Genomic DNA, 288358 nt, shown 5'->3' with positions numbered 1-288358 from the left:
ATGCATCTCAATGTTTATGATGTCATATCTCCTGAACAACGTCTCGTAAGCTGCTATATTTTTCTACTTGCATTCAGCGGCATATGTAAATAGATTTAATAGCAACGAAGTAATAAATTTAAACGTCTTGCATGAAGCGGCAGTCTTTCATGCATTCAGTGTTTATGACAACATTTCTCCTGAACTAAGTGTCGTAAAATGATAATATTTTCCTGGTACATTCAGTGGTATACATGAGTAGTGGCTGAAAAATGTTTCACGAATACATGTAGTAGTAAAGGTGTAACAAATTAAAACGTCATGCTTCATGTGGCTGTTTTACTGCATAAATGGGGAAAATGTAAGCGATAAACTTTTTTCCTTTCATTGTTTTTTGTGGACGTCGCTAGTGAGAAAAAGTTTCTCAAAGATTTGAAATTATGTGGAAAGGTTGTTGCAAATCACTAAATGCTCTAATTCTCAAATACTGGACGATTAAGTATGAGTACTCTTGCGTCGGGCCTACACTACTTCTTCACCCCCATCCGGAGCCATTTAATAGGTAGGTAGTTCTGACAGCCATAGAGATTCTTCCTAGACAGTAAATGAAGTGTGTACCAAGTGTGGTTGAAATCGGTCCAGTGGCTTAGGAGGAGATGTGTAACATACATACGTATCTACGTTCATCCATTTTTATAATTTGTATCGATTCCATCACAAAATAAACGTATCCTAGGACCAACAGAAAAACGAGAAAAAGTGAGACAGCGAGAAGCTTCAGCACAAGAAAAACTGGTTAGCCGAAAAAATCCCTAGTTCTATGCTTGTGTCCAAAGTGATTTCTGATAGCTGCATGTCTGGAGTGCCATCTGTGAAATTCGGTCAGCAGAGTTCTAGTTTTATTTCTCTATTCAGCTGGAATTAATCGCGAAGTTCATTTCGATAGACATGCAGCCTTAGGACTCATCAGTTTTTATTAATTTCTGTATTACGCAATATTAGCACCGAAAAACAACGCAGAGATCATAGGGTTTACTAATACAGCCGAATGACAGTTTTAAAACTTATATAAACGCTAGATAAACAAATAGAGGATGTGCTAATTACTATCTGTTGTGAAGAAGCTACGACCGATGCTGTTTCACACAGCAATAGCCCGAATTCCAAATATGTCTGAAGGCGAACTATACGTTCATTTACTCGTTTAAAGTCTTCATAAGGAAGACAACTTTTCAAAATGTGAAATGACACTAAAATTCTACTAGTCTGATATATATTATATGAATAAGTTTCTGTTACTCGGCTGGCCAACAAAACTGCAACAACAGGAATGATAGTAAATGATGAAACTTTATTTACTATGCTTGTACGGTAGAACAGTAGCAATACACAATTAAATTTGTAGCGAATTGGCGCTGCATACAGGGAGCGAAATATAGTACAAAGAGCTACTCCTCTGGCACCAAAAATGGCTCTAAAATGATAGGGCATCAGGTCGAACTAATATTAATTATTTTTCAAAACATCATTCGGGAAATCAGTGATCACAGTAGAATATTCCATTCGGCTTTCTGGAGCTGGCTAATCACTCAGTCACACACACACGCACACACACACACACACACACACACACACACACACACACACACACACACACACACACACAGAAACAGACATGAAGAGAACAGAAATCATCAGACTTTGATCTTCAGCATATACTTCGTTAGGTTGACAATACGTACGTAAACAAAACAAATAGGAAGAAACATAAAGGGAACACACAGAAGTTGGACTTTAAATCACATTTTTTGGTAAAACTCTGCAGCTTGTGACAGGAGAACAACAGCGCTCCATAGCAATTAGCGCAAAGAACAAGAAAATTGTTAACAAAAAAGTCCGTAACGTGAAAATGTGCGTATGTTAAAGTGCGACCGCCAGCATGTGGCCAGATGACAGGAAACGCAGATCTCAGCCAAAAATTCGAATAACAATAAGAAACAACACATTACATGAAAAATAAGAAGTGGGCTGTTTTATAATCTATAAATATCGCATTTCAAAACGAAACTGGTTTTTTTGTTGTATCAAAACAAAACCGTATCTAGTTCCCATTTAACATGCCTTTTACTGTAAGTGAAACGCTTCTGGAACAAACAGAATACAGTACAGCAAGAAAAAGAGTTTGTTATTTACAGAACGAAATAATTAGTACTTGTAAATACTTAGCAATTACATCTTATGACATCCCAGCAAATTAGTTTCGGTTTAAGCTCTGTAGATCTATATAGAGTATTGTAAATGTTAATGTGTTCCATGTAGGTGTACATCTCATTTCACACGCTATTAAATGTCCTTTAAAAAAGTACCTCGATCCACTGTAAAAAATTGTAGTTACTTCCGTATCTTGACAGATAAAAAGGTTTAGCGTATTTATCAGGCAACAAAATCCGTGGCTCTTTATGAGCTATCATTTGCATAAAAAAAAAAAACACATTTCAACATCTTGAACCGCTTACGAAATTTGAGGCTTATACAACCACATGATTTACTACGACCTGAGCGTTGTACACTACTGGCCATTAAAATTGCTACATCAAGAAGAAATGCAGATGATAAACGGGTATTCATTGGACAAATATATTATACTACAACTGACATGTGATTACATTTTCACGCAATTTGGGTGCATAGATTCTGAGAAATCAGTACCCAGAACAACCACCTCTGGCCTTAATAACGGCCTTGATACGCCTGGGCATTCAATGAAACAGAGCTTGGATGGCGTGTACAGTTACAGCTGCCCATGCAGCTTCAACACGATACCACAGTTCATCAAGAGTATTGTGACGAGCCAGTTGCTCGGCCACCATTGACCAGACGTTTTCTATTGGTGAGAGATCTGGAGCACGTTGTAGGTGTCACCACATGTGCCAATCTTATGTGAATGCTCTGAAACGCTTATCATTTGCATATCACAGCATCTTCTTCCTGTCGGCTAAATTTCGCGCCTGTAGCGCGTCATGTTCGTGGTGTAGCAATTTTAATGGCCAGTAGTGTAGTTGGTCACATTGCGCGCGGTCCGTGCGCTGCCTGTCAACAGACATGTCATTCAATGTCTCGAGAACGGTGATAGCTATCGTTCTGCTATCAGCTTTAAAAACAGTTTCTATATCTCAACTAAATTTTATGCACAATAATGTATTACCTAGAATGAAGCCTATGCAATGCGATTTTACCACTGCTCAGTCTATAAAATTTCGTATAGTGATTTACGTAAAAGAGGTACAGCAAGTAAGCATGAGGAATAAAGAAAAAAAATCAGTCCTTTATCGAGCGGAGATATCGGACTGCAAAATGCGAAAGAATCAATTTTTTTTTCAAGAAATAGTTTTCTTGGAATCAGATGGGAAGTACCGCATAGCTCAGGGCCGGCCAGAAATTCCGCACACGTGCGGTGCTCCTGCACATGTGCAACTTCCGGGTCACAGCGTGCACGCCGCAGCCGTCAGCGTTCATGTAGTGCATGTTTCTACGCACAGATGTCGCTTTATCCACTTGCTGGGATACTCTGTACCGGCGCATTCTAGTGCTCTTTCCACAGCTTGCAAGCCAACCATGGGAAGGTATTTCGCGTATTAAGCATTTAAAATACTGTCACAGTCTACTTATTGGGACGTCTACTTTTATGTTAACAGTTTAACCCAGTAAGACAAGTAATACAGTTAACAACCGTGGGTTTTTATTAAGACAGCCTGACTGACGGCACGTAAATACGAGTAATGTTTTTGATTTAGTATTTAAGAAAGAGAGCACTTAGCGACTTCCAACGAACCTTATTGTTGATTTCAAATAACATTAAACTAATGCAAGGTTTCCTATAACTAATTCTCGCTGCCCTCAGTTACACCCACATAATTTCTGTCTCACTGACCTCTGAACAGAATGATAACCGCAGATCTCTCGATGGTCACCTGTTATTTCAAAACTATTATTGCTACATCTTTCATCAGCTCCGTCTGAAATCTGCATAATAACCGAAAATTAGATAAATGTTACGTTTTATCGACTTCAGCTGAGCGTAGCCCTTCACACATTAAAAAAAAAACCCTAAATGTAAGTATACATTGGAACGATCGGTTTAATGACCAACTTTCCTTATATTAATGTAACATGGAGCAGAATGAGGCAATAATGCACAGTCAGTAAACAATTTTTAATTATGAAAGGAATAAATCGAAACACGTTTATCACTGGTCATGAGAAATGATAATCGAGTTGATGTCTCACATCCATTTTCTTAAGGACATTTAATTTTGCTTGCCGTTCTCCTCTCTTGAGTGCACTACACTCGTCTTTTTGATATGTATTGTAGTGTCTTTCAATTGAAAACTTACGCTGGCCGCTTATTATTCGGCGGCATAGCAAACACTGTGAGGTTTCACCAACGGCTACAAAAAAGAATTGCAGTTCCCAGTTATTTTTAAACGACTGGGAACATAGATCTCCCGTCCTTTGCTTTTTCACAGTACCTGCCATTTCTCAGTACTTCTCTGTTAAGGTTACGGTTTCCAGGGGTAAACGAGACTTGGTATGTTGCGCTCTTGCTTGTACCACATAAACAGGGAAGTGGAGCCGCCGCCGTTCTTTTAGGACACATGTCTAATAACAGATGTCGCTGTCGCACACGTGCGCACATGTGCAGCACGTCTGCACACTGTGCAGCGTTTGGCCGGCCCTGGCATAGCTGCTGCCGCATCTGCGCCAGCGCGTCGGCACAAATTCGCAGAGCCTGGCGTTCCGCACCTGACGTCACACTCAGCACGTTCTGCGATTGGCGGCGCGGACAAGCAAGCACTGCACGCGGCACTTGTCACGGTTCGGCATGAGCAAAGCGTGACTCTGAGCCGGCTATGTTGCATCGCTGAGGACATCTCCATGGCAACCACGGTGCCGCCGCGGCATTTTACCGCGTGACGCTCCTATTGGAAACTGGGCCTTAAGCCGTCGGTACACGGACCCTGCTTTTGAACGTCAACGTTGACTGCGCAGAGTTCAATGTGCTGCCGAACACTCGGAAACGATGCAAGTTACACATACGGTTCGTGGGTTCCAACGTGGTATATGCACGCGATCGCAACACGCTCCAGCGGCAGTTGTCGGCTGTATATGGCTCGTAAATCACTCTGTTAACGAAATAGACGGGCATACAATGCCTATAATACCTCTACTAAAACGTATATTTAGTCCCTTTTCCATGTGCTAGTCAGCCTGTTCTGTCTGTAGTATTCTTGAATAAAAACTTCAATATCTGTGGACATGTAATAAAGCAAAAAGGAAAGTATGATATCCACGCAATAAGGACATCGGCTTATAGAACTTCCATTTCTAACAGTGCGATTTAACTTCACGATAGTTCTCCACATGAGTGAAATATTATTTTATCATTCTTACTTTTTAGTAAAACAATATGGTCTCTCTTATTTGATCTGCGTTCTTCAGTGGCAGAATATTTACAACGTATGAAATACAAAACTTAAAAGAAGAAAGGGAAAAATATCTTAATGCAAGTAGTGCAAATTGTCCTTTAGATTAAACCAATCTAGCCGGCCAGAGTGGCCGAGTGGTTCTAGGCGCTACAGTCTAGAACCGCGCGAACGCTATGGTCACAGGTTCGAATCCTGCCTCGGGCATAGATGTGTGTGATGTCCTTAGGTAGTTAAGTTTAAGTAGTTCTAAGTTCTAGGGGACTGATGGCCTCAGAAGTTAAGTCCCATAGTGTTCAGAGCCATTTTGAACAAAACCAATCGAACAAATTCACTCCTTAAAAACAGCGGAATTATATCTACATAACATCGAATGTTATAGTATCTACTTATATTTTACTAATAAGAAATTATCAGGACCGCCTAACACCACGAAAGTTAGTAAAAAAAATATTTGAATGCAGTGGGACACTTTTCCAAATCTGTGACACTACACAGTGCGCCAAACCGGCCTCGATTGTTTCGTGATTATACCTAACATGTTACAGCTCCTGAAAGCTTTACTCGTAGCAGTGTTACTAACCAGAATTTAATCTTGACGAATTGTACCAAGAACAATGCGTTTTTGATGTGTCCTCAATTTGTCGTTGCCTTCAAATGGCATACTCTCATAACACGTGAGTTACAATAATTCCTTAACAACGAATATGATGTTTCTGTCATTTTATTACAAGTAATCATACAAATAACGACGGGTTTTTGAGACATGCTCAATATCCTGTTGCTCAGAAATGTCATATATATATGGGCTTCCACTGAAATCCAAAATGGCTCCTCGCGACTCTGTACTGAAGGGAGATATGCATGTGGCGTAGGTGGCCTTCAGCCATCTCACTGGTCAACGTTCAAACGCATGTTCAGAATGTCTGACATACTAGATACTGCTCTGCACGACTACTCAGTGTGTTATTCCACGCTATGACGTCAGAAACACGGCACGCTCAACGCTCCACGTTCGGAAGCACGGTCCGTGTGCCTACGGAGCTTTCCGCGCTTCGTATTCATCAGAACATGATATGACATCTTTTTTACGTTCCGGTCATTTGCATCCCTTCTAAATTTGTTTATCGCGTGATGCGACATCACTCATAGAAAAGCGTGAAATCCTAGAAAACGAATGAAAATTTTAATATCAAATGTACTCGAGCACTATGTCGTAACTCCAAGTATTGGTCATTGCCATATTTTATATTACTTTCATTCAGCCGCTTTTGTCTAAGATCTGAAGTTCTTTTTATTCAAATCTATCACTTCCTGATATTATTTCACGGTTTCTTTCTATTCAGAACTACAGCAGATGACGTAACTAGCGTTACGAAATCGGTCGTGCTTTTGAAGTAGAGTAGCCATACAACTGCAGCGGTGTTGTTATTCAACACTTGTTGCTAGATGTTTCTCCTCCTTGCACGAGGCATAACTCAATCTTCTCGCAATCTAACAACGATTAAACGTCTGTTCTGAGTGAGGTTCAAATGGCTCTGAGCACTATGGGACTTAACTGCTGTGCTCATCAGTCCCCTAGAACTTAGAACTACTGAAAGGTGGCTACACTGAGCCACTGCGCCAGAGAATGCGCCAAAGAGTATTATTAAGCCGCCTCCACAGTGCTTGGAGAGAGCTCGTAGTAGTGAGTGCTTGTTAAGAGCTCGTAGAAGACAGTGCCTGTTTAGAACTCGTAGAAGTCAGTGCTTGTTGAGAGCTCGTAGAAGTCAGTGCGTGCTTAGAGCTCGTAGTAGTCAGTGCCTGTTAAGAACTCGTGGCAGTCAGTGCTTGTTGAGAGCTCGTAGAAGTCAGTGCGTGGGCAGAGCTCGTAGAAGACAGTTCGTGTTGAGATGTGCTAGTGGGCAAGGCTTGTCGAGATGTTGTAGTAAGGAGTGTTTGTTCCATGTTTTATCCAGTTATTTGATGTGAGAGATAGCAGATGTTATTGTAATGATCAGAGTGCATTTCGTCAATATATATGAAGGTAAAAACCACAATGTTCTTTTATTATTTGTGTGTCTGAAATAATGCGTCATTACAGGTTCAGTCAACAAAGCATCTGGCTTGTGTTCTTGTATTAGAGTGAATTCTGGTTTTCTTGCGTAATTATAATTTTTCTAATTTTCTTTTATCACGTCAGTATAATTGGTATTTAAATTTCTTGTCTTGTTGGAGAAGACCCATGCCAGATGTGTACGTTGAGTCACACTCCCACACACAGAACAGTTACATTTGTGCTTTGGTTTTGTAGGTTTTATAGTTGCTGGGGACTTAATTAATTAACTGTGTTTATGAAAATTTTCATTTCATTCTTTGTTGTTGTTCTAAGCAGTCAGATAGCGTAATAATACTGGTCAGGGCCAACCGATTACGAGACTTACGTAATCGGACAGACAGCTACCAAAAAATATTTTCAAACTATTTAATTAAGCCCCCATGCACGTGGCGACCCTGCCAGGATCGTCCCTTGGATTCTTCTGATTGTGAAAATAGTAGACGGTAGTATTGTTGTAGTAATTTGTAGTTTAGTAATTGTAGTCTATTTTGCATGTGTAGATTTGGTAATTGGCATTCTTCTAATGGTATTTTTCAAAATTTAATTTTTATTGCCTTGTATACGCGTTTGACAATTTTGTGCAATTATTTCAATTGTTCGTTAATCGTGTTTGAGGGAAACATCTCGTGTGAATAGTATTGTTGGAGATAAGGAGTCATTGTGTGTGATTTTCGAACAGTGAAGAATTTTTTTTATGTTTTGCAAATGATTACGCGATCAATGAAAAAGGCAAAAATGATGAATAGTGAGAATGACGAAATTGTTGACATGGCGAACTCGCCAACAGAGGAAAACAGTATGGTGGATAATGAGGTGGAAAACAATGTAATAAGTCGGGAAAATAGTCCGGAACCATTTCAAAATTTTTCGCAATCAGATAATTCACAGAATCCGAGATTAACGATAGAAGATTCTGGAATAGTATCGAACACAGATAGCTTTACAGCTATGACGAAGGAAAATGGTTTTGCGGGAAATGTTAGGGGCGAAAAGAATTTAGAACAAGTTGATATGGAGCAGTTAATGAGTGCAATATTAAATTTACGATCTGAATTAAAAACACAGATGGGAACAATGGAAACACGGATGGGAACAATGGAAACACGGTTTGGATCTGAATTAAAAACACAGATGGGAGCAATGGAAACACGGATGGGAACAATGGAAACTCGGTTAGGATCTGAAGTTAAAACAGAGATGAGAACTTTGGAAACATGGATAGATTCACGAATAGGGACATGTTTCAAAAATATGAAAGATGAATTAAAGAAAGAAATCAGAGAAGAAGTACAACCAATTTTGAATGCTCACAATAATAGATTAATTGTAGTAGAAATCAGACAAAGGGAACAGGATAGAGAACAGGAAGAAAGAGATCGCGTGATAGTACAGAAATTTTCAGAGTTAAATTTACAACGTGCAAAAGATAAGGAAGAAATATTTGAGAGAATCGAAGAATCCATACCAAATGACAGATTAAATAATCTAACACAACAATATGAACAGTTAACTACCAAATGTGTCAATACTGAAACCCGAGTCGCGACACTTACGGAAGACATAAATAAACAGAAAGAACGAATAGGTCATTTATCGGAAAGAGTTGAGGAGATTTCAGACAAATTAACAAATCTTAGTTTACATGGGGACAGAGATTCGGATGATACAGCCCCATTACCATTTGCAGAAACCGAAGAGTATCAGAACATAAATAAGGATGTTGAGAATCAGGGAAAATTTAATGAACGCGTGAAAAAGGAATTTGAGGCTTTAAAAAAGCACGTCAAACAAATAGAAGGCGAAATTGTAGGAAAAGACAGTAGAAGAAACTTAGATTCACAGATAGCAGAGGGGTATGAAGAATTAGATTCACAGATAGCAGAGGGGTATGAAGAAAGTAATTTATTTCATTTACGGGATGCAACAAGAGAGCGCCAGGCGCGCGAACTTTACAATAATCGACATTCGGACTGGGACAGACGCGGTAGGTCTTTGTCGCCACGAGGCGAAAGTTTTGACTATAAACACTTTTTGACTGTTCGGAAATTTAAGATCTTCCGTAATTCTAAGAATGACATACATCCATGTGCATGGTTAGATCAATTTACGTACGCACTTCCGCCAAATTTGCCACTAAGTCACAAACTAGAAATTATGTGCGGCTATTAAAGTCCTCAGGGGATTCACTACTCTAAGTGAATATGTGCCGTAGCGAGCATAGGGCCCCGAGCTGTAGTGGTGCTATTTCCCTTTTAGTTTTCTGTACCGCTGCCTACTCTTTTACTATTCTTTGGATCTGTCAAACCAACTCTTCGACTATCAATCTATCTAGTGAGTAAGTAAACAATAACCGGATTTGACTATTTACCTAAATGAGATTTCGAAAATTACTGTTTGAACCTATTAAAGTCCTCAGGGGATTCACTACACTAAGTGAATATGTGCCGTAGCGAGCATAGGGCCCCGAGCTGTAGTGGTGCTATTTTTCTTTTAGTTTTCTGTACCGCTGCCTACTCTTTTACTATTCTTTGCATCTGTCAAACCAACTCTTCGACTATCAATCTATCTAGAGAGTAAGTAAACAATAACCGGATTTGACTAATTTACCTAAATGTAATTTCGGAAATTACCATGTGGACTTACTGTATCTTCATCAGCATTCATTCGTAGCTTAAACGAAATTTTACCTGTTTATATTCGTGACAAATTTATTTCATATGTTGACGACATTATTATTGCTAAACGTTCTTGTAGTGAGCGTAACAAAATTTTGGATTCATTATCACGTACTTTTGCACGAGTTGGCATTACAGAGAACTTGAAAAAATCTGAATTTGGTCGTTCTCAGGTGAAATTTTTCGGTCACATTATTTCTACAGAAGGTATTCTTCCTGATCAAGAGAAACTAGATGCTACTCAGTTCGCAATGACATTCTTTTTAAACGAAAATCGGTCGACAATTCCGTTTGGTTAGTTTGTATTCCTGATGAATGGGTGAATAAATTGATTTGGTATACGCATTTCAGTTATGCACACTTTGGTCCCTGAAAATGCTTTCACAAATTACGGGAAAATTGCTACTTCAGTAATATGGAAAAACGTATTCGATCTGTTCTTGCCAAATGCAAATTATGTCAAAAGGCTAAGCCGCCAACAGTTTCTCACAGAGCACCGTTGTTTCCTATCATTCCAGCGAAATTAAAGGAGATGGCTGCAGTCGATTTGTTCGGTCCAGTGGTTCGTTCTACTAATGGTTTTGCGTACATTTTCGTAGCAGTGGAGTTGACGTCAAAATATGTGTGTTTTACACCTTTACGCAAAGCAACAGCTCGTTCAGTATCTAACGCTTTCATCAAACATTTTCTTAAAGAAGTTGGTCATGTTGATAAGGTTATATCAGATAATGGATCACAGTTTCGTTCTAAAATTTGGCTTCGTACTCTACAGCGTCGTAAATTAAACCAATTTTCATTTCACTTTTTCACCCTCAATCTAACGCTTCAGAGAGATGGATGAAGGAAATCAATAAATTGTGTCGTCTTTATTGTCATCAGAATCACAGAACTTGGGATCAGTATCTTCATATTTTTCAAAACATTCTGAATGAACTCTCTAATGATTCAACTTCTTTACCGCCTATACTGGTATTAAAAAATAAAACACCGACAAATCGCATATCTGAAATCGTTCCTTTTCCGCCTTCACGGAAACTGCGGCATTCTGAAGTTGTCAACCTGGCTCTACGAAATATTGCATCTGCGGCTGCTAGAAGAGAGAAATCAGCTAAGCGTCCTGGTCGTTCAAAATTCTTGTCAGTTGGTCAGAAGGTGTTAATTAAGTCTCATCGTTTGTCTCACAAAGGAAAAGGCTTGTGTCGCAAATTTTTTTCTGCTTTATAACGGTCTATATAGAATTCGTAAAATTATTCATGATAACACTGTCGAAGTAGAAACTCTTAAATCACGACGCTCTAAGGGAATACATCACATATCTAACGTAAAAATTTTTGTGGAATAACGTACTTCAGAGAAACTAACAGCCACATGTAAACATGCGGAGAGTACAAGGATACCGCACCGTGTTTTGGCGGCGGCACATACTCAAAGCAACAGTCAAGTCTGCGCGCCGCACAAGGCAGTCGTTGACCGCGAACAATTGCTTCCTACGTCACGCGCCTACAGCTGATCGAGCGCTCAGTGCGAATGCACTGACAGCCGTAAACAAATACACAGTTTAATTTCTCCGACTAAATTCAGTATAAAGCTAGAGTGAGTTGATGAATTATGTTATTAACGTTCAGTATTTTTCAGGATACGGTTCTATAAAATATTTAAGAACTTCAGGTAAATTCTGTGTGTCTCCGACGTTAAGAGGACTTGCTATCGAGAAATTTTCAGAAAGAATGTAATTTCCAAGAAGAAACTAATAAACTAAAAAGGTAACTATTAATTGAGTTTATTTTTCAGGTAACATATTTCCACTTAGGTACGTACTTTAGACGTAATTTGCTGCTCGCGATTACGTGATTCATACTTTGTGCTAATTTCATGTTCTATGAATTTACTTGTGAAGCGACGTGATTGCGTACGTTAACTGATTTTGACAATGATTATTAATGAACTGAGTTGTAACTTGTATGTATTATGCATCGCTTGGCTGCACTGCTTTTTCACTGATGTCATTTTTTTTAATTATGTGCCTGCTGTGCTTATTTATTTAAATTATAGTTGTAACCTGATTTATTGTGCTGATATGTGTAGGTATGTAAGTTATACTTCGTGATTTATCTGCTTGCGCCTCCATGTTTACTTGTTAAGATGACATATGAACATTTATTTGCTTATGCTGATATGATGCTAATGGCCTGTTTGCTGCTATGCGTATGTATTGCATATTTATACATTTCTGTTTGTTGTCATAGCTACTCTTTAATTTGGTGTATAGAAATGCTGATATACTGTGTATGAACATAGAGTTTAGGTCACACTATTGTATTAATTATAGATTGTTCGCTTGGCAGAGCCTCGTTGTAAGAATTGTGCTGCATACACTTGTTGACATTCTGTTCTCTACTGGTATATTTACTCGCTATTGCTTGTTTTGCTTACGCTCAGTGCCTTACATTTTTAAGATAAGAAAATGAACTGCTATAATTCGACGAACAACATTAGTACAAGAAACTTCATAGAAGTCACATGAGCTGGAGGTTTTATGGAAGCTGTATAAATTTATGCTAATAGGAAGGAAGCTAACGACATGACATACCAACACTAGGTTTAGACCATTGACAGTCATTACACTGATGGACTACTTCTACTGAAATGATGTCACTTGTTGGTGTCTGCACCTGCTCGCAACATTGCTGGGTGCAACTGATGAACTGCTTCTACTGAAATGATGTCACTTGTTGGTGTCTGCACCTGCTCAACACTGCAGGGTGCAACTGATGAACTGTTTCTACTGAAATGAAGTCACTTGTTGCTGTCTGCACCTACTCAACATTACTGGGTGCACAGATGAAGCTACTTCTTTGGAAATGATGTCACTTGTCGGTGTCTGCACCTGCTCAACATTGCTGGGTGCAACTGATGGACTACTTCTACTGAAATGATGTCACTTGTTGGTGTCTGCACCTGCTCGCAACATTGCTGGGTGCAACTGATGAACTGCTTCTACTGAAATGATGTCACTTGTTGGTGTCTGCACCTGCTCAACACTGCAGGGTGCAACTGATGAACTGTTTCTACTGAAATGAAGTCACTTGTTGCTGTCTGCACCTACTCAACATTACTGGGTGCACAGATGAAGCTACTTCTTTGGAAATGATGTCACTTGTCGGTGTCTGCACCTGCTCAACATTGCTGGGTGCAACTGATGGACTACTTCTACTGAAATGATGTCACTTGTTGGTGTCTGCACCTGCTCGCAACATTGCTGGGTGCAACTGATGGACTGCTTCTACTGAAATGATGTCACTTGTTGCTGTCTGCACCTGCTCAACATTGCTGGGTGCAACTGATGGACTGTTTCTACTGAAATGATGTCACTTGTTGGTGTCTGCACCTGCTCAACATTGCTGGGTGCAACTGATGGACTGTTTCTACTGAAATGATGTCACTTGTCGGTGTCTGCACCTACTCAACATTGCTGGGTGCAACTGATGGACTGCTCCTACTGAAATGATGTCACTTGTTGGTGTCTGCACCTACTCAACATTACTGGGTGCCACAGATGGAACTGCTTCTACTGAAATAATGTCACTTGTTGCTGTCTGCACCTACTCAGCATTGCTGGGTGCCACTAATGGAACTGCTTCTACTGAAATGAAGTCACTTGTTGGTGTCTGCACCTGCTCAACATTACTGGGTGCACAGATGAAGCTACTTCTATGGAAATGAAGTCACTAGTTGCTGTCTGCACCTACTCAATATTGCTGGGTGCCACTGTTAGAACTGTTTCTACTGAAATGATGTCACTTGCCGGTGTCTGCACCTACTCAACATTGCTGGGTGCCACTGATGGATTGCTTCTACTGAACTAAAGTGACTTGTTGCTGGGTGTACCTGCTAAACTTTACTGGGTGCCACTGATGGACTGCTTCTACTGAAAAGATGTCACCTGTTGGTGTCTTTTTTTTTTTTTTTGTATAAACTGATCATTCAAAGCATTTTATGTGAACATTTGTATAAACTGATTTTTTGTGTATTGTGCAAACTATTATGTAAAGCCACATGTATGAAAAGAATTTGTATTGCCTACTGTATTTCATATATTAGGTTACTGAAAGGTCAGTGCAAAGCCAAAATTTTAACTAATTATGTGTTATTTAGGTATTAATATTATCTTTTATTTTTGTCTGTATTTTTTTCTGGACGAATTTGGTGGTATTTTCACCACCAATGCTGGCAAAAATACCATCAAATTCTGGCCTGTGGAGGAGGGCATATGAAAGGTGGCTACACTGAGCCACTGCGCCAGAGATTGCGCCAAAGAGTATTATTAAGCCGCCTCCACAGTGCTTGGAGAGAGCTCGTAGTAGTGAGTGCTTGTTAAGAGCTCGTAGAAGACAGTGCCTGTTTAGAACTCGTAGAAATCAGTGCTTGTTGAGAGCTCGTAGAAGTCAGTGCGTGCTTAGAGCTCGTAGTAGTCAGTGCCTGTTAAGAACTCGTGGCAGTCAGTGCTTGTTGAGAGCTCGTAGAAGTCAGTGCGTGGGCAGAGCTCGTAGAAGACAGTTCGTGTTGAGATGTGCTAGTGGGCAAGGCTTGTCGAGATGTTGTAGTAAGGAGTGTTTGTTCCATGTTTTATCCAGTTATTTGATGTGAGAGATAGCAGATGTTATTGTAATGATCAGAGTGCATTTCGTCAATATATATGAAGGTAAAAACCACAATGTTCTTTTATTATTTGTGTGTCTGAAATAATGCGTCATTACAGGTTCAGTCAACAAAGCATCTGGCTTGTGTTCTTGTATTAGAGTGAATTCTGGTTTTCTTGCGTAATTATAATTTTTCTAATTTTCTTTTATCACGTCAGTATAATTGGTATTTAAATTTCTTGTCTTGTTGGAGAAGAACCGTGCCAGATGTGTACGTTGAGTCACACTCCCACACACAGAACAGTTACATTTGTGCTTTGGTTTTGTAGGTTTTATAGTTGCTGGGGACTTAATTAATTAACTGTGTTTATGAAAATTTTCATTTCATTCTTTGTTGTTGTTCTAAGCAGTCAGATAGCGTAATAATACTGGTCAGGGCCAACCGATTACGAGACTTACGTAATCGGACAGACAGCTACCAAAAAATATTTTCAAACTATTTAATTAAGCCCCCATGCACTACTTAGACCTAACTGACCTAAAGACATCACACACATCCATGCCCGAGGCAGGATTCGAACCTGCGACCGCAGCGGTCGCGCGGTTCCAGGCTGTAGCGCCTAGAACCGCTCGGTCACTCCGGTCGGCTCTGAGTGAGGCAGTAGCTCGTAATGTAGATGAGTCACACCTTCCTACTCTTGTGCTGAATTGCGAATCGTTTGCATGCCAGTTTGACTTTGTTATACACATTCGTCATGGTGTTCCAGTTTTGATCGACAGCAGCGTGTTTGTCAGGAGTTCAAGACAGCGAGAGATACTTGCATCCGCGCGGTTCGCCCCCCCCCCCTCCACCCTCCCCGTCGGAGGTTCGAGTCCTCCCGCGGGCATGGGTGTGTGTGCTGTCCTTAGCGTACGTTAGTTTAAGTTAGGTTAAGTAGTGTTTAAGCCTATGGACCGATGAGCTCAGCAGTTTGGTCCAAAAGGAACCAAGCGAAAGAGAAAAGAATGATACTTCCCAATGCGAAATAGTTCCAGGAGATTGTTTTGTTTTGATTACTGTTTACGGCAGAATCAATTGCGGAAACAACCATCTACAAGTTAAATGCACCAAAATAAATGAAGAAACAGGAGCCGGCCGAAGTGGATAGTTCCGCTTGGGACGCGACAGCGATCGGACGTGTCGGTACTTCCGCGTAGTCGTAGCGCCGCAAGCCGTGTTTATAGAAATTCTTGGATTGTGACCTGTGATATTCTCAGTGCTTCTTCACTACCGTCGTACACAAGCTTCTTAATTTACTCACAGCGGTCCCGACCGCTCATATAGTGCAGTTATGGCTCCCAGTGTACCACGTAAGAATACCCTGTGTTTTGCATTTGAGAAATCTTCCAGGAATGTGCAACTGAGTTCTCTAGAAATCCATGACTGGATAGTAGGTATTATTGGCATCACATCCGATCAGGTCCACACAGCATATTATGACATGGCAGAATACTGTTTCTTTGTGAAGTTTTTAGACCAGATACAACTGGAGAAAATTTTGGTGAATACTGGTGGGAAAGCAGAGTTCCGACATCGTGATCAGTCGGTGAGTACAGTTTCAATAACTAACGCTGACATTGAGTATAAACAAGTGCGAGTGTTCAATTTGCCACCTGAGGTTCAGAATTGTTTTCTTAGAGATGTCCTCGCCAAATACGGTGACATCCGACAGATTAGAAACGAAAAATGGTCGAGCCGTCACAAACTCCAATGTTACAGTGGGGTTCGCTCAGTTGACATGGCAGTTAAAGTCAATATCCCATCCTATATAATGGTTTGTGGTTATAAGGCTCATGTCATTTACGAGGGGCAAGTAGGCACTTGTTTTATCTGTAACACGAATGGCCATTTACGAGAGGATTGCCCACGGCGAGTTGTCGTACTTCGAAACAATCTGCAACAACGACAGAGATTAACATTGGCTGATGTCCTAACTCAAAATCAGACGCCTTCTGTGACTGACTCCCAACCGAGTGCATCTGTGTCAGAGGACAACGATCTCGGTAACAGCACCTTCCCACCCTTGCCTCGAAAACCCGTGGCAAGTCACCCCTTAGCCACCGGTGTTGCATTATCTGTCGGTAACAAAAGACGACGTACTATAAGTGACGGTAGTGGTTCTGGCGAACAAGTAGTAAAAACTCAAACCGATGACGCGGTGCCACGGGCCTCCACACAGGACACGCATGTGTCGGATGGCTCAGTTACGACCCGCCAAATCCCCATTCAACCGCCCGACGCAGGAACTGCCAATACGAGTGCAGCCGAGTGTTTACAGCAATCCGTTCCGATGCCGCTTGCCGACTCGCCGCAGGTGGCCAACAAGAGGCGGCAGTCAGTCAACTGCAACTCGTAAACACGGCGGATGAAGCACGCGGTGTAGAGCATAACACAAACAGCCGCCACCTCGACACTGCTTCCAAACAACACGAGGACCCGGACAGCTGTATACAAACAGCCAGTGCGGCTCCAAACAAACACAGTGAGCCTACTGAAGCCGCGCCTTCGGACTTGCCGTCACCCGTTCCGAAGCAAGGACTTTCACATACTGCTTACAGCCTTGACTCGCCGACTCCGCCGTCTTCAATGACACTTCGGATGCCTTTGCGACGGCAAAATAAAGTTAAATCAAAGGACTCCGTGACTGGAAGTAACTCAAAAGGTAAAGTCAGCGCAAAAACTGGTACAAAACCTGCGGATGTAGGTTCGAAGTCCGACGGTGAACTGGACTGGGCTTCCTACGCTTCCTATCACCCACAAGTCTCGGACGATCATGAGTCAAGCTTATAAGTTTTTGTCCCTGAACATTAATTGAGTTAGAACAGATTTAAAATTAGCAATGCTACGGCAGTTTATCTATGAGTCCGAAGCTGATATAGTTCTGTTACGGGAAGTGTCTATCTTAAGTTTTCATGTATCAGGATTTGCAACAATCGTAAACACCGTGGCGGACGGGGGTACAGGTACGGCCATTCTATCACGAGACGGAATCCCAGTGAGCAATATCGAAATGTTGGACTCCGGTAGAGGCATAGCTTGCCAAATTTTTGACGTCACCCTCGTAAATATCTATGCTCCATCTGGAACGACCTTAAAATGAGAAAGAGCTAACTTCTTTAAACAAGACATCATATACTTGCTACGCCGCAACCCAACCCAGTTGATAATTAGTGGTGATTTCAACTGTGTGATCCACAGGAAAGACCAATCGCCAAATTTTAATTACTGTAGGGAACTACATGATCTGGTGCGTCACCTGCAGCTGAAGGATGCGTGGGAACTAAAATTTCTTACCCTGGTAAAGTACACGTACCTGACCGCCACCGCTTGTAGTCGTCTAGACCGTTTGTACATCTCTGAGAACATTTGCCAACATGTTCTGGACGCCGATGTCATTCCGGCTAGCTTTTCCGACCACTGCGCTCTCTGTGTCACGATAAATCTGGCCAAACAGCATACTAAATGGCATAGGATTCCGTGGAGCCTAAATGTTTCTATTCTCGCCGATGCCTTGCTACCAGATGTCATCTCCACGACATGGGCGGATTGTCTCAAGCAATGCTGCAGATATTCGAGCAAGATAGCCTGGTGGAATGCTGTGGTCAAACGGAAAATGCGATTATCTTTAAGAAACTACAGTTGGCAACGGGCGCAAGATGTCAAACGCACGATTGATTTTTAGCAAACAGTTCTGCGAGAGTTGTATGCGACTACGACACCAACCAACACACAGCTGACGACCATCAAACAAATAAAGGCAAAGCTTATGGGCATAAAGCGAACGCAGCTTGAAGGACTGAAGACCAGATCTAAAGCAAAATCGCTTCAAGAGGACGAACTTGCATCGCTGTATCACCTCATAAAACATCGTGCCCATCGCAAGCGAGCTTTTATCGGGGAGCTGGACACAGATGATGGACTCCGTTTGACCCGACAGAGTGAGATTCTTACTGCAGTTTACCGGTACTTCACGGATCTGTACTCGCAATGCGATACATATGGTGATGACGGCGGCGATATCGTGAGTGCTCTGCCCACCGTAGTCACGCCTGCGGACAACTCGGCGGTCGTACACGATTTTGCTCCAGACGAAGTCCTTGAACTGATTTCTGGCTCGCCATCAAATAAATCCCCTGGCCCTGATGGTTTGCCACGGGAATTTTATGTGCGCTTCTGGCCCATAATCGGACACGCATTTACAGATGTTCTCAATTAAGTGATGCGAGGGAGTGACGTGCCGGCCGAAATGAAGGAAGGCCGAATTGTATTGATACCAAAAAGCAAACACCGAAAAACCTTAGATAACTTCCGACCTATTACTTTACTCAATTTTGATTACAAAACCTTCGCCAGAGCACTCAACAGCAGATTGTCTCCGTTAATGAAGCAAGTGATTCACAACCATCAATCATGCATCCCTGGTCGCACTATTATGACGCCCCTTTCGGAATATAGATGTAATAGCCATAGCGTCAGTCACTAACGTGAATCTCGCAATGCTGTTTATCGACTTTTGCAAGGCCTTTGATCGCGTCCGCCACGAGTACCTCCTACAGCTACTGCAGCGTTGTGGTTTTGAGCAACGGGTTATAAATGTCGTGCAACATTTCGTCACGGGCATCACAACCAGAATCAGCGTAAATGGACAGCTTACTCAACCCATCGAGGTCCAAAGAGGAGTGCCGTAGGGGAGCCCTCTCTCCATGATGTTATTTGTTTTATCGCTCGAGCCACTCTTACGCTCTATTCATGACAAACTTGCAGGCCTTTCGATCGCCGGGACGTCCTTCGTGGTTCGTGCTTACGCCGACGACGTCGGAGTGTTATTGCGCAACGACAGAGACGTATCAACCCTCAAGACCGCGGTAGACGAGTACTGTCGTACTTCCGGTGCTAAAATCAACGCCGGTAAATGCACCTTCGTCAACGTTCGAGGATTCAACGCAGTTATTATACCTTGGGCGAAGCGTGTCGAAACCCACACCGCTCTGGGGATGATTATCGACAAATGCCCGCTAAAAATGAATGCAAAAAATTGGAAGCAGATCACCAATAAAATGCAAGGTGCCATCTATGAAAACAATTGGCGGTCCGTTAACATTCTCCAACGCATCCGACTCCTCAGCAGTTATATATTCAGTAAAGCGTACTATATGGCCCAACTATTTCCAGTCCCCAAGATGCAGGCCAAACACGTGATGAAACTCTAATAGATTTATCTGGCAAGGGCATCTGTTCAAAGTGAAATACACCACGCTGACGTCTTCCAGACAGGCCGGCGGACTAAACATGCCTGACATTAACCGAAAGTGTACTGCGTTATATATTAAATGAATCACCCATTTGTTGGACAAGGATCCTCTCAGCGTAACCAGTTGGCTCTTCCGAACCTTACAACCCACCGATACGCATCCACCCATTGATGTAGGTAAAATACATTACAAACTACGACATGTCAAGCAGTTTTTTCTTGAAGTAAGCTATATTGATGGACATTATTTCACGCAGGATTTACCGACGACGCACCTGTTATTAAGAAGATGGACATCTCCAATAGTCCGGAATCCCATTGAACTTAAATACCCGAGTGTTAATTGGAAAGCAGTTTGGGACAACATAAGTTTAACCGTCCACACTGCTGAAGTGGCGTCCACATGGTATAAAGTGGTAAACGATGTTATACCCACTAATGAAAGGTTGCATAGAATCGGTTTAAGTGACAGTGATAAATGCGTCCGCTGTGGTCTGGTCGACACCTTACGCCATCACTTCACTTGTGGCGGCCATCTCATTAACTGGAAACGGGTGCAGCAGAGGCTGGGCCTGATTACCCGCAGCAGCCCAGCCAGCCACTGCACCGACATCCTGCTCTGGCCGGACGCGAAACATTTTCCCGCTACCAAGAACAACACCGTGATGTGGATGTTAGGACAGTTTGTGACATATATCATCATCCACAATAGTGAAGATAATCTCATTAGTTTCGAGGCTTACATGAGAACGGCACGGTGGAAGATGAAACGTTACCCAAATTTCAGAAAGATGTTCGCTAACATGTTGGACATAATTTTTGAAAAACAAGGCGTAGGGTAATTCTCGATGCCGGTAAGGACACAAATCACATGCAAGACTACGTAGCGAACAAAATACACAACGAATAAGGGGTTATACCAGTTCCTAGGACTACTCCCGACTTCTCAATGGTGTTATTAACTTCATTATGACGTTTTCATAATTTATGTTCCTGTGCATCTCTTGTTATCCGTTTGTGTGCTCCAAATGACTTTGAGTTTGGACGGTTATGAATCAAATGACAGACCTGTCATTCCAGTTAAGACAATCAGTTATATATATATGTTTATGTTTCGGATCTATGTCTCTGTCCGGACTGAAGAGGCTATTGTCAGGTTACTATTTATGTTCTATTTTGTAAATGTGTTATTCAGTCTATTGTAGGATACAATTCGTGTTGAATCAGTTCCAGCACTTCAATAATTTGTTTTTGTGCTTATGTACATATATGGTTGTTTTAATAAAGGAAAAAAAGGTTAAAAAAAGTGGCCGTGCGGTTAAAGGCGCTGCAGTCTGGAACCGCAAGACCGCTACGGTCGCAGGTTCGAATCCTGCCTCGGGCATGGATCTTTGTGATGTCCTTAGGTTAGTTAGGTTTAACTAGTTCTAAGTTCTAGGGGACTAATGACCTCAGCAGTTGAGTCCCATAGTGCTCAGAGCCATTTGAACCATTTTTTGAAGAAACAGGAAACGAATTCTGTAGTGCTGATAGTAGTATTAGTAGTTGGGTAACTGGTTAAGGGTTTTATTGTAATTTTGCAGTAGTAGAACTAGTTGTAGTATTTTAAAAATTATCAGAAATAAATAGTTAATACATAATTTATTACCGTCCAAGGAAATGTGATTTGCATGGCGTATTTAAGCTTTTCAGATAATGGGTTGTAATTATGATGAATAATAAATAAACACCGCCCGAACAGGCATTGAAGGCCCAACGGTACTGACCGGCCGCCATGTCATCCTCAACCTTAGGCAGCACCGTATGTGGATGCGGAGTGGCATGTGGTCAGCACACCGCTCTACCGGCCGTTGTAAGTTTCAGTGACCAAAGCTGCCACTTCCCAGTCAAGCAGCTCCTCAATTGACCTCACTAGGGCTGAGTGCGCCCCGCTTCGCAACAGCTCTCGGTAGACTCGACGGTGACCCATCCAAGTGCTAGCCAAGCCCGACAGCGCCTAACTTCGGTGATCTGACGGAAACCGGTGTTACCACTGTGCCAAGGCTGTTGCCTAATTATAAAGAATAAATGAAGAAGGTAAATATCTGTTTACGTGTGTATTTCATTTGTTTTTTATTGATCGAATTTTATTCCTCATGTAGAAACCTCATTTTTTGGACTTTTTTACACAATTTCAGTTGCGTCGTTTCATCTTGGTGCATGAACAGTCGTTTACAGCGAGAATCCGATTACTCTGGCTCACGTATTGTCTCAGGCGTGTGCAGTAGGCCGATCTGTACGAAGGCAGCACTCTTCCCGCAAATACCTCAGACTTTCCCTTTAGGACATTCGAATGTGACAACAAGTATGGAATCCTCAGGGACTTTCAATTCGATTCTTTGGAGAAATCCGTTATGGAGATGGGATTGCAACGACATGTGAATATGCCTTTAATATAGTGTAAGGAGAGTGTATTTTACAGATTATTTAGAGAGTTTCGAGACTGTATAAAAAATGAGATTCGCAAAAAAAGAGAGGCACCAAGGCAAGGCAATGTGGTGTCACCGCCAGACACCACACTTGCTAGGTCGTAGCCATTGACTTAGCTGAAGGCTATTCTAACTATCTGCTCTGCAAATGAGCGAGGCTTCGTCAGTGTGCATCGCTAGCTACGTCGTCCGTACAACTGGGGCGAGTGCTAGTCCGTCTCTCGAGACCTGCCGTATGGTGGCGCTCGGTCTGCGATCACTAACAGTGGCGACACGCGGGTCCGACATGTACTAATGGACCGCGGCCGATTTAAAGCTACCACCTAGCAAGTGTGGTGTCTGGCGGTGACACCACAGATAGTTTATCGCTGCAGGTTCCTAATTTACTATCCTATTCTAATTGACTAAATCTACTTCCTATTCTATGTCATAATCAGTGCGTTGTCTCTATCCGGTATCACCCCAGTCCTCCTGGTCCTGGCCGTGGCGGATTCCAACTGTAAAGTCGACCTATCCACGAACAGGCGGTATGGGATCGGGACAGTGGTCGCAATCGGTGATTTCTATTTAACTATGCATGAAGGTCTCTCAAAAAGGTTTTTAATACTTTTTGTGATACCTCGTTTGCTAGCGTGTTCAGTCTCTGAAAGGTTTCCTCTTGTCTTAAAAGGTCATAGGTATTTGTATTTGGTAGTTGTCGTCTCAATGTCATAAGAAGGGATCGGTTGGTAGGACATGTTTTGAGGCATCAAGGGATCACAAATTTAGCATTGGAGGGCAGCGTGGAGGGTAAAAATCGTAGAGGGAGACCAAGAGATGAATACACTAAGCAGATTCAGAAGGATGTAGGTTGCAGTAGGTACTGGGAGATGAAGAAGCTTGCACAGGATAGAGTAGCATGGAGAGCTGCATCAAACCAGTCTCAGGACTGAAGACAACAACAACAACAACAACATCTCAATGTCCCGGCTACATCATCGAAAAGGGGGCACTCGTAAACCACATGGTCAGGAGTACCCTCCGGTGCGCCACAGTCGCACGCAGGCGTCGCCCTTTTCCCAAACCGACTTAGATAAGTCGGATATGGGCCATGACCGGTGAGAAACTGGAACAATCCCCGAGTTGGCTCGAAATACTTCATTTTTAATCTTTCCTTGACATCTGGTAGGAACTGAAAGGTTCTTCTACCAGTTTCGTTCGACTCCCATATCTCCTGCCATAGATCTACCCCCCTTTCCCTTATCTCCCCTTTTCCCCTGACTGGTGCCCCCATAATTTCCTCTACCTTGGTGATAATATCCTTTTTGGCCCAGTACCATGCAGCCTGTTCCCTAATCTTTGTATCTAAGGGACAGAGCCCCATTATGGTTAGCAGGGCTCCTCCTGGAGATGTTCTATAAGCTCCCACGGACCTTAATATCATGTTCCTTTGTACTCTCCTCACCGTCATGGCGGGCACCACCCTAGTGAGCCTGTGAGCCCAGACTCCCGAGCCGTAACCCACTATTGACGTCAATATACTGTTGTGATATAGCTTGATTAAATGAGGCGGGAGGCGGAATCTCTTGTGTCCTATGGAAATCAGGTTATTTAATAATTGTAGAGCTTTCTGGGTTACGGTTTCTATGTGTTTTGCAAAGTTCCACCTTTCATCGACGATGATTCCAAAGTAGCGCGTTTCTCGTCTTCGAAGAACGGGCGTACCGTCAATTCTCACAGTCGGGTTTCTCATTAACTGTCCTTTAAATAATAGGTAAGTCGACTTGGTTGGTGAGGTAGTCATTTTGGTGTTACGGCACCATAGTTGTAGTTTATTTAGTGCTCTTTCTATTTTTGGTTCTATGTCCTCGCGACTTCGGCCGCCGACCAGCAGGAGGAGGTCGTCAGCGTAGGCTATCACCTCTAGCACCTCTTCGCTCTGTTGCAGGCTATCCAGAAGAGGCTCCATGTGGATGTCCCAAAAAAGGGGACCCAACACGGAGCCCTGGGGGCAACCCTTGGTGATAATTTTCCGGACTTTCCCGCTAGGGGATGATAGCCATACCTCCCGATCTTCACAATAGATCCTCAATCACCCATATAGCAGCCCTGGACACTCCTTCTCCCGAAGGCAGGAGAAGAGCGAAGGCCACCACAGGTTGTCGAAGGCGCCACTGATATCCACCATGATGCCAACAACATACTTACACGAGGCTGAGCCGCAGACCTCGGCCGCCAGGGCAATTGCATCAGATGCCGATTGCCCCGGCCTAAAACCGAATTGCCTGCCGCTCATCCCTTGCAGCATGCGGTGAGCAGTCAGTCTGTCCGCTAATAACTTTTCAAGGAGTTTGCCAAAACCGTCCAGCAGGCAGATGGGCCTGTAGGATTTCGCTTCAGCAGGGTCCTTCTTGGTGCCTTTCTGAATAATTACCACATTAGCGGTTTTCCATATTTTTGGAAATTTGCCTTGTCTGACGCATGCGTTGTAGAGATGTGTAAGTGGCGCAACTAGCTGTGGGGCTAAGAACTGCACCACCTCCACCACAATGCCTTCTGGCCCGGGGGCTTTTCCTTTCTTTAAGAACTTGATAAGAGCAACAACTTCCTTTTCAGAGAAGGGGAGGACCGCTTCGTCATTTACATACCTATGAAGGTCTTCATTTCGTAATTGACGCTGCTCTTCGGTGTCGTTATTCCTTAGAACTACTTAAACCTAACTAACCTAAGGACATCACACACATCCATGCCCGAGGCAGGATTCGAACTTGCGACCGTAGCGGTCGCGCGGTTCCATACTGTAGCGCCTAGAACCGCTCGGTCACTCCGGGCGGCTGATAACGCGAGTTTCATTCTCGATGCACACACTTTTATAAGAGAGTTTCGTAAATGGCGCTCTTCTTTTGATTAGTCACCCAATAAAGTAACCTGGCACGTATTAGTGACGTCTGTATAAATGTTGTAAAATATTCCAGTAATTGTACGCTATTTTACAGGCCTCCTCTAACCCTGATTTCTGTTACAGTCCTAGAGTTGACTTCTATCCTCGTCGACTTTTTCGTGTCCTACAGCACTTTAAATTGCGCTGCTTGAAGTTCTGCGCCAACTATCAGTATTTCAGTGTAGGTAGAATTTACGTATAATTAATATTCGCACTTTTACAACTATCCATTCGCCAAGGCTTTGAGTTTGTCTTTGCCGAGTGGAGGGAATGTGACCCATACAAAGGTATATATCTAGAGCCTGCATACAAGGAATTTAATCCCCCGTCTTCGGCTGTAGAGGATGGAGATCTTACTAATTGCAGTGGTGACGCAGGAGTATCAGACAAAAGTCGAGATTACAAGCTATTGTCATCAGTAGCTACCGAAAGATGACGTGTACACTGTCTGTAGATGGCAACGTACTGAATGTCCGTGTGTGTCTGTTTTGTATACCGCCTGGAAGGCGGCGTGTGGATCTGCTCCTCCAAACTGAAGGGTAGGCCGAATGAAGAAAGCGAGTAGGAGCAAGAGGGGACAAGCACTTCGGTACTGCGATTAAAATATTAGGTGTTTACTATAGGCAAAAACAAGTTAATTAATGGTTACATAACTTTGCGTACATCCCGTCGTGAGTAGTACAAGGTCTCAATAGCAAGTGAACACACACTGTAGTTTAAGCGATGTTCCAGGCCGTGTGCTCTCGATGAAATGGGCAGAATCTGGAGCGGAGCTTGTAGAGCTCTCCCGCTCCGGCTAGAGTGCGCTGTCGTCGGTGTCTGTCGTAGTGCCAACCTAGAAGAGTGCACCTACGTTGTGACATCGTAGCTATCGATACCACAGTCTGAATCTGAAATACAACATCAGGGTTTCATTTCGCTGATACCTATTTTGGTCCGTTTCAACATGTACGCAGACATTAACATTTGTGCCACGAACAGACTTAACCTATGACCAAGATATCTCTCATCTGCTCGGAGGTAGGTAGAACGGGACGTGGTTCCAAATTCACACAGTGCCTGCTCATACATTACACACGACACACGATCGTAGAGCCGGAAACAAGAATTCGTGCTTATTTCTCATGACAGCCTATGCGTATTCCGTATCTGGAATATTAAAACAATACTTGCAAAGTCGCAGCCTACGCACTGTCACTTGCCCGAGGAAAACTTGCAAGAGATAAGAGGCACGAATTTTCTACGCCTGTGCTGCAAGTAGTTTTCTGAAGTGCAGATTAGTGATTCTTGTGATGGTTCATATCACCAGTGTAATTTACCACTTTTCCTCTATCCGTCTTTGTACAAGCTTCCTGATACCCTCATAAAAGAAGGTTCTCGGTTGAGCTGCGAGCCAGGAATGCATCGCTTCTTTCACTGTTTCGTCCGAGGCAAATCGACGGCCCCTTAATGCCTGTTTGAGAGGACCAAACAAGTGATAGTGAGAATGGGCAAGATCGGGACTATATGGAGGGTGACCCAGTACTTCAAATTTGAGTTTCTGGAGCGTTTCAGCAGTGTGGGCAGCAGAATGCGGACGGGAATTGTCGTGCAACTACACGACACCATTTGACAGCAATCCTCGGCGTTTGCTTTTAATTACAGGCTTTAGCCTGGCAGTAAACATCTCACTGTAACATACACTGTTTATTTTTGTGCTCCTTTCCCCATAATGTCACAGTACTGGACCTTGTGCGTCCAAAAAGACCGTAAGCATCAGTTTTCCTGCGGACGGCTGGGTCTTGAACTTTTTCTTGCACGATGAATTTGGATGTTTCCCTTCCATACTGTGCCGTTTACTCTCCGGCTCGTAATGATGGATCCATGTTTCGTCAACAGTAATGATCCTGTCTAAGAAGTTGTCCCCTTCGTTACCTTCGTGATCCAAATGTTTTTTGTAGGTGTCCAAGCGCGTTTGTTTATGCAGCTGTGTGAGTTGTTTTGAGACACATCTTGCACAAACTTTATGAAACCCAATTCTGTTGTGGATGACTTCGTAGGCAGAACCGTGACTAATTTGCAGACGAACGGCCACTTCGTCAACTGTTAATCATCTGTCTAAGAAAATCATTTCACCTCAACGCTCAATGGTTTATTCATTTACAGCGGTAGACGGTCGTCCGGCTCCTTCATCGTGTGTAGCACTTGTGCGACCATTTCGGAATTTTTGAATCCATTCGTAGACACTCTGTAGTGGCAAAAAACTGTCCCCGTACTGTACCGAAAGTATTCGATGAATTTCGGCACCTGATATGCCTTCCGACCACAAAAAACGGATCACTGAACGTTGCTCTTCTTTGGTGCAAACAGACAACGGGTCAGCCACGATTAACAGCACGGCAGCGATAACGAAACTAACCTAGCAGCTTGAAAATTGCAAAGATATAACAACAAATAAACAAAGCATGTGCCATCAACGTAAAACGACAGTACTACCAAAATAAACAAAAATATAACTAAATGGCGGATAATAATTGACTTATCCTCGTGTATATACCTGGGTTTTTCTCAAAGCTGCCTGTTAGTGATCTCCACCTCAACAACCCATTTTTATACGGCTTTCAATGTATTTATCCGTGGAAGCTGTGAATGTTATTACCGATCCGAGGACCTGAATCAATCGGTTGGTATTGTAGTAGTAGTAGTGGTAGTAGTAGTAGCTTTATTCATCCGTAGATTTCTTTTTACAAGGATATAGAACATGTCAAACTATTTACAAATTTAGATAAATTTAAAATAAGCTAATTCATATACACAAATATTTAAAGACTTCTAGTTAGAGACAATCATTAGGTTTACTCCTGGTATACAATACTTTTTTTTATAAATAACTTATTAAATTATGTAATGCCACATGGGTCACTCATATCCCACTATCAGTCACTGCACACATTATACATACATTGTTTCACAACACTTCACTCACTCCAGATGTAGTTGTGATTTACAGCTTGTGATTTATACGTACTTCGTTTTGGTCCTATTTACTCTAGGTCCTCTTCGTTCTAGGGCCGTGAACCAAGCATTAAAGTCGTCTTGGATTTCTAGTAGATTCTGCTATTAGGACCATGTCGTCAGCATATAATAGTGTTCATATAGTTAGTTTCTGCAGATGTTCTGTGACACAGTTCGTCTCCAGACTGAATAGGAGTAGACTCAATGCATATCCTTGGCGGATCACAATTTTACCTCTAATTGCTAACTGGCATGATATGGTAGCTTGATAACCTGCAAACGTAACGTTGCAAATAAATTGATTTGTAATACATTCTGTATTCAAATCTAGAAGTTTTAGTTTAGTTTTCCATATTCTAATGGCACTATAAATTTGCAAACTAAAAAGAGTGAAAGGGCAGCAACAGCTATGAGATATTCTTAACAGCTCCGCAAACAACTTTTGTTACCCAATACGCGAAGTTTAAAGCCGGGTAGCAGCTGTGTAACGCACTGGCCTTGAATGTAGCAACCGAAAGAGAACTAAAGACGATGTTGTAACGCCTTCGTACTGGAAGTCTCGGCGTAGAGAGACAACCATGACAGGTAGCTCAGCGTGTTCAGTTGAAGGGGGTGTCATCTAATCTCCGCCCGGACCTAATCACGAGAACAATGCCGAACAAAATGAAATACGAAGTGGTCAACGCGACTGACTGCCATGTAGGGTGTCTGAGTTTGATTCCCGGCCGGGTCGGAGATTTTCTCTGCTCGGGGACTCGGTGTTGTGTTGTCCTCATTATATCGAGACCCAAGGCGCCTAATGTGATGTCAACTGAAAAGACTTGCAACTCGGCGGCCGAATGTGGGGACTACCGGCCACCAATGCCGTAGATCATTCGATTTCATTGCATTTGTTGCACCTTCTTTTTGCCAGTAAAACGTAATGTTTGGTTCACCCTCCGGAAAACACTTTCTATGTGATGGTTACAATTTAAGTTTCTCGTAATTGTAATGACTAGTATTTAGTTGGATCGACAGCCTTTAAATTTATGTTATTTATTGTGCGACCGAAATTAACTAAATTTTCTAGTACTCGTGTAGAGTAAGTCACACTTTTTATAGTTTCGGATCAATTTCCACTTTGATCACCATGCGAATACCTTATCTAAATGATGTTTGTAATATGTTTTGATCTTCCGATTACTTTGATTACTTCACTAGAAGGTAACTGACATTATCATCTGCAATCAATTACTCCTAAATCGTATATGTAGATTAAGAACAGCAGAGGGTCTGTAACACTTCCTTCAGGAATTGGTGGTGGTGGTTGTTGGTATGTTTAAGGGGGACTAAACAGCGAAGGTCATCAGTCCCCCACAGGAATTGGTTCAAATGGCTGTGAGCACTATGGGACTTAACATCTGAGGTCATCAGTCCCCTTGACGTAGAACTACTTGAACCTAACTAACCGAAGGACATCACACATATCCATGCCCGAAGCAGGGTTCGAACCTGCGACCGTAGCAGTCGCGCGGTTCCAGACTGAAGCACCTACAGCCGCTCGGCCACACCGGCCGGCCTGTCAGGAACTGTAGACATCATTTTGGTTTTACGAGATCGCTCCCCGTCAGTTATTACTTTCTCTGATCACAAAAATGTATTTCTAGGGGACTATACTAGATACATCTATGCGATATGTTGCAAATGGTAGTGTTATTCATGAAACTTTTTATGACTACACTTCAACATGTCTTTGCGACATTTTACGAATGGCAGGTAACTTCATGAAGCTTTGTGGATAAACTTCTACATGTATTCTGATAGCGTCTGACAACCCGCATCTCGTGGTCGTGCGGTAGCGTTCTCGCTTCCCACGCCCGGGTTCCCGGGTTCGATTCCCGGCGGGGTCAGGGATTTTCTCTGCCTCCTGATGGCTGGGTGTTGTGTGACGTCCTTAGGTTAGTTAGGTTTAAGTAGTTCTAAGTTCTAGGGGACTGATGACCATAGATGTTAAGTCCCATAGTGCTCAGAGCCATTTGAACCATTTTTTAGCGTCTGAAATGTTTTCTCTCTCTCTCTCTCTCTCTTGTTGTAGGTAGCGTAATTTAGGAGTCCTTTTGTCACAAAGTCGTCTGTGCCGGGGAAAGCATAATGTATTTTGCTGTTTCATGAAACAAGCTTGCCTAAGACAGCGCAGCGACACTTTCGAAATGCCTGCGGTCGAGGTCCGCCACATGTGAAGACCGTTTAACGATGGTATGGAAAGGTTAAAGAGACTGTCAGTGCTGATGACAAAGCAGGGAACGGTAGACCTGGAGTTAGTGACGACAGCGTGCGCTGACCATTCCAGCGCAGTTCGCGGAAATCGACGCGTTGATTTCCCAGAGAAACTGGCATACCTCAGAGCAGTGTAGTGAAAACTTTACACAAACGACTGCATTTCCATGACACAAAGTGTAACCCCTTAAGCATTTTAGCCAGATGATAGGTCCAGATGTGCTAAGTTTGGTAAGAATAACCTGGAACGAATCGATGCAGACAATGACTACCTTAACTAAGACTGTTTTTCTGATGTAACGTCTTTTCACATCTCCAGGAAAGTAAATGCACTATCGTTTGTGGAAGTTGGAACACCAAGAAGGAAACGCATGAATTCAATTAATTTAATACCACAGGTTAGGGACATAACAAGTTACAAATGATTACCGTTTCAAATCTGTACATGTCCTTTGAGGCCGGCCGGTGTGACCGAGCGATTCTAGGCGCTTCAGTCTGGAGCCGCGCGACCGCTACTGTCGCTGGTTCGAATCCTGCCTCGGGCATGGATGTGTGTGATGTCCTTAGGTTAGTTGGGTTTAAGTAGTTCTAAGTTCTCGGGGACTGATGACCTCAGATGTTAAGTCCCATAGTTCTCAGAGCCATTTGAACCGTTTGTCCTTTGAGCCCTACTATTCAGTATGTCGTGTGGCCACCATGTGCTGAAATTTGAGCTGCTATACGCAGTGGCATTGAATCAATAAGGTTCAGAATACGTTCCTGAGGGATTTCCCTCCACGCAGTTTGTATCCGAGCCCACAAATCCGTGACACCAGTTACTGGAGGACCGTGACGCACGAGGTGCCGATCAACCATTTCCCAGACAAGTTCGATGGGCGACATGTCTTGCGAACGTGTAAGCCAGGGAAGCAATGGTACCCGTCACTCTTCGAAGAAGGCCTGTACATTCTTCGCAATATATGGCCGAGCATTGTCCTGTTGAAATGTGGCCATTGGAGATGCCTGAAGCAAGGGGAGTACCTCAGGCTCCACAACCTCCATTGAGACGAGATCGGTTGTTGTAACCAATGGCGCCCCAAACCATCACACCTGATGTTTGTCCGCTACGCCATCCCATGATGCAGCTCTCCAGGTTGCGCTCACCACGGTACCGCCGGACACGTTTGTTCCATCACTGTAGGACACAATGAAGCGGGACTCGTCTGAAAAGATAACATGTTGTCACTCAGCACTCCAGTGACGGCGTTCACGTGCCCACTGCAGTCGAAAGAGCTTGTAGTTTCTGGAGAATGGAAGTCGACGTATTGGCATGCGTACAACCAGTCCAACCTGCAGCAGACGGCGACGAACTGTCGATGCAGACAAGTTCACACCTGTTGCAGTGCTCCAGCGAAGAGCTGTAATGAGAGGGAGAATCAGAAACACCTGCTGGAACGTACGATGTTGATGCAGGATGGCGCTCCACCCCATATTGCTAGACGCGTGAAAGATCTCTTGCGCGAGTCGTTTGGTGATGATCGTGCACTCAGCCGCCACTTTCGTCATGCTTGGCCTCCCAGGTCCCCAGACCTCAGTCCGTTCGATTATTGGCTTTGGGGTTACCTGAAGTTGCAAGTGTATCGTGATCGACCGACATCTCTAGGGATGCTGAAAGACAACATCCGACGCCAATGCCTCACCGTAACTCCGGACATGCTTTACAGTGCTGTTCGCAAGATTATTCCTCGACTACAGCTATTGTTGAGCAATGGTGGACATATTGAGTATATCCTGTAAAAACATCATCTTTGCTTTGTCTTACTTTGTTATGCTAATTATTGCTATTCTGATCAGATGAAGCACCATTTGTCGGACATTTTTGAACTCTTGTATTTTTTTAGTTCTAATAAAAACCCATTTCATTCCAAGCATGTGTGTCAATTTGTACCTCTCTATCTACATTATTCCGTGATTTATTCAGTTTTCAGATTTATACTGACTTTTTGATCACCCGGTAGTTCTAAGTTCTAGGGGACTGGTGACCCCAGATGTTAAGTCCCATAGTGCTCAGAGCCATTTCAACCATTTGACTACACAAGGAGCAACACCGACCCTGTCTGACCGACACGAGAGGACTCTGCTCAGCCTTCGTGTACCCCATCTCGCTGCAAAACGTATCTCGTATTGCTTGGACACCCGTCGCCACTTCCACCAAGTGTGGCGCTATTCGAGTAATTCCTTCCCGGTGTTGCACTTTTCACAAACGGCAAGGTCGGAGAATGCACGTATCGTAGTACAGCAGATAAGGGACAATCCGAAAGTGAATGTGTGGTGTGGCGTAATGCACAACACAATTATTGGACCTTCCTTTTTTCACTGAGCCTATCATCGCGGCAACAGTTTACTTGGACATTTAATGTTGGTATTTCAACACAATTGTTGGAACTTCCTTTTTTCACTGAGCCTATCATCGCGGCAATAGTTTACTTGGACATTTAATGTTGGTATTTAATGTTTCACCTCAGCTGCCATGAGCAATTTTTCAACAAGGTCACACTGATGGTTATTTGTACGTCAGTTCTTGGTTGAAACCTTTCCGGTGAGATGGATCGTTAGAAACAGTCCAGCGTGGATGACGACCACGTTCACCAGACGTAATCCGCGTTGTTATTTTCGTGGGGCCACTTTCAGGATAGAGTGTTCAGTTCACCGGCTTCTGACGTGCACGAACACGAGATGCTGTAGAACAGCGACGGAAGAGATGTTGCCAAAGACGTGGAGAAAAACTGAATATCGTCACATGTTGTACGGGCAACAAACGGAGCACATGTGTAAGAGTGTTCATAAGAAAATTTGCCACGTACGCTGTAAGTAGGCTTTTTAGGTTTTTATGTTCGTAACGCCATGTAGCGCTCTATGTGAAAATCACTGACTGTGCTGTATGCAGTCTGCGGCTGGTTTGCGTTGTTGGAATATTTGCTATTGCAGTGTTGGGCAGTTGTATGTGAACAGCGCGTAGCGTTGCGCAGTTGGAGGTGAGCCGCCAGCAGTGGTGGATGTGGGGAGAGAGATGGCGGAGTTTTGAGAGCGGATGATCTGGACGTGTGTCCATCAGAGACAGTAAATTTGTAAGACTAGATGTCATGAACTGATATATATAACTTTTGAACCATATTAAGGTAAATACATTGTTTGTTATCTATCAAAATCTTTCATTTGTTAACTATGCCTATCAGTAGTTAGTGCCTTCAGTAGTTAGAATCTTTTATTTAGCTTTCAGTAGTGGCGCTCGCTGTATTGCAGTAATTCGAGTAACGAAGATTTTTGTGAGGTAAGTGATTGATGAAAGGTATAGGTTTTTGTTAGTCAGGGCCATTCTTTTGTAGGGATTTTTGAAAGTCAAATAGCGTTGCCCTAAAAATATTGTGTGTCAGTTTAGTGTTGATCAGAATAAGTAAAGAGAGTAATGTCTGAGTACGTTCAGTTTTGCTCGGCTGTTTGAAAATTAAATAATGTAAGAGGTTTATCAGCACAGTCATTCACAAAGTCTTCTAAGGAGACGTTCCAAAGCTACCGTTGCAGCAAACCACATCGCTGTATGTAGCGTAATACGATACAGATGATTTTTTTGTAACCAGGGAAAGATTCTATGACTAGCCTGTATGAAATTAACATGAGATCCCCTGTCGATAACACTCATTACTTCGTGTGAATGAAAAACCAGTTGTGTTTCACAAGAGCCACGCTTTTTAAATCCATACTGGTTATGTGTCAATAGATCGTTTTCGTCGAGATATTTCGTAACACTGCTACACGTTATTAGCTCCAAGATATGTTTCCACAGATTCCCGCGGTCCACGTGTAAGCAACCCGTTGCGTTGGACACCGGCCGCACGCCGGGCTTTATTGTCGGCTAATTACGGGTAACCCGCGGCAACTGTGTGCTGTCGGCAGCAGCTACGCACAGCAAACAGCAGGCTGTGTGCCAATGTACTCCGCCTAACCGCCCGTTCCAATACCCCATACAGTTCCCTGTCGTTCAGGTCACTGCATTATGCTTCCACAATTACCTGTCCATCATCCTGGCCGGCCAACGGCAAGCAGCACATTTTAGTTTGGTTATTATGAGATTTAGCGTATGCGGACACCGATATAACTTATAGGTAACTGTTCTGCGCACATTGCTATTACTGAAAAACAAAACGCAAGTTTATTTCTTAAAAATTACATCACGCAAATGGCTTCCATCGTTGACGATCCATTGCCGAGGACGTTCTCTGAAATTTCTAAAGAATTCCTAAGGAAATGCAATACGAAAACGAAGGAAGTAGGTTACAGTACGCTTGTTCGCCCACTGCTTGAATACTGCTCACCAGTGTGGGATCTGTACCAGATGGGGTTGATGGAGGAGATAGAGAAGATCCAACGGAGAGCAGCGCGCTTCGTTACAGGATCATTTAGTAACCGCGAAAGCGTTACGGAGATGATAGATAAACTCCAGTGGAAGACTCTGCAGGAGAGACGCTCAGTAGCTCGGTACGGGCTTTGGTTGAAGTTTCGAGAACATACCTTCACCGAGGAGTCAAGCAGTATATTGCTCCCTCCTACGTATATCTCGCGAAGAGACCATAAGGATAAAATCAGAGAGATTAGAGTCCACACAGAGGCATACCGACAATCCTTTCCACGAACAATGCGAGACTGGAATAGAAGGGAGAACCAATAGAGGTACTCAAGGTACCCTCCGCCACACACCATCAGGTGGCTTGCGGAGTATGGATGTAGATGTAGATGTAGATGAATTCTTTGAAGAGTGGCTTCATATCTCTTCCCGAATTGCTGCTTTCAGCTCAACGGTATGGTAGAGAACTAAACCACGTCCGAACAGACTCTGAAGGCGCAACGGTATCGACCGGCCGCCGTGTCATCCTCAGCCCACAAGCGTCACTGGATGCGGATATCGAGGAGCGTGTGGTCAGCACACTGCTTTCCTGGCCGTATATCAATTAACGAGACCGGAGCCGCTACTGCTCAGTCAAGTACATCTTCAGTTTGCCTCACAAGGGCTGAGTGCATCTCGCTTGCCAACAGCGGTCGGCAGACCGGATGGTCACCCATCCTAGTGCTAGCACAGCCCGATAGTGCTTAACTTCGGTGATCTGACGGGAACCGCTGTTACAGTACTGTAGAGCCGCCGTGAAAAAAATTTGTTCTTGAGTTGATGCCACAGAAAAATATATGAGGAACTGAAAGTTCAGGTGATCGCGCCTGTCATTGGAGATCGTCAAATCGTGAGCGTAATCGATGTGGAAAGTGGCGCCTCAATTTAGTCGTTGATTTGCATGGAGTATGGGCTGTGGCCCGTCTTGCTGAAAGCAAATCGCGTTTAGACTGGAATGCTGCTGCACCTGTGAAGTGAGAAAAAAGTATGTTAATCGTGAACGCATGCTCACTAGCTGGAAGTTATTGTCTTCAAAAAAGTGTGGTGCAACGATTACAATGGACCGTCCAGTAGCACACCAGACGACGATATTTGGAGTGGCATTTTCATGTGTCCAAGTTGTGGTGTCACCGCCAGACACCACACTTGCTAGGTGGTAGCCTTTAAATCGGCCGCGGTCCGTTAGTATACGTCGGACCCGCGTGTCGCCACTACCAGTGATTGCAGACCGAGCGCCGCCACACGGCAGGTCTAAAGACACTTCCTAGCACTCGCCCCAGTTGTACAGCCGACTTTGCTAGCGATGGTTCACTGACAAATTACGTTCTCATTTGCCGAGACGATAGTTAGCATAGCCTTCAGCTAAGCCATTTGCTATGACCTAGCAAGGCGCCATTATCATTTGCTATTTATCTTGTGATGCATGTACCGTCAGGCCGATGTTCACCAAGTATGGATTAAAGTTAAGTATTCCAGAAGCTACGTACTTTTTTTGCTAGACTCAACTCCTTTAACTGTTCCAGACCTCACGCCAGCCTGCGTGAGCTTAAACGCGTGCCTTTCGGCTATCTCATAGTGGCTTGGCTGTCTTGCCAAGTCACAACACAAGCAATATCGGAAGTTTTGCTTATTGACAAACCAGTTCAGATGAAATTGTGCCTCTTCAAACAACATTTGTCGGAAATACGACTCGCTGGTAAAAAAAATGGTTCAAATGGCTCTGAGCACTATGGGACTTAACATCTCAGGTCATATGTCCCCTAGAACTTAGAACTACTTAAAACTAACCTAAGGACATCACACACATCCATGCTCGAGGCAGGAATCGAACCTGGGACCGTAGCGGTCGCGCGGTTCCAGACTGAAGCGCCTAGAACCGCTCGGCCACCAACGGCCGGCCTTCCTGGTCAATTCTGTCCAATACTGCTGTGCATAAATTGCGCCTATGCACTTTATCTCCCGTTTGCAATTGTAGAGCTACTTGCGGGTTGTAAGGATAAAACTTAAAATCCTGTTTCACAATCATCTTCAAAGACGTGCGAGGGATTTGTAGTGTTCTGGAATGGCGACGGACTATCACAATGGGCTTCGTTACAGGGCTGCAGGAGCTCGACGGATGTTTTCCTGCGTTCGAACTGGCATTGCATGTCCGTTACGCTTGACTTGGTTACAGACCCGTCTGATATCTGGATATAGTCCTCTGTCCAGAACGCCGAAACTGCTATGTTTTCCATGGCGGATTGCGGCTTGGACAGCCGCAGCGCTGAGCTCCTCACTGTCTTAGTACGCAACTGCACTGCCCAATGTTTCATAATAAGGTGAACAGTACACTATGTTGGTCGGATTAGATGCGGTGAATGGCGCGAGCACATCTACTCTTAGCTCGATGGTCCACTGAAAAAGGACTATTTCCCAGGGTCCACTGTGAAAAGGCTATTATGCAAAAGAGTACTAAAAACAGTCACTGCGGAACACAAAGTGGCACAGTGAAATCTGGTGTGGGGGTTCATAAGAAGTTAGTGGCGATTGTTGCTTCAGAGAGAGTTACTGTGACATTTCCGATCAGTTGTGTGTTATGTTAACAGATTTCTTGTGTCTCCATTTCAGATTACCCATCGCTTCCTTCATGACGCAGAGCACTAAAAGCAGTCATTGCGGAACACAAAGCGCCACAGTGAAATCTGGTGTGGGGGTTCATAAGAAGTTAGTGGCGATTGTTGCTTCAGAGAGAGTTACTGAGACATTTCTCATCAGTTTTGTGCTATGTTAACAGATTTCTTGGGTCCTCATTTCAGATGCTCCATCGCTTCCTTCTTGACGTTGCTTGTAACACTATCATAGCATACAGGGGAGTGAATTTATTTATTTATTTCATTAACAGTAGAGAGTAACCCACTGCCTTGAAATGTAAGGTGGGTCAGATGCTTCTGAATCTAATAGCAAAGACTTCTCATTATTACAGTCTTATTGGTATAGAGTTGTTAATGCTTTTTTCAAATAATATAAAGAACATAATATATAAAGATTTCTCTGAGGATACAGCGAATTGAATGCTTAACAATTTTTAAAATGGCTCCACATAATTTGTTGCTACCTAGTTGATGAGAATATAATTTATTCAATGCAAATGTCAAAGAAAAATAAAAAAAACGAAAATTTAACACAATGAACGTGGTTAAGAATAATTTGTAGTATATAGAGGGAAGTGATATGCTGTATTTGGATGAGTAATACAGTCTAAGTAGCATGTTAGTTAGTAATGGCCTATTTCTATTTCAGATGGGAAGATCTCGGTACAACCTCGAGTTATTGTCATCTGAAATGGTTTGCGCTAGTGTACGTTTACACAGATTGTACAGATTAAATGCTGATTGAGCAATTCATACATGGAATACAGGAATTTTAGCTTCACATGAGAAATACACTTATGTTTGTAACTTGTTAGTTGAAATACAATATAGTTCATTGCTACTTGAATGCAATATTCCTTAAATAACTTAATTCATTTCTGATATATGAAATTCATTGATTATAGCTATCAATAGAGTAGAGAATACACTTCTGTCTGCACACAATAAGACGAGCAATACATGACTGTTTGTGTGCAGTATACTTTAACCACTATGCAGTATGCATAAAAGTTCTTCGAGCCTTCTCCTCCCAAGCGACATTACCTTATTACTACAGTCTTAGTATGTGGTGCAGGTGTTTATTTGTTTTATGACTGTTGAGTTGTTTGTGACTGTGTTGTGGAATGAATGTTCGAAATATCTTCTGCCATAATACGCTCCTGGAAATGGAAAAAAGAACACATTGACACCGGTGTGTCAGACCCACCATACTTGCTCCGGACACTGCGAGAGGGCTGTACAAGCAATGATCACACGCACGGCACAGCGGACACACCAGGAACCGCGGTGTTGGCCGTCGAATGGCGCTAGCTGCGCAGCATTTGTGCACCGCCGCCGTCAGTGTCAGCCAGTTTGCCGTGGCATACGGAGCTCCATCGCAGTCTTTAACACTGGTAGCATGCCGCGACAGCGTGGACGTGAACCGTATGTGCAGTTGACGGACTTTGAGCGAGGGCGTATAGTGGGCATGCGGGAGGCCGGGTGGACGTACCGCCGAATTGCTCAACACGTATGGGCGTGAGGTCTCCACAGTACATCTATGTTGTCGCCAGTGGTCGGCGGAAGGTGCACGTGCCCGTCGACCTGGGACCGGACCGCAGCGACGCACGGATGCACGCCAAGACCGTAGGATCCTACGCAGTGCCGTAGGGGACCGCACCGCCACTTCCCAGCAAATTAGGGACACTGTTGCTCCTGGGGTATCGGCGAGGACCATTCGCAACCGCCTCCATGAAGCTGGGCTACGGTCCTGCACACCGTTAGGCCGTCTTCCGCTCACGCCCCAACATCGTGCAGCCCGCCTCCAGTGGTGTCGCGACAGGCGTGAATGGAGGGACGAATGGAGACGTGTCGTCTTCAGCGATGAGAGTCGCTTCTGTCTTGGTGCCAATGATGGTCGTATGCGTGTTTGGCGCCGTGCAGGTGAGCGCCACAATCAGGACTGCATACGACCGAGGCACACAGGGCCAACACCCGGCATCATGGTGTGGGGAGCGATCTCCTACACTGGCCGTACACCACTGGTGATCGTCGAGGGGACACTGAATAGTGCACGGTACATCCAAACCGTCATCGAACCCATCGTTCTACCATTCCTAGACCGGCAAGGGAACTTGCTGTTCCAACAGGACAATGCACGTCCGCATGTATCCCGTGCCACCCAACGTGCTCTAGAAGGTGTAGGTCAACTACCCTGGCCAGCAAGATCTCCGGATCTGTCCCCCATTGAGCATGTTTGGGACTGGATGAAGCGTCGTCTCACGCGGTCTGCACGTCCAGCACGAACGCTGGTCCATCAGAGGCGCCAGGTGGAAATGGCATGGCAAGCCGTTCCACAGGACTACATCCAGCATCTCTACGATCGTCTCCATGGGAGAATAGCAGCCTGCATTGCTGCGAAAGGTGGATATACACTGTACTAGTGCTGACATTGTGCATGCTCTGTTGCCTGTGTCTATGTGCCTGTGGTTCTGTCAGTGTGATCATGTGATGTATCTGACCCCAGGAATGTGTCAATAAAGTTTCCCCTTCCTGGGACAATGAATTCACGGTGTTCTTATTTCTATTTCCAGGAGTGTATGTGCACGGGGACGCACAGTGATGCTACATGTTATTTACTTCTGAAAGTCCAGTACGTCGGCCCCCCTCTCCCCCATTTCTCTTAGCTCAACCCTAGTCAACATGCTCACTTTGCGTCTCGTAGCCGCTGTCGCGCTTGGTTTCTACTTCGTCGGTCGCGAGCTCTAACGCTTGTCAAATAAACAGTGCGTAATAATGCAGCAAGTGGGTAGATTTAAATGCTAAGCATGATGAAATTCGCAAAATGTTAGGATGACAACTGATTTTGTTTTATTTGTCCAATTTCAAATATAGTAAATCGATTTCTTGAGCCAGTGTATCGTTAGAATTCGTAACAAGATTCCAGATAATTAATAACAGTATTCGAGCATCGCAAAAGTCACAAAATGCTTCACACAGCCTCAGAATCCACATGAGATCGCACAGATACGTTTTCCGAGCCAACTTTAACAATTAATTCCGTCTTCAAGCGGCGTTACGCTTCGCACACTACCTCGCGTGATGCTACCACGAAAACCGATCGTAGACTGCCTTGGATTAACACAACATCGCGTCAGTGCGTCATCCGAGGTAATTTTTCAAAAAACTGTACCCTCTTTGCATGAAATGAGATTTTAAACACGGATTCACGCATTACCTACTCGGAAATCGATCGTAGATTAGTAGTGAACTATCTTAGTTTGGTGCAAGCCTTCCCAGAGCGAAGTGGTTGGTCCATCCTTTCCATCGGTAAGCACTGGCAGTAACCAAATTTGTAATTACAATTTCCCGATGTGATACTGAGATTGTTATTAGGAAGTTCTCACTGAGAGTAACATCATTAGCACGTTTGGAGTTGTACAATAATATTTAAACATAAATATAGGTAATAACAGATTCTCTACTTGGCGCCCAGCGTTGTAGGTGAATCCCCACTGCCTCTATATGCTCCAGTAAGATACGGATTTTGATCTTCCGGCCGTTCTCATCCTGTGTGACCATCTGGCGCGTCGTTCGATGAGTCTGCCTTGTGATAATACCAGCTTACTAGCCTCCTGTACTGTGAATTAAAACACACAAACAAAAATGTGATAAATGTGACCAGGAATGTGGCATAAAAGCCACATGCTGCATGCGCTGTTGTCCAGCACTTCGTCCGCGATTTGAAATCCCCCCCCCCCCTCCCCGTCTTTTCTTTTAAATTTTTTTACACGTATGGTTCTATCGGACGAATTTTAGGAGCTGTGATGAACGACAACAGCGTCACGTGCGTATGCAAGTCCATAACCATTAAGATTTATTCCTCAAATTCGTCCTATAGAACCATGCGTGTAAAATAAATTTAAAAGAAAAGGGGCTTCACGTGGGTGACGACAACCCTTCCCCCTTCCCCACCCCACCCCCACCCACACCCACAAAAACCACCACCAGTACACATTTCACAGCGATTATACACTACAGGCCATTAAAGTTGCTACACCAAGAAGAAATACAGATGATAAATGGGTATTCATTGGACAAATATGTTATACTAGAACTGACATTTGATTACATTTTCACGCAATTTCGGTGCATAGATCCTGAGAAATCAGTACCCAGAACAACCACCTCTGGCCGTAATGACGGCCTTGATACGCCTGGGCATTCAGTCAAACAGAGCATGGATAGCATGTACAGGTACATGCAGCTTCAACACGATACCACAGTTCCTCAAGAGTAGTGACTGGCGTATTGTGACGAGCCAGTTGCTCGGCCACCATTGACCAGACGTTTTCAATTGGTGAGAGATCTGGAGACTGTGTTGGCCAGGGCACCAAATCGAACGTTTTCTGTATCCAGAAAGGCCCGTACAGGACCTGCAACATGCGGTCGTGCATTATCCTGCTGAAATGTAGGTTTCGCAGGGATCGAATGAATAGTAGAGCCACGGGTCGTAATTCATCTGAAATGTAACTTCCACTATTCAAAGTGCCGTCAATGTGAACAGGAGGTGTCCGGGCCGTGTAACCAATGGCACCCAATACCATCACGCCGGGTGATACGCCAATATGGCGATGACGAATATACGCTTCCAATGTGCGTTCACCGCGATGTCGCCAAACACGGATGTGACCATCATGATGCTGTAAACAGAACCTGGATTCATTCGAAAAAATGACGTTTTGCCATTCGTGCACCCAGGTTCGTCGTTGAGTACAGACTCCTGTCTGTGATTCAGCGTCAAGGGTAACCCCAGCCATGGTCTCCGAGCTGATAGTCCATGCTGCTGCAAACGTCGTCGAACTGTTCGTGCAGATGGTTGTTGTCTTGCAAACGTCCCCATCTGTTGACACAGGGATCGAGACGTGGCTGCACGATCCGTTACAGCCATGCGGATAAGATGCCTGTCATATCGACTGCTAGTTATACGAGGCCGTTGGGTTCCAGCACGGCGTTCCGTATTACACTCCTGAACCCACCGATTCCATATTCTGCTAACAGTCTTTGGATCTCGACAAACGCGAGCAGCAATGTCTCTATACGATAAACAGCAATCGCGATAGGCTAAAATCCGACCTTTATCAAAGTCGGAAACGTGATTTCTCCTCCTTACACGAGACATCACAACAACGTTTCACCAGGGAACGCCAGTCAACTGATGTTTGTGTATTAGAAATCGGTTGGAAACTTTTCTCATGTCAGCACGTTGTAGGTGTCACCACCGGCGCCAATCTTGTGTGAATACTCTGAAAAGCTAATCATTTGCATATCACAGCATCTTCTTCCTATCGGTTAAATTTCGCGTTTGTAGCACGTCATCGGCGTGGTGTAGTAATTTTAATGGCCAATAGTGTATTATATTCCCAAATTCCACAACTAACTGCAGAGAGTAAAGCAGAATGGAAACCAAGAGTCTCGGAAATGATGAGGTATCGAATCAATTACGAACCACGTTTACCACTGGATACTTTTGGCTGGTCTTTCGGGGGCCGTCGCAGAGGAGCTAAACGGCCTGACCGTTAACATTGTATTGACATAAAGGGGCAGCACACTCCCAGACTGACCGTACACTATCTACTAAAAGGTGTCTGGACACCTTTAAGTGGACATTAATACGAGGTACGACCACGCATCGCATTTATGGCGGCTGTAACTCCTTCGGTGAGTTGTCTGAAGGTGGTAGTGATGTTTCACGCTGGGGTCTCGAGCGAAGTTGACGCTCTAACTCAAAGACATGGAATGTTACTGTCCACAAATCGCTGCGCCTCACACATGTTGCTCTGTGACACGTTCCACTGTCATGCTTGCACTAACAATCATTGTCTGCGAACTGCTCTTCTGCTGTACCCAAGTACACAGTTCTATAGGATCTTTCCGCATTTACAGATGTCTTAAGCGGAATAAAGCGACCACACCCTAATGGCGAATATCCCCGTACTATAACATCGCCTCCTCCGTACTCCCAGTCACCTGTTTCCACTCATACACTGTCCGGTGGCGTTACTCTTTACAAAACGTCAAGCGTCGTTTAGCATTGACTCTTATCTTCAGATATGTGTGGCTTATAAGCAGTGCTGTTTTTCTGGGGGAACGCTAGGGGATGCGTAACCTTAAATTTTTTGTCGACAAAGTAATTTTTTTTACGATATCATATTGCGCTCTCTGAATGTGTGAAAGTTTTGAACTCGTCAAATCGGCCTGAGAATCCTGAAATAACATATGGCGAAACGAATATCAAAACTTTATGTTATCGTTTTGCTCTTCCAGAGAGAAAAATATGTAGAGGATTTCGGGAGTATTTGATGGAGAAGAAAATTCCAGCATCCCTACTTCCTCTTCAGAATGCACTGAAATGCGTTCCTATATCAACGAGTAAATGTGAACATGGGTTTTCCCAAATGAATCTGATTGTCTCGCCAAGAAGAGCTTCATTTCATCTTCCCACAGTTAGCAATCTGATGATCATTTAGTTGGTAGGTCCTCCACTAATGTTGTTCCAGCCCATGAACTATGTACGCTCTTGGTTCATGAAAGGCAGACATCTTGCTACTGATAGCAAGAGTAAAGTAAGAAGGCGTGAAGACTACAGCAGCCATGAACTGAAATCAGTTTGGAAACTGTTGTAGTGCTATTAATGTAAGTTACACTGTAGTTTTACAGTTAAATAAATTTTCAGCTGTATTAAAAATTGGGTCAGTTGAAGCACGGGATACCACCCATCATCTATGCCATTTCGGGAGCCAAACAAGGTTATAAAAGATTTTTATAATGTAGTTTCTATTGTTGTTGATGATAGGCGTGGATGAATTTTGTTGCATTGTGTCTTTTAGTGGTGTTTCATAGGTTAAAATATGTCTTCGGTGCCGGCCGTAGTGGCCGTGCGGTTCTGGGCGCTACAGTCTGGAGCCGAGTGACCGCTACGCTCGCAGGTTCGAATCCTGCCTCGAGCATGGATGTGTGTGATGTCCTTAGGTTAGTTAGGTTTAATTAGTTCTAAGTTCTAGGCGACTGATGATCTACGAAGTTAAGTCGCATAGAGCTCAGAGCCATTTTTTATGTCTTCGGTAATATTTCCTTGTATTGTTTAGTATGTCGAAGGGTTGATGGGACTAATCTGTTTCATTTGAGGTGTATTATACGTCAATTGAACTGTACGATACCATTTTCTTTTATTTTTCAGAGCTTGATGGGAACCGCATGCTTCACTCGAGCTGATGTAAGCTGAAGTGTTCGATACCACATTCTCTTGTATGTTTGGGTGTTTCTTGGTATCGCCTGCTTCATTTGAGCTGCAAAATCAACTTAAGAGTCCGATACCACTTTTTTCTAGTTCGACTTGTTGATGGCGTCATGGCTAAAAGCAGACGGTTTGTATCGCATGCTTCAGTTATAAGTAATTTTCGCTGCATTATATCCAATGTCGGAGTATCCTCAAACTTTTTTTTAGAAAAAAAGCACTGCTTATAAGAGCTGCTCGTACCCCATTCTTTTCAGCTCCCTAAGTACGGTTATTGTGCTATCTGGTCTGCTAGTACCGCTTTGGTACTCACGAGCGACATCTTCCACTGATTTTATGCGGTTTTTTTTTTTTTTTTTTTTTTTTTTTTTTTTTTTTTTTTTTTTTACGACCACCTTCCGCAAAGCTGCACGGTCCTTTCCGTCAGTACGAGAGGGGATAAGAAAAAAACGGTAAATTCGTCATAACGTCTTTATTTCTTAATATTTTTACACCAAATTTTGCCACCTTGAAAGTATTCTCCATTGTCCACAACGCACTTCTTCAAAAGATCCTTTCATTGTTCAAAACAGCTTTTATATTCACTTATCTGGATGTTCTTTATGTTTTTCAGCTGATACTGTTTCACCTCCTCCACAGTGGCAGTACGATTTCCTTTCATGTCCCTTTTGAGTCTGGGGAACAAAAATAAATCACAGGAGGCTCGATCCGGTGAGTAGGGGAAGGCGGGTGGACAGTCGGTGTCATGTCGTTTTTGGTCAAAAACTGGTTTACGGAGAGGCTGGTGAGACCTGGCACGTTGTGATGATGGAAGAACCAGTCGCCTGTGCGCCAAATATCTGCCCTTTTCTTCCGAATACTCTCCCTCAGTCTTTTCAAAACCTCCAGTTAGAACTCCTGGTTGAGGATTTGACACGGGGGAACGATCTCCGTGTGCAGAACACTTCTGCAATTGAAGAAACGAATGAGCAGTGTCTTGGTGTTTGACTTCACTTGGCGAGATTTTTTAGGACGAGGAGAGCCACTTTTCTTCCACAGGCTTGCTAGCTGCTTTATTTCAGGGTCGTACCCATAGCACCACGATTCATCACCAGTAATCAGCTTGGAATAAAAGTTCATGGTTCTTTTTGAGCTGATTTTGAAGCTCAAAACATGCCTGAATTCGACGCTCCCTTTGATCGTCTGTGAGAAGGCGAGGGACCAATTTGGCTCCAACCTTTATCATGCGCAAATCGTCGGATAAAATCCTCTGAACTGAACTCCATGATATTCCAGACGTCTCACAAAGTTGATCAATGTTTCAGCCACGGTCTCCTCGAACGAGGGTATTGATTTTGTCGACGTTTTCGTCACTTCTTCACATTGAGGGGCGTCCTGAACGGTAGGGTCTTCAATTGACATTTCTCCATTTGTAAAAAGTGAAAACCACTCGTGACTATGGCATCCTCATAAGTAGTCTTAAGCGTTACAATAATTTCCGCGGCCGATTTCCCCAACAGGAAACAAAATTTCACAGCTGCGCGTTGCTCTCGACGATCTGGCATCACGTTTTCGCCGAAATGGGAAAGGTTGTTTTACTAAAAAAATTCTCACGGGCGAACCAATGAACTTACAGCTACACAACTTCGCACACTGACTCAGATGGCTTGACCGTAACACCTGGTCGAACAATGGGTTCCCCCACTCTCTCACCCCTCCGCAGCCCGATTCCCTTTACTTTTGGGTTCCCCTTCGTACATGACATCTGCCTAGTCTTGCTCCTTCACGATTCCACTTCAGTCACATCATCAACAATCAACTTGGGCAGCTTTAAAAGATTTGAAATGTTCGTCATGGACTTCTTACTCAAGTGATGTCCAGTGACAAGCATGCGGGAGAAGTCATTGACCTCTCCTGACAGATCTATTCTGCTGTTACTGTTTCACCATTGTTCTGGTGGGTTCGCGTTCTTTTGACATCTGATGCTCAGGCCGGCCGCGGTGGTCTCGCGGTTCTAGGCGCTCAGTCCGAAACAGCGCGATTGCTACGGTCGCAGGTCCGAATCCTGCCTCGGGCATGGATGTGTGTGGTGTCCTTAGGTTAGTTAGGTTTAAGTAGTTCTAAGTTCTAGGGGACTGATGACCACAGATGTTAAGTCCCATAGTGCTCAGAGCCATTTGAACCATCTGATGCTCAGTTCCCCATTACATAGAGGTGTCCGGATACTTTTGGTCATTGCCCCTTACACTTCTCGCCGCATCGCTCTTCCTGTTTGTCGTAGTTCCAATATACACTGAAGTGCCAAAGAAACTGGTACAGGCACGCACATTCAGGTACAGACATAGGTAAACAGGCAGAAGACGGTACTGCGGTCGGCAACGCCTATATAAGACAACAAGTGCCTGGTCCAGTTGTTAGGTCTCTTACCGCTGCTACAATGGCAGGTTATGAAGATTTAAGTGAGTTTGAACGTGGTGTTACAGTCGGCGCACGAGCCGTGGGACACAGAATCTCCGAGGTAGCGATGGAGATTTTCCCGTGCGGCCATTTCAGGAGTGCAGTGTGAATATCAGGAATCCGGTAAAACATCAAATCTCCGACATCGCTGCGGCTGGAAAAAGATCCTGCAAGAATCTGACCAACCACGATTGAAGAGATTCGTTCAAAGTGACAGAAATACTGCCCTTCCGCATATTCCTGCAAATTACGTTAGGCCATCGACAAGTGTCAGTATGCGAATCATTCAATGACACATCATCGATATGGGTTTTCGGTGCCGAACGCCCACTCGTGTATCCTTGATGACTGCACGACTCAAAGGTTTAAACCTCGCCTGGCCCGTCAACACCGACACTGGACTATTCGTGACTGGAAACGTGTTGCACAGTCGGACTTATATCGCTTCAAAGAGCGGATGGACGTGTAGGGGTGTGGAGACAACCTCATGAATCCATAGACCCTGCATGTCAGCAGGGGACTGTTAAACCTGGTGGATGCTCTGTAATGGTGTGGGGCGTGTGCAGTTCGAGTGATTACGGGATCCCTGATACGTCTAGATGGGACTCTGATAGGTGACACGTACGTAAGCATCCTATCAGATACACGTGCATCCATTCATGTCCATTGTGCATTCCGACGGACTTGGGCAAGACAATGCGACACCCCACACGTCCAGAATTGCTACAGAGTGTCTCCAGCAACACTCTTCTGGGTTTGAACACTTCCGCTGGCCGCCAAACTTCCCACAAGTGAACTTTATTAACCATATCTGGGATGCCTTGCAACGTGCTATTCAGAAGAGACCTCGACCCCCTTGCACTCTTACGGATTTATAGACAGCCCTGCAGGATTCATGGTGTCAGTTACCTCCAGCACTACTTCAGACATTAGTCGTGTGCATGTCATGTCGTGTTGCGGCACTCCTGTGTCCTCGCGGGGGCCCTACACGATATTAAGCAGGTGTACCAGTTTCTTTCGCTCTCAAGTGTAGCTGTACCTTAAGCCCTCTTTATTTCGTAAGAAATGCTCAGTCCAGTGTCTTATCCTTCTCTTTATTACGTTCAGTAACTGTTTCCGCCCTAACACTCTGCTCAGTACATCGTTTTCCAGCTTATCCATTCAGCCTCCTTCCACCTCGACCACATCTCAAAAGCCCCCACCCATCCTCTATCTCTTATCCTCATTGTTCAAGATTCAGAACAATACAGGAGGACACTCCACAGAGAAAGCTTCATCAGCCGATTATATTGATCAGAACAATCTGTTCGACGGTGATCACTTTGGCATTCAGAAAGGTAACGGCAAACAGAGGCAATTCTGTTGTTACGATTGACAATAGAAGCAAGATTTAGAAAAAATCAAGACACGTTAATATGATTTGTCGACCTAGATAAAGCATTCAACAATGTAAAATGGTGCAAGATGTTGGAAATTCTGAGGAAAAAAGGAGTATCTTATAGGGTAAGACGGATAGCACACTATATGTGCGTGAAACAAGATGGAGCAGTAAGAATCTAAGATCAAGAACGAAGTGCTCGGATTAACAATGATGTAAGAGAGCGATGTAGTGTTTCGTCCCTACAGTTCAATATACACACTGAAAAAGCGATGCCGAAAATAACTGAAGATTCAAGAGTGGTTGAAATTCAGGATGATAGGATCTCAATGATAACATTCGCTGATGACATAGCTGTCTTCAGTGAAAGCGAGGAAGAGTTATAGGATGTGTTGAATGGTACGAACATTTAATGGTTACAGAATACTGACTGAAAGTAAATCTAAGGAAGACGAATGTAATGACGAGAAGCAGAAATGACACTGCTAAAAGTTTAAAATCATAATTGGTGACTAAGAAGTAGATTAAGACATAGGAAGTACATAGGACTTTTTGGTAAGGAGCACGCAGTAACTTATGAGTGAGTAGTGGACAGATACAGAAGTAACTTCGAGTGTGCCCTACGGAAGTGTGCTGCGATCTTAGCTGTTCAAGTTGTGTGTTAATGACCTAGGACAGAATAGTAATGGCAATCTCAGACTTTTTGAAGACGATGCAGTTACGTATAATGAAGTATCGTCTAAAAGAAGTTGTGCACATATTCAGTCTGATAACATTTGAAAATTTTACAAAGATTGGTTACTTGCTTTAAACTTTCATAAATGTAGATGCAGATGACGGAGCAAGCAAAGAAAACATAAAAAGCAAACTTTAAAATGTGAGGAGGGCATTCCTTGCGAAAAGAAGTCTACTAGTAGCAAATGTCGGCCTTAATCTGAGGAGGACATTATTAAAAATGTCCGCTTGAAGCACAGCATTGTGTGGTAGAGAACCATGAACTATTGGAAAATGGGAAAAGAATGAAATGGGGCGCTGCAGAAACAAGTTGAAAATTAGGCAGACCGCAAACATAAGGAATGAAGAGGTTCCCCGCAGAATCTGCAGAGGCATTAGCTCTTGGAGAACCCTGGAGATATAAAAAGCCAGGATGATATGACATGTGTAGAGACACCAGTGAATAATTTTCGCAGTACTAGAGGGAGCTGTAGAGGGTAAAACTGTACGGGAAGACAGAGATTGGAATATATCCAACAAATAATTGAGGGCGTAGGGTGAAGGTGCTCATCTGAGATGAAAAGGCTGGCACGAGAAAGGAATGCGAAGCAGGCCACATCGAACCAGTCAGAACACTGATAGCTTTATAGAAGGAGTGTAGTGTCCCTTTTGCGATGTTTAAGAATAATGCACGTGAAGTGTGCATAAAAATATTGAATAAGACCAAACAGACCAGACTGAAAGTCGGTTGTGAAAAAAAAAATTATTTACAAAAAATATAACATCGATACTACGGTAGGAAAAGACAATAACGATGATAAACAATATCACAGTAAAGAATACGATGAAATAAAACATTTATATCTTTGTATAACTATAGAAGATGGAAAAAATAAGCTATTACTCGCTCTTCTGCTGTTTCTGATTCTCATGTTACTATTGTTAGATAGATATTCTGTGTAGCGTTGAACGCTAGCAGATGTTCCTTTTTGTTCTTTCGACCAGACGATACAAAAGGTGTGTATCAGGTTATTGATGGAAATATATGTGTAAAAATTAGTTCATTGTATTATTTCAAGAACATTCCAGCCACTAATCACAATGTTTTAATTGAAAAGAGACAATAATTAGTATTTTTCAGCCATCAAGAAGACGAAAACAGTGATTGCTGACTGGCAACAATTGGCCGCCATTAAGCGGCGGATTTAATATTAACTTTTCTTACAGCTTTCCACAAGAGCAGACGTGGTAAAATAATCTTAAAACATTATTTAATTTAAATCTGAATAGTTCCATGAGTTAATGTTGCGAGAGTTCAAATACTTTCAGAGACCATTTGTCGTAGATATGTGAACTTTGGCCTTGACCCTGTTTACATGAAAACTAGTTATGATAATCTTGTAGGGAGCCTGGTGCTCATTTAAATTGAAAACCAACATTTATTTTGGTCTCCTGTAAGATACTCTGCTTCCAACGGTCTCACCTACGTAAATAAAATAATTAATGCTAACCTCTTATCTTATGTAGAATCAAAAAGCATAAAACAAACATAGAATATTAAAAGAGAACCGTTAGAGGTGTTGTTTGACATGGTTGGTAAAGGTAATTGGCTGTGGTTTTATACAAGTGATTTTATACAAGGAACCATTCCGATATTCGCCTGAAGTAATTTAGGGCAACCATGGAAAACCCAAATGAAGGTGGGTGGATGGATAGTAGAGCCTCCATTCTGCCGTATATGAAAACAGCCTCGTAACAAGAGAGCATTCTGGTTCGTTTTATCTGTAGTGTAATCCCGGCACTCAACAGCATTAGCGCCCAACAACAAGTTAACAGACACTTTTCCCTCCTATCGATGTCAATGCATTTGCATTCAGTGTTGAAGAAAATTTAGACTTTCGGAATCATAAGCAATTGATACGTTTTTCAACAGGGAACAAAAGAAGAAAAAATCACTCAGTGAATGGTAATCTCCCTGGAGTTAGAACGGAAGTGTTATGTTGAAAATAGCACATAGGCTGTGGCTAGGATTTCCTATATTACTTACTTTCTTTTAGAATCTTTAGTCCAACAAGGTAGGTTCTTTGTGAAGTTTAGGAAGTGGGTGAGAGATATTGGCAAAGTTAAAGCTGTTGATGTTTTCTGAGAGTCACTAAGACCGTTGAAAAGAAAGACATAGATCTGTTTCGACACGCTGTCCAGCATCTGTCACGAAGTTCCACTCTTTATTTTTTAATCTCATCTTAAATAATGTAGAAAATCTCTCCGTTCACATTCTGTTGAACAGGATTACCATGTACCGTGCCTCAGCTGCCTCTCCGCAACTGCGAGCTCTAAACGTTGCCACGTCCCCAACGCGGAACTCGTATGTGGCGTAGAGAGGGGGAGTTGCTTGCTGAGGACAATAAATTCCAGGTGATGGCAAATTCCTCGCAGCCAAGAGGGGGGGCAGCTGACAGCAGCAGGGTGGACAAAGAGCTGTGCGTGCCCCGGGCGAGCTGATATTTTCTGAGGCACATGGGGAACAAGGGAACGTGGTTACGTTTACACCGCCGGAAATGAAAAGTGTTGCACCTTGTATTACCAGTCCAATATTCGTCAAACTTTGTGAAGACGCTCATTACATAATGGATATTAAATCATGAAGCTTTCGTTCTATTCGGAACCGATGTCCATCATCATCATTATTAAGCGGATCTCCCACGGAACGAATATACTCTCATTTTTGCTGTGGTGTTGGAGCACAAAGACTTAAACTGTTATCTTGGGGAATCGTCCTCGATGGTGAGTGTTCATCGGAGGTGAGGGTATCATCTGGAGTGCCCCAGGGGAGTTTGGTAGGTCCGCTGTTGTTTTCTATCTACATAAATGATCTTTTGCACAAGGTGGATAGCAATGTGTGGCTGTTTGCTGATGACGCTGTGGTGTACGGGAAGGTGTCGTCGTTGAGTGACTGTAGGAGGACACAAGATGACTTGGACAGGATTTGTGATTGGTGTAAAGAATGGCAGCTAACTCTAAATATAGATAAATGTAAGTTAATGCAGATGAATAGGAAAAAGAATCCCGTAATGTTTGAATACACCACTAGTAGTGTAGCGCTTGACACAGTCACGTCGATCAAATATTTGGGCGTAACATCGCAGAGCGATATGAAGTGGGACAAGCATGTAATGGCAGTTGTGGGGAAGGCGGATAGTCGTCTTCGGTTCATTGGTAGAAGTTTGGAAAGATGTGGTTCATCTGTAAAGGAGACCGCTTATAAAACACTAATACGACCTATTCTTGACAACTGCTCGAGCGTTTGGGATCCCTGTCAGGTCGGATTGAGGGAGGACATAGAAGCAATTCAGAGGCGGGCTGCTAGATTTGTTACTGGTAGGTTTGATCATCACGCGAGTGTTACGGAAATGCTTCAGGAAATCGAGTGGGAGTCTCTAGAGGAAATTTAGAGAACCAGAATTTGAGGCTGACTGCAGTACAATTTTACTGCCGCCAACTTACATTTCGCGGAAAGACCACAAAGATAAGATAAGAGAGATTAGAGCTCGTACAGAGGCGTATAGGCAGTCATTTTTCCCTCGTTCTCTTTGGGAGTGGAACAGGGAGAGAAGATGCTAGTTGTGGTACGAGGTACTCTCCACCACGCACCGTATGGTGGACTGCGGAGTATGTATGTAGATGTAGATGTATTTGTCACGTCTGAAGCACATGCTGTGTCAGTTCATGAAGATTGCTGCCGAAAGACTGGTATGAAATTATATGTCATCCCATCGCATCCCTGACACCAGCTACGGTTGACAAATCAGGGGATTGCGCAAGCTAGTCAACGATACCTACAGTCTTCAAGGCACTTGAGTTGTCAGCTGCGAAGTATGGTCTTGCATTATCCTGCTGAAATATGCCATTCCGTATCCTGGTCATGAAGAGTATGACAGGTAGGTCACATTCTAATGAGATCTCAGACTTCTTTCAACGATTACCAGATCAGTCCAGTTATCACATCCAATAGCTACTCATGCCAGGATTTCAAGTACTGGAGCGGTATAATTGTCGGGAATCACTCCTTCCTATGATCTGACACCAGACTGTCTACGGACTCGGTGGACAGACAGAAGGAGAACTCTTCGCTGAACACCATAGAATACCGCTCAAAGCCCCAGTTGACTCTGGTTCCACAGCAAGTACAGGGTGACAATTATTGAAGTGTATGAAAAAAAAAAGTAAGTTAGTTACAAACTACGGCGTGCATACCCTTTATTCAACATGTAAACGCTACTACAGATATTCGGATTTAGGTTGTGACATCATCATTGGCGGCGATGACGTGCAGACGAATAGTGAAATTTCGCACGATCCGCTAAAGTGTCGGAACATCGATGCTGTCGAAGACCTCCTGGATGGCTGTTTTAAGCTCAGCTGTGGTTCTGGGGTTATTTCTGTATACCTTGTCGTTAATATAGCCCTACGAAAAGGAGTCGCTAGTGTTCAGATCCGGAGAATATGGCGGCCAATTGAGACCCGTCAGTGGCCTCTGGGTGCCCCAGAGGCAGAATGCGGTCCTCGAAGTGCTCCTCCTGGACATCAGACACTCTCCTGCTTCGATGGGGACCAGCACGTCTTGCATGGACCACATCATGTCGAAATCAGGGTCGCTTTGGACAATGGGGTTGCAATCATCTTCAAAAACCTTTACGTACGGTTGGGTGGTCACCATGCCACAAAGGAATATCGCATGGATTACTCCGTGACTGGACAGAGCACACGACACAGTCACCCATTGAGGGTGAAGAGAGTTCTGGACAGTGAAATGCGGATTCTAGTTCCCCAAATGCACCGGTTTTGCTCATTGACGAACCCATCCAAATGAAAGTGGGCTAAACCAAACCATGGGCATATTAATTCCCATCATGCCCTCCGGCCAACAGTGCAGTTTGAGTGTCCTAACGCAAACTGTTCAGAAGTTACGAAGATTTTATTTCATATTGTTCGATAACTGTCACCCTGAAAGTCTCTGTTGCCTGCGGTATTGTCTCATCGGTAATCGACGTATGGCAACTCGAGATGTCAACGCAGCTTCCAGTAACATGTTCCCGACGGTTCCTGATGACACATTACCTGCTACCTCTGTCCGAATTTCAGTTGCTGTTACCGTCTGTTCGTCAGGGCCAATCGAATAATCCAACACTTCTCATGGCGCTTACCTTCTTGAAGGGTACGCCCCTATTACTTTTGCCACAGTGTTGTAGATCTCGTCACCATTCGCTGTACAATCTTTGCACTACAGCCAGCTGTCTGTCTGATCTGTCTGTATGGTGCTCCCATGTCCCTCACTGCAATGATCCGATGTTGCTCAGAGCCCGAAAGATGGCGACTAACGGCACGTGCAAGCCGTCTCGGCAAGCTGTGTTTCGCTCACCACCTGCATAATTCGAGTACTATTACCCACACCCGCCACCCGCTCACACCATTACTCATCTGTAGCACTGGCTCTTTACTGTACTGAAAATACTGAAAATAATTCCTCATAAAGATGAAATTTTAAACATCATACCCCGCAAGCATGAACATACTGGAGTATTAGTTTGGCAGGATTCGCCTAAGGTTTTTCAAGGTTTACGTCATTGTAGGAAGAAACAAAATTTGGAAAAACCATAAAATTAAAAAAATTCAACGTTAATCACTTGTCACGTAAAGCCAATTATAAGTTCTGTGAAAATTCTTTTACAATGGTTTTCAAAATTCAGGACGATAACGACAGTATAACGCACGTTTACTAGTGAGTACTAGGGAGTACCACAGGGAAGCGTGATAGGACCTTTATTGTTTACAATATACATAAATGACTTAGTTGACAACATCGGTAGCTCCGTGAGGCTATTTGCAGATGACACGGTTGTCTACAAGAAAGTAGCAACATCAGAAGACTCGTACGTACTCCAGGAGGACCTGCAGAGGATTAATGCATAGTGCGACAGCTGGCAGCTTTCCCTAAACGTAGATAAATGTAATATAATGCGCATACATAGGGGCAGAAATCCATTCCAGTACGATTATGCCATAGGTGGTAAATCATTGGAAGCGGTAACGACCGTAAAATACTTAGGAGTTACTATCCGGAGCGATCTGAAGTGGAATGATCACATAAAACAAATAGTGGGAAAAGCAGGCGCCAGGTTGAGATTCATAGGAAGAATTCTAAGAAAATGTGACTCATCGACGAAAGAAGTAGCTTACAAAACGCTTGTTCGTCCGATTCTTGAGTATTGCTCATCAGTATGGGACCCTTACCAGGTTGGATTAATAGAAGAGATAGACATGATCCAGCGAAAAGCAGCGCGATTCGTCATGGGGACATTTAGTCAGCGCGAGAGCGTTACGGAGATGCTGAACAAGCTCCAGTGGCAGACACTTCAAGAAAGGCGTTACGCAATACGGAGAGGTTTATTATCGAAATTACGAGAGAGCACATTCCGGGAAGAGATGGGCAACATATTACTACCGCCCACATATATCTCGCGTAATGATCACAACGAAAAGATCCGAGAAATTAGAGCAAATACGGAGACTTACAAGCAGTCGTTCTTCCCACGCACAATTCGTGAATGTAACAGGGAAGGGGGGATCAGATAGTGGTACAATAAGTACCCTCCGCCACACACCGTAAGGTGGCTCGCGGAGTATAGATGTAGATGTAGATAATTCGAGTACTATTACCCACACCCGCCACCCGCTCACACCATTACTCATCTGTAGCACTGGCTCTTTACTGTACTGAAAATACTGAAAATAATTCCTCATAAAGATGAAATTTTAAACATCACACCCCGCAAGCATGAACATACTGGAGTATTAGTTTGGCAGGATTCGCCTAAGGTTTTTCAAGGTTTACGTCATTGTAGGAAGAAACAAAATTTGGAAAACCCATAAAATTAAAAAAATTCAACGTTAATCACTTGTCACGTAAAGCCAATTATAAGTTCTGTGAAAATTCTTCTACAATGGTTTTCAAAATTCAGGACGATAACGACAGTATAACGCACGTTTACTAGTGAGGACAGCGTGCTATCTTCCTGAAATGGAAGTGGACGATATCCATCCCAGAACTGTACAGAAACGCACAGGCACCTCGCGTGGTGCGAAGTAAGTTCCACACCGCATGGTCCATGTTTTGTCGTTTACATATTTTCATTCTTTGGTAATCCAAAAGCACTGTCAAACAGTGACCCATATCCAGAAAAATGTGCACCGTCTCAGAACTGGCTCCGGTCAAAACAACGCCAATTGTCATGAACTATTTAATCACCTTGTTTCAGGCATTTTAATCCACTTCTGTGATATTTGACGAAGTACATTATGTGTCTCTACTGCTCGATACATTCAATAGTATTCAACCATTAAAATTTCTGCAGTCTTGTCCCTGATGTGCGTGTCTGTAACAGACGTCATGTGTCAAGTGTGGCGTCGATATGATGCCAGCCGGCCGGTGTGGCCGTGCGGTTCTAGGCGCTTCAGTCTGGACCGCGTGACCGCTACGGTCGAAGGTTCGAATCCTGCCTCGGGCATGGATGTGTGTGATGTCCTTAGGTTAGTTAGGTTTAAGTAGTTCTAAGTTCTAGGGGACTGATGACCACAGATGTTAAGTCCCATAGTGCTCAGAGCCATTTGAATATGATGCCAGATATTCCTAATTTCTTAACGGAAGTCATTTTAGTTCGTAATTGTTCATTTGTTTTGATACAAACACATTATTTCGTTATCTAGGCTCAGGTGACTGTTAACATAGGGGGGTTATGTAGGGATTTTACTAAAGAGGATCAGGTAGTGGTTGTGGGTGGGGCTGGTAATAGTATTGATAGGGATGGGGAGTATGACATAGATGGTGACCTGGAAAAGATAGCCACTCAGACTGGCAACACGAATGTGCATTTCGTGGAACTGTTTCAGCGTCACGATCGGCCTCATCTTAATACAGCCGTCAGGCGTAATAACATGAGACTTGGGGGTGCGCTGATGACAGAAGGCATGAGTCACATTTCAGTGGTGTCGGTGGAGTCTATCAGTAGGACGGGTTTCACTAGACATGGCCTGCACCTCAACAGGTATGGGAAGGGGAGGTTGGCAAAACTTATAGGTGACAGCATAGGTGGGGGTGGTGGGATCACTCATGGGAAAATTCCGGTAGTTGTGGGTGTTAGAGCTGTACCTTTTTTAGATTGAAGTCAGCTGATAGGTATTCCTGCCTAAGGGAAGTCTCTCTAACAAAGAAACCACTTTCTACAAAGCTTGGGTATCCGATTAATGAGGGGATTAGTATATTCCATCAAAATATACAAGGTATTAGAGATAAAGTTAGTGAACTGCTTATAGATGTTGACTCTGAAATTATTGGTATATCTGAACACTTCTTAAATAAGGAGATAATTCAGAGGCTTCCTTTACCAGGATACAGGTTGGCTGGCAGCTTTTCTAGGAGCTCTTTGCGGTGTGGGGGAGTAGCCATGTATGTGAAAAACGGTATCCCATTTGAGTCAATTGATGTTTCAAAGTACTGCACTGAAAAGGTGTTTGAATGTTGTGCAGGTGTGGTTAAATTTAGTGGAGCTAAACTTCTTACTGTTGTTATTTATAGATCCCCAGACTCCGATTTCACAACATTTTTGCTAAAGCTAGAGGAGGTTCTTGGTTCACTTTATAGGAAATACAAAAAGTTAGTTATATGTGGTGACTTCAATATTAATTGTATAAGTGATTGTGCAAGGAAAAGGATGCTGGTAGACCTCATTAACTCATATAATCTTATGCAAACCGTATTCTTTCCAACGAGAGTGCAAGGGAACAGTAGAACAACCATAGACAATATTTTTGTTCATTCGTCATTATTAGAAGGGCATTCTGTTAGCAAAAAGGTGAATGGCCTCTCAGATCATGATGCACAAATTTTAAGTCTAAAAGATTTTTGTGCTGCAACACATGTTAAATATAGTTACCAACTTTTTAGGAAAGCTGATCCAGTTGTTGTACAGACTTTTGTAAACCTTATCAAGGAACAAGAGTGACAAGATGTTTATAGTGCTGATACAGTAGACGATAAATATAACGCTTTCCTCAAGACTTTTCTCGTGCTCTTTGAAAGTTGCTTTCCGTTAGAACGTTCAAAACAGGGTACTAGCACAAACAGGCAGCCTGGGTGGCTGACTAAAGGGATAAGAATATCTTGTAGAACAAAGTGGCAATTATATCAAAACGTTAGAAACAGTCAAAATCTAAATGCAGCAGCCCATTACAAACAGTATTGTAAGGTGCTTAAAATAGTTATTAGGAAGGCAAAAAGTATGTGGTATGCAGATAGAATAGCTAAGTCTCAGGATAAAATTAAAACCATATGGTCAGTCGTAAAGGAAGTGGCTGGTCTGCAGAGACAGGTCGAGAATATAGAATCAGTGCGTAGTGGGGATGTCCGTGTTACTGATAAGTCGCATATATGTACAGTACTTAATAATCACTTTCTGAATATAGCAGGTGAACTAAATAGGAACCTAGTCCCAACAGGGAATCATATAGCGCTCTTAGAAAAAAGTGTTCCGAGACTGTTACCTGAAATGCTCCTCCATGATACTGACAAGAGGGAGATTGAGTTAATAATTAAATCACTAAAGACCAAGAACTCTCATGGATATGACGGGGTATCTAGCAGAATACTGAAGTATTGTTCCACGAATGATAGCTCAGTACTTAGCCATATCTGTAACTTTTCCTTTAGGAGTGGTCGGTTTCCTGACCGATTAAAGTACTCGGTAGTGAAGCCACTTTATAAAAAGGGAGACAGGGATAATGTTGACAATTATAGACCTATTTCTATGCCATCGGTGTTTGCTAAAGTTATCGAGAGGGTTGTATATACAAGGTTACTCCAGCATTTAAATTCACATAATTTGCTGTCAAATGTACAGTTTGGTTTTAGAAATGGCTTAACAACTGAAAATGCTATAGTCTCTTTTCTCTGTGAGGTTTTGGACGGATTAAATAAAAGGTTGCGAATGTTAGGTGTTTTCTTTGATTTAACGAATGCTTTTGACTGTGTTGACCACAAAATATTACTGCAGAAGTTGGAACATTATGGAGTAAGGGGAGTAGCTTACAATTGGTTCGCCTCCTACTTTAAGAACAGAAAGCAGAAGGTAATCCTCCGCAATATTGAGAGTGGTAATGATGTTCAGTCCCAATGGGGCACTGTTAAATGGGGCGTTCCCCAAGGGTCGGTGCTGGGGCCACTGCTGTTTCTTATTTATGTAAATGATATGCCTTCTAGTATTACAGGTGATTCAAAAATATTTCTGTTTGCTGATGACACCACCTTGGTAGTGAAGGATCTTGTGTGTAATATTGAAACATTATCAAATAATGTAGTTCATGATATAATTTCGTGGCTTGTGGAAAATAATTTGATGCTAAATCACAGTAAGACTCAGTGTTTACAGTTTCTAACCCACAATTCAACAAGAACTGAGATTTTAATCAGACAGAATGGGCATGTTATAAGCGAGACGGAACAGTTCAAGTTCCTAGGCGTACGGATAGATAGTAAGCTGTTGTGGAAAGCCCATGTTCAGGATCTTGTTCAGAAACTAAATGGCGCTTTATTTACCATTAGAACAGTATCTGAAATAAGTGACATTTCAACACGAAAAGTAGTATACTTCGCATATTTTCATACGCTTATGTCATATGGTATTATTTTTTGGGGTAATTCTTCTGAATCAAAAAGGGTATTTTTGGCTCAAAAACGGGCTGTTCGAGCTATGTATGGTGTAAGTTCGAAAACCTCTTGTCGACCCCTATTCAATAGTCTGGGAATTTTGACATTGCCCTCACAGTATGTATTTTCTTTAATGTCGTTTGTTGTTAGCAATATTAGCTTATTCCCAAGAGTTAGCAGCTTTCACTCAGTTAATACTAGGTAGAAATCAAATCTGCAAGTGGAATGCACTTCCTTGACTCTTGTGCAGAAAGGAGTGCAGTATTCTGCTGCATCCATTTTCAATAAGCTACCACAAGAACTCAAAAATCTTAGCAGTAGCCCAAACACTTTTAAGTCTAAACTGAAGAGTTTCCTCATGGCTCACTCCTTCTATTCTGTCGAGGAGCTCCTGGAAGAGCTAAAAAATTAAGCAAATTCCAGTGTTACATTCTTGATTTTCTTTATTTAAACTAACGACTTGTCGCCTGAATATGTTTCTTATATTTCATTTTATCTGTTTCTACAATCGTGTTATAATTTCTTGTATTGACTCGTTCCATGACCATGGAGACTTCTCCTAAATGTGGTCCCACGGAACAATAAATAAATAAATAAATAAATAAATAAAAGTAATGCTCCTGGGGCATTATCTAGCTACATAACAAAAAAGATTATTACACTGGTGCGCAAAAGAAACTAGTATAGGCATGCAAGTACAGAGGTATCTAAACAAGCAGAATACGGCGCTGCGGTCGACAACGCCTATATAAAACAACAAGCTCAAATGGTTCAAAAATGGTTCAAATGGCTCTGAGCACTATGAGACTTACCTTCTGAGGTCATCAGTCCCCTAGAACTTAGAACTACGTAAACCTAACTAACCTAAGAACGTCATACACATCCATGCCCGAGGCAGGATTCGAACCTGCGACCGTAGCGGTCGCGCGGTTCGAGACTGTAGTGTCTAGAACCGCTCGGCCACCCCGGCCGGCTCAGATGGTTCAAATGGCTATAAGCACTATGAGACTTAACATCTGAGGTCATCAGTCCCCTAAGAACTACTTAAACCTAACCAACCTAGCCGGCCACGGCGGCCGAGTGGTTCTAGGCGCTTCAGTCTGGAACCGCGCGACTGCTACGGTCGCAGGTTCGAATCATGCCTCGGGCATGGATGTGTGTGATGTCCTTAGGTTAGTTAGGTTCAAATGGCTCTGAGCACTATGGGACTTACCTTCTGAGGTCATCAGTCCCCTAGAACTACGTAAACCTAACTAACCTAAGGACATCACACACATCTATGCCCGAGGAAGGGTTCGAGCCTGCGACCGTAGCAGCAGCGCGGTTCCGGACTGAAGCGCTTAGAACCGCTCGGCCACAGCGACCGGCGACACAGCAAGCGTCTGGCGCAGTTGTTAGCTCTGTTGCTGCTGCTACAATGGACGGTTATCAAGATTTAAGTCGGTTTGAATGTGGTGTTATAGTCAGCGGACGAGCGATGGGACACAGCATCTCCTAGTAATCCGGTAAAACATCAAATCTCCGACATCACTGCGGTCGGAAAAGGATCCTGCAAGATCGTGATCAAAGTGACAGAAAAGCAACCCCTCCACAAATTGCTGCAGATTTGAATGCTGGGCCATCAACAATTGTGAGCGTGCGAACCATTGAACGAAACATAGTCGATACGGGCTTTCGGAGCCGAAGGCCCACTCGTGTACCCTTGATGATTGCACGAGACAAAGCTTTATGCCTCACCAGGGCCCGTCAGTACTGACATTGGATAGTTCATGACTGGAAACATGTTGCCTGCTCGGGCGAGTCTCGTTTCAAATTGTATCGAGCGGATGGACGTGTACGGGTATGGAGACAACCACATGAATCCATGGACCCTTCGTGTCAGCAGGAGACGGTTCAAACTGGTGGAGGCTCTGTATTGGTGTGGGACACGGCTAGTACGACTCTGACAGGTGGGACGTAGACACCACACACGTCCAGAATTTCTACAAAGTGGCTCCAGGAGTACTCTTCTGACTTTAAACACTTTCGATGGCCACCAGACTCCCCAGACATGAGCATTATTGAGCATATCTGGGATGCCTTGCAACGTGCTGTTCAGAAGATATCCCCACCACCCCTTACTCTTATGGATTTATGAACAGCCCCACAGGAATCATGGTGTCAATCCCCTCCCGCACTACTTCAGACATCAGTCGTTTCGCGGCACTTCTGCGAGCTCACGGGAGCCCTACACGATATTAAGCAATTGTATCAGTTTCTTTGACTCTTCAGGATATGTTTTCTTTCTTTTTTACCTTTTTTGGGGGGGTTATCAGATTTCTGGCTCGTTTGATGCGACCTGACGCAAATTCGTTTCTTGTAGCAACCTCTAGAGTAGGACTTGCACGTCACATCCTCAACTATTTCTTGGGTATATTCCAATCTCTGTCTTCTTCTACAGTTTTACACTCTACAGCGCTGTCTAACACCATAGAAGTTGTTTCCTGATCTATGAACACAGGTTCTGGTTATGCAGTCCCTTCTTCTTGTAAGTGTTCTGTATATTGTTCTCTTGGCCCATTTTTTCTTGAATATCCTCATTTACTATCAGTCTACCTAATTTTTCATATCCTTCTTTATTACTTCATCCCAAACGCTCCGATTCTCTTCTTTTCGGGGTTTTCTCATGTCAATGAGTCTTTATCGTACAATGCTGCGCGATAACGAACATTCTCAGAAATTTATTTCTCGAATTATGGGGCAGAAAGCTTCGTTTGGAATTGGAACTCATTACTGCTATTGTAACAACCATGTTACCAACTGTTGCAGAAAAAGCAGAATATCTGGTGCGTTGCGTACTCGTATTTTATTTAATCTTTGCAGTGTTTGATAACAGTAGACTTCTTTTGGTCAGAAATTCGTACCCACTACGCTATATTTTTTTTCGAGTTGCCCTGTTTCTCATAAAATCAAAATGGTCCTCTCGTAATATACTTCCATGTATCACTTCAATTCTTCATAAAGCGCTCTTTTGCATATACGAGGGTCACTCCAAAAGAAATGCACACTATTTTTGTAAAAATACAGTTTTCATTCTGCATTTATGAAAGTTTTACAGTGTGTAGATACAGCCTTCCCGCTTGTTTTCAAACTTAGTTCAACCTGTTCCCGTGAGTGGCGTCGTCACAGCATGTCTTCAAGGTGGATGCTACACTTGACGTTCGCCAGAAGCAACGTGCTGTCATAGAATTCCTGTGCTGTGAAAACGAGACAGTGGGAAACATCCACAAGAGGTTGAAAAAGGTGTATGGAGATGCTGCTGTCGATCGCAGTACAGTTAGTTGGTGGGCAAGCAGGTTACGTGATGAAAGCGGGCACGGCAATATTGAGGATTGTACTCGCAGCGGCAGGCCTCGTACTGCACAGACTCTAGACAATGTGCAGAGAGTTAACGAATTGGTGACTGCTGACAGACGCATCACAGTGAACAAATTGTCACGCTACGTTGGGAAAGGGGAAGGAAGTGTTTGCAGAATACTGAAAGTGTTGGCGTTAAAAAAAGTTTGTGCCAGGTGGTTCCCCAGGATGTTGACAGTGGCTCATAAAGAAACAAGAAAAACGGTATGCAGCGTACTTTTGGAGTAGTACGAGAATGGTGGAGATGAACTTCTTGGAAGAATTGTGACAGGTGATGAAACATGGCTCCATGATTTTTTCACCAGAGACGAAGAGGCAATCAATGGAGTAGCATCATGCAAATTCAACCAAGAAAAAAAATTTAAAACCACACCTTCTGCTGGAAAAGTTATGGCTACGGTGTTTTTCGATTCCGAAGGACTCTTGCTTGTGGACATCATGCCGAGTGGAACCACCATAGATTCTGACGCATATGTGGCGACACTGAAGAAACTTGAAGATCGACTGAGTCATGTTCGAACACATCGGCAAAAGCAGGATGTTTTGCTGTTGCACGACAATGCACGGCCACATGTCAGTCAAAAAACCATGGAAGCGATCACAAAACTCGGATGGACGATACTGTCCTGACCTGGCTCCATGTGACTGTCATCTCTTTGGGAAACTGAAAGACTCTCTTCGTGGAACAAGGTTTGAAGATGATGACTCCCTTGTGCACGCTGCCAAGCAGTGGCTCCAACAGGTTGGTCCAGAATTTTACTGTGCGGGTATCCAGGCGCTGGTTCCAAGATGGCGTAAAGCAGTTGAGAGCAATGGAAATTATGTGGAGAAATGAAAATATTGTTCCTAAAGGATGTATCTACATACTGTATAACTTTCAAACATGCAGAATAAAAGATGGATTTAAAAAGAAATAGTGTGCATTTCTTTTGGAGTGACCCTCGTATCTGACGCGTTCGGTATTAGAGCGATTGCACGTTAATTTTCAAATTTATCTCCTCTCGGTTTCTTCGATCATAGTGTATCAGACAATTACAGCCAACCGGACTGTTTGCATATTAAATGACAATATGATTGCCAGTTTTGCATTGTTATTTATAAAATTGCGAATTTGTGAGCAATCAGTGTTTAGTTGATAAAAAGAGTTATTTGGCAATATCAAAGACTATTTGAGTACCGTTCCCTAGATGCGTGAAACATGAAGGAAGTAGTCTGGTCAAACAACCAAGAACCAAGTACTGCCGCGTGCATCGCCATTTCATTCTCCTGTACCGGCTGTGTTTATACACAGAGTCAACACTGTAGCGTTGGTCGGCAGCAATTAACGATCCACGTTGCAAACGCCTGCTGGTAAGAGATAACCTGTTGAATAAATGGTACTCAGCGTGTATTATCATGTTTGCGCTTTAGCGCGCTACTTGTGTTATCTTATAATGTTCGCTTACCAAAAATCAGCAAAGTTTTTGGTCGCATTTTGCCCACGTAGTTTTGAAAGAGCTTATGACTCCACGTTATGCTTTCTATTACTGGAAATTCAGCCCATTTTATGGACTTCTAAGAACTACCCATCTCCCCACAAATAGAGATTCAATGTTTGTCGTCTTCGTGCGAGGTCGTGAGTTCAACTCGATTACCTCCCTTCCAGTTATGTTTCGTAAGTTTGGAAAAAAGATTTTTATCTAAGATACTGTGGGTTTTATCTAATACTTCATTTCTGGATGTTGTATAATTAGGATGTCTCAATCAAACAAGCAGCATCCGGAAGTTAGCAGTCTATCGGGTCCCTACTGAGTACGAAAAGTTCAAAAAGAATATATTTTGTGATATCCCTACCGTGCGCTGTCTCGTAACCACGACAGATACTTCTTACTGTATCGCCACTATAGGTCACAACTTCGACTTGACGACGACTGGACTTTCGCGTCGGTGACTACGTCGTAATCCTAAAAGTACCAGACTTCCGTTTTCAGTAAATATTTCATTTGGCTGTATGTCGTTAATTTGTAGTATATCTGCGGGTTCGCCTCGTTTGAGGAAGAATATGATGAAAGAGAAAGATTCTTTTCTATGATCACACTCACAAACTGTTGTAAAATTGAGTTACTGGTTCTTTTCGTTCCAGGACAACCAACTATGCTGTTCAGATAGACACTCTATGACATTGGTGTATCTGTCGTTGTCTTCTGTGCTAGTAATTACACTTGAAAATGACATGTTTCAGCATTAGTATTCAGTAGGACTGAATGTAAGATATTGGCAGCGTACTTTTAAAAACATGCAGTTTTCAGCTCGTTTCTATCCTTGAAATACCCATAATTCTTTCGCAAATTAACTCCGTTGAAATATTATGATACAAAAGATATTCTTTTGATTCCATCACTTCTCAAAACAAAATTACTTCTTCATATACTTCCTACAACATAAGTAAAATTCCATGCTAAGTACAGGTGAAATTATCTTCCTCTTTGGTAAATAAGTTAGTAAGTATCGTGAAATCAATATTTGTCATTATTTATTAAAATAGTTTAACTCGGGTTGATTCTCGTCAACGACGTGCATAGATTAGTCACATAATAAAATGTCTTAAATCCGCACCACAAAAGTGAACCTCGTTCGAGAGTAGGTACGAGGAGATTGACTACGTTTTTAAATAAATGCATGATTCATTATTCATTTAATTATTTCGTGACAAGACCATGATCCCCGCAGAAGATGTGGTACAGCTTGCGGCTTCTTCTTCCTGTGGACGGCTGCCGATCAGTTGGGTAGTGTATCTGCCAACTCGGTAAACTCGCCATGCGCGGGTATAGCCGTCAGTGCTCACCAGAATTCCGCGTCGTAAATGAGACATATATAAACAAACAAAACACTTCGCAGTTTACATTAAACTAAGATATCTTTATAATGAATCGTTAAATTAACTATATGCCGTAACATAAATTGAGTAGGCGGCAAAGTTGTCTGTGATACTGCTTTAAATTAACTGCCACTACAAGTCGCATATAATTAATACAGTCAGCATGAAGGTGTAAACGAATTGAACATGACGTAGTCCACTAGCAACCTTCAAAACTTAAGCTTTAAGAATGTTCTGCTTAAAGGAAAAAACATTAAAGTGAACCAATAAACTATTGGGTAACAGGGTTATAACAATGAGTGTTCGCAAACATTTTGCCAAGAAAGGAAAAGATTCCTAAACTTCAAGTTTTGATGTAACTGAATCGGTAAAACGGAAAATTTGTCGCGTCGCAAGGACTAAATTTGATAACAAGTACACAAATCCTATCGTGCGTCAAATCATTGATATCTATTTATTATTTTTAAGAGGTATTACCTTGACACTTAAACAATAAACAACTTCAGTAGCGTATACAAAGCACATCTTTTTATGTTATTAACTTGAATATGTATATCACTTTCTTGATTCAACGATCTGAGATTACATCCTAATGTCGTTAAACCCACGATATTCAACGAGTTATAAAGTAAAGCCCGAAAACATTCATATAAAATATTTATCCATATTCCTATAACGTTAAGTTGAAACTGAACATTAAAAATCCGAAATATAAAAGAAGTTAGAACTGTTGGGAAAAAAATTGAATAACAACAGAAATAACCAATACTTGATATTCATTAACGAGTAGAGACAGGGAATAAACTTCAAAAAAGACTTATCCAAGTTTAATACTGTGTACAACACTTTGTTTGCTTACAGACTTTCACATTTGTTGACGTTACTGGAACTGTTGCGCTGTTTTTATGCATCCTTTTTTTTTCCTTCCAAGAGACTAGGGGACAGTTGCAGCTCAATATGAGCGTTACGAAAAAACATTTAGTGCACTGTTTCTGTACTATTCTGTAAAGGATCGCGCGTATTTTAACTTCAGAACAGTGTCAAAACCGTTGCACCGAGTTATCAGTATAATTTCCCATGAACAGCTTGGAAAAAAAAGAAGAAAAAAGTAGCTAGTGACTGCTAAAGTCACAGCACTTCACCCTCATCAGCGTTGTTAGTAGAGTCGCAGGTGTTCACTGTTTAGAGTCTAAGACCCTACCGACAACTCTACAGTCAACAGAAAAGTCGGCCCACTAGGTGCCGTGGGGGTAAATAGTAACAGGAACGGTAATCTTGAAAGTATTGTTCAGGGTGCTTATGCATATGGCGGATCTCGTAACATTGATGTTTCTTGACTAGTTGGTAGTAGTCAGTCGTCGTTAATATTTTTGATTCCAAGGCTTGGTAATTGCTAATTTTCTTTGCGAGAAGACGCAACAACTTACTGTCGTTAAAATTCGTCGTAAAACAGTGTTTGTAGTGGAACTGAATATCTCGTAGTATCTTTACCTTTTTAACTTTGATGGATTAATCAATGAATAAAGACGATAATCTTTAAGCAAGTCCTGTCATAATTAATTTTACACTCTCACAGGCAGTTAAATTCACTGCAAAGTCAATGTTCATTAATGATCCTAAGCCTATGTTAACTTTTGTTCGATTTGATGAAAAAATGACGATCGCTGTGCTCCGTTGAGTACTGTGTTGTTGTTGTGGTCTTCAGTCCTGAGACTGGTTTGATGCAGCTCTCCATGCTACTCTATCCTGTGCAAGCTTCTTCATCTCCCAGTACCTACTGCAACCTGCATCCTTCTGAATCTGCTTAGTGTATTCTTGAGTACTGTAGTGATCGAAAATAATTAGAGTTCTCACAGTTTAAGCTATGAATTAATTTCTGTCCACTCAAACGCCCTACCTCACTTCCCTGAATTCACTTAAGAAAATTATTACCTCTTTGTAATAAAATAACTTTTCCCTCTCACAAAGATAATTACTTTCAGATAATGTGGAAAGTACTTCTGAAATTAAAGTTCTGAATACTTTTGCACTACATATTTTGACAACAAGCGTTCACGCGAACTAACCCAATACAGAAAACGTGAGACAAGATGAGCTGATACAAAATGATAAAAAAAAGCGAGACGCTATTGTCTCGCCTGTTTGTAGACTTATGCAAAACAAAAGTTGACGTAACTATAACTTCCTATGCCTAGAAGTTCGTAGTACACTATTTATTATTTTGGAATGGCTATTGTTAAGTAATTTACAATTATACAAAAATATGAACGACATTGTTTAATGTCATGGCTTAAGGCCGGATAAAGTGGCTTCAAGCTCTGTATCTGATTGCTACACCCCACCAGAACATGGGTCAGGTTCGCAGTGCCATTGACTAGTGTGCCACAACGATCAAATTAAATAACATCTCTTGGGGAAGATGGCGGAACCATTCAGCTGGGGTCCTTGCTAGGCTCAATGGGTTGGTTGTCTACAGTCGCGTCCTCATGAGTCTGCAAGCGCCTTGGAGTGTTAAAACGTAGAGGGTTAATGCTCCACAAATCACAGTCTCTCATACAACTGCACATAGAAAATGCTGGCACATCGATCAGAATATTTAATGAGCGTCTGCCTAGATCACACGTATCTCTTTCCCCTCAGCGGTTATGTGTTGCAACCGCCAGCTAAAAGTTAAACCTGTATTTGTTTATTTAATTAGCTGCCGGTTGGGGGAACAAGCACAGAATGAGGAGCAAAAATATATGATAAATACACCGCTCGCCATTAAAATTGCTACACCAAGAAGAAATGCAGATGATAAACGGGTATTCGTTGGACAAATATATTGTACTAGAACTGACATGTGATTACATTTTCACGCAATTTGGGTGCATAGATCCGGAGAAATCAGTACCCAGAACAACCACCTCTGGCCGTAATAACGGCCTTGATACGCCTGGGCATTGAGACAGACAGAGCTTGGATGGCGTGTATAGGTACAGCTGCCCATGCAGCTTCAACACGATAACACAGTTAATCAAGAGTAGTGACTGGAGTATTGTGACGAGCCAGTTGCTCGACCACCTTTGACCAGACGTTTTAAATTGGTGAGAGATCTGGAGAATTTGCTGGCCAGGGCAGCAGTCGAACATTTTCAGTATCCAGAAAGGCCCGTGCAGGACCTGCAACATGCGGTCGTGCATTATCCTGCTGCAATGTAGGGTTTCGCAGGGATCGAATGAAGGGTAGAACCACGGATCGTAACACATCTGAAATGTAACGTCCACTGTTCAAAGTGCCGTCAATGCCAACAAGAGGTGACCGAGACGTGTAACCAATGGCAGCCTATACCATCACTTCGGGTGATACGCCAATATCGCGATGACGAATACACGCTTCCAATGTGCGTTCATCGCGATGTCGCCAAACACGGATGCGACCATCATGATGCTGTAAACAGAACCTGGATTCATCCGAAAAAATGACGTTTTGCCACTCGTGCACCCAGGTTCGTCATTGAGTACACCATCGCAGGCGCTCCTGTCTGTGATGCAGCGTCAAGGGTAGCCGCAGCCACGGTCTCCGAGCTGATAGTCCATGCTGGTGCAAACGTCGTCGAACTGTTCATGCAGATGGTTGTTGTCTTGCAAACGTCCCCATCTGTTGTCGCAGGGATCGAGACGTGGCTACACGATCCGTTACAGCCATGCGGATAAGATGCCTGTCATCTGGAATGCCAGTGATACGAGGCCGTTAGGATCCAGCACGGCGTTCCGTATTACCGTCCTGAACCCACCGATTCCATATTCTGCTGTCATTGGATCTCGACCAACGCGAGCAGCATTGTCGCTATATGATAAACCGCAATCGTGATAGGCTACAATCCGACCTTTATCAAAGTCGGAAACGTGATGGTACGCATTTCTCCTCCTTACACGAGGCATCACAACAACGTTTTACCAGGCAACGCCGGTCAACTGCTGTTTGTGTATGAGAAATCGGTTGGAAACTTTCTTCATGTCAGCACGTTGTAGGTGTCGACACCGCCGCCAACCTTGTGTGAATGCTCTGAAAAGCTAATCATTTACATATCGCAGCATCTTCTTCCTGTCGGTTAAATCTCGCGTCTGTAGCACGTCATCTTCGTGGTTCAGCAATTTTAATGGCCAGTAGTGTATCTACGCCTGTATTCTTACGACATATTCTCCATGTCGTTCGGACATGCAGGCATGTCCAACGGACATTGCAGAGAACATCGTAAGAACACAGTCGCTGCACTGTAACATTTCATGCCAAGACCGCTTTCTCCCTGTCTGGGTATCACAGCAGTTGTGCTCGTACAAGATTTAGTCACACGCCGGGATACGGAAGTTCGGGTCGGTACTGGAGGCCTTCTCGGATGGTTTAAACGGTTAAGGAGACCGTTCAAATACAGCGGGAAATCCTGATTCGAGTCCCGGTCCGACACATATTTTCATTGTCACTAACACTTTGTTCAGCTGGATCATATTCGCAGTTGTGAATACATTTCTTATACACTTGCACTATTCAAACAACGGTTTAGTCACATAATAGACGTAAATCGTAATTGGTACCTCAGCCATAGTAATCAACTTGCAGTACGTTGGAATCCATTGTCCTGGTGTTCAGGAAGAGGGAAGGAAGCTCAGTGTTTAAAACCCCATGGACAACGAGGTCATTAGAGACGGAACACAAGCTTGGATTAAGGAAAGACAGGGAGGGAAATCGTTCTCGCCGTTTCACTGGAATCATCTTGGCCTTTGTGTTAATATATTTAGGGAAACCTCGGAAGAGCTAAATCAAGATGATCGGACTCAGATTTGAATCACCGTCGCCCTGAACGCAAGTTCAGTGCCCTACCTTGTTGGTGTAGTATTCAGTCACACTGTTCGTTTGCTATCATCTTAATAAGTTAAAAATCACTGTTCAGCTAATTAGTGCTGCTTTTTACGTATAAGTGACTTTTCATGTAAGTGACTCCACTTTTTACTAACGACGTACGTGTAATTGTTCCGCGACTCAGTTGGCTGCTGATCACGCGACCCGATATACGAACGAAAGTATCTCCACTCGTCCATTTTAATTACATACCGTTTATAAAACTTTCACTACTACAGCGTCCACTGAATTATGATAAAATCCGTATTTGTTGATGCTGATTTCGTAACCGTTGTGGCGTGGCTGATTGTTACCACAATGAAACGACACTCGAATGCGGGAAGTACACGTTCCACAATAGCATACACATACTTTTACTGATGAACACTCATATAGAACATAAACTTCTATGTTGAAGATTTCCACAGTTTTTGACAATGCAACATTTGACGTTTTTGTAGACGACGTTGAGCAACGCTCATGATGACCGCAACAAAAGCTCACGCTCGGCTCACTAAGAATAAAACTCTGCGCTCTAGAGAGAAGTGTGCTATCTTCTTCGCCTCGAGTACTGATGCGAATAAGCTATATCTAGTAGCAGCAAAGACAATAATTAATGTGTCGTAAGTAATGAGATAACAACTGTGTCTTTTATCTTTGCCGATTTCATGTATTTTCGACGCTCGTCTATTTTTTTCCTCTCGGCACCGCACAGCGTATTTATGTAATGTCTCTTTCCTGTTTTAGCAGTGGTAGGGTGTAGATATTAGACTGTGATTGTCCTTGATTATACGTGTTAAATAATCCTTTCATTACATTACATTGTAAAATCGGCCATGGTTAGCAGCTTCAATACCAAGAACCGACGGAAGATTCTGTTAAAAGATTGATATATTCATTAAGGGTGAGTAGATGTTTCGATTGAGAAATGAGAAGGTAACGCTTAAGTGTTTTGTATTGTTTATGTTCCATGTTCCTACAGCTAAGAAAAGGCCACCATCTGAACTTGCATTGGTGGTATGAGACTCATGCCGATTCTGGGCACACAGCAAAAATAATCGATCATGTAGAAGTATCTATAAATTGTAGTAAGTGAAAAGTTAAGATACCTGTTAGGCAAATACCGATTCTGAAGCGGACAGCGATACTACAGTACACTTACAAGCCGCATTACTCTATTTCGTTACTATACTTCATCAAATCTTGCAAATGTCGGTGTTTAATTAAATTAATCGTGTTGTTAGGTAACTGACCGTGTTAATAAAACCAAGTTGGCATAATACTAAGTCGGATTTTGTCCGGAGCAATGATGAACGCAAGAGTAGCCCTCCCTGAGCGCACATAGGCGGGCAATCGGCACGCCATCACTAGATTAGTTCGTTCTTCTGTTCACCTGGTGGAAGCGATACCTAGAGGATTTCTGTTCATACTTGTGCAGTAGTAGGTTGCCGTCAGCTGGTGCTGCAGTTGTGAGGTGAATAGGGAACTACATTGCCGACCATGAAACTTGGAACACCATGACGATCGCATGCGATAAATGACAATTTGGCACAAAATGGACTGCGTGTCTGAATATGCAAATTGTGGTATCATAGATCGGTACCACCCTCACCATTGACAACGGAAACGCTCGTTTCTAACAGAGACCGAAAGGGGTCACGCGGGGACATGGCGGATCCAATGATGCGCGCCCACTGAGCCACACCTTCAACGACTCCGACTATGAGTGCCCTCTGCTGCCACACTACAGGATGGCCGGCGGCGGCTACACGGCCCAAGCTTAGGTGCAGTCTTTGACAGTCTTCAGTCTTAGTCAGCCTTCGACAGTTCACTCGTGCATTAGTAGTGGGCACTTCAGAATGCACGATGCTCTTTAGTTTGCTTCTTGTAATAGCCGGGCTTAGTTGCTGTTTGTTCTTTTGTAAAATTTCTTCGCACCGCTTGGAGAAAGATATACGTTAGGTAACATACTGTTTACTGTATCTATGTATTCCGTAATCAATTCTGCTCCTTTTCAGCTTCCCTACGGCGACAGCTGCTGCCCCACTCTGTTGCCCCACATGACTATTGAATATTAAATGAATAAAAATATAAAAAAGTAGAGTATGTGAAGAGATGGCTGAAACATTTGTAGACGCTATTCCAGATATTCCAACTGAGGACCAATGTGTAATACAAACTAAGAGGTAAAATATGATATGAAGTGTCAGAAAAGAATTCAAAGAGATGGAGGCTTCTGAAAGAAACGGAGAAGTCAATATGAATTTTATTTGCCTTTATTGTACATTTGTAAAATGATTAGTTTCGATTCTCCAAGGAATCATTTTCAGATCATTAAAATTAAGTTACAGTGAGTAAGCCGTCACATATAGTACAAGCACGTAAACTTGAGCGTGTCAACTCTTATGTAACAACTAGTGAGGCTGTGAATGCTTTACTATTGCTGAATATGTACGGGAACTGGATATTCGTCAAAATCTGGGATAACCCTGGGAACTGTGCTAGGATGCAAATTTTGGCTGATCGTTGCGGCTTCACTCACTTTAAAGGTATGAGACTCAAAATTATAAAGTATCATATAGAATATGAATCAAAAAGACAGCTTCGTTTTAGTTTTTTGTTTCTATTGGTTTTAAGGCTTTCTAATTTTTTCATACACAATACAACTGCAAAACTTCAAAATAAATTGGTCAACGATTCTCCTTTACAAATTGTGTATATACATTCATATATTATCTACATTAAAAATATATTTAGCATGTCTGTTCTAATGTATCTACTAATGAATCATGTAAAAATTTCAAGTAAACCACTCAAGAAGCTTTGGAAATTTTAGGAAATAATATTTCTTCTTTATATACGGTGACTCAGGAGGGATTTTGAATCTTCACGAACGACCATTGGAAGCAAAACAGTCAAATAAACATGGGTTCTAAAGTGCTTACCTTAAGAGGTATGAGAACTTTATCTTCGATATTATTAAACAAATCTCTTCTACTGCACGCTCTTTGCTTTCCGTATTTTGGAAGATGATGATATGAACGAAAATAAGGAAGAAATGTCTAGTAAAGATGAGCTCTAAAGAAATATTTAAAGAGCTTTGAGCATTTGTTCAATTTCGCTACTGTGAAACACATCTCTTCTACTGAACAAGTGCTCATAGCTCTTAAAGTATACATTTCAGAGTGCATGTTTACTAGGCAATTTTTACTTGTTATGGTTCATACTACCACCTCCCAAAATATGGAAAGCAAATAGCTTGCAGTAGAAGAGATTTGTTTCGCAGTATCTAAGACGAAGAAGGGCTTCATAACTCTTATGGTAAACACTTTAGACTCTTTCGATTCTAATGATCGTTCCTGTCATACTGCTGACTACTGACCATTCCTCCTGGGACACCCTGTATAGATATAGATAAAAAGTTGTTTGTAATATGCTCGTTATTGTACTGCGCGTTACTGGTTTATGTCCACTATTTTAGTAGTGAGCTTGTGAGCGTGTGGGTGCTATTCTGTCATTCTGCGCAACGGATTAATCTGAGATGTACCCTTTACCCTGTGGCTCCTGCAAGATGCAATTTCCACCCCCCACACTACTACAGAAGTCAGACAGACGCTCCTAACGTTCTAACGAGAAATGCCTGAAAACTTTCAGCAATAAATATCTTCTGGAGTCATCCGCTTTAAGGAAATCACACAAAAATTCACAAAATTTCTTACGTAACTAGTGGGATACTTGGGTACTGGAGTAGTGCTAGTTAGTGTAAGAAAAACATGAAACTAACGAAAATCATTATTTATTTTGCAAAAATTCTGAGAAATCACAATGGCACTTTTAATTATGAACTGAACAAGTTATTTCCGGGTTCTTTTCGGAATATGAAGTTACCTCTCAAGGATAGGATTCGCTAATGAAATTTCTGTACAAAGTTTAAGATTGTTATTGACTTGGCAGAATGGCTGAGAGCAGCGCCTACTCAACTTGAATAATTATCCGTTAGAATGTTGCTAGGTACGGTCGAGGCTGTCACGTGTGAAATGCAGTGAAGTGTACTGTTGTGGAGGAAATATGGGGCTTACAAGAGCTGTAGCACACAATACCGTAAGCTGTGATGACTGCTGTCTGCGCCGCTCGCTGCTGACAAATAAGATAACCTCTTCTAATCTGGATTGACCTTCGCTAATCAAACTTTCCCTACGCCTTGATGAAGTCGAGGACTCCTATTCGCCCCTAATCTAACTATTGGCGTGGTACACCGGTCAGATAACCAGTCCACCGTGAAGCCACTCAAAAATTCGCTCGCAGGTGCTTAACAATAACTCTGTCCGGTCACACCGCACAATAAGTGTGGCAGCCAACACAGTCAACAATGCTTAATCGCAAGGACTCAATATAGAGTCACAGTCCGATTCGCTCTCGACAGAGGTGCTCTCCCAGTGAAATACTGAGGAGACACTTGTTCCTCGCTGAGTACACGTACGAGCGCACACGCTCTCGTTGCGTGTTCTCGCTCCAAGAGCGACAACGGAACAGCCCCTCTCCATGCCAGACATGAAGGGGTATATCTTTCGGTCTCTTCCATTACTCCTTCAGCTCAAGGCGTCAGGAATATCGTCTGCCAATCAGCATTGCTCTCCTAAAACGCGAGAATGACGTTTCGTATAAGGCGACCTGTGGTGTCACCGCCAGACACCACACTTGCTAGGTGGTAGCCTTTAAATCGGCCGCGGTCCGGTAGTATACGTCGGACCCGCGTGTCGCCACTGTCATTGATTGCAGACCGAGCGCCACCACACGGCAGGTCTAGAGAGACGTCCTAGCACTCGCCCCAGTTGTACAGCAGACTTTGCTAGCGATGCTACACTGACACATGCGCTCTCATTTGCCGAGACGATAGTTAGCTTAGCCTTCAGCTACGTCATTTGCTACGGCCTAGCAAGGCGCCATTACCAGTTTATATTGAGATTGTAATAATGTCTAAACAAGAGCGATGTTCTCCAATTGTGGATTAAAGTTAAGTATTCCAAGAACTACGTTCTTTTCTTTATAGGATAATTACTTTACCTTGTTCCAGACCTCACGCCAATCTGCGTGAGCTTAAAAGCGTGCATTTCGGCCTCCTCTAGCAACACGGTGTTGGCTCTTCTGCCAACACTTCACGACCAATCCGGAAATCTGTAGCATCGGCGTTAGGCGTTTGCTGTCTCCCTGTGAAAACATCTGAAACTGTGTGCTATGTTTTGTAAAGAATGCGTAGGCTGGGCGTTCCCACGCAATGTAGCGGAATTTGCTTTTAAGCCGAACACGGGGTCGTTCTCCTCTTTCACTTGGGCAAACGCTGTTCGCTGCACGGGCAGTCGCCGTCCGACGTAGGTAGGCTGAATCGTCCTGTGAAGGGACCGGCCTCTCGGCGTGCGGTCCGCCTCTCCCGAACTAAAAGCTCTTGTGACCGTCGCGTCTCGAATTTGCGTGTGTACGCCAGCCTCGAGTATCTCAACCCTGGTGTGCACTTGTTATTTGCGTATCGTTTACATGAATTCATACAACATTGACTTTATCTTATCGAGTTTGGGTTCGAATGAAGCGTCTTTATGTGCGGAATATGATTGTGAGGGCGGAATATGCAAGCAATGAAGGTCAGGAGACCACGACGTCTTACAAGCTTCAAAATCCGAAAACGTGCTGCAATAGAGAAATGCAGATAAACACCGCACAATAGAAAGAGATTTCGGTGAAACAAAGTCGCATATGTTGAAATGAGTCACTTGTGGCCTCTGACCTGCCTAGCATACATGAGCAATCCTGGCTCCGCGGATAAACCACGAACATGTGCCGATTTGTCCCATGAATGATGGGACCTGTCCTTTGGGCAGAGCTGAGATTGTTCCAGCGTAACCACAAGCGCTGGAACGAAGACGACTAACGCAAGACCAGAGAAGGCGGTGAGGAAACGGCGGCCAATGGTGCGTTGAATTGGACCGCGCTGCGCCAGGAGCGCCTCCTACAAGAAGTGAATATAAGTGCCGATCCTGCCAGCCGCGGCCGCTCAGATCTCCTCAGTGTACTGACATCATTGGAACGTATTTGCGGAGCGTGCTGCAAGAACAATTGGTTTCGATCCTTATCAGTTACATGTCTGGACTTTGAGTATAGCGATGACTATTACTGTTTGCATGTTACTCGCAAAGTTAAGTATTGCCAAATATGTTTTATACGAAACGTAGAAATAAAACGACTAATGTTATTTGTTTAAATTGTTGTATAGCATTCCGAGAACACAGCATCCTTTAGGCGCGATATAAGCAACGAGTGGGCAAGATCCCATAGAAAAATTAAATGTATGTGAATCCCTAAGAGACCAAACTGCTGAGGTCACGTGGTCATCGTTGTCCTCTTCATATACAAGATGGTCTCCACACCCATCGAGAGCGTTATTTATGCCGCACTTCATGAAAGATTTTACAATAACGTCTTCTCTCACTCTAGACCACGACTGTTTTACCCACGGGCACAGTTGTTTGAATGTAGGTCGTTTTAAAGCTCAATTCGGCGTGAATTCATGTTGGGTTTCATCCATCATCCATTTGTTCCTTTCCTCTCTCATACACACTTTAAATGGTTTATTTATCGAGACATCAGAAGGTTGCAATTGTGTAGTTAGTCCTCCCGGAATAACAGCAAGTTCTGCTTTTCCCTGTCTCAACTTCTCTTTCACTGAATTTTTCAAATGGCTACTAAACTGATCCAGCACAAGAAGAGAATTCTTCTTCAATAACTCATCTTTCCTTCTCTCCTTAACTCTGTTAACCCGTGATGTCGTACCACCGTCCATCCCATCCTTGTCATGTACGTGGCGGTATTTCGGAAGGTTTTGGCATTGTTTTGCACTTGAAAATGGTCACTGGATTAAGTTTAATAGCATCAGCACAACGTGAAAGGACAAGTGTGTAGCCCATTTTCTCATGTCCACTTATTTTTGTAGTTAGTTTTAGCACCTTTCGTGGCAACAGTTCTGTTACTCGGCACGTCAAATGTCAGAGGAGTTTCGTCCATATTTGGCTTATTACCACACTGGCTTTCTTTCGATGTTGGGTGACAAAGCGATGGGAAAATAATATTTACTTTTTATACTCTTGTGGCATTTTCTGAGATATTTTGGTTTTGGTTCGCGTGCTAAGTCCAAGGCGCTTTATAAACGTGTAGCAACAACCTACTCCACCCTCAAAGTCTGTTAAGTTCCACTGTGGTGCTAGCTTAAGAGCGTGTACTTGAATCAGTTTTGTATTAATTCGAGTGCCATTTTGACGGTGTCCTTGATTCCATTTAAATACGTCATCTCCTAGTATCGACCATTTCGCATTCGGCCCTCTATTTGTACATTTAGTTTTCCTCATTTTTTTCATATCTTCTTTACTGATCGTGAATGGTTTTTTTCTGTTGGTGGAGGCCCGAAATGCCGCTCAGCTGGTCCGTTTCCATTTTCTTCTCCATAAGCTGTTACTCTCAGTTTATAGCCCGCATTATATGAACACCTTTCATTTTTTTTCCATTATGAAACTAGCTGTTGAATCCTGCCTTGATGTTAATACGTGGGGTCTAGGAAGCCTGCCTTCTCGGCTCGTTAGACAACATTCAAACAAATCGTATTAATGAGTTTTATTACGAAATTAACAATGGTTTAACTTTGACAATAACACAGAAGTGTCGCAAGCAAATGGCGAGGTGCAAATAAGAAATGTTTTCTCTATATACAATTCCTAATACAAGTGAAGTAATACGGTTGACTCTTCTATTCAGGTCGCTAGTCGTGAAGCTTCTGTAGAAAAATGGCTCTGAGCACTATGGGACTTAACTTCTGAGGTCATCAGTCCCCTGGAACTTAGAACTACTTAAACCTAACTAACCTAAGGACATTACACACGTCCATGCCTGAGGCAGGATTTGAACCTGCGAACGTAGCGGTCGCGCGGTTCCAGACTGTAGAGCCTAGAACCGCTCGGCCACCCCGGCCGGCCTTCTGTAGAACTAGCCGCGACCAGTCTGGCGTGGCGCTTATGTCCTCCTCGCATAGAAGCCGGTGTTGTCGCGTTGTCGTCCTGGAGAGGGGTCGATCAGCGTGCAACTGTCTGACGTCTTCTTCACAACCCTCTCTGCTCTCTCGTTCCGGACTGGCATGCTAGCGCTTGACTATACGCCGAAACGCTAGCTACTAACAAAAGTATTACACTGTTATCGAGAACACAAATCACTTTCAATTCAAGTTCACTAGCACCACAGACTGAGTAGACTGCAATGACGCATCATAGGCTACACAGTGTTCTGGTTTTGTGACGGCAGGCCGGGAAGGAGACAGTGTTGACAAGCTCGTGAATCTTCGCAGCTCATGTTCGTCGCATCGGTGCTAGTTGAATCCAATGTTGCCAGACAGAGACAGGTTTCCCGCGGCATCAAATACCGGGTGATCAAAAAGTCAGTATAAATTTGAAAACTGAATAAACCACAGAATAACGTAGATAGGTAAAAATTGACGCACATGCTTGGAATTACATGGGGTTTTATTAGAACAAAAAAGAAGCAAAGTTCACAAAATGTCCGACAGATGGCGCTGGACTGCAAAACGTCAGTGACTGCGCATGACAATCGTGTATAAAAGGAGCAAAAATGAGAGAGAGAATCAGATGCGCCAGCAGTCCCAGCATGTTGACGTTATCTGAAAAGGCGCTTTTAGTGAAGCTGTATTATCAGAATGGGGAATGTGCCAGTTCAGCGTTACGATCTTATCTCCATAGGAAGGGGATTCGAACGGGTACAGGTCCGTTGACAAATGCAGCTGTATCGAGAATGATTTCGAAGTTCGAAGCCACGGATTGTTCAGACGATAGACTCCGTAGTGGCCGACCGAGCACAAGGCGTAATGCTGCTGAGACAGACCAGGAAGAAATGGAGACTGTAGCGGGTTCGTCTATGCACGGGTAAGTCAGCGCTCGTGCAGTCGCACGTCCCACCGGCATTCCATACACTACTGTTTGGTTGGCACTTAGGCGTACCCTCCGATGCTATCCGTACAAAATCCATCGGCATCATGAACTGTTACGTGGCGATTTAGTGAAGCGGAGGGCATTTGCGGTGTGGGCGTTTCAAAAGATGGCGGAAGATGACGATTGGTTGAGTAACGTGTTGTGGACCGACGAAGCTCATTTCACGCTCCGAGAGTCTGTCAACGCCCGCAACTGCAGAATTTGGGCTACCAAAAATCCTAGAACTGTCGTGGAAACTCCATTGCATGACGGGAAAGTCACGGAATGGGTTGGATTTACCACATCTACCGGTATCGGGCCTTTTTTCTTCGAGGAAATGCGTGATTCTGGTTTTGTAACTGCTACCGTGACGGGTGAGAGGTACGCCAATTGTTACAGAATCGCGTCATCCCCAGCCTGGCTGATAAACACCTGCTGGAACGTAAGATGTTTATGCAGGATGGTGCTACACCCCATATTACTAGACGCGTGAAAGATCTCTTCCGCCCGTCGTTTGATGATGATCGTGTACTCAGCCGCCACTTTCGTCATGCTTCGCCTCCCAGGTCCCCACACCTCAGTCCGTGCGATTATTGGCTTTGGGGTTTCTGACGTCGCAAGAGTATCATGATCGACCGACATCTCTAGGGATGCTGAAAGACAACACCCGACGCCAATGCCTCACCATAACTCCAGACATGCTTTACAGTGCTGTTCACAACGTTATTCCTTGACTACAGCTATGGTTGAGGAATGATGGTCGACATATTGAGCATTTCCTTTAAAGAACATCATCTTTGCTTTGTCATACTTTGTTATGCCAATTATTGCTATTCTGATCAGATGAAGCGCCATCTGTCGGACATTTTTCGAACTTTTGTATTTTTCTGGTTCTAGTAAAACCGCGTGTCATTCCAAGCATGAGTGTCAATTTGTACCTCTCTACCTACATTATTCCGTGATTTATTCAGTTTTCAAATTTATACTGAGTTTTTGATCACCCGGTATATGGCCATTTTTAAGAATAACGGGAATTTTAACTCAAATTTTTATATTAATTTCGAGTATAAGACGCTCCTGAATTTTGGACGCAAAAAAGTTCGTCTTATGGTGCGTAAACCACGGTAGAACCGACGAGCGAGGCTCGCACGTTAGTGCGAAATGACGTGCTTGAGGTGGGTGTGTGGGGTCCGTCGCAGATATACACGCTACGGCGCGCGGTCCTGGCTCGTAGCAGAAATCCGCTCGTGTGTGGTCAGCTATTGTTCGCTGTGCCGTGGAGGACCGAGCAGCCACGACAAGAACGTTCAGTCAATAAGTGGGCTTTTTAGCAGGAAGACGAGTATACACACGGGGAGTGCGGCGTCGTTCGGAGCAGCACGGCTACCTTTGCTGCGGCTTCCTTTGACAGAGCAGCAGGCAGAGGCGTGCTGGCAGCCGTGCATCTGGTGGCAACTCCACACACAGGAGTGACAATAGCTTGTCGTCTTTCCAGATGAGACTCAGTTCTGCGCACAGAAGTAATGGAAGCTCCAGAAAGAACGAGCGTTGCCATATCGCATTCGCCATCACTATGCGGCTGCTACAGTCGCATGATGATACGGGGCACACGGTATGAATGTTGCTGGTTACCGTAGCCACTGATTTCCCTAGCAGGAGTTACATTTCTGACGTGTTAAGCTCGGCAGCTTTGCGTACCTTCGAGGTGTATGTGACGTTCAACAGGTCAATCGAAGATGCTCGCTATCCGTGCTGTCCCGACCTACCTTGACACAGAGGATCTTTGACGGTTGCCCTGCCCGACACATTCTCCAGCTTCTCCCATTGGAAATACCTGGTCATGAGATCCCGAGAGGCTGGGAATGACGTACCCGTGTCTGTTGCCCAATTTCAGTTTGATTAAGGCACAAAGGAAATACAGATCTTTGCCGCGAGTAGGCATTGATTGAAATGAACGGGGAAAGTTGAAAATCTGTGCTGGGCTGGGCCACTGATATCTTTAGTGCGAGCGCACGCCAGACATGAACTCTTACGGGAATCATCGAAAATGCCATAAGTAATGAGGATAATGGCAAGGGGTACTACATTAGTAGTCTGGTCTGACGGAAAGTGTGCTAGGGTAGTCTGTGCACTTGCGATGACCACTGTGTCTGGATGACTCAATGGTCGGAGCAGCTGACTAGTAAGCAGGAGACCCAGGTTCGAACTCCAGTTCCGGCACACATTTTCAACTTTCCCCATTCGATTCAATCAATGCCCACTCACAGCCAAAGTCTGTAATTCCTTTGTGCCTTAACTCATAATAATGTCTGCTGGAACAAAAATTGTGTGTCCTTGAAAGCCTTCTACTTACGTTTCAAATCTTGACTTTCATAATAAAATGGGAAGGTATTGTTAATCAGAACTCAGGGAGAAGTTGTGATCTAAATGACAATAGATTTATTCATCCTTAAGAAGACAACAAAAATGAGTAAAGAAACGTAACACAAACATTTTTATTTGACAAATGCTTTCACTAACATGAGGTCTATGGTGGACAAAGAGATCAGCTGCGGATCGACACACGACACTAACCGGAACACTAATTGCTTTATCTGACTTCATACAAGTGAATCCGTGTTATGGCACAAAAACTACACCACCATCAAGCATCTATACTCTGACATTTCAAAAAGGAAAATATGGTTCGAAAGAACAGGGTGCTGAGAAACTTATATTGGAGCCCTATGCCGTAGCAGCGAATACTTTATCCTCCTGCTGGTCGGGGCGTCACACCATGATGTGTATGGCGACCGAAGTCATGGACAGCCGCAATCTGTTATTAACAGCGTGCGCCCAAAAAGTGCAAGTACGTGATCTCGCATTCGTTTAATTCAGAATGAAGGTACTTTCCTATAATCCTCTGAAACCGTGGTGGATTCCAGGGTGCAGGTGGACTCATTTGATGGTCTGCCAAACCGATTTGACTCTGTGCCACAACTATGCGTGACGGAATATGTCAAATGTTTAGTGAGACAAATAAGTACACCCACGCATCACTTGTTGTGTGCGTGATGCTAGAAGCAGTACCTCTGACCGTTCAAAAGGTGACTGGCACAGGCTCTAAGTGGCACACTAGCAAAGGACACAAATCTCACCGTTTAGGTAGAGACATGCAGTTCTTTACTAGTGGAGCGCCAGTACAAGAGTGATCTCTTTCTGTCTGCTTTCCTGCTCAACTCGGTAGCAGAAGCCTATTTACATCTTAGACTTCCCCCACTTTAGCACAAGCCAATCACCAATTGGAGCACTGCATTTGAAGCTCGGAGAGCCCCTTGCTCTGTATACACCGATCCGACCAATTAGAGACTTTCAAGTTAATTAGGAAGAAAGGAAAAAAGATTCAGCTTCACGGCCTCTTTCCCGCATGTTTATGCCGTGTCTTTTGCTGACAACATGACCAGTATGGAACCACAGCCCTCCATAAACAGCTTGTCATCTCCCCTGTTGCGTCCATTTCAAAGCTTCCAAAGAACAGCCATAAACTCGCTAAAAGCCTCGTGCTTTCACAAATATGTTTTGTAACAGAGTCTGGACGTCTGGGCGCCCACGGAAATTCGCAGAATGCTCAGAGTTGTTTTGTCGGCTTCCTGCCTAACAAGGACCCATCCTCTGCTTTATTGCTGGTCTACAATTCGCTGGCCATTGCAGCGGCGACTTCTCAGCGCTAGTCAATCTACCTGGACATGGCAGCCTCCCGACTGACGCCAACCATAGTGCCTGCACAATGGACTGCGGAACTCGACCGTCCGGAAATGTTTCCACCCAGGTTCCAAAGAAAAAACGTGCTTCCCTCGGCTCACCGTCGCCGTGCGCTTTTGCTGCTGTCGTTTCAATTCCTTTGAATCCTATTCCTTTGAACGCAGGTAAAGCTAACTGTTATTCCTTCCCTAGATCACACAAGCAAGAGCATTAACTACTGCCCACCATTTCATCATAATGTATGTAGCCAAAATTGCAATGAAGATCATATTCCCTAAGAACATGAAGTGCCATAACACTGAATGAGAAGTGAGAGTGCCCTGCAATCTCTCACAACCTCCCCATTCCTATCAAATTTATTTATGGCGAGTGTCACACTTTAAAAGGTTAGTGTTGAAAGGGTACAGTACCGCCCGACATTGAAAATAGGTACAACATTCTTCGTTATTCTTGTCAGAACAATATATTTTTTCTAATAATAGCTCAATTTCAATTAATACAGCAATGCCGGATACCAGTGTGGGAAAGGATGACAATTTATTTATTTAATTGATCACATGTGCACTCCCACAAAATAAATCCCTACATCCAGTTTGGTGAGATCTGTGAAATGAATGAACGTATGGTCGTCTGCTAACCACAGATAGTGAATGTGAATATATGATCATCTTTGAGACGACCCTTTGGTCACCTTTGGTAGAACCAAAGAGATAAAATTTACCGGAGCTTTGAGCGCATGAAATGTGGTTGACCAATATGGTAGCAAGGTGCTCCCCCACTTCGGCAGAGGTGCGAGAGAACCTGAAGAACGGCCATGTTTCAGCACTCTGTCGCTGGATCTAGTGTTGGTAAGACCTGTCTTAGGCGTGCTCCGTCAGGACAAAAGAGTGTAGACATGGTATGCATGTGAAATACTTAAGAGTAGTTTAGAATAATAATTTCTCTATTTCAGGAACTTTTGTGGGAAGAATTAAATGTCAGGCAGGTAATATTAATGGGGTCGTAGTAATCTTCGGAAGTGACCAACGGTCACAATGAAACCACCTGTAGCAATAAGTTGAAATACTTCCGAGTGCTTAAGTTAAGCTGAATTACTAGCGTGTGTACTATAAGTTGGAAATATTTAAGAAATGGCGTGTGCAGGACTTGAAATTAGAGACGAGTACTTCCACGTGGTGAGTACTGTGTGAGTCTCAATCTGTGTATGAGACAAAGGATAAAGAGAAGTACTCGTCCATGGTATCAGTTGAGGACTCGCGTGTGTGATGAATATGTTCTTAATATTACTTTGCGTGTTATGTTTCCGTGTGACGCTTGATTCAAACTATAATACTCTGAGAGAGAAGCAAGGTGAGTCAGCCGTCTATCCACCAACGTCACTTGGCTTGCATTGCACAGGAAGACGTGCATATATCGTCCAGAGTTCGTAGTAGGAAAGAAAAGTTACGAAGTGGGGCAGTGTCGTGTGAAACTGGGATGAATACTAATTGAAGTGGGAAAGCTGAAAGTGATGTGATTATAATGCTGTGACTATTCCTTATGTTGTATTCCATGTTGCAGTGTGGTGTATGTCGTGTAATTTAAGTATGTGTGGTTTGCATGGGAGAGTAGCAAGGTAGTTTCAGAGGTAGCGGGTTATGCATGTTCCTTTTGTACCGCTCGGTCTGGAGGAAAGTTTCGTGATGATGGTTGTGAGAGTCGAAGTGTGAGATATAGCAAAAGATCCACCATCCTATCCAGAAAGTGCACTGTAGCGTTAAAGAATTACGAGACCATAAGATAGAGAATCACCAATGTAAAGCCATGCCCTCCGGGCGGAATTTCTCATGTGTTATTGTTGTAGGTTATAGAATTTGTATGTTTAGGTTATAGAATTTATCGGAATAAATAAGATAGTGAAAAGAAAAAGATTGGTGACCTTTTCCTTCGAATTGTATGTTGCCATGATATCCAGAATTTATAATGTGTGCGCCATTCATATTCAGTGCGATGGCCACGTGTTGATCAAAGCCGATAAATAAAAAAGAAAATGTGGTATTATCAGTGCGTAGTGAACAGTCAGAGTTGTGTAAATTACTAATACTCAGATGTGCGTTTCTGTTGCGTAATATTCATACAGAAGAATAATTTGTAACTTAATTGCGAGTACTAGAGTTCATGTTACTCGATAAATAAAAATGAATCCACTCCCTTGGCAGACCACTCATCTTGCAGGCCTGACTGCTTGATGCCACAGTATGAGCAAGGCATGTGGGTGCCTCTCAGTGTGACATGGAACAGAATAAATTGTGACACTTTAGTTGGGTCATTATCAAAGAAATAAACGTGAAAGGCAAAGGTCCCTAGTTCGAGTCTCGGTCTGGCACACAGTTTTAATCTGCCAGGAAGATTCATATCGTGCACACTCCACTGCAGTGTGAAAATCTCATTCTGGAAACGTGAATCAGTCTTTGTACACCATAAATCCCAGCACAGTGTTATACCCTGCCTTTACCACATTCAACCAGGGGTCACCCATGCCCTTTCTGCTGCATGCCCACAAAATTAAATGAGAAATAAAATGTGATGGGCATACCATCAGGTCATACTATTGAAGACCAAGATTTAAATGACAATTAATAAATGGTTACAGGGTCATGGAGACATTTATCTACTCATTCATCCTGAAATTGGGGCCACAGAAGATTATTCCCTAATCTGAATATATTGTTGTCTTGAGGATTCTCTGCCCCATGGAGAAAATTACTACCCCTGATCAATTATACACATGGCTGTATTCATTCCTCGACAGAACATTGATTACAAGTGCTCTCACATTCACCCAAAAATAAACTACTACTGTGTTAAATTTTGCAAGTAATCTGTGCATGTTATTTTTCGAAATTGTGTAAGTCTGTCAAAAATGATTAAAATGGCTCTGAGCACTATGGGACTTAACTTCTAAGGTCATCAGTCCCCTAGAACTTAGAACTACTTAAACCTAACTAACCTAAGGACATCACACACATCCATGCTCCAGGCAGGATTCGAACCTGCGACCGTAGCGGTCTCGCGGCTCCAGACTGTAGCGCCTAGAACCGCTCGGCCGGCTGTAAGTCTGCGCGACCGCTACGGTCGCAGGTTCGAATCCTGCCTCGGGCATGGATGTGTGTGATGTCCTTAGGTTGGTTAGGTTTAAGTAGTTCTAAGTTCCACGGGACTGATGACCTCCATGTTAAGTCCCATAGTGCTCAGAGCCGGCTGTAAGTCTGTCTCTTAAATGCAAAGATATAAGTGTCAACACAACAGAACAACATATGATTGTCATAAAACAAGTGAATCTTTACACTAAAAGAAAAAATAATACACGAGTCCTTTAAGAAAAAATAAAACTTGATAATAAAACATAGAGAATACATGTAATCTTGTAAAATGAAAGCAGCAAGGCACATATAAAACAAACGTAAAAGAAACATACATAAAGCAACAATGAAAACAATGCTTCCTACAGCTCCCTTCTCAAAGGTCTTTAGGGAGTCCAATTCTTTAAATTTAGGATTGTCACACAAACACGGTGCACTACACATGTCTTGTAACAGGTTCGATGTGGCAGCTATGTGGGATGTGTTTGCCAAGGTGGATTACCCCCTTTTCTTGGCATGTACAGTACAGGTAGCACCCTCAGTGTGGTAGGATCTTGTCTGTGGCAGCAATCAGTGGCGTCTCGGTTACTGACCGTCTTGGATGGTGTGGTGGTCGGTAATGTATAGCTGCAGTTGAAGACATTCATGGGAAGACCTGCGCAGCATATGGGCACAAGTCTGAGGTGAATCACCACGTGCTGTCGCCGACGACTGTGTCTCCAAACTAGAGATGGGCAAACTCGTTCATCCTTGGGAACTAGTTCACTGCTGATCGTTCTTTTTTGGGAACCGTTCATCTTCACTCGTTCACCCTTCATTTGCTTGGTATATGATTCTTATGAAAAACTGAAAACTAGTAGTGTAGGTGACTGAAGGATGGAGGGCACCAAGAGGGGGCACTTGCCTCCCCCCAGGAGTATAGAGTTTTTATTCATTACAGAATTCTTACACACTTTTAGAAGTAATTTCTGTGATTTTGCAGAACCTGTCGTCTAGCCAACGGTAGCCTTGTGTGGCTGATCGCAGGGAAATAATATAGGGTGGTGCATGGGAAACTGGCCCTGACTACAGACTGCTCGCCAATTACGGACGATGTGTTGCCCGTTACGAGCAGATACAACAAACAGACCAACATGTAATAATTAAGCAGTGAAGAAATATCAAGCTAATGCAAGCAACAATTGCGAAACAATCGATGACGATGTGTAGAGAGCTGGAGAAGATAACACGAAAATCTCATGTGACGCGCATGGGCTATAGCTCATGTAGTCTTGTAAACCTGTTGGTGGATGTTTCCCAACATAATAGACCACGAGTGTCTTGTATAAAATTCTTAGTTTCGACTTCCAGTAAGTACATTGCTATTCTACGTTGTAAACAATAATCGTTTACATCCTATATATACTTCACGTTGTCTCTGAGCTCGTAGGCGAAGTAGAGACTTTACGGAAGCATAAAATAAAATGTGGTTTTCTCATACTTGCGTCACACGCTTAGTAAAAATTAGGTTTTTATGTTGCATTATTAACGTTAATGCAGCAATAATAATAATAATAATTAAGTTCGCAGTAATAAAGTTTTTGGTTTGAAATCTCCTTCTGAACAAATGTTTTTGAGATTAAAAGTCAATATGATTTCATGGCAATCTATGTCTTTTCAAATGGAGAGGCACCGCTTTTCCTACTGAGCCAAAATGACCCACAAGCCACTATTGTTTTTTTCAAAGAAACCACACTAGCAGGTAATGCAAATTGGAAACAACCAAACTTAAAAATAATTAGAGCCGTCCTAAATGCAATGTTTTGTATATGAAAGATACACGAAAATCGTTTTATCGTTTTATATGAATTTTGTTACACTAAAAATTAAGCAAATTATTGAAAGTTAGCTGCTAAATCAAGTCGATGAAACCAAAAAATATATGAATAACAAAAAAACTTGCCTTGTTATGTCTTCCGCTGTTCATCGATATAATGAAGTGTGCTGATATGCCCTTTTGTTACCTGAAAAGACGTACTTATTACATACAACGTAATTTTTATGTAATTTACGTAACTATAAAATACTTTTTGATTACCGCTCGTGGACGCTGAATAGCCAGAACCAAGTGCAAGAACAGTTTGGAACACACGTAAAATAGGCGAGAGCAGTGAACGAAACGAACAACTGGATACTGAACTAACAAGGAGCAGTCGGCAGTGAAACTGAGACAGGTGGTCATGCGAAGAACGACGAGTGCGGCCGAGGGAGACCGAGACTGAGACGAGCACGCGACCGAGGCTGGAACGAGAACTGCCGGAAGTGACCGCCGCGACTGAAGAGAACTAGTGAACTAGAACCGATCGTTCCTCGTTCCCGGGAACTAATAAGTAGGCCGCCGTGACCGAAGTGAACTATGAATCGATTGTTCCTTGGAATTCGTTCCTAGGTCTTTTCGTTCATCTTGGTGAACCATTCCTTTGCACCCGTTCGTTCGCGAACTACCCATCTCTACTCCTGACTCGTAATACCTCCAGTCAGCGGTCCACAAGTGCGCGCTGCTGGCTTCGGACTCCCATTCATCGGTAGGTCCGTCGAGACGTTGTAGTGGCAGCGGCAGCTAAAGTGTCAGCCGCACCACCTCCCTGTTGACAGTTGGAGGTGCGAAGGGGCTTGCCCTCTCCTGGCCCCCATTCACGCAGGTGATGACGTCATGTCGATCAGCTGCCCTGTGGTCACTAAATCAGCCACCGCCTGCTGCGTCATCCCCTGCTCACAGGGCTGCCGTACGGCCTTGACCATCTTGGCTGAGTGGCGGCCTGTCTGCCAAGCTGCTACAGCTGCTCCTGTGCCTGCAGCCTCTCCAAACGCCTGATACGTCGCCATTAACTCAGCTGCTCATAGCCTGCACATTCCTTACGAGGAAATCAGTGCCCTGTTTTCCCTTTTTTCAGATTTAATTACAGCGTAAATACAGTGAATGATTACTCAAAGATTAAAAATTATAATGGTTTATAGCTCTTGCAAAAATCATAATCTTGTTCTATTACATAAATAATTTGCTATGTTTACGTCAATAATTTTTAAATGATTCATTTTCTGTGTCTAAACCTTAATAATCGTAAGTAATGGTGAGGCGCTTGTAATGGTACTTGAATTACGTAACCATTACGGCAGCTCACATGAGCCTCTCGATACCAGCAATACTCAACTGTGTTTCTGTAAAGTAGTTAACATATTTCTGAGACAACATTCAGATTTGATTTCATTAATGTAGAGGTACTTTGATACATCGATATGTTTATATTGCAATGTGTGTATTCTTTCTTTTGTCACTATGATCATTGACGTACTTGTAACTCTAATTTTTGGGCGCGTAAGCAATTAATAGTTAGTTAGTTAGAGAGTCGGACCTTGAGAAAGTCAAGTCTTGGACGTCATGTTGGAAAGACGCATGTTGTAGTCAGCTTATAAAATGTGAACTTTAACAGTGAGGAAGATGTTTTCGAGTATGTTTTGTATTGTGAAGTGATGTTTTGTGTTTTACGTGATATTGGAACAAAAACAATAAAAAGGAAATGTAACTGAAATTCGGAGTGCTGATTAATTTTTACATCACCATTGTGCTATCTTTCAAAGGTTTAATCTTCAAGAATGGTTTGTGAAACACATCTACAAAACTTTTGAATATAGCAGAATAAAACCTAGGCCTCTTTACATCCGAGCTTGGAATCACCACCACCTAGATTTTTGACGATTGAGCCATGATTTTACGAGACCAGCGTGGGAAACACGAAAAGATGATTGCCTAATTTATTCATTATTACATGAAATGACTTTATTAACTGTGCTCTAATGACACCTGCCACATAATAACTTTGTTGTTGCCCGAAAATGCGGTATTTAGCAGCGTGAGCAGCACCACAATCATTATTAAATTTTGACCTTTGTTGTGGTAGGGTTGTTAGACGCTGTACTGTATGGTAGTGTAGTGTTAATTTCCCACACCCTTTTATGTGCTCAAAATACTAAACCGGCTTAGACTACACATACGCTTCAGTCGTTCTCATTCCATCTAAGTCTACAACTTATTCGTGCAGCCCAACTACTACAAAAGACATGCAAACTACTATACTCCCATTTTGTTGTCATTAAGGTGGCACTAACGCTGGTGTAAGGCGTGATTCTTGATGGGTACCGACGTCACCAATCTGCTCGCTGTTCTAAGTGAGATAAAAAAAAACGCGAAATTCTATTTTTGCTGAAATTGACACAAAATTTTCTCAGGTTGGTGTACAAATTTTTCCACTCCAGCTCCTGAAACAAACATAAAAACACAAGTTATGGTCGACATTTGACCGCAAAGCTACATCTCTTCCGTTCTTCTCTTTCTCACAAATTGATGGTGTTCCTCACTCACTCTGCAAAACATACCAAAGTGACTCGCAGATTCCGTGCTCACGCCACATAGTACAAACTATCGCCCAAGATCAACCACTCAGGCTCTAGCGACCTACTCGCGAAAGCCCACGCGAATATTATTGCACAATAGTGCGGAAAACCACATGCGAAATCCACAAGCGAATAAGCACGGTGAACGACAACCGCATTAAACGCGATAGCTCATCTGTGTAACCATATTCGAATAAAATAGCAGGAGTAAATAATCAGCTGTAAAATTAGAAACCTATCTAATTTTATATAGTCTACGGAGTTCTCATCTACACGTCACAATTCCTTGCTGGAAATTTATTTAAAATCCCACATTTTCCTTTGCCTTTCTTTTCATAAAATAAAAAAATTTCAAAAAATGAAAATACTTTTAAATATTTTGAGCATTATTTCGTTTTATTTGCAGTGTAATACTAAAAACTGAAAATAAATAAAATAAAAACGTTCCCGCATTTGTATTATCGGCACGACCCGCGGATTGCTGTTTGGTCTCTCTCTACTGCGCCTGTGCCTGCCTAGAAACTACACTAACGTAAATGGCTCAAATTGCTCATCCCACCAGCGCCGAAAATGCTGCCTTTAGAGTTCCATGTCTCAACCGGTAAAAACGGAATCCTTGTAGGATCACTTTGTTGTCTGTCGTTCTGTCTGTCTGTCCGACCGTTGAAAAACCTTTTTCTCAGGAACGGGTAGACGCATCAAGTGAAATTTACGTCAAATATTAAGGCCTACAATCCCTTGGCGGTGTAAAAAGTTGAAGCTTCTAAGTCAACTCAGTCAAAAGATACCGCCATGATACTTGCGAACTCACTCATCAAAAGCTTTAGGATACTTCCCGTTGGCCCACACCCATGAAATTCGCAAGAAAGAAGATTTTATGGTGTAACCAAAGGAAAAAATCAAAAAACTGTAAGTCTGTAATTATATCACACGAAAAGACTTTTTTTGTAGTTTATTATCTAACCTTCTGACTAGTCTGCGAATTTTTGTTTCACGTACAACTTGCAACGCCACATCTACGTTCAGTAATGGCCCCTGGATGTCTGATGATGGATAAATTACGATACGCATCATACGAGCAGAAAAGTCGTTTCTTTCCGGATTTATGACTTTTACTTCTGCGACCCAGGCAGCCTCAATGGTGAACTATTGGTTATTACAACAATGGTCGCCTGCTTGCTGCGTGATTTTATGTCACATTTATATAATTGAAATTAAAACATTCGCGGAAATATTTTAATCCCTGGGACCAATATTTTGCCAGTTTCAATGTCTTCGACAAGAGGCAAAATTGGTCAGGATGGCCTGTCTATATACGTAATTAACTTTGCACAGAACCCTCAGTGCGCGAGGCCTTCTCGCACCGGACCATGTTTTTTTTTTTTTTTTCTTCCAAACGGTTGGCCGTCTGGAGCTCCCACTTCCGTCACTTTCATTTCTGGCCAGGCCCTGTTTGTACCATAAATTTGGAGGAAATCAGTGATGACGAGTATGTGCTTATTTAACTGTGCATTCCACAACTGCAGTAAGTAATCAAATCTTTAAATGCTCCACTTTGGTATTTTCTTTGTCTAAGTCTCGATACTTTCTCGGGTTCATTTAAACCTGAATGTATCGTATTTACAGTTGCCTTTGTTGTGGCTAAGTTGTCCAGTGTTGGTGGAAGGACGTCAAACATTATTTCTGCCCAAAGAAAACAAAGGCAACAGTCGATCTTTCCAAATAGAAATACTTGACTGTAAGTCCCTTACACCATCAGTTGCAGATGACAGCTTCTTCAAGCGAATATGTGACTGACTGGCTAAGATGATCATCTGGTCACCCTAACCTAGCTACAGGTTGCTATCTAAAGGCTGCCAGGGACAAGAAAAATTTCATACAGTTACTGATCGATTTTAAAAATTGAGAATATTATCATAATCTACTCATTAAGAAGTATTGGTTTACGTTAAAATTTTCACGCAATAGGTCAAGTATCAAATTTAGAACCGGTGGGTATGTCTTCAGACAGCGTAACTCAAGCGCGCAAATTACACAGATTCTCTTCACTCGGTAGTTGACAATGGGGCGCTTAACGACTTCCAACAAACTTAAAAGATAATTTCAAAATTTATCTCGCTGAATCCTACCCCCCTCTTAAAATGACGACATGGAAGGAGTTTATCTTTTACTATATTTTCACTGATCGCGCATTAAAACTTTAGAATCAGGCATGACATTTTAGTCATAGTTCTTAATCATTTCTCTCCTCTACCGGTTTTGTTTTTGTTTTCCATTAGTCTCTGGATGAATAATCCGAAACACAAAAAACCAACGCAATTAGGATTTCGCGTTTGCAGCCGTAAAGGCTGCAAAAGTACCATAAAGGCGGCAAAAGAAATCAGATACATGCGTAACGTCAACTATTTAACACATTAATTCAGACGTTTGTTGCTCTTTATAAATGAAAGAGTTTCTTTAATAATAGGGAATAGGGTTACTGGCAAGTAAATTACTTTTGTCTTCCAATGTAGACTCTGGAACAATACTAACAGCTTCTTACTGCTACAACTTATGAGTTGTGAAATTATGTTTTAAATATATATTTTACGGCCGAAGAGGCGTGGAATGCCAGAAGTTTGAATGTGGTAGGGAAGCTAGAAACGCGAAAGGGAAATGCAAAGGGTCAATCTAGATATCGTGGGAGTCAGTGACGTGAAGTGCAAAGAAGACAAGAATTTCGAACCAGGTGAGTCTGGGGTAATATCAACAGCAGCAGAAAATAGTATAACGGATGTAGGATTCGTTATGAATAGGGAGATAAGGCAGACAGTTAGCAACTGTGAAGAGTTCGGTGATAGGGTTGCTCTCATCAAGATCGATGGCAAACCAACACTGACAACGATAGTTCAGGTACATATGCCAACGTCGAAAGCCGAAGATGAGAAGCTATATCGAGACACTGAACGGGAAATTCGGTAAATGAAAATGTAATAGTCATGGGGGAATATAATGTGTTTTTAGGGGAAAGAGTAAAAGAACGGGTTATAGGAGAATAGGGCCTTGGTACCGGCAATCAGAGAAGAGAAAGACTACTTGAGTTCTGCAATCAATTTTAGCTAGTAATAGCGAATACCCTGCTCAAGAATCACAATAGGAAGAGGTATACTTGGAAAAGGCCGGGAAATACGGGGAGATTTCAGTTAGGTTACGTTATGGTAAGGCAGAGATACCGAAATCAGATACTGGATTTTAAGGCGTACCCAGGAGCAGATACAAACTCAGATTACAATTCAGTAGTGATGAAGAGTAGGGTGAAGAATAAATGCACAAAGATGTTTGATACGGGAGTTCAGGAATGAAGAGATACGTTTGTAGTTATCTGTAATAGCTCAGAAGGTAGTTCAGTGGAGGAGGAATAAATATCTCTAAAAATGGCCATCACAGAAGATGGAAAAAAGAACCAGGTGCAGGGAAGCTAAGTGTAAAGAAACCATGGGTAACAGAAGGAATACCTAAGTTGACCGACGAAAAAAAGGAAGTACAAAAATTTTCAGAGAAATTCAGGAATACAGAAATAGAAATTACATAGGAATGAAATAATCTGGGAGTGCAGCGAAGCTAAGGCAAAAGAACTACGTGAAAAATGTGAAGAAATTGAAATAGAAATGATTGTCGAAAGGACTGACTCAGCTTACAGAAAAGTCAAAACAAGCTTCGGTGAAATTAAAAGAAAGGTCTGTAACATTAAGAGTGAAATACGAATACTACTGGGAAATGCAGAGGAGAGAGGTGATAGCTGGAAAGAGTACAATGAAGGGCCTCTATGAGGGGAAAGATTTGTCTGATGATGCAATAGAAGAAGAAACAGGAGTCGATGTAGAAGGGATATGGGATCCAGTATTAGAATCAGAATCTGAAAGAGCTTTGTAAACTTAAGATCGAATAAGACAGGAGGGATACGTAACATTCCATCATAATTTCTAAAATCATTGAGGGAAGTGGCAACAAAACGACTATTCACGTTGGTGAATAGAATGTATGATTCTAGCGATATGCCGTCTGACGTTTGGAGAAACAGCACCCATGCGATTCCGAAGATTGCAACAGCCGACAAGTGCGAAAATTATCGCACAATCAGCTTAACCACAATCGGATGATGAGCAGCACAATATACAGAAGAATGGAACAGAATATCGAGGATGTGTTAGAAGACGATCGGATTGGCTTTAGGAAAGGTAAAAGCACCAGAACGAATTCTGACGTAGTGGCTGATAACGGAAGCAAGGTTAAAGAAAAATCAAGATACATTCATAGGATCTGTGACAAAGAAAAAGCGTTCGACAGTGTCAAATGGTGCAAGATGTTCTAAATTACGAGGAAAATAGAGATAAGCTACAAGTTAAGGCGGGTAATACACATGAGAAAAGAGGGAAAAATAAGAGCTGAAGACCAAGAATGAGGTGCTTGGATTAAAGGGTGTAAGACAGAGCCGGCCGGGGTGGCCGAGCAGTTCTAGGCGCTACAGCCTGGAACTGCGGGACCGCTACGGTCGCAGGTTCGAATCCTGCCTCGAGCATGGATGTGTGTGATCTCTTTAGGTTAGTTAGGTCTTAGTTCTAAGTTCTAGGGGACTGATGACCTCAGAAGTTAAGTCCCATTGTGCTCAGAGCCATTTGAACCATTTGTAAGACAGAGATGTAGTCCTTTGCCCCTACTGTTCAGCCATTACATGGAGAATTAATGGCGAGAAAAAAGGAAGGTTCAAGAGTGAACTAAAATTCATAACGTAAGGATAGCAATGATAAGATTCGCTGATGACGTTGCTATAATGAGGACGTTCTCCGTAGAATCGGCAAGAAAGGGAATATATGAAAACACTGACAAGGGGAGGGACAGGATGGTAGGACATATGTTAAAACACCAGGGAATATTTTCCATGGTACTACAGATATCTGTAGAGGATAAAAACCGTAGAAGAAGACAGAGATTGGAATACATCCAGCAAATAATTGCAGACGTAGACTGCAAATGCTACTCTGAGATGGAGAGGTTGGCACACGAGAGGAATTCATAGCGGACCCGATCAAACCAGCCAGAAGAGTTGTGACTCCAAAAAAATGGCCCAAGGATGGCGTTAGTGCGCCAGAATTCGCCAAATTAGAAACAGTACAGCTGTACATTGAATTAGCGGGTACCTACCCTTCAACACCGCCTACGCAAAATATGTTCAGAGTTATCTAAATATTAAAACTTCGTGAAAGCGAAGTCTTTTACTTTTTATCTCACAACGATTCTGTTAGCCTCATTTGTACAATAGACGAGTTTATTCATAGTCTAACGGGTATTTACCACGGTACCATCAAACCAGTCTTCGGACTAAAGACCACAACTGCAACAACAGCAACAACGTAGACATAATTCTCGAATAACGTGTTTTTTTTCAGTCCTCTGAATGATTTGATGCTGTTCGTGACGACTTCCCCTCCTGTGTTAATCTCTACATGTGCACTAAACGTTTTGAGTTATAAGACGCAAGCTTTACAATATCTGTCTTCTCCTACAGATTTTTCCCTTTACGGATCTCTCTAGTGCCAGCCCTGTTTCCTCCAACCGTCTTAACATATGTTCTTCCATCCTGTTTTAATTAATACTTTCCATTTCTTATCTTATAAGACGCTTAATTTTCACCACTCTTCTGTAAAACCACAGCTCAATCGAATCGACCCTCTTTTCCGGTCTCCTGATGAAAATATTATTGTGTCACAAAATTGTCAAAGGTGAAAGCTCTTGCGTAGAAACTTTTAGAATGAGCCATTACAATAGAATAGTTAGGCATTTGTCTCGTATGATATAACATTAGGAGCAGCCGGTATCTCGGCTTTCGGCACTTGTTTTGAGCTTTTGTATAGAGGTCCTAACTTGTGAAGTCGGCATCGAAAGTGATGCTTAGACGGGAATGAGCCTACAAAAATGTTTTATACTTTGGGGAACGTTCATGAAGGACGTCCTCAAAATGGTTCAAATGGCTCTGAGCACTATGGGACTTAACTTCTGAGGTCATCAGTCCCCTAGAACTTAGAACTACTTAAACCTAACTAACCTAAGGGCATCACACACATCCATACCCGAGGCAGGATTCGAACCTGCGGCCGTAGCGATCGCGCGGTTCCGGATTGTAGCGCCTAGAACCGCTCGGCCACCCCGGCCGGCTAAGGTCGTGCTAACTTTCAGTAGAATTCTGAATGGTGGAATTTAGGTGGCAGTGAACTGATTATTTATTAAATTGTAACACTCAGAATATGTGCACGATGAGATTTGTTATGTAAATCATCTATGGAGTTACCAGTGCCGGATTTACATCTACATCTACATCTACATTGATACTCCGCAAGCTACCCAACGGTGTGTGGCGGAGGGCACTTTACGTGCCACTGTCATTACCTCCCTTTCCTGTTCCAGTCGCGTATGGTTCGCGGGAAGAACGACTGTCTGAAAGCCTCCGTGCGCGCTCTAATCTCTCTAATTTTACAAACGTGATCTCCTCGGGAGGTATAAGTAGGGGGAAGCAATATATTCGATACCTCATCCAGAAACGCACCCTCTCGAAACCTGGCGAGCAAGCTACACCGCGATGCAGAGCGCCTCTCTTGCAGAGTCTGCCACTTGAGTTTATTAAACATCTCCGTAACGCTATCACGGTTACCAAATAACCCTGTGACGAAACGCGCCGCTCTTCTTTGGATCTTCTCTATCTCCTCCGTCAGACCGATCTGGTACGGATCCCACACTGATGAGCAATACTCAAGTATAGGTCGAACGAGTGTTTTGTAAGCCACCTCCTTTGTTGATGGACTACATTTTCTAAGCACTCTCCCAATGAATCTCAACCTGGTACCCGCCTTACCAACAATTAATTTTATATGATCATTCCACTTCAAATCGTTCCGCACGCATACTCCCAGATATTTTACAGAAGTAACTGCTACCAGTGTTTGTTCCGCTATCATATAATCATACAATAAAGGATCCTTCTTTCTATGTATTCGCAATACATTACATTTTTCTATGTTAAGGGTCAGTTGCCACTCCCTGCACCAAGTGCCTATCCGCTGAAGATCTTCCTGCATTTCGCTACAATTTTCTAATGCTGCAACTTCTCTGTATACTACAGCATCATCCGCGAAAAGCCGCATGGAACTTCCGACACTATCTACTAGGTCATTTATATATATTGTGAAAAGCAATGGTCCCATAACACTCCCCTGTGGCACGCCAGAGGTTACTTTAACGTCTGTAGACGTCTCTCCATTGATAACAACATGCTGTGTTCTGTTTGCTAAAAACTCTTCAATCCAGCCACACAGCTGGACTGACATTCCGTAGGCTCTTACTTCGTTTATCAGGCGACAGTGCGGAACTGTATCGAACGCCTTCCGGAAGTCAAGGAAAATAGCATCTACCTGGGAGCCTGTATCTAATATTTTCTGGGTCTCATGAACAAATAAAGCGAGTTGGGTCTCACACGATCGCTGTTTCCGGAATCCATGTTGATTCCTACATAGTAGATTCTGGGTTTCCAGAAATGACATGATACGCGAGCAAAAAACATGTTCTAAAATTCTACATGAGATCGACGTCAGAGATATAGGTCTATAGTTTTTCGCATCTGCTCGACGACCCTTCTTGAAGACTGGGACTATCTGTGCTCTTTTCCAATCATTTGGAACCCTCCGTTCCTCTAGAGACTTGCGGTACACGGCTGTTAGAAGGGGGGCAAGTTCTTTCGCGTACTCTGTGTAGAATCGAATTGGTATCCCATCAGGTCCAGTGGACTTTCCTCTATTGAGTGATTCCAGTTGCTTTTCTATTCCTTGGACACTTATTTCGATGTCAGCCATTTTTTCGTTTGTGCGAGGATTTAGAGAAGGAACTGCAGTGCGGTCTTCCTCTGTGAAACAGCTTTGGAAAAAGGTGTTTAGTATTTCAGCTTTACGCGTGTCATCCTCTGTTTCAATGCCATCATCATCCCGTAGTGTCTGGATATGCTGTTTCGAGCCACTTACTGATTTAACGTAAGACCAGAACTTCCTAGGATTTTCTGTCAAGTCGGTACATAGAATTTTACTTTCGAATTCAATGAACGCTTCACGCATAGCCCTCCTTACGCTAACTTTGACATCGTTTAGCTTCTGTTTGTCTGAGAGAAAATAGACCCAAGATGCCGCTTGGGCCGTCAAGCTGATAAGAGAACCAGGGGCGCGAGGAGCGCCATAACAGTAGGATTTCCATACAGGACGTAACACAATCAGTAGCGGTCGCATCCGGTGCCACAGGCACCCAAATGCAACATTTGTATACTGAACGTAATAGCCTGTAGATGAGAAAATTTATGCATGTGATAATGTACGAGGGAAGAGGGCGGAGCGAGCGAGCTCCAATAGATAAGTTGCTTGTGCCGCAAAATATTCTAGACCCAGCCCTGTATCATGGAACGAATTACTGTAGTGAGCAATAAGTTGCTAAGAAGAGATAATTCCGTACAACAGTGATCTGTTTTGCGCATGTCTGCAACCATTTCTGATTGTCAGTCGATATAACAGTTTCGGAGCAATTTGAATTATACTGCATGTCATCAGCAGATGAAATGGAATTACATTTAGGGTCTCCGACTGACTCATGTTCGTCGACAAGTAGAGTACTATTTAACGTGGTAGTCTGTTTTTACAATTACATTATCTTAATTCTCATATTAAGGTTTCGGTAGCCTTGAGAACTAGGTGGTATGAAACAATTAGGAACTAATTCTAGAGCAAACATAGTCACTTGCGAAGCGCTCCATAGAAACTTTACGCCACGCAATTCTTAATGGATCTGTTATTGACATTTTCGCTTCCGTCCGCTCGAAGTGTAGTACTTCTTGACACGGCCATTCGTCAGATGCATTTCGCTTCCACTGACAAAGTAATATCAGCAATTGTATTGTAATCACCACGAGCAGGCGATAGTATTCATTATTTGATTATTGCAGACTGAATGGAAGTTTCGCCTAATGAAGACGCATTTCATATAATACTGTCAGCTTTCTGTGTTCCTATGTATTTACATATGCTGATGTCAGCTGCTTCTCCCTTCTTGTTAGCCAAGACACGAATTGAATTTGCTTTGCACACACTTGCCTGGTCTATTTCTTTGATAGTTTTGAACCCAATTAACTTCGCCGCGCGGCGTAGCCGCGTGGTCTTGGGCGCCTTGCCACGGTTCGCGCGGCCCCCCGTCGGAGGTTCGTGCGTATGAGTGTTGTCCTTAGCGTAAGTTAGTTTAATTTAAATTAAGTAGTGTGTAAGCCTAGGGACCGATGACCTCAGCAGTTTGATCCCACAGGAATTTACCAATTTCCAAATTTTTTCCCATTTCATTTCTTTGGTTTGAAACCTCATCGTATTTGTAGCTTTAAATAAATTACAATGACAGTATTCTTAAGAAAAATTTATTTTTAAGTTCGTGATGACCAAAGGAATAAGAAGTCTTATGCCATCATAATTTTTACCGTGTAGCCACGAGTGATGCCGTAAAATAAAAAGAAGTGAATCGCTTTTGGCGAATGAGTTTCTTAGTTTGAAATAAAAAATAATTATGGCAGCTACTAAAGAGTAGGACCATCCAAATAATTCTCCAATATTTTCGTCTATGATGTTCGATTTTCAGTTGGTAATTCTGGATATTATTTGTAACTATGCTTTAGATCGAAATCATAGTTACAGAAATACTAATAAAACTCATTGGGCTATGCTTAAGATATCTCGGCAACCAGTAACGCGGAAACAGGCAGCTTCCCCGCGTCTTCAAAAGGCGATTCCTAAGAGCTAACCGGCACAGTTGTAACACGCCCGGGAGTACAAAAGGGTGGGGTCCTTTTAAACTGGTGTCGTTTCGTGACCGTTTCTTGACCATGCGCCCTGTCCACACCACGTACCTGATAATCCCGCGGCGGTCGTATTATTCTGCTCCACACTGCTGCTGGCTTGCCTGAAATTATCTACCGAATTATGCAAGCGGGTTTAGGAGACCACTCAACGTTAGAACATTACACTGTCCGTCGTCTGGAATGAACAACCATATTCTGAGACGATTAAAGGAAAATCGCAGGTTGCACTGTTTACATTCTAAGTGTTATCCCAATTAATGGATGATTAACAGTCTACAATATCATTCGGTCGAGCGTACGCATAACCGACACGACGCGGGTGATTGTTGATGATGCGGAAGCCGAATGATCGTACGAAAGTTCTTACGCTCGTCACGCATACACAGATATTTGGTACCAGTCCTCCTTGACACTAGTAATACATTTTAACACTGTTCGTTAAGTTAATTTTTCAGTTCTCAGTTCTCACTTGTACGAGCGTGCGCGTAACCGTCGCGGCGCGGTTGATTGTTGATAATGCGGAACCGCGATGACCGAACGCACTTTCTCACACTCGCAACAAATCACTGGCACTTGATTGCACTCTTTTATGGTAACAAATTTCTACTGAGTCACATCAGTTCATTCTGGGAGAACGAACACGTCGCGGATGACTGATACTGTACGATAGGGCACGCAACGAGAGGATACACAAATGCGTTAAGAGCAGCACTGCTCATTTTTAAATTACTTCTTGACGCACTTTCCTCTGAACCATTTGCATATTTTATCACTTTACTGTAATAACACTTGTGGCAGCACTTAAACTTCCATACTAACAATGCCTCTCACATGCAGAACTACCCATAACACAACACATTAGTCCGCAGCACGTGGTCGTGCGGTAGCGTTCTCGCTTCCCGCGTCCAGGTTCTCGGGTTCGATTCCCGGCGGGGTCAGGGATTTTCTCTGCCTCGTGATGACTGGGTGTTGTGTGATGTCCTTAGGTTAGTTAGGTTTAAGTAGTTCTAAGTTCTATGGGACTGATGACCATAGATTTTAAGTCCCATAGTGCTCAGAGCCAGCCACAACACACTACTTCCGTGTCCCGCACTTGACTCACTACAGACGCGGCTGCCCGCAAAGATACTCCACAAATAAACCAGCGATATGACAGTACGCTTTCACAGTTCATCAGCTGAGCAAACGTATTGTAGAATACGCATGGCAACTATGAGATTGTCGATTTGCTTTCTAGTGTGGTTCAGAATTCTCCTGCTAAATTCACTCAATGTTTCGTTGTCATTTCCGGTAGATAATCTGATTCTCACTTACGTTGTAACATGGGGTGTCAAATTCATTATTTGATTCCAGAAAGGTCATTCCAAGCAGAATCTATAATTAATCCCATATTTAAAATTACTACTTGTCTCTATTGAAATAGAATACCACGGTGAGCGTGCATTCACAGTAGCAGTGCCTCGCTAGCTAACTGGTAACGTGGCTGTTTTGCGGAAGGAACGCTGCAGTAGGCCCAGGTTCTAATCTCACTAGAGGCCAAAACATTTCCTTTGCTTTTTTCTTATTCTCTTATTGAGCTATAAACCTCCAGGACGAAAACTATTAATGGAATCTTAACTTCAACATCTTAAATCTCATCGCAATTTCGATTTAATACCCAGTGGTCAGCAGACTGGACTCGCATACCGGAGGACGACGGTTCAAATCCGCATCCTGCCACCCAGATTTATGTTTTCTGTGATTTCCCTGAATCGCCTCAGGCAAATGACGGGACGGTTCGTTTGAAAGGGTATGGCCGACATCATCCTTATTCTTTCCTAATCCGAGCTTCTGCTCCGTCTCTTACAACTTCGTTGTCAACGGGACGTTAAACACTAATCTCCTCCTCCATTTATTACCCGTTAGATCTGAAGGTGAAAAATTAAAGAAATGTTGACCCTGCACTATAGCTAAAACTTATATTTTCCTGTTTATAACGACACGCATGTTAATTTTTTAACACCCAATTCAACTGATTGTCTGTGGCACTGAATAATTTGATAAATGGATTCTTTTTGGGTCTACTCTCACTACAATGTTTATAAATTTTTGTGGTAATCCCAAAACGCTTCTCTCTTAGGGCACAGGACTTTACGTAGACACAGACCATATGGGGGTCCAAAGCGCCAAATATATTGCTAATGCGTAATGTCTGGGCAGGCTCGTTTAGAGATACTATTCATTTTATTAAATTAGACTTTAATAATTCGTTTGTATTAAAACAGAGCACATTTTGATAGCGTTTGTCTTCGGTTTATGGAATACAAAAACAAAACAGCAGAGAGAAATTAATCGCCGATAATATGTTCCCTCTTCCTCTATTAACTAAAATAGTCTGACGATGGTCAGGCAGTTTTTGGATTATCCGCCTGTAGAGAGCTACTGGTTTGGAGATAAAGATGTAGATTATCCAAGTTAAAGGGCATTTTCGTCCACAAAGAAATGTTCTTCATGGTTGTTCGATAAGGAGCGAGAAAAATAAGCACTTGAGGGCGCTAAATCTGAAGACAGAGGACTGCTCCCAAGCCCAACTCCTGGGCAGCTCCTCTTGTGAGATCAGCAGAGTGTATAAGGGCGTTCTCGTGCAGCAGCAACACCAGATGCAGTTTCCTTGGTCGCTCTTCGTATGTTGCAACCTTGGGATGCAGTTCTTAACACCATATGCCTTACCTAACAGTTTGAGGACTCACATTTACCTTTGTTAGGGCCAACCACTGTTTTCTATTTATAAAGTTAACGCAAGTGGTTCAAATCTTCATTTGACCATCCTGATTTACTTTTTCCATTATTTCCTTAAATCCATTAAGGCGAGTGCTTGAATCTGTAGGTGAACGGGAAAAGTTGATTTCATTCCCCTGCCTTTCCTACCGTAGCTTCTGCTTTGTCTCTAGTGACATCATAGCTGACTGGCATGCTTGACCTCAAGCTTCCTTTCTTACATTTTCATCCAACATTGCCCAATGAGTGCAGTTGTCTCACGGAGATTAAATGGTCGCAGTTCATTACATTTGCCATTAATCGGGTATACCATACTGGTAAACCACAAGGTCATTCATCGAAGCCCGTTGTCTTTTTGAATGCGGCGAAAAACTGAGGTCGTAGCAATTCTACGTGAAATGAGTAAACAATTTATGGCATGATTTCTTCTAATCACTTATGCATTCGCGGCACAAGTCTTTCCAGCTGCCACCGCTGGCTGCAACCGTCTGTTAAATTCCAAGAGCACAAAATATCACAAGAAGTAGATGTTTTCTCATTTGATGCTCGCTTTTCAATGAGTAAACTATAATCCTCGTAACCTTCAAATATACGAAACATTCAGTAAGTCATGGCAAGAACAATTTAGTAAAAACTGACACCTGATAAATATATTGACAACACGCCAAATGAAATCTCCATGAAGTTATGCAACAATTACTCTTTTCATGTGAATTTCCCCATCGCGGATTATAAACATCAATAATCTTTATATAAAATACTGCGTGAGAAAACATCACTGGCCCTTTACCTATGCAGCTATGTGAGATGAAACGCGGTTTAAAAAAGTAAATAAGAGATTGTGCTCGTTATCTAGCCTTTGCGTTTACGCTGCGCCATACACTGATCAGCTAGAACATTATGGCCGCGCAGGGTAGCCGCGTGGTTTGAGACTCCTTGTCACAGTTCGCACGGCTACCCCCCCACCCTCTCCCCCACCCCCGCCGGGGGTTCGAGTCCTCCCTCAGGCATGGGTATATGTGTTGTCCTTAGCGTAGGCTAGTGTAAGTTAGATTAAGTAGTGTGTAAGTATAGGGACCGATGACCTCAGCGGTTTGGTCCCATAGGAGCTTACCACAGATTTCCAACAAAAATTTAGAACATTATGACCACCTACCTAATATCCGGTATGTCCACGTTTGGCACGCATTACAGCGGCGACGCGTCGTGGCATGGAAGCAATGAGGCCTTGGCAAGTTGGCGGGGGGAGCTGGTGTCACGTCTGCACACACAAGTTACCTAATTCCAGGAAATTTCTGGGAAAGGGACGATGAGGTCTGAGTCCAGTTGAATTACATTCCAGATCGGGTTCAGATATGGTGAGTGGTGGACCAGCTCGTCAACTGGAACTCGCCACTGTGTTCCTCGAACTACTCCATTACACTCTTAACGATGTTACATGGATCATTATATTGTTGAAAAATGCTACTATGCCACTGTCGTCGGGAAATATCACTGTCATGAAGGAGTATATGTGGTCTGCAACCAGTGTGCGTTATTCCTTGGCTGTCACGGTGCCTAGCATGCGCTCCGCTGGACCCATGGTTGCCCACATGAACGTCTCCCAGAGCACAATAGAGCTGCCGCCAGCTTGTCTCCGTCCCGCAATACAGGTGTCAAGGAGCAGTACCGTAGAAGACGAAGGAATCGCGCTCTCCCGTCGGCATAATGAAGAAGGTCTCGGGATTCATCAGACCATACAACGCTTTGCCACTACGTCAACGTCCAGTGACGATAGTCACGTGGCCATTTCAATCGTAGTTGCCATGTCGTGGTGTCAACATCGGCGTAAACGTGGGTCGTCGTGTGAGGAAGCCCACCATTAGGAGTGTTCGATGCACTGCGTGTTCAGAACACTTGCACTATGCTCAGCATTAAAGTCTGATGTTAGTTCCGCCACGGTTCGCCGCCTGTCCTGTTTAACCAGTCTGCCCAGCCTACGACGTCCGACATCTGTAATGAGGCGAGACCGCCCAACACCACGACGTCTGAATACGGTTTGACGTTGGTTTCGGCACGTGTTGAAGACACTCATCACAGCACTTCTCGAACACACGACAAGTCGTGCAGTTTTCAAAATGCTCGTGCCAGCTTCCGGGCCACCACAATCTCCGGTCGCAGGTTCGAATCCTGCCTCGGGCATGGATGTGTGTGGTGTCCTTAGGTTAGTTAGGTTTAAGTAGTTCTAAGTTCTAGGGGACTGATGACCTCAGATGTTAAGTGCCATAGTGCTCAGAGCCATTTGAACCACTTGAACCACAATCTCCCTTTCCTCAGATACATCGCACTCCTTCCCCATTCTACACACGAAGACCCTCACTGATACTACGTGCATCATGCGTGTGTCTGATTAGCAGTCATTCCTCGCCAGTTGACGTTGCTATCGCCCGGACGGGTTCATATCGGAAGTAGGTCGGTGCTCGTAATGTAGGCTACTGGCTGATCAGTGTATTTATAAGTGGACCATTAGTACATGCAGCAGCACAGAATCGCAAGTGGAAAGCAACACTTTCTGCAGAAATTTCCGCATCCTACCGTGTTCCCAATCCGCGAAGCTCACTGTTATGTAATTTTGTTCCATTGATTACAAAATCAAGTCAAAGGCACGCAATGGGAAGCCAAGACGTCTAGTGAATATCGATGTGAATAAACAAGGAAACGAATGTTTCGAACAGGCAATCAGAATGCTCTTTCAGTGTGGAGTATCCTTGTTTACGACACGACCATGAAGTAACCCTGTTTGTAGGTTCGTTCAAATGGTTCAAATGGCTCTGAGCACTATGGGACTTAACTTCTGAGGTCATCAGTCCCCTAGAACTTAGAACCACTTAAACCTAACTAACCTAAGGGCATCACACACATCCATGCCCGAGGCAGGATTCGAGCCTGCGACCGTAGCGGTCGTGCGGTTCCAGACTGTAGCGCCTAGAACCACTCGGCCACTCCGGCCGGCCTGTAGGTTGGTGGTGTATTTGAATGATTCTAGCTTCGCATGTCTGAGGTCTGGGTTCGATTCTCACATCTTTCAACCATTTTTAATAAGTACAAATAGCCCCTCTTAACCACTGGTAACGCCAGTTTCATGTAGGGTTGTACCGTGCTTGCAGATCCACATTAAACACGACGTCCCCTCGCTGTCTGTCGGAGGAGAGTCGGTGCGGGCTGGACCATGACAGAGGCGGAAGTCATGCCAGGTTGAAACCGTGTCACCGCTAATCTTCTTTACATGAGAGTTTTCTTTCTTTTAGTGAGTCAAGACTCATGTAAAATCACAGGATACTTATTTCTTCTTGTATTTGAGATTGAGATGTGGAAAATAGTGCGGGTGGAATGGGTTTCGAACACAGATCTACCCTTTCGTCACGCTTGATCCCTTTGAGATAATACATTTCCATGGTTTCATTGTTTCTCCACGATTCCAGAATCACAAGCTATCCACTTATGCCGCGTTTCTGGATTAGAAATATGCTCTGGCACAAAAGTTTCCATCGCGTCATTCCAAGCTGTAGTACGAGCACACCAAACCACAGGTGATAAATAATTAAGATTTTAACGGCCCCAATATTTATTGGTTCTGGTTTCGACTCCCAGTGAGACACATAACTTTTTGGCATATATTTCAGGTTCAAACATGTCCTTCTAGCTACAATTAAAAAAGAATTCCGTAGTCAATGTCTCTTTATGTGTAGTCAGTAACGAAGATATGCGTAGGGTTCGACTTCCAGCCAGCAAGGAACTTGATGTCACGTTATGTACACACATCTCCCTACTGAAGAAATAAACCGATTTTTAACGTGTACTCGTGACTAAGAATCGACGACGATAGGTGCTGGGTTCGAATCCCAGTAATGCAAAACCTTTTCGTCTCGTTTCGTATCGTTCCAGTCATCTCAGTACGAGTGAAAAATTACGATTTGTGCTTGGTTACAGTCCGGCTAGGTGCTGTGTTCGAATCTCCATCCAACACAAAACTTTCTGCCATATAATTGAAGTTTACCTGTGCATATTTTGTGACGTGTTTGAAACCATATTTATGAACTTTCACGGTTAGTTGACAGCAACAATAGTTGTTCGATTCGAGTCCTCGTTCCCAGTCCAGTACAAAAATTTTCTTCCTTCGATTTCAAGTTGAAAGTTGCTTTTTGAAATGTCATTTATTGTAATAAATTCGAGTTTACAGGCGTAATGGCTGAGTCTTTTCTAATACAGTGTTTTCTAATATTTGCAATATCGTGGTATTAATTTGCATCTGGATTGGTTGCCATACAGAGCAGCTATCTCTTGTGGCCTCTCGTAGTAACCATTTTATATAGTCAAACGATTTTATCAGAAAGACAACAGAGGACCTGCAAGACAGTTAGGCTATGTGGGTTGCATACAAATCAGGTGAAAACCCATTCAGGTCGCTCGGGTACTTTTGAGTTTGATAGTACATATCGGCTCACATCCGAAATCAAGCAATATAAATTCTCAGTGTTTAAATTGGAACACTTAAAGCTGGTGAGAACAAGTGACATGGGTGTACACAGAACGTTGTTGTTGTTGTTGTTGTCGTCTTCAGTCCTGAGGCTGGTTTGATGCAGCTCTCCATGCTACTCTATCCTGTGCACGCTTCTTCATCTCCCAGTACCTACTGCAACCTACATCCTTCTGAATCTGCTTAGTGTATTCATCTCTTGGTCTCCCTCTACGATTTTTACCCTCCACGCTGCCCTCCAATGCTAAATTTGTGATCCCTTGATGCCTCAAAACGTGTCCTACCAACCGATCCCTTCTTCTAGTCAAGTTGTGCCACAATTTTCTCTTCTCCCCAATCCTATTCAATACCTCCTCATTAGTTACGTGATCTACCCACCTTATCTTCAGCATTCTTCTGTAGCACCACATTTCGAAAGCTTCTATTCTCTTCTTGTCCAAACTAGTTATCGTCCATGTTTCACTTCCATACATGGCTACACTCCATACAAATACTTTCAGAAACGACTTCCTGACACTTAAATCTATACTCGATGTTAACAAATTTCTCTTCTTCAGAAACGATTTCCTTGCCATTGCCAGTCTACATTTTATATCCTCTCTACTTCGACCATCATCAGTTATTTTACTCCCTAAATAGCAAAACTCCATTACTACTTTAAGTGTCTCATTTCCTAACTGATTCCCTCAGCATCACCCGATTTAATTTGACTACATTCCGTTATCCTCGGTTTGCTTTTGTTGATGTTCATCTTATATCCTCCTTTCAAGACAGTATCCATTCCGTTCAACTGCTCTTCCAAGTCCTTTTCCGTCTCTGACAGAATTACAATGTCATCGGCGAACCTCAAAGTTTTTATTTCTTCTCCATGGATTTTAATACCTACTCCGAACTTTTCTTTTGTTTCCTTTACTGCTTGCTCAATATACAGATTGAATAACATCGGGGAGAGGCTACAACCCTGTCTCACTCCATTCCCAACCACTGCTTCCCTTTCATGCCCCTCGACTCTTATAACTGCCATCTGGTTTCTGTACAAATTGTAAATAGCCTTTCGCTCCCTGTATTTTACCCTTGCCACCTTCAGAATGTGAAAGAGAGTATTCCAGTTAACATTGTCAAAAGCTTTCTCTAAGTCTACAAATGCTAGAAACGTAGGATTGCCTTTTCTTAATCTTTCTTCTAAGATAAGTCGTAAGGTTAGTATTGCCTCACGTGTTCCAACATTTCTGCGGAATCCAAACTGATCTTCCCCGAGGTCCGCTTCTACCAGTTTTTCCATTCGTCTGTAAAGAATTCGCGTTAGTATTTTGCAGCTGTGACTTATTAAACTGATAGTTCGGTAATTTTCACATCTGTCAACACCTGCTTTCCTTGGGATTGGAATTATTATATTCTTCTTGAAGTCTGAGGGTATTTCGCCTGTCTCATACATCTTGCTCACCGGATGGTAGAGTTTTGTCATGACTGGCTTTCCCAAGGCCATCAGTAGTTCTAATGGAATGTTGTCTACTCCCGGGGCCTTGTTTCGACTCAGGTCTTTCAGTGCTCTGTCAACCTCTTCACGCAGTATCTTATCTCCCATTTCGTCTTCATCTACATCCTCTTCCATTTCCATAATATTGTCCTCAAGTACATCGCCTTTGTATAAACCCTCTATATACTCCTTCCACCTTTCTGCCTTCCCTTCTTTGCTTAGAACTGGGTTGCCATCTGAACTCTTGATATTCATACAAGTGGTTCTCTTCTCTCCAAAGGTCTCTTTAATTTTCCTGTAGGCAGTATCTATCTTACCCCTAGAGAGACAAGCCTCTACATCCTTACATTTGTCCTCTAGCCATCCCTGCTTAGCCATTTTGCACTTCCTGTCGATCTCATTTTTGAGACGTTTGTATTCCTTTTTGCCTGCTTCATTTACTGCATTTTTATATTTTCTCCTTTCATCAATTAAATTCAATATTTCTTCTGTTACCGAAGGATTTCTACTAGCCCTCGTCTTTTTACCTACTTGATCGTCTGCTGCCTTCACTACTTCATCCCTCAGAGCTACCCATTCTTCTTCTACTGTATTTCTTTCCCCCATTCCTGTCAATTGATCCCTTATGCTCTCCCTGAAACTCTCTACTACCTCTGGTTCTTTCAGTTTATCCAGGTCCCATCTCCTTAAATTCCCACCTTTTTGCAGCTTCTCCAGTTTCAATCTGCAGTTCATAACCAATAGATTGTGGTCAGAATCCACATCTGCCCCTGGAAATGTCCTACAATTTAAAACCTGGTTCCTAAATCTCTGTCTTACCATTATATAATCTATCTGATACCTTTTAGTATCTCCAGGATTCTTCCATGTATACAACCTTCTTTTATGATTCTTGAACCAAGTGTTAGCTATGATTAAGTTATGCTCTGTGCAAAATTCTACCAGACGGCTTCCTCTTTCATTTCCTCCCCCCAATCCATATTCACCTACTATGTTTCCTTCTCTCCCTTTTCCTACTGTCGAATTCCAGTCACCCATGACTATTAAATTTTCGTCTCCCTTCACTACCTGAATAATTTCTTTTATCTCGTCATACATTTCATCTATTTCTTCATCATCTGCAGAGCTAGTTGGCATATAAACTTGTACTACTGTAGTAGGCATGGGCTTTGTGTCTATCTTGGCCACAATAATGCGTTCACTATGCTGTCTGTAGTAGCTAATCCGCACTCCTATTTTTTTATTCATTATTAAACCTACTCCTGCATTACCCCCATTTGATTTTGTATTTATAACCCTGTAATCACCTGACCAAAAGTCTTGTTCCTCCTGCCACCGAACTTCACTAATTCCCACCATATCTAACTTTAACCTATCCATTTCCCTTTTTAAATTTTCTAACCTACCTGACCGATTAAGTGATCTGACATTCAACGCTCCGATCCGTAGAACGTCAGTTTTCTTTCTCCTGATAACGACGTCCGCTTGAGTAGTCCCCGCCCGGAGATCCGAATGGGGGACTATTTTACCTCCGGAATATTTTACCCAAGAGGACGCCATCATCATTTAATCATACAGTAAAGCTGCATGCCCTCGGGAAAAATTACGGCTGTAGTTTCCCCTTGCTTTCAGCCGTTCGCGGTACCAGCACAGCACGGCCGTTTTGGTTAATGTTACAAGGCCAGATCAGTCAATCATCCAGACTGTTGCCCCTGCAACTACTGAAAAGGCTGCTGCCCCTCTTCGGGAACCACATGTTTGTCTGGCCTCTCAACAGATACCCCTCCGTTGTGGTTGCACCTACGGTACGGCCATCTGTATCGCTGAGGCACGCAAGCCTCCCCACGAACAGCAAGGTCCATGGTTCATGGGGGAAGACACAGAATGTAAGTACTGTAATTTTTACCCTGTCGTACGGTATATCAAGGCACTGGAGTTCAGCCTTCTTCTCTTTTCAAACACGTTATGAAACAGACACTACAGTTACACTATTAGGAAGGATAACAATTTACTCGTCTGATTTTGAAAGATACCAATATTACAGTTAACGTTTCTGTATTGCTGTATTTCTTTAAATTCCTCTAATTATGTAAAGTTTCGATAGTGCACCAAAGAACTGGACCTATTTGCGAAAAGAATTCAATAAATCTTTGTTAAGTCTACCGGGAACTTCAGCAGGTACCTTTTGACTGCGTGAGATGCGAGCAAAATAGTGCTTGGAACCAAGTCTTGCAACTACTGTTTGGGTCTTTCGATCATCCAGCGACTTCTGAGGGAAAGGGGTCCTGGCAAACCAAGTATACAGCTGAGGGTGAAAGTGTGTTTAGTTTGTCCGCCGAGTGCTGCTCCGAAATGTGAAAGACATCAGGCTCATACCAAACAATAGTCACGGCTCATTGCTAGTTTGCCGCCATATATATCAGTAGTAGCACCTGTAATCCCTCATGTAAGTTTACTTATTTATTCATACCATTTTGAGGAGACACAATATTTTCAGTTTAATTATTTCCTGGGGATTGTATTTTTATTGGTATCTTGCAGTACACAAGTGTATAGGAGTTACGTGTGTTTGTCTTAATCGACACAGTAGTATACAAATCACATTCCTGTCATCACTAGAAATTCTACATTTACAGCTACATGATTACCCTGCAATTAACATCTAAGTGCTTAGCAGAGGGTTCATCGAACCACAATCATACTATCTCTCTACCATTCCACTCTCGAGCAGCGCGCGGGAAAAACGAACAACTAAACCTTTCCGTTCGAGCTCTGATTTCTCTTATTTTATTTTAATGGTCATTCCTACCTGTGTAGGCTGGGCTCAACAAAATATTTTCGCATTCTGAAGAGAAAGTTGCTGACTGAAATTTCGTAAACAGATCTCGCCGCGACGAAAAACGTCTTTGCTCTAATGACTTCCATCCCAACTCGCGCATCATATCTGCCACACTCTCTCCCCTATTACATGATAATACAAAACGAGCTGCCCTTTTTTTGCACCCTTTCGATGTCCTCCGTCAATCCCACCTGGTAAGGATCCCACACCGCGCAGCAATGTTCTAACAGAGGACGAACGAGTGTAGTGTAAGCTGTTTCTTTAGTGGACTTGTTGCATCTTATAAGTGTCCTGCCAATGAAACGCAACATTTGGCTCGCCTTCCCCACAAAATATTATCTATGTGGTCTTTCCAACTGACGTTTTTCGTAATTTTTACACCCAGGCACTTAGTTGAATTGACAGCCTTGAGAATTGCACTATTTATCGAGTAATCGAATTCCAACGGATTTCTTTTGGAACTCATGTGGATCACCTCACACTTTTCGTTATTTAGCGTCAACTGCCACCTGCCACACCATACAGCAATCTTTTCTAAATCGCTTTGCAACTGATACTGGTCTTCGGATGACCTTACTAGACGGTAAATTACAGCATCATCTGCGAACAACCTAAGAGAACTGCTCAGATTGTCACCCAGGTCATTTATATAGATCAGGAACAGCAGAGGTCCCAGGACGCTTCCCTGGGGAACACCTGATATCACTTCAGTTTTACTCGATGATTTACCGTCTATTACTACAAACTGCGACCTTCCTGACAGGAAATCACGAATCCAGTCGCACAACTGAGACGATACCCCATAGGCCCGCAGCTTGATTAGAAGTTGCTTGTCAGGAACAGCGTCAAAAGCCTTCCGGAAATCCAGAAATACGGAATCAACTTGAGATCCCCTGTCGATAGCGGCCATTACTTCGTGCGAATAAAGAGCCAGCTGCGTTGCACAAGAACGATGTTTTCTGAAACCATGCTGATTACGTATCAATAGATCGTTCCCTTCGAGGTGATTCATAATGTTTAAATACAGTATATATTCAAAACCCTATTGCAAACCGACGTAAATGATATAGGTCTGTAGTTCGATGGGTTACCCCCACTGTCCTTCTTAAACACTGGTGCGACCTGCGCAATTTTCCAATCTGTAGGTACAGATCTATCGGTGAGCGAGCGGTTGTATATGATTGCTAAGTAGGGAGCTATTGTATCAGCGTAATCTGAAAGGTTTTAGTATGGTGATCTTTTATTATACGTTTACTTAAAAAAGCTCACCACCCGAACAGGCCTGGAAAGGCCTTGTCATCCTGAGGCTACTGGAGTCATCGGATGTGGATATGGAGGAGCGTGGATTGAACGTATCACTCTCCCAGCCGTTGTCAGTTTTCGTTACCTGACGCAGTTACTGTTCGGTGAAGTAGCTTCTCCGTTGGCCTCACGAGGCTGCATGCACACCGGTAGGTCAGCATATGGCAGCCCGGATGACCACCCACCCAATTTCCAACCAGGCCAGACGGTGCTTAACTTGAGTGATCTGATGGGAACCAGTGTATCCACAGTGGCACGGCCGTTGACGTACGTTTACTTATCTTTAAATTATTTGAATAGCGTCAGAGTCAGCACTAGAGGGAAAAAGTTCTTCAGTACGTTAGTTGTGAACCAGTGGGCTTAAGAGGCCAACGCAGTGTAACATGAACTAGCGAAAGACATAAAATAAATTGAAAGGTACTCATCACTACAAGAAGAATTTATTTCAAAAATAATGATATGAAATCATTTAAAGTCATATGTTTCACATATGTAAGTACGGCAGTGATTTCTGTCAAATCGTCATGTGCTCAGCTTATTAATACCATGTAAGATTCTAAATCTCATCGTTCACCGTAGCGTAGTGGTTGTTCAATAGATACATTTGAGAATCATGTTATTGCCTATGAAATCGAGATTGGCGTAGGCCCCTTTTCGATATAAAGTGGCAATGATATCGATTGTTTAAAAACGCTTCGCTATCTTTTGTAAAGTAATGTTCATTATGCGATCGTAAAGCAGAGTCATTACCTCATTTCTGTAACGATTTCGAGTCCCCGGTAAAACAGAACCATAACTTTGAAAGCATTCGTGCTTGCGTGACAATAATCATGTAGTTACAGATATGTTACTAACTTGGACTGCGTGAGGAAATACACAATAAACTATTAATTCCATTTATTTCACCCGTTTCTAAGGAATTGAACTCCACCAGTTGCAACTGCCGTCATAGGTCAGTCAGTTAATTCGCAAAATATCGACCATAACCTCTTGCTACAAATCGATACGAAAGCATCACACTCATAACGTCCTCAGAAAACGATATAAAGCATGAAATGTACCCATTTCTACCACAAACCTGGATACAGTAAGGCTCTTAATATTATTAAAATTCATCCACGTCTGTATATATACTCCACACTCCATTGTACCAGCGGATGGGTGAGCGTACATGGTGGAGCGTGCATCTTACCCGTATTATCGATTTTCTGTCTTATTCCGTTCGAGTACTGAAGGAAAGATAAATGACTGACATTAGGTTCCCGGGCTTTAGGTACTGCTGTACAAGGAGCTCATTTTTTATGCGTAAAAGGTCTATTGCACTTATCTGCTTAAGAGGATAGCGTGTGACATGCATAAATTACCTGCGTTGTTCACTTCGCGTGAGATACTCTCAACCGTTCTCGAAGGAGTCGATGCCGTAGTGTCGCGCTAATATACACCCAGTCGTTCACATTTCCAGCATGCAAAAAGTCACGCTTCGAACTCCGGCTAGGAATCCAATGATGAGACGCGCCTGGAGAATGAAAAATACAGGCCGGGAACTGGAACGCCACAGAGCTGGAAATCTGTTTCTATGGCGAACATTCGGTTTCCTCCCTTTGAATTGGAGCCATCGTTATCGCCGAGTCACCATACGTGTAGTACCTTTCGCTTGGCTATCAGCATTCTTCATCGTAGACGTTCACACGTTGCTAGCTTTAGAGGAATGTTTCCCAACAGCTACGGCCATCACCCGCTTTCTCTCTCACTTCACTCACTACACTGTTCATTTGCCACCCGTAGTGCTTCTCTGCAAAGTCCTCTGCACTCGATACGAAACGCTAGACAACCTATCCTGTACTCTGAACAGTGTGCGGAGGCCAGAGAAACGTAGCTCCGGAGTTTGTTCCGTGCGACGTGCTCTCGCTTCCCTAGGTGTGCTCATTCTGCCCGCGGTGAGCTGGCTGCTGAGTTATTACGGAGACTGGGTGAGTGGCGCGTTGGCATGTACGTGGCTGATGAAATCCGTGAGTGCGTTGTTCCTACTGTCCACGACAGTGTGGCTCTACCAGTTCACGTACCTCGTCAACGACATCGAACAGAGTTTCTGCACACTGAGACAACAGCTGGACCAGTTGTCTGTTGTACCTGGTTTCATCTCCTTGCTGCCAAGTAAAGGTATGGAACAACAGTACCCCTATATATTTGTTGCAATCTGAAAAGCTTAGAAAGAGAACTCTTATTACACAACAGCTACAGTTTTCTACAGTTTTATTTTCCAGTGTGTATGTGTTGCATCATTATGACACCATTTACTATAAATGACCCTAATGACACAAGTCTCGCTTGACATCTGGTGCATATCGCATACTGCTTCAGCCATAGTTAAGACTAATTACTCGGAATCGGTATAACCTCCCGTTTTTTGTGTAATTTTTGTGTGTAATAACATTTGTTATAAGGCGAAAGCCATTATACTACTGTGCAATCAGTACTGTATGAATAAAAATGAAGGTGGAGCTGTCAAGGGATTTTCTGTGACACCTATCCCAACCGCAAGAGCAATTTATCTAATCTTACAAACACCGGCACTGAATTGTTTAAAGAACATCATATTCGCCATTGACTGTAGAAATTATTTACTTCACTACTGCAATTTCGCCCTTGGATCACTTTCAAATGATAATCCAAAGAGTTTGTTTCAGTACATGTCAGACTGTAAAAATCCTGAGACATCGTCAAAAATAGGCCTTTTCGCTGTAGAAATACAATAATATCACGCCAAGGGCGAATCTCTGTATGTCGTGAAGTGATGTAAATTACATGAACTATTTCCAGTGTTAACGTCATTCAAGTATGAACAGTATGCTAGAACATCGATTTGCAACGATTGACGTGAATGAAGTTAGCATTGGCAACATCTCACGTAATTTACATCATTTCACGACGTACAGAGCTCCACACTCGCCTGATGTTACTGTATTTCTACAGTGAAAAGGCATATTTTTGACGATGATACATGTCGGAGGATTTTAAAATCTGACAGGTGCTGAAGCAAAATCTTTTGCAGCAGCACTTGAGAATGACCCAAAGCCCGAAATTGCAATAGCGAAAAATAATTTCTACAGTGAATAGCGAAGATGATGGCCTTTAAAAATTGTACATGACTGCGAACCGCGACCATAAGTTAATCGGTTCTGCAATTCTACTGGAGGTCGCACAGGGGTTACACAAAATATGATAACATGAAAAACACATTACCAAGTTCTTTGCGGCACAGGAATACATTTGCCATTGAAAACAGCTTCAGGTCCTCTCGGAATAGATAAATACTGGGTCTGTAAGGTTTTCAAGGAAATCATACACCATTCTTCCTGTAAAATGCTGGCAACTTCAGGCTATGACGATGGTAGTGGATAGCGATCAAGCGTCCTTCACTACAAAATAGATCATAAAAACTCATTAACATTGACGTCTCGTGACTTTGGTAACCAGGGGAGATTCGATAATTGGTTTTCATGGTCACAAAACCGGTCCTGACGATGTGAGCTATGTAAACGGGGCCGCGGTCGTCTCGCAACATAGTGTTACAGGGAAGATTCGACAATTCACTCTCGTGCTCACAGAACCAGACCTGGACGATGTGAGTTGTGCGAACGGGAGTCCTGTCATCTTGCAACACGGCATCACCTTTGGGGAACAAACACTTTACCATGGGATGGACCTGATCAGCCAAAATGGTCACATACTCCTTGGCAGCAATGAGAGCTTGTGGAGGCCCATGGAGTACCGCAATATGGCTGCCAAAATCATCATCGCACCCCATCCATGTTGCACTCTTAGGACGTAACAGTATGAAATAAAACTCAGCCAATTAAATCACTTTCTTCCATTGCTCCATAGTCCAGGTTTTATGGTTTCGTCATCAAATTTTCCTGTAACGGGTATTTGCATTAGTGGTGATGGTTTTGGAATTCCCTCCCTGCATATTAATTGTTCAAGACTCACTACTCGAAATTGGTACAGTCACAAGTTTATTACGCAATTTTTTTGTAATGCCATTTATTGTAAAGCGAAAGCAATTTACTGTCGTGCCATAGTAGATGCCATAGTAGCTACTACTACTACTACTAAATACAGAGTCCATTCTAGCACTAGTCTCTGTATCTCAATGTACACAGATTTTTGTGCATTCTGTATGCTGAGAGGACATTTACTCATTTACATCCACCTTATTACTAAGGTTATCTTGAGACAAAGGACCAGCATACAAACTACTATGGAAACGGAGCGGCGTTGGTAACACACTAATAGGTGACTAAAGCTACAAGCGATCTCTGCAAGCCACCGTATCGTGTGTGTGGTGGATGATTCATACTGAACGCCATTCATTTTTACCTTACTGTTCTATGACTGGAGGCACGCAGGGAGAAAGACGCCTCTCTATTTTTTTTTTTTTTTCACCAGTCTTCTGAATGGTTCGACGCGGCCTGCCACGAATTACTGTCTTTTGCGAACGTCTTCACATCTGAGGATAGCACTAGCACTTCCACCCTACGTCTTCAGTTATTTGTTGGATATATTCCAATCTTGGTAGTCCCCTACAGATTTTATCTTCTGCACCTCCCTCTAGCACAGTGGAAGTTATTCACTGATGCCATAATACGTCTCATCATTCTGTCCCTTCTTCTTGTCAGTGTTTTCCACACGTTCCTTTCTTCGCCGATTCTGCGGAGGACTTCCTCAAATCTTGTCTTACCAGTCCACGTAATTTTCAAAATTCTTCTGTAGCATCATATATCAAACATTTCGATTGTCTCCTTTTCCTGTTGCCACACAGTCCATGATTCATTACCATGCAATGCTGTGCTCGAAATGTACAATCCCAGAATTTTTTCCTAAGCTCATGGCCGATGTTTGATACTAGCTGACTTCTCATGGCCACTAATACCTGCTTCGTCTGTTCTAATCTGCTTTATGTGTCTCCTTACTTTGTCCGTAATGTGTTGTTTTGCTTCCGAAATAGGAGAATTCCTTAACATATTCTACTTCCTGGTCCCCAGTTGTGATGTTACTTTAACCGCTAATCTCAGTTTTACTACTTCCTACTATTTTCGTATTTCTTCGGTATTCTCCCAATCCATGTTCTATCCATACCATTCAAAACGTCCTGTGATTGTTTTTTATTTTCACTGAGGGTAGCAATGTCATTAGCGAATCTTATCATTGATTTCATTTCACCCTGAATATTAATTCCACTCTCGAACCTTCTTTTATATCTGCCATTGCTTCTTCGATGTACAGATTGATCAGTAGGGGCGAAAGACTAAATCTCCATCTACAACGCTTTTGATTTGAACACTTCGTTCTTGGTCTCTACTTTTATTTTTCCCTCTTGGTTATTGTACTATTGTATATTATCCGTCTGTCTATATAGTTTACTCTTATGTTTCTCGAAATTTCGATTATCTTGCACCATTTTAAATTGTCGAGCGCTTTTCCATGTCGACAGATCTTGTCCATGTCTCTTTACTTTTCTTAAGTCTTGCTTCCATTATCAACCGCGACGTGCTAACTGCCCCTCAGGTGCCTTTACCATTTCTGAAGCTAATCTGACCGTCATCTTAGAGGTTCAAAAATTTCTTTTCCGTTCGTCTGTACATTATTATTATCAGTAAATTGGATGCACGAGCCGTTGATTGTGCGGTAGTCATCACACTTATTTGTTTTTCATTTTTCGGGATTGTGTGGTTGATATTTTTCCGAATGGCTGATGGCATGCTTCCAGACTCATAGATTTTACACACGAACGTTAATAGTAGCTTGATTGCCACTTTCCTAAATGGTTTCAGAAATTCAGAAGAAATGTTATTTTTCCCTACTGCTTTATTTGATCGTAAGCCATTCAAAGTTCTGTTAAACTATGATTGCGATCCTGGATGCATTACGTCTTCCATAGCGACTCCCAGTTCCTCCCCAAGCACGTCATCAGATAGGTCCTCCATCACGCAGAGGCCTTCTGTGTACTCCTTCCCACATGTCCGCTCTCTTCTGTGCCCTTAAAAGTGGCACTCCTGTTTCACTATTAGTTCTGAGTTCTTCACATTTCAAAAAGTTGAAAAAACCAGCCAACCAGTTACAAAAAAAAAGATTTATTAACCCTTGACCTAGGTTTTGATATTTATAAAAATCTTCTTAAGAAAGCGTGGGCCTTGTTACATCAAATTATAGTACATTAAATTAGCTGAAGTCGAGCTGCTCTTGTCAAATACAACACTGACAAAATAAGAATTACCCCAAACAATGGCTTTAGATAGCAGCGAGTTACATTTAGCGTACTTCATAATGAATGTTCACTAGTATATGCGCACAGGTAGAGGCTCCTGCCAACATAAAATTGTAACAGGAGTCACAGGATAAAATATTTACATAAGTTATGTGTACATCACGTCAAAGGCAGGCTGTCTCATTGGCCGTCGTCTAAGACATGATTTACACGTAACTTATCCAAATATTTTATCCTGTGACTCCTGTCTCAATTTTACGTTGGCAGGAGCTTCTACCTGTGCTCATTTACTAGTAAGCATTCATTATGAAGTACTCTAAATGTAATCTGGCTCCTATCTAAAGCCATGGTTTGGGGTAATTCTTATTTTGTCAATGTTGTATATGACAAGAGCAGCTCGGCTTCAGCTAATCTAATGTACTGGCATGCGATGTAACAAGGCCCACTCCTTCTGAAAAAGATATTTTTAGAAATATCGAAACCTAGGACAAGAGCTCATAAACCTATGTTCTGCAACTGGTTGGCTGATTTTTTCAACCTCTTCAGATTTACATAATTGCTGTTTCGCAGCAACCTTTAAGATCTTCACTTTTAATTTCTATATATTGAATCAGTACTTGTAACGACCACTTCATTTTCGATTTCTTCACCTTTCTCATGCAGGCATTTTCCTTGGCTTTCCAGCAGCTCCCGTTTATTTCGTATGTAAGTGACATACATTTCTCTGTTTCTGAATTTCCATGAACCTTCTTTACTTTCATTTTTCATCGATCATAGGAAGTATTACCTCTGTTACCCAAGACTTCTTCGAAGTTACCTTGCTTATACATATGTTTATGTGTCCAACTTCTATAACTACCTTCTTAGACTTGTCCATTCCACATCAGCTAAACTGCCTACTGTAGAATTCATTATTGCATTATGTATAGCCTCTGAGAATTTCAAATGGAGCTCGTGATATTGCAGCATTCCTGTGCCCTTATTTGCACATTGATTTTACCGAACGCGTCTGTTAATCTTCAGCCTGTTCTTCATCATTACTGAACTGTGTTCGAAGTCTACATTTGCTCCTGCGTACACTTTACAATCCAATATCTGATATCGAAATCTCTGTCTGCCAATGCTGTAATCCAGCTGGAATCTTCCCGTACCTCCGGGCCTTTATAAAGTATATCTCCTACTCTTGCGGTTTTTAAATATCGTATTTACTACTATCAGCGGAAATATATGCTAGAACCTAATTAATCTTTCTTATCTCTCATTCTTACTATCAAGCCCACATTCTCCCGCAACTCTTCCTTCTATTCCTTCCCCTAATACCGCCTTCCAGTCCGTAAACATTATTAGATTATCATCTCCGGTACTATTCTGAATTACCCGTTCAGTACCATGATATATTGTCTCCATATTTTGTTTTTGACATATATCTGAACTATTGTTGTTAGCGTTGGTTTGCTGTCGATTCTGATGAGAACAACTCTGTCACTGTACTGTTCACAGTAACTCTCCCTTCGATACCTTCCCTTTCATAACGAATCCTACTTCTGAAATACCATTTCTTGCTGCTGTTGACATTACCCTACATTTTTATGACCAGAAATCCTTATCTTCTTTCTATTTCAATTAGCTGACCGCCCCCCCCCCCCCCTACTATATCTGGACTGAGTCTTCGCATTTCCCTTTTCAGCTTTTCTAGCTGCCCTCCTACGCTCAAACTTATGAAATTCCACAAACCAACCCCATAGCATGTTACCCTTTCGTTGGTTATTCAAACCTTCGTCTATGGTTACCTCCACCTTCGCAGTGCCCTCCCGGAAATCCGAATGGGGGATAATTCAATTCTTTTGCCTTTGAAGAGATCATCAAGACATTTCTCCAATTACAACCTAGATGTCCCGTGGGTGCACATTGCGTGTGTTTAATGCAGTGGTTTCAAATGCTTTCTCCATCATCATGCCGTTGGTCATAGTTTTCACCTTGTAGTGGTAGTTTCCCAAGCAGAAGAGGTTGCCCCGAAACTCTGTCCACTCCTCCGCAAAGTTTGCCAATGCCATTGTCAGAACCAAAGTGACTCCTTACACCGGTAAGCTTCAGCCGCCGTTTACTATTGTTTTTATTCAAATTGTGAGCAGTGATTGGTTCGAACCCGAGACACAGGACGTTCTGATTACTAGCCAGACGCCTTCTCCACCCCCCCCCCCCCCCCCCACCACCCCGGTACTCTTTGTTTCACTCGATCCATGTCTTCATTGTTTTTCGTCAATGGTTCTATGTGGATGTCACATGTCACATATCATCTTTCAGATTCCTTTTTTTTCTTTTTCCATAGGATGGTCAATACCCTGTGCAAGGGAATTTCGTATATTTGGTTTTTGATTTTTGATTAATTTCCGGTTACCGATGCTGAACGGCTTATTTCAGTTTCACCACTATTCTCTCCAATGACATCCTTCGTCTACTAGTAACTGCATAGTCATCAGCATATGCAGCCAACTGCGTGATTCTTATATCTATGTGCGCAGATGTGTGCAGTTTTCGTATAACTGCTTCTAAGGTCAAACTGAAAATTATTGTGGAAAGAACATCACCTTGTCCAACTCCTTTATTGATACTGAAACAGTACGGCTAAAGCGACACTGATAACCTCCCAATATATCTTCCACATGTGGGACTAGTCTATTGTACAGGATCCCAGATGAAACCTTATATGCCACATTCAACAGTGTTCGCTTTGTAGTTAGAGCAACATGCTTTGTCACTTTTCTTATGTATGAGATGGGTTGCACCTGTAGTCCATTCTCCTGGAATTCTTTCTTCGACAATTATTCCGTCATTTCCTGGAGATTTGTGATTTTTTTTGACAGTTCACCACCTTCTGTACTTCTACGAGAGTAGGCTCTTCTGTTCTTCGTTTTATTGTGTGTTATATTCGTTGCTCCCCATCTGTGTGATCACTCTCCAGTATTTCTTTAAAATATTCTCTCCACCTGTTCATCATTTTCCCCTTTTCTGTCAGCAGGTTTCCATCTTTATCCCTGCAGCCTATTATTTTAGGTCTATACCCTTGTGTTCCTTCTTTTAACTTCTTTAAAACTATCTACTCTCATTCCTATTATAATCCTCTTTCATGTCTTCTATCTTCCATTTCAACACTTCTCTTTTCTTTCTTCTGCATTCCCTTGATTATTCTATCCTCTTTCCATTATATGAAATCTGGTTAATTTTCGTATTTCATTGGAGGCATTTTAGTCTTACTTCTTTCTTCCTTTGCACCACCTGTCTGCATTGATCGTCATACCAGTCTTCGTTTCTAGGTATGCTAGATTCTCACGACGTCCTTTACCACAGTTATGATATTATTCTTGATACATCCCCATACCTCCTCTGTGTCATTACTGTGCTCCACCAGCTGTAGTTTCTATTTCAGTTTATTTTGATATTCGAAAGCTGTATCTCTATCTTCCAATATATCTACATTCCATTTCAGAATTCTCCTAGTTTTCCCTTTATATACCATAGGAACCCTTTGCCTCATTTTTGCAGCTACAAGGCAGTGGTCCGAGTTTGAGTTCTCTCCCCGAAACATGCGTACGTTTTTAATACCGCTTGCCCATATTTTTATACAAATACATGGTTAATCTAATGTGCATCATCCATTCCTGGAATTTTCCAGGCCCTTTGTGGATATTTTTCTTGGGGTGCTTACTGTTTCAATATCACTGGCAGCCGCAAATTGGGCAGCCCTCAGCCCATTAGTACTTGTTGCCTCAGGCAAGCTTTCTTTGCCAAAAAGGGAGTGGAAAGGTTTTTCTTTTCCGTGCTTTGCATTATAATCCCCTAGGACTATTTCTGACCATATGCAGGTAACATTTCACAGACTTCATGCAGCTGGTCGTAAAAGCTATCAATCAGGTCCTCACCTGAAACTTCTGTTGGAGGTATATGTTTCCAAAAGTCTTAATATGGAAACTTCCAGTTTTTTGAGGGTGAATACTCTATCACTATATGGCGTAAAGGCAAGGATAGATTTGTGCATATTTTTTGCTACAGTGGATCCAACACCTTGCTCTCCTTATGAAAAATCTCTCCCAGAGTAATATAATGTAAAATTTTGCTTCCATAAACGAGAGGGGAGAATGGAAGAAAATTTTTAAGAAGGCAAAGACCCATGCAGGGTAGTGAAACCACGAGAAGAAGAAGAAGAGGGTGGTCAGTCTGCTGACTGAACAAGCTGAGATACCGTGCCGGCGGTTAGACCACGTGTCAACTCGTGTTTTACCCTATTATTGGATTCCTAATTAGTATTTCACGGGAAAATAAAAGTAACGGATGTAAGTGAACCGTTACAGTACTATTACCAAACTTCGTTCCTCCCACGCACCATCGGTGACTGGAACAGAAAAGTGTGAAGTGACTGTGGTACTACGCGATACACCATAAGATGGCTCGTGGAGTTGTATGCAAAAGTTGTTTCACGCCTCTATGTAATACGAGTTACGCAGTCCTGTTTCTAAGACGGCAATGTCTCTCTGAAGCTGAAATGGACTTTAAGACTTTCAGAGTGAATTACGCTTGAATTCTAGATAGACATCTCGATTCTGAAAATTGAGTAACGATTTTCTTTTTCTTTGATAAGGACAGAAGCTAAAGCAATGAATTAAAATTTCTGCCATAGTCGGGACTTGAACACATGTTTCCTGCTTAGTTGGTAGACACCATAGCAATGCGGCTACCACACATGCACGGACTAGCCTACTCCAGTGCTCTGCATAAAGCAAACTTCGGTTCACACCTTTGGTGACCACAATGCTACAGTGATGCAGTGGTTAGCACATTTTCAGGCGACTCGGCTCCGACGGGCAACGAGGCGAAGCGCTTGCACAAACTAAGGCACATAAAGGCGAAACTCATCAACATGCAAAAAGAATAAACAAAAGAAATCAAAACTAGAAGCCTACCGATTTGGACCGAAGAAGAACAACAGGCCACAGTACACCATATCAGCAGGATAATTATAAAGACATGACAAAAAGAAGTTAAGGAATTTCAAACAGAAGACGGAAGAACTATAGCACCAACACCAGTCATTCTGGGGCAGATACATGACTACCTTAGCCAACTGTGTCAAGCGAGAGGAATTGAGTGACACAGCCACAGACGTCGTCCTAGACAACTTGCCTGATGTTCTGACTGACGAAGATAAATGGAACCTGGAAAAAAGTATGGAAAAAGAAGACGTCCATATCGTCGTTAAACCCACCGCAGCAAGAATATAACCGGGATCTGATGGTATTCTCACTGAATTCTACTGTACGTACTGGGATATCGTCGGGGACACCTTAGCCGAAGTAGTGAATGACGTAATCGGCGGTCAAAAAAATACCAGATTTTACAAAGGGACACATAATCTTAACCCCGAAGAAAGGCAGACCACGAAAAATAGAGGGTTACAGACCTAGCACGCTGCTAAACGCTGACTACAAATTAGCAGCGCGATGCGTGGCAGACGAGCTACATGAAGAAGAAGAAAATTATTAGCCCTCACCAGACGTGCGTCGTCCCCAGAAGGACCACCTATGAGCCATTGCCCAATATATAGACGACATAGAAATTAAAACAGTAAATAAATCAGAGGTTGCGATCATGTCGGTGGACTTCCATAAGGCCTTCGGCAGAGTAAGTCACGACTATGTATATAAGACTGTAGAAAAACTCGGCCTCGGAAATTCCTTTATCCGAATAATAAAGAATCTATTTAACAGCGCCACCTCCAGGGCGTCAATAAATGGCTGTAACACAAAACCGACACAAGTTCTGAGATCGGTAAACAGAGCTTCTCGCTCTCTGTGGCACTTGCCACAGCTTTGGATGCCTTGCTGCGGAAAATCAACACTACCCCCACCGCAATCTCGTCGCATGTCACTGGAGTAAAATGTAAAGTCCCCGCTGATGACGTAAGATTATGACGTAAGATTCTTCATAAAAGGCAAGGCAGACCTCGCAAGAATACAAAAAGCTCTCCAAATTTTGAAAAAGCGACAGGACAAAAGTAAATCCGAAAGAGACTGTATTCATACTGATCGGAAACGAGAAACTTAACGCAGGTAGCACACGGTACACGGTAGTTGAAACACACTAATGCTTGATGCTACAGCTATATTCGTGTCCAATTAAAATGGCGGCCCAAAACTGGCATTCAGTTCTACAGGAAATAAGTGGACTTGCAAGATCAGACGGATATGGGGAGGTGAACTTATTCCAGAAGGCGAGTCTCATCAGCGAATATTTACTATCAAAAGCGTGGTTTCTGGTACAAGTGCCAAGTCTACCAAAAGAGATAACGAGAATCATAGAAGGGGCAATACACAACCTTCTACGGCGTCGTGAAATCTTTAAAGTGCAGCGCACCACGTGCATACTGGATATACACGACGGAGGAGTGGTCATTATCGACCTACAAAGGCCAGCCGCGGTGGCAGAGCGGTTCTAGGCGCTTCAGTCCGGAACGGCGCGACTGCTACGGACGCAGGTTCGAATCCTGCCTCGGGCATGGATGTGTGTGATGTCCTTAGGTTAGTTAGGTTTAAGTAATTCTAAGTTCTAAGGGACTGATGACCTCAGATGTTAAGTCCCATAGTTCTCAGAGCCATTTGAACCATTTGACCTACAAAGGAAATCCGCTGCGCTTCATATCCACCGTTTGAGTGCCTCAGAAGAAGACAAATCCAGACTGCTTGACACTTGCCTTCTTAACCGCATGCCGGCCAGAGTCAGAAAAAGGGCCGATAAAAACCTAGAAAATATCTCTTTTCAAACTAAAATACGTAAATGAATATTGCTTGCAAAAATGATGCGCACTAGAAATAGCCGGTAACCCACGCATAAGAACAACAAAAAATCTATATGCAGAACTGAGAGAAGCGCGACGGAACAAAACTGAAATTAAAAAAAAAAAAAAAAACTTTAAATGGAAATAAATGTGACAAAACTCGGACGAAGTTGTCTTAAGTACCGAAATAAAAACAACATGGTATAAGGTAATAAACGACATCGTGCTCGCAAATACAAAACGTGCAGCAATCAGCCTGAGATCAACTGTCTGATACCTTAACTGCGACTCCAGTGACACCTTAATGTATGGCTTCCAGTGCGGAAACACAGCAACGATGCTAGCTCTAATCAACAGAACCACTACGGCGAATATAAACCTAGAGTTACTGACTACATTGGTGATTGGACACAAAACCTTTCCGCAAACAAAAAATGCTAAGCACGTAATGGATTTTAGGCCAGACTGTGTAGTCAATTATCGAATTAAAGCACAAACACAGCATAGAATACCCGTCATATTTACAGGAGGAAAATAAAAAAGCGATGGTTTCCATAAGATACAGACCGGAGTTCACGAACTTTATTCAGTAGCCCCCAAGGCGGGCTTTAAAGAAGCCACTCAGCCCGCTTGACGTCGGCCCCTCCCCCGCCCCCCGCAGACGGGAGCCCAGCTGAGGCGGAGGGAGGTCGCAGTCCGCCCGCACAGCAGCCTCTCCTACAAAACCTCTACAGTGCAGTGATTCAGTGTTGTGTGAGATTTGTTTTTGTGTTAATGCCATCGACTGTCGTCGCCAGTGTCAGTGAATAGTGAACAGCAGAGAAAGGAGAAAGCAAAAGGAAAAACTAAAGTTCCCTCACTGCCAAAGAGAGTTTAATATTTTCGCCGAACTGTGGTGCTTCATTAACTGCCACATCCTTAAATTAAACCTGTGTTAGAAATATTACCATGTTAAAACGCATCCATATAAAAAACTAAATTCTATTCCAGAATCTCATGCCTAATCACTCTAAACATGAAGTGATTAAGCTAAACTGCCCCTCAATATGTGTTTCCCCATATTCACTTCATTTAGATTTTACTGTGCATCATAGTCTTCCTATAAACTTCTTAATAATGTTAAAACTGTAAGCCATATTGTAACCATGAGGTCTTTTATATGCATTACCCCGATGATAAGTTTCGGTGTCATCATTTCCACATAAAATCAGGACGTCCAAACTATGAAGTCCTCGAAAAATCAAAATATACTAAATTCCACTGCAAACTAGCAACAGTGCAGACGCAAACAGGAATCAAGCCAACAAACCTAGCTCGAAAACTTCACAAAAAGACTGAAATTATCACAGAAACAGACACAAGGACAAATATCCCAAGTCCAAAGAAAGAAAAAAGCGAATTCTCAACACCGAAAAGATATTCAACGAAAACGTTATAAAAGCGGAAAATTTTCAATTGAGAAACTGAAATGAACTCTAATATAACATCTCTTAATACACTGAAGCGCCAAAGAAACTGGTATAGGCATGCGTATTAAAATACAGAGATATGTAAACAGGCAGAGTACGGCGCTGCGGTTGGCAACGCTTATACGAAGGGCTTATTTCAATAGTGCTACAAGTCCATTATCTCCACTTTCCTGCCTATAATACTTCTGAAATTAATGATCCAAACAAACAGCGAGAAAGGATCATCTCTAGCAAGAAGCGATATGATTGAATATTTCTGGTATCTCAACTACAGATTTAAAAAAAAAATGGTTGAAATGGCTCTGAGCACTATGGGACTTCACATCTATGGTCATCAGTCCCCTAGAACTTAGAACTAGTTAAACCTAACTAACCTAAGGACATCACAAACATCCATGCCCGAGGCAGGATTCGAACCTGCGACCGTAGCGGTCTTGCGGTTCCAGACTGCAGCGCCTTTAACCGCACGGCCACTTCGGCCGGCGCTGCCATGGTATGGTGCTTCGACGAGCAATTCACCTGTCCTGAAACATACCATTCAATACCGCTTCAACAGCACGCGAGCTATGTGCCGGACATCCATCATGTTTGAAGTACATCGCCATTCTGTCATGCAGTGAAACATCTTGTAGTAACATCGGTAGATCATTACGTAGGAAATTAGCATACATTGCACCATTTAAACTGCCATCGATAAAATGTGGGCCAATTATCCTTCCTTCCATAATGCCGCACCATACATTAGCCCGCCAAGGTCGCTGATGTTCCACTTGTCGCAGCCATCGTGGATTTTCCGTTGCCCAATAGTGCATTGTATGCCGGTTTACGTTACCGCTGTTGGTGAATGACGCCTCGTCGCTAAATAGAACGCGTGCAAAAACTCTGTCATCGTCCCGTAATTTGTCTTGTGCCCAGTGGCAGAACTGTACACGACGTTCAAAGTCGTTGCCATGCAATTCCTGGTGCATAGAAATATGGTACGGGTGCAATCGATGTTGATGTAGGATTCTCAACACCGACGTTTTTGAGATTCCCGATTCTCGCGCAGTTTGTCTGCTACCGATGTGCGGATTAGCCGCGACAGCAGTTAAAACACCTACTTGGGCATCATCATTTGTTGCAGGTCGTGGCTGACGTTTCACATGTGGCTGAACACTTCCTGTTTCAAAATGGCTCTGAGCACTATAGGACTTAACTTCTGAGGTCATCAGTCCCCTAGAACTTAGAACTAGTTAAACCTAACTAACCTAAACACATCACACACATCCATGACCGAAGCAGGATTCGAACCTGCGATCGTAGCGGTCGCGCGGTTCCAGACTGTAGCGCCTAGAACCGCTCGGCTACCCCGGCCGGCTTCCTGTTTCCTTAAATAACTTAACAATCCGGGGAACGGTCCGGACACTTGGATGATGTCGCCCAGGATACCAAGCAGCACACATAGCACATGCCCCCGTTGGGTATTTTGATCACAATACGATATCGACCTTTTCCGCAATTGGTAAACGGTCCATTACACGGGTAATGTATCACGAAGCAAATACCGTCCGCACTGGAGGAATGTTACGTGATACTTATACGTTTGTGACTATTACAGCGCCATCTATCACAAAGCGAAAAAAGTGGTACAACTAAAACATTCATATTTCTTTACGTACTTCATGAATATGTAATAAAGAATGAGGATTCCTATTTATTAAACCGAGAGAGGTGGCGCAGTGGCTAGGCACTGGACTCGCATTCGGGAGGGCGACGGTTCAGTCCCGCGTCCGGCCATCCTGATTTAGGTTTTCCGTGTTTTCCCTAAATCGCTCCAGGCAAATGCCAGAATGGTTCCTTTGAAAGGGCACGGCCGACTTCCTTCCCTGTCCTTCCCTAATCTGATGAGACCGATGACGTCGCTGTCCGGTCTCCTTCCCCAAACAACCCAACCCAACGCTATTTATTAAAACACAGTTGATATCCGTTTGACCTATGGCAGCGCCATCTAGCGGGCCAACCATAGCCTCATCTGGTTTCCCCCTTCAAGCTAGACGAGTTTCGTTCTTTGTAGTTTTTTCTTTTGACGCTTATTTCGTGAGATATTTGGCCCGGTCACGATCAATGGACCACCCTGTATACTAAATTGAATCAAGTTTTATTACTGTTAAAAAGATAAAAAAGGTTCTAGTTCCGGCTACTGCAGAAATTTTAATTCATTGCTTCAGTTTCTGTCCTTATCGAAGGTGTAGTTGAGACTCATACGTCTCCAGGAAAATGTAATTCCATCAGATTTTCTGCTTCTTTACAGAAAGCATCACTGCCTACGCAAACATGTCAGCGCCACGCAGAGGGCCGGAGGAAACAAAGGGCGCCGTCGCCGTGCGTTCTCGGTACATGGCGGCGCTGCGGGCCGTACGGCTGCTGCAGACCCAGTTCGGGTTGGCCGTCGCCAGCGACGTGGCCGCCGCCCTGGTCTCGCTGCTGCTCAGCATCAACATGCTGCTCAGCGTCGCCATGACGTGGGAGCAGCTGCTGCTCGGCCCCGACGTCGGGCCCATGCTGGCCGAGTGCGTCGTCGTGCTGGCCTACTCGCTGCTCAGGATCGCCGTGCTGGTCGAGTGCTGCGCTGCCGCCGGCGCCCGCGCCGAGGAGGTGCGCTGGAAGCTCGCCGGCTGGTCCCTCCGCGTGCCGCCTCTGCAGTTCTCCGCTGCGGGCTTCTTCGCCATCGACCGCTCGCTGCTCATATCGATCGTCAGCATCATGGTCACGTATGGGGTAGTGCTGTACCAGTTCCACTCAATGTAAGACAATTTAGCTCAACAAGCAGTGGCCTCGTCAAGAAGTAGTGAGGAGGTGAATGTCACTCAGCAAGTCGCTGTCTGACGGGGTCGTGTTTACGACGCTCGTTATTAGATATCAGCCTTAGGCTCAAAGAACCTCTTTTTAACTTCTTCAATTAGTCCCACAGCATTTGCGTCCATATAGTAACGAAGAATGGCAAAGCACATTTATCCTTTTACTGGCACACTTGAAGGAACGTCGTGCAATCGAAGATGCATCAGAGGTACACGGATCACTTGATTGGTGGTGACAAGTACTCTTTATCACGGTTTTAGCTCCTTTATTACTTATTACCTCGCTTTCATTTCTAAGTTGTCCTACAGTTTGTGCACGTTAATGATTAACTAAGGCCCATTTATAAAGCAATGGATAACTCTGGAATATACACGTAATACAAATGAAAGATTGCCGTCAAACCTCCTTGCCTAGGGACGCCAGATGAAAGTTGATGTCGTCAAGCCCTGAATGAAAATTGCGCAACGGATAACTGCGGAGGGGAACTTGAGAGCGCTACCTAGAGAGCGCGCCCTTTCTGTACGATACTAGGCAAGGGGCTGGAGGGCTCACACGCTGATGTGTAGGTCCCTGCATTCTATATCTTCTATTTTTGAATGAATTCCTTTAACTGGGCTCCTATGTGATTTTTTTTTAAGGCATGTTAAAGATCGATGACGATTTATTACCTATTTATTTTAAACATTATCACTCGATTTTACAGCGATTGCAGCAATTGTTCCATTTTACAGATATAACAATTTTACAACTTAAAGCTCGGGTACATTATATACTAATCTGCACGCACATTTCTACGGGCAAGACGGAATTGCATTGGCCAAATGTATACCACCGAAGTCTCCCAATATTTTACATGGGACATCCACTATGTGAGGAAGATAACGGGCAAACTGGGGACCAGATACATTAACACAGGGGGTCAAATTTCCGGAATTAAACGAGCACATTCATATCCTTACACAATCCAAAGCTGGAAATAAAAGAATTAGTACAAATATTCAAATACCTCTCTTCCATGCTTGAACATTGAGACAGACGCACTGAGGGCACATCTGCTCACTTACCCGTCTTCTGTAACACTCCCAGAATATGGCGGGCACCCGGAGGTCTTCCTGGGCCCCAGTGGAGGGGGTGGTCGAACCACCTGGCCGTGACCAACCTCTCCACCCCAAATCTTGTGACACTGGAAAGTCTTTGACTTTTACCTGCCTGTGCTGTCTCTCTGATCCCCCAACCAGGAGTAAGGTTGGCACTACTATACTACAGAACTACTTCCCAACTAAGATTTGGTCACGCTTTACGGAAAGGTGTGAGGAGGATTAGGAAAGTTCATGTGTAGATTCACATTCACCTACAAGAAATGCATAATACACGACATATGTAAATACGTATTATGAAGCCTGACACATTTCTTTCCACCCGTCCACATGGGTTCTGTTGCACCCGCGGCCGGTCGCGTCGTGCAATAAAATTGGCGGCGGAGCCGCCTCTGTTTGTACTTCCCGCTGCGAGCGAGCAGCGAAACCTGCTGCTTATGGAGCGGAAACTACTGTACCGTTTCACAATCAATTTAACTACTCAATAAGAGGGTCGTCAGTAGACTTTGTCGGCTACAAAGAGTGAAAGATCGGCTAATCTTCATGACGAAGTCCAAACAGTGAAGCTGCACGTCTACTGACGTGTTATGAGGAAGCTTGTACCCTGAGGCACATTAAAACATATCTTACCTGTGAAGAAATATGTATTTTTATTACTTTACGAGCACAGAACACCAAAGGAACTTTCCTACCACGATTATCCTAATATGTTCACACTAACTGACGAGTTACTCCTGTAATTAAATGGCTGTACTGGCAAAAATGTCCTATGAATAATTCATATGTTAACGAATACACACAGGGTATGGCGGATTTAGTACAGTTACGTCTATTCGTTGCTAAGGTTGGCGTTCTGAACAACATTATATCAGCACTTCCGTCATTTGCAGACTAATAATTGTAGTTATTACAAGTCGTACGTTTTTTGGTTGGGTACTACCTCCAAGTACATGTGCCGAGTTGTTCTTGTCGTGGTCTTCTGTCCGAAGACTGGTTTGATGCAGCTCTCCATGCTACTCTATCCTGTGCGAGCCTGTGTATCTCCCAATAACTATTGCAACCTACATCCTCCTGAATCTGCTTACTGTATTCATCTTTTGGTTTACCTCCCACACTTCCCTCCAATACTAAATTGGTGATCCCTTGATATCTCAGAATGTGTACTATCAACCGATCCCTTCTTTTGGTCCACTTGTGGCACAAATTCTTGCTGCCCAATTCTACTCAGCACGTCCTCATTAGTTACGTGATCTACCCATCTAATCTTCAACATTCTTCTGTAGCACCACATTTCGAAAGCATCTATTCTCTTTTCGTCGAAACTGTTTATCGTCCACGTTTCACTTCCATACATGGCTACACCCTAGGCAAATACTTTCGGAAATGACTTCCTAACACTCAAATGTATATTCGATGTTAACAAATTCTCTTCTTGGGAAATGCTTTTCTTGCCGTGGCCAGTCTACATTTTAAATTCTATGAGGCGAGAGAAAGCCAATAATGGTTATTTTCCCCTGGGCAGCAAGTCACGTGTTGAAATGTGGACCGGTGCATAGAAAACGGTTAATCTACACTGGCAGGCGTAGCCACTTAGAGGTTCAGTCACGACCGTGCAGAATACAAGAAGTCGTAAATTACGTGACGTGTTTGTGAGAAGACTGTTCGACAAAGAGAAACAACAGCCAACACACTGATGTGTGTGCATATTAAGGTACCACACATAAAAATATCCACACTTATATCACTTACACCCTGAATGTAAGGGAGGTCAGAAAGATTCCGTTCGAAGGCCGTATAGTCCAAAGTCGGTGTACCTGTCAGGCAGAATCACAGCAAGCATTGAGGCAATCACCCAACCCACACCAGGTTGAAGGTATCGTTCGGTAAACACTGTGTCCTGTTGCTTGGAGAAGTCCGTAACTGCTTGCTGCACACTGTCCTCCGACAGGAATCATCGGCACTTCAGGGCTTTTTCAGGAGACCGAGGGAGTTAGAACTGCACGATAGTGCATTATCATGAAACAGGAGAACCCCTTTCTCTTTTCCCTTACGTTTCACCTCAACTGCGCTCTTATACAGGGTGAACATGAATAAAACCAACAAACTGCAGAGACGCATTCTTAGCTACACTCATGTTCATAAATTAAGGATAACTGCAGAATGTGGTGCCACACAACATGGCACTACACAGAACTGGCGCTAATAGGATAGGCACATAGGGAACACACACGAGACAGATCTGTAAGTCCAAGGTATTGGTGATAAGTTGAGATAACCGTCCCGAAACACATGTGCTACAAAACGCCACTGTTTCCTGCGTATGTGCCCTGACATGAATACGGGTTATGATCACCATGCACACGAACACAGGCCGCACAACGGGTTGGCATACTCTAGATTAGGTGGTCGAGCAGCTGCTGCGGTGTAGTCTCCCATTCTTGCACCAGTGCCTGTCGGAGCTCCTGAAGTGTTCTAGGGGTTTGAAGAGGTGCAGCGATACGTCGACCGAGAGCGTCCCAGACGTGCTCGGTGGGGTTCAGGTGTGGAGAACAGGCAGGCCACTCCATTCGCCTGATACCTTCTGTTTGAAGGTACTCTTCCACGATGACAGCTAATTGGGCCGTGTGTTTTCATCCATCAGGAGGAAGGTGGGACCCACTGCACCCCTGAAAAGGTGGACATACTGGTGCAAAATGACGTCCCGATACACCTGACCCGTTACAGTTCCTCTGCCAAGGACATGCAGGGATGTACATGCACCAATCATAATCCCACCCCACACCATCAAACCACGACCTCTATACAGGTCCCTTTCAAGGACATTAAGGGGTTGGTATCTGGTTCCTGGTTCCCGCCAGATGAAAACCCGGCGAGATTCTCTGTTCAGACTATACCTGGACTCGTCTGTGAACATAACCTGGGACCACTGTTCCAATGACCATGTACTGTGTTCTTGACACCAGGCTTTACGGGCTCTCCTGTGACCAGGAGTCAGTGGAATGCACCTTGCAGGTCTCCGGGCGAATAAATCATGTCTGTTCAGTCGTCTGTAGACTGTGTGTATGGAGACAACTGTACCATTGGCTGTGGTAAGGTCCCGAGCAAGGCTACCTACAGTACTCCATGGCCGTCTGCGGGCACCGATGGTGAGATATCGGTCTTCTTGTGGTGTTGTACACGTCTCGTACTGTAGCGCCTGTACACGTTTCCCTGCTATGACCTGCTGTGTTTGACCAGCTTCCAGTGCCCTAGTATTCTACCCCTCATAACGTCATCAATATGTTTGAGCCATTTTCAACACAGCCACCATTAGCACGTCTGAAAACGTCTTCACACTTACTCGCTGCACCGCACTCTGACATGCACCAACATACCTCTGCATATGTGGACTGCTGCCAGCGCCATCGTAGGTCAAATGCACCACATGGTCATACCTCGAGCTGATTTAAACCCGCAAACCGCCCAGCAGAGCGTTGTTTCACCATGTATCAGCAATATCCTTAATTTATGAGCGTAAGTATAGAAATGGAGAAAAAGAGGTACTATGAACATGTGATCGGAAATGCATCGTTGCCACGGTAGATGGCGCTGACGAATGAAAGTTCCTCTGACCATGTGCCGTGTGTTCCTCGTGTGTTATAAGCTGTGTGATTGCCGCAGCGCACTGTAAGCAGCAGAATGCTCCTGTATTCCTGTGGCGAACAAGCTGACATGGTATTTGTATTCGGCCAATCAGATGGAAACAGTCGACAGGTAACACGGCTATACCAAAGTAAGTGTCCTCACAGACACCAACCACACCTCATAAAATTTCGAGTTATTTTTGGCTAACAGTCGACAGGTAACACGGCTATACCAAAGTAAGTGTCCTCACAGACACCAACCACACCTCATAAAATTTCGAGTTATTTTTGGCTGTTTGTGTAATCATGGATCGTTTCGGAGAGACGAACATGAAGGAAGGCGGCGGATTGTGCGTACACCGGATTTGGAGGACAGGATTCTACGGGATATTGAGATGAACCCTAGTACCAGCTGCAGATAAGTGGCCCATCAACATTGTGTAAGCCAAAGTGCGGCAATCTATGATACAATGTCTGAAAGCGCGCATTGCATCCGATGGAGGCCACTTCGAACATCTGTTGTGACGTGAATGCGATGCAGCTCTGTACTGTGTCTGGGACGATTTGTTGCCGCTGTACGAACACCGTCCATTTCCAGACACACATTCATAGGACCTCTTTTTCCCTCATTTAATCCACGTGTGCTGCTACACTTCCACTGAACATACTGTTAATATTGAGCAGCCCCTATGGCACGTCCATCGTCGATCAAGATAGAGACAAGAGTGAAGTCCTGTGCCACGATTTTTAGCTGGCTGATGTTCTATTGCACTCAACTGCTAAATTTCGAACTGAGCCAACAGGCGAGATCCAAATGTCCCATCATAAGCCAGGCCTTTTCTCTCTGTTGCAAAACAGTCGTATTTCATTATGTTAAACTCGAGACATTCGTCTCCCTTTAGTAGAAGTACATATCTTCCCTTTTTTGCAGTTTATTAAAATAGACCGCTCAGTGTGCTAATCACTTGTAGTTTTAGACCTCGACCTCGCTATTCGTGCCCTGATCCAGTCCCAGCGTCACGCTGTCCATTTTAATGTCTGCCTTCCCCCGAGGAGTGGTAAATAAGAGAAATCGCGCGAACTTTCAGCAACAGCTTTTTCAAGAAAAACATCTCTGATATGCGCTGCCCTGATGTTGGCCGACAACTGTTCCCACCCGATGCTGCATGCCCCAAACACATCCCACCATCTCGACACATTACAAGCGCAATCACTAGTAGCACAGTGCGGGCTATCTTGTGCATCTCTGGGGTGCACACAGTTACCAATGTTGCTTTGTGATATCTTCCTTCCTCTTTCCTGTACGTAGCGTGGGTGTCCAGATTTGTTGTACCAGAACCAAAAGGCCAGCGTGGAAGATGATGCTTTTCGCCGACATCCACCGAACTTCGTGAAAGGTCTCCGTTTGAAGAGATATTTTAGTCATTTTTATTATAAGAGTTGTCTGACTTCCGTCGCTGCCTGCATCACAGCCACTGTTTCGATTTTTTGGGCACAGGAATTAGATGCTCACCAGGAAGGGGATGGAAATTGACCTGATATTTACTCCATCTTTGATGTTGTTCATAGAGACACTGAACAGCTCTTCCGTTAATTTTGCTAACTTCCGTAGACATCGCTCGATAATGCCTAACATCCTGTCCCACCATCTTTCCCGTCAAGTCGCGTGGATAAATTCTCTTTTACGGACATTGATTTGCTAGTGACGTGGTGCACAGTTTCGACAAAGGTTACGAGCAACATATTCGTAATGTCTGACATATTTATTACGTCTGCGAGACAGATCCAATATTATCCTGTCGTAATTTTTTACAGTTAATAAGCATTTCCTAATATTTTCAAGTCCTCGGGGTTTGTGGTATAAAACAAACAAGTGTACTGGCATGGAGCAGCAGTAGTCCAACCTCCCGAGATTGTGAACTGTTGCTGTGCATCTCTCGTGACGATAGCAGTCGACATTTTGAACAGCTCATCTTAGAAAAATGTTCTCTTGAACTGACTGTTTATTCCGGTCTCGGACTCAATATATCTCTGATGAACGTTATCTATTTTAGTGGCCCTTCCTCAGTGGCTATACTTCTCGATCTCTTGCAGTTGCCTACAACATACAAGACACATATAGGAGTCTTTACCTTCGATGGGTATACTCACCAACGGAAAGTCCACCAGAAATATTTTGCAAATATGAGTGAATATAAGAAATCGATCAGCTCCTTAGCAGTTACCGTAAGAATCTGTCCATGAGAATACGTACTCTTAGTAAACATTTTACTTTATCTACTGTGCTGGAGATATTTTACTGTAGAAATCATACCAAAAACGACACCTATTTCACATCTCTTTACTGCACCAACGCCTTCAAACAGAGCATTTTGATTGCACGTAAAGTGAAAAGTATTATTTTAACTTCAGAACTATATAATTCAGTACATCAGTTCGGTCTGCACTCCTTTCTTCACGTGGAAACCATCATATTCCTATCGGACCAGTAACTCAGGACACACTAAATACTCTAAGGACACAGTAAAAAAGAGATGACGTGATCTGCTATTTTTCATCTGATTCGTTGCAGTGCCAATCATCATTCGAAGGAGACGACGAAATAACATTTTCTCAATTAATATTGCATCCTTCCACTGTAGTAAATTTATCTCTGTTTTCCTAACTTAGCTGGGACCTCGGAATATGCCATACATTCAAACGATGGCTCCCGAAAGACGACACTCTCATTTTGTTAATTATTAATTCTCCACGATGGAATACTTTCTCTGAAAATCTGGAATTACCGTGATCAAATACAGAAAACTAATGATGTCTACTACTTGTGAAGAAACCGACTCTATCTATAAGAATTGAAAGACATTAAAAAGAGGCCATAATTCGGAAAGGACTGAGACAAGAGTCTATCTAATCCTTCACATTATTCTATCTGTCCACTGAGAAAGCAGGAAATGAGAGCAAGGTGGAATTTGGAAAAGGAATTTAAGGTGCATGGGAAAAATAGAAACCTTTAGGTTTTCCGATTACACTATAGTTCGTCCAGGTACAGCAAAGGACTTTGGAGATCAGTGAACGGAATGGGCATTGTCTGGAAAAGAAATAAGATGAACGTCACCAAAACTAAAACAAGGATTTGGGAACTGTGTGGAATTACATAAGGATATAACGAGGGAATTACATTAAGAAATGAAGTACTGTAAGCAGTATACCGGTTTTCCTAATTGGGAAGAAAAATATCTGGCAGTGGATTAAGTTAAAACGCAGGCTGGCAATAATAAAAAGGAGAAAAATATGTTAATATGCACTATAAATTTGAGTGTTAGGAAGTACTTTCTGGAAGCATTGGTCAAGAGTGCAGCCTTATATGGAAGTGGAACGTGGACTATGGGTAGTACAGACGAAAAGAAAATAGGCGTTTTGAAATGTCGTGCTACATAAAAATGTTAAAACCTAGATCGGTAGATCGGATAACTGATGAAGTATTGAATAGAATCCGAGAGAAAAGAAATTTATGGCAAACCTGGATTAAAAGAGAGGATTGGTTGATAGGATACAGCATGAGAGATCACTGAGTTATTAACTTTATTAGGAAGGGAAGTGATTGTGTGTGTGTATGAGAGAAAAAGAGAAGGGGATAGGGGATGGGAAGGCAGAGAAGAGAGAGGACGGAGGTAAAATTGTAGGGAACCGAGGTTTGACTACAGTAAGCCACTTCAAATGAGAATTGCAAAATTTATGGTGAGATGAAGATCGTACACACGATAATTAGTGTGGACAGCTGCATCAAACCAGTCTTCGGAACAAAGACCATAGCATTTACAATTTCAGCTCCCTCCGCACTCAGCAATTTAGCTAGAGCACGTTTGATGTGACGCTACATTAACGTAAGCGTGATGTTAGGTATCCTGAGGCTCTAACAAGCTGATGGTGAATCATCTGAGGATACGCCATGCTGATTTACATCGTTCTGAAACTAACTAGTTCTAAATTTTTTGTATTAAAACTTTCGTGATAGGAATATTTACTGTTTCGAAGCACACACATCAAAGAACTATGAAATTTGCTTACTTGGGTACTGTTGATTACAATTAACTGTCAGAAAATGGAACATTGTGAAAAATGAAACATTGTGAAATAAGTGTAGGCCTATTATCACCTGCTCTTGAAAAACAGTTATGCACTCTTATGTAATAAATGGTACAGTAGCAACCTGGTTCAATTTCTCTTTGTTTCCTAATGTTCTTTATGTATTCCTGTTCTCATTCCAGTCTCATACTATTATACAGGGTGTCAATAAGTGTTTACCCTGATAACAAAACAATTTAACTCTTTACTGAATACAGTAAATGAAGCAAGCGTTGTACCATATGTGCCTCTATTCACTAAGTTTGGAACTTGACATAAACATTTAATACAGGTAACACACTTCAACATTTAAATCACTGCAACATGTGCACCCCTGGTAAAACGCAAAATATCAAGCTAGTATTCAGACTCTTGCCACACATTCTGCAACATGTCTGGTGTGATTTTGCTAATGGCATCTCTGATGCTTTGTTGCAATGTCACAATGTCTGTTTCTGCTGTTCTGTACACATACTTCCAAAGAGAGAAATCTAAGTGTTAATGTGAAGTGATCTCGGGGACCATGGAATTGGGTTGTGTCTGCCGATCCATCGGTTGGGAAATGTTTCATTAAGAAAATCACAGAGTTCTAGAGCCCAATGAGGGGCAGTGCTCTCTTGCCGAAAGTTGAGAGTATCTTGTGTATTCTGTAGCTGGGGAACGGTATAGTTCGCAAACATGTCCAGGTAAACAAATCGACTTAGGCCTACAACACAAGGGTTTCCTGATTCCAAGATCCAGACATCACTGTGGTTAACTGAGCCACAAACATGAAATGTAGCCTCATTGGAAAAACAAACATGCTTCAAGAAATCATCGTCCCAATCCAAATGGTTCAGCATGTCCACAGTAAATCGTTTACGTTTTAGGTGATCATTGATCATTTGGTTGTGATGCCTGAACGATTTGGACTGATTGATTGATTGATTTATTGATCCATCTTTAAGCATTTTTCATGCAATTGATGTTGTCATTTTACATACATGATATAATTACAAAATAAGTCATACATTTTTAACATTCTGAATGAGTTAATATGTTTTACACTGTACATGGTTAGTAGTCATTAAACATAAATGTGTCATGCAGAATGACAAAAGGAGATACCATATGTGTAACACAATACACATGCTAAGAAAACATTTTAACAAATATAAATGAGACAGGCTTAATACATGTTAACCATTGGGGAAAATGCATTATGCAAATAAAGCACAACAGCATGGTACAATAACATTTTCAGAAGAACTTATGTAATAGGGTGGTCATGTCATACAGCAGTTAACTATTGAGTAAAAATACATTATGTAAATAAAGCACAACCACATGATACAATAACATTTTCAGAAGTGCTAATGTAATATGGTGGTCATGTAATACAGCAGTTTTAATAGATTAGATCATTTTTATTACATACTTTGAATTCTTCTATTCTATAGAATGCTTTTTGCCCAAGCCACCTCTTTGTAATATTTTTGAAGACATCCAGTGATACACTGTGTGCTGTAGGTGGTAGCATGTTAAATAATTGTATCCCTGTGCATGTGTAACTGTTTTGGATTTTTTTTAAGCCTAGTAACTGGGATGTCCATCATCTGCCTTTGGCGTGTGCCATGGCTATGTACAGACTCGCACAGTTTATAGCTTTCTTGGTTTTCCTTTATGTGCACTAAGCAACTCAGAATAAACAGTGATGTAAGTGTCAGTATTTTTAACTCTTTGAAATAGTCTCTACATGATGCATGGTTTCTCACTCCAGCAATACACCTAATGGCCTTTTTCTGCCAAATAAAAATTCTTTTTGCCCTAGAGGCATTGCCCCATAACAGCACTGCGTACATGAGGTGGCTATGAAAAAAGGAATGATATGCATTTAGCAATAGCTCATCCGTCACACAAGTCGTGTGCTTAGTTAGCAGATAGGTGACTCGGGATAACTTTTTGCATACATAGTTGGTGTGAGTTTACCAGGTTAATTTTGGGTCCAGATGAATGCCAAGAAGCTTAACTGAGGAACTACAGTTGTCATTGTTACAAAGGCTGAATAGAATATAACTAGCTTTGCCTGCATCATGATTTTTATATTTATCGTAATAAATCATGCTCTAGCCCTCTGCAGAGTGGGTGTGAACCACTTGGGTGTAGAGTCATGTTTTTTGGTTTTTGCCGTATTTCTTTTCAGAACTTTTGGACAACAAGTCTTAAAAATGTCTGCGAGTATATTGATAAAAACTGTAAATGCATCCTCAACACTTTCACTATCAAGTAGGATGTCATTCCATCTAACCATCTGCAACTGTGTCCTGTAGTTGTCAATATTTTGATCATACAGTAGCCTCATATGCTTTGCTTTGGGGCAGTTAGATATAGGTTTATTGACTTTTAATTTTAACCATATCCCCTCATGGTCTGAAAGAAAATAAGTACTGAACAACCCTAGCTCATACAGATCTTTTTCAGCATTGGTGATAACATTATCAAGATTGGATAACTGCCTTATATCAATGTTTATGTCTCCAAATATTAATATTCTATATTTACTTAACTTTTCAAAGTGTAAGATCATTTTTTCTAAGACATGTGTAAATAATTCACTGTCACTATCTGGAGTATGCTATACTGACACTATTATGAGTTTTAGTGTTGGAAGTAGCATTGCAGCAGCTTCAAGCATATTCTCTATACAATATTCAGCAATGTTAAAGACACTATATTGCAAATCTAGATGACTACTAATATAAATTGAAGCTCCACCATGCTGTTGTGTTTTTCTACAGAATCCAGTATGCATACAGTTTAAGACATTTGCAAACCAGTTCATAGACTGTATACTCTTTAGCATGTGAAACTCCCGCGAATCTTGTCTAATCGATTTCTGTGGCAACCTCGTAAAAGCGTGCACATCCTCCTCCGAAACATAAGGTCTGTCACTGCTTGTCCGTTTCTCAGCCAACCACATTGCTAAAAAGTTTCCATTCATGTTGTGACTAACTTGACATCAGGTGCCTTCTTTCCATAATGGGACACAAACTTTCGCTCCACAGTAATCTATGATTTTGTTTCTCTAGCCACACAACACACTGAGTGTTTTCCTGGGAGAGGTAGGGGGGGGGGGGGAGGAAGGAGGGGAGAGGGGGACCCATTTATTATGATATGGCTCACACAGCGCTGGTTCTGGTGGAAATGTTAAGTGAGATACTACATGCACAAACAAAATTAGCACTTGGTGCGGTGGCTGATGGGAGCAACCGTAAAGGCATTTCCCATATACATATACATATTATAACAAATGTTGCATTTTGTCTCAGTTCACCCCATTGTATCACTTGACCCCAGATTACAATAACAAATACTAAACAAACAACACACCAAAATGAAAATCATATATCCCGTATAGAAATTACTTACAGCATTATCGACATTTGCTCTTTTTCTGTCACAGACTTTGTAAATAATACAAATGCTAATTCTGCCAATAGAGAAATTGGAGATGTCGGTTTTGTTGTTTTAGAAAACATGCTCATAAAGCATCTTTCAAATTCACTTCAGTTCTAAATTATAGAAAATTGTATGTTTGATATTTCAAGTAACTTTTCATTAAAAAAACTTCATGTTGTGTTGGAAATAGCAGTATAATGTTGATATTACATCACAGTGTGCACTGTTAGCACAATCTCTGTTTTTGATCTTTACAATTATTATAAGAGGTCATGTCTTGTCAAACCTCTCTATCTATACAGTAACAAGAAAAATTCTTAGAACTTGTCCAGCAAATAATGTTGCTTTGTGTACATAGATTGTTTATTGTCAGATTAAAACAAAGACTGAAAAAACAATAACATCCTACTTTCCTTATAAAAAGTGTCTCGATCTATACTCCGTGCGAAGTTCCATAGGCCCTGTCTCTTTTCCCTGTCACTGTTTGTCTCCTTCTCTTCCTTTCTTTCTCTGACTGAAGTTTGAGCACTATGCTCTAAATGATGAAGTAAGGATGTGGCTTGAGTAATATCTAGATGACAGAAGGCAGAAGATAGTATTGAACAGTTCTGCAGTGGCACCAGCCTGCTTTGACTGGGCTCAGTAAAATGTGGAGTGGCACAGGACTCGGTGCTTCATCCCTTACTTTTTCTCATCTTCATCAGTGATCAGTCCTGCTGTATGACAAAAAAGCACACTTCACCCTGTTTTCTGGTGACACAACCATTATGTCCGACAAAACACCCAACTGCAGTGTAGAGAACACTGCAACCACTGTATTCAAAAGAGCTCTAGATTGGTTCACTTCAAATGGTCTGTCACTCAATGTTAACAAAACTCAATTCTTTCAGTTTCAAACAGCAAATAAAAAACAATAAAATATTGAAATAAAATGTGGTGGCAAAGAAATATTGAGAGTTGAGTCTTCCATATTCCTGGGCTTACAAATAAACAACAATCTGAACTGGTCAGTTCACAATGACCTATACAAAAGACTGAATTCAGCAGCCTTTGCTATTCACTCAATTTCATCTGTTTGTGACTTGGAAACAATTAAAACTGCATACCTAGGAGATTTACATTCACTTATGGCATATGGCATCACATTCTGGGGTAATCAGTCACAAGCAAACAAAGTTTTAGAGTCATCAGAGTTATGGCTAGAGTGCATCCCAGATGCTCTTGTAGAAACTTATTCCAACAGCTCGGGATCCTCACCATGCCATCTCAGTACATTTTTTCTCTAATGGGCTTTGTGAACAAAAATCATACAATTTCCAAAACAAACAGTGAATATCAAGACAATGATACAAGAAGTAAAAATGGTCTTCACAAAGATATAAAAAATCTCAGCATGCTACAGAAAGGAGTTCATTATTCAAGCATAAAAGTATACAGTAAACTTACATTTCATGTTAAATCAGTCATTGGCTATATGACTAAATTCAAGAAACAACTGAAACTTTATCTTTCAAATAGTTCTTTCAATTCTTTACAGCAATTTTTTGGCAATGTGTAACAACTGGTACAATGTGTTTAATTTTATGTATTCCTATAAGAACTGGCTATGTAGCACTAGCATTTCAGTTGATAGCAGAATGCAGGTTATATGTAATAGAATATAAGACATAATTTTTTTGTATAATCATTATTACTACTATAATCTGTGGTGTTGCTCAAACTCCTGAACCTTATGTATCTGTTCATATATTATATAGTTTGTAAGCCTCATAACCATTTAGATACGGTTATTGCTGTAATAATCTGTCACGTTCTATGTCCTGGCAATACATTTGCATCACAGACCTATGAAACACAAGAATAGATAAATAAATGGATAATATGTGGAATAGCATATTCAGCCAATTTTGAATAGTACACAGGTTTCTTTAAGATTCTCAGCATATTCATTTGTATGATCTCAGCCTTATGAGACACTCACTATTTCACTGTATTTAGCTTGTCACAGTCACCATCTACAATTTGTGGTGCACAATGATAGTTTTCTGTTTCATTAGTGTACTCATACAGTTATATTTTAAATTTCTCATTGATTCAGTGCTGTGTTTCTTTTCCATCAATCAAGTGATATGTGCAAGAAATATGCAGCATTTTGCATTTGTGATTGATATTTTAGAGTCAGATAATTTATTTGACTCAGAAACATAATTTTAACTATGTTATTCTAGTTTATGAATTGTTTATAGTGGTATAGTTATATATCTCACGTAATAACATTTATTACATGCTTTGTTTTCCAGTTTCCATTACTGAAGCTGTATTCACATTTGTTTCATGTTTAATACACTCATCCACTGTTGATGTCTCCGCCATAGATAAATTGCTCTATAGCTGTTCAATGTATTTGTAGATCTCGCTGACCATTCCATAGCCTCCCACACATAAATTTTGCCAGCATGTTTGTCTCTACTTGAATCTACACCTGTGTTGCATTAGAGAGAGTGTGTTTGTGAGATAACATCTTCTTTCTTTCCATAAGGATATCTTCTTTCTTGATTCTCTGTGATATTCTTAGAACTGTTATTTTACATGGGGTATTATGTAAGATATGTTTAACTGACATTGTGTGATCAGGTTGTATTGTGTTGCTTCATCAGTATCTAGTTGGTTTGTGTTGATCTTGTATATGAAGTAGGTCTTTCTTCATGTGCATACATCTTCGTTCATGAAGCTTCATGTGATTTGGGATGCTAACAGTTTGCACTGAGCAGGGTGTTAAGATAAATTTCTGTGAATTTTTGTAGTAAGATTGTAAATTGTCCAGTTTTGTGATTTGAGTGTTTTTGTAGTACATTATAGTTATTGTTTTTCTTGAGAATAAATTTCCTTTTTTGAATTTTCATGTAACTGGAAAGTTAGTCAGTTTAATACAGGCAGTACTGTTTTGTGTGTGTGAGAGTTTCTTTTGTTGTTGTGTATAACAGTGTAAACCAATTTTGGGTTGACATGTAGGATACTTGGCATAGATGATTCAGATAATTTTTAGTACTACAAAGAATTCTTTATGATTCTCAGCATATTAATTTTTAGGTTCTCAGACTTACAAGCCACTCAGTAATTCACTGCATTTAGCCGTGTTGCAATTACCATCTGTCTATACATGTGGTGCGCAATAATGGTTTCTGTTTCACTTGTGTACTCATATAGTTACATTTTAAATTTTGTAATTTCCCTTTGCCCTTTTTGTTTTCCAATAAACCAGTGATACGATTAGGAAATATGCATCATTTTTTGTTGGCTCTGAATTGATGTTTTAGAATAAGATAATTTATTGATCCAGAAACAAAGCTTTAACTATGCTGTTCTAATTCATGGCTTGTTTATTCAGCATAGGTTCATTTATGTTATAATAATATTTGTCACATGCTTTGTTTCCCTGTTTTCTGATACTCTGAAGCTGTAGTCATTTTTGCTCATGTGGAATACACTCATTCCTAGTTGGTGCCTGCACCACAGATGAATTGATTGATAGCTGTGCAATGGCTTTGTTGGTTCAATTATTTTGTCAGTGTACTTGTGTGTAGTTGAATCTACGATTATGTTGTGTCAGAGAATGTTTTTGTATGGTAACAACCCCATTCTTCACATAAGGAAATCATCCTTCTTGATTGTTCATGTAATCTGAGATCCATAAGTTTGCATTATGTATTACGTAAGACATGTATAATTGACATTATGTGATATGATTGTATTGTGTTGGTTCAGCAGTGTCCAGTTGATTTGTTTAATGTGTGACTTGAGTAGTGTTTATTTGGTATATGAAAGACATTTTCTTCAGGTCACTACATCATCTTTCTTGTATCTTCATTACATATGGGTAAGCTATCAGTTTGTATTGAGCTCTGTGTTAATGTTTGTTTCAGTGAATTTTTTTAGCAAGTTTCTAGAGTGCCCAGTTTTGTGATTTGAGTGTGTTTGTTGTACAGTATGGAAGATACATCTTCTTTCTTGCACTGTCACATGATTGTAAGGGTAAGCAGTTTAGTACATGCAGTACTGTTGTGTGTGGGAGTTTGTTTTGTTGTTGTGTGTAACAGTGTAAAATGATTTTGGGTTGATTTGGATAATGTATGGTATAGATTATCCATCCAATATTGAATAGCATATAGGTTTCTTTATGATTCTCAGTACATTCATTTGTGTGATTACAGCCTTATGAACTGATCAGTATTTCACTGCATTTAGCTTGATGCAATCACTATCTATTTTGTACATATTATGCACAATGAGGGTTTCCTGATTCATTAGTGTACTCAGATAGATATATTTTAAATTTCTCATTTATTCTATGCCGTGTTTCTTTTTTATGAATGCAGTGATATATGTGAGATATATGCATCATTTTTCATTGATTCTCAATTGATATTTTGCTTTAGAATTTATTGTATCCACAAATATAGCTATTACTATGTGGTTCAATTCATTAATTGTTTACTGCAGTATAGTTACATTTCTGTTATTACAACATTTCTCACCTGCATTGTTACCCAGTTTCCATTACTCTGATGCTGTAGTCATGTTTGTTCATGTTGGTGTCTCCATCATAGATAAATGGCTTTGTAGCTGTACAGTGGCTTTGTAGGTCTCACTGTCTGTTCAACATCCTCTATTCCAATTATTTTGTCACTGTACTCATGTGAGGGATAATCTATGTTTGTATCATATTGGAGAATGTTTTAGTGTAGAAACAACCCCTTTCATACCAAAAGGAAATGACCTTTCTTGATGCTTCATGTAATTCAGACTTCCATAAGTATACATTGTGTCTTGTGTATGACATGTTTAATTGGTATTATATGATGTGGTTGTATTGTGTCACTTCAGCAGTGTCCAGTGTCCGTTGATCTGTTTGAAGTGTATGTGTTGAGTAGTGATTATCTGGTATACGAAATACATTTTTTTCATGTCAGTCCATCTTCTTTCTTGAATCATCATGTCTTTTGGGAAATGTAACAGCTTACATCGAGCACTGTGTTAATGAGTGTTTCTGTGATTTTTTTTTAGCAAGATTCGAGAATGTCCAGTTTGGTGATTTAAAGAGTGCTTGTTGTACTGTATAATTACTGCTTTGTAGGGACATCTTCCTTCATGAGGAAAGATCTTCTTTCTTGAATCTTCATGTAAATGTATTGGTAAGCAGTTAAAAATAAACAGTACTGCTGTGTGTGTGTGATTTTGTTTTGTTGTTCTGTATAACAGTGTAAACTGATTTTGGGTAGAAATGGAGGATATGGAGGTATAGTTTATTAACCTAATTTTGAACAGTGGATAGTTTTGTTTATGACTCTCATCATATACATTTGTAAGTTCTCAGACTAATGAGCCACTGAGTATTTCACTGCACATAGCTGTGTTGTAATCACCATCTGTCTATTATACGTGGTGCACAATGCAGATTTCCTGCTTCACTTGTGTATTCAGACAGTTAAATTTCTCATTTCAGTGCTCTGTTAGTTTTCCATTAATCCAGTGATACATGCAATAAATATGCATCATTTTTCATTGATTCTCAATTGATATTTTAGAGCCAGATAATTTATTTGGTCCAGGGACATAGTTGTAACCATATTATTCTAATTTTTGAATTAGTTATAGCATTATAGTTACTTTTCTGTTACAATAGAATTTGAAATTTGCATCATTTTTAATTGATCATCAATTTATATGTTTGAGTAAGATAATTCATTTAATCCTGAAACATAGCTTTAACTACAGTATTCACTCAAAAGCAAAATGATCCTGGAGTGGCCCCCCAAATGTTTGAAGGAAACAACATCAGCAAGACCTCACTCACCATCAACAACAAAAGAAGGAACAAGGTGCCTCCAATATTCAGGCACAGTAACAACAATGAAGGCAGTAACAGCTCTACCAATTAAAGACCCAGCTCTAACACCAGCAGCAATATTATCAACAGTAGGATCAGCAGCTGAACAACTACCATGGGAGCCAGACACAGAAGAAAATTCTGCTGCAGATGATAATAGAAGAATAGGTGCAGTCAGGAAAAGAAAAGCAGTACTTCCAGCACACCTGAATGATTTTTAATTGGCAAGGTAAAGGTAAGTGATCAATTAAATTTGCCAAAGTCTAACAATATGCCAAAGCCTAACATATCCTTTAGTTTCATGCTGACTCATCAAAATGTCCAATCATTGCTAAACAAATTAAGTGAAGTTGAAATTTTATGTACTGATGAGCTAAAAAACGCTTCTGTAATGTGTATAACTGAACACTGGCTGCCTAAACATGCAATGTCAGTCACAAAACTTGCAGACTTCAATCTTTCATTATCATTCTATAGAATTACATCCAGTCATGTATATTTGTTAAAAGTGGCACTGATTATTGTAACATAAAATCCAATGAACTGTTAGCTGAAGAGAAAGTTTTTGAAGTATCTGCAGCTGAAATCTCTGCATTAAAATTAATAATAGTCTGTGTATATAGGAGCCTTGATGGGAACTTAAATGATTTCTGTCATCAGCTATAAGTAGCTTTAAATACTGTAAAATTTTATCAGTTATAAAAACCTTGAAAACATGGTACTCATATGGAATTGATGGAATACCAGATGCAATTATTAAAAAATGCTGTCTTGCCTTAGCCGAATCCTTGACACACTTGTGCAACAGCTCACTGGCATCAGGAACCTTCCCTTCCTGCTTAAAAGCAGCAAAACTGAAACCACTGTTCAAAAAAGGAAATCAAGAATGTGTTTCAAATTATAGACCAATAGCCCTACCGCCTGTATTTTTAAAAATTTTAGAATTTTTTTTATATAAGAGATTGTCTGATTTCCTAAATAAAAATAAAATTCTCTCTCCTTCACAGCATGGCTTCAGGAAAGGCTATTCAACTGAAAGTGCAATATTTGAATTTCTTAATGAAATCTATACTAAACTGAATGCAAGTGAGTTGGTGACAGGCATATGTCTTGATTTATCTAAAGCTTTGACGTCATTGACCATAATGCCCTACTGCAGAAGCTTGACCAATTAGGAATTAGAGGTATATCCAATGAGTGGCTCAAGACATACCTATGAGGTTGCAAACATGTGGTTGAAGTGCAATGTACTGACCATAACAATATCAGCTACTACTATTCAGGATATGAAAATGTGAAATATGGCATCCCTCAAGGATCAGTATTAGGACCCATTCTGTTTCTCCTCTATGTCAATGATCTTGTGTACAACAAGTATTGCCAAACTACCCTCCAATTTGCAGATGATAAAAGCTTCCTTATTAGTGGTAAAACAGAAGAAAAACTAAAAGACTCTGCTATCCAAACAATGAATAGTGTAGAACAGCGGTTCAGCTATAACAAGCTAATTATAAACAAAGAAAAGACCATAGCACTGAACTTCTATAATGTAAAAGGAAGACACCACACAAACATAGAAATAGAACTTAGGGACAGAGTTCTTGAAAGTGTTGACAGTACTAAATTTCTGGGACTCTGGCTCCAGAGTAACACAAAATGGGAGGTACACATTGAATACTTGCAAAGAAAACTAAGCAAAACCTGTTACATGATACGGATCTTAAAAACTTGTTATAGCAAAGCCAGCCTGTTAAATGTATACTACTCCTATGTGCATTCCGTAATTAAATATGGCATAATCTTCTGGGGCAATACAACAACAAATATGAAATTTTCAGGATGCAAAAGAGAATATTAAGAATTATTGAAGGGGTAAACAATACAGAATCATGCGGACCCATTTTCAAAAATTGGTCAGTTCTTCCTTGCATTTTTATCTATGAAAAATTAGTTTTCATCAAACAATATATTGATAGACACCCAGATATCTTATTATAAAATGAAGATATACATGCACACAATACAAGGCAAAAATCTGACCTTCATATGAAACAGGTAAGAACATTGTTGTGCCAAAAAGGCGCACTACATACTGGGATAAAGATTTTCAATAATCTACCTAATCATATTAAATCAATAGGTAAACTCTGTTGTTTTAAGGCTGAAGTAAAGGCATATTTAATTGATCATTGCTTTTACAGTCTGACAGAATATATAAAAGCCAAACAACAAAAATAAAGATGCATTATTAATATTCAACTTTGTATGTTGCCTGTAATGTTTTTGTATGTATGAATCTTTGCTAAATTATTTCAATATCTAGTCCTTAGAATTGCAATACAAACTGTATTTTATCTTGTAAATACCTAACCATGTCCAATATCCTTGTATATATTCTATACATATAAGATTTGGAGGACTAAAAACATAAAATTAAAAAAAATCATGTGTTATTTATAGCAGTAAAGTTACATTTCTGTTATAATTACATTTGTCTCATGTAGTGTTACCCATTTTCCATCACTTGGATGCTGTAGTCCTGTTTGATCATGTGGAACACACTCATTTGCCATTGGTGTCTCAATCATACATAAATTACATTATAGCTGTACATTGTCTTTGTAGGTAACACTGAACATTCCATGTCCTCCATTTCAAGTATTTTTTCAGTGTGCTCATGTCTAGTTGAATCTACATGCAGGTTGTATTAGACAGTGTGGTTCTTCCTATCTTCTTGGAAAGAAACCTTTCTTGATTCTTCATGTAGTACTGAGGACTGTTTGTTTACATAGATTATTCTGTAAGACATATAAGATTGTATTGTGTTGCTTCATCAGTGCCCACATTATTTATTTGAAGTGTGTGCATTGAATAGTGTTGATCTTATATATTGAGGATATCTTTCTTTGTGTGGGTACTTCTTGTTTCTTGAATCTTCAGGTGATTGTAATGATAAAAAGTTTAATATAGGAAGCACTTTTGTGTATGAAAGTTTGTTTTGTTGCTGTGCGTAAAAGTTCATGCCTATTTTTGGGTCGACTTGGAGGATATGTGGTATAATTATTCAGCCAATTTTAAATAATACATAGGTTTCTTTATGTTTCTCAGCATATTCATTTTTAAAATGTATGAGCTGCTCAGTATTTCACTGGCTTTAGCTTTGTTGCAATTACAATCTATTGTATATGTTTGGTGCAAAATGGATTTTTCCTGTTTCACTTGTGTACTCAGATAGTTAAATTTTAATTTTCTCATTTATCCAGTGGTCTATTCATTTTCCATCAATCCGGTGAGACCTGCAAGAAATATGCATCATTTTTCATTGTTTCTTTCTTGATACTTCAGAGTCAGATAATTTATTCAATCCAGGAACATTGCTTTAACTGTGTTATTCTAATTTATGAATTATTTATAGCTGTATAGTTACAATTCTGTTAAAATAACATTTGTCAGATGCTGTGTTTCCAAGTTTCTATTACTCTTACACTGTATTATGTTTCTTCATGTCAAATACTCTTTCCTTTTGGGTGTCTCCATCATAGATGAATTACTTTATAGCTGCACAATTGCATTTTAGTTCTCACTGACTGCTCTGTATCCTCCGTTTCACATATTTTGTCAGTGTACTCACGTTTAGTTGGAGTTGTGTCTGTTTTGAACTAGAGACTGTATTTATGAGATGAAATGTTCTTTCTTCATGAATGGAACTGTTCTTTCTTGATTTTTCATGTAATTGTGAAGATGTCTAGTTTACATTGGCTTCAATTCAGTTGCTCCAATCCCATTGTGTGATAAGGTTGTATTGTATCCATTCAGCAATATCCATTTGATTCGTTTGAAGTGTGTGCATTGAATAGTGTTGATCTGGTATGTCTGTGGTACCTTTCTTCATGTGAGTACACGTTCTATGTCAAATCATCGTATCATTAATGGGTGCTAGGAGTTTACATTGAACAGTGTGTTAAGATGAGTTTCTATGATTTTTTGTAGCAAGATTTTAGAGTGTCCAGTTGTGTGCTGTTTGTGTGTTTCTTGTACAGTATAGTTATTGTCTTGTAGGAACATTTTTCTTTGTCAGAAAATATCTTCCTCCTTGAATCTCCATGTAACTGTAAGGATAAGCACCTAAATGTAGGCAGTACTGTTGAATATTGTGGTTTCTGTTGTTCTTGTGTGTAACAGTGTAACGCAATTTTATGTCGACTTTGAGAATGTGTGGAATAGGGTATTCAGCCAAATTTGAATAGTACATAAGTTTCTTTAAGATTCTCAGCATATTAATTTAGCCTTACAAGCCATGCAGTATTTCACTGCATGTAGCTTGTCACCATCACCACCTATTATGTATATGTTGTGCACAATGAGGGTTGCCATTTCATTAGTGCACTCAGATATTACATTTTAAATTTCTCATTTATCCAATACTCTGTGTCTTTCCCATTAATCAAGTGATACACACAAAAAAATATGCAGCATTTTGCACTGACTCTTGCTTGATATTTTAGGGTCAGATAATTTATTCAATCCATGCTACTTACAATACAGTAGAGATGCTGAGTCGCAGATAGGCACAACAAAAAGACTGTCACAATGTAAACTTTGCCGAAAATAGATACACACACACACACACACACACACACACAGATATATATATATATATATATATATATATATATATATATAAAAACAAAGATGAGGTGACTTACCGAACAAAAGCGCTGGCAGGTCGATAGACACATAAACAAACACAAGCATACACACAAAATTCAAGCTTTCGCAACAAACTGTTGCCTCATCAGGAAAGAGGGAAGGAGAGGGGAAGACGAAAGGAAGTGGGTTTTAAGGGAGAGGGTAAGGAGTCATTCCAATCCCGGGAGCGGAAAGACTTACCTTAGGGGGAAAAAAAGACAGGTATACACTCGTACACACGCACATATCCATCCACACATACAGACACAAGCTGTCTGTGTATACCTGTCCTTTTCCCCCTAAGGTAAGTCTTTCCACTCCCGGGATTGGAATGACTTCTTACCCTCTCCCTTAAAACCCACATCCTTTCATCTTTCCCTCTCCTTCCCTCTTTCTGACGAAGCAACCGTTGGTTGCGAAAGCTTGAAATTTTGTGTATGTGTTTGTGTGTTTTTTTTATTGTGCCTATCTACCAGCGCTTTCCCATTTGTTTTGAATATATTTTTCCCATGTGGAATGTTTCTTTCCATTATATATATATAAAGGAAAGAAACATTCCACACACACACACACACACACACACACACACACACACACACACACACACATATATATATATATATATATATATATATATAAAATAGAAGGAAATATTCCACGCGGGAAAAATATATTTAAAAACAAAGATGATGTGACTTACCATACGAAAGCGCTGGCAGGTCGATAGAAACACAGACACATACATACACACAAAATTCAAGCTGTCGCAACCAACGGTTGCCTCATCAGGAAAGAGGGAAGGAGAGGGAAAGACGAAAGGAAGTGGGTTTTAAGGGAGAGGGTAAGGAGTCATTCCAATCCCAGGAGCGGAAAGACTTACCTTAGGGGGAAAAAAGGACAAGTATACACTCGCATACACACACATATCCATCTGCACATACACAGACACAAGCAGACATTTGTAAAGGCAAAGAGTGTGGGCAGAGATGTCAGTCGAGGCGGAAGTACATAGGCAAAGATGTTGTTGAATGACAGGTGAGGTATGAGTGGCGGCAACTTGAAATTAGTGCAGGTTGAGGCCTGGCAGGTAACGAGAAGAGAGGATATACTGAAGGGCAGGTTCCCATCTCCGGAGTTCTGACAGGTTGGTGTTAGTGGGAAGTATCCAGATAACCCAGACAGTGTAACACTGTGCCAAGATATCCTGGCCGAGCACCAAGGCATGTTTAGCCACAGGGTGATCCTCATTACCAACAAACACTGTCTGCCTGTGTCCATTCATGCGAATGGACGGTTTGTTGCTGGTCATTCTCACATAGAATGCATCACAGTGTAGGCAGGTCAGTTGGTAAATCACATGGGTGCTTTCACACGTGGCTCTGCCTTTGATCGTGTACACCTTCCAGGTTACAGGACTGGAGTAGGTGGTGGTGGGAGGGTGCATGGGACAGGTTTTACACCGGGGGCAGTTACAAGGGTAGGAGCCATGCGCGGATGGATATGTGTGTGTATGCGAGTGTATACCTGTCCTTTTTTCCCCTAAGGTAAGTCTTTCCATTCCCAGGATTGGAATGACTCCTTACCCTCTCCCTTAAAACCCACATCCTTTCGTCTTTCCCTCTCTTTCCCTCTTTCCTGATGAAGCAGCCGTTGGTTGCGAAAGCTAGAATTTTGTGTGTATGTTTGTCTTTGTTTGTGTGTCTATCAACCTGCCAGTATATATATATATATATATATATATATATATATATATATATATATATATATATATATATATATATATATATATATATATATATATATATATATATATAAAAAATTGAAACATTCCACATGGGAAAAATATATCTAAAAACAAAGATGATGTAACGTACCAAACAAAAATGATGTAACTTACCAAACAACATACCAACACTTTAATTTGGTAAGTTACATCATCTTTGTTTATATATTCAACTCACACACATTATTGCAGCCTCTTGGCAGCTGAAGCCACATTGTGAGCAATAGCAGCAGTGCATGATGGGAGCAGCAACTGGGCAGGGGTAAGGAGAAGGCTGGGTGGGGAAGGGAGGTATAGCAGGGTGGGGGGTGGGGGACAGTGAAGTGCTGCAGGAGAGCACGCAAGTACAAGGGTACAAGGTGGAGAGAGGGTAAGACAGCTAGGTGCAGTTGGGAGGTTAGATGGGTGGCAAGGGAGCAGTTGGGGGGGGGGGGGAGGTAATGCATAAGGAGAGAAGTAAGAAACCTGGGTATGTTGGTGGAATAAGGGCTGTGTAGTGCTGGAATGGGAACAGAGAAGTAGCTGGACGGGTGAGAAAAATGACTAACGAAGGTTGAGGCCAGGAGACTTACGAGAATGTGGGACATATTGTAGGGAGCATTCCCCTTTGCACAATTCTGAAAAGCTGCTGTTGGTGGGAAGAATCCATATGGCATAGGCTGTGAAACAGTCATTTCATGACGCACTGCTGCTGTTGCTTGCAGTGTGGCTTCAGCTGCCAGAAGCTGCAGTCATGTGTGTGTGAGTTGCGTTTGCATCTGTGTGTGTGTGTGTGTGTGTGTGTGTGTGTGTGTGTGTGTGTGTGTGTGTGTGTGTGGTCTATTTTTGACAAAGGCCTTATTGGCTAAAAGTGTATATTTGTTGTGCCTATCTGTGACTCAGCATCTCCGCTATATGGTGACTGGCAACATTCCTTTCCATGATACCGTTTTCTTTGATCCTAGCCCAGTGCTGTTTTCCTTTGTTACTATTTTCTAATGCATTGCTATACTCAATGTCTGTCCTTCTTTCTCTTCTTTCCTGTGTTTCTCTTGTTCCAATACAAACCGCACTGCACAGTCTACTTATGAGCCACAGTGTATCAACCATCTCGGCCACACACAACAGATGGCTACAAGACCACACTGATCGTTGGTGCAGCATCTTATGTCCCACACTACTCCTGCAGATATAATTAATCATATACCTTCCAGTTGATCACTCTCCTTGTGTCACTCTTTCATATTTTTGCATGTTATTTCCTGCACCTTTCCAGTGCCACACAATCTTGTGTCTCATCCTACAAACCCCTCTCCACACCCCACTCTTTCCCCACTCTATCCCAGTTCGCTCCCACTAATTTCTCCTCCGCCAGTCACATCCAACGTCCCCCATCTCCACACTTATCCACCCTCAGACCTGCCACCCAAGGTAAAATATTTTTTTATAACTTATATCATTTCTTTATTCTCTTTGTGACTGCACACCAGTTTTAGTGACTGTTAGCCTTTCACTATCGTCGACTCCCTCAGACTGCATTTTGTTTCTCCCTTTTTCATCTGTTTCTTCGTTATCATGATTTTTCCCATGTATTTGGGAGTATTTTCACGAATTACACTCCTGGAAATGGAAAAAAGAACACATTGACACCGGTGTGTCACACCCACCATACTTGCTCCGGACACTGCGAGAGGGCTGTACAAGCAATGATCACACGCACGGCACAGCGGACACACCAGGAACTGCGGTGTTGGCCGTCGAATGGCGCTAGCTGCGCAGCATTTGTGCACCGCCGCCGTCAGTGTCAGCCAGTTTGCCGTGGCATACGGAGCTCCATCGCAGTCTTTAACACTGGTAGCATGCCGCGACAGCGTGGTCGTGAACCGTATGTGCAGTTGACGGACTTTGAGCGAGGGCGTATAGTGGGCATGCGGGAGGCCGGGTGGACGTACCGCCGAATTGCTCAACACGTGGGGCGTGAGGTCTCCACAGTACATCGATGTTGTCGCCAGTGGTCGGCGGAAGGTGCACGTGCCCGTCGACCTGGGACCGGACCGCAGCGACGCACGGATGCACGCCAAGACCGTAGGATCGTACGCAGTGCCGTAGGGGACCGCACCGCCACTTCCCAGCAAATTAGGGACACTGTTGCTCCTGGGGTATCGGCGAGGACCATTCGCAACCGTCTCCATGAAGCTGGGCTACGGTCCCGCACACCGTTAGGCCGTCTTCCGCTCACGCCCCAACATCGTGCAGCCTGCCTCCAGTGGTGTCGCGACAGGCGTGAATGGAGGGACGAATGGAGACGTGTCGTCTTCAGCGATGAGAGTCGCTTCTGTCTTGGTGCCAATGATGGTCGTATGCGTGTTTGGCGCCGTGCAGGTGAGCGCCACAATCAGGACTGCATACGACCGAGGCACACAGGGCCAACACCCGGCATCATGGTGTGGGGAGCGATCTCCTACACTGGCCGTACACCACTGGTGATCGTCGAGGGCACACTGAATAGTGCACGGTACATCCAAACCATCATCGAACCCATCGTTCTACCATTCCTAGACCGGCAAGGGAACTTGCTGTTCCAACAGGACAATGCACGTCCGCATGTATCCCGTGCCACCCAACGTGCTCTAGAAGGTGTAAGTCAACTACCCTGGCCAGCAAGATCTCCGGATCTGTCCCCCATTGAGCATGTTTGGGACTGGATGAAGCGTCGTCTCACACGGTCTGCACGTCCAGCACGAACGCTGGTCCAACTGAGGCGCCAGGTGGAAATGGCATGGCAAGCCGTTCCACAGGACTACATCCAGCATCTCTACGATCGTCTCCATGGGAGAATAGCAGCCTGCATTGCTGCGAAAGGTGGATATACACTGTACTAGTGCCGACATTGTGCATGCTCTGTTGCCTGTGTCTATGTGCCTGTGGTTCTGTCAGTGTGATCATGTGATGTATCTGACCCTAGGAATGTGTCAATAAAGTTTCCCCTTCCTGGGACAATTAATTCACGGTGTTCTTATTTCAATTTCCAGGAGTGTATTTTGGTGTGTAATTCTATGTTATTTATGTAATTTTTCTCATTTTTCCGCCATCATGGATCCTTGCCCCTTCCATCTGCATCAATGCAGAGAAGTTTCCTTACCCCTAACCAGTACCCAGTCCCACATAGTGTTCTTGTGTTGTTGCTTGGCTCACAGAGTCCCCCCTAATGGCCTTATCATCAAATTACCCATCTCCAGCTGCCATCCCACCTTCAACAATGACATCCATCTGTTCAGATTCCTCCAGTCCTTAGCCCTCACCAATACAGTCCTGCAAAATCAAATCAACCAAGCGCAAACCTCCTTGCAATACCTTCTCTCCATCCATAAAATTCTCCTGCTATGTGATCCTAAATTCCTTGAACCCATAACACACACAGAAGTTCTTGCCCTCCAGGAACTATAGCAACATGCACAATGCCACCTCAAAAAACTCTCGACCCTACTCACTTCCAACTCCAGCTTTGGAGTACCAGTGTCCACCACCTCAACAACAACCTCCAAACCTATCCCACCTCGCCTCATAGCCAACAAACCCTGTCTTGCAGACCTACCTACATTTACCCCCCCTCCAAAACTCCCTCCCACCACCATATACACCACCACCACCCTAAACAGACCAAAAAATAGTCATGAATCGTTCCTCCAGAAGCCTTAACCCCACAAAAATATCTGTCCTTTCCAAAGGCCTTACCTTGTGCCCCACTTCTAAATTCAGTCATTCAGGACATGTTAAAGACCTTCTCTCCTTCTCCGATCCCTACAGTGGAAACACTTTCTTGTTACCAACCCTACCAATCAGACTCAACCAAAGACCATGTTGAGCCCTGCCTGACTCAGTTCATTCCTCCATCCAACTGTGATCCACCCCCACTGCCCTCAAATCACTCCTTGTTAACTTACCAGAATTTCTTAACCTTCAACCTTGCCTCACTATCATTCCCCTAATCCATCAACATGCAAACTAACAGCACATTCACAGAAATAACTGCAGTCCACCATCTAAAAATGATCCCAACCTCATGATTGTACCTGCAAATAAAGGCTCCACCATTGTTCTTTAGAACTGCAAGAATTACCTGGTAGAAGGACTCTGCCAGCTGTCAGATATATCTACCTACAAACCTTGCCACAGTGACCTCATTTCAGAACTCCAGCAGAAACTCCAGTCTTTCCTCAAATCCTTAGGCCCATCTCTGTTCACCCTTACTACTCCCTGCACTCCTGCCCTCTAAGTGCTTCCTAAAGTCCATAAACCCAACCACTCAGGATGCCCCATTGTGGCCAATTACTGTGCCCCCACTGAGAGAATCTCTGCTCTTGTGGACCAACACCTTCAACCTATTTCCCTGAACCTACTCTCCTATATAAAAGATACCATCAATTTCCTCCATCGACTCACCATAGTTCCTGTCCCTTTACCATATGGTGCCCTGCTTGTCACTATTCATGCCACCTCACTTTACACTAACATCCCTAATGTCTATGGCCTTACTGCTGTTGAAAACTACCTTTTCCAATACCCGATGGATTCCAAACCAACAGTCTCCTTCCTATTCACCATAACCAGCTACATTCTCACCCACAATTATTTCTCATTTGAAGGCATTACCTACAAACAAATATCGGATATGGCTATGGGCTAGCCCAGGGGTCTCCAAACTTTTTAGTCCGCGGGCCACATTGACTCCTCCACGAACTCATAAGGGCCACTCACTGTGTGTGGTTATGGAAGCTAGCATTTTGTACATACTTAACTAAACATATGAATGACCTTAATTTAAAATTGCAAGATGAAAACCAGCTTCTGCCTGATTTTTACATGCATGTTAAGTCCTTTCGACAAAAGATTGCTTTGTTTCAATCTCAGTTGAACAAAGTATGCTTCACGCATTTTAATACATGCCAAACATTCAGTCAGCAAACTGAGATTCCATTTCCTGTAACTTTCGCAATTGAAGCTTTGGGTGCTTTAAAAATTAATTTTGAATCAGGTTTTTCTGATATGGGTGCAAATTCAAACGATATCAAGATATTTCAAAATCCCTTTGATGTTGATATAGAAGCGTTACCCACAGAACTTCAGTTTGAAATTATTGATTTGTAATGTAGTGACTTTTTTAAAGAAAAACATTCAAAGTCAACATTACTGGAATTTTATAAGTGTCTTCCATCTGCACTGTTTCCAAATTTACATAAATTTGCCCGTGGCTTTTTTTCCGCTTTTGGCACTACTTATCTGTGTGAAAAAACTTTCACCAAAATGAAACATGCAAAAAGTATTTACAGATCAAAATTATGTGATGAGCATTTGAAGTTGCTGATGATTATTTCTACCAGTAAACTTGATCCACAACTTGAGGTAATTATGAAAGGAAAGTTACAGCTACATAAAAGTCACTAATTATCACTAAGATGTTAAATTTCTTTATGTGAATACTCTAACACTGTGAGTTTTCAAGATATAAATTAATTACAGTTATTTTTATACATCAGTTGCAACTAAAATATCCAATATCATTATGTACACCAGGTATTGTATTTTCTTTAAATTGCCTTTAAACAAAAATATTTTTACGATTTACTTGCTATGTGTATTTTACAACGTAATCAAAAGAAAGTGAAACCTCGCTTAAGAAGCATCTTCCATAATGATTGATTACTAAGGCTAGTCACCGAAGTGGCGTCCATTTGAAAGACTTGCACCAGACTTAAAATATTTCTACCAAAGTACTCTGTTAACCGTTCTTTTTTTTTCACTATCGCACAGAGAATGGTCTGTCTGTTTATTGTGGATAGCCACAAGTTTAACCATGACCTTCCGCTTTGTAAAGATGGAGCTCTGACAATGTCGCGGTGTATTGGTCACGATAGGCCTCAAAACTCAATTGTTGGCAGTATAGGTACCACCTCAAATATTTGGCGGGCCGGATACCGGCGAAGTCCGGCCAGCTAACGTGGGCCGGTTTGCCGGCCCTCGCAGGCCAGTTTCGGCCCATGGGCCATAGTTTGGAGACCCCTGGGCTAGCCTATTCATGATCCATCTAGAGGAATACTTCCTAAGCACCTAGAATCCTAAACCCCTCACCTAGTTCAGATTCATTGATGACATCTTTGTGATCTGGATTGAGAATGAGGACATCCTATCCATGTTCCTCCAGAACCTCAACAGCTTCTCTCCCATTTCCTTCATCTAGTTCTACTCAGCCCAACAAGCCACCTTCCTAGATGTTGACCTCCATTTCAAAGTTGGCTACATCAGTACCTCTGTCCATATCAAACCTACTAACCATATGCAGCACCTCCACTTTCACAGCTTCCGCTCTTTCCATATCAATAAGTCCTGTCTATAGCCTAACCACCCATGATTGTCGCATCTACAGTGATGAGCGGTCCCTCTCAAAATAGACTGAGGTTCTCACTGAGGCCTTCAGGGACCATAATTATTCTCTCAACCTTGTACAAAAACAAATCTCCTGTGCCTTATCTTTCCAGGCTCCCACAACCTCTTATCTTTCCAATCTCCCACGACCTCCCAAAGACTCACCATCCAGCCACAGAGGAGCATTCCCCTCATAACTCAGTACCACCTAGGACTGGAGCAACTGAATTACATTCTACACCGTAGTTTTGACTACCTCTCATTGTACACTGAAATGAGAAGTATCCTGCCCACTATCCTTCCCAACCCTCCCACAGAGGTATTTCTGCATCCACTGAACCTACACAATATACTCGTCCATCCCTACACAACCCCTGCTCCCAACCCCTTACATCATGACTTATATCCCTGTAGATTAGATTAGATTAGATTAATTATTCATTCTATAGACCCATAAAAGAGGGAATCTTCCTGGGTGTGGAACATGTCAGATACACACATTACAGAAATGTAATTAGAAAAACTTGAGTTTCATTAATTTTAATGTTCCTCACTCAATAAACAGTAAAATTATGTACATGAACTAAATTTAAACTTCTAATATTTACAGGTTCAATACTTACAACTGCTTTCATTAAATCCATCATTCAGACATTTGCTAGTTTCTTGGCTATTACAACCAAGTATTGTCAAAAATTAAAGTAAATTATTCATTTCAGTGATCCTCAGTTAAGAACAGTCAGGGTATGTACAAGATTTAAAATTAAACTTCCACTATTTACAGACTTAAGACTTACATCTGCTTTCCATACATCCATCATTCAAACAGTAGGTAGTTACTTGGCTGTTACAACCAAGTATTGTCAAAAGTTAAAGTATAAGAAATTTTCATTAAAATGGTCTACTGCACTTGTTGAGAAACTCATGGATGGGATAGAAAGAGTTGACCACCAAAACTTCTTTTAAATTATGTTTAAATTGTGCCTTGTTTGAAACTAAACTCTTAATGGTTTCTGGTAACTTATTGAAAATATACATTGCTGAATACTGGACTCCTTTCTGGGCAAGAGTAAGTGATTTTAATCTTTATGTATATTGTTCTTATTCCTAGTATTGATACTGTGTACTAAGCAGTTAGTTGCAAAAAGAGATGCATTATTTACAAGAAACTTCATTAAGGAATAAATATACTGAAAAGCTGTGGTTAATATGCCCAATTCTTTGAACAGGTTTCAACATGATGTTCTTGGATTTACACCACTCATTACGCTTATTATTCGGTTCTGTACTCTAAAAATTTTTTCTCTGTTTGTGGAGTTACCCCAAAATATGATACCAGATGACATCTTGTTGTTGTTGTGGTCTTCAGTCCTGAGACTGGTTTGATGCAGATCTCCATGCTACTCTACCCTGTGCAAGCTTCTTCATCTCCCATTACGTACTGCAGCCTACATCCTTCTGAATCTGCTTAGTGTATTCATCTCTTGGTCTCCCTCTACAGTTTCTACCCTCCACGCTGCCCTCCAATACTAAATTGGTGATCCCTTGATGTCTCAGAACATGTCCCACTAACCGATCCCTTCTTCTAGTCAAGATGTGCCACAAACTCCTCTTCTCCCCAATCCTATTCAGTACCTCCTCATTAGTTATGTGACCTACCCATCTCATCTTCAGCATTCTTCTGTAGCACCACATTTCAAAAGCTTCAGTTTTCTTCTTTTCCAAACTATTTATCATCCATGTTTCACTTCCATACAAGGCTACACTCCATACAAATACTTTCAGATCCAACTTCAATCTATACTCGATGTTAACAAATTTCTTTTCTTCAGAAACGCTTTCCTTGCCATCACCAGTCTACATTTGATATCTCCTCTACTTCAAATATCATTAGTTATTTTTCTCCCCAAATAGAAAAACTCATTTACTACTTTCAGCATCTCATTTCCTAATCTAATTCCCGCAGCATCACCCGCGTTATTCGACTACATTCCATTATCCTTATTTTGCTTTTGTTGATGTTCATCTTATATCCTCCTTTCAAGACACTGACCATTCCGTTCAACTGCTCTTCCAAGTACTTTGCTGTCTCTGACAGAAGGACATTGTCATCGGTTAACCTCAAAGTTTTTCTTTCTTCTCCATGGATTTTAATACCTACTCCGAATTTTTTTTTTGTTTCCTTTACTGCTTGCTCAATATACAGATTGAATAACATCGGGGAGAGGCTACAACCCTGTCTCACTCCCTTCCCAACCACTGCTTCCCTTTCATGTCCCTCGACTCTTATAACTGCCATCTGGTTTCTGTACAAATTGTAAATAGCATTTTGCTCCCTGTATTTTACCCCTGCCACCTTCAGAATTTGAAAGAGAGTATTCGAGTCAACATTGTCAAAAGCTATCTCTAAGTCTACAAATGCTAGAAATGTAGGTTTGTCTTTTCTTAATCTAGCTTCTAAAATAAGTAGTAGGGTCAGTATTGCCTCACATGTTCCAACATTTCTACAGAATCCAAACTGATCTTCCCAGAGGTCGGCTTCTACCAGTTTTTCCATTCGTCTGTAAAGAATTCGCAGCCCTGACTTATTAAACTGATAGTTCGGTAATTTTCACATCTGTCAACGCCTGCTTTCTTTGGGATTGGAATTATTATATTTTTCTTGAAGTCTGAGGGCATTTCACCTGTCAGATACATTTTGCTCACCAAATGGTAGAGTTTTGTCAGGACTGGCTCTCCCAAGGGTGTCAGTAGTTCTAATGGAATGTTGTCTACTCCCGGGGCCTTGTTTCAACTTAGGTCTCTCAGTGCTCTGTCAAACTCTGCACGCAGTATCATATCTCCCATTTTATCTTCATCTACATCCTCTTCTATTTCTATAACATTGCCCTTAAGTACATCACCCTTGTATAGACTCTCTATATACTCCTTCCACCTTTCTCCTTTCTCTTCTTTGCTTAGAACTGGGTTTCCATCTGAGCTGTTGATATTAATACAAGTGGTTCTCTTTTCTCCAAAGGTCTCTTTAATTTTCCTGTAGGCAGTATCTATCTTAGCCCTAGTGAGATAAGCCTCTACATCCTTACATTTGTCTCCTAGCCATGCCTGCTTAGCCACTTTGCACTTCCTGTCGATCTCATTTTTGAGACGTTTGTATGCCTTTTTGCCTGCTTCATTTACTGCATTTTTATATTTTCTCCTTTTGTCAATTAAATTCAGTATTTCTTCTGTCACTCAAGGGATTTCTACTAGCCCTCATCTTTTTACCTACTTGATCCTCTGCTTCCTTCACTACTTCATCCCTCAAAGCTACCTATTCCTCTTCTACTGTATTTCTTTCCCCCATTCTTGTCAATTGTTTCCTTATGCTCCCCTGAAACTCTGTACAACCTCAGGTTCTTTCAGTTTATCCAGGTCCCATCTCCTTAAATTCCCACTTTTTTGCAGTTTCTTCAGTTTTAATCTACAGTTCATAGATTGTGGTCAGAGTCCACATCTACCCCTGGAAATGTCTTACAATTTAAAACCTGCTTCCTAAATCTCTGTCTTACCATTATATAATCTGTCTGAAACCTGTCAGTATCTTCAGGCTTCTTCCATGTATACAACCTTCTTTTATGATTCTTGAACCAAGTGTTAGCTATGATTAAGTTGTGCTCTATGCAAAATTCCACCAGGCGGCTTCCTCTTTCATTTCTTACCCCCAATCCGTATTCACTCACTACATTTCCTTCTCTTCCTTTTCCTACTATTGAATTCCAGTCACCCATGACTATTAAATTTTCATCTCCCTTCACTATCTGAATAATTTCTCTTATCTCATCATACATTTCTTCAATTTCTTCGTCATCTGCAGAGCTAGTTGGCATATAGACTTGTACTACTATCACAGACGTGGGTTCATGTCTATCTTGGCCACAACAATGCGTTCGTTGTGCTGTTTGTAGTAGCTTACCCACATTCCTATTGTTTTATTCATTATTAAACCTACTCCTTCATTACCCCTATTTGATTTTGTATTTATAACCCTGTATTCACCTGACCAAAAGTGTTGTTCCTCCTACCACCGAACTTCACTAATTCCCACTATATCCAACTTTAACCTATCCATTTCCCTTATTAAATTTTCTAACCTACCTGCCCTATTAAGGGTTCTGACATTCCACACTCCAATCCGTGGAACACCAGTTTCCTTTCTCCCGATAACGACATCCTCCTGAGTTGTCCCCGCCTGGAGATCCGAATGAGGGACTATTTTACCTCTGGAATAATTTACCCAAGAGTACGCCATCATCACTTATCCATACAGTAAAGCTGCATGCCCTTGGGAAAAATTATGGCCGTAGTTTCCCCTTGCTTTCAGTCGTTTGCAGTACCAGCACATCAACGCCGTTTTGGTTAGTGTTACAAGGGTAGATCAGTCAATCATCCAGACTGTTGCCCCTGCAACTACTGAAAAGGCTGCTGCCCCTCTTCAGGAACCGTATGTTTGTCTGGCCTCTCAACAGATACCCCTCCGTTGTCGTTGCACCTACGGTACGGCTATCTGTATCCCTGAGGCACGTAGGCCTCCCAACCAACGGCAAGGTCTGTGGTTCATGGGAGGGACCATATGACATAATGGAGTGATAATAAGCAAAATATTCCAGTTTCTTTTTTAATATTTATATCTCCTATGTCTGACATCATTCACATTGGTAACACAGACATGTTTAGGTGCTTTAGCAGTTCGTTAGTATGTTGTTCCCAACTGAATGTATTATCCAGTTGTAATCCCAAGAATTCCTGTCACAAGTGGGGCACTTTTGGGGTTCTTCTGTGGAGGGTACTGGGTTTGAGGGGACGAGGAAGTGACTCTGGTTATTTGCTTCTGTACCAGGTCAGGAGGGTAGTTGCCGGATGCAAAAGCTGTTTTCAGGTTGTTGGTGTAATGGTTCAGGGATTCGGGACTGGAGCAGATTCGTTTGCCACGAAGACCTAAGCTGTAGGGAAGGGACCGTTTGATATCGAATGGGTGACAGCTGTCATAATGGAGGTACTGTTGCTTGTTGGTGGGTTTGATGTGGATGGATGTGTGAAGCTGGCCATTGGACAGATGGAGGTCAACGTCGAGGAACTCCGGAATTTCCTCTCCAACCTCAACTCCTTTGATTCCATCAGATTCACCTGGTCCTACTCCAGATCCCATGCCACTTTCCTCGACATTGACCTCCATCTGTCCAATGGCCAGCTTCACACATCTGTCCACATCAAACCCACCAACAAGCAACAGTACCTCCATTATGACAGCTGTCACCCATTCCATATTAAACGGTCCCTTTCCTACAGCTTAGGTCTTCGTGGCAAATGAATCTGCTCCAGTCCTGAATCCCTGAACCACTACACCAACAACCTGAAAACAGCTTTTGCATCCGGCAACTACCCTCCCGACCTGGTACAGAAGCAAATAACCAGAGCCACTTCCTCATCCTCTCAAACCCAGAACCTCCCACAGAAGAACCTCAAAAGTGCCCCACTTGTGACAGGATACTTTCTGGGACTGGATCAGACTCTGAATGTGGCCCTCCAGCAGGGATACGACATCCTCAAATCCTGCCCTGAAATGAGATCCATCCTTCATTAAATCCTCCCCACTCCACCAAGAGTGTCTTTCCGCCGTCCACCTAACCTTCATAACCTCTTGGTTCATCCCTATGAAATACCCAAACCACCTTCCCTACCCTCTGGCTCCTACCCTTGTAACTGCCCCTGGTGTAAAACCTGTCCCATGCCCCCTCCCACCACCACCTACTCCAGTCCTGTAACCTGGAAGGTGTACACGATCAAAGGCAGAGCCACGTGTGAAAGCACCCACATGATGTACCAACTGACCTGCCTATATTGTGAAGCCTTCTATGTGGGAATGACCAGCAACAAATTGTCCATTCACATGAATGGACACAGGAAGTGTTTGTTGGTAATGAGGATCACCCTGTGGCTAAACATGCCTTGGTGCACGGACAGCACATCTTGGCCCAGTGTTACTCCGTGCAGGTTATCTGGATACTTCCCACTGACACCAACCTATCAGAACTCCAGAGATGGGAACTTGCCCTTCAATATATCCTCTCTTCCAGTTACCCACCTGGCCTCAACCTCCGCTAATTTCAAGTTGCCGCCCCTCACTCAACAACATCTTTGCCTCTGTACTTCCACCTCGACTGACATCTCTGCCCAAACTCTTTGCCTTTACATATGTCTGCTTGTGTCTGTATATGTGCGGATGGATATGTGTTTGTGTGTGTGTGTGTGTGTGTGCGAGTCTATACCTGTCCTTTTTTCCCCCTAAGGTAAGTCTTTCCACTCCCGGGATTGGAATGACTCCTTACCCTCTCCCTTAAAACCCACATCCTATCATCTTTCCCTCTCCTTCCCTCTTTCTTGATGAAGCAACCTTGGGTTGCGAAAGCTTGAAATTTGTGTGTGTGTGTTTTTATTGTCTCCTATCAACATACCAACACTTTCATTTGGTAAGTTACAGCATCTTTGTTTTTGTGTGTGTGTGTGTGTGTGTGTGTGTGTGTGTCTGTCATCTATTTTTGACAAAGGCCTTGTTGTCCAAAAGCCAACAGTCTTTTTATTGTGCCTATCTGTAACTCAGCATCTCCACAATATAATAAATTTATTTTGATTAATGAATTGCTTATAGTGATATAGTTACATATCTGTTCTAATAACATTTGTCATGTGCTTTGTTTCCCAGTTTCCATTATTGAAGCTGCAGTTATGTTTGCTCATGTGGAATACACGTATTCATAGTTGTTGTCTCCACCATAGATAAAGTAGGTACTTAATAACTATATAATGGTTTTATAGGTCTCATAGACCACTCCGTATCCACCCATTCATGAATTTTGTCTGCGAGCTTGTGTCTATTTCAGTCCACATTTGTTTTGTATTAGAGTGTGTGTTTGTGATGTAACATCTTCTTTCCTCCCCAAAAAGAAATGTTCTTTCTTGGCACTCTATGGACTTCTGTTGACTGTTTCATTACATAGAGTAAAGTGTAAGACATATTTATTTCACATTGTGTGATCAGGTGGTATTTAGTTGTTCCGTCAGTGTCCAGTTGATTTGTTTGACATGTATGCATTAAACTGTGTTGATCTTGTATACAAAGGAGGTCTTTCTTTATGTGGGTACATCTTGTTAACGTAATTTTATTACTTATTTTATTTCATGTTCCATAGATCCTTGATGCAAGTGTATTGCTAGGACATAGAACATGTCCGGTTATTACATTAATAACCATATCTAAAAGGTCATGAGGCTTACAAACGAAATCATAGATAAACAGATATGTGAGGTTCAAGTGTTTAAACAATAATGCATATTATAGTAGTAATAATGATTACACATAAAATTATGTCTTACATTCTAATACATATAAAAAGCATTCTGTCATCAATTCATATGCCAGAGCTAAATAGTCAGCTCTTATAGAATTGCTTCAGACTAAACACTTGTGTGTTTCCAGCGTTCTCCTATAGTGGTGCTTGGTTTTGTGTTCTGGATTTCTTTGCTCCTAAGAGTTTTTTTTTTCATGCTTTTACTCTATGAAGTTTTTTGTTGCTATATGCTATCGTTTTTTGTTGCTATATGCTATCTTCATATATATTAAAGGAAGAAGGTCACTGTTCCTTAAAGTGTTCTGCTCTTGCTGTAAAATTATATCCTAAGATCACTACAACAGGTTATGAGCCCAGGTTTGAACATTTCAGGTTGTGAGAATTATAGTATTTGTTCACCAGACTATTTTTCCATTTACTGCGATATTCATGATACTGCAAAATTTGTGGAATGATAAACACAGCACTTCAGTTGAGAATGACAATAGTCATACATACATTTGCGAGTTGTCAAGTGAAGATCAGTGGTAAACTTGGAAGTAGCTTATGCAGCTTTGTTTAATGGAACATTCTCTTTGTTCCATTATAGATGGTAAACATCAGTGTTTGCCATTTGCGGAAGGAGATGAACCATCCAACGCATGTCAGTGCTGGCAATGGGACAATGCTCGGGCAGCTCGTATAATTGTAATCTCGCTTGATGAGGAACCTGCTATTCATGTGAGAAAGAAGACTGATGCAAAAGAAATATGGAATGCCCTTACATCAGTATATGAACAATCTTCATTTCAGGGGCTATATACTTTGTTTGACAGTTTCTTTGAAACATCAAAATATGACATCATGTCTATAACAAAAGACACATTGCTATTGGTGAGCATTTTCCATGACTTGTGCAGTGAACAGAACAAAAAAATACAAATGTAGCTTTACTCCTTAGGTTCTTCATCAATGTATTTTCAAAGTTATATTACTCAAATAACAGTTTTACAGGTTGACCTGGTATTGTGTTCCTGAATTTGAGTGGATGACAAAGCGTCTTATTGAGAATTTGCATTTGATTGATAATTTGCCAGCTACATATGCATCTGGTTCTTTCTAAACAAAATGAAAATAGGGCGAGCAACATCAAAAACAGAAGAAATTTGGAACAGGGGGGAGTAAGTCAAAGAAGAAAGAAAGACATACATTGCAAGAAACCTGGACATATTGTTGCAGACTGCTGAAAGTGTATTGTCACAGAAGAAGCAAAAGCGACAGCTAACAACAGTCACAATTTGGGTACCAGTTTAAAAGTGAGCAACAAACCAAATATATTTCTAGCCTCTAGCTTGTTGTTTCATGTTAATTTTGCTAGTGAAAATTCTTGGATTTTGGAATCTGGCCTGACACAACATATTTCAACAAATAAACAGCATTTTGCTACATTCAAAAAGTTTCCGATTCCACAATGTGTATGGACAGCTGACAAATAAATTATTTTTGCACATGAGACAGGCAGTATTTATATTTAAATATTCATAAACAAAAGATGGACACCTACTTTGCTTGAAAATGTCTGATACATATCTGATGTCAGACACAAGCTTTTCTCTGTCTGTCAAGCTGCATGACATGGAAGTAATGTGACTTATGGTAATAAAGGTGTTATCATTTGGACATAGCGAAATAATCACAGCAGGAAGACTAGTTGGTTCAGTATACATTATGAACAAGTTAGTTTGTCCTCTGGATTCAGAAGTAATGATTAACTTAGCAATTTCAAAAGAACATCTCCAATGTTGGAATGACAGACTCGGTCATCAAGATGAACATCGTGTATGAGATGTGCTCTCTTGTTTCAGTGTATCAGTTAAGTACCACATCGTTTAGTGATGGATGTGTTCTTGACAAATTCCACCGCCAACCATTTGCCATTGCAAGACTGTCCACAACCTGTCGGTGAGTTGGCCAATGCGGACATTGATGGACCAATGTCTATTGACTCTATAAATGGTTTTTGTTACTATGTGATTTTCAAAGACAATTACTCTTGTTTGGATATATTTCATGCAGAATAAATCTGAAGTGGCTGACAATTTGAAAACATTTTTGAAGGAGTGGGATGCTGTTAGTCATAAGGTAAAAGTATTTCAGTCTGATGGTGGAGGAGAGTTTAATTGTAACATTATAGCTGCAGTGCTTCAAGACCGTGGTATTGAGTTTTGGTTTATGTGTGCAGGCACCACTGAGCAAAATGGTGTTGCTGAACAAGGAAAATTGACATATTCTATAGTTGAATTAGCTCACTCAGTGTTAACATCTAGCAAGTTACCTAAATCAGTTTGTGCTAATGTATGTGACAGAGCCATTTCTCTACTTAGTCATACTGGGAAGTCAAGTGCTGGAGGTAAAACATCTTTTGAATTGTGGACTGGCAAATTATTTACCAGTTTTAGCTATCTATGCATTTTTGGGTTAAAGTACTATGTTTGTTTGCCAAAGAAATTTCATTCTAAGTTCTACAACAAGGCTATAACTAGCCATTTCATTGCCAGCGTGAAGGACAAAGGTGGTATAAAGTGTGGATCCCATCAAAACATCGTGTGATGAAATTACACAATGTAGATTTTTCAACCAGAAAAGCTATGGACAACTGGAAATTAAATGAGTTGGAATTTAATTCCAAGCCTGAAGAAACGGAAGAGAGAAGTGAATCTACTGTTGATCAAATTGAAACTAGTGACCAAAAATATTTGAATGAGTTACCAAATTGAGTCCAGTTTCTGAAATATGTCGCCCAGTAAAATTTAGTGACAATGAATTGGGATACCAGCCTTACACTCTCAAGCAGCAAATTCATTAGTTTTTCTAACAAAAGCAATCCATGAAGGGCTTGCACCAACAAATTTCAATGAAGCTATGGAAAGTAGTAATTCCAATAAATGGTTTAATATGATGAAAGAAAAATTGAAGGCATTTGAAGAAAATGATACCTGGGACTTGGTAAAACTACCTAAAGGAAAATGTGTTATCAATAATCAATGCGTACTTCGTATTGAATATAAAGCTGATGGATCGATTGGTCGATACCATGCTCAATTGGTTGTGTGCAGTATGGTTCAATGTGTTGGACTTAATTATGATGAAACTTGTAGTGCAGTTGCTTGTTACAACACTATTAATCCAATAACAGCGATTGTAGAAGAAGAAAATTTGAAACTTGATCAGTTTGATGTTATAACTGCATGACTTGGATACATCCAGAAGGTTTTGATGACATGTCAGGTCATGTTTGTCACCTCAAGAAATCATTGTATGGACTTACGAAATCGCCTTATTGCTGGAATAATAAGTTTAATTCATTCATTCATGAGAAAAATGGCTTTATTAATTTGTCACCATATCCTTGCATTTACATTTGACAAAGCAAAACAGAAAAATTGCTTATTGCTATTTACGTTGATGATGGACTTATCACAGGAACAACTCAAAAGTGATGTGAATTCATTTTTAGATATGTTAAAGTCAGAATTCAGATTAACAGTGGGATCTTTAGACTCACTTTTAGGCATGCAAACAGAGCAATGTGTGTGAACATTAATGTACCTGGTATGTTCTACTCAACCATATCTTGTGCATAGTGTAGGAAATGCAAATTTAGTACACAGTTTACATTTTCAAATTATTTCTCAAATAATGTCACTCAATAGTCATATTACATACAGAAAACTTATACTACAGAGAATGGATAGTATTTTCAGTAAGAGATAACTTCATTACAGGTTTATAGATGAATAAAAGATGTAGCATCCAAAAAAATGTAAAGAAGAAAATAAAATGCTACATAGCTTGGAGACCTAGTGCTCGTCAGACACGACACAAAGCTGTGTCCTCCTGAGGGCTTTTTCATCATCTCATTTTTTTCTTGGTATTTGAAACTTGCTTATAAAGTTACATTTCAGTCATGTCACATAGACCAAATAACCTTCCAGACTTGGGATACACTAACCTGGATGCATTTGGGTGTGGCATAGACTGAATTTTGAATGGACCAATATAGTCAAAGAATTTCTTTAATTTATTACTTATAGCCTTGGATTTTTCATGTGTTTTCACCAGGACCAGATTATCGACTTTAAAGTTTGTAGGTTTCAACTTCTTATCATGTTGGTTTTTCCTCAGTTTCCATTGTTGTTCCATTACTTTCTTGACTATTTCTTCTCTTTCCTGTGGACTCATAGCCTTATATGCTGGGAATTCAATTAATTCATTGATAAGATTTGGTGGTTTCTTGTGGTAGGTACATTATTTCATATAGGTAGAACCCAGTAGATGAGTGTTGTAAGCTGTTCAGTATATCTTCAATGCTGTCTACATCCTCTATCCAACTTACATGATTTTTGTTACAATAAGTTCCAAATAATCTCCCTATTTCTGTCATGTAATGTGCAGCCAGTTGGCTTGATGGGTGATAATCAGATATGAGAAAATTGTTCATGTTCTCATCCTTAACAAATGTTTTCCAATGTTTAGAAGTAAATTGTGTTCCATTGTCAAAAGTATGCTCTTCAGTTTTCTTACCTTTGTGAAATAGTCTCTTCTAATTTTCAAAATGATGTTCTTACTTGTTGCTTTCTTCATCGGAAGTAGTTTAATGAATTTTGAAAAAAGATCCACCATGACAAATATGTAACAAAATCCTCCTTTAGCCTTAGGCAATGATCCATAAAGATCAACTGCTACAAGTTGCAGTTGTTCTTTTGGCAAGATGTTTCGCATATATCCTTTGCAGCTTTGATTACTAACTTTTACCCTCTGGCACCTGTCACATGTAGATAATTGCTTCCTCATTCTCCTGGCAATGTTGTAAAAATACACATTTTCTTGGATCTTTTGGATACATTTCAGTGCTCCACAATGTCCAAAACTCTCATGTACATACTTTATCAATACTTCAATATACTGCTCTGGCCAATACAATCTCCAACCATCACTGTCTGCACTGTATCTTCTAATAAGTATACCATTGTGCACTTTATGATACTGCTCTACTTTCTCATATGCTCTTTTACCCAGATAACGTTTAGCTAACTTCCAGTTGGAATCACAGTTCTTTTCCCTTTTACACTAATCACTGTTATTTTTACCTTCTCCTCCCATTGGCAATCTTGAAAGAGCATCAGCAATTAGATTTTCTTCACCTTTTATGTACTTCACTGTATAGTTGCTCTGCTGGAGGAATATCACCCACCTGTTTATCCTGCTGTGATGCAAAGTAAACTCTTGTATATAGATAAAAGCCTTATGGTCTGTGTATACTACTACTTGATGTCCTAATAAGTAATTCTTGAACTAGGTGAAAGCCCAATAAACTGTTAACAATTCTATCTCAGTGACAGTCTATGAATTCTCATGTTTTTGTAAAGTTCCCCTGGCAAAAGCTATTGATCTACACTCCATCACACCATCTGCAATCTTTTCTTGGAACAAATGAGCTCTCAGTCCTCAGTAACTGCTGTTGGTCATAATGCAAAATGGTTCTGTAAGACCAGGTCTGTATAACATTTTACTATTGCATATCTGTTTCTTGATGTTGTCGAATGCTTCCTGACACTCCTTGCCCCGTACCCAAATGGTGTTCTTCTTCAACAAGATGTTCAAACATGGTGCATTTAAAGCTTGATTGCTGGCAAACTTCGGGTAGTAGACACATATTCCATATAATGATTTGAGTTGTTTCTTAGTCTTGGGTGCACGAAGTTTTGCAATGGCTTCAAGTTTTTTTTCATCAGGTAAGATTCCTTCTTCTGAGATGGTATGGCCTAAAAATTTGAGCTGTTTAACTCTGAATTTGCACTTCTCTAGTTTTAATGACATGCCTCCTTGTCTCAATCTGTAACACATCTCACCCAACAAACGTATATCTTCTCCCCAACTCTATCCTGTTAGAAGTATGTCATCAACATAAAGGATTAGTTTGCTTAATAGATCTGTTCCTAGAACAAAATCCAATGCTCAGATAGATTCTACAATTGACACATGAAGGCCAAATGGTACAACACAATAGCAATAACATCTTCTTCCATACAAAAGTGCAGTAAATTTTCTAGACTGAATCTCCAATGGTACTTGATAGAAACCTGTTGTCAAGTCTAAACTAGACATGTACTTCATACGTTCAAACTTATGTAAACACTCCCCTATGTTATCTAAACACTCCCCTATGTTCTCAGGGTGATCAGTTTCCCTCTCAAGGTATTTGTTTAAATGTCTTGAATTGAGCACAACTCCTACTCCACAATCACATTTGGAAACTACCACCAATCGGTTATTGTGCCTTTCAATTACTTCCCACTCTTTCATCTTTTGTGGTTCTTTCTCCACAGCTTTTCTTTTTGAGATGGTTACTCAATATGGTTTGATGAAAAATGGTTAGTGAGGTTTTAGATTAAGTCTACATTCACAGTTTTTTACTTTTCACGTTTCTCACTAAACACATCTTTGTATTCCTACAACAAATTATCTAACTGATCTGTCTGTTCTTTATCTAGACTTACAGCTTCTTTTACTTTGGTGGCCACTAATTCAGCATACTTGTCTTCACTGCATTCTTCTTCATTTGCTTCCTCATTAATGTCAATCTTTTCATTTGCACACATCACTCTTCTAATTTGAAATTGTTCTCTAGGCATATGTGGATGTTTAGTTCAGACACATGTGTTACATCTGTCTTTTGGTTGGTAAGCCTTAACTTTTTGTTATTCCAGTCACAATTTGCATTTACTCCTGGTATCTAATTCATTCCAAACAAAATGTTTTCACTGGGGTCAGGTACTATAAAACATCCTTGGTTATACTGTACATCATTAATGGTGAAAGATATTTAGGCTTGCCGGTTTACAACTTTGCTGTGCCTACCAGTTGCTCCCTTAATTTTGATTCCAATAACAGGATATTCTTCAAAGTCAGCACTGTGTCTTATCTGGTCTCTAAATTTTTCAGAAATGGCACAAACAGGACTACCCATGTCTAAGAGGCTAACACTCTCATAATCTGCAACTTTTATATGTATATACAGGCAAATCAAAACTTTTTCCTTCCTACTTTCCTCATCTTCATGCAACAAATCATCTTCAATCTCTCTTAAGTCCAAGTCATTTATTCCATTTTTGCCTGCACAATTTCCTTACTTGTCTAAATTTTACTTAGAGCTACATCAGATGATTGCCTGATGCCACATCCCTTTTTAATATACTGTCTACTTTTCCCAGAACAGATCTCACTGTAAGCCAGCTGATTGGTTCTACGTTCTACCTTCTCAGTTGGAATGCTATCCTTCACAAGTAATCTTGATGGCCCTTTTTACTCTGTCACTGTCACTATAACCCCTGTATGTGTCCCATAAGTTTCTAGCATCACATGAAAATATAATGTCTGTCCACATGTTCCTTATCTGATGATACCTTGCCAGTTTCCGTTGTTCCATTCTGGTTCTCATATTCTTCACAAATACTACTGACATCGTCTGCTTCACCATTAACTAAATCTTCTTTAAGCTCCTCATACACCATGCTGTCTAATTCTTCCTCCCATTCATCATTACTACCGACACTTTCACTGTCAACATTACCACATATGCCATCATCTCCAATACTAGACACTTCTACAACATCTTTCAATGATCATCAGAATTGTTGACAAGTATACTAGTACAGGTATCATCACTTAATTGCTTAACAGGGATAGATTCTTCCTCCATTAATTTACTTAATCCAAACTCATCAAGATTACCATCAGAACCAATATTTTCTTCACAAACTTCTTTACCACACAGATTATATAGATTTGGAATAGATACCTTCTCTAATGGGACTTCTTCAACATTCATACAGATGCTAATACTTCTATCTTCCACACTTTCATTCATAATTTTCCAGAATTTACTGTTAAACTGTAATTTGCTAATCTGATGCACTCTTCTTACATTATTTCTGTCATATCGACTCCAATATCTTCAGTTACTCTGTCATGTGTAATTATTTTCAATGTCTGTAGGCCATTGGTGTTAAGCCTGATTTTGCTACTTATTTATCGCCCCAAACTGACAGGCTCCCAATGAGGCATCTGTCAGTTTAAATTGCCTTGTCTTGATTGGTGATTATCTAATTGTCTGTTACTATTCTCTCAAGGCCTCTCCTTGTTGTCATGTCCTCTGTTTCCATTCCCGTTACTGTGGTCGATCCATCTGTTATCACTTCTACTGTAACCACTATTATTATTCTGAATTTAATTATCATTCCTGCCTCTATTACTTCTCTTATTCAATTGCCCCAAATGGTTGATTGCCAAATCTGCCATTATTTAACTTCTCATGTCTCTCAAAGGCTCAATCCAGCGTATCTATATATCTCAAGAACTGGTCTACACTGTCATCCGGTCCTTAAATCAACTTTCACTGTACTCTTTTCAGTAATCTCCTTTTTAAGGCATCTATTTGTATTATCTCATCAAAAGGTTTATCTAAGTATACTAATTTCTTCAATTGGCTTTCACAAAACACTTCAAGCCACCATCACCTTCTCCATACATTTGACCATTCAAAAGCTCACTTTTAATCCTAGCTTACTGATATTCTGACCAAAACTTATTTAAGAACTTTCTTTCAAATTCATCATATGACATGGTAGAATTTACATTCTGACTGGCCCATGAGATTGCTTCTCCATCCAAAAATCGCTTAACAAATTTAATCTTAACATTGTCTGTCACATCATTATTAAAATTATCCTGGCAATGCTGTAAAAAATAAACATGATGCAATTTCCCATCTCCTGGAAAGCATTTTAAAGGTATGCCACCACATACACAATTAATATTGCTACCAAAATTTCTTTGAGCTACACCCTCTTGTAATTCTACAACTTTCTTATTTAAATCTACAACATCATTTTTACACAAATCAATTTTTTCATCACGCTTCAGTTCTAAATTACTTATTTGATTGGTAATGTCTGTAACTTTCAGCTTCAAGTTACTTTTGTAAGTTTCTACTTGTTCTTCTAAGATTGTCCTAGTCTGAACACCCTTTACTTTAAGTTTAGAATTTTCTACTTCAACATGCTTATCTAGCTTTTTGAATCTCTCCTCATTTTTTGACAACTCTTGGGTGAAATTAGTTTCTAATATCAATAACCTTCCTTCTACTGCTCCTACACCAGTATTAAGTTGACCCTGCCCTGTCTCAACAGTAATTTTTAGTTCTTCCAAACCATCATGGATTCCCCTTATCTTACTAGTATCCTGCCTAATCTGTCCCATCTGTTCCTTTGCTTCTTTCATATGCTGCATTAATATCATTAACAAGTCATCTTTGATTACTCTTCCCTGTGCAATTGGAGTACTTGTGGTAACATTTTCACTGGAACCCTCTCCAACAAGGCTTCGATCTACACTTTGATTACCACTGGGTGATAGTTCTCTGCTACTTGATCCTAGGTCCAAAATGTTTTCCATTGGTTCGCTGATTACAAGTTTTTCCTCACTCATTTTTACCTCATCATTATCGGCCATGATAAATTACAAAATATAAAAACTTTCTACACAAATGTTTGTCTCTGTCACAAAACTATTTAATTTAAAAGATAAACTGTTACTCATCTCATGGTTGACAGTGCTGTCCGAAAAGTTGGTCCTTTTTATCCACACCAACTCTTTCCATGTGGCAACATCCATTCATTCTGTGCATCCATAACACAAAATTTTTCTAGACAATTTATGCTTGGCATTCATCTTATGTTCACCTGAAACAGTCACTTGTTAAACATATTTCCACATTTCAAACATCGATCCGAGCTCAACTCCACTAAATGTAATGATTCATGTGAATGTTACTTAACTTATGTTTCTTCTGCCTGGTCTGTTGATGAATGAATGCGAAATTTTAATGCTTCACAAAATTTATTCACATTAATTGACATCCGAACTGCACACTCACCATGTAAACAAAACACAGACAGACTACACAGATCTCTTTACTTCCCAAAGTAACTTCAAAACTGACTTGTCACAGCATCACTACATTGCTTTATACAGAATTTTAACACTAACTTCCAAAATATATATATATATATATATATATATATATATATATATATATATATATATATATATATATATATATATATATATATGAAGAAAAATATAAATATAATAGAGGGAAACATTCCACGTGGGAAAAATATATCTAAAAACAAAGATGATGTGACTTACCAAACGAAAGCGCTGGCACATCGATAGACACACAAACAAACACAAATATACACACAAAATTCTAGCTTTTGCAACCAACAGTTGCTTCATCAGGAAAGAGGGAAGGAGAGGGAAAGACGAAAGGATGTGGGTTTTAAAGGAGAGGGTAAGGAGTCATTCCAATCCCGGGAGCGGAAAGACTTACCTTAGGGGGAAAAAAGGACGAGTATACACTCGCACACACACACATATCCATCGACACATATACAGACACAAGCAGGCATATTAAAAGGCAAAGAGTTTGGGCAGAGATGTCAGTCGAGGCGGAAGTGCAGAGGCAAAGATCTTGTTGAATGACAGGTGAGATATGAGTGGCGGCAACTTGAAATTAGCGGAGGTTGAGGCCAGGTGGGTAACTGGAAGAGAGGATATATTGAAGAGCAAGTTCCCATCTCCGGAGTTCAGAAGGGTTGGTGTTAGTAGGAAGTATCCAGATAACCCGGACGGTGTAACACTGTGCCAAGATGTGGTGGCCGTGCACCAAGGCATGTTTAGCCACAGGGTGATCCTCATTACCAACAAACACTGTCTGCCTGTGTCCATTCATGTGAATGGACAGTTTGTTGCTGGTGTATAAGGATACTCAAATATCCCGCATGTCCAGGGCCTCGCTGCGATGGAGCACTTCCTTTCACACCGATCACCTGCCACCCTACCTAAAACCTCTTTCCTCATTACCTTAGCCAGCTTCATCCTGAACCACAACTTCTTCACTTTTGAAGGCCAGACATACCAACAATTAAAGGGAACAGCCATGGGTACCAGGATGCCCCCCTCGTACGCCAACCTATTCATGGGTCACTTAGAGGAAGCCTTCTTGGTTACCCAGGCCTGTCAACCCAAAGTTTGGTACAGATTTATTGATGACATCTTCATGATCTGGACTCACAGTGAAGAAGAATTCCAGAATTTCCTCTCCAACCTCAACTCCTTTGGTTCCATCAGATTCACCTGGTCCTACTCCAAATCACATGCCACTTTCCTTGACGTTGACCTCCACCTGTCCAATGGCCAGCTTCACACGTCCGTCCACATCAAACCCACCAACAAGCAACAGTACCTCCATTATGACAGCTGCCACCCGTTCCACATCAAACGGTCCCTTCCCTACAACCTAGGTCTTTGTGGCAAACGAATCTGCTCCAGTCCAGAATCCCTGAACCATTACACCAACAACCTGACAACAGCTTTCGCATCCCGCAACTACCCTCCTGACCTGGTAAAGAAGCAAATAACCAGAGCCACTTCCTCATCCTCTCAAACCCAGAAACTCCCACAGAAGAACCACAAAAGTGCCTCACTTGTGACAGGATACTTTCCGGGACTGGATCAGACTCTGAATGTGGCTCTCCAGGAGGGATACGACTTCCTCAAATCCTGCCCTGAAATGAGATCCATCCTTCATTAAATCCTCCCCACTCCACCAAGAGTGTCTTTCCGCCATCCACCTAACCTTCATAACCTCTTAGTTCATCCCTATGAAATCCCCAAATCTTTTTCCCTACCCTCTGGCTCCGACCCTTATAACCGCCCCCGGTGTAAAACCTGTCCCATGCCCCCTCCCACCACCACCTACTCCAGTCCTGTAACCAGGAAGGTGTTCACGATCAAAGGCAGAGCCACATGTGAAAGCACCCACGTGATTTACCAACTGACCTGCCTACACTGTGATGCATTCTATGTGGGAATGACCAGCAACAAACTGTCCATTCGCAGGAATGGACACAGGCAGACAGTGTTTGTTGGTAATGAGGATCACCCTGTGGCTAAACATGCCTTGGTGCACGGCCAGCACATCTTCCAGGTTGTCTGGATACTTCCCACTAACACCAACCCTTCTGAACTCCGGAGATGGGAACTTGCTCTTCAATATATCCTCTCTTCCCGTTATCCAGCAGGCCTCAATCTCCGCTAATTTCAAGTTGCCGCCACTCATACCTCACCTGTCATTCAACAACCTCTTTGCCTCTGCACTTCCGCCTCGACTGACATCTCTGCCCAAACTCTTTGCCTTTTAATATGTCTGCTTGTGTCTGTATATGTGTGGATGGATATGTGTGTGTGTGCGAGTGTATACCCGTCCTTTTTTCCCCCTAAGGTAAGTGTTTCCACTCCCGGGATTGGAATGACTCCTTACCCTCTCCTTTAAAACCCACATCCTTTCGTCTTTCCCTCTCCTTCCCTCTTTCCTGACGAAGCAACCGTTGGTTGCAAAAGCTAGAATTTTGTGTTTATATTTGTGTTTGTTTGTGTGTCTATCTACGTGCCAGCACTTTCGTTTGGTAAGTCACATCATCTTTGTTTGAAGGAAATATATATATATATACGAAGGAAAAAAATTATAAATAAAATAAAAAGAAAAAAAAATAAACCACCCTGAGTGGTATCAGTCTCTTCATTAGAGTCTTGGGGATGGCTATATCTTTATGACGCCATTTGTCACAAGCTTTGTTACCCAGTTTCCATTACTCTGAAGCTATAGTCATGTTTTTTTATGTGGGATACACACATTCCAAGTTGGTGTCTCCACCATACATAAATTGCATTATAGCTGTACTATACAATGGGTTTGTAGGTCTCATTTATACTTCAATATCCTCCATTCCATGTATTTTGTTAGTGTATTGTGTTGTCTTTTAAACCATCTTGCGAATGCATAAATTTAGCAGTGTCCAACATATATGTTTAAATATGTCTACAGTTCTAAATTGTCATTCACTTACTACATTAACCAGCTAGAATACGACATGAGCATCAATGTGAACTAAATTGAAACACACAACCATTTTCATATGTTATCTGTAAAGAAGTGTATCTGTTTGAAATTATTCAATTAGGTTCACCGGCTACTTTCATACAAACTTAGTTCACTCTGGAATATCACTGCACTTTTTATAACACGGAGACACACACAACACTGGAATCAGTGAATTTTACTGAAAAGAATTCTGAGCTTTAGCTGAGAAAGTTTTATGCTCTGACAACAGCAAAGAATGGTAGAAATTAAAACAGTTTCTCATAGCATAGATTTTGATATATAGTCAAGTTACCTTTATGTGGATTCTTTTTACAATGGCAAATATATATTTTGAATTATTTGGCAATTCTGTAAAGCTTTCATGATATGGAGGCAGATAAATGAACACTGGTGTATCACAGAATCAATCTGTCTCAATTACATGAAAATAACTTACTGAATTCAATTTGAGAAAACATTAATCAGCATTAAATAATTGTTCTCAGCATTTTCAATCTGAAATAAAACTATAACTCTAGCCAAGAAAATCATACAAATATATAACCGCTAATGGCGGCATTGCAACTCATCCAGAGTGATGCAAATATGGAATGCAGAGGACCAACATTAGTAATGAGTGATAATAATAATTGTTCTTATAATTAAAAGATATCATTGTTTTCAAACTATTTTCTGTGTCTTGTGAAGTGACTGTTACACTGTCTCTGCACTAGCAAAACCAAACTGTTTCTCTGACAACACACTTGTCTCTCACGATATTACATATTAAAGAAAATAATAAAAAATGTTTTTATCAATTATAAAATAGGGGCATAGATGCTATATTATTGGCATCTAGTTGAATCAGTTTCCATTACTCTGAGGGTGTAGCCATGTTTTTATGTGGAATACGCACATTCCAAGTTGGTGTGTCCACCATACGTAAATTACTTTACAGATGTACTGTACAAAGGGTTTGTAGGTCTCATTCACCATTCCATACCCTCCAGGCCATTAGATTAGATTAGATTAGTACTTGTTCCATAAATCATGAATAAGACGCTTTGTAATGATGTGGAATGTGTCAGGTTAATAAAAGGTGTCTATACTAGATATTACAATACACAAAATATTACATGACACTTAATAGTTTTATTTTTTATTGTTATTTATTTTTCATTTTTATTTTATTTTTATTTTATTTTATTTTATTTTATTTTTTTTGTGTAGGTTGGGGAAATTACCCACTTACTGTATCCAAAAATTCATCTAATGAGTAGAAGCAGTTGCCATTAAGAAATTCTTTTAATTTCCTTTTAAATGCTATATGGCTATGTGTCAGGCTTTTGATGCTATTAGGTAAGTGACCAAAGACTTTTGTGGCAGCATAATTTCCCCCATTCTGAGCCAAAGTTACATTTAACCTTGAGCATTGAAGATCATCCTTTCTCCTAGTGTTGTAGCCATGTACACTGCTATTACTTTTGAATTCATTCGGATTGTTAATAACAAATTTCATAAGTGAATATATATATTGTGAGGCTACATTGAAGATCTCTAGCTCTTTAAATAAGTGTGTTCAGGATGATCTTGGATGAGCTCCAGCAATTATTCTGACCACATGCTTTTGTGTAATGAACACTCTTTTACTCAATGATGAGTTACCCCAGAATATGATGCCATACGAAGGCAGAGAATGGAAATAGGTGTGGTAAGCTAATTTACTCAGATGTATATTGCCAAAATTTGCAATGATCCTAATAGCATAAGTAGCTGAACTCGAACGTTTCAGCAGATCTTCAGTGTGTTTTTTCCAGTTCAACCCCTCACCAATGCATACACCTAGAAATTTGGAATATTTTACCTTAGCTACTGATTTCTGATTGAAGTCCATATTTATTAATGGTGTCATTCCATTTACTGTGTGGAACTGTATATACTGTGTTTTGTCAAAGTTTAATGAAAGCCCATTTGCAGAGAACCACTTAATGATTTTCTGAAAAACATCATTTACAATTTCACCAGTTAATTCTTGTCTGTTGGGTGTGATAGCTATACTTGTATCATCGGCATAAAGTACCAGCTTTGCATCTTTGTGAATGTAGAATGGCAAGTCATTAATATATATTAAGAACAGCAGAGGATCCAAGACCAAACCTTGCAACACCCCATTCTTGATTGTTCCCCAGTTTGAGAAATCACCAGTTTTTTTTGCATATTATGTGAACTGCTTATTTCAACTTTCTGCACTTTTCCAGTTAGGTATGATTTAAACCATTTGAGCACTTCCCATACATACCACAGTACTTGAGCTTATCTAGAAGTATTCCACGATTTACACAATCAAAAGCCTTTGATAGATCACAGGAAATCCCAACGTGTGACTTCCAGTTACCCAGAGCATTTAATATTTCATTAGTGAAAGTGTATATATAGCATTTTCCGTTGAAAAAGCCTTCTGGAAACCAAACTGACATTTTGTTAAGACTTTATTTTTAAAAAGGTTTGAAGCTACTCTACAATACATTACTTTTTCAAGAATTTTGGACAAGGCAGTCAGAAGAGATATTGGGCAGTAGTTGTTGACATCAGATGTATCCCCTTTTTTATGCAGTGGTTTAACAATAGCATACTTCAGTCTATCTGGGAAAATACCCTGCTTCGGAGAGCTATTACATATGTGGCTAAGAATCCCACTTATTTCTTGGGAACAAGCTTTTATCATCCTGCTGGAAATGCCATCAATTCCATGTGAGCTTTTATTCATGAGAGAGTTTATTATCTTCCTAATTTCAGAAGGAGAGGTGGGTGGAATTTCAATTGTATCAAATGGTGTGGGTAAAGCCTCTTGCATTAACTGCCTTGCTTCTTCTAATGAACATTTAGATCCTATTTTCTCTACAACATTTAAAAAATGGTTATTCTTAATGTTTCCGACTTCCGGTTTGTTATTTATCAAGTTTCCATTCGCTTTGATGGTGATGCCATCATCCTGTACTCTTGGTTGCCCTGTCTCCCTTGTAATAATATTCCAAATTGTTTTGATTTTGTTATCAGAGGTATTAACCTCAGACATGATGCACAAGCTACTTGACTTCTTAATGACCTTTCTTAATGTAGCACAGTAGTTTTTATAATATTTGGCTGTTTCTGGGTCATTACTCTTTCTTGTTGTTAGATACAGTTCCCTTTTGTGGTTACAAGATATTTTTATTCCTTTAGTAAGCCAAGGATTTTTGCATGGTTCCTTATAATTAGATTTAACTACTTTCTTGGGGAAACAGTTTTCAAATTCTCTTACAAGTGTATCATGAAATAAGTTATATTTTAAATTAGCATTGAATTCCTTGTAGACCTCATCCCAGTCTAGCTGCTGAAGATTTTTTCTGAAATTTCTAATTGTTGAGTCATTAATTGAATGCACAACTTTGGAGGGTAGTTTTGAATGGAGCTATGTCATATAATGTAACTAGCTGAGCATCATGATCAGAAAGGCCATTCTCAACAGGACAAGAATTTACGTTTTTAAACCTATCTTGGTCTATAAAAGTGTTATATAGCAATGTGCTGCTGTGTTTTGTCAGTGTATTAGTGTCTAGTTGAGTCTACGTTTCTGTTGTATTAGAGAGCGTGTTTGTGAGCTGATATATTCTTCCTATGTGTAACAACTTTTCTTCCTTGATTCTCCATCTAATTCTGAGGACTGTTAATTAACATTGGGTAATGTTAAATACATATTCAATTGACATTGTATGATAACTCCCCTGTGTTGTGTCATGTGTCACTTCACCAGTGTCCATTTGATGTGTGTGCACTGAATTGTGCTAATCTTGTAAATCCCCCCCCCCCCCCCCCCCCAGGCATAGGAATTATACAGCCAATCAGTAATCAGTTGCAGTCACCAACTAAGGGTGTCTTCATCAGAATGTAATTTTGAAAAACTCTATAAAATAATACATAGAAAATTAAGTATGACAAGAAACACATTAAACAAGATGAGTTGTCATGAGGCACAAAGTTTACTTATGTAAAATTACATTGTCAGAAAGCAATGGTCAGAATTTAGAATAGCTATGCTCAAGACAAAAATTAAATAAAATTTGTTCCAACCTTTTCACATATGCCCAGCTAGGAACAGCATGTGACTGAATGCCCTAGTGGCTTACATTGCTGCCACAAAAACAATACAAGTAACACCACCCATCGGACTTGGACAGTGACATGTGCCCATCTGAAATATTATAACAGAAATAATTGAAAAAAAATGGCAGTTAATTATAAAACCAAATTAAAAGAGAAAAGAGTTTAATGCATTTAAGAAATTACACAGTAGTCAAGCAGATGAAGTATAAGAGCGATCTACACTTAAGTGCCAAGAAACTGGTTCTGGCATGCATATGCAAATAGAGACATTATGTAGTGCCTTGAGAATTTTGGGGTAAATTCTAGAGACCCTCATATTTCCACCATCTTGAAAAAGCATTATTTTAGAGATGAGTATGGCAAAGTAGAACTGTGTCTACTGCATCACAATTATGTGTGTGCAGGATGGATGTGTAGCAGATGGATGATTGGTGTGGGCAGGTAGTTGCCGTGCCCACCTAAGAAGTTATACATCCAGCTGAAGGAATAAATGCGCCATACTCCATGCAACGTCAAATATTATTGTGTGAACATTTGAATGGTGTTGAAAGAAGAGGAGAGACAATTACTTATTCATTCATCCTCTTACTTTTGTAAGATCTGGACAGTTGTCTTGTTAAACTTGGAGAGATTTATGGACTGTATTTATGGAAAAATGAATGTGATAGTTTCTGACGGACCAGAAGGTGTCGAGCTTATCAAAAATGTTTTAGTTGTATGAAAACTGTTATGTGTGATGAAAATACAGTGAGATTGAGTTCAAAGTATTCTCAAGTGTATGGAGTTATTTTAAAAGTATAAAAATGTTCCTCCAAAGTAGCATCCTGTTTTCAGAGAAGAAGTTGTGCAGGAAATCGCAGCCAGCTATCATGAAAAGAAGATTGATGAAGCAACTCCAAATAAGTTCAATAGCCAAGGGGGAGTGTGAGTCTTGCACACCAGTACCACACTGACACCCTTAATCACCACAAACTGCCAGAATGTGGCGACCATGACAGGACACGAAAATGAGAAATTTTTGGAAGAGGATTGAGATGAGAAAAAGTTGAGAGTTACCATAGCAATATATAATAATGAGATGAAAAAATTGGTCTGCAAGATTTGATTAAGAAGATTTGGTTGTGGGGAGGAAGCGATCCTAACACACGCAGTAACGAGCTGACGCCAACCCAGTAAGCAGCCGACGCCAATGCAGTCGCAGTAGCCCGCCATTGTTGCTGGTTGCTGTTTGAGTTGCTGACTTCACACCTGCTGATGCCATGACCAACATTTGACACTGCCAGCGCCTGTGCAGTTCACTGGTGCCATTATTACACCACACCGACACAGCCTACAAACCTATGTGGGTGAGCTCAAGATAATAACAATTTGAATGTAAACTAGGGTGGTCATTATTCACAGAGGTGATTTTTTTTAATGATCACAAGGTCAAAGAAAGTTTGGACAATGGAGAAGGAACAACAACCTACAGAAACTGTAGAACCAGCCATGGTGATGACAGTGACCAAGGTCGCTCCAGACTGTACTGAAGTAGCAAATGTAATTAAGGGACTAAGTCTGAAGCTAAACTCAATGAATACTCAGTTAAATACTAAGTTAGATATACAGAGACAAGAACTAAGTGACCAAAATCTTCCTTTAAGTGAAAAACTAGAAGCACTACTAAGTGACCAAAATGTTTCTTTAAATGAAAAACTAGAAGCACAAAGTGAATCTTTTGAAGAACAAGAAGCACAGGGTGAAGCTTTAAATTATAAATTTGAGGTGTTAAATGTTAAAGTGGAAAATTTACATGTACATTTAAAGAATGAATTGAGTAATTCTTTAACTGTACAAATGAATCGAAGAAAATTGATGAAATGTATGATGAGATAAAAGAAATTATTCAGGTAGTGAATGGAGACGAAAATTTAATAGTCATGGGTGACTGGAATTCGACAGTAGGAAAACGAAGAGAAGGAAACATAGTAGGTGAATATGGATTGGGGCTAAGAAATGAAAGAGGAAGCTGCCTGGTAGAATTTTGCACAGAGCATAGCTCAATCATAGCAAACACATGGTTCAAGAATCATGAAAGAAGGTTGTATACATGGAAGAACCCTGGAGATACTAGAAGGTTTCAGATAGATTATACAATGGTAAGACAGAGATTTAGGACCCAGATTTTAAATTGTAAGACATTTCCAGTGGCAGATGTGGACTCTGACCACAATCTATTGGTTATGAACTGTAGATTAAAACTGAAGAAACTGCAAAAAGGTAGGAATTTAAGAAGATGGGACCTGGATAAACTGAAAGAACCTGAGGTTGTAAAGAGTTTCAGGGAGAGCATAAGGGAACAATTGACAGGAATGGGGGAAAGAAATGCAGTAGAAGAAGAATTGGTAGCTTTGAGGAATGAAATAGTGAAGGCAGCAGAGGATCAATTAGGTAAAAAGATGAGGGATAGTAGAAATCATTGGGTAACAGAAGAGATACTGAATTTAATTGATGAAAGGAGAAAATACAAAAATGCAGTAAGTGAAGCAGGCAAAAAGGAATACAAACGTCTGAAAAAAGAGATCGATAGGAAGTGCAAAAGGGCTAAGCAGGAATGGCTAGAGGACAAATGTAAGGGTGTAGAGGCTTATCTCACAAGGTGTAAGATAGATACTGCCTACAGGAAAATTAAAGAGATCTTTGGAGAAAAGAGAACCACTTGTATGAATATCAAGAGCTCAGATGGAAACCCAGTTATAAGCAAAGAAGGGAAAGCAGAAAGTGGAAGGAGTATATAGAGGGTCTATACAGGGGCGATGTTCTTGAGGACAATATTATGGAAATGGAAGAGGAGGTAGATGAAGATGAAATGGGAGATACGATACTGTGTGAAGAGTTTGACAGAGCACTGAAAGACCTGAGTCGAAACAAGGCCCCGGGAGTAGACAACATTCCATTAGAGCTACTGACGGCCTTGGGAGAGCCAGTCCTGAGAAAACTACCATCTGGTGAGCAAGATGTATGAGACAGACAAAATTCCCTTGGACTTCAAGAAGAATATAATAATTCCAATCCCAAGGAAAGCAGGTGTTGACATATGTGAAAATTACCAAACTATCAGTTTAATAAGTCACAGCTGCAAAATACTAACGCAAATTCTTTTACAGATGAATGGAAATACTGGGAGAAGCCAACCTCTGGGCAGATCAGTTTGGATTCCGTAGATATGTTGGAACATGTGAGGCGATACTGACCCTACGACTTATCTTAGGAAAGGCAAACCTACGTTTCTAGCATCTGTAGACTTAGAGAAAGCACATATGTCTGCTTGTGTCTGTATATGTGTGGATGGATATGTGTGTGTGTGTGTGTGAGTGTATACCTGTCCTTTTCTCCCCCTAAGGTAAGTCTTTCCGCTCCTGGGATTGGAATGACTCCTTACCCTCTCCCTTAAAATCCACATTCTTGCATCTTTCCCTCTCCTTCCCTCTGTCCTGATGAAGCAACCTTAGGTTGCAAAAGCTCGAATTTTGTGTGTGTGTGTGTTTGTGTGTCTATCAACACATCAACACTTTCATTTGGTAAGTTACATCAGCTTTGTTTTTAGATATAATTTCTACTTGTGATGAGATGATACATAGTTTCTGCTTATGATGATATGATACATAATTCCTACTTACAGTGATATGATACATAATTTCTACTTACAATAGTATGATACATAGTTTTCTACTTATTATGGAGTAATTTATACCTTTTGTGGAATGCGATATGTATAGGGAGGGTTTATATAAATTTTGGAAAGGTACAAATGTGACTAACACTACACACATACAACACCTTCCAAACGACCCTCACAGACAAGTGTGACTGATTCTTCACCACTGCCATTCCATAGGAGTTGCTAAGATTTCTCTTCAGGGACTTCAAAGGTGAAGGTGAGAATAGAATGTCCGTTCTGCAGGAGACACTTATCATACCTCCTCCGGCTTCTCACTCAAGTACTGGTGAAGTGGTGATCCTGGGGAAGGGGGTGCGAAGGGTTTCCTGTCTTTGGGGCTATCTTCTTTCTCTTCTTTGATCTTAGCAACCATTTCTAACTTTTCCTTTCTTACTTCTCTTTTGAGTACCAGTCTATCTTTCCCTCTGTCCATATGCATACACTTCTATCACTGAAGTCCTTCTCAATTTCCATGGTTTTCTGTAACCTTAAACTTATTTTCCATAATCTGGCTGAAGAATCAGGCTACACGACTACCCATACACATACACACAATGAAACACAAAGACTCAAACAAGAAAAGTACAGTTTAAGATAATGTGGGAACCGTCATGTGTTGGAGGGAGAAAAGTGTGCACATAGTGATAGGTATGCACACCTGGTTATGTGAGGTGACGGTTCCACATCACATACAGTTATGTACAGGGATATATCTAAAAAGAAAGATGATGAAACTTACCAAACAAAAGCGCTGGCAGGTCGATAGACACACAAACAAACACAAACATACACACAAAATTCTAGCTTTCGCAACCAATGGTTGCCTCATCAGGAAAGAGGGAAGGAGAAGGAAAGACAAAAGGATATGGGTTTTAAGGGAGAGGGTAAGGAGTCATTCCAATCCCGGGAGCGGAAAGACTTACCTTAGGGGGAAAAAAGGACAGGTATACACTCGCACACACACACATATCCATCCACACATACACAGACAAATGTCTGCTTGTGTCTGTGTATGTGTGGATGGATATGTGTGTGTGTGCGAGTGTATACCTGTCCTTTTTTCCCCCTAAGGTAAGTCTTTCCGCTCCCGGGATTGGAATGACTCCTTACCCTCTCCCTTAAAACCCATATCCTTTTGTCTTTCCTTCTCCTTCCCTCTTTCCTGACGAGGCAACCATTGGTTGCGAAAGCTAGAATTTTGTGTGTATGTTTGTGTTTGTTTGTGTGTCTATCGACCTGCCAGCGCTTTTGTTTGGTAAGTTTCATCATCTTTCTTTTTAGATATATTTTTCCCACGTGGAATGTTTCCCTCTATTATATTCATATGTACAGGGATATATTTATATATGTAAGAGCTAAGAGTATTTATGGTTATGGTGATGGTATTACACTAGTATGTGTACATGAGAGAAGGAGGAACATATTGTGGTTCATTAGGCTACATCGTATACTTAAGTGGACAGAATTGGTGTCAGTCTAATGACTATTCTGAGGAATTGTAGGATAATGGGAACATACATATGGATTTATTCAATACCTTTTACAATCTGGAGGAACTCTGGGTAAATAAAGGTGTTCTTTTCAACACATGTAACTCCACACAAACATAACAATGCGAGTAGAAATGAGAATTCAAACTTACCAGAATAATCTCCACAAAATGTGTGACTTTTGTCACAATACTGCCCTTTTCTTTTAGGCACAGTACCTATACCTCAGATACGGGTTGATACTATGAAAGCACTTCCTCCTTCCGTTTTGGTAGGTATGCCCCTTTAAACAAATTCCTAATATACTATGGTACAGGTCAATCCCCTTCTTGGTGCCCTGCCCGCACAGTATAGGTCAGCCTTTCTTGGGTCTGCTTACCTGCCCTTTCCCATCTAATCAATGCTGGGTGTGCCCTCCTTCTCCTTCCTGAGTAGGCTTCATAGTCCATTGCTCCAGCTTACATCTTTATGTACCCTGGAATTCGAATTCCTCTTAGAGAAATTAACATCCTACTTCACCCCTTACACTGTAGTGGATGGATGACTGGTGTGGGCAGGTAGTTAGCAAGCCAGCCTAAGAAGTTAGATGTCCAGCTCAAGGAATAAATGCATCGTACTCCGTGTGATGTCAAACATTATTGTGTGAACATTTGAATGGTGTTGAAAGAAGAGGAGAGACAATTACTTATTCATTCATTCTCTTACTTTTGTAAGGTCTGGACAGTTGTCCTGTTAAACTTGGAGAGATTTGTAGACTGTATTTATGGAAAAATGAATGAGACAGTTTCTGACATACCAGAAGCTGTTGAGCTTATGAAAAATGTTTTAGTTGTATGAAAACATTTATGTGTAATGAAAAGACAGTGAGATTGAATTCAAAGTATTCTCAAGTGTATGGAATTATTTTAAAAGTATAAAAATATTCCTCCAAAGTAGCATCTTATCTTCAGAGAAGAAGTTGTGCAGGAAATCGCAGTTAGCTTTAGTGAAAAGAAGATCAGCAAAGCAACTCCAATGGCTTTGAGCACTACGGGACTTAACATCTATGGTCATCAGTCCCCAACTCCAAGTAAGTCCAACAGCCAAGGGTGAGTGTGAGTTTTGCACACTAGTACCACACTCTTAATCACCGGTAACCACCAGAATATGTAAACAAGCAGAATCTAAATCTACATCTACATACATACTCCACAATCCACCATACGGTGTGTGGCAGAGGGTGCCTCATACCACAACTAGCATCTTCTCTCCCTGTTCCACTCCCAAACAGAACGAGGGAAAAATGACTGCCTATATGCCTCTGTACGAGCCCTAATCTCTCTTATCTTATCTTTGTGGTCTTGATCTAGTATTTGCCACATTCAGATGGAGTAACTGTGCAATCATTAACAGTGCCTTTCACAAAATAATTCTTGAGTCAACTGGGAACATGCTTTAATACCACTGTTATTACTTGCTAGTAAACAGTTCTATGATCTCTTTTTCAACTACTGCAGCTCATCTAATATAATCAGCTGCACTAATCCAAACAAATATACAAAATGGTGCAAGTAATAATGTTACATCTAGATGTAAAAATTAATATTATTTTGAAAACTAACTACAAGTACTGTTCTTTTATTATATGACAGATGCCCAAAAATAGTCTAGACAGCATAAGAAAATCTCTGACAGCTTGTACCACAGTTGCCAGCTTTCAAATGCTGCTGCTGAAAACACTAAAACACATTGCCATAGAGACTTTTACAAAATCTTATGAAGTTATTTGTTGAGGTACGCCCACAAAATTACCATGGCCAGCCCACTGCAACTGTTTGGGATCAACTTATGCCAATTCAACTGTAGTCAGCTGATGACATTTCAGTGACATTTTAGCATTGTTGATTGTGTGAAGAATAAACACAAAAAAATATAACAAGCAAATTTTTTTAAAAAAATCAAAAGCAATTTGGCAGTTCCATTATCAGATGCCAAGACAAGTAACAGTGGAGCTTGTGACTCCAAGGTTCTGGGCATGATAGTACACACACTGTCTACTGCTCATTTTGTTACAAGCACACCAATTTATTGTGTCTTCCTACCTATCCAAGGAGGCTAACAGAAGTAAGCTTCCTCCAGACTACAGAGAACATTCCCTAATGTCTAATTAACAATCCTTTAATGTGATGTAACAAAGCTCAATGTTCTAAATATATGGAATGGGTTTACCTAAAGATTCAAACATTATGTTTTTCTCTTTGACTACTGCCTACAAAATGAGAGAAAAATGTACACTGGTTGCTAACAATATGAAACAAACATTTCACATATCTCAACATAGGGTGCTGTGGTCGGTAACACTTATATAAGACAACAAGTGTCTCGTGTAGTTGTTAGATCAGTTACTGCTGCTACAAAGGCAGGTTTTCAAGATTTTAGTAAGTTTGAACGTGGTGTTATAGTTGGCACACAAGTGATGGGACACAGCATCTCTGAGGTAGTGGTGAAGTGGGGATTTTTCCATATGACCATTTCACGAGTGTACTGTGAATATCAGGAATCTAGTAAAACATAAAATCTCTGACATTGCTCCAGCCTGGAAAAGATCCTGCAAGAACGGGACCAAAGACAACTGAAGAGAATCATGCAATGCAACGGAAGTGCAACCCTTCCACAAATTGCTGCAGATTTCAATGCTAGGCCATCAAGTGCCAGTGTGTGAACCATTCAATGTAACATCATCAATAAGGGCTTACAGAACCAAAGACCCACACTTGTGTACCCTTGATGACTGCATGACACAAAGCTTCATGCCTTGTCTGCACCCTCCAACACTGACATTGAACTGTTGGTGACTGGGAACCTGTTGCTTGGTCAGATGAGTCTCATTTCAAATTTTATCGAGCAGATGGATTTGTACGGATAGGAGACAACCTCATGAATCCATGGAGCAAGTATATCAACAGGGGACTGCTCAAGCTTGTGGAGGCTCTGTAATTGTGTAGAGCATGTGCAGTTGGAGTGATATGGGACTCCTGGTATGTCTAGATATGACTCTGAGAGGTGACATCCACGTAAGCATCCTGTCTGACCACCTGGATCCATTCATGTCCATTGTGAATTCTGACAGACTTGGGCAATTCCAGCAGGACAATGCAACACCCCACACTCTCAGAATTGCTACAGAGTGGCTCCAGGAACATTCTTCTGAGTTTAAACACTTCCACTGGCCACCAGTCTCCCCAGAGATGAACATTGTTCAGCATACCTGGGATGCCTTACAACGTGCTATTGAGAAGAGATCTCCACTTCCTTATACTGTCACAGATTTATGGCAAGCCCTGCTGGATTCATGGTCTCAGTTCCCTACAGGACTGCTTCTGCCTTTACTTGAGTCCATGTCACATTGTGTTGCAGCACTTGTAAGTGCTCACAGAGGCCCTACATGATATTAGGCAGTTGTATCAGTTTTTTTGGCTCTTCAGTGTATTAGTCTTTACAGAAATTACTACTAGGTAAAGGACAGAATGATACAGAAAATTTATACGTATAGCTGTACAAACCAAAAATATCTACATGAAGGTAACTACAGTACTATGCATATGTGAGATTCAAAGAAAATGAAAAACTAGAGGCAGAAAATATAGGAAAAAGTAGAGGAATCAAACTTCTGCAAGCAGTAGATCACAACCATTGAAAAAATTTTTGTTGCATAATTGTAACTGTTGATTGAAAATGAGGCCATCATTCTTAGAAATTTGCTTGAAAATGTGCACCTCTTTGAATACGTCCAATCTTTGACCTTTCTTTTTTCTATGTAAAATGGAAATTTCTTCAATACTTGTTGGTTTGTAGCTGGAAATTAACAGATGATCAGCAAAAGTGGAATTATGAACATTAGTGCCTCTTTTTCCCAATAAATGTTCTTTATACTTGACAATGAAGCATCTTCCTGTTTGTTCTATATAATAAATGGGATACGTATCGCGTGTGGTTTTACACACTCGTGAACTGTTTATAGGAGCAACTGTGGACTTGAGATTATGAATATGATTTTTACACAAATTATTATTAGTGGAAAAGGTAACTTTGCATCAGTATCTTTTCATAAGAAGACAATTAATTTTATAAGACACAGGTCCTAGAAATGGAATTGAGGAAACATTTTTGTGCTTGTTACTGTCAGAAACAGTCTAAGTAGCCACTTTGGTGTCAGTTTTAACTTTGAGTACCTTGTTAACTATTGAGAAGTTAATTAATGTCATTTTTAATTGATTTCTCTTATAATGTTTCAAAAGGGCACATATCACTGTCCCTGCCTGAGAGGCAGTGCTACTTGTATTGTTTTCATGTCAGCAATGTAAGCCACTGCACTGATCAGTCAGATGTTGTTCCAAGCTAGGCATACATGGCAAGGCTGGAACATATTTTAGTTTTGACTTGAGCAAAGCTGCTCTAAATTCTGACCAATGCTTTTTTGCAATATAATTTCACATAAGTAACCTTTATATGATATGACAATAGTTCTCCTTTGTTAATGAGTTTTTTGCCATCCTTAAATTTCTATGTTTTATTTTATAGGGTTTCTCAAAATTTCACTCTGATGAAGACACCTTTAGTAGGTGTCGAAACCTAGGTCAACTGTGACAAACAGTTATTTGCAACCGACCTGCTGTATTATACCTATGTTTGAAAATTTTAGACACAGTTAATTCATTCAATCCAGAAACATATTTTAAATGTGTTATTCTAATTCATGATTTGTTTATAGTGGTATAGTTACATTTCTATTATAATAATATATGTCATATGCTTTATTTCCCAGTTTACATTAGTCTGAAGCTCTAGTAATGTTTTTTTCTGTGGCGTACACTCATTCTTAGTCAGTGTCTCCACCATAGACGAATTACTTTACAGCTGTGCAATGACTTTGTGTGTCACAGTGACATTCCATATCTTCCATTTCAACTAATTTAAAAGAGTGCTCGTATGTAGCTGAATCTATGTTTTTATTGCATTAGAGAGTGTGTTTGTGTAGTGACTTCTTTCTTCGTCTTCTATATGTTCTTTCTTCAGTTTTGATGTAGTGTGAGAACTATTAGGTCACAGTGGATATATATGTTGCATACATGTTTAACTGATATGTGATAAGTTCGTACTTCATCACTTCATTAGTTTTCAGTTGATTTGTCTGAAGTGTATGCATTGAATTCTGTTAATCTTGTATATTAGGGATATATTTCTTCATGTGGGCAAATCTTCTTTCTTGAATCTTCAAGTCGCTTGGAGAGTCTATCAGTTTACATTGGGCAGAGTGTTAAGATGGGTTTCTGTGATTTTTTGTAGCAAGATTGTAGTGTGTCCAGTTTTGTGACTTGAATGTTTGTTATATGGTATTGTTCCTGTTTTGTGCGGATAACATCCCGTTCCTTGTATCTTCATGTAATTTTTGTGGCAGGCATTTTCGTACAGGTAGTTCCATTGTGTGTTTGAGTTTGCCTTGTTGTGTGTGACAGTATAAACTGGTTTTGGATTGATATGTAGTATATGTGATATAGGCTATTCAGTCAATTTTGAATAGCACATAGGTTTCTTTATGATTCTCAGCATATCCATTTGTAAATTATGAGGTTTATCAATCACCTTGTACTTCACCGCAATTAGCTGTGTTTCAATCACTGTATATTCTATAATTGCTGTGTACAATCAGTTTTTCCTGTTTCATTGCGTACTCGTATTGTTACATTTCAAATTTTTATCCATCCAATGCTCCATTTGTTTTATACTAATCCAGTGATACATGCAAGAAATATGCAGCACTTTTCATTGATTCTCGATTTATATTTTAGATGCAGATGATTTGTACATTCCAGAAACTTACTTTTAACTATATTACTGAAATTCATGAATTGTTTGTAGTGTTATGGTTACATCTCTGTTATAGTAACATCTGTCACATGTTTGCTTCCCAGATTCCATTACTCTGAAGCTGTAATCATGTTTTTTTCATATGGAATAACTCATTTCTATTACGTATCACCAACAAGATAAATTACTTTATAGCTGTACAATGGCTTTGTAGGTCCTGCTGACTGTTCCATATCATACATTTAATATATTTATCAGTGTACTCTTGTTTAGTTGAATCTATGTTGGTGTTGTATTAGTGAGTGTGTTTGTGAGGTGACATCTTCCTTCTTCCCATTAGGAAATTTTCTTTCTTGATTCTTCATGTAATTCTTAGGAATGTAGCAGTGCAGATGGAGATAGTGATCACTATTTGGTAAGAATCAAATACAGACACAGGGTAGCCAATTACAGACAGACCAACAAATATATGGTGCCTAGGTTTGATGATGCTAAGTTAAGAAATGATGAAAATAAAGTATAATAGTATACAACTATTTTGACAAATAGACTTAATGAAGTGAAAAATTGGGCAGGATAGGGTACTGATGAAAGATGGGAAACAATCAAATGTACAATACAAGAGACACTGAAACTGTACTGGGTAGAAAGAAGCAGTTAAGAACTCAGGTCTGGTTTGATGAAGATTGTGGGAGGAACAGAGAAGATAGGAATGGAGCAAGAGAAAGAATGCTACAGAGTAGAACAAGAATTGCTGTAGAAGAATACCAGGTGAAGAGAAAGGAAGCAGATAAGAAATGAAGGACTGATGAAATAGAAGAGAGAAAGACTGCTCAGGAAACAAGGAAATTCTGTATGTGGGTGAGCGATATAAAGAAAGGATTCCAACCCAGAGCAGTTCTCTGTAAAGATGAGGAGGGAGATCTGATTGTCAGAAAAGATCAGATTTTAGACAGATGGGTGGAGTACTCTAGTGAACTATTGAATACAGAATCAGAAAACAAAGGTGAGGTAGATGCTGCTATGGTAGATGAGGTGGAGCAGGAAGTAAACAGAGAAGAAGAGTAATAGGAAACTATCGAGGAACCCAGATTGGAAGAAGTTAAAGCTAGTATCAAGACTCTTAAAAACAATGAAGCTCTGGGAGAAGACAGTATTACAGCAGAAATGATAAAATATGTTGGAGCAAAACTAATAAGTGTTTTGCATGAGATTGTACTGGAAATATGGTGGAAAGAAAGTATGAGTGAACAGTGGAATACAGCTATACTCTGCCATATACATAAGAAACATGACAAAGCTGACTGTGAAAATTAAAGAGGAATTGCACTGCTCTGCATAGTATATGAAGTTTTGGGCTAATTCATGGTGGGGTGCCTCAGTACATATGTAGCAATCTAGGAGACTGCCAGTGTGGATTCAGAAATAACAGATCCACTACAGATCAGATTTTTACCATCAGACAGGCCCTTGAAAAATGTTGTAACATCAACATCCACCAGCTGATCATTGTCCAAACAAGCGTATGATAGTATCAAAACTGATCAATTCTGGAAGGCAATGCAAGACACAGGAGTACACAACAAACTAACAAGACTGCTCCAAATGACTTTGAGAAGAACAGTATGTAAAGTAAAGGCTGAGTGCACTTTATCAAAAGCATTTGAAGTTAACCAAGGATTCCGAGAGGATGATGTGCTCTCCATAATTCTGTTTATTTCGCCTTGGAGAGGGTAATGTGAAAGACACAAACTGGCAGCCCTGGGAGAACACTGTTTAATAGAATGACAGGATATTGCAGATACAGATGATATTGATTTGTTATCCAGGAGGAAACAGGACCTGAAAGAAAAGCTTAAAAAATAGAAAAATATGCAACAGAGATGTAAGTAACTTAATTTACATTGGGTATTGTGTAAGACCTATTTAACTGACATTGGGTGATAAGGTTGTATTGTTTCACTTCATTAGTAACCAGTTGATTTGTTTGAAGTGTGTGCATTAAACTGTGATGACCTTGTATATGAGGATGTCTTCCTACATGTAGGTGCATCTTCTTTTTTGGAATTTCATGTCATTTGGGGAGGCTAACAGTTTACATTGAGCACTGATGATGAGTTTTTTGTAGCAAGATTGTGGAGTATTCAATTGTGTGCTGTAAGGGAGTTCATTGTGCAGTACAGTTATTGTTTTGTAGGGACATCTTTCCTCATGAGTAAACATCTTCTTTCTTCAATCTTCATGTAATTGTAATGGTATATAGTTAAATATAGGCAGTTCTGTTATTTTTGGGGTTTCTTTTTGTTGTTGTGTGTAACAGTGTAAACTAATTTTGAATTGATGTGAAGAATATGTGGTATAGGATATTCAGCCAATTTTGAATAGTACACAGGTTTCTTTATGATTCTCAGCATATTCATTTGGAAGTTCTCAGGCTTACGAGCCACTTAGTATTATTATCCATTTAGCTGTGTTGCAACCACCATCTATTATATATATGTTGTGCACAATGAAGCTTTTCTGTTTCACTTGTATGCTCAGATGGTTAAATTTTAAATTTCTCACTTATCCAATGTTCTGCTTGTTTTCCATTAATCCAGTGATATGTGCAAGAAATATGTATTTTTTCTTTGCTTGTTGATTGTTATTTTAGAATGAGATAATTTAGTCAATCTAGAAACATAGCTTTGATTATATTATTCTGATTCATGAATTGTTTGTAGTAGTATGGTTACATTTCTAGAAAAATAACATTTGAATAATTCATCATTTTTTATTTATTCTCAATTGATATTTTGGATTCAGGTCATTTGTTTGAGCTGGTAACATAGCTTTAACTATGTAATTCTAATTCATGAATTGTTTATAGCAGCAGTACAGTTACGTTTCTGTTACACGAACATTTGTCATATGATTTGTTTCACAGGGCTCACTGGCCATTTCATACCATCCTTATCACATAATTTGTTATTTTTTTGTATGCACATCTTTTTTCATGAGGAAACATGTTTTTTCTTAAATCTTCATGTAATTTTAGGTATAAGCAGTTTAATATAGATGGTACTTTTGAGTGTGGGACTTTGTTCTGTTGTTGTGTGTAACACAGTAATCCGGATTTGAATTGACATGTAGGATATGTGGTATAGGTTATGCCTGCTGGTTGTGAATAGTAAATTGAATAGTACATTTCTTTATGATTCTCAGCATATTCATTTGTAAGTTCATGGGCTTACAAGTTGCTCAGTCTTTCACTGCATTTATAACTGGGGAATTCACCATGTATTGTATACACGTTGTGCAGAATAAAGTTGTCCTGTTTCACTTATGTTCTCAGACAGTTATGTTTTAAATTTGTGATTTATCCAGTGATATGTTTCATTTCCATTAATCCAGTGATATGTGCATTCATTGATTCTTCATATAATTTATTCCATCCAGAGACATAATTTTAAATATATTATTCTAGCCCATGAATTGTTTATAGCAGTGCAGGTACATCATCATCATCATCATCATCATCACAAGTCATTGTGCTCATTGCTGCACATCATGACACCATGAACTAAGCATCTCCATCCCAGACAGCTGCCGGCTTCTCTTACAAGGGGAAGGCCTCAGACATGGCCAACACATTTGGCTCAAATTTGGCAGGCCACTTGTGTATAACCTAAAACGAAGGATTGTAAGATATTTTGGGTCAACACCCTAGCAATTTTGATAAAATCACCCCTAAAGGTTATGACGAGCAATCGACTCAAAATTGGCGGGATTGATAGATAATTGTAAATAGAGCATTTTTCATCATCAGGTATGGGGTCCAAAAACGCATACTTTCCCATAAGTCAAGGTAAGAAGCATTTACAACTGCCGCGACTGTACCCACATGGTAAACGCTTTTCACCGACAGCACCGGAGAATCCGGGTTCGAATCTCGAAGAAACCTATTGGGTGTTCTTCTTTTCATTTGTATATTTCCATATCTCAATTGATAGGGATAGGAGGGTGAATAAGGTAAGTAAATCAATAAGGAATAATAATAATAAGGTAGGCAAATAAATTTCTCAAGCCTCTTGGGATAGTAAACAACTAAAATGTTACTCCAGGTCACCTTACAATGGCTCTTCCAGTCACTGTACGTGTCCTCACTTTTCTTCGAACAACTAGATGGATGGTACTTGACATGTAAACATTTGAAGCAAATATACTCAGGGCACCAAGAACATCTAATGAATGCAATCTTTTGACAGCTACACTGTTCCTTCCAAAGAGTAGGTGGAAAACAAACTGGGTTTCCATTTAAAAATATGTCTTCTTCGGAAATTAATTTTGATGCTTACCACATACATGATATCATTGCCTGAAAAATCGGTGCTGAAAGTTGGTTATGAATTATTCTGTGAATAGTTATTGCATCCGTGTGGTTGTGCAATTCCTGCTGGGTTTCCAGAAGCACACTGCAATTCTGAAACCTAGAAATAAAGTTTTTAACCTGGCGATAGAAATAAACATCACACGACTGGCACACAGGCATGCAGTTTGGTGGTATTACTTTTACTGTGCACGTCGGCTGACCCTCGCCATCTATAAACATTGTGTCATATATTGTAGCATTAATTTGTCCACTCCAGGAATCCAATATTAGACAAAACCTGTTATCAGAAACGTGTGGTTTTAAAACATTCTTAAGAAATGTTCTGTAAATCACATTCGTCAGTTTCCAGGATTTGGAGCATGTGATGTAAACATTTTTCAATGAGTCAGTTAAATGGCTGACCTCTTCTATAACCCGAGGACCAAATGTAACATTCGTTTCTTGTAAACACAATAAAACCTTAAGCAACACTTTTCCAGAGGCTGTGATAGCATATTGCACCGTGTATGAATGTATTAGTTTGTTTTTCTACCAACCCCGACAAGGGCTCGTTTTTTTCCCTTATGTGATAACATGCGTTGAATGTTCACCCGATACTCGCATCCTGTTTGATCGGTGTCGATTATGTAATCATGATTGAAACTGGTCATAAGTGATGCCATTTGTGTGCTGAAAATAGCTGCCACTTTCTGAATATCTTCTATACTTTGTATCTCCTTATGAGAGACTTATTTAGTGACGTTCCGTTGATGAATTTTATACTCAGATTTGAAATTTCTTGCCCACGATAATGATACAGCAAACGTAAAATCCTTGTTGGCTGTATACTGAAGCGCTGCACCTGCAGCTCACTCCTGAAGTATTCTCATTGTTACATTCTTGTTACGACAATTAGATTCGACAAATCGGTAGTATGTCCACTTATTTATCGCCTGGTATTTGTCGTATCTTATCCCTCCTTTTACGATATCACTTTCCCACAATTTCAAGTCCTTCCTTTTCAGGGCTGTTGTTGCTCCATTCTTTTACAGTGTTTGTAGGTTCGAATTTGGATGATTCCTGGCTAGTGCTACCGCCTTTACTTCTACTTCAAGGGGTATAGTGCCGTAGTTCAATCGTTTAGTAACCGGTTCATAATATTCATCAGGAACAGATGAAGCACTTATTCCCAGTGACGTGGAGATTTCCAAAGTGTTATGACCATTCCGCGATTCACTAGTTGGGATATCTTCAACTGAATCACCTTCTGCTTCATCTTCATGGTACAGTACTCTAGTATCAACAAAAGTCATTTCGTTCATCAGCTCCAAAAATTGCTTGACGATAGCCCCTCCTATCAATCTGGAACACCGAGAAACAGAACTGCCTGCTTCCGGTAGTGCATTGGTAATGCATCTGTCTTGCAACACTTTTACAAACCAAAACACAGCGTCGATAACTTCCCTCTTGCCATCGTCTGTGACAGGCTCCCAACTATATATTACAGTGCTAGTCGAAGGGTGTACATCATCCATTATTCAGATTATGCACCTGAAAGATATGACACAACAAAAAATAACTAGTTACTGCGGCATAAACAGACAAGCTAATTACTACAAACTACATAAAGTACTAGTCATATGTTACTTACGGAAGAGCACTGTATTCATTCACAAAACATTAATAATGGAAAAATCACTTCATGTATCCGCGAGGATTGCGGCAGCCTAATGACAGAAAGCAACTCTTTCCAATTGACTTCTATAAGGCTCATGCTGGACACCTTCACTCTTCCAGGTTAACGACTATGATATGACGAAGAGGCAACCGGGAGAACATAACTCTCCCCGCTTGCATTCTGTCCCATGCCTCACTGTAAACAAGCATCGCGCAGGTGGCTCTGTGACCCCTCATGAGGAATTAGCAGCACTCTTACTCGGAGTTGTTTTCATGTGACAAGGCTTAAAAGTTTAATACTTTACTAACTCACAGCGATTGGGAAATTAGTTTGCCTACCTTATTATCATTCCCTACTGAATTACTTACCTTATTAACCCTCCTATCCCTATCACTTGAGATATAGAAAAATACAAACGAAAAGAATAACATCCGCCAGTTTTCTTCAAGATTCGAACCTGAGTTTTTTGATTCCCAGCCAGTTACCTTGGCCGTTGGGCTATCAGCATGGTTGGCGAGAAAGCGTTTACCGTGTGGGTACAGAAGCGGCAGTTGTGAAATTTTCTTTCCTCAATTTCTGGAAAAGTTTGCATTTGCGGACCCTATACCTGATGATGAAAATTGCTCTATTTAGAATTATCTATCGATCCCATCAATTTTGAGTTGATTGCTTGTCATAACCTTTAGGGGTGATTTTCTCAAAATTGCAGGGGTGTTGACCCAAAATATCTTACAGTCCTTTGTTTTAGGTTGCACACAAGTGACCTGCCAAATGCCAAATTTGAGCTGAATCGGTTGGCCGTGTCTGAGGCCTTCCCCTTGTCAGTGCCTGCTGCAGAGGTAGACTGGGGATCTTCCTGATTTGATTTATCTATCTGCTTGCTGCTCTTCCTCTTGGTCTGATCCCCTTGATCTTTTCTTGCAAGATTATGTTCTTTAGATTTCCTCCATCTCCTCTCACAATATGGCCAAAGAACTGGAGAATTTTTTTGGTGACTCGAAAAAAAAGGCATTTGGAAATATGGAATTGTTCAATAATGGGCAAATTTGTTCTTCTTTTATTCCATTTTATGCGTAGCAGTCCTATGCCAGCACCAAAGCTCAAACGTATTGATGTGCTGTTTGTCTCTGGCCTTGAGTGCCCATGTTTCGTATCCATGAAAGAAGACAGAAAACACAAGTGTTTCAACTAGCCAAATCTTTGTTCTATTCATTATTGCTCTGCTGTGCCAGATCCTTGTGAGCTTCTTCATAGCCACTTCCCTAGCATGATCTGGCTTCTTATCTCATCTTCACAACTTCCCGTGCTGCAGATGGTTGACACAAGATAGATGCGGGAATGCAGGACTTCTAGTTCCTTTAATCAACCTGTGAGCTGGATCTGTTCTTCTCAGTCAATTATCATGAGTTTGGACTTGCTGAGGTTGATGTCTAATCCATATGCTAGACTAATGTCCTTTATTCTTGTTAGCAGCTCAGTAAGTTCATCTTCGCTGTTGGCTAAAAGTACAGTGTCATGTGCAGGTACATTTCTCTTAAAATAATATTGCAAATATACATAGTTTTTCATTGATTCTTGATTGATATTTTAGAGTCAGGTAATTTCTCTGATCCAGAAACATTGCTTTAACTAAGTTATTCTAATTTGTGCAGTATAGCTACACTTTTGCTATAAGAATATCTGTCACATGCATTGTTTTCCATTGTCCATTACTCTAAAGCTGTAGTCATGTTTCTTCACAAGGAAAACACTCATTCCTAGTCAATGTCTCCATCATACATAATTTACTTTATAGCTGTCCAATGGCTTTTAAAGGTCTCACTGACTGTCCCTTATCCATCATTCCACCTACTTTGTCAGTGTACTCATGTCTAGTCTAATCTATGTTTGCGTCATATTAGAGAGTGTGTATGTGAGGTGATATCTTGTTTCTTCCCATAAGGCAATCTTCTTTCTTGATTCTTTGTGTAGTTCTGAGGGCTGTTAGCTTTCATTGGGTATTGTGTAAGACATGTTTAATTGACATTGTGTGATAAGGTTATAGTTTGTTGCTTCATTAGCGTCGGGTTCATTTGTTTGAAGTGTGTTTGTTGATGTCTGGTGATCTTGTGTATGAGGGGTATCTTTCCTCATGTGGGTACATGTTCTTTCCTGAATCTTCATTTCATTTGCGGAGGCTAACAGTTTACATTAATCAATGCATTAAGGTGCAGTTCTGTGAGTTTTTGTAGCAAGATTCTAGAGTGTCCTGTTTTGTGAATTGAGTACGGTAAAGTTATTTTTTTGTAGGGACATTATTTTTTATGAGGAATTATCTTCAGGAAGAGTTTCTGTGAATTTACGTAGCAAGACTGTAGTGTCCAGTTGTGTTCTGTATGTGTTTTTGTTGTATGGTATAGTTTTTGTTTTATAGTGACATCTTTCTTCATGAGGAAACATATTCTTTGTTGTATCTTCATGTAATTTTAAGGGTAAGCAATTTAATACAGGCAGTGCTGTTGTGTGCAGGAGTTTCACTTGTTATTGTCTGTAATGGTATAAACTGATTTTCTGTTGACGGGGAGGATATATACTATAGGTTGTTGAGGCAATTTGTTGTAGTTCATAGGTTTTTCATGACTCTCAGCATTTTCTAAGTTCTGTTGCTTAGCAGTTTTTCAGCATTTCACTGCATTTAGCTTTGTTGCAGTCATGACCTATTTAATATATGTTTTGCGTAATGAAGGTTTCCTGTTTTGATTGTGTAGTCAGTAACATTTTTAATATCTCATTTTTCATTCTTTTTTTTTTTTCTTTTTTCCATTAATCCAGTGGCACGTGCAAGAAGTTTGTCACTTTTTAAACATTCTGTTTTATATTTTAGTGTCAGATAATTTTTAAATCCAGGAATGTAGCTTTAACTGCACTTTTATAATTAATGAATTGTTTACAGCAGTTTAGTTACATTTCTTTTGCTTGTAGTGTTTGTCAAATGCTGCAACTCCATGTCTTTAAAGCTGCAGCCTTGTTTGTTCATGGAATATACTTGTTCCTGGTAAGTGTCTCAACCATACATGAATTAATTAATATTATAGTTATTGGCTCTGTTGGCCCCATTGACAATCCCATAATCCATACCCTCTATTGCATGGATGGATGTGTGTTGTGTTGTATTAGAGTCGTATTTTCGCAAGGGAATTCATCTTTATGCAAGTAAGGAAACCATCTTTCTTATTCCTGGATGTAATTTGAGGCACTGGTAGTTTAAATGTGGTATTGTATTGGAAGTGCATAATTGTTTCTGTGTGATGAGGTTGTAGACTGTCACTTCATCTGTGTCCAACTGCCTTCTTTTAAGTGTGTGCATTGGATGATATTGACCTTATCCAGGGTGAGTCACCTAACGTTACTGCTGGATATATTTCGTAAACCACATCAAATACTGACGAACCAATTCCACAGACCGAACATGACGAGAGGGGCTAGTGTAATTTTTTAATACAAACCATACAAATATGCACGGAAGTATGTTTTTTAACACAAACCTACCTTTTTTTAAATGGATCCATGTTAGTTTTGTTAGCACATCTGAACATATAAGCAAATACATAATCAGTGCCATTTTTTGCATTGTAAAATGTTAATTACATCTGGAGATATTGTAACCTAAAGTTGATGCTTGAAACCTCCGACATTCAATTGTGTGTTGTAACAAACACGGGCCACAGTTGGTGAGCAGCATCTGCAGGGACATGTTTACGATGACGTCCGTGTTTACGAGTGTGGCTGTAGTGCACTGTTGTGGTTTGGTCTAGCTGTGGCAGTGTCCGCATGTAGCGCTTGCTGCTATTGTTATTCTGCATTCGTCTCCGCACGCAGACCAACTGTAGTACACTGTGTTACCAAATGTCTGTGATAGTGTAGTGTTGTAGGAACTGTGACCATGGTGTATTCGAACTCTGAAAAGGCGGAGATGATATTCATCTATGGCGAGTGTCGACGAAATGCAGCTGAAGCCTGCAGGGTGTATGCAGAATGGTACCTGGACAGAGAGCATCCAACGTGCCGCACATTGCAAAACATCTACCACAAACTGTATGCAACAAGTATGGTCGTAGCACGCAAACGGGTCCGTAACAAGCCCATCACAGGAGAAGTGGGTGCAGTTGGTGTGTTAGCTTCTGTTTCCATGAACCCACACATGAGTACACGAGACATTGCGAGAGCCGGTGGACTGAGTCAAAGTAGTGTCATGCGCATACTGCATCATCACCGCTTTCACCCGTTTCATGTGTCGCTACGTCAGCAATTACATGGTGATGACTTTAATCATCGAGTGCAATTCTGTCAATGGGCATTAACACAGAATGCGTTGCAGTCCTACCTGTTTACCGATGAAGTGGGTTTCACAAACCATGGGGCAGTGAATCTACGGAACATGCATTGCTGGTCCGTGGACAATCCTCGCTGGCTCAGACAGGTAGAGCGACAGCGACCGTGGACTGTAAATGTATGGTGCGGAATCATTGGCGACCACCTCATTGGTCCTCACTTCATTGCAGAGGCCCAAACAGCTGCAACATACATCGCATTTCTACAGAATGATCTGCCAACGTTGCTTGAAAGTGTCCCACTGGAAACGCGTCGACGTATGTGGTAGCAGCATGATGGTGTGCCTGCACATTCCGCAATTAACACTAGGCTGACCCTTGACAGGATGTTCGACGGGCATTTCATAGGACGTGGAGGATGCATATATTGGCCATCCCGTTCTCCTGATCTTACACCTCTGGACTTCTTTCTGTGGGGTATGTTAAAGGAGAATGTGTACCGTGATGTGCCTACAACCCCAGAGTATATGAAACGACGTACTGTGGCAGCCTGCGGTGACATTACACCAGATGTACTGCGGCGTGTACAACATTCATTACGCCAGAGATTGCAATTGTGTGCAGCAAATGATGGCCACCACATTGAACATCTATTCGCCTGGCATGTCGGGGCACACTCTATTCCACTCTATAATTGAAAACGAAAACCACGTGTGTATGTGTACCTCACCCCTCATGGTAATGTACATGTGCGTCAGTGGAAAAGACCAATAAAAAGGTGTTAGCATGTGGACATAATGTGCTGTTCCAGTCTCTTCTGTACCTAAGGTCCATCACCGTTCCCTTTGGATCCCTACATAATTCGGTGCTCTCCGATACACACGATCGAACAGCGGAGGAGTGGTACTCAAGCGTCAACTTTAGGTTACAATATCTCCGGATGTAATTAACATTTTACAATGCAACAAATTGCACTGATTACGTATGTGTTTATATGTTCAGATGTGCTAACAAAACTAATGGGGTTCCATTTAAAAAAACGTAGGTTTGTGTTAAAAAACATGCTTCCGTGCATTTTTTTATGGTTTGTATTAACCAATTACACTAGCTCCTCTCCTCACGTTTGGTCCGTGGAATCGATTCGTCAGTATTTGATGTGGGTTACGAAATATATCCAGCAGTAATGTTAGGTGACTCACCCTGTATACTAGGAATATCTGTCTTCATGTCATTTGTAGAGGCTGGCAGTTTAGACGGAGCAGTGTGTAAGATGAGTTCCTATGAATTTGCGTAGCAAAATTGGAAAGTGTACTGTTTTGTTACTGTGAGTGGGTTTCTTGTACAGTGTAGTTTTACTTTTGAATGATCATCAGTCTTAGGGGTAACATCCTTTTCCTTGAATTTTCATGTAATGCTAAGGGAAGCAGTTTAATATAGGCAGTGTCATTTTGTGCAGTTCTATGTTTCCACATCTGCATCTACATCTACATGATTACTCTGCTATTCACAATAATGTGCCTGGCAGAGAGTTCCATGAACCACCTTCAAGCTGTCTCTCTACCGTTCCACTCTCATACGGTGTGTGGGAAGAACAAGCACTTAAATTTCTCTGTGTGAGGCCTGATTTCTCTTATTTTATCATGGCAATCATTTCTCCCAATGTACATGGGTGCCAACAGAATGTTTTTGCAACTGAAGGAGAAAACTGGTGATTGAAATTTTGTGAGGAGATCCCGTCATAATGAAAAATGCCTTTGTTTTAATGATTGCCACCCCAATTCATGTATCATGTCTGTGGCACTATCTCCCCTATTTTGCAGTAGTACAAAACAGGCCGACTTTGTTGAACTTTTTTGATGTCATCCATCAGTCCCACCCAATGCGGATCCCACACCATACACCAATACTCCAGAATAGGGCTTTGAGCTTGTTTTGTTGTTGTGTGAAATAGTGTAAATCTTTTTTGAGTTTAAATGGAGGATATGTGGTATAGGTTATTCAGCCAGTTTCAATTAGTATGTATTATTCATTATGACTGTCTGCATATTCAGTTATAAGTTGTCTGGCTTAGGACTATCTCAGTATTTCACTACATTTGTCTTGGTTGGGGTCCATAACTATTCAATATATGTTGTGTACAATGAAAAACTCACGTTCCATTTGTGTAGTCAGATAGTTACAGTTTAAATTTTCATGTTTATGAGTTGTTCTGTTTTTTTTCCCAACAATCCAGAAGTATATTTGAGAAATATATGTCACTTGGCATAAAGTGTGTTTTGGTGTCTCACTGTCAGGTAACGTATTCGATCCATGTATTTAGCTTTTACGAAGTCATGGTAATTAACGAATTGCTTATAATGGGTTAGTCAATTTCTATTATACACTACATGTGTCACATGTTGGAACTTCTAGTATCCATTACTCTGAGACTGTATTCATGTTGCTCATGTGGAATACATTCATTTTTAGTAGATATTTCACCATACATAGTTTATATTGTAGCTAATGACTTTGTAGGTCTCACTGTCTGTTCCATATCCTGCAAATATATTGTCACTGTACTCACATCTAGTTTAAAGTGTATTGTCATTTTGAAAAACTTGGTTTCTACCAATTGTTCACATCTTTCTTGCATGATATTTTAACTGTGTGACTCGGAAAAGCCTGAAGAATTACATTAAAATGTGTTGCATTTAAGTCTTTTGTTTATGAATGGACATCTTCCTTCTTATAGGAAAATCTTATTTTTTGTTTTTTGTGTAATTAGAGGGACTAGTGGTGTACATTTCATATTGTGTAAGAAGTGTGCAGTTGATGGTATGTGATAATAATGTACTGTTTTCACTGTTAGGGTCTTATTGTGCAGTGTAGAATATTTTTTGTACAATGTTTATTTTGTTATGGGTGGGTATCTTTCCTTATGAAGAAATGTTTGGCTTCCTTTCACATCAAAGATTCTGCGTTATTGATCGCAAATTGTTTGAAATAGGTGCTGGTTGGAAGCTTGTAATTGAAATTATGTATTATTATTTATTTATTTATTTGGCATTCATTTAATTTTACAAACAATATTGGACTTGCCATAAACAGGAATAGGTTAACAATGCAGTACAAAACTGAATTACATACAACAATAATACAGTAAATTTACATTTTGTCAAATGATAAATCATTTCAAATTGATCACTACTACAGATAGAATTCATACAGAATAAACTATAGATAACTGGCTGAAGTACTATAAACAGCAACATAATAAACACAAAATATAAAACTTCTTGCAGCATTTAACACACAATTGTACTTCCTCTTTTGTGGTGATTAGTTACCTGGTCTATTACAGGACTCAGATTACATAAAATGAACAGTAAATTTACATGCCATTTGCAGCAGTTTTAATTATTATTAGTACTAATATAGAGACTAAAGTGTGGAATTTTGAATGAACACATAATACTTAAACAAAATAAAGGTATCTCAAAACTTTTAACAAACAAGTCCACTACATTTATTGTGATTATTAGTTTTCCATTTCTTTACCTGGAACTTCGTAAAATTTCGTTTACTGAATAGTAATGTTTATTGAGTAAGTATTTTTTAAGACCTTATCTAAATTTTATAATATCTTTTAAATATTTAATGTGTTGTAGCAGAGCATTGTAAAGTTTAAACCCAACATAGCTTACATGCTTCGGAGTTGATGTTCTTTTTGTATGTTCTACATGCATTTCTGTACCTTGATTTTCATGAAGTTCATTTACTGAATAGTAATGTTTATCGAGTAAGTATTTTTTAAGACCTGATCTAAATTTCATAATATTTTTTTAAATATTTAATGTGTTGTAGCAAAGCATTGTAAAGTTCAAATCCAACATAGCTTACATGTTTCGGAGTTCATGTTCTTTTCATGTGTTCTACATATAGATCACTCTTGTTCCTTGTGCTACTATTGTGACAGTCTTCATTTGTGTGGAGATTCCTTAGGTTCAGTTTGGCTAAAAGTATACGCCAGAATATGGATAGTTATGGCAATGTGAGAATTCCCAATGTGATGTGCTAAAAAGGCCTTTGTCAGTGTCTACTTTTTTGGTGGAGAATGCATTCATTGTAGATTATGGACATTGTTTGTGCAGTTACACCTTGTGCAGGAATGTTTTCTTCAATATGTGTCAAGTTATGCGAGGGGCATTGTAGTTTAATCACAGACTTTTGTTAATGGAAATGTCATATATGCACACAACATATATTCCATATCATTTGACTGATTAGTGTGTAAAATGCCTGCCATTGACTTTATAGTTTCAGTTGTAGAATGATTCTAAAGCTAAGTCATGATTTGTTTCACTGAGTGGGTTTGTTGTTGGATAGAGTATATACTCTTTTGTAGAGACATCTTTCCTCATGAGACAAATCTTCTTTCTGCATTCCTCATGTAATGTTAATGAAAGTGGATTTACATGTGCACTGTCATTGTTAAAAGGTTTTGTATTGTAGTTATTTGTAGAGAGATATACGAGTATGTATCGAGGGTATATGGTATTGACTAACAGGCTATTTTCATACAGTACGTAGTGTTCTTTATGTATCTGGAGATGTACAGTTGAATTTCCTCTGTCATTGGACTTTCTCAGAAGTTAAATGCATGCACATTTGTATTTGACAACATGGATTCATTATATTATTTCCCCAAAGAGAGTTTTATGGTGCATTGTACTCATGTTTGTTCATTTGAAGAACAATAAGTGGTAGGTGTCATCACCATAAATGTATAAATTTTAATATGTAGCTAATGGGTCTGTTGGTCTCAGTGATTGTCCCATATCATCCATTGCATGTGTTATGTCAGTGTACTCAAGTGTAATTGGAAGCATGTTAGTGTTGTAAAGAGTCTCTGTTTGTGAAACTTCAACTTCTCTCTTCATGATTGGAAATCTTCTGTCTTGATTCTTCATGTAGTTACATTTAGTGGTATTTTAAATTTTGCATTGTGTAAATACTGTGTAAGAGAGTTCAGCTGTTTGAAACCATTGTATTATTGTGTCTGTGTCCAGCCGGATTATTTGAAGTGTGAAATATGGCTTCCTGGCTACGACACAAGCTGAAAATATGGTCACTATTTTTTTATTTACTTAAATTTGCCATATTTCGTGACAGTACCTTTTCCGTTAGACATTTACAAGGCGATATTAGTCTTGGCTTCAGTTGTCTAAGTATGATTCCACAATGCATCTATGTCAGCTGCAGAAATGACGTGGTTCAACGTGTTTCTCTCATTTTGGTGTTTCAAATACAGTTTCTTCAAATGTAGTTTCTTCTTTTTAGTTAATACAAAAATAATAGTAACATAATTCAAAATTATTTATGACTGCGACCTTCACATTGTTCTTCCGTCAACACACACCAAGAGTTAGCTGCCGACTGACTATAGTCAAAGACGACTCCAACGTCAAAGATATTTTACACAATTCACAAGTTTCCACTTGTAATCAGTCTCTTTGCTATTCTTTGATACATTTTCTAATAGTAATCAATATGCTTTTACTCTCAAAAACAGAAGTAAATTAACATATAATAAGACAAATTATAATAAATTCTGACAAAAATATAAGAAAACATTTACAATTCGGTATCGACAAATACGGTAAAAAAAATAACATCTCTCAGATCCATTACAACTGCTCCCCAGGGCTTTTGTTGTTATGGACATATACAACAAAATCCCGACCACACTCAGTGATGGATCTGTATTACACAATTAGTACACTAATGATGCAGTCTGATAACCTCTTCCAAATTTGGACTCTTTGAATCTGTGGACTTGTTACTGGCTGTTGTTGCAATGATACTTCCCCATCAATCTCATACACAAAAAAATTCAAGTAAAGAAATTATTTGACATGACAAATATACATGGTATAAAACATACATGAGAAATATTCTAACATACAGATTGAAAATAATAGGAAGGTAAAACTCATTTCCTAGAATAAGATTTAATTAATTTATTTTTTTATTAATGTTAATTTCATTGTGCTTACATATTGTAACAGTAAAAATGATACTGGACATATATAGTGTAGTGTTTGTTTTTCTTTTGTATATTTTTTTTTTGCTTATGATTTTATTTTTATTTTTTTTTTTACTCATGTTTTTTTTTTATTTTTTTTCTTATGATTTTCTTCTTTTAGTACAGCTAAAGATACATCAGTATTATCTAAAATTTTTGCAATTATTTATGTACACTTTCCTCGCTACTACAATATTACTACAAGTCACATTCTTGTGAAGAGTACTTTTGCTCCCCACAACATCAGTATAAACAACAATAAACTGCTCATATATCATGAGGCTTTATCTAAAATTGGTTTTGAAACTTATACCTTTGCATGCATGTCCTCACATGCATGCCTTCACCCACAGGGAAGACTTAGCTTCCAAAAATTAGAAAAATTCAGAAATGCTCACTATGGAGACCTTTTTTTTTTAAAAAAAGTAAAAATAAATTTTTCTCTCATTCTTTGTTACAACAGTGTTTTTTCATCAGCTTCAATTAACATGTGACTTCAAATTATTAATTTATACATGCAAATATACACACTTGGTTGTACAGGCAGTTTTGTTCTAACAAGCATATTCCAGTGGAGGACTTTTGTTTTAGATGATAATAGGTTATTTAAATTTTGAAATTATGATTTCTGTTTATACAGTTTTAAAGAGACAACATTCCTGAGACCAAATAATTTCTTTGACTTAGGATACACCAAACGATAAGCATTAGGATGTGGATTTTCTGACTTTTCTCATGCTTGAGCAACATTCTGCTTGCAAATGCTATGGTACAATGTATCTTAACTCCATTCTCTACTCTTTCTTGAAATAACTCTGCTCCAAGCCCATAATTACTGCTATCAGTGTTCAAACAAAATGGTAAATTAAAATCAGGTCTGTGTAATAAGTGTTGCTTCCGCAACTCTTGCTTAATTTTATCAAACTCTTCCTGACAACTTTTATCCCAAACCCAAACAGTGTTTTTCTTAAGTAATTGACTTAAACATGGTGCATTCAGACTCTGATCACTTATATGTTTTTGGTAATAACCGCATAACCCAAAGAATGACTTTAATTGTTTTTTTAGTCTTAGGAATAGGAATTTCTGAAATTGCTTTAGTTTTTTCTGGATCTGCCAAAATTCCCTTGTCTGTGACAACATGACCCAAAAATTTTAAATCAGAAACTGCAAATTTACATTTCTCTAATTTCAATGTCATCCCCCCTTTTCTAAGTTTTTCACAAACTGACTTCAAAATCAAAAAATGTTCCTCCCAATTTTTCCCTGTAACCAAAATGTCATCTACATAAATTATCAGTTTAGACGCAAGTTCTTGCCCCAGTACATGATCCAAAGCTCTTATAAATTCGGAAACAGAAGAATTTAACACAAATGGCACAACACAATATTGGTAACTCTTACCATTGTACAAGAAAGCAGTATATTTTCTAGAATTAACCGAAAGTGGTACTTGATGAAAACCCGAAGTTAGATCCAAACTTGACATATATTTTATATCTGTAAATTTATAGAGTAACTCAATATTTTCAGGATGGTCTGTCTGTCTGAACAAAATTTTGTTTAAGTGTCTAGAGTCCAAAACCAGTCTTACTCCACCATCTTTTTTCGAAACTACTACTAGAGGATTATTATATGCACTGATACTCCTTTCTATTATATTACATCCTTCCATCTTTTTCAGCTCTTTCTCAACAGCAGGTCTTTTTGATATTGCAATACTGTATGGTTTTATGAAAAATGGTTCATGAAGTTTTACCTGAAGCTCACACTGATAACCCTTTACCCTTCCAGGTATGTCACTGAAAACATCACTGTATTCCCACAGCAGATTTTCTAACTGTTGTTTTTGCTCCCCAGATAAATTTTGTGTTTCTGAAATTTTCAAATTTACTAAATTCCCAAATTCAACTTCATCAGTATCAAATCTACGAGTTTCAATATTCTCCAATCTATACTGTCAAAATTTCCATTACTCTGATCACCAAGTGTGTTCACAAAATTTGTCTGAATGTATTCCCTTTCACTAGTTTCTATCAAAAGTTTTCTTCCAACCCAATCAAATGCTGTATTTACTTTTACTATCCAATTCATACCCAAAAGAAAATCCTCATTAAATTCCTGAATTACAAAACATCCATGTGTGAACAACTTGCCTTCAATTAAAAATGTCACTAAAGCCTGGCTTTTTACCAATTTACTGCTCTTCCCAGTAGCACCTTTTATCTTTACCCCAACAACTGGCATTTCAACATAATCTTTCCCCACTTTCAATTTCTTGCTTAACCTTTCAGATATTCCTGAGATCTCACTTCCTGTATCAATTAAACATTTACCAATCCATGACCCAATTTGAAATTTTATATAAGGACTGCAAAATTGATCACTTTTCTCAGAACCTGTATCCTCATGTAATAAATCACTTTCAATTTCCCCAAACCTATACTTATCAGAATCAAATGGTATATCATTACATGTATTATTTGTCACAGTTATAAAATTTGCACAAGACACAAAATTGTCATCAGTACTCTCTATTATCTCAAATAGCCAAGAATTTTCATCCAAATCACATTGTATACTACTGAAGTAATTATCCTTCAGCTTTTCAAAAATAAAATATCTCATCTTTTTCCACCACTCAGGACATACAGTTTCACATACATTAATAAGCATCTTTCTAAAGTTCTTGTCAAAAGAAATAGTTTCACTGTTCAGCCATATATTCATAAGAAATGTGTGTGTATCATTAATATCTGTAAAAGTTTCACTTAGGTTAGAAGTTATACATGTGTCATCGTTATTTGTGTAGTCAGATTCTTTACCAACAACATCAAAATTCACACTTTCACATACATCCAGCTTGTGAGCTTTATTCATCCTGGTAACATCCCTGGGAATTTCTATAATATTCTCACTATTTAATCCATTTTCAATCATGTGTATACCCAACTCCCCATTTAAACTAATGAAATACCTTTCCTCAACATCATCATCAATACCATTACCATCATTATCAACTTTATCAACAACATCATTATCATTACACATATTCAGGTCACGCACATTAAAATTATCCCCCAAAATATTATTTCCCCTTTCTAAAGTTACCAGATCCCTATCACCAACATTTCCGTTCTCACAGCATGCATTCTCTCTTTCATTCACACACATCTCTGAATTACTACAAATTACATCGTCTGACAAAGTGTTGTTCTTTTCTGCCCAAGCGTAAAACTCTGTTAAATTAAATGAATCACAATTACTTTTATCTACTGTATGTTCTTGAGTACTGAAAATGTTATCTTTATCATCATTATTTTCCTCTTGAAATTTTTTCAATAAGTAACAACTAATGACCTCATGTGATAGCTTAGGTTTGGAACTGTCATGTTTGGGTTTATGATAGTCACATCCATTGGTCCTTTCATCATGCTCACCTTCTGCCTCAACCTTGCGGACCTTCAAGGGGGCGTCTACTCATTTTTTATTTTCGGTTCCTGTTTGAACTGCTGATTGTGGTTCTGCCAATGTCTCTGATCAACATTTCTGATCCCATTCCTATGCCAAACATTACCTAATTGTTGGTAGTTTCTATTGTACTGACCTCTATCAAAATTTCTGTGATTTTGATCCCTAAAGTGTTCTCTATTTTGTTGATTATTAATGCGAAAATGTTGTTCTTGTTTTGGATAAAAATTATGGTCCTTCTTTTCAAAATTGTTATATCCCCCTGAATTTTGACTGACACCATGATAATTGTTTTGTTCCCTTTTTTGAAAGTTATCATTTCCCCAATTTTGACCATTACCTTTCTGAGTAAACCCACTGTGTGTTCTTGTTGTTACTCTATCCAACTTTTCAATATAATTGAGAAACTGCTCTACATTACTATCAGGACAATGAACTAAACTCAACTGCATTGCTGATGGCAATCTTCTCTTTAAGGTGTCAATTTTGATCAAGTCATCCAAAGGTTTTGTTAAATGAATAAGTTTTTGAAGTTCACTTTTGCAAAATTGTTTCATGTTCCCATCTGATTCTCTATAGTTTCGCCCATTCAAAAATTCACTTTTGATTCTAGTTTGTTTAAGATCATCCCAAAATTTTTCCAGAAATTTTGATTCAAATTCTGAAAAGGTCATCCCCAAAGTTACAATCTGGTTTGCCCAAGTCAAAGCTTCCCCTTCCAAGAATTTTTTCACAAATTTAATTTTCATTTCATCTGGTGAGTGAGGTAAAAAACAATCCTTACAATACTGCATAAAATCAACGGGATGTAAGGGTCCATCTACCGAAAAGTGCTTCACTGGAATATTAGATACAAGATTACATGTGTTGACATTGTAATTTTTGCTTTTAAATTCAATGTCAAAACTTTCAATTTTTTTGCTAAGTTCTTTGACAGATTTTTTGTTTTCTAAATCATTGCATTCTACTTTTTCTTCTAGAGTAACCAAACGATTGTCAGTTTTTTGTTCTACATTTTTTACTAAAACTTTTGTATTCTCATCCAAATTTTTAATCTCCCCTTTTATCTCATTAAAATCAATTAAATTTCTTTCCTTATCTACCAGTAACTCATTTTTTACAGTATTAATTTCACCGCTCAATTTAACATCAATTTCATTTACTTTTGCTTCCACAGATTCAATTTTTTCCTCAACACTGCCAAATCTGTTCAAAAGCTCACCCACTTGGGTATTAAATGCTTGGACTTGCAACAAAATGTTATCAATTTTTTCATCCCAGTAAGTCTTATTGTCGTCAACTGATTGTTTAATTTCTTTCGTGAAATTTACAAGAGAAACTTTTTAAATCAAATTGATCGGTTCTTTCTGTTTCATTTGACCTGTCCTGATGTTCGAAGTCTATTAAATTACTACTTTCTACTTTAGGCACAATACTCTCGAAAATCTCATAAGTCATTGTGAAGAACAAAAATTTATACACAACAATACAAAACAAGATAAAAATATTGTTTTAACAAAATACGAGGTTTTCGTGACTTATCTGGAACACTCTTCTACTGTTGCAAAACCACGTTTTCCATCCATGTGATTGTTGACCAAAATTCTTGAAGTATTTTCTTCTGTCGAAAATTATATTTTTTGCCGAAACATTTCTTCTCCAAAACTTTTACTTCCCGATGAACACAAACACTGTAACACACATTCTGAAGAAACTGGTATTAACACACACAAATTTTCTTCCTTGTAGCACTGTTGAAGATCTCGTGAACACAATATCCCGGCTACAGTCCCCAGTTGAAATATGGCTTCCCGGCTACGACACAAGTTGAAAATATGGTCACTATTTTTTTATTTAAATTTGCCATATTTCGTGACAGTACCTTTTCCGTTAGACATTTACAAGGCGATATTAGTCTTGGCTTCAGTTGTCTAAGTATGATTCCACAATGCATCTATGTCAGCTGCAGAAGTGACGTGGTTCAACGTGTTTCTCTCATTTTGGTGTTTCAAATACAGTTTCTTCAAATGTAGTTTCTTCTTATTAGTTAATACAAAAATAATAGTAACATAATTCAAAATTATTTATGACTGCGACCTTCACATTGTTCTTCCGTCAACACACACCAAGAGTTAGCTGCCGACTGACTATAGTCAAAGACGACTCCAACGTCAAAGATATTTTACACAATTCACAAGTTTCCACTTGTAATCAGTCTCTTTGCTATTCTTCGATACATTTTCTAATAGTAATCAATATGCTTTTACTCTCAAAAACAGAAGTAAATTAACATATAATAAGACAAATTATAATAAATTCTGACAAAAATATAAGAAAACATTTACAATTCGGTATCGACAAATACGGTAAAAAAAATAACATCTCCCAGATCCATTACAAGTGTTTGTTGAATAGTATTAATGTTGTATTTGAGTGATGTATTTCTTCATGAATGATTCTCTTCTCTCTTAATTCTTCATGTCACTTGAATGAGTATTTAGTATAATGACTGTAATTGGGTCAATAGTTTCAGTTGTAGAGTGATTCAAAGCTGTGCTATGACTTGTTTGCGTTAGTGTATTGTTTTGTAGAGACATCTTTCCTCATGAGACAAAATCTTCATTCTGCATTCTTCAGGTAGTGTTAATGTAAGTGGTTTAACATGTGCACTGTCATTGCTGAAAAGGTGTTGCTTTGCAGTTATCTGTAGAGAGAAATATGAGTATCTATGGAGGATATGTGGTATAGAATATTCAGCCATTTTTACCCAGTGCAAAGTGTTCTTAATATATCTGGAGATATAGAGTTGTATTTTCTCTGTCATTGGGACTTCTCTGTAGTTAACAGCATTTACATTACTTTCTGGGAATATGAATTCATTGTATTATTTCTTCAAAGAGACTTTTCTGGTGCACTTACATAGTGACACAATTAGAATTCATGTTTTTAGGTTTACTAGCTACTTTTTCCCATTTTCATTCATACACTAATATATGCCTGAATTATATCCCATTTACATTAATTATGTTTAAATATCTTGGTGTCCATTACATTAATCCAATCATGAACTTAGCATGTAGTGATCTATACTAGTCATGTTTTGTTAATAGTAACTTCACATATATTTCTGTTATTTAGTTTATTTGTCACAGTAGGCTTTTGCATCTATCAATTGCGCTCGAGCTGTACTCATGTTTGTTCATTTGGAGAACACTCAGTAGTAGCTGTCATCTTCATATATGTATCAATTTTAAGATGTAGCTAATGGCTTTGTGGTTTCAGTGACCGTCCCATTGCCTTCATTGTTTGTGTTATATCAGTGTACTCAGGTGCAGTTGGAAGCATGTTTGTGTTGTATAGAGTGATTGATTGTGAAAGGACATCTATCTTCATGTTTGTAAATCTTCTTTCTTGATTCTAAATGTAGTTTCATTTCTTGGTATTTTTAATTTTGTATTGTGCAAACACTGTGTAAGAGACTTCTGTTGTGAATCCATTGTGTTGCTGTGTCTGTGTACAGTTGAGATATTTGAAGGATGTTTGTTAAGTAGTACTTATGTTATATTTCAGTGACATATTTCTTCATGTACAGTTTCCTTCTCTCTTGAGCCTTAATGTCATTTGACTAAGTAGTGTATAAAATGACTGCCATTGAGTTTAGAGTTTCAGTTGTATAGTGATTCTAGAGCTGTGTCTTGATGTGTTTGTGTGAGTGTGTGGTTTTACAGAATATATATTGTTTTGTAAGGACATATTTCTTAATGAGACAAAATCTACTTTTGCATTCTCCATGTAGTAGTAATGTAAGTTGTTTAACAATGGCACTGTCATTGTTGAAAGGGTGTTGCGTAGCAGTTATGTGTATAGAGATATACAAGTGTAGCCTATATGGAGGATATTTGGTATAGATTATTCAGCCTTTTTTACACAGTACATAGGGTTCTTTACATATCTGGAGATGTACAGTTGTATTTTCTCTGTCACTGGACTTTCTCAGTAGGTAAAAGCATGCACATTTGTTACTGACATTAGGGATCCAATACATTTTTTCCACAAAGAGTGTTTTCTGGTGTGCTAGTATAGTAACATAATTAGAATTATAATCTTTAGGTTAATTAGCTCGTTTTTCACATTTACATTCATTAACAACTATACGCCAGTATTGTGTACCATTTACATTAATTCCATTTGAACATCTTGGTGCTTGATACTTTAATACGTCCATGAGCTTTTCGTGTATTGGACAATAATAGGTGCATGTGACAAATACTCATGTTTGTTCATTTGGAGAACTCACAGTGTTAAGGTATCACCACCAAATGTGTACCAATTTTAAGATGTAGCTAATGGCTTTGTAGGTCTCAGTGGACATCCCGTATCCTCCATTGCTTGTGTTATGTAAGTGTACTCAAGTGCAGTTGGAAGCATGTTTATGTTATATAGAGTCACTGTGTGTGAAACTCCATCTTCTCTCTTCATATTTGGAAATCTTCTTTCTTGATTCTTCATGTAGTTACATTTAGTGGTATTTTAATTTTGTATTGTGTAAATACTGTGTAAGACAAATCTGCCATTTGAAACCATTGTGTTATTGTCTCTGTGTCCAGTGCAGTTATTTGAAGTGTGTTTGTTGAATAGTATTGATGTTGTATTTGAGTGACATATTTTTTCTTGAACGATTCTCTCCTCTCTTAATTCTTCATGTCATCTGACTGAGTATTCTGTAAAATGACTGTTGTTGAGTTTATATTTTCAGTTGTACAGTGCTTCTAAAGCTGTGACCTGATTTGTTTGTGTGAATGGGTTTGATGTATAGAGTATGTAATGCTTTGTAGAGACATATATCGTCATGTGACAAAATCTTCTGTCTGCAGTCTTCATGTAGTGATAATGTAAGTGGTTTATCATGTGCACTGTCATTGTTGAAAGGGTGTTGTATTGCAGTAATGTGTAGAGAAATACATGAGCATGTATGGAGAATATGTGGTACAGATTATTCAGCCATTTTTACACAGTACATAGGTTTCTTTATGTAGCTGGAGATAAAGAGCTGTATTTTCTCAGACTTTGGACTTTCTCAGTAGTTAACAGCATGCACATTTCTGGTGGGCAACATGGATTCAATATAATATTTCCATAAAGCCGGTTTCATTGTTTACTGGCACAGTGACATATTTAGATACCACATTTTTAGGTTTATTATCTCTTTTTCCCATTTTCATTCATAATCAAATGTATGCCAGGATTATGTAACATTTGCAATAATTCCGTTTCAATATCTGGGAGTCTGATACTTTAATCAGTCCATGAACTTAGCATGTACTAAGCTATATTAGTCATGTGTGGTTAATAATAACTTATTATATATTCCAGTTATTTACATTATTCGTCACAGTACTCAATTCTATCCAACAATTACTCTCGAGCTGTACTCATGTTTGTTCATTTCAAGAACTCTCAGTGCTAGGTGCCATCAACATATATGTATCAATTTTAACAAATAGCTCATGGCTTTGTAGGTCTCAGGGACCATCCCATATCCTCCGTTGCTTGTGTTATGTCAGTGTACTCAACTGTAGTTGGAGGCATGTATGTGTTGTATAGAGTCTTTGTTTGTTGAAGTTCATCTTCTTTCTTCATATTTGGGAATATTCTTTCTTGATTCTTCATGGAGTTACATGCACAAGTATTTTCAATTTTGCATTGTGTAAATACTGCGTAAGAGTATTCTGGTGTTTGAATCCTTTATGTTATTGTGTCTGTGTCCAGTTGATATATTTGAAGTGTGTTTGTTGAATATTACTGATGTTGTATTTCAGTGACATATTTTTTCATGAACGAAACTCTTCTCTCTTGATTCTTCATGTCATTTGACTGAGTAGTGTGTTAATTGACTGTCATTGAGTTTATATTTTCAGTAGTAGAGTGATTCTAAAGCTGTGTCTTGATTTGTTTGTGTTAGTGTGTTTGTTCTATAGAGTGTTATTGTTTTGTAGAGACACATTTCTTCATGAGACAAAATCTTCTTTCTACATTCTTCATGTAGTGTTAATGTAAGTGGTTTATCATGTGCACTGTCATTGTTGAAAGGGTGTTGCATTGCAGTAATTTGTAGAGAGACATATGAGTATGTATGGAGGATATGTGGTATAGATTATTCAGCCATTTTTACACAGTACATAGGGTTCCTTATGTTCTGGAGATGTGAAATGGTATTTTCTCTTTCATTGGACTCTCTCAGTAGTTGGCAGCATGCACATTTGTTTCTTGCAACATGGATTCAATATATGATTTCCACAATGAGTGATTTCTGGTGCACTTGTATAGTGACATAATTAGAATTCATGTTTTTAAGTTTATTAGCTCATTTTTCACATTTTCATTCACACACACACTAATATATGCCTGGATTACAAAACCATTTTATTTAATTCTTTTTCAATAACTCTTTTTCTGATACTTTAATCCATACATGAACGTTGCATATATTGAGCTATATTAGTCATGTATTGTTAATAATAATTTTACATATATTTCAGTTATTTACATTATATGTCACAGTACCCATGTGACAGTTATTCTTGAGTTGTACTACTGTTTGTTCATTTGAAGTACACTCAGCAGTAGGTGTCATCAGCATATATGTATCCATTTTAATATGTAGCTAATGGCTTTACAGGTCTCAGTGACGGCACCTTATCCTCCATTCCATGTGTTACGTTAGTGTACTCAAGAGTAGTTGGAAGCATGTTTGTGTTGTATAGAGTCTCTATTTGTGAATGTTCATCTTCTATCTTCATGTTTGGAAATCTTCTTTCTTGATTTTTCATGTAGTTACTTTTACAGATATTTTTAATTTTGTATTGTTTATTTACTGTGTAAGAGAGTTCTGCCGTTTAAAACCATTGTAGTATTGTGTCTGTGTCTAGTTGACATAATTGAATAGTGTTTGTTGAATAGTATTGATGTTGTAATTCAGTGATATATTTCTTCATGAACGATTCTTTTCTCTCTTGATTCTTCATGTCATTTGACTGAGTGGTGTGTAAAATAACTGTGACTGAATTTATATTTTCAGTTGTAGAGTGATTCTAAATCTGTATCATGATTTGTTTGTGTGTGTTGTTTTGTTGTATATAGTATATATTGTTTTGTAGAGATATATTTCTTCATGAGACAGAATCTTGTTTTGTCATTCTTCATGTTGTGTTTATGTAGGTGGTTTAATAGGTGCACTATGTTTAAAGGGTGTTGTATTGCAGTAATTTGTAGAGAGATATATGAGTATGTATGGAGGATATGTGGTATAGGTTATTCAGCCATTTTTATTAGTACATAATGTTGTTTATGTTCTGGAGATGTGCAGTTGTATTTTCTCTGTCATTGGACTTTCTCAGCAGTTAACAGCATGCACATTTGTTTCTAACAACATGGATTCAATATATTATTCACACAATGAGAGTTTTCTGGTGCACTTCTATAGTTACATAATTGGAATTATAATTTTTAGGTTAATTAGTTCGTTTTTTCCCTTTTCATACATGCACTAACATATGACAGAGTTATATTCTATTTATATTAATTCTGTTTCTATATTTTGGTTTTGAATCATATATCAATAAATGAACTTATCATGTATCAAGCTATATTAGTCATGTGTTGTTCATAGTATCTTTACATATATATCAGTTATTAACATTGCTCTTCACAGTATGCAATTGCATGTGTCAATTGCTTTTGAGCTGTACTCATGTTTGTTCATTTGGAGAATAGTCTATGATATGTGTCATCACCAAGTAGCTAATGGCTTTGTGGGTCTCAGTGACTGTCTCATGTTCTCCACTACATGTGTTATGTCAGGTATAGTTGGAAGCATGTTTGTGTTGTATAGACTCATTGTTTGTGATTGTTCATCTTCTTTCTTCATGATTGGAAATCTTCTATCTTGATTCATCATGTAATTTCATTTACTATTATTTTTAATTTTGTGTTGTGTAAATACTGTGTAAGTGAGTTCTGTCATATGAATCTATTGTGTTGTGGTGTCTATGTCCAGTTGATGTAATTGAAGTGGGTTTCTTGAATAGTATATATTTTGTATTTCATTGACATATTTCTTCATGTACAGTAGTCTTCTCTCTTGATTCTGCATATAATTTGACTTAGTAGTGTGTAACATGACTGTAATTGAGTTAATAGTTTCAGTTGTAGAATGATTCTAAATCTGTGTCCTGATTCATTTTGTGTGTGTGTGGTGTTTGTTGTAAAGAGTATATATTGTTTTGTAGGGACATCTTTCTTCATGAGACAAAGTCTTCCTTCTACCTTCTTCATGTAGTTTTAATTTAAATGGTTTAACATGTGCACTATCATTGTTGAAATGTGTTGTATTGCAGTTATCTGTAGAGAGATATAGGAGTAAGTTTGAAGGATAGGTGGTATAGAATTTTCAGCCATTTTACACAGTCCTTAGGGTTCCTTATGTATCTGGAGATGGACAGTTGTATTTTCTATGTCATTTGACATTCTCAGTTGTTAAAAGCATGCACATTGCTTCAGATAACATGGATTCCACATATTATTTCCACAAAGAGAATTTTTTGATGCACTTGTATAGTGACATAACGAGATCTCACATGTTTAGATTTATTAGCTCTTTACCATTTTCATTCATACACTAATATATGCCAGAATTATATAGCATTTACATTACTTCTCTGTTGAGATTCAGTGTCTCAAACTCTAATCTATCCATGAACTTAGCCTGTAGTGAGCTATATTTGTCATTATTATTAATACTTAGTTTACATACATTTCTGTTATGTACTCAATTTTTCACAGCATGCTATTTTCAATTGTTGACTACACTGGAGCTGTACTCATGTTTGTTCATTTGAAAATACTCATTATTTTTAGGTGTCATCACTGTGTTTGTATCAATTTTAACATGTAGCTAATGTCTTTGTATGTCTCAATGACCGTCCCTTATCCTCAGTTGCATATGTTATGTCAAAGTACTCAAGTGTAATAGGAAGCCTGTTTGTGTTGTCCTAGTGTCTTGGTTTGTGAGAATTCTCTCTTTATTCTTCATGTAATTTTTATTACTGGTATTTTTAATTTTGAATTGTGTAAATACTATGTGGCAGAGTTCTGTCATATGAAACCATTGTGTTATTGTGCCCGTGTCCAGTTGAGATATTTGAATTATGTTAGTTAAATAGTATTGATGTTGTATTTCAGTGACATATTTCTTCATGTACAGTTCTCTTCTTTCTCGGTTTTTCATGTCATTTGACTGAGTAGTGTGTAAAATGACTGTCAATGAGTTTACATTTTCAGTAGTAGAGTGATTCTAAAGCTGAAATCTGATTTGTTTGTATGGGTGCGTTTGATGTATTGAATATATATTGTTTTGTAGAGACATCTTCCTTCATGAGACAAAATCTTCTTTCTACATTCTTCATGTTGTGTTAATGTAAGTGGTTTAACATGTGCACTGTCATTGTTGAAAAGGTGTTGTATTTCAGTTATCTGTAGAGAGGTATACGAGTATGTATGGAGGATATGTGATATAGATTATTCAGCCATTTTTACTCAGTACATAGGGTTCTTTATGTATCTGGTGATGTTAAGTTGTATTTTCTCAGTCATTGGATTTTTTTCTGTAGTTAACAGCCTGCAAATTTGATTCAGACAACAAGGATTCCATATATCTTTTCCACACAGAGATTTTAAGGTGCACTTGTGCAGTGATATAATTAGAATTCACATTTTTTAGCTTCATTATCTTTTTTTTCCAATTTTGTTCATACACTATTATATGCCAGAATTATACATCATTTACATTAATTTGGTTTTGATGTCTTAGTTTTGATACCTTAATTCATCCATGAACTTAGCATATAGTGAGCTATATTAGTCCTTTATTGGTAATACTAAGTTTACATACATTTGTCACAGTATGCTATTTCCAGTGTTGATTACTCTGAAGCTGTAGACATGTTTGTTCATTTGGAAGACACTCATTAGTGTTAGGTGTCATCACCATATACAAGGTGTGGCTAGAAAAAAACCGGACTAGTACTGGTGAAACAATAAAACGAATGCAATAAGGCTGAAAGTCGCGTGGCCTGTCACGTGACTCTCGCTCCACCTACTGCTCGAGTTTCATCTACCTCCTGCACTCAGTCTGCCCATGGCGTCTGTTTTAAGTAGTTGACGTTTTGTCTGTGCATCGGAAAATGTTGAGTGTACAGAAAGAACAGCATGTTAACATCAAATTTTGTTTCAAACTAGGAAAATTTGCAAGTGAAACGTTTGTAATGTTACAACAAGTGTACGGCAATGATTGTTTATCGCGAACACAAGTGTTTGAGTGGTTTAAACAATTTAAAGATGGCCGCGAAGACACCAGTGATGACACTCGCACTGGCAGACCATTGTCAGCAAAAACTGATGCAAACATCGAAAAAATCGGTAAACTTGTTCGACAAGATCGCCATTTAACAATCAGAGCAGTGTCTGAGTTAACAGGAGTTTACAAGGAAAGTGTTAGGCAGATTCTTCATGAAAGTTTCAACATGAACAAAGTGTGTTCAAAAATGGTTCCACAGTGTCTCACAATTGAACAAAAGGAACGCCGAAGAATGATTTGTTCTGACATCCTGGAAAACATTGAAAGTGATCCCACCTTCTTACAAAATCTTATTACTTGCGATGAATCGTGGTTTTTTACTTATGATCACGAAACTAAACGCCAATCGATGCATTGGAAAACTCCTGGTTCTCCACGACAAAAAAAAGCACGAATGTCAAAATCGAAATTCAAGGCAATGATGATTGTTTTTTTTTGACATCAAAGGGATTGTGCACATTGATTGGGTACCAGAGGGACAAACAGTGAATCAGCATTACTACATTAGCGTCCTGGTTACCCTATGTGAGCAAGTACGGAGAAAACGGAACGATTTGTGGAGAAAAAAGTCATGGATCCTTCACCAAGACAATGCCCCAGCTCACAGTGCGTTGTCAGTGAAGACGTTTTTGGCAAAACACAACATTCCCATCTTAGATCATCCACCCTACTCACCTGATTTGGCCCCCTGTGACTTTTTTCTTTTCCCTAAACTCAAGTCAGCTTTGAAAGGAACTAGATTTGAGACTGTTGAAGCAGTAAAAGAAAAAGCGACGGAAGTAATGTATGGACTTACCGAAAATGATCTGCAGCATTGCTATGAACAGTGGAAAATTCGTATGGAGCGGTGTAGACACCGAGGAGGAGAGTACATTGAAGGAGATAACATGAAATTGTAAATAATTGTAGATAAATGTTTTTTCCAGCGTCAGTCCGGTTTTTTTCTAGCCGCACCTCGTATGTATCAATTTTAACATGTAACTGAATGGTTGTAGGTCTCAGTGACTGTCCCATATTCTCTACTGCATGTGTTTTGTCAGTGTGCTTGAGTGTAGTTGGAAACATGTTTTGGTTTTACTGGAGTATTTGTTTGTGAAAGTTCTACTTATCTCTTTATGTTTGGACTTTTTCCTTCTCAACTCTTCATGTAATTTCTTGTACTGGTATTTTCAATTTTGTATTGTGTAAAAATTGTGTAAGAGTGTTCTATCCTATGAATGCATTGTGTTTTTCTATCAGTGTCCAGTTGAGTTGTTTGAAATGTGTTTGTTGAATAGTATTGATGTTGTATTTCATGGACATCTTTCTTCATGCACATTTTTCTTCTTCCTTGATTCTTTGTGTTATTTGTCTGAGTTGTGTGTTAAATAATTTTCGTGAAGTTTATGGTGTTCAGTTGTAGAGTGATTCTGCATTTGTGGCTTCATTTGTTCATGTGAGGGAGTTTTTTGTTGTTTAGGGTATAGGTTGTTTTGTGGGGACATCTTTCTTCATGAGACAAAATTTTCTTCCTTGATTCTTCGTGCAGTAGTTGTTTAAGCAGTTCAACATGTTTAGTCTCGTTGTTGAAAATGTGTTGTATTGTAGCTACTGGGAGAGAGTTGTATGAATTGGTATGATGGAATATGGTGTATTGGTTATTTAGCCATTTTGAAACTGTACATAGAATTCTTTGTGTCTTCTTGTGTAGGATTTTATCAGTAGTTGATATCATGCAGACCTGTTCAGGGTGTATACATGGCCAAGGAAAAAAAATTCCCGGATTTTTCCTGGATTTCACGGTTAGAAATTCACTTTCTCCCAGGTAAAAATACACTTTTCCTGTGTTAAGTGACAATATACTCTTCCTTGGCACTGTAAAACTCATCAATCCTTTGAATGTTTATGGTTTTATTACCAACTTAGAATTTCCCGGCACTTTAGAAAACGAAAATCAGGGGGGGAACACGTTTTGAAAGATCTTTGATGTGTAGCAACATGTATGCTGCATATTTTCATATTATGAAGGTATAAATCTGAATTCCAGCAAAAACCGCATGTCACTTTCTGAAGCATTGAAATCGAGATTGTGATGTGCTTTTGTAAGCCAGATACATCTCATGTCACGTGATCTCGCCAGGTGATGACATCATAAGACACGTGATGCAGTCAGTCAATCGCAAGATCACTCTTAAGTAGCGCGAACACACAAGTAAGGGAAGTTAATGGTTTACATTAATATACATAGCATTCACATAAGAAGATTAATAAGCTGGAAGAGAAGCTAAGCTTCCACATATAATGTTGATCTTTTTTTGCGCATGTTACACTTTAAGATAGATGACACAAATGTACCAGTAAATTTTTATTAACGATATAAATGTCTGATCTTCTGGGCTCGAAATTCTTCTAAACGGTCGTCCTCAAAGAATTGATTTTTAAATGAGAGTCAAACACTTTGTGATTTAAGAAATTTATCGTACACTCTCGCACATAGTACATCTTGCGTAAATGGAAATTTACTTTGAATGTAACACTTTTCAAACCACCAGTCGCAACATTTTCCCGTGACCTGTTAGAAATAGGTTCATTTCAGCAGTTGCCAGAGAGCACCAGATAACGGGCATCACCATTCTTGCACAGCTACGATGACGCAGGATATCCGATGTTCCTATGTGTAAAACATTAAAAGATCTCACTTTATGACATAAAAGAAACAAGACATCAGAGGATACTTCAAGAGCATCGGAATTTCATGAACCATATTAAAATGCTTAATTCGGCTTAAAGTGCACACTCGTAAGTCCAGATTTGGAAGCAAATTTTCTTGGAGTAAAAAAATGGTTCAAATGGCTCTGAGCACTTCTAAGGTCATCAGTCCCCTAGAACTTAGAACTACTTAAACCCAACTAACCTAAGGACACCACACACATCCATGCCCGAGACAGGATTCGAACCTGTGACCACAGCGGTCGCGCAGTTCCAGACTGTAGCGCCTAGATCCGCTCGGCCACCCCAGCTGGTTTTCTTGGTGTACCAGTACTGTATTATCTCACGTTTGGTACTTTATTATGGCATAATGCCATCTGTGTACTTGAAATGCAAAGAACAGTTGAAACTAGCCAACAGTGTGAAATTAAACACTATGTCTCAAATAAATTGACTGCCTCAGTGGAAAAGATTTAGTAAAAGCCAAATCTCTTTAGCAAACCGACAAAAACAACTTCATTGTTCTGCAAGGTGATTAATGCTTGACTGTCAGAAAGGTGGACATAAAATCTGAAACTAACAACATATTTTAGCCTTCTGTAATTACGCGAATGTATTTTAATCCATTTGCTAGCTCCCAGCCAAAAAAATCCATTTTTTTTTCAATTAATGTGGGAGGAGGAAACAAAAAATCACTGAACGTAAACATGTGTCACTTGGAGATGACCCTCCTCCCCACCACAACTCAGACTGGTCTGTGCATCAGCCATGGATCTACGATATTTCCGAACCAGGACAACACTAGATAGTGGCAGCCAGCCACATTTCTGTAACCAGAAGCAATTGCGCATACCCAACCGTCCACCCACAACTGCTGAAACGAATCTAATTTAAACAGTTGTCATGTCATGCTCATCAGAGGCAATTTGTTGTTATGAAGCATTGCATAGTCTTTCTAAAGCCTTTGCTGTTGGCAGACTCTCATCTGAGCACTGTGTTTTGTTGTTGTATATGGCACATTTCCTTTGCAACTTAAATTTCATTTCTGTTTTCTTTTTTTCCTCTCATTCCTGTTTTGTTGCTGCAGAATTATTCTGCAGTAGCGGGATTTGTTAGAATATCAGTTCTTACCACCCAAAATCACAAAAATTTTACTGAAAACTACAACAATGAAAAATTCCTGGAATTCTAAACTATTCCCGGGTTTTTCCTGGTTTTCTTCCAGATGAATAAATTCCTGGGTTTTTCCCGGATCTCCCAGTTGTCCCGGGTCATATACACCCTGTCCTTTTCATACTATATATTTTAAATATATTATGTCCTGAAAAAGTATATTCTGCTGCACATGTATGGTGAGATATTTGGAATTCACATTTTCAATCTATTACCTATTTTCTTTTTCTGTTCATTTATACAGTATTATACTCCAGAAATACATATCAGTGTCCAGTAATGTATTCTATCTACAAACACAGTATTTAGCAAACTCTATAAGCAAAGAGTTGTTTATAGTATAATTACTTACGTTTATGTTGTTTGTTATATTTGTCATATACTGCAGTTCCCTGTTTCCATGACTCATATTTGTTCTAGTGAGAAACATTCATTAGTGGTAGGTGTCATCATCATGTACGTATCAATTTAAATGTGTAGCTTATGACTTTGTAGGTTTCAATAACCGTCCCATAGCCTCCATTACATGTGCTGTGTCAGTGTACTCATGTTTAGTTAGAAGCTTGTTTGTGTTGTATTAGAGTCTTTGTGTGTGAAGATTCATCTTTTATCTTCATGTATGGGAGTGTTCTTTCTTGATTCTTCATTTAATTTTGGGGACTGCTATTTTAATTCTGTATTGTTAATAATATATAAGAGAGTTCTATGTAAGAATACCTTGTGTTGCTCCCTCAGTTCGAGTTGATTTGCATGAAGTGTGTTTGTTGCATGGTATTGATCTTTTCTATCAGGTACCTCTTTCTTCATTAAATATTTTTTTTCTTCATCAATTCTGCTCATCATTTCAAGGTTAAGTGTTTACAGTTAGTAGTGTTTAAAATGACTTTAATTGAATTTATGCTGTTTGTTTGTAATCTGCTTCTTTTGTTATGTCCCTAACTGTTCATGTGAGTGTTTGTAGGGACATTTTTGTTCATGAGGAAAAGTAGTATTTCTTGATTTGTTGTGTAAAATTGGGGATAAGCAGTTTAACATGTTCAGTGTCATTGCTGAAAAGGTGTTATGTAATTATCGGTAGAGGGTTGTGCGAGTCTGTCTGGAGAATGTGTGGTATAGGTTATTTAGGCACTTTCAAGTAGAACATATAGTCTGTTTCTGGATAAATACAGATGTACTTTCACTGTCATAAGTCATTCTCAGTGGTTAACAGGATGTAGCTGTGTTGTAAACAACCTATTTTCAATATATTATGTCCACAATGAAAATCTTATGGTGCACTTGTGTCGTAATGTAATTAGAGTCGACATTTTAAGATTTATCAGTTATTTGTTTCCCTTTCACTAATACAGTAATGTACACTAGAAATATGAATCAACTGCATTAATTTTGTTTTTGTATCTCAGTGTCCTTTAATTTATTCTACCCGTGTATGTGGAATTATTGAATTATACAGGGTGAATCACCTAATGTTACCACTGGATATATTTCGTAAACCACATCAAATACTGACAAACCGATTCCACAGTTTGAACGTGAGGAGCGGGGCTAGTGTAATTTTTTAATACAAACCATACAAAAATGCATGAAAGTATGTTTTTTAACACAAACCTACACTTTTTCAAATGGAACCACGTTAGTTTTGTTAGCACATCTGAACATATAAACAAATACGTAATCAGTGCCATTTGTTGCATCGTAAAATGTTAATTACATCTGGAGATATTGTAAACTAAAGTTGACGCTTGAAACCTCCAACGTTCAGTTGCATGTTGTAACAAACATTGCGTTTCTACAGAATGATCTGCCAAAGTTGCTCAAAAATGTCCCACTGGAAACACGTCAACGTATGTGGTATCAGCATGATGGTGCACCTGCACATTCCGCAATTAACACTAGGCTGACCCTTGACAGGATGTTTGACGGGCGTTTCATAGGACGTGGAGGACGCATAAATTGGCCAGCCTGTTCTCCTGATCTTGCACCTCTGGACTTCTTTCTGTGGGGTACGTTAAAGGAGAATGTGTACCGTGATGTGCCTACAACCCCAGAGGATATGAAACAATGTATTGTGGCAGCCTGCAGCGACATTACACCAGATGTACTGCAGCGTGTATGACGTTCATTATGCCAGAGATTGCAATTGTGTGCAGCAAATGATAGCCACCACATTGAACATCTATTGGCCTGACATGTCGGGACACACTCTATTCCATTCCGTAATTGAAAACGGAAACCACGTGTGTACGTGTACCTCACCCCTCATGGAAATGTACATGTGCGTCAGTGAAAAAGACCAATAAAAAGGTGTTAGCATGTGGACGTAATGTGCTGTTCCAGTCTCTTCTGTACCTAAGGTCCATCACCGTTCCCTTTGGATCCCCACGTAATTCGGTTCTCTCCGATACACACGATCGAACAGCGGAGGAGTGGTACTCAAGCGTCAACTTTAGGTTACAATATCTCCAGATGTAATTAACATTTTATAATGCAAAAAACAGCACTGATTACGTATTTGTTTATATGTTCAGATGTGCTAACAAAACTAACGGGGTTCCATTTAAAAAAACGTAGGTTTGTGTTAAAAAACATACTTCCGTGCATTTTTTTATGGTTTGTATTAACCAAATTGTCCCCTCTCCTCACGTTCGGTCTGTGGAATCGATTCGTCAGTATTTGATGTGGTTTATGAAATATATCCAGTGGTAATGTTAGGTGACTCACCCTGTATAAGTCATGAATGGTTTTTAGCAGATTTTCTTAGATTTATGTTGTTTAATATATATTTCACATACTCCAACTCATAAATTCAGTGCCTCAGATGCAGTACTCATGTTTGTTGATGTGGAAAACACTTAATAGTGGTAGGTGTCATTGTCCTATGTGTATCAGTTTTAACATGTGGCTAAATGCTTTGTCTGTATTAGTGTCCATCCCGTGACTCAAAAAGAAAAAGAAAAAATGAGATTTGTGAATTTGCATGATGTACTATGTTTCCTTTGTATAAATTTTGACAACAGAATTCATAGAGAAGTCAAAGTTTGAAACTAATAAATTGTCACAAAAATGCTGAATAGTTACTGACATCAGTCTAACATTAGAAGTTTTTGATTCAGTCAAGAACATAACTGATGATTGTGTTACATCAATAGTAAATGGTAAACAAATGGAAAGCTTATTGTTTTTTCTTGTAAACAGTGATCAGTACTTAAGCTGGGTAAATTGATTTCTGATATACAAAAATACTAGTTTTTACTACTTTTTCCTTTTCATTAAATGCCAAGTATGGTAACATGGGTACTATTATTGAAACAAATTATGCTTACGTTAATTCACAAGTTGTCCTGTTTTTGTGTAATCACTTAACAGTCATTTTCTGCATGTAACAAGGTAATTAAAAATCATAAGTGCACATTTGTGCATTTTGTGGGCGTACATTAAAGCATTTTGACATATAGGAAGTAGTCTCTCCTTCCTTTTATTGTCTAGTTAGATCTTCTCAAAGCACAAGCTGTAGGAACACAATAGTTGCCCTATAGTTTAAACCCCCATCAGACATTGCAACACTAATGCATATCACAGATGAGATCAATCAGGAAGACAAATTGCATCTCATGGGCATGAGCACTATCATTTACCCATAGAGCATCATAACAAAAGATTTTCAGGTGGCAACAATGTATTTTTCAGTGCAAGAGGTTGTGCTCTCTTGAAACCGCAGTAGTTTTAACAATAAGAGAGCTGTGTAACTCACATAATTTAAACGGAAACCATTGTCCCTTTTTATGATAGCACACACTCATTTAATCTCAATTGACTTTCTTACAACGGAAACTACCCATCACATCCCCACAGACTTAGTAGTAAGTTGGCCCTTTGGATAGTCTGTCAAAAGCTGAACACAGATCAGATATGAAAACAGAAAGAGGGTATACTGAAATGTGGAAAAAAGAAGCAAAATGGAAGAAATAGTGAATGATCCAAACACAATATGTGAATATCGAACTACGTCAGTTACCATCTTGACATGGTTGTGTGGTCACTATGATAGACTGCAAAGGGGAAGATATGGGTTGAAAACTCCTTCAATCACCCTTTTTTTCACAAAAATACAAACTTTTCTTCCAGTCACTGACATGTCTGTTTGCTGTGTTCAAATTTGTGTATGTGTCATGGTTTAATGTCCATTTGCAACAGTGACATGTAAAGAAATAACCTCCAAACGTATTACCTCCTATATGTTTTACACAGGTAGCACATGTTATGTCTCTTGCATTCCATTTTGGAAGAGAATTCCTTCATTGTAACATAGTTAACACCTGTTTATTTGTTATTTTCTTTTCTGTGAGATGTCTATGCGGCATCTCGTGTGCTGTCACTATTTATCGCAGATTATGAGTCATGTGATAAGAATGTATTACTGTTCCAAGTAAATGTGATGAATAGTGAGAGCAGGCAAGGTGCTTCACACACCTCTCACAAAAATGAAAACTACAAACAAATAGGTGCAAGCTCTGTTAGAACAAAGGAATTCAAGAGTCAAAATGTCCAAAGTGGAATGCAAGAGATGTAACACATGGTACCTTTGTAGAACAGTTAAGAGGTACATATGTCTGGAGGTCCCTTCATTACACCTCTGTTGCAAATGTGACGCCATGACACATACACAAATTTGAATACAGAAAACAGATACGTCAATGACCCAACAGACAATTCATAATTTAAAAAAAAAAAAAAAAATACATATATATTTATATGTGACTGTGTGAGTTTTGAATCCAGATCTCTCCCTTCACAGTCTATCACTGTGACCAAGCAAACACAACATGACAGCCGTTTATGGTACTTGATATTGCACACATTATATCTGGACTGTTCTCTGCTTCTATTTTGCTTCTTTTTTCCACAATTCAGTACACCTTCTTTCTGTTTTCATGCTTGATCTGTGTTCAATTTTTGATTAGCTAACCAATGGTCCATCTTACCTCTAAATCTGTGTTAATTATGTGAAGTGCAGTGATCCTCTATGCTTCTAGTTGTCTGGCCTCTATATACTGTTCCTCAGCTGCAAGGTATATATTAGGCACCAGTCTTGTACAGGCCCAAATTGTTCTTTGGGGAAACTTGTTGGAGTCTAATATTTTAGAGAGGTCAGAAAGCAGACTTCACTTTGTGTTCCCTTAAAATAAGACTTATTGTAGTTGAAATATTCCCTTTTTAGGACAAAATGGCTGTTGCCATGAGAGTCTCCTCCTCTGTCTCTTCACTTTTGGTAATTTCAAGTTTTGAATAGTGCAGGGCGCATTGCATCTGCAAACTTTCTGGCAATAGATTTTCTTGATATGATGTGAGTCAGCAGTTTTACATTTAGAAATAAGTGTCACTCCTGTGCAGCAAAGAAGCAGCTCACCTTCAGTTCATGATGAAGGGGGCTGTTATTTACATGGTAGTACAAAAATCTGTGTAAGTAAAGTTTCAATAAACAATGTGCCCCAATATATTCTCATTTTTTCTCCCATTCCACATGCCAACAACACAAAGGTAACATTTCTTTTCAACCACCCTAATAAATCCAATATTAGACTGGACAGAATTTAAGTAAGGCAAAAATGTAAATGGATTATCTCTCCTATGAGGCTGTACAACATTGGTGTCACACACTTCAAAGACAGAAATGTTGCTGCTTCTTAAGCTGTGTGAATAGCATCTGTGTCATATGGTCTCATGATAGTGAAGATGTTAGCCCTAGTGGTTAACCATATAGTGTAAGTGTGTGTCACCTAATATTAATAATAATGATAATCATAATCCTCTTACTTGACCATAATAATTTTACAGTCTTTGACATCTTTTTCTTTCATTTACAATGAGATATCTTGGCATTAAAATAATGAATAGATACAATAAGAAGCACATTGATACTATTATATTAACATTTATCACTACTAATATAATGCAACATACAAAAGTAGTACTATAATAATGGATTTCGGAAAGTCTGAATGACAATAAGCATCTTTTAAATAACAACTATTTAAACTTTCACTTAAAATTTTTTCTTTCAGTTGCAAGTAAGTGTAATTTGTAGCTCTTTTATTACTCTGTATCCTGTGAGAATTACATTTGGTTTGTGTATTTTTATTATGTATGTCTCTATTCATTGCACTTATTCCTGCATTCTTTTTACAGACATAATTGTCTTAAGGACATATAATGTGTACACAATCAGTAAATTATACTTGATAAAGTACTCTCTACAGGACTGATATTTGCATATATTTGCTATTATCCTAACTGCTCTCTTCTGAAGCCTGAATATCATATCCGTGTAGACTGTAGATTCCCCATCCTTAATTTATAACTACATTTACATACATACTCTGCAATCCACCATGAGGTGCATGGTAGATGATACACCCACATTATGAGGTTCATTCAAATGAAACCTGGTCAAGGTGTCTACCTATGCCTTACATTTAAGGTGGCACCATGTAACTGTGGGTAGGGTGGCACCATCTCTTGGTAGAGAGACTGATGCGTGTACATTGTTTGATATTGTATAGCGCCAGTGTGGTTTCATGCTGAAGAGAAGGTGGTCACACAAGTTATTGTCCACTACCGAACATGCAGGTGAGTAAGCAGGAACAACAAGGAGTGATTCAGTTCTTGGCAATGGAGGGTGTTGGATACTGTGAAATGTATCAACAGATAAAGGCTGTGTATGGTGAGTACAGTCTGAGTCATTCAAGTGTTGTGAAATGGTGCCAACAATTCCTTGACGGGTGTGAGTCACTGGAAGATGATGCTCATCCTGGACAGGCTCATGGTGTCATCATGCTGGAAATGGTTGCAAAAGTGAATGCTTGTATCTTGGACAACCACAGAATCACCATGGATGAGCTCCATTGGTTACTGGGTATTATCATGGGCACTGCTCACACCCTAATGCAACAACACTTGAACTTGCAAAAAATCTGTACAGAGAGGGGTCCCTACCAACTGACTGCCAAACAGCTCAATACTGAAATAGTGCTGTCTTTGAGTCATCTGCAACACTGTCATGAGGAGGAATAAGGCTTTCTCTCATGTATTGTCACAGATGATGAAACATGGTGTCAACATTTTGAACTGGAAAGCAAGGGTCAGAGCAAGCAATGGAAACTTGCGACTTCACCACCTCCAAAGTTATCCAAGGCTGTGCACACCAGTTCTGAAAAGGTCATTATGTCCTTACTTTTTGACCACAAGGGCCCACTGCGTGTACATCATTTGATGTTGCATAGCGCCACACTGGCATTCCAAACCAATACAGATAAGTTGGATCTGTTCTGAGAATATCTAATCATGAATAGACTTACACTGAGTATTGACAATACAATAGTGATGAAGTTCTCGTTAAATTGTAACTGGGCTCAAGTGGACATAAATACTGTATCACTAGGGTAAAGTAACGGTAATGATTTTATTAACCCAAAAATGCAGTATTACACAGTACACATACTCAAAACTAGTTGCCAAAACTGTTGGCACACTTATCCCATTCTCATTCCTGGAATGGAAATCCACCATCAATGTCCAGCATTATCAAGCCATTTTGCAGAACCTTAGATGAGCCAGCAAGTTGAAATGCTGAGTCATGTTGTCCAATGGTGTTATCCTCCTGCATGATAATGCCTGCCCACACACAGGCAATGTGGTGAGGATGACATGCATTACTTTCAGTAGGAAACACTGGAACATCCACCGTACAGTCCTGACCTTTCACCATGTGACTTTCATGTGTTTGGACCTCTAAAACAACCTATTCGCAGACATCGATTTGCAATGAATGACGAAGTTATGCGTGGGTCCAGGACTGGATCTGCCAGCAGCATACTAGCTTCTTCAAGGATGGAATTGACTGGTTAGAGTCACAATGGGATAAGTGTGCCAACAGTTTTGGTGACTAGTTTTGAGTATGTGTACTGTGTAATACTGCATTTTTGGGTTAATAAAATCATTACCGTTACTTTACCCTAGTGAGCGAGTTTCATTTGAATGCCCCTTATATAAATGTAAGTGGATTAATCCATAATAAATTTGTTTCAAGACAGGAGGAGTTGTTATATTCATGAGACATTTTAATAAGAATGTATTACATCTAATCAGTTTGCAGATGTAGCTGGTATGCTCTTTTCTTTTAAGATGTTCATCAAACACAGTGCCTGAAAATTTTTATTTATTGTATGTTTCAACTGTGGACAGGGATACAGTATTTATGTCTACTTGCACCCAGTTACAATTTAACAAGAATTTCATCACTATTGTCTCGTCAATACTCAGTGTAAGTCTATTCATGATTAGACATTCTTAGAACAGATCCAACTTATCTGTATTGGTCTGGAATGCCAGCTGCTCACTTCAGCCCCAGCCTAATAAATGATGTACAATCAGTGTAGTTCATTAGCTGTGAATCTTGCAGCTGTGTTGTGTCATAAATATGTACAAGAAATAAACATTGCCCAAGAATACTTCCCTGGGTGACTTCATAGTTGAGTCATGTATTCCAATTTTATTATAGGGATCTTACCTTCATTTTTGTAATGTACTTTAGCACACTGTCTTCTGTCATGGAGATACAAACTTAGAAAATTTGCTGCTGCTCCTATCGTGTGATAAGTTTGTAATGTGGATAAAATTATTCCATGATTCACTGAATCAAAGGCCTTAGCCAGATGTAGAAAAGCTCCAATGACTTTGTTTCCTTATTTTAATTATTTAACATTCAGTTACATCCATTAGGACAAAATTGAATTACTTGTTTCGAATGAAATTATTTGTGCTGTTGATTCATCAGCTTTTCTTTGTATGCCTTACTAAAACACTCTTTCAGAATGTTTTACTAATATTACTTGGTCCACTTATCTGTTCAGCATAATATTGTGAATTTATAATCTTCAGAGATATCCCAAGTTTCCTACATTTTATAAATAAGCTCTCCACCCCATGGATATCTGTTATGAAAACATATAATGGAATCAAAATCACTCTGTCTAAATAAGAAATAAATCATGAAACACGTCCAGTTAAATTTCTCTGTTTGTACAATAACATTAAAGCTCAAACATTAATTTTGTAATTCATTTGCCTAAAGCAGAGAGCTGATCAGTAAAAGTTATATGATTGTGCAAATATTATACTTAATCTATTAAAATAATCTAACAACCACAACTTGTCATAAATTAAAAGAACAACAATGACACAGTTCTGCTTATGCGGAAATGTGATTTTATCATTTGCACATGTGGCTGCAAAATCCATTTGAACAAAACATTTAATTTTTGATGAATGGGCAATATATAATATTCTGTAATGTTGTCATTTTGGTCTTCAGACCAAAGACTGGCTTAATGCACCTATCCCCAGTAGTCTGTCCTGTGCAGATATCTGCATGGATATTCCCACTACAGACCACCCTCCCCCCCCCCACCCGCTCCCTCCCTGCACTTTCTGCAATTAGCAAATCGACAAGTCCTTGATGCATCAAGATATGCCAAATCAGCATATCTCTTTCTTTACTCTGGCTGTGCCATAAATTTCTTTTCACCTCAGTTTGATTCAGTACATTCTCATTAGTTATGTTATTTACCCTTCTAATCTTTAGCTTTCTTCTGTAGGATTACATTTTAAAAGTTGTTATTTTTTCTTGTCTGAGCTGCTTATTATTAGAGTTTCAATTCTATACAAGGCTTCACTCCAGACAAATATGCTCAGAAAAGATTTCCTAAAATTTAAATTTATACAATATTGCAGTGCTTGTGTTGTTGTGAAGAAAAATATAATGTTCCTTCCGACATGCAAGTATGTCTCAAGGAAAAGGCATGGTGGCAACTGCAGCTGTTATGAAATATGTGAAATTTATTCGATATTGCAAGTACGAACAACTACATGCATGAATGCATGTGTGTCCAAAGGACTGTTGCGTAATTCTTCTTAACAACACATGCACTGCATTATCGTATTTCTCCGCTGATATAATTCAGTGATTTTCAATTAAAATATCCTCACCTGTACAGGTATTACCACTACATAATATGTGTGTGAGTACAGCCTTCGATGCAAGATTGATGACATATGGAAGTCTGGATCTGGGTATGAGTCCTGCACTGGAAGAAAAAGTTGTTAAAATGACCACTTACATAACGCAGAAAATACAGGCTCGGATTCCAGTCCACAACAGATTTCATTGTTAACATTCCTTATACAGCTGATGGTTGTTTGTAATCACACCTGTGAATACATTTCATGTATTTAAAGTTTTATTCTACATTAACAGATTTATCTTTTTTCAGACATCCTATGGTGGTTTTGCTGTCCTGCATTTATATCCTCTGACTTGGCCATTGCCATTTATTTGTTGCTGAAGTAAGACACTTGACTTCTACTTCTAGTTTTATTTCCTTTTCTAGCTCCCTCAGCAGCACCTGATTTAATTCTAGTACATTTAATTGCTCTTATTTTACTATTATTCATGAGGATCTCGTAACATCTTTTCAGTTCACACTATTCAACTGTTCTTCAAAGTCATTTTTCCTCTGACAGAATTACAGTGCCATTTGCAAATGTCTGAATTTAAATTCTTCAGCCTCAACTTAATTTCACTTTACAGATTTTTCTTTAGTGTTCTTTACTGCTTGCTTGGTGTATATGCCCAATATTAAAATACAACACTAAACAAAATGGACCACACCAAACAGGAACCAAGCTCTATAACAAACTACCTTGTGATATTAAAACAAGAAAAGATATTTCAGGATTTAAAACAGAACTGTTGTTGAAAACTGTAAATGTGTATGTTGTTATTCTATAAACTTCCTGACAGCAGAATTTTTTTTAGATTGTGACAAGTGTCAAATTGTTGAATTTTTTAAATTCTGCACAAATACAGTGAACTAAACAGATGCATGACATCTACTGTCTGCTATGATGAAAATTATCTGTGCATATGTAAACCTGTTTGCAATTTGTTTGGTACTTACTCTCATATTTGATATACATGATTAACTTTGGCTGCTTTGAATGTCTATAGTAAGTTACAGAAATGTGGCCTGCCCAATACTATAATGTACTTGATGTAAAAAAGATTAAAAGGACCAATAAGGTATTTAGTTTTGGTGGATAACTGACATTTTCATTTCCCTAAGAAGAGGTATAATATGTTGAATACACACTCTCTGTTCTCATATTTTTTTCACAGCAAGCTGTGTGGTTGTAATTTTGTTTTCAGATATTGGAATACATCATTATAGCCTATCACAATTATGTCCTTTCATACTTTGAGGAATTCTCTATACTAAATTTTGTAACTGGGGTGTAGCTATCTTCCAGATTACTAATAGTTCATATTTTTCTTATTTGAGATCTAGCATAAATGGCCTCTTGTTCAATCTGCCAATAATTTCTCAATTAGAAATCAGCAAAGATATACCACCTTAAGAAATGTCTCATCCCTATCTTCCTGGTACTCTAAGGGTCAAGTAGTATCAGAATTAAGGTATATCAACATCAAAGGGACAAATCACTAATTCTTATGATTAACATTCCACATTTAGTTAATAATTTCCTACTATTGTGGGAATCTTCTTTGAGCAGCAATATTTCTGAACAATCTAAACACTGAAAGAAAGTGAACACTTTCTAAAAGTAATTACAGGAATTTGACCCTGGGTAAGTTGACCTCGACTGTCAATATTAGCTTAGTATAAGCTTAATAAGTCACCTCTTCCATACTGTTATAGTAGGCTGTATTTGTTGTGACTTCAGTTAGGAAAAATTGAAGTGTCTAGTGAGAGAGGGAGCTATGCCACAAAAAATGAAAAACTGGGCTTTGGCTCTTTTCAATATTTGTTGCCACCTTGCATCTATCCTTTGAACTAGAACCACATAGCATAGCTGCTGCTCTATCTCCAGCAGTTGTTCTAATTCCTTGAATGCACCCTTATGATTGTTTTGAGTGAGAGGAAGGGCTATGCTATGTACCAATGTTGTCTACTACGGTATGTGAGTTGCTGAATTGCAGAAGTACCAATGTAGAAGTGTCACAGATTGGTTTATCAGTTATAAGTGAATAACATATTGTTCCAGAATGTAATTGTTCTTCTATATCCATCTTCCTTTTCAATTTTAAACATAATTCACATTTTGTCTCTACATTGTGATGAACATGTTATGTCATTCTTCTGTGTATGTAAGTTGTGCTACTGGTAACAATGTTTTACAATAGTGAGAGAAACATGGATCATTGAGTGTCAGAAAGTGGTGGTAAATATGCAATCATAATCCACATAAATGAATGACAGCAGATGTGAAGGGGTAAGAAGCAGCGGAGTGACAAAACCAGTAAGTAAGTAACAGTAAAGCAACAAGGACCTGGATGTGACTGAAAAAACAAATCAGGTAGATCTAACTTCAGCTGGTACAGCTATTTAATGTTAGATGAAGTTTATGAAACTTCATTATTTTGTGAGTTTTACAAGCTGCAGGACTAACGCAATCAGAATACATATCTCAGAGGTCTTAAATGAGCATAAGTGTTACTGTTGGACCTTTGCAAAAAACATGATGTAGGAGTGACCAGAATAAAGCTGATATTTGCTTACAAGGGAATACTGGTGACTATAACAAAACACAGAGTATTTTTTAAAAGCATTTTGAGAAATTTTTGCAGCATCACAGAAGAGGGCGTCAACAACTGGAGGGGACAGGAAAGTGTTTAATGTTCATGAAGATTAATTAGGGATTAAAATACTGATGAAATTAAAACATCAAATCTTTGCATGTCATTTATAGATAATACGTAGAAAACCTGCCATGTTTGATACTGTTTGAGGCTATATTACAAAGTTTCAGAAATACAGATGGCATTCATGGAAAGACAATACAGGTTAGGTGTACATTTCTGTGTCATCAGTCTTCTGACTGGTTTAATGTGGCCCACCATGAATTCCTCTCCTTTACCAACTTCTTCATCTCAAAGTATCACTTGCAACCTACATCCTCAGTTACTTGCTGCATGTCCCAACTCTATTTTCTTCTAGAGTTTTTACTCTCTATGGCTCCCTCTAGTACCATGGAAGTTATTCCCTGATGGCATAATGACGTTCTGTCATACTGTACCTCCTTCTTGTCAGTGTATTCCATATATTCCTTTCCTCATCAATTCTATGGAGAACCCCCTGATTCCTTACCTTATCAGTCCACATCAGTGTACATTGTAAATGTGAAATGCCCCATCTCTATGGAAGAGAATGCCTAGAAACTTGAATTTTACCTGTAAAATAGGGAGCACATAATAAAGTTTTTAATGTGAAGCTTTTATAAACTTCAAGTTACCACATAGAGACACATGTAAAACTTGTGATGAGCACAGTGCTACTCCAAACAATGATATTCCTTTGGATGTCAGGCTACATCTACTTCAGGCTGACAAAGCATATGCTTTGTTGAGGAAAGGCTTGTTCCAGTAATTATTGTGACTACTCTGTAATCACTTATGATTTATAAAAGTAACTGCTGAGATTTAAAATTCAAAGAGAGGCATTGTGCTACATAAGGCTGGTAGTGGGTATGCAACTTGGCTTCTACATATGCAACTCCATTTCAGGTATTATGTGCTTGTGGCCAGATGATATTGCCTCATATGGTTCATCAGGAAATGCATCATGTATCATGAAAGTACAGAGCAATCCCTCAAATATTCATTATAAAAGGAAGTTGATTTTTTTTTTTTTTTTTTTTGCACGTCTTGCCCTGGACAAAATGTCTTTAGTGTGTACTCTCATTTTCTAAGGACTCTATGCCACCATTCATCATTATTTCCTTGTTCCTGCATGTTTATGCACTGACCAAGATACTGACACAATAAAAAAGAAAATCTGAAAAACAGATCATATATACACAGCTGACCAATGGTGTGAAGTTGTTAAAATGTCAGAGTCAAAAACCCATTTAAGGTAATTCCAATGACAACAGAAGGTTTCAGGGATTTTCAGCAGCTTAACAATAAAACAGTAAAGAGTTCTGTTGTAGCAAATGGCGTTACGATTAATACTAGGAAAAATAGTGCTGCAAAATTTGATAGGCAACGGAAGAGTGACATGGACTGGAACTCTTCAAGAAGGTGTCAGGTCACTGCTCCAAAAACCAGGATAGACCCAGTGGCTGATTATCCTTATATGACTAAGCTTCTGGAGGAAATATTCTATCCACACAGAAGTTAAAAGACCTCATTCCACTAATGCCATACATTCCTCTAGTTTTTCTTGGTGTTTAATGAAATCGTTTTTTGTTGAAATGTAAGCCTGATAACATGATTTACGGTTGGGCAACAGTATATCAACCAGGATAAAACTTTTTGATGTGTGTGTGTATAACTTTTTTTTAATTGTTATATTTGTTGTAGATACAATGTTGTAATCATTCCTATTTACATTCAACTTTAAATTTTTCCTTTGGTACAATGTATATGACAAAAGGTTAAGAACAAAAAAGTTATCCCTTTATTGAACAAATGAGATCTTAATACAATGTTTTAGAAAACCCAATTTATTTCTATTTCTTCTCAAAGTAACAGAGTTCCCTCTCTCACTAGACTCCTCACTTCACAGAGTATTTCTGACATGTTTACTTTTTCAGTAACCGTCTGCACTCTTATCAAGTCCTATGTTAATTCACCTTATGGTACAGTGATTGGTCATAATATTGGAAAACCTATACACACATTTATTATGTTTACCTTGTTTTATAATATTCATTCAGTATTGGAATACACATGCTTTAGATGACGTGGACCAGCAGCTTTGCTGTGTGTTAACTATTGATCTTCATTATTATTGATACTGAACTTTAAATGAAATAAAGACCAAATTAAATGTACACACATAGTGAATTGTGATGAATGACTAGCTGGTAAGTAGCATATCAACATTACAGGGCCAGGACTGGAGTTATGAACAAAGATTTTGATATGACTCATTTCATGGCTGCAGCTATAATAACAAAGATGTCTATGATGCATTAAACTCTAGCTTTCCTAAATTTAGCTGTGTATGGCCATAGGAACAGTTATTAGGTAATTATCTTTCCAAGCAAAGAAAAAGGAGTGGAGGAGGCAGTGAAGAAGAAGGACTTCATGATTGAGTCACTAATTAAAAAAAAAAAAAAAAAAAAAAAAAAAAAAAAAAAAAACTGCAGTGATGTGTGTGTGTGTGTGTGTGTGTGTGTTTGTGCATACCTAATTATAGGTTAATCTTTAAATATGTCTGCTTGTGTCTGTATGTGTGGATGGATATGTGTGTGTGTGCGAGTGTATACCTGTCCTTTTTTCCCCCTAAGGTAAGTCTTTCCGCTCCCGGGATTGGAATGACTCCTTACCCTCTCCCTTAAAACCCACATCCTTTCGTCTTTCCCTCTCCTTCCCTCTTTCCTAATGAGGCAACAGTTTGTTGCGAAAGCTTGAATTTTGTGTGTATGTTTGTGTTTGTTTGTGCGTCTATCGATCTGCCAGCGCTTTCGTTCGGTAAGTCACCTGATCTTTGTTTTTATATATAATTATAGAAAGTGAGATAACACTGCTGTGTCACTTTATGGTGATGTTTTTGATTGCTGAGATTTAGTGAAAAACAAACATTTGCACATATGAAGAAGCACTCCATCTTCAGGCCACAAGTGGCCCATTGGGACCATCCGACCGCCGTGTCATCCTCAGGTGAGGATGCGGATAGGAGGGGCGTGTGGCCAGCACACCGCTCTCCCGGTCGTCATGATGGTTTTCTTTGACCGGAGCCGCTACTGTTTGGTCGAGTAGCTCCTCAATTGGCATCACGAGGCTGAGTGCACTCCAAAAAATGGCAACAGCACATGGCAGCTGGATGGTCACCCATCCAAGTGCCGGCCACTCCCGACAGTGCTTAACTTCGGTGATCTCATGGGAACCGGTGTATCCACTGCGGCAAGGCCATTGCCCCACATGAAGAAGGCACGTGCTTTACTAAATATGACACAGTGCAAATCAGTGTCTGACAGACACTAGACATGTTAATATTGCCAACCACTGAATGCAAAAGTACAGGGTTCAGTTATTAAACAATACCAAAGATGTAAAATACATCAGCACTGCTGCATTACATTGCATCATTGCAAATTTTTTTCATTGATTTGGTTATGAGACCATCTGTAGGAAAATTATGTCTATTGCATCAGCAGACAAAGAGAGTTATAAGTGTCCTGTAGCTATAATAAGAAATTAAACACATTAAATGTGATACTGACCTTTTGTGAAGCACTGACCTGTTAACTTGGCTGTTTCCTGTGGCACAGTTGCACACAGGTTGTAGATGTGGAGCCCTAATCAGTCTGTTTCACAGTTGCAACAAGAAGAAGCTGATGCACAATGATAATATTGCTGTCTATTCTTAAAACATTCTGAAATAAAAAATATAATTGATTACAACAGTCACATAGATAATTCAGTTTATATAATTATATATAATTAAATACAGAAACTCATTTCTGTTGCAAACAATGTATAATAAATTAATCGTGAATTCTAATTTAGGAATGATACTATTGATATTGCCAAATAACTGAACCTTAAAATACCAAATGCCCTTGAAAATGTAACTTCAATTTTGTTAATGAACACATATGAGTATATGTGTGACATGTAGTTTGGGTCAGTATGTGCTACAATATTGTGCCTTGTGTGACTAAAATTTGGATTGTCTTCTGCTATCACAAATCTTACAACTGTGAAAATTACACAGTCAATTTTGTCAGTGTAAGAAAGGCAAACCCTCTAACCTTCAGACATTTTTTTGTAACATACAGAGAAAATGTTAGGAGTGATAGCATTGTCAACCAATGGTGCTGCTTATTTCAAAGCTGCTCACTTCATAGTAAATTACAATTACCATTCTTGGGACAGGAAAAGAAAAGCATATTTATGGAGTAAATCACAACAATCATTTCAACAGTGTGCAGTGAAATATTGTAGAAGTTGTGAACACCAGTTCAAAGCAAGTCACATGGCCTATTGAGTCCTTGCATGGTTCTGCTGTTTAGCATTTTTTTTTTTTTTTTTCACATAATGCCACAAGAAATGAAATAAAGCTTGACAAGTTTGAATAGATGTTGTTGGCCATCTTCTGTACACCCTTCATTTGGTAACCAGTGATTACTACTTCTTACACAGTACATGGAAAAAAGTTGCTTTTGTCACAGAATTTTGGTAATGGTGAGGACATTTAAGATATCAGTGAATAATGGTTAAACTGATCAGTGGTGTAGCTCTGTGATGGTGGGACACAGAAGATTTTTGATGTTGTGATGGTTTACACTGCAATAAATGGTGATGAGAAGCAGTTTAAGGTTGTAAATTTAATACATACATAGTGAAGATTCTATATATGTGTTAGCGTTTTTGTAATAACCAAATGGAACTCAGACACAACCACAGAAATGGATGATACAAAATACCCAGTTGTGGAACTAAATTATAGCTGGAAGAACCTGTGCAAGATACAGAAATTTCCCAAGACACAATAGCCCAGTAGGCAGATGACCTGGTTATTAAGACCATATTAGATGTAAAATGTGAATAAATATTATTTATGTGGATGGTAGCTTCAGGGTATTTATTTTTGACTGACATGTTTTGAGTTCCATGAGCCAGCAGGCTCAGATACAAGAGATTGGTAGAGAAATCATCAGTGAAAAATACTACCAGTTCATTTGGACAAGTGTAATGGACATAATCAGTAGTGATTTTGAAGAGGCACAATTGTCATTTGTCTGAAGTTTTTAAGGAAAGCCATGTAAATTTAAATATGGATGGCCAGTTAGTAATTTAAATTGTTCTCCTCATTACTGTCCTTCCTCACAGGTCTTTTTCTGTTCTGTTGCATCTTTTACCTCTCAAGGCATATTTTATTGTTATGTAAATTGATGGTGGAGTGAGGTGATAGGAAAGGAAAGGGGAGGAACTAATGATATCAGCAGCCTCAGGACTTTATGCAGAATTAGCAGCAATGAGTGAAAATGTGTGCTGGACTGGGACTCAAGCATGGGAGCTCCTGCTTACCAGGCAATTACATTAATCACTGCACCGTCTGGACACAGCATTTATTTCAAATGCAGGAACTTTCTCAGTGTGCTCCACAGCCCACCCAGTGCCATCTATCTGCAGTCCCTGTGCACGTCCTTTGCGCTCACTATGTTTAGATTCCTGTAGGAGGTCAAACATAAATGTGCATCATCACCAAAGATTGTGGATAATGTCCTACCTCCTGCGGAAAATTAGTGAGCACAGAGGACATGGACAGGGACTGAGGATATGTGATTCTGGGTGGGAATGTAAGTTTGCCAGGGAATGTAACAAGATAGTCCATGGATTTGTGATGAACACTGTATCTGGTTGGTGCAGTGGTTAATGCCACTGCATAGTAAGCAGGTGGTCCTGGATTCAATGTACAGTCCAACACACATTTTCATGCATCAGTGCTGAAAACACATAAAGTCCCAATGCAGTCACTATCTGCATTTCCTCCTCTTCCCTTTCGTTTCTCCTCCCTCAACTATCAGTATATATAATATGTATCACACTGTAGATTCTGCATGGTGTCCACTCTTTCAGACAGTCCCAAAGAACAGATAGCACACATCCATATAACATTATTTTATTGTGTTTTCTTTGACAGTTTCTATTCTACTATCCACTTTATACTTCTACTTTTTTTTGTTACTGATTATTTTTACACGTCATTATTATAAATAGCAGATAGTTCCTACACCGCGGGTGTGTTTCAGTATTAACAATTAACCATGTCTACATTGTCGAACACATTGCAGTGCGGGAATATCAGTTTTATCATGGGCCGTACAGTGAGACGGGGACGTGGTATGCGTTTCATTTACCACAAGGGATTAAAAGCACAGAAATCTACTGCTGTTTAGCGGTGTCTAAACCAATTGCTCTATCAAATCAGATTTTTTTTCTGAGCTATGCTATTGCAAACTATCTATTGTAGAATACCACGAACAAATTTTCGTTCTACTCCTCCATGTTGGGTTTGTTTTCTCTCTCTTGACATTGTAATAATACGGACTTTTACATGTAAATCGTCTTTTCCTTGTCCCATAGCTACAAGTAGTAGCAGTAAGTTGTATTCATCCGTGGATAAGTTTTACTGGTATATTGCACTTGTCACACTACTACACTATCAAAATAACGACGACAGCATCATTCATATCTACAGACAGTTACGTATTATATGTCTAGTAGACAATGGTGGGACAGGAGGCAGCCTTATAGTGGAAACTTAATGTACAAGACATAATGCACATAACTGAGCCTTCTTACAATGAGATCTGTGCTGTTTTTGATTTTTAACGTACTATATTTTTTAATATGTGATGTTTTTAATAGTTATGAAACTAGATAGAGATAAAGACTATTGGTTTACAATGATTTCAAAGCATTTTTGCACATATCAGTTAGCACGGCAGTCGAAAGAAAGACTATGAACGTGGCAGATTGTTCCAATTGCCAGTATCAAAAATTGGCAGTATTAATTACAAATGAAACTTAAGCGTAGTTACTTGAGATAAACCCAATAATATAACATTTCAGATGTAAGTGAGCTCTGTTAGACACATCAACTTTTAAATAGTAGATGTAAGCTACTGACAGGTATCATTTCCGAGTTTCTGTGTTGCAAGTGGACAAACTCTCCATCTGTCTCCGTTACTTCTAATAACAGATTTATTGCAGCTAAACTGGCCATTTAGTGCATGAATTACAGGAATTATTCTCTATTCACTATTATTATTCTTACTCACTGCAGAATTTCACCAGCGATTCTGTTCTCATCCTATAGATTAACACATGATAGGCCTATCTCTCACACTGGTCACTGTACCTCACACATATACAGCTCGTGCTGGGCTCGTGAAAACTCTGAGTGCTGCACAGTTTGTGGTGAAATCCATGCACGTAGGGTCTTGTCACTACGTGGCGGAGTTGGTATCCTCCCTGCATCCATTCACGGTTTGTTGTGGCGTCTGTAACATAGAAATCCTTCCATATCTGGCGTTTCTTCTCATGAAGTTCTGTCAATAAGTCCTGGTAGGCTGTCATCACTGGTAGTAAGTGCTTCAGTCGCAGTGCTCCAATGAAGGAGTTCCTGGCCAATTCATACACAAGGCATGAGAGTGTGTATTTGGAGAGACATAGCACCCTTTTTAAGTAAGTAGCCTTCAGCTTATCTATTTTTTCGAGGCCTGTCTTCTTCAGATGAATCCATATGTTTTCCAATCCGTAAACAGTCATACAGGTGTTTCCAGGGAGAGTTTGCCTATCGACTTGATATCATTTGTGGCTCTCGTTGCGGCGCTGGCTCTGTAGTTTATGTGGCATGTGAATACTGTTCCCTGTGACTGAAAGGTAACACCTAGGTACGTAAAACTGATGCATGACTTAAGCGGTGTCTCTCCAATGTAGAAAGTGCCGGGTCTTCCTCCTCTTCTGAATGTCATGAAGACTGTCTTTTCTTCATTCAAGGACAGGTTGCTTTAGAGCCTGAGGGATCAGAATGCCACCAGAGACTGGCAAGACCACAACCGTCAGTGGCCAGTCATAGAGAGAGGAACACAATGAGGACCGCCACACCCTCACCAGCGGAAGCGGCCAGTCGTAAAGAGGGAAGTTCAAATAGGAATGTCACCGGTGGAGGGCGAGGAAGAAAAAGAAGAAGAAAACAAAGGCTACACTTTAGTCGAAAGGGGAAGATGCAGGAAACGTCATCAAGAGGGGAGCAAAAACAATGAACGTCCCTTCGTGTTAGGGGCAATGCACCCAACAGGATCGAGGCTTCGAGCAGGAGAGTGAACCACCTGCCTTTATGTGGGACAACTCCATCAAGACGCCACAGTGGAGGAAATCATCAGACTCCTCAATGGACTGGGAGCAGCGGGAAAAACAGAGTGCGATGAACTGGAAACAAAGGGCTGCCTAAAGGCCTTCAAAATTGGGGTGACTTTTGGCTTCCGTGAAAAAGCCATACAGCCAAAACTATGGCAAACAGGAGTGCTGGTGAGACAGTACCTTTTTTGGAGTAAGAGACCTGAAGCTGCCAGGTTGTAACACCATTCACAACAAACTCAAATTAAAAATATTAAACTGGAATATTGAAGGTCTTAACACAGCAATAGCATGTGTTCAAGATAATTTTTAGACCTTATGATATAGTGTTACTGACGGAAACATTCCTTACAAAAGACTGTAGCAAAGTAAACACGCATTACACGATCAATGTCATGGTGGAACAATGCCCAAAGGGCAGACCTAAGGGCGGCATCACATATCTCATCATGAAAATTTTCTCACCCTTCTCAGTCTCCCACAAATCAAGACACTCGCTAGTAGTAGTGACCACCATCTGTGTTCTTATATGTGTGTACTTTCAACCTGAGCTCACAGCAGTAAATATTATAGAGCAAATCAGTTGTGCTTGGATACTACCACTCAGGACGATCCAGTCATGTTGGCAGGAGACCTGAATTTCCATGTGGAAATGACAGATGTCATGAAGTACTTGGAAGATGAAGGCTTTGCACTTATCAATAATAAAGCAAACCACACTTATTTCTATGTAAGCACAATTGACCTCATATTTGTGTACTCCAAACTTAAACCACTAGAACAACGCAACATCCTGGAAGTGGAAAGGAAACACCTACCAGTGGAAACATTGCTACAACTAGAGAACACAGTAAAAAAGAAGCCAAAAAATCCAGTCAAGCTAAGCAGGAAGGTAGACATATCAACACTGGGCAGTTTCAACACCAGTACAATAACAACATTGCTACAACACATCGTGCTTAGAAGGACTCACCCTAAAGACAACTCACACAGTAGAGATCGCAAAACGGAAAGCTAAACCGTGGCTCAACAACGAATGTTATGTAGTCAGGCAGAAAGCCATCAACGGCCTGCATACAGCCAGAAGAACTCAATCACAGGATGACTTGGACCGTTATGGTAAGCCAAGGAGAGAGTATAGAACCAAGATTAAGGAAGCACAAAAGGGTATTCTAGGAGGAAGAGGAAAAACATCTAATAGAATCAGCGAGACAGGGACTGCACAAGGCTCTTCAACCGAGACAAACAAAATTCCCAGGGAACATCCCAGTGGAAGTGTGGGAAAGACATTTAAGCTCAATCCTTCAGGCTGATGACACACGTCCACCGGCAAGAAGCCCCACAGCGACTCCAGCCCCTACGCAGGAGATTGAATTTTTCACAGAAGAAGAAATAATCCACAGAGTTATGAGCACAAAGAACAATAAAGCATGTGACCCAAACAACATCTTTAACGAGCACCTGAGAACTATGCTCCCTGTACTAGTGATTCCTTTCACAGCGCTCCTCAATGAGTGCCTGAAACTAGGAAGTGTACATTTAAACGTGATAGTACTGTACAAGGGAAAACGTATCACGGCTGACCCGAACACGTACAGGGGCATTGCACTAGAGAACACTCTATTCAAGACCTTTACAACACTACTGTGCAAGCATCTTAGAGATATCATCTATGAGAAACTCCCCGATTTGCAGTTTGTTTCAGATGTGAGAGATCAACGATACAAGCTGTACACTGTCTCCAAACTGATATAGAAATGGTCGTAGCGAACCGAGGGGAAAAGCTTCATGCAGTTTCATAGACTTCACCAAGGTGTTAGACACAATCTTGAGGAATCGGCCAATATTGTCTTTAGTGAAGTATGTAATTGGTTTGTAAATAATGGGTTATCACTAAATGTTAATAAGACCCAGTTCATGCAATTCCAAGTAAGGAAAAAAGTTGTGGATCAATTAAGTATTACATTGAATGGTAGTGAGTTACTATAAGTTGAGTCAACCAAGTTTCTGGGTGCAGACATTGACAACAGCCTAAAATGGTCTCAACATATTTTGCACCTCCACAAAAAGCTCAGCAACATTCGTTGTTCATATTATTTCCACTGTATGTGACCGAGACACGACAAAAACTGCTTATTTTAGTTATTTCCATGCATTATTGTTGTAGGGCATAGTTTTCTGGGGTAATCAGCCACCATAAAAAAAATATTCATTGCCCAAAAGAGTGTTATTAGGATAATGAGGGGAGTCCAGCCTAGACAGTCTTGTAGGAACCTTTTCAGAAAATTAGGGATACTGACAACTGCATGCCAATACATCTACTCCCTGTTATGTTTCATTGGTAAAAATGGACAATCGTACAAAACCAATGATTCATACCATGCCCACAATACCAGGAGGAAGATGGACCTCCATTATGAATCAAAAAACCTTACTATTGTACAAAAAGGAGTCCATTACATGAGCTGCAAGGTGTTCAATGCTCTCCCACCATCACTGAATTGACTTATCCACGAGATTCCCAAATTTAAACAACAGCTCAGACAGTATTTATTATATAATTCCTTCTATTCTGTAGAAGAATATTTAAGTAGAGTTAACTGTAATTGATTTTTTCATTTACTAATCTGATGTGCTATTGTGCATTACGATACTCACAATCACTGTTAACATTACTGTGACTTTCATTTAGCTATTAAGATCTACCATATTTTTAATGTAATTTTTTCTATACCTATTAATGTGCATTTTGTCTTATACCAGATATCCTCTTGCAAGAGGTACTTTTACGTATTCCTTTTATATTATTTGTAATAATTTTGACACATCCTACATTCATGCGAATGTCTCACAGTATTAGATTTATGGGATATAAATAAATAAATAAAACAGATCCATTCTAACGAAGAAACTGGAAACTGCCTTAGGTCCAAGACATTAGAGATCTCCATGACTTCTGTTACGGACTGTTGAAACTATAACTGGAAGAATGCGACACTTTCCGTGTATTGCAGCTTGTGGCTAAGTAGCTTCCAAATGTGTCGATTACATATTGAAGTGATTAATGTCTAGTCAGTATCGACGATGTAGTGGCACAGATGTAAGTGAAATTTGCGTCATGTATTGAAAGTACAGTAACTCATAGTATGCTGGAAGTTAGCAGAACGTTACCAAATTTCATAACTTTTGTTGAAATATTGTTTTTCTCGCCAAACGTAAATCAATAATCCTACATGTTATTACCTTGTGTTACAGAACTGAACTGCAGTGTAGTTGGAATGTAGCGAACTACCATGCTGCATTAAGCCAGTTTTACAGAAAAAATCAAGGTGCAGAAGTAATGCTGAAATAGAGGGTTCAGCATACTGTGAACGATTTAGAAATCAGACAAATGGGTCTGTTAGCGTTAGCTGTTCGGTGACAAGAATACGTAATTAAGAAATAAATACATTGCTGTGACACTTCACAAAATAACTAAAAAGTACATAAAAATGAACTTTTACTGCATCTACGACGAGCTGCACACCACCGTGATCCATTGAAGGGAACTCTCTTTCTTGCCTGTCTCAAAACACTGTGGAGCAGATGCAAATCATTTAATTGACGATGATTGGTTCTGTTTCCGGAAATATTCGAATACCAGAGTTCAAAGGCCGAAGGTTAATTCTCAGATTACAAGAAAAGAATTATCTTAAAAGTGCCCTGATTTACTGGGCTGTTCGAGTCGTTGCTTCCAGTGACTGTAAAATTTGCTGAATTGCTTTCATCGTCAAACAAGGGCGTCTCAGCGAGGGTTGTGGGAGGTGGCTTTAGCGCTAGGAAAAGAAAAATAGTTAATTTTCGCAACTGAGAGTGAGAAAGGTGTCTATACAAAATCAATTTGAAGAAAACCGCATGTGATTCATATTTACGTATAGCAAATGTATCTCAGATCCGTTCGTCTTGAAATCTGAAAACGCATTCGCCGCTATTCCCCTTCCAAGCAAATTGCAAGGTGGCAATGGTTTCTGCAAGCTAAAAGCAGCGTTGCACATTTAATTCCCGATTTTTTCCCTCATACTACCAGCCAATGTAAAAACTACCCACCGGTATTAAAAAGATGAATATAGCCAGCAGTCGTGTGTATCAGAATTTTACCTACATACCTAACAGCAAAATACAATATTTACACACTGGTAACTTATACAAACTGTACCTTCTCAGTTCTAGCCAAGGGGGTCTACTTATTGGTGGTCGCATTCGTATGTTTGCTAATTAATAAACAGTTTTTCAATGATTTTGAATTTTAATATGTAAGAAAATATTTCGTTTCCTCCACCCCACCGCCTTAGATGGTGCGTGTGCTGTTGAAATTTCCTAGCTCGGCTAACATAATATTGTAGGCACTTAAATGGCCAGTGAAAATACAGTAAGCATTAACTTATTTCCTCATGAATAGTTTCTTTCGTTTTAAAATGAGCTGCAGTAGCAGGCCGACGCAATATATCAGCGTGATTTTCGCCGAGAGGGCAACATTTCGCTAATCAATGACTCGAAGCAATCGTTAAATAACTTCGCACTTAGTATTTTTAAGTTGACTTCAGTTCTGACTTGGACCGATTTACGCTGTAACCTAATTTCGTCAGTTCCAGCTGAGTGGACAAGAGCTACGTATATTCCGTGTCGGTGGAATGTGCGGTCAGAGGTAATGTCCAAGAATGATTGCCTGTCGAAGTTGCAGTGTCGAAACGATACATATCGAATGTGCGATCGTAAATCGATCATGCGACTCTGGTGGCGGGCGTTGTGATCAGTTATTTGTGATCGTCATTTTTATCTCTTTCCCGTCGTTCCCTTAGTTGCTCTAAATTACATACCTCCGCGAATTATTTGTGAGTTGCTAGGGAATCTCAGACGATTTATGTGGTTAATGAGTGGGATGTCTGGTGTTCTTGACGTTTCTTCGGCGGAAAAATCTAAATCCATGTTTATCCAATGTAGAAAATTGTTCGACTTTTTGTCGCAAATATGGAGTACTACTGGACGAGGAAAGAAGGGACTGTGTACACTGTGGCGCCGCGAAGTGTGTAAAACTTCGTAAGAACAGTTTCGATGCTGAAATACCATTTACAATTTCATTGTGGACAGTGCGGAAAACGAACGAGTATCAGGAAGAATAAATGGTTCGACTCTTCCAAATTATCCATCCAGACCACCGTAATAGACTTTCACATGATTCCAACGCCGACAACGAGTAAGGTAAGTCGCCTCCTTTGCAATTAAAAGTATTTTTTTAACGATATTCTTTTGTCGTTGCTGTAGCGGCCACCGTAAACATACTCATAACGCCCGCCACCAGAGTCGCATGATCGATTTACGATCGCACGTTCGATTTGTCTCTTTTGGACCCCGCCACTTCGATAGGCAATCTTTCTTGGAAATTACACGGTCAAACACTGGTGGAACGGTGAGGAATGATAGAAGGTTGCAGACGGGACTGCAGCGACGAGCAATTAATCTGCCGCCGTCGTTCTCTTTACATACTTGATACCTATTAATGCGAAAGACAATATAACTGCTGTAGTTACCATAAATCTCTCCTGTACGGCTGGCTGTCGCGGCGCGGGCGCTGCAGATCTGCAGATGCCTCCGACGTCTGTGTCGTGTCTCGGGGAGGCTGCTGCCGGGCAACGGCCTAATTGTCAGCAGTCATTTGTTCTCAGCCGTGAACGCGGTTAACGATAAACGCACGGAAAAAACACTATAGGGGTCAAGCATTTACGACCGACGTTAAATAACTGAAGCATCCAAAATGGAGTTCTCTTTTCAGCAAAGTTTAGTTACAATGCATTTTCTACGACATTCTGAGGCCGTTGACGGATCAATCCTTCTGTTACTTTTAACCTGCAGGTTCTTCCCTTTGATTCTGAACAGACAGTAACACATGCATCCGAACGTGTAATTCAAGCAACAAAATGGCTTTCCTTGTTCCTTTTGTGAGCTGCTTTTCAACTCTACCACGTACTATCGTACAAGGTTACAATATTTCCTTTTGCGCAGTTAAAAAGTATTACATTCCTGTACGAATCATTTTTTGTTTAGGTTTTGATAGGAGGCCAGCAGCCCAGCCAGGCCGCCGCCGGCACCGGCGCGCCACAGCGCAAGGAGTCGGCGCCCGCCCTGCAATGCCCCCTGTCGTTGCATATTCCACCCGCCTTATATCCTCTCCATATCTGACTCACTACCCTAAATGACACTGCAGTCCACGTGCTTATTACTATCGCTTTTGGAAGAACCAAGGCGCAGTATTCTAGTGTCGAACCGGTATTGCAAACCTGGACGGGGGCTTGAACCCGGGACCCTTTGGTTGAAGGTTTAGCGCTCTACCGACTGGGCTATCCGGTCCCTCAGCCGAGCGTTGTAGTACATGCTGCATGGTGTGCGAGTGATTCGCGTGTCGTTATTCCTGGCTTATGGCTCCAATGGCGACTTCACCGACTATGGTAGTTATGCGAAGACCCTTCAAGAAGTAGTCTGCTATTTTACGGAAGTGTAGTATATATGTAATTCAGTTTGTGGCTTGCCTTCTTGCGCGTATTCAGGATCCGACATGGTTATGGCAGGGAGAGGCTCGGCCTATGTTAGTTTGTTGGAAGGGGGAGGGATGGAGGAAACGAGGCATAATTTCTTACAAATAAAACTCGAAGTCAATTTAAGAACGTTTATTGATTACCAACGTACGTCTGCTAATGCTACCACTTCGTGATAGGTACGGCTGCTGGCAACCTACAATGTTCGTAACGGAGATAGAGTGGTTCGTATGAGATTTGAGTATACTGTTTTGCTGTCAGATAAGTGACAGCCAGATAATAAATTCAAATGGTTCTAAGCACTATGGGACCTAATATCTGAGTCATCAGGCCCCTAGACTTAGAACTATTTAAACTTAACGAACCTAAGGACTTCACACACGTCCATGCGCGAGGCAGGATTCGAATCTGCTACCGTAGCAGCAGCACGGTTCCGGACTGAAGCGCCTAGAACTGCTCGGCCACAATGGCCGGCGCCAGGTAATATGCGAATACTTTCTGTATAGCCTATTCACATTTGGAGTATTTTTGGAAATTGGCTGATAATACCAATTGAACATACAGTATTGATTTAGTCCTGTGGAACTAAGAATCAAGTGGCATTTTCAGTTGCAAGGAGAATAACGAAACAATAGTTTTCAGATATCGCCAAGAAGTCTGTGGCGTACAGTTGCTAGTGCTGTAAACATGTTATCTATTACATATTCTTGCTTTCTTTAAACAATACGTCCATCTGTGTGACATTTCAGGATGCAAGTTCAGCTGCCAAACATATTTTTTATTATTATTATTTTTTTTTCGTTCTAAACAAGTAGTTACAAGCAGGAGCAGATAGTTCCTACGCCGCGGGTGTGTTTCAGTATTAACAATTAACCATGTCTACATTGTCGAACACATCGCAGTGCGGGAATATCAGTTTCCTCATGGGCCGTACAGTGAGACGGGGACGTGGTATGCGTTTCATTTACCACAAGGGATTAAAAGCATAGAAATCTACTGCTGTTTAGCGGTGTCTAAACCAATTGCTCTATCAAATCAGATTTTTTTTCTGAACTATGCTATTGCAAACTATCTATTGTAGAATACCACGAACAAATTTTCGTTCTACTCCTCCATGTTGGGTTTGTTTTCTCTCTCTTGACATTGTAATAATACGGACTTTTACATGTAAATCGTCTTTTCCTTGTCCCATAGCTACAAGTAGTAGCAGTAAGTTGTATTCATCCGTGGATAAGTTTTACTGGTATATTGCACTTGTCACACTACTACACTATCAAAATAACGACGACAGCATCATTCATATCTACAGACAGTTACGTATTATATGTCTAGTAGACAATGGTGGGACAGGAGGCAGCCTTATAGTGGAAACTCTCCTGGCATTTGCCTGAAGAAGCCTAACTTAGGGAAACCATAGAAAATTTAAACCAGGATGGCCAGGTGAAGACTATAATCTCCAGACTCCAGAATACACGGTCAGTCTGTTTAAAACATTGGTACCTCTTTCGCTTCAGGTCGGTAAAAGTAAATTAATATAAGTAAAAGATCATTAATAAAGATTTGCACACACTGTCAGCCTGTTTCAGAGAACTGAACTGTAGTGTACTTGGAATGTAGCGAACTCCTATGCTGCGTTAATCCAGTTTTAGAGAAAAAACGAGATGCAGAAATAACACTGAAATAGAGGGATTCAGCATATTTTGAAGGATTTACAAACCAGACAAATGGGTACATTAGCGTGGGATATTCTGTGACAAGTATAACTGAGAAGTAGATAGAATGCCAATTTAAGGAATCTACGATGAGTTGTATCACCGTGTTACATTTCGTTATAAGTATTGTTTTAGCTGTCTCATACACTGTGGAGCAGATACAAATAATTCAGCTGAGGATGCTTGGTTCTGTTTTCGGAAATATTCGGATATCAGAGTTCAGAAAAATGAAGGTTAATTGTTCTCTGCCTATAAGAAAATTCTTTTAGGAGGATCCTGATTTACTAAGCCGTTCGTGTCGTCGTTACCCACGACTGCAAAATCCCTTAAATTGGGCGTCCCAGTGAGGGACAGAGGAAAGTGGTTGAAGCAAAAGAAAAATAGTTATTTTCACAACTGAGAGTGAGAGACGTATCCATAGAACACTCGTATTAGTTTCAAGAAAGCCGCATGTCATCTATATTTACCTGTAGCAAGTGTATGTCACAGACATCCGTCGTAAGCTCATTCGCCGCTCTTCGCTTTGCGACTGAAATACCAGGTGGCTCTGGGTACTGCAAGCTTCAAGTGGCGTTGCACGATGTTTTCCTCACTTTACCAGCCAATGTAAAAACTTCCCACCGCTATTAAAAATGTGAATTTCTCAGTGTCAGTATATTATAGGTAGCAGGTAGGTCTACTTATTATAAAGTGGTCGCATTAGAATATTTACTAATTAATTAATAAAAAATCTTTCAATAGTTGAGTTTTATTTTGTAAGAAACTGTTTCATTTCCGCACTCCAAACTACAGCGTAAGAGTACTGTTGAAATTTACTTCCTCATCAAACATGCTGTCGTAGCCACTTAACTGGCCAGTGAAAACCTAGGAAGCTTTATCTAATTATGAATAGTTTCTTTCGTTTTAAAATGACGTACAGTGGCAGGTCGACACATTACAGTGTGGTTTTGGCTGGGAGAGCAACATTTAGCTAATCACTGACTCGAGGCAACCATTCGTGCTTAATATCTTTAAGCTGACATCAGTTCAAACTTGGACTGGTTTACGCTGTAACTTTCGTCGATTGCAGGTGAATGGACAAGAAGTACGTACTTTTCGCGTCGTTGGAATGTGCGGTGCTCTGTATGCTCAAAGACTCACGAAACATGAGGAGTGATAAATGGTTGGAAACGTGGCAGCAGCGAAGCGCAGTTTAATATCACGCCGTCATCGTTCACAGTAGATGCCTGAGATTAATGTAAATGTCGTGTTATTAGAGCCTCCCGTCGGGTAGACCGTTCACCGGGAGCAAGTCTTACGATTTGACACCACTTCGGCAACTTGCGCGTCGATGGGGATGAAATAGTGATGATTAGGACAACACAACACCCAGTCCCTGAGCGGAGAAAATCCACGACCCAGCCGGGAATCGAACCCGGGCCCTTAGCATAGACGGTCTGTCGCGCTGACCACTCAGCTACAGCAGGCGCACTTGAGATTAATACGAAAGGTTAAATGGCCGGCCGGAGTGGCTGTGCGGATCTAGGCGCTACAGTCTGGAACCGAGTGACCGCTACGGTCGCAGGTTCGAATCCTGCCTCGGGCATGGATGTGTGTGACGTCCTTAGGTTAGTTAGGTTTAATTAGTTCTAAGTTCTAGGCGACTGATGACCTCAGAAGTTAAGTCGCATAGTGCTCAGAGCCATTCGAAGCATTCGAAAGGTTAAATAACTGCTATAGCTCCTGGGAGCTGTGTGGTAGGTTGCCGTGTCGTGGGCGCTGCAGGGCTGCACAGACTCTGAAGCCTTGTCTCGTGCCTCGCAGAGGCTGCTGCAGGGCAGTGGTCGTATTGTCGGCAGTCTTTTGTTGTCAGCCGTGAGCATGGTTGATGAGACACGCGCGGAAAGGATTATGACTCTTACAGTAGCCCCAAAATGGAACTATTGGTGTCAAGCATTTACAATGTTTCATTTTATTTTTTACATTTTCTACATTTAGTTGTTGCAGGACCAGCAATCTCTTTTATAGATGTATATTCACAAACGTTTTTAAAAAGCTGTCGCAGTTGCAGTACGTATGTTTGGCGACTAGTTTCGAACCAACTGGTTCAATCTCAAGCATGACCTACTGAGAATGCAACGAAAGCGCCTGATCTTAATAATGGACACCAAAATGGCAAAAGATTCTTTACGAAGTAATCGTAGATGACTGCCAGAATTAACATGTGCCTATTTAGCAAGTCAGAATCAAACAGTTTGATACTGACTTGCTAAATAGGTACATGTTGAGTCCGAGAGGCACGTACGATTACTTTTTAAAGCGTGTATAGCCATTTTGATATTCGTTATTAAGATCAGGCATCTTCACTGCAGCCTCAGTAAGTCATGATTGAGATTGAACCAGTTAGTTCGAAATTAGTCGTCAAACATGCGTACTGTGACTGTGGCAGGTTTATTAATAAATACTTCCGGAGTTTAAATAATGGAAGCATCTATAATGAAAGCCTCTTTTCAACAGTGGTTCGATACAATGAATTTTATACGACATTTTGTGACTAATAAAGGATCAGCCTATTACGTTAATCTGCGGGTTCTTTCCTTTGATAATGTACCTGTCTTTAATGAACGCTTGCATCCAAACGTATAATGCATGCAATAAAGTGGCTTTCGCTCTTCTCGTTTGAGAATTGCTTTCCAACTCTACCACTTACTACTGTCGTATTAGGTTACAATATTTCATTTAATACAGTTAAAAAGTATAACATTTATGAACTTTTTGTTTCAATATTGTGAAGAGATGAGAAGTTGTTTTGTGAAGAATCTTCAAAAAGGAAAAGTCGAGCATTTTACGAAAGTACTGTGTAAAAGTATTTCAGTTTTTGGTTTGTCATCAGTGCGTATCCTGGATATGAGATAGTTAAGGGATCGGAGGATTCGAGTCATATTAGCTTGTGGGAAAGGTAGCGATGGAGGAAGTGTAATTTCTTGCAAAAGAAATGCTCAAGACCAACGTAGGTCTATTACCGCAACCACTTTGTGATTAGTAGGAGTTTTTGCTACCTACGATGTTCGTAGCTGAGAGAGAGTAATTTCCACGAAATTTGTACATGTTATTTTGCTTTCAGGTAAATGATTTTCAGATGCGAATACTTTCTATAGGGCCTATTCACATCTACAGTAGTTTCCGATATTCGCTGATAACAGGAATTGAAGGTACAAATTAGTAGTGTGGAACTCAGAATCATGTAGCATTATCACTTGCGACAAGAATAGCGGCGAAATAATTTTTTTGCGACAAAAGGCTATAAGGTACATTTACTATTGCAGTAAATAGGTTATCTACTATTAGCTTTCTTCAAACAACATCTCTGTCTGTGTGGCATTGCAAGATGCGAGTTCGGCTGCCGAACGTAAATCACACATGTCAACATTGAAAATGTTTCTGATATAAAAATATCTATTTCTTACTAATATGAGGGCGCTGATAACGATTATGACATAAGCTTTTGAGGGTTGGCTCGTGTGTCGAAGTAATATGTTATCGCCGGATACGCCCATGTGTGCAAAATAAGCGTTCATGACAACAGCAATTGTCTGCTTTTTTAATAAATATCCATTTTTTGACAGTTAGCTTTATCGCTGAACTTAATGCTAGCACTATAACGTTGCCAATTTAGTAATTTTTCCATTAAATCTACTGGATTTCGGATATTCTTCAGACAGAAAAATCTTCCTAATTTAACATTACTTCATGTGGTAGTTTAGCGGGTTTCTGAATTATTGCTAAGAGGGAAAAAGTATATTTTTACATTGAAAACACAATATCGGATTTTTTACTACCGTTAGGTGCTTTTTCTTGAAATTAATTAACAACACTGAAAATCATGCTTTAGTTTGTTTTAAAAACTTTACAGTGAAAACGGGTTGTGTAGAGTTCTTGCGTAGCTATAATTTGCATTCCCAGAGGTAGTAGTGGTGAGATATTAGGTTACTTTGTTGTGTTACATCTCTTATCGTTAGCTGAACTGGCTAATTTGACACATATCACCTAAATGTGTTGACAGTGCACAGAAAATTGATGTTTGAGATGAGGTGACCCTTGACCATCAAAAAAGTAATTTCGTACATATCAAAAAGAAGGCCTACCAGAACTTGTATTGTTTATAGTGGACGAAGTGAGAATTTTCAGTGTGATCATGGCGACATAGTGGGCGAGTGTGTGGTGTTTATATACATATACACACAGGGTGTTTCACTAAATGTGTTTTCTGGGCAGGATTATCCGAGCGGTCTAAGGGGCTGCAGTCTTGGACTGTGCAGCTGGTCCCGGCGGAGGTTTGAGTCCTCCCTCAGGCATGGGTGTGTGTGTTTGTCCTTAGGATAATTTAAGTTAAGTAGTGTGTAAGGTTAGGGACTGATGACCTTACCAGTTAAGTCCCATAAGATTTCACACACATTTGAATATTTTTGAACTAAATGTGTTTGCCTCTGTAAGCTATGAAGTAATAGGCGACAGAAATATTTATTGCAGTAGATCACCATAAGAAACGTTACACTGTCTGTGGGGCTATGAACATAGTTTATTGTGTTATTATCCAAAGCGTTATAGCAAAAAATACAATTTTTTAAATGGAACAATAGTTGTTTCTGTCATGCACTGGAATCAGTAACACCAGCTATGTATACATCAACTTAAATTACGTTCCTATCACATTTAGTTTGGGAGCTACAACCCTTCAAAGTTTCGGGGGCAGATACCACACATGCTGCGCATAACGCAATGCGCCTTCTAAATGTGGTGTGGCCGAGTTGTAAAGTCGCTGGTGTCACGGAGCGGGGACCTTCCTCGATGCGCTGTTAGACTGCCGACTGTCGCCGCACACTGCCGTATACCCGACAGTTCGAGCCACACAAACAAACGGGGCTCAATATACCGCAGTTACTGACGTCGGACGAAGATGGCATACACGAAAAACGAGTACGTTGACATGTTGCTGATGCTCGACCCGTGCCAACACGATGCCTCTGAAGCAGCCATGGCGTACGCCGTGAGACATCCTAGGCGAAGAGCTCCAGCAGCCATTTCATTCTTACGTGCCAAACAACGACTTCAGGAAACAGGCAGCTTGGTAATGCGCCGCAGTAACAGACGAAGAACTGCAAGAAGTGAGGAGACAGAGGTGTTTGTCTTAGCTGCAGTACACCACGATTCTCATGTCAGCCTACAAGCCGTTGCTGCAGTCGCTGGTGTCAGTCTCACATCTGTGTGGCGTATAGTACACGGCCACAGGTTTCACCCGTACCGTCTGTCACTGACCCAGGTGCTGCAGGGAACGATTTCCGTGCAAGAGTTACATTCTGTGACTGGGCCATGCCTAATTTCACGCAGGAGTCTTTACAAGGTTTTATGTTCTCTGATGAGTCCACGTTCACAAATTATGGTGCGGTGAATCGCCATAAAGGCCTGGCCAGACTGAATCCGGCCTGCTGCTACGACGGACGGCGCAGCGGGAGGCCGGACCAGTCAGCGGCCAGGCACGCCACACAGGCAACGGCCGGCCGGCCGGCCGGCCGCAGCGACTCTTGTTGCGTCAGCTGTTACACTGTGGAAGGGGCCGAAACCCACTAATGGCACTAAGAAGAGGAGATGTTGGGTGCACGACATTAATAGCAAGAGAGAAAGCTTAGGAGAATACCATCGTCTGTGTATTGATCTAGAGTCTGACGAAGATAGGTTCTTCAAATATTTTCGTACGTCGCGAGAATGTTTCGAGGAAAAGCATCGCCTGATAAAAAGGTAGCACCGAGAAGTGCACAACGAACTTGAGAAAGCCAACTGATACAAGGCACAGACTAGCCATTTGTTTGAGGCAAGTTTTACCATTTGTGGCCTCTTTGTGTTTCAAATAGAAGTCATATAAATTATTCTATTTCAGTTTTGCTGTATCATATGAAAGGTTCGGCGGAAGAAAGTGCTATCGCACAACGTAGTTACGAGTGGAGTGATAAATTTATCTGCAGTGTTTACGAATACAGCAAACGATAGTAACATCTGGTTCCATATGTCCCGCTAGAGAGAACTTTCTACTTAATAGATTGTTTTGTTTCAATGTATTCATAACACTGTCATTGACTTTAAACAAACATATCTTTGGTCGTTAACTTATCTATTCGTTCTATCGGCATAACTGATTTTAATCTTTTCCAGATACTTGACTACAGGCGACAGTCACCAGACCATAGCTTTTTCTTTTCGGTTAGGACGTTCAACAGTCTCAGAAATTGTGAAACAAGTGTGCCAGGCAATATGGACTCTTTTACAGCCCAAGTATTTACCTACTCCTGCAACAGAGATGTGGAAGAAATCTGAAGAAGGATTTCTAGAACTTTGGGGGTTTCCGAACTGCCTTGGAAGCATAGACGGAAAGCCTAACAGGTTAAAATGCCCGAAGGATAGTGGATCCCAGTTCTTCTGTTACAAAACAGTTCTTTTCGCTAGTTTTCCTGGCGATCGTTGATCCATACTACCGAGTCCACAGTAGTTGATATTGGAAGTTATGGACGTCACAGTGACAGCACTATTTCTGAGAATTTAGCTTTCTATCAAGAGTATATCGAGGGCAAAAGTATTCTACCTCCAAATCAGGATCGCGTGTATCATACAAAAAGTTGTATTCTCTCACCTCCTCTATAAGTCTTTCTGTGCGCATGCACTACGTGCTGCAAGACAAAAACCGCCTCACGCCGCTGCTTCCAGTGTGACCGCAGAGCAGTTGAGTGCGCCAACAGAGGCAAGCAGCCGCTCCGGCTTGCGGCGAATCTGTAATCTGTGACAACCCGGCTCCGTCCGGAGCGGCAGGCCGCGTGCCGGTGCGTCAGAGCCGCACTCTGTGTGACCGCCGCCATACAGTAACGAGCGATTCAACAGTGCGGCCTGCCGGCTGCGGTTCAAGGCCACAGGCCGGACGGCCAGGCCGCATTCTGTCTGGCCAGGCCTTAACGTGCACTACTGGGCCACAAACAATCTTCGTTAGGTACGACCTGAGGACCGTCAACGTAGGTGGTCTATTAATGTATGGTGTGGAATCCTTGAGGATGAAATCATCGGTCCACACTACTTCCCAGGTACACTGACAGGCGCGTCTATAGTCGACAGTTTGGGCGGTCTCCTTGAACATGCGTGTCTACACATGAGAGTCCATATGTGGATGCAGCACGATGGTCACCCAGCCCATTCTGCGCGTGCTGTTGTGGAAGAGCTAAACAACAGGTTTGCAGGAAGGTGGTTGGGGCGCCATGGTCCTCATTCATGGCCTGCAAGGTCGCCCGATTTAACACTATTAGCTTTCTCTTTGTGGGGATATCTAAAGGATCGTTTTTATGTCACTGAGCCCACATCCCCAGATGATGTAAAACGGCACATTGAGGTCGCATGTTGCCCCGTGTCACCGGCGATGTTACATCTCGTCCGCAGATCCTTTAGAAGTAGCATTGCATTTTGCATTCAGGACCATGGACACACATTTGAACATCTCATTTAAATCAACTTCCCACCGCAGAGCACCCATCACCCACTATAGAGCCATGTGTTATGTACAGCGTGTGGTATCTGCCTCTGAAACTTTGATGTATACACAGCTGGTGTTACTGATTCCAGTGCATGATAGAAACAACTATTGTTCCATTTAAAAATTGTATCTTCTTGCTGTAACCCTGTGGATAATAACAAAATAAACTATGTTCATAGCTCCGCAGACAGTGCACCATTTCTTATGGCGACCTACCGCAGTAAATATATCCATCGCCTATTACTTCATAACTTGCAGAGGCAAACACATTTAGTGAAACACCCTGCATATGCTGACCAGAAACATGTCGCGTAAGTATCTGAACAGTTCGGTCAATTTTTGTTACATTTGCGGTGAGGTAACATTTGCCAATCAAAGAAGAAATTAATGCCAATAATAAAGAACGACAACTACTTGTATTTTTGTTATAAAGTGGGAGATATGGGCGAGATGTGGGTGCTATTCATTAGTTGTAATACGTGTTCTACAAACTTGTGGGGCTGGCTTCAAGTAAAATGACCAAGCATGCCGTTTGCTGTTCCCGTGATATGGAGAGAGCCGACCGATCATTCAACAAACTGCTATTTTTATATGATTCCTCCAATTAAGCGCGTATCCAGAAAAAAGTGGCCTTCCATTTATCCCAACATCCGTTCAGCTATTCGTCCTGTGCCACTCTCTCAAGAACTACCTTTTCCACAACCTCCCGCATTTTACTACAGTGGCTCACCCGATGAAGCCACCGGGCAAACTCGACACAGGTGTGCCAAAAGCTGTTGTAGTTTCGTAGCCATCCACTGATCTTGACTTCAAAACCAACATCTGATCATGTAATCGCCATCTGATCACTCAACAAGAATCAAATGATTTTGTTAAGGACCTGAGGTTGTCAGAAAGTGCCGCAGAATTGCTGGCATCTAGACTCAAGCAGTGTGGAGCTCTTGTTGAAGACGTTAAGGTATCTGTTTTTCTGACACAGCAAAGGCTCTGAAATATTATTTTTCAGTGGGAAGTGATCTAGAGTGTGTAGAAATGTAAATAGTCTTATGAGTAAACTTAACACAGAACCAAATCCCGATTAATTAGCTGTTCATAGATGCATCAAAACTAAGCCTGAAAGCTGTGTTAGTGAACAACGGAATTGTGTTGCCAACAAATCTAATTGGTTATACAGTGCACTGGAAGGAGACACTGGCCAACGTGGAATACTGTTGTGAGCTGTGAACTGTAGTCAACACGATTGAAATGCTTTAGAGTTCTGCCATACTTCTTGGCCTGCAGCTCGACTGTACAAGATATTGCCCTTTTCTATGCGAGTGGGATAACTAACATAAGGCTCTTCATTACGTAAAAAAAGACTGGCCACTTCTCATAGACTTCTTCCCTGAAAATTGCGGAGCAGTCAACGATGAACAAGAGGAACATTTCCATCAAGTGATATCCACAATGTAAAACCGATAGCCGGCCGGTGTGGCCGTGCGGTTCTGGGCTTACAGTCTGGAATCGCGAGACCGCTACGGTCGCAGGTTCGAATCCTGCTTCGGGCATGGATGTGTGTGATGTCCTTAGGTTAGTTCGGTTGAAGTAGTTCTAAGTTCTATGGGACTGATGACCACAGACGTTAAGTCCCATAGTGCTCAGAGCCATTTGAACCATTTTAAAAACGATATCAGAACCATGGGAGCAAGTTTATACTTACTGATTACTGAAACTTGAAACTTCCTGGCAGATTAAAACTGTGTGCACGACCGAGACTCGAACTCGGGACCTTTGCCTTTCGCGGGCAAGTGCTCTACCATCTGAGCTACCGAAGCACGACTCACGCCCGGTCCTCACAGCTTTACTTCTGCCAGTATCTCGTCTCCTACCTTCCAAACTTTACAGAAGCTCTTCTGCGATCCTTGCAGAACTAGCACTCCTGAAAGAAAGGATACGGCGGAGACATGGCTTAGCCACAGCCTGGGGGATGTTTCCAATTACTGCTGGACGATCGAGAAGGATGTTGCAGACCAACAGTACAGCCGAAAGGCAAAAACGCGCCGTTTGTAATACCGGTATCTAGGCAAGTTGTTTTTAACCACTTCCACTATGTACACTCCTGTTTATTTCTCACCAACACTAGATAAATCAGACCCATTACAATCACCTTAAAAACAAATCAATCCAGGATTTTTATTGTCATTTTGTATTCAGTTCCCTCGATGTCATATGCAAATTAACTTTGTTTCCAAACCATGAAAAAAGTTAAATTTTGTTGTCCCGTGTTATTATTATTATTAGGTTTTTTTTCCAAACAGGCAGGAGCCGGCATTTCGGAGGCAGTAGGCGTGTACCATTGTTAACAAATTAACAAAGTTTACATTGCCGAACACTTGAAGTATAAGAATATGTGTCTTTACGCCTGTACAGTGACACGAACAGAAAAAGTGGACCAGATCTAACTTGCAACATGTGTCGTGTGGCACAAGGGGTTCAACGCATTTTAATTTATAGAAGTGTCTACTGGTAAGCTGGAGTTGTCTTTCAACTAATTGCTCTGTCAGATGACAATTTTTGTTCCAGAACTAAACAATCGCAATGCTATCTACTGCAGAAAACGAACAAATTTTCGCTCTAATCCACTATGTTGCGTTCGTTTTTTTCTCTCTTTACATTGTAATAATGTGGCCTGTACTTTATCCCACAGGTACAAGTAGTAGTAGGAATGGCGTTTCGGCAACTCCCTGGGTATTTTTTTGAACTCAGTGTAACAAGTAGGCATCGAAGATTGAAAATAATACACGTTTATTAAAGCCGGGATCACTCACGTAGCTGACATGACGCCACAATTTGTGACCTTCTGTAATAGCATCATGAGCTACCATTCACAAAGGATGCAACAAATTCTGTATAGTTTCACAGCTTTCAGTATGGTGTCAGTTGAAATAATATAAGTGGGTATCAATGTTACAGTGTAGGTTATGGTATTGGAGCTGTGACAAAGAGTTAAATACAAGTAAGACTAAATCCAAATGTATCCAAAAATAGATTTCGTGAAGGGACAAATTAGAGGCCAGAAACACATTTATAAAAGAAATAACACTCAAAGATGAAAATGCTGTCTGCTATGGTAAATTAACCAACAGCTCACATTACTCTTCCAAGGTATTAGAATGTTATTAGTTTCCTGAATAACTAACTTGTAGGTTAACACATGCCACAATACATTTGGGCACTATTTCCCTGCATATAACCAAAAATTTATACAGTGCTTGCACTCAAAAATCACAACTCCCTTTTTTGGTTGCATATTATTTATTTAAGACCATTTCACACTGGCTATCATGGCACTGTCACGTCATGGCACCATCACGCTGTCCATCATGTCATTGCATGTCAAGTCAATTCAAGTCACATGCTATCAGCTCACATAACTGTCTTCAACTGTTCTTATTTTTGGGTAAATTGCGATCTTTGAAATGATATTCATATTTTTTTCTCGTGGGAAGTGAACATACACAACCAGGAGCTTATATACACTACTGGCCGTTAAAATTGCTACACCACGAAGATGACGTGCTACAGACGCGAAATTTAACTGACAGGAAGAAGATGCTGTTATAAGCAAATGATTAGCTTTTCAGAGCATTCACACAAGGTTGGCGCCGGTGGCGACACCTACAACGTGCTGACATGAGGAAAGTTTCCAACCGATTGCTCATACACAAACAGCAGTTGACCAGCATTGCCTGGTGAAACGTTGTTGCGATGCCTCGTGTAAGGAGGAGAAATGCATACCATCACATTTCTGACTATGATAAAGCTCAGATTGTAGCCTATCGCGATTCCCATTTATCGTATCGCGACATTGCTGCTCGCGCTTGTCGAGATCCAATGACTGTTAGCAGAATATGGGGTGGGTTCAGGAGGGTAATACGGAACACCGTGCTGGATCCCAACGGCCTCGTACCACTAGCAGTCGAGATGACAGGCATCTTATCCACCTGGCTGTAACAGATCGTGCAGCCACATCTCGATCCCTGGGTCAACAGATGGGGACGTTTGCAAGACAACAACCATCTGCACGAACAGTTCGACGACGTTTGCAGAAGCATGGACTATCAGCTCGGAGACCATGGCTGCGATTACTCTTGATGCTGCATCACAGACAGGAGTGCCTGCGATGCTGTACTCAATGACGAACCTGAGTGCACAAATGGCAAAACGTCATTTTTTCGGATAAATCCAGGTTCTGCTTACAGCATCATGATAGTCGCATTCATGTTTGGCGACGTCGCGGTGAACGCACATTGGAAGCATGTATTGGTCATCGCCATACTGGCTTATCGCCCGGCATGATGGTATGGGGTGCCATTGGTTACATGTCTCGGTCACCTCTTGTGACGCACTTTGAACAGTGAATGTTACATTTCAGATGTATTACGACCCGTGGCTCTACCCTTCATTCGATCCCCGTGAAACCCTACATTTCAGCAGGATAATGCACGACCACATGTTGCAGGTCCTGTACGGGCCTTTCTGGATACAGAAAATGTTCGACTGCTGCCCTGGCCAGCACATTCTCCAGATCTCTCACCAATTGAAAACGTCTGGTCAATGGTGGCCGAGCAACTAGCTCGTCACAATACGCCAGTCACTACTCTTGATGAACTGTGGTATCATGTTGAAGCTGCATGGGCAGCTGTACCAGTACACGCCATCCAAGCTCTGTTTGACTCAATGCCCAGGCGTATCAAGGTCGTTATTATGGCCAGAGGTGGTTGTTCTGGGAACTGATTTCTCAGGATCTATGCACCCAAATTGCGTGGAAATGTAATCACATGTCAGTTCTGGTGTAACATATTAGTCCAATGAATACCCGCTTGTCATGTGCATTTCTTCTTGGTGGAGCAATTTTAATGGCCAGTAGTGTATATGGAAGCTGGAACCCACATTTGTATGAAAATAACAAACGTTCATCAAATTTTAATTGCTGATCAACATACATACCTATTAGGTTTTTTCCTTATATAGAAGTTCTAGTTAGTAGTATCTTTTATATTAAGACTAACCATCTGGGACTGATATAAGTGCCTTTTTGCTTTTACTTCTAACATTTTTGGTGTCCCTTTTGCAGTTATTATATTGCTGTTGTCAGCAAGTAACACTCTTCGCCTTCTGTGACCTGTGATGGGAATTAATGTACGAGGTAGTTTGAAAAGTTCATTGAACAGAATAGAAATAGACGACTCAAGGAAACTTTTTTATGTTTCAGTGTTTCTTCTGTATACTAATACATTTGCCCCAATGATGTTCCAATGCCTTTCTTGTGTCAGCTGCTGCAGAAGTGAGCACTGACACAGACAAGGAAGGAGAGAAGTTGTGGTGGTTGGTGGCAGGAGTACAAAATAATTTGTAGAAAACACTTGAAGTTTACTGTAACACTTTATTTCTACAAAGAAGAGAACCATAATTTAACCTGTAATGCCTCTTATTATGCAGGTACATTGACAATCTATTACTACTCTCAGAACACAGGCTAAGTATAATCTTCATAATATTCAGTACTGATGCTTTCAAAGTCTGCAATCACACTGAGCTGACCAGTGATGGACTGCTAGTTAAATCAGTGTTGACAGGGGGTGCCGAATCCTGTCTTCCTGGTGGTGGGACATTGTCCATCTTTCCATTGACATATGGGTCACTGTCTTCTTGATGTCATTTCGTAGTACTGCTCTGCTCAGTGTTCAGACAATACTTTTGGACTGTACTTTCCTCTCCCCAAAATGCTGCACCATTGTCGTGTAGGGAACCATCTTTCAGCAACAGATGATGGGGGAGAGGCAGGAAGCTGGATGGCATGGGGAGCCACAATTGGGACCAACGCTAAGTCCCTGGCCACATCCCCAACATTTTTCCTGTGCCTTTGAGGGAATGTCAGTTGGAAAACCCTGGAAAGGTGTCCATTCTCACTCTCTTCCTGAGCTGTTATGATGGAAAATGGAGATACCAGTGATGACGATGGTCTCCTGTCCATTGTGAGCACCGGGATGAGTGCTTAGAAGGTGAACTGATGCAATGCTGAGGACAGTGGGATCCAGCTCCAGCAGTTTCGCAGGCAGTGCTGAAGAGGCACCCAGGTGCTCCCATACCAGCCACAGGATCCTGATAGGATACAAATCTGGGGACTAGAAATCTGTGGCAGAATCTCACAAGTGACAAGCACAAATCTTGTTCTGATGGCGGCACAGCAACCCAGCAGGACCTCAAGTTAAATGTATGCAAGCAACAAATTTCAAAGACTTGTTCCCCTCTTCTAGCACCCATTGCAGCCAAAAAGAGTGGAAGCATTAGGCACAAAGCGATACTTGTGGAGCGTGGGAGGTGCCGTGGACTACAGTGAGTGCACCAACTGTTGAAGCCCCACCAGTGATGGACCATGGCGAATGGGTGGGGAGGGGGGGGGGGGAGGGTGGAGGGCTGGGATTGGTTAGCTGTGAGGAAGAGTAGAAATGCTTTCTCCCATATGTGGGAGGCACATAAGTTGGTCACCTGTTACTTGAACACATGCACGAATCGCTTAGCTTCTCCATTCAACTGAGGATGAAACAGAGCACAGGTAATAAGAGAGATACCATTGGCCACACAAAACTGTTCAAAGTCCTGAGCTGTAAACTGTGGTCCAACACTTCAGGCAAACACTCCATGCAAAAAATGCATAACAAAAGCTGGATGGTACTAAGCAATGTAGTCGAGTTCAGGGGCACTGCAAATGAATATTTGCTAAAATAGTCCATATCAATAAGCTGCAACATGGAGTGGCTGCGCGGTTTCCCAATGTCCTTGGTGAAGCAATCACCTCTTTTTGCCATGCTTTAGGAATAAGCACACACAATTGTTCAGAGTTATTTTGCAGTAAAATCACACTGTACTGGATGGAGAGGCTATGCCTATGAACAAAATTTTGGCACACAAAAGAATTGTGAATGTTTTTCACTGAACAAGGCCAAGCAATAGGGATGTAGTGCAACAAAAGGTTCAAGTCAGGGTCTGCTTCTGTGGCTATGCAATTTTCATATAGTTCAGGGCAAAAGTTTGTAAAAGTTCAGTACCCTGAGCATCAAATTCAGAATAAAGACCAACAGGTAGGTGAGAAAGAGCATCAGCACTTGTATGCTTTGATATGGGCTGGTACAGAATTTCATACTGATACTGTGACAACAGGAAAGTAGCTTCCAAGCTGCGCGTGGTGCTACAGATGAAACAATGTCTGAAGTGGCTTATGATCCATCACTAGGTAAAACTTCAGATTAAACAGATAATGGTGAAACTTTATCATGCTGTTCTTGATTTAGGAATAGTTCCATTGAGTCTTGGCCAATAACTTGAAAGTAAAAGCAACCAGCTTGTCCTGTGAACAAAATCTGTATGTGAGCACAGCTCCCACTTCCGAAACCACAGTCTTAATGGGATCAAAATGAACAAGGCACCTGCCACTCAACAGGGCAATTTTAAGTTTCTGGAGTGTATCCTGACACTCTTAGGTCAAACAAAGGGCACATTCTTAGGGCACAAATGATGCAATGGAGCAACAACCTGTCAATATAGTATGTCAATTTCCCAAGAACTGACAGCAATTCTGTCATGTTCTATGGGGCAGAGAGATTGTGGACACCAAATAAATGTGATTGAAGGGAATGAACACCTTTGTTATTAAGAATGTGGCCTAGGTACTGAATTTCAGTCTGGAAAAAGGCACATTTGTCCAGGAAACACTTCAAACATCCTGCTGAAAGTGCTTGAAAAAGCATACAAAGGTTACTGATATGTTCCTGCAGTGAACATTTTGTAACCACAGTGGCATCCATGTAATTTGAACAGTACTGAACTTTTGCAGTAAGCTATTTTAAGTAGTGTTGGAATATGCAAAGTGTGGAAGTGCTGCCAAAGGGAAAGCACAAAAATTTGAACCACCCTAAATGTGTGTTGATTACAAAAACTTTCTGAGATCATCATCTAGCAGAATTTGCAAATATGCATTGTGTAAGTCAATTTTTGAAAAGTAGTGGCTTGCACAAATCCTGTGCATCAATTCCTCAGGGTGAGGCAACAGATAAGTATCAATTGTTGATTGTGGATTCAGAGTGGATTTAAAATTAGCACAAAGACGAAGTCTTCCAGAAGGCTTTGGTAAGATTTCTAAGGGAGTAGCCTACTGACTGACCTGGATAGGATCAATAACACCATTGTCTTGCCATTCTTTAAGTTCTCTTGCAACATTGTCTCTAAGTGCATAATGGATGGGATGCACCAAGAACACTTGGGCAGCACATTGTCCTTCATTGTAATGCGCACCACAAAATTATTTGCTCTGCCACATCCTTCAGAAAATAAATCAGGGAGCTCCTCTATCAATTGAGTAATGCTGTCGTTTGGGTTGAAAGCAGAAACAGAAAGTACATTGTCCTGAATACAAGGACTAAACAGATCAAGTAAATCTCAACCAAAAATATTTTCTCAGTCTTGCTAATGCAAAATTGTAAACATCAGTGTTCTGGTGTGAAACTGGAAGGTGACAGGCAAGCTACATGTACCAAGCAGTGGAATATCCTGACTGTTATACACAGTAAGTTGCATGCAAGATTTTGTCAACTGTTTCGAGCCTAACTGTTCATAAGTGGCTCGATTAAGCAACGTAACGGAAGTGCCAGTGTCTAAGTGAAGTTGCTTACAGCATCCAGCACTGACAAAATTCACAGACAATTTATTTAACAGTCATTGCACAGCATTCAAGTGGGATGAAGGCACATCCAGAGTTTGGTCATTACCAGTACCAGTAGCTGGTTTAGAAAAATCTCCATTCATTGAGTGAGCTTACAAGAGAGAATGTGGGTGGAATTCTATTTTTGTTGGAAGCACACAGACTATATATGACCTGGCTTTCCACAAGCAAAGCAAGTCATATTCTGTGAAGGGTAATGTTGTCTTTTATGTGTGGAAGGCAGAAGGGACATGATTTCACAGCGGACACATGTGTTTACACTTCTTTACTCTGGCCACAGCAAGGTAGCCTATTTGTGTGTGGTGATCAGTTACAAGGCCATAACTGTTTGTCAATTTGCATTACACTGCAAATTCAGCTACCTCGAAGTTTTGCATGGCATATCATGAGTCCTGATTTTCAATAACTTGTTTCAATTTAGGATCAAAATGTTTGAGAATTTGTTAATGAATCCTATTGTCTGGCACATTGCGTGTAATTGCATCACAGATCATTGTGTCACTATAGTACTGTCCACTGATACAATGAAAAGGACACTGTTGTGTCAAAACCTGAGGTTCAGTGATCCACTGACAATATCACCATTCTGGCTTTTTCCTCGAGCAAAAGAACTTGTAATGAACTGCAACAACCTGTACCTGATTCTCATAATACTTCATGAGGGAGGAAACGATCTTCAAAATCTAGCAACTCCAGCATACTAGTTGGGAATAACTTGTGGGTGAGGTGGTAAACTCCTTTGCCAGCCCTTGACAATAAGTAATAATAAGAAAGTTTCACAGTACCTCGCATTTGATGTTTGGCAAAATGAGCTACAAACTGAGCATAGTACTCGTTCCATTCCTGTTGTTGTGCATGAAAAGTTAGGAATGGTAAAATGCATAGATGTGGTGTTGCAGATGTGATTGGTTGTAGTGGCGGAGTTGATGCAGGAGCGGCTTGCTCAATAAAATAAGCTGCTGGACTACCATCATCAACTGCAACATTTGATGCTTCTGAAACTGAATAAAACGGATTAGATCAAAGTCAGCAGCAACCAGAGGGGTGGCCACAGGTTGTGTAGGAAGGTTAGAGGCCACTTTGAAGAGAGGAGTACCACAAAAAATTATAATTAGAAGCAAGGCAAAAGAAAGAACAATTAGTTGCAATGTGCCTCTCAAAGAAAAGGGAGAAATATTAGTGCCACACTACAACAGAGCGGAGTAGAGTGAAGGAAGGCGACAGGAATCAGAAATCATCTACAAAATACTTGAAGATTAATACAACGCTTTATTTCTACAAAAAAGAGAATTGTTACTTAACTTGTTGTGCCTCCCATGTGCAAGTAAACTGACAATCTATTACTACTCACAGAATGCAGGCTGAGTATTGTCTTTCTAATACTCAGTACTGATGTTCTTGAAGTCTGCAACCAAGCTGGACTGACCAACAATGGGTCACTGGTTAAATCAGCATTGACAGGAGGTGATAATATGAGTTTCTGGAGGTGTGGCACTGCCTGCTCTTTCCATTGGCATATGAGACAGTACCTTCTTGATACTGTTTTCGTACTGTGGTGATTGATGTGTGATCAGTGCTTTAGGACTGCACAGCCTTGATCTCATTTCAAAAATTTATCCCTTATGCCTTCAAAATACCAACAACTTTGGCTGTCAGTTCTTTGTATGTAGACAGTCTCTGTCCACCATGGAAAATATTGAGCTTAAGGAAGAGATGGAAGTCTGATGGAGTCAAATAAGGCAATAATTCATATCTTAGTTCATATGTTTTCTTCATGGCAACAACATTGGTGTGAGTGTGTACACATTGTCTTGATGAATAATGACTTCCATTCTTGCTAAACCTGACCTGTATTCACATATTTTTAGCTGTAATTGGACCAGGAAGTTAGCATGGTATTATCCTGTAATAGTATCTCCACAGGAAAGGTAATCTATCAGCAGAATTCCTTCTGCATCTCAAAAAGCTAATGCCACGACTTTTCCTGCTGACTAAATTGCACTTGATTTCTTCAGTAGTGGTGAATCACTATGTTTCCAGAGCTTTGACCTTTTTTTTGTTTGTTTGTGTGTGTTTTTTTTTCTCTGGGTTGTAGTAATATACCCAATATTCATCTGTGATCACAAACTGGCACAAAATTCCTGTTGGTTCCTCTGAAAAGAGGTCAAACATTGATAAGACATTTCCATAATGATGCATTTCTGATCTTCCATTAAAGAGTCATGGTACCTGTCTAGCAGACAATTTCTTCACATCCAGTTCCACTGTTATAAGTGTGATACATCCTATCACATGACATCCCTACATCTTCAGCAATTTCTTCCACTTTCAGTTGGCGTTCCTTCATGATAATTTTATGCTCTTTTGCAGTTATTTCTGGGCTACTGGTGTATCTTGGCTGATAGCTTCACACTATTAGCAGACACATTAGCTTTATTTGTCTGCTGCCATAGCCCATTAACGCCAAATTTCGCTACACTGTCCTAATGGAAACATGTGTTGTATGTCCTACATTGATTTGTGCAGTTATTTCAAGCGGTGTTCCTTGTCTGTTAACAGGGACAACTCTACATAAATGCCACTGCTCTCCATCATTAAGTGAAGGCCACTAGCCACTGCCTTGTCTGTGGTGAGAGGTAATGCCTGACATTTGGTATTCTTGGCACGCTATTCATACTGTGGATTGTGGAATACTGAATTCCCTAATGATTTCTGAAATGGAATATCCCATGTGTGTAGCTTCAACTACCATTCTGGATTCAAAGTCTGTTAATTCCCATTGTGCGACGTTAATCACATCAGATACCTTTTGTTGTGGATTGGCAGGAGAGCCAACCCACTAATGTTAGAGGAAGCCGAAAGGCACGTGTTTAAGCTCACACAGGCTGGCGTGAGGTCTGGAACAGGACAAGGAAATTAGAACTTAGAAAAACGGATGCAGATGGTGGAATACTTAACTTTAATCCATTAATGTTGAATGTAGCTCTTGTCTGTACATTATTTACAATATCAATAGCAACTGATAATGGCACCTTGCTAGGTCATAGCAAATGACGTAGCTGAAGGCTATGCTAACTATCATCTCGGCAAATGAGAGCGTATTTTGTCAGTGAACCATCGCTAGCAAAGTCGGCTGTATAACTGGGGCGAGTGCTAGGAAGTCTCTCTAGACCTGCCGTGTGGTGGCGCTCGGTCTGCAATCACTGATAGTGGTGACGCACGGGTCCGACGTATACTAACGGGCCGCGGCCGATTTAAAGGCTACCACCTAGCAAGTGTGGTGTCTGGCGGTGACACCACACCTTTTCACATGAACTGTCTGAGTACAAATTACGGCTCCACCAATGAAATTTGCTTTTATACCTTGTGTACACAATACTCCTACCATGTGCAAATGTGCATGTTGCTAATCCATCACTTTTGTATCCTCAGTGCCTATTGAAATATCTGAAGTTCTGTAACAGTTATGTAACCTACCACTTCCATTATAGTGTTGTGGAGTTCATGCCTCTGAGTCCGTTCAGATGTTGGGAGACTGGAGGCATACACTTCAGGGCTTGAAAATTGTTCCAGATAATGAAAGTGGATACAATGAAATCAACATACTGACAGCGTTTATCCTCAGGATAGGGTCTTCAGTATTGTAGACTGTTGACAGCTCTAGCTGTTGAGCATTTTCACATACTAGCTCACTTAACAACTGTGAATAAGTACTCACTTAGTAAACTGAAAGTACCTCTACTACATAAACACAAGCTTAGTGAAGATATTTTGTCTTCTCATATAAGAGAACTGGACAGGAAATCCTGGAAGAGTAAAGTCCGTCTATAGCCTGATAATTAAGCAGTGCTCACAGTCAAGAAAATCACCTTTCTCGGAAGAACACTTCGGCTGCCTTACAGAATGACTAGAATCAGTTTCCTCTCTGGCAGTGTAGAACAGTGCGCAGATATTTATGTATATTATGTCCATGTGCATTTCTTGTGTTAGTTTTACTAGTAACTCATATTTGCATTTCATGTACTGTTAATCCATTTTGTGTACAATAAACGTTCCCCATACATGACTATGTGTTGTGTCCCCAGTGGCTGATAAGGCCCACTGTGGAGGGTCAGCATAATTTCATGGAACTTCCAGCAGTTGTTCCTTATGATGTAGTGGGGTAGATACAATGGGAAATAATCTGCTAAACATTCAGTTTGCATATTTTTGAAGGAAAGAAGTCCCTGAACACAATCTGACAACCTACCTTCCTCCATGCTTCTACTCCAGATATTCCGCTTTCACCTTGTTACACCCACAGAATACAATTCATCCATTAATAGAGCTCTATGACACATAGATGTGATACACACATTTAATATATATTTTCAACCCACACCATTTAAAAATAAATATAAATTGTATGCTGTTAAATCAATATTTTTGACAGTATGCGATTTTTCCATACTTCGTAATGCAGAAACTACTAGGCCTAGAGAAAAAAATGAATAGGAACTTTTCTGCAGGAAATTTAATGTAGCTTGATTTTTCACTGGGAAATGTTTCCACTAGGACTCATATTTTTTTATTTATTTGGGAAAAACATAAGAAAATGAACTTTCAACAACTTCCCCCCCCCCCCTCCTCCCCCCCCCCCCCCAATCACTTACACCACACTGGTCAGGATTTTTAGTATGTTGTTCATGACACTCCCTTGTAGCACGGTACAAAAATTTGTGACTACATCATTTCTTTCCTCTAATCAACCTTTTTTTGGTGTCCATTTACTGGGCTAAGAAAGACATCTGCACCATGGACCTCTACCCAGAGCACTGACACATCATGTGATTACCCATAAAGGGTGACCTATTATTATGTGGGAACATCATTGTGCTAGCACTGATATGTGGTGATGACTCTGAAGTTTTGAAACTAGCATCATAAATGAGTAACAGCACTGGGCCTAACACATTCCTATGAGGGGCTCCAACGTTCAGTTATACTGTACCTGAAAGATGTTTCACCATGTAGTTGACTGCAACTAACAGTCACACAATTCAGCCAGCTGCAGTACTACAATCTACTGGGCAAACTGTGAACTTATAGCACAGGCCTAAATGTGGCACTGTTTAGTTAAGCAGCAAGCTTACAGCATTGCCTAGTGTGCAACAGTGCTAGTATGAGGATGGGCCAGTTCACATCAAAATACGAGGCGTGTTTTTTAAGTAAGTACCGTTTTGAAATTAAAAAAAGACTTGCTAATATATCTCAATAATTTTATTTTTACATGAAATCTTGTACCTTAATCTATGCACTGATGCCATTACAGTCTGATTCTTCTTTGTTTACGTTGTGTACAGAGTATTTAAGATGCCTCCGATAATCGTGACTCCCGCCGACTGTGAAGTACGAGCTGATATAAGATTTCTTAGTGCTAAAGGCCTGAAAGCAATCGATATTCATCATGAGATCTGTGCCGTTTACAGAGAAAACATAATGAGTGATGGAATGGTAAGAAAGTGGGTGAGAGCATTTAAAGATGCCCGCACAAATGTGCATGATGAACAACGGAGTGGGCGCCCTTCAGTCATTAATGAAAGTTTTGTGCAGGAAGTGGACAATAAGGTGAGAGAAAACAGATGCTTTACAATTTCCTCCTTGCAGGATGGTTTTCCTAATGTTTCTTGCAGTGTTTTGTAAGGCATCGTGACTGAGCTCTTGAATTACCAAAAATTGTGTGCACGTTGGGTACCGAAAATGTTGACGGATGTGCACAAAACCAAATGTTTAGACAGTGCATTGACTTTCCTTGAGTGGTACCACAATGGTGGTGATGATTTCTTAAGCCAAATTGTTATGGGCGATGAAACATGGGTGGCCTATGTCACACCAGAATCAAAGCAACAGTCCATGGAGTTGAGCAAGGGCATCGTTTTGCTGCAAGACAATGCCCGTCCGCATGTGGCGAATCAGACCAAAGATCTCATTACATCTTTTCAGAGGGAAACTCAAGATTATCGTCTGTGCAGCCCTGATCTTGTGCCCAGTGACTACCATCTGTTCCTGCACTTGAAGAAACACCTGGGCGGTCAGCGTCTTCAAGACGATGACGAAGTCAAAACAGTGGTGATGCAGTGGTTATCATGTCAGGCAGCAGACTTCTATGAGGAGGGTATTCAAAAACTGGTGCAACACTGTGACAAGTGCCTCAATATTGACGGAAATTATGTAGAAAAGTAGATTAAGGTACAGGTTTTCATGTAAAACTAAAATTATTGAGATATCTTAGCACTTTTTTGTTTTTTAATTTCAAAACAGTACTTACTTAGAAAACACGCCTCATATAACACTTGATGCCAAATGATAGAGGCTAAGACTTTTGAGTCCAATTTATAGCAACAATATTTTTATTCCACTGTACACCCCATTTTAAGTGTATGAATCAGAGGTTTCAGATATGATCCCAATGCTGTAACTTCACTTTACCTGCATATAATGCTTAATCACAGAGACACAAGGCAGAATGCACTGGTTTATGATGTGTCTTGTGACGGTGTCATAATTTCAGTGACCGCTTGTATGATGGGGCCTGTTATGGCTTCACTGGTAACATAAATGGGATGCGTTATTTAGGGTGTCATTTATTTTCCAAATTCAATATTTTTCATTAATCACCCTCCAATGTTGTTTGAATGACTATAAAAACATGACTACAAAATTCTGGTGCAGTCTAAACACTGCATATGGAATTATCAAGTTCAGATGAAACTGATGTTGGTGGTGAGGTTTTTTTTAAATGTATATCTGAAAGTAGTTGTTTGGACAATGCTGCAAAGCAAGATGCCAAAGATTATAATAATGAAACATTTTGGGTTATCTCGGCTATACGACTGTAAGAGATTCAGTATATATACTCTTCTGGCAACAGCAGAGGCGCTTGAACCAATACTGAAGAACTCTGTATTAATATATGAGCTCATCATAGGATCAGACAGAAGAAGAGAGGAGAACAGCCAGAAACAAAAATATCCACCTTCAAGAATGATATTCCTGCAGTTCCTGCTGTTCAGTGGGATGCAAAACTGTTGCCATCACTGAATTTCAGAGACCCAAAAGACGAAAAACTTCCATACTTCTGATCACTGTGACATTTTTTGACAGTCAACAGCTTTCGACATTCCAAAATAACGAAATAGCTCTGGTAAAGAGCAAGAAAATGCTGTTTGAAATTCATTAACATACTGGGGCATTGCCAACAATGGACAGATTTTCTGCAGTGACAAAACTGCCTTGAACAGTATCCATCTTAATGGGACAGGCATCTTTTGTGAATACAAATAGAACCGAGGGACATAGTATTTCCCATGCTGTCGTCACTTATATAAACCTATTTAAAAATTGTATTTGCATGTATAGTACCATGCTGTAACAATTAGTTGTGGCTTACCAGTTTTTCAACATTTGAAAGCAAACTAGAGAAGTATCAGTGTCAGGAATTTTCACACTGGTAAAATGATTGTGGATTTGTTTTTTAATGAGACAGACATTATTGGAGATGTTAGACATTTATGTAAGTGATTTATATAAACAAACAGTGAGACATGATACTCTTAGGGCTCTGTGTAATATTTGCGAGAGGAGAATTTGGAAAAAAAACCTGAGAATATACCCTCCCAGAACAATGCATCAAACACAATGGATGGAAACAGCAATTCATTGGATAAAAACGTTCCTTATAAGATCACAATTTGAACTATCCTTTGAAAATAAAAATACATTAAGAGCTATCTCTGATTTCATTGTAAGTGTTTATGTCAGTCTGTGGCTTCAGTGCAGTAGAGCTGTAAAGCTCCTCATGTAGGTCTCTGCTATGTAAAAGATGTAAACTCATATAAAAGGTTACATTCCACAATTTCAAAAGCAGATATAAGAGAATTTAGTTATTATTTGTAATATTTATCAGAACAGTTGTCTCTCTTAGCACTCTTTGGTGATGAAGTAGATGTACAAACCAAAGTCAAAATGGTAGCAAATTTGGACAGAGTGGATCTACAAATTTCAAAGAGATTATTCCAGTTTGTGGAGAAGTGGATGGACCATTATAAGGAAAGTTTAATATTATTCTTATTACCATTTATTATAGATTTCATTAATCAATTTACATCTCATAATTCAGTCTCATCTTCATTTTAAAGTCAGCATCAGCTGACTCCTGTGTCAAGCAAGAGCAGAGATCTGTCCTCTTGCCTGAAGTTTATGAACACCAGTTTGATTCAAGAATGCCCCTTCATCATGGACCACCAGCACTTCATGTTTACATGCTAAAAGGACAGTAAAGGAGTGAAAAAGTGTTAATGATTCTGCTGAAAGGTGTGTTAATTTAATATGAGATTTTCATGAACTACTGACTGTAAATGAGGAACAAAAGGAATTTCAATTCTGATGTGTTCAAGAATATCATAGACTGCACCTGGAATGCAACAAAAAGAAAAATTTTTGAATAGTAAACACATACTGAAAAGCAAAAAGGTACAGTATTTAGTCTTAATTTTATACAGTCCTCAATAATATATACACTGTCTAAAAACTACAAAACCTAACATTCCTAATATTACAGTTTGTTGCTCTAGACAGCATGGGTTAACAACATCCTACTGAGATGAAATTTTGTTCCAAAGTAAGTGTAATCAAATAGGAAAAGATTTAAGGTGTGAGCATAAAATTTTATTGAAAAAAAAAATTTAAAGCAAAATAAGTGCCATCCTAGAGTCAGTGAGTGCAGTCGTCACCCGAGTGATGGACTGTTTACATGTTTTTCAGTGGTTGTTCCAGTGAAAGACCCTTTACAGTGACTAAGTGTTCACTCCTGTGATGGGTACTTTGTCAGAATTGTGATCATTTCTGTGACTACTTGCTTGTACAAAAATTTCCGTCAGTAAATGTACCTGTACTTAGTGAGCCATTGTCCCAGAATATGTCTGTTGTGCTAGCTACATAAATTATCCAAAAGAGGTGTCACCTACACAGGTCTATTGCCAAATGCTTTGCCTTTTTGTGTACATCACAATTATCACAAACTAGGCCCTTCGAACTAACTTCCATGCTGCTGCTGAAAATGCTGCTTCATCATTGTCCAGTGAGCTGCAGCCCACAATCTCTCGAGGTTTCATCTGACCACCCCTTTTTTGACATACACATTCACATCTCACACCCTTGTTCAAGCAGGTCAAATATTGCTTCCACTGCAGTGGCGTAACATTGGAGCATACAAACTATGTCTATGGTGTCAGCCAGCTTGACCAGCACTGCACTGGTGAGGATGCTGACAACATCATTGTGCCACCACCCACTGAGCCATACCAGCATTTCAAGAGGGAACTCATTTGTTGCCTCTATGTGTCCCCAGCTGAGGACAATCTTTGGCTGATTACTGGTGACAACATTAGCAGCAAAATTTCCTCACATCTCCTGCACCACCTCTGCAAAATGGTTGACATCAGAAAAGCTTCAGGTGAGCTGCTCCATGTGCTTTTGCTGATCTGGCTACCTTGGCAGGCATGTGCCAACCTTGCAACTGAGCAGACACTTGCACTGTAAGAATTAGTGTCCTGCACTGACACTGTAGTTGAGGCCCTATCGCAGCCCCATGATCTCATGCAGCTCATGTTGCCGATAACAAGCCAAGCAACACCGCCTCTGACATGATAACTACATGACCTTTCTGCACAGTGGACTACAATACTTCGGTACCCACCAGGTCAGCCAATAATTCCAGCTGCTTATGACCCAGATTGAAGCCCTCACAGCTCAAGTGTCTGCAGGTTATGCATAGCCAGCTGCTGTTCCCACACCACCTCATCCTCACCAGCACACTCATGAAAGTTGTCCTTCCAAAGACCAACCCACTATGTGCTGGAATCACTCCAGCTTTCACAAGCAAACTTCCCAATCTTGCCCACCATGCAACCACCCAAATGCCAGCA

The sequence above is a fragment of the Schistocerca piceifrons genome, chromosome 7 (assembly GCF_021461385.2).
Source record: "Schistocerca piceifrons isolate TAMUIC-IGC-003096 chromosome 7, iqSchPice1.1, whole genome shotgun sequence".
In the NCBI taxonomy this organism is placed as follows: Eukaryota; Metazoa; Arthropoda; class Insecta; order Orthoptera; family Acrididae; genus Schistocerca; species Schistocerca piceifrons.
This window is presented reverse-complemented; position numbering follows the sequence as displayed.